Source organism: Lampris incognitus, chromosome 6 (genome assembly GCF_029633865.1).
Source record: "Lampris incognitus isolate fLamInc1 chromosome 6, fLamInc1.hap2, whole genome shotgun sequence".
Taxonomy (NCBI): Eukaryota; Metazoa; Chordata; class Actinopteri; order Lampriformes; family Lampridae; genus Lampris; species Lampris incognitus.
In genome coordinates this window covers 68224388-68503166 of record NC_079216.1, presented here as the reverse complement: position 1 = coordinate 68503166, position 278779 = coordinate 68224388, and the positions used below count along the sequence as shown (strand labels likewise).

At 45.5% G+C, this 278779-nt stretch overlaps 11 protein-coding genes across 19 annotated transcripts in view; 8 read left to right on the top strand and 3 right to left on the bottom strand.

Moving 5' to 3' along the window:
- slc17a8 (solute carrier family 17 member 8) overlaps positions 1-6039 on the bottom strand; it is a 23444-nt gene extending 17405 nt beyond the window's left edge. The window contains exon 1 of the mRNA XM_056281847.1: positions 5939-6039. Coding sequence (XP_056137822.1) covers positions 5939-6039 — 101 coding nt within the window. The remainder of the gene's footprint in view (positions 1-5938) is intronic.
- A 15474-nt stretch (positions 6040-21513) lies between these two features.
- Positions 21514-50340, top strand: bmal2 (basic helix-loop-helix ARNT like 2). The gene is made up of 17 exons (XM_056282737.1): positions 21514-21737; positions 40422-40551; positions 40688-40741; positions 40906-40947; positions 41144-41301; positions 41468-41547; positions 41955-42047; positions 42350-42467; positions 42562-42711; positions 42888-43128; positions 43829-43935; positions 44516-44666; positions 44834-44904; positions 45045-45159; positions 45355-45445; positions 45534-45633; positions 46498-50340. The coding sequence occupies exons 1-17, from the start codon at positions 21680-21682 to the stop codon at positions 46653-46655; spliced, it is 1917 nt and encodes a 638-aa protein (XP_056138712.1). The 5' UTR covers positions 21514-21679; the 3' UTR covers positions 46656-50340.
- Positions 50341-58994: 8654 nt separating this feature from the next.
- On the top strand, positions 58995-67448 carry si:ch211-245j22.3 (uncharacterized protein LOC563798 homolog). The gene is made up of 5 exons (XM_056282573.1): positions 58995-59065; positions 60600-60732; positions 61474-61623; positions 61893-61998; positions 66710-67448. Exons 1-5 carry the CDS (start codon positions 58995-58997, stop codon positions 66844-66846), a joined length of 597 nt encoding a protein of 198 aa, XP_056138548.1. The 3' UTR covers positions 66847-67448.
- Positions 67449-77818: 10370 nt separating this feature from the next.
- Positions 77819-123882, top strand: ppfibp1b (PPFIA binding protein 1b). 4 transcript variants are annotated; one of them, XM_056281386.1, is made up of 28 exons: positions 77819-77984; positions 84059-84140; positions 85033-85238; positions 86525-86614; positions 86763-86876; positions 87883-88014; positions 101184-101276; positions 102406-102523; positions 102732-102776; positions 103855-103916; positions 104003-104087; positions 104311-104435; positions 107568-107680; positions 108210-108263; positions 108406-108466; positions 110563-110740; positions 111257-111289; positions 112021-112162; positions 112468-112599; positions 114006-114156; positions 114463-114574; positions 118135-118223; positions 118550-118672; positions 120068-120193; positions 121018-121206; positions 121403-121573; positions 122669-122734; positions 122840-123882. In XM_056281386.1, the coding sequence occupies exons 2-28, from the start codon at positions 84077-84079 to the stop codon at positions 122921-122923; spliced, it is 2958 nt and encodes a 985-aa protein (XP_056137361.1). In that variant the 5' UTR covers positions 77819-77984; positions 84059-84076; the 3' UTR covers positions 122924-123882. The 4 variants fall into 4 exon arrangements, with proteins under 4 accessions (XP_056137361.1, XP_056137363.1, XP_056137362.1 ...); XM_056281388.1 differs by lacking the exon at positions 102732-102776; XM_056281387.1 differs by lacking the exon at positions 111257-111289.
- A 7048-nt stretch (positions 123883-130930) lies between these two features.
- On the top strand, positions 130931-139865 carry endouc (endonuclease, polyU-specific C). Its single transcript, XM_056281229.1, has 8 exons — positions 130931-130956; positions 131298-131363; positions 131449-131548; positions 134164-134275; positions 134404-134525; positions 136723-136835; positions 138952-139102; positions 139237-139865. The coding sequence occupies exons 1-8, from the start codon at positions 130946-130948 to the stop codon at positions 139498-139500; spliced, it is 939 nt and encodes a 312-aa protein (XP_056137204.1). The 5' UTR covers positions 130931-130945; the 3' UTR covers positions 139501-139865.
- A 281-nt stretch (positions 139866-140146) lies between these two features.
- On the top strand, positions 140147-172470 carry polr3b (polymerase (RNA) III (DNA directed) polypeptide B). Its single transcript, XM_056281228.1, has 28 exons — positions 140147-140382; positions 142855-142887; positions 143300-143356; positions 143503-143567; positions 143666-143741; positions 144500-144600; positions 145004-145095; positions 145206-145323; positions 145470-145578; positions 146510-146632; positions 147857-147973; positions 148479-148613; positions 150170-150331; positions 150670-150870; positions 152155-152317; positions 153118-153271; positions 154180-154254; positions 154411-154509; positions 155560-155687; positions 156892-157101; positions 157370-157528; positions 159040-159157; positions 159392-159534; positions 166163-166266; positions 168795-168961; positions 171389-171502; positions 171703-171876; positions 172079-172470. The coding sequence occupies exons 1-28, from the start codon at positions 140251-140253 to the stop codon at positions 172206-172208; spliced, it is 3459 nt and encodes a 1152-aa protein (XP_056137203.1). The 5' UTR covers positions 140147-140250; the 3' UTR covers positions 172209-172470.
- Positions 172471-178114: 5644 nt separating this feature from the next.
- On the top strand, positions 178115-217612 carry rfx4 (regulatory factor X, 4). The gene is made up of 17 exons (XM_056282517.1): positions 178115-178358; positions 189224-189284; positions 195250-195373; positions 200016-200077; positions 200416-200629; positions 201106-201183; positions 201376-201539; positions 207011-207111; positions 207249-207307; positions 207418-207562; positions 208184-208278; positions 208892-209009; positions 210870-210989; positions 211217-211378; positions 211508-211673; positions 211841-211979; positions 216861-217612. Exons 1-17 carry the CDS (start codon positions 178115-178117, stop codon positions 217131-217133), a joined length of 2325 nt encoding a protein of 774 aa, XP_056138492.1. The 3' UTR covers positions 217134-217612.
- A 5020-nt stretch (positions 217613-222632) lies between these two features.
- ric8b (RIC8 guanine nucleotide exchange factor B) lies at positions 222633-234598 on the top strand. 3 transcript variants are annotated; one of them, XM_056281322.1, is made up of 10 exons: positions 222633-222891; positions 223257-223304; positions 223407-224036; positions 227622-227716; positions 228141-228291; positions 230259-230354; positions 230491-230635; positions 230865-231009; positions 231162-231281; positions 233150-234598. In XM_056281322.1, exons 1-10 carry the CDS (start codon positions 222796-222798, stop codon positions 233256-233258), a joined length of 1635 nt encoding a protein of 544 aa, XP_056137297.1. In that variant the 5' UTR covers positions 222633-222795; the 3' UTR covers positions 233259-234598. The 3 variants fall into 3 exon arrangements, with proteins under 3 accessions (XP_056137297.1, XP_056137298.1, XP_056137296.1); XM_056281323.1 differs by having other exon boundaries at positions 230256-230354; positions 233154-234598; XM_056281321.1 differs by having other exon boundaries at positions 230256-230354.
- Positions 234599-237299: 2701 nt separating this feature from the next.
- Positions 237300-240104, bottom strand: si:dkey-103i16.6 (uncharacterized protein LOC557125 homolog). The gene is made up of 7 exons (XM_056282098.1): positions 239890-240104; positions 239539-239754; positions 238562-238794; positions 238271-238371; positions 238007-238168; positions 237677-237889; positions 237300-237521 (listed from the first exon to the last, which is right to left on the bottom strand). The coding sequence occupies exons 1-7, from the start codon at positions 240102-240104 to the stop codon at positions 237300-237302; spliced, it is 1362 nt and encodes a 453-aa protein (XP_056138073.1).
- Positions 240105-263821: 23717 nt separating this feature from the next.
- tmem263 (transmembrane protein 263) lies at positions 263822-272852 on the top strand. 4 transcript variants are annotated; one of them, XM_056281989.1, is made up of 3 exons: positions 263822-263967; positions 270604-270674; positions 270881-272851. In XM_056281989.1, exons 2-3 carry the CDS (start codon positions 270608-270610, stop codon positions 271177-271179), a joined length of 366 nt encoding a protein of 121 aa, XP_056137964.1. In that variant the 5' UTR covers positions 263822-263967; positions 270604-270607; the 3' UTR covers positions 271180-272851. The 4 variants fall into 4 exon arrangements, with proteins under 4 accessions (XP_056137964.1, XP_056137967.1, XP_056137966.1 ...); XM_056281992.1 differs by having other exon boundaries at positions 263865-263967; positions 270595-270674; positions 270881-272852; XM_056281991.1 differs by having other exon boundaries at positions 263940-264058; positions 270881-272852.
- A 364-nt stretch (positions 272853-273216) lies between these two features.
- On the bottom strand, positions 273217-277431 carry LOC130114655 (zona pellucida sperm-binding protein 4-like). Its single transcript, XM_056282516.1, has 10 exons — positions 277375-277431; positions 276945-277026; positions 276645-276887; positions 275973-276157; positions 275766-275863; positions 275520-275680; positions 275235-275427; positions 273594-273735; positions 273397-273481; positions 273217-273311 (listed from the first exon to the last, which is right to left on the bottom strand). Exons 1-10 carry the CDS (start codon positions 277429-277431, stop codon positions 273217-273219), a joined length of 1341 nt encoding a protein of 446 aa, XP_056138491.1.
- Positions 277432-278779: the final 1348 nt, after the last annotated feature.

Here is a 278779-nt window from a genome sequence, read left to right as displayed (position 1 = left end):
ACTACCACTTTCCCCAGGCTCGTACCCTGGTGGTCGTGTACCACAGACTGTCTCCCTTTCAGAGCTCGTACCACTACCACTTTCCCCAGGCTCGTACCCTGGTGGTCGTGTACCACAGACTGTCTCCCTTTCAGTGCTCGTACCACTACCACTTTCCCCAGGCTCGTACCCTGGTGGTCGTGTACCACAGACTGTCTCCCTTTCAGAGCTCGTACCACTACCACTTTCCCCAGGCTCGTACCCTGGTGGTCGTGTACCACAGACTGTCTCCCTTTCAGTGCTCGTACCACTACCACTTTCCCCAGGCTCGTACCCTGGTGGTCGTGTACCACAGACTGTCTCCCTTTCAGTGCTCGTACCACTACCACTTTCCCCAGGCTCGTACCCTGGTGGTCGTGTACCACAGACTGTCTCCCTTTCAGTGCTCGTACCACTACCACTTTCCCCAGGCTCGTACCCTGGTGGTCGTGTACCACAGACTGTCTCCCTTTCAGAGCTCGTTCCACTACCACTTTCCCCAGGCTCGTACCCTGGTGGTCATGTACCACAGACTGTCTCCCTTTCAGTGCTCGTACCACTACCACTTTCCCCAGGCTCGTACCCTGGTGGTCGTGTACCACAGACTGTCTCCCTTTCAGTGCTCGTACCACTACCACTTTCCCCAGGCTCGTACCCTGGTGGTCGTGTACCACAGACTGTCTCCCTTTCAGAGCTCGTACCACTACCACTTTCCCCAGGCTCGTACCCTGGTGGTCGTGTACCACAGACTGTCTCCCTTTCAGTGCTCGTACCACTACCACTTTCCCCAGGCTCGTACCCTGGTGGTCATGTACCACAGACTGTCTCCCTTTCAGAGCTCGTACCACTACCACTTTCCCCAGGCTCGTACCCTGGTGGTCGTGTACCACAGACTGTCTCCCTTTCAGAGCTCGTACCACTACCACTTTCCCCAGGCTCGTACCCTGGTGGTCGTGTACCACAGACTGTCTCCCTTTCAGAGCTCGTTCCACTACCACTTTCCCCAGGCTCGTACCCTGGTGGTCGTGTACCACAGACTGTCTCCCTTTCAGAGCTCGTACCACTACCACTTTCCCCAGGCTCGTACCCTGGTGGTCGTGTACCACAGACTGTCTCCCTTTCAGAGCTCGTACCACTACCACTTTCCCCAGGCTCGTACCCTGGTGGTCGTGTACCACAGACTGTCTCCCTTTCAGTGCTCGTACCACTACCACTTTCCCCAGGCTCGTACCCTGGTGGTCGTGTACCACAGACTGTCTCCCTTTCAGTGCTCGTACCACTACCACTTTCCCCAGGCTCGTACCCTGGTGGTCGTGTACCACAGACTGTCTCCCTTTCAGAGCTCGTACCACTACCACTTTCCCCAGGCTCGTACCCTGGTGGTCGTGTACCACAGACTGTCTCCCTTTCAGAGCTCGTACCACTACCACTTTCCCCAGGCTCGTACCCTGGTGGTCGTGTACCACAGACTGTCTCCCTTTCAGTGCTCGTACCACTACCACTTTCCCCAGGCTCGTACCCTGGTGGTCGTGTACCACAGACTGTCTCCCTTTCAGTGCTCGTACCACTACCACTTTCCCCAGGCTCGTACCCTGGTGGTCATGTACCCCAGACTGTCTCCCTTTCAGTGCTCGTACCACTACCACTTTCCCCAGGCTCGTACCCTGGTGGTCGTGTACCACAGACTGTCTCCCTTTCAGAGCTCATACCACTACCACTTTCCCCAGGCTCGTACCCTGGTGGTCGTGTACCACAGACTGTCTCCCTTTCAGAGCTCGTTACACTACCACTTTCCCCAGGCTCGTACCCTGGTGGTCGTGTACCACAGACTGTCTCCCTTTCACAGCTCGTACCACTACCACTTTCCCCAGGCTCGTACCCTGGTGGTCGTGTACCACAGACTGTCTCCCTTTCAGAGCTCGTACCACTACCACTTTCCCCAGGCTCGTACCCTGGTGGTCGTGTACCACAGACTGTCTCCCTTTCAGAGCTCGTTCCACTACCACTTTCCCCAGGCTCGTACCCTGGTGGTCGTGTACCACAGACTTTCTCCCTTTCAGAGCTCGTTCCACTACCACTTTCCCCAGGCTCGTACCCTGGTGGTCATGTACCCCAGACTGTCTCCCTTTCAGTGCTCGTACCACTACCACTTTCCCCAGGCTCGTACCCTGGTGGTCATGTACCACAGACTTTCTCCCTTTCAGAGCTCGTACCACTACCACTTTCCCCAGGCTCGTACCCTGGTGGTCGTGTACCACAGACTGTCTCCCTTTCAGTGCTCGTTCCACTACCACTTTCCCCAGGCTCGTACCCTGGTGGTCGTGTACCACAGACTGTCTCCCTTTCAGAGCTCGTACCACTACCACTTTCCCCAGGCTCGTACCCTGGTGGTCGTGTACCACAGACTGTCTCCCTTTCAGAGCTCGTACCACTACCACTTTCCCCAGGCTCGTACCCTGGTGGTCGTGTACCACAGACTGTCTCCCTTTCAGAGCTCGTTCCACTACCACTTTCCCCAGGCTCGTACCCTGGTGGTCGTGTACCACAGACTGTCTCCCTTTCAGAGCTCGTACCACTACCACTTTCCCCAGGCTCGTACCCTGGTGGTCGTGTACCACAGACTGTCTCCCTTTCAGAGCTCGTTCCACTACCACTTTCCCCAGGCTCGTACCCTGGTGGTCGTGTACCACAGACTGTCTCCCTTTCAGAGCTCGTTCCACTACCACTTTCCCCAGGCTCATACCCTGGTGGTCGTGTACCACAGACTGTCTCCCTTTCAGAGCTCATACCACTACCACTTTCCCCAGGCTCGTACCCTGGTGGTCATGTACCCCAGACTTTCTCCCTTTCAGAGCTCGTACCACTACCACTTTCCCCAGGCTCGTACCCTGGTGGTCGTGTACCACAGACTGTCTCCCTTTCAGTGCTCGTTCCACTACCACTTTCCCCAGGCTCGTACCCTGGTGGTCATGTACCACAGACTGTCTCCCTTTCAGAGCTCGTTCCACTACCACTTTCCCCAGGCTCGTACCCTGGTGGTCGTGTACCACAGACTGGCTAAATCTCATTACTGTATGAATCTGAGAAATGGTGAACTAACTTTTGAAAATTAGAACGATGAATATTACAGCAGTGAAAATGAATGAGGGTGCTGTTAACATTTGACATCCTTGCTTTTTAATGATAATAATAATAATAATAATAACTACACAGGTGCTGCTAACTAAACCTGTTTGAAAAGCAGGTACACAAGCTGCAGCAACAAACACTGTACAAGCTTCGTCAAGAGGCACAAAGCCTTGCAGCAGCATTCCTGCCCGCTGCCTTGTGCCACTGAAACATTTCCCTACAACATAATGGGAGAATACGTTCCCTGGAACTGAGCATGTGCAGACAAATGAGTTCAAGGACAACAAAGCAAAGTTAACAGTACTACCTGAGCACCGTGCAGTGTGCCAGAAGCGTTGCATCATTGCCCTTTGACCCACTGCATCATCTGAAGATGAGCACTGCGTGTGTCGTGTAGTTGTTGCTGTTGTTGTAGTCCAGAACACTTGCCAAATGTCAGTGGGGCCACGCTCGAAGACTCTCGAGATGCACCTCAGCCAATAATCCAAAGAGATGGAATATCCCGCCAGCTGATACCCACTAACTGTGTCATTGTAGATTAGAGACTAGAGAGACTAGAATCAGAACTCGAGACTAGAATTGAGACTAGAATTAGGAATAGTTCTAGAATCAGGAATAGAGACTAGAGTCAGGACTAGAGTGCCCTCAGAATACAGACGGCTCAGACCGAGGAGTCAGGCAGGGGGCCGATGAAGACTTTTTACCGGCCGAGCTCATTGGGCTCCGAAAAGAAGACAAGACCCGCCCTGAACCTTTTAGTCTTTGACGTAAATGTGAAATCCAAACAAAACCATTCTCAGACTCCAGTCGGGAAGAGCACTTTAATGAAAGGTCACGCTGCTCTGCACGTGCACAGCCTGTATGCAGATGTGGAGTAGATACCCCCCCCCCACACACACACACACACACACACACTTGGTTCTGACCCTGATACTGCAGCTGTGTACTGAAAGCAGACACAACCTGTCCCTGACAGCCTTGTATGATCTGCTGTATTTCCAGAATCTTCCCAAATCCATGAAACCAGGGTACAATTTCACTTAACATATGATATATATATATATATATATATATATAGATATAGATATAGATATATATAGATATATGAAAAGCACTTTAATACATGTATTAATATACTAATGTAGCTATTTCTTCCTACATCTAGATATTCTGCTCCACATTTGTTGAGCACTTTTATCAACACCATTGACGGTTTCCAAAAAAGACCAATGTACATACACATTCCTTAATCTATATATGTAATCATGATATTTTCCTCTTGACTGTTTGCCGTGTGTGTGTGTGTGTGTGTGTAGCCTTGAGCCATGTAAAAGACAGCTGGGGCTCACATTGGACTACCATGTGTAAGTTGAAAATTAAAATATTGACTTTGGAGATCATCACTTCTATCTGCTATGCTTAATATTTTAGAGTTTCTTTTAACACGTCCAAATAGTGGAGATGTAAAAGCCCCGCTGACCATTCTGTTTGCTTCGTAAGAGGGACAGTAAATCTGCCCGGGTCCACAAATCATCAGTTTCTAAGGATTCTATCTTTTCCGGTGCTGAGTTGTTGAAACGCGTTTTCCCTACGTGGGTCCTCCGTGGACAATCACTGCAGTCCATCTCCCGCGTTGTTTAGTAGGAAGCCCTGTCAGAGACACTTGGGGAGCACGCAGTATTTCATTTAACAGGAAATTGCCTGCTCGTCATTTACTCTATCTTTTTAATGACAGTCTACCTCGCGCATGGGCTCCATATCCTACCAAGCCCACTGAAATATGCATCAGATATGAAATATGTATCGCTGTCTTAAAATAAAATCAGTGATTACATCACTGGTATTGCAAGCACAAGAATCAAATATTTATTTATCTTCAAGATCTCTCAACTCAGCACACACTCAACCTGATGTGCTGGCTTCAAGGCTCCCAGAGAGTCTGTAAGAAGTGACGCTTCAGCCCTCGGCTTCAGCCCTCAGCTTCCGACCTCAGCTTCATTCCTCAGCTTCAGCCCTCAACTTCAGACCTCAGCTTCATTCCTCAGCTTCAGCCCTCAGCTTCAGCCCTCAACTTCAGACCTCAGCTTCATTCCTCGGCTTCAGATCTCAGCTTCAGCTTCAGCGCTCAGCTTCAGCCCTCAGCTTCCTTCCTCGGCTTCAGACCTCAGCTTCAGCCCTCAGCTTCAGCCCTCAACTTCAGACCTCAGCTTCATTCCTCGGCTTCAGATCTCAGCTTCAGGTTCAGCGCTCAGCTTCAGCCCTCAGCTTCCTTCCTCGGCTTCAGACCTCAGCTTCAGCCCTCAGCTTCCTTCCTCGGCTTCAGACCTCGGCTTCAGACCTCAGCTTCAGCCCTCAGCTTCCTTCCTCGGCTTCAGACCTCGGCCTCAGACCTCAGCTTCAGCCCTCAGCTTCAGACCTTGGCTTCAGACCTCAGCTTCAGCCCTCAGCTTCCTTCCTCGGCTTCAGACCTCGGCTTCAGACCTCAGCTTCAGCCCTCAGCTTCAGCCCTCGGCTTCAACCCTCAGCTTCAGCTTCAGCCCTTGGCTTCAGCCCTCAGCTTCAGCCCTCGGCTTCAACCCTCAGCTTCAGCTTCAGCCCTCAGCTTCGGCTCAGGCAAAATCATTCAGATGAACCTCTGCCATGTGAGCGATCAAGTAACAACTGAAACAACACGATAGTGTTTTGTGCAGGATGAGCTCTCATGGTGAAGCCATTCAACACCAGCTAGAGTGACAGTGTGGCTGAATCCCCCCACCACCCACAGTAGTATTCATATCCCCGCTCATCTCACCTCTGCAGGTTTCCCAGAGAGTCCCCCACTGTGTTCTTCACCTCTTCCTTTCCAGGCTTCAACACCTGCTCCTTCAGCCCTGCTAAGCCCCCAAAAGGCATTTTCCTCCACTTCTGTGTTTTCTCTCTCTCTCGTTAGCTTCCCCAAAAAAAGAAGAAAGAAAAAGTCTCTTCTTCACTGATGGGCTTTGTTCTGGGGAAGAAAAAAAATCCACTAGATGCTGTCTCTCATCCTCCTGATTTTTTTAGGCGCCACCAGGAGCTGGCTCCGCCTTTCAGTGGTGCCAAGGGTCCCTCAGATGTGAGATGGTGTTTTCCTCTCCACGTCCTGTACTGCGGCAAGACAGCACCGTACAGACAGGAGGAGGAGGACGAGGAGGAGGAGGAGGAGGAGGAGGGGAGGCAAAGAAGGTGTGGGAGGAAATGAGGCAGGTGTGGCAGCGGTTGGTGGTAGTAAATGTAGTCCTGTTTCCACAGCTCTGCGCAGGTAGTGGATCCAGATGAAGAAAAGGAAACTAGAAAACAGAGACGACACTAGACAAAGGTGGAGCCTGCAGTTTGAAGAGTGTAAAGCATGACGAGCTTCTTTCCTTCTTTTCTTTGAGTGACTGAATGAGGCGCTTGGATCTGCCTTCCAGCCCACAGCATCCCCGGTGATGGTGAGGAGGGGCAGCAGTACCTAGGTCTCAAGCCCAGCCCCTTGTTTTGGCCACCACCACCACCTCTGCTCCACCACGCCTGTAGCCGGTCAGGATTATCTGATAGCAGCTCAGAGGATGGAGGATTAAAGATTGATGAGCTTGACAAGTTGCTTTGAGGAAAGACGGGCGTAGTCAGACCGCTGCGCTGTGTAAAATACGAGCAGGGGAAACCGGAGACACGGACATCAGGTTCCCGGCACACACGTCTGTTCCCCACGTCTGCAACAACAGACGCTCTTGTGATGGATGCAAGTGAATAATGCAAACCGTGAATGCTGCACGGCCTTGAATCTCGCCCAGCCTCATCACCGCAGTCTCATCTCTGAGCAGATCACCACCCCACGGGGCTGGTTCCCCAGTTTGAAAAGCTTGTTTCGCTGATGTGGGTAGCCCCACCTTTTTCCAGTTTGAGTCTCTTTATTCACAGGTCATCAAATATGCAGCATTTTAAAAATGCAGGTTTTAAAGTTTAAACAGGAGGCCGCTGCTCAGCCACCAGGCTCTCGCAGACGGCGGGAGTGACGGCTCGTTCCAGACTCGCTGCTCCAGGCACCGCTGGCATGTTGCGGGTCTGTAGACTCCATGAAGAAACCGGGGGCCGGGTCCCTGTTGGACACCCTTTCCGATGAAAAGCTCCTGTATAGCAGAAGTCGAACCACTGTGAATGCTGAAAGTAGCTGGAATAAAGCTTTTCATGCTGTGTACCGTCGTCACATGTTAGATGGCGTGTTAAACGACACACCTGGCCGTGTGCAGACTAGTACATACAAATATCTGTTTCCACAACCGCTTGGTTTAAGGTTCTTCACCTGCTGTTGTTTCAACTGTAGTCATTGTCTGCACGTGCTGGTCATGTAAAACAATGAATGAAATATTTACCCCCCCCCCTCTCCCCCACAACGTGGAGTTTATTTGGAGCAAGAATGTTTTCCTGGTGGGCATTTGTCTCTGGGGTGATGAAAACGTCATCAGCATAACAACACAGCAGTGTGTGTTGAAGGTGCTGTCTAGTATGGAGGGGGTAATTGGTGCTGTCTAGTATGGAGGGGGTAATTGGTGCTGTCTAGTATGGAGGGGGTAATCGGTGCTGTCTAGTATGGAGGGGGTAATCGGTGCTGTCTAGTATGGAGGGGGTAATCGGTGCTGTCTAGTATGGAGGGGGTAATCGGTGCTGTAGTATGGAGGGGGTAATCGGTGCTGTCTAGTATGGAGGGGGTAATTGGTGCTGTCTAGTATGGAGGGGGTAATTGGTGCTGTCTAGTATGGAGGGGGTAATTGGTGCTGTCTAGTATGGAGGGGGTAATTGGTGCTGTCTAGTATGGAGGGGGTAATTGGTGCTGTCTAGTATGGAGGGGGTAATTGGTGCTGTCTAGTATGGAGGGGGTAATTGGTGCTGTCTAGTATGGAGGGGGTAATTGGTGCTGTCTAGTATGGAGGGGGTAATTGGTGCTGTCTAGTATGGAGGGGGTAATTGGTGCTGTCTAGTATGGAGGGGGTAATCGGTGCTGTGTAGTATGGAGGGGGTAATTGATGCTGTGTAGTATGGAGGGGGTAATCGGTGCTGTGTAGTATGGAAGGGGTAATCGGTGCTGTGTAGTATGGAGGGGGTAATTGGTGCTGTGTAGTATGGAGGGGGTAATTGGTGCTGTGTAGTATGGAGGGGGTAATTGGTGCTGTCTAGTATGGAGGGGGTAATTGGTGCTGTCTAGTATGGAGGGGGTAATCGGTGCTGTGTAGTATGGAGGGGGTAATTGGTGCTGTCTAGTATGGAATGGGTAATTGGTGCTGTCTAGTATGGAGGGGGTAATTGGTGCTGTGTAGTATGGAGGGGGTAATTGGTGCTGTGTAGTATGGAGGGGGTAATTGGTGCTGTGTAGTATGGAGGGGGTAATTGGTGCTGTGTAGTATGGAGGGGGTAATTGGTGCTGTGTAGTATGGAGGGGGTAATTGGTGCTGTCTAGTATGGAGGGGGTAATCGGTGCTGTGTAGTATGGAGGGGGTAATTGGTGCTGTCTAGTATGGAGGGGGTAATTGGTGCTGTCTAGTATGGAAGGGGTAATTGGTGCTGTAGTATGGAGGGGGTAATTGGTGCTGTGTAGTATGGAGGGGGTAATTGGTGCTGTCTAGTATGGAGGGGGTAATTGGTGCTGTGTAGTATGGAGGGGGTAATTGGTGCTGTGTAGTATGGAGGGGGTAATTGGTGCTGTGTAGTATGGAGGGGGTAATTGGTGCTGTCTAGTATGGAGGGGGTAATCGGTGCTGTGTAGTATGGAGGGGGTAATTGGTGCTGTAGTATGGAGGGGGTAATCGGTGCTGTCTAGTATGGAGGGGGTAATCGGTGCTGTGTAGTATGGAGGGGGTAATTGGTGCTGTCTAGTATGGAGGGGGTAATCGGTGCTGTGTAGTATGGAGGGGGTAATTGGCCTAAATGATGTACTAGTACGATGTGATTGATGACAGATTAGTAAAAAGCTGCATCCTGTCGTCACACAAGATAAAGCTTCTGCATACAACAACACTCAGATACACAACCAAGGAGGTTGCGTATGTGCAACGGTTTGTCTCTTCATTTCTGAAAACCCATGCCTGCCACCTAGTGTTGGAAATGAGTCAGTGACGTTTATTTGGCCGGTAGTTACAGGACTGCATGCAAGCCTGTGAAGACCAAAACTATGTATTCATATGAACAGCCTGTATCATTTGATAAGAACATTAAAAAACAAAAAACAAAGCCAGCAAGCATCATCAAAAAAGGAAAACAAATCAACACTTTTGTCGGAAGTCTCCCACCATTGTAAAGCTACTGGCCCGCTGATCATTCTGCTCGACCCACCGTGTCAGGGAGGCGCTGGCGCTCCACACGCAACAGGAGGCTGTGGGAAATCATTCGGTAGGAACGGATGGGGAAATATACAGCCCAGCTTCAGAACCAGTCCACCAGAACCAGTCTATCCTACCCAGCTTCAGAACCAGTCTATCCTACCCAGCTTCAGAAACAGTCCACCAGAACCAGTCTATCCTACCCAGCTTCAGAACCAGTCCATCCTACTCAGCTTCAGAACCAGTCTACCAGAACCAGTCTATCCTACCCAGCTTCAGAACCAGTCCATCCTACGCAGCTTCAGAACCAGGTTTTTAATGTGAAAATGCATGGGAAAAAGCTTAAGACTATAGTATTGAAAATGCCTGACATTTGCTCACCCTCACCCTCTCCGGCCACATCACACAACCAACTGCACTCATCAACCCTCCCCACTGACCCCACACCTGGACTCAGGGTCTGTGGAGCAGATGTGTGTCAGCCTTTCCAGAGACAGACGATCAGGAAGGCACCAGGCCCAGATGGCATGTCGCCCTCCTGCCTGAAAGTTTGTGCTGAGCAGCTGGCCCCGGTCCCCCTCCTGCTTCAAAAGCTCCACTATCATCCCGGTTCCCAAGAAACCCTGCATCTCAGGATTAAATGACCACAGGTCTGTCAAGCTGATGGCCGTGGTCATGAAATCCTTTATGAGACTGGTGTTGGCCCACCTGAAGGACATCACAGGCCCTACTAGACCCACGGCAGTTCGCCTACTGGGCAAACAGGCCAGTAGATGATGCAGTCATCATGGGGCTGCACTACATCCTACAACACCTTGACTCCCCAGGGATATTTGCAAGGGTCCTGTTTGTGGACTTCAGCTCAGCGTTCAACACCATCATCCCATACATCCTGCACTCCAAACTCACCCAGCTCACTGTGCCAGCCCCCACCTGTCAGTGGATCAAGAACTTCCTGACACACAGGAGACAGTAAGTGAGGCTGGGGAAAATCACATCCAGCACCCGGACAGTCAGCACTGGCACCAAGCAGAGATGTGTGCTCTCCCCTCTACTCTCTTCTCCCTCTACACAAATGACTGCACCTCAGCTGAGCCGTCTGTTAAACCCCTGAAGCTTGCAGACGACAAAACGATCATCAGCCTCATCCGGGACGGTATTATGTCTGCATACAGACGGGAGGTTGAACAGCTGGCCCTGTGGAGCAGTCGTACCAACCTGGAGCTGGGCATGCTCAAAACTGTGGAGATGACAGTGGACTTCAGGAGGAGCCCTCCAACACTGCCCCCTCCCCCCACCATACTCACCAGCACTGTGTCTGCTGTGGAAACCTTCAGGTTTCGGGATCCACAATCTCCCAGGACCTAAGGTGGGCGTCCAACACAGACACAATCATCAAAAAGATCCAGCAGAGGATGTACTTTCTCCACCAGCTCAGGAAGCTCAACCTGCCTCAGGAACTGCTGATTCAGTTCTACACTGTAACAATCCAGTCTGTCCTCTGCACATCCATCAGTGGTTGGTCTGGATCGGCCACCAAACAGGACGGGAAAAAACTACAATAAACAGTCAGGACTGCAGAGAAAATCATTGGTGCCAACCTGCCCTCCACCCAAAACTTATACATCTCCAGAGTCAGGAAATGGGCAGGCAACATCACTGCAGACCCATCACAATCTGGTCACAACCTGTTCCAACACCTCCCCTCTGGTAGATGCTACAGAGCAGTGTACCCCAAAACAACCAGACACAAGAACAGTTTCTTCCGGCAGACTGTCACTCTGATGAACACTTAACACTGTCATAATACATCTAAGCACGCTGTATATTGTATGTATATATGCATATTCCGTCATGTCCACCTACCTCATGTATATAAATAACAAGCCAACATATTTATTCCCGCATCTTTGTACTCTGCACCACTGCACTGTTGCCTTCCTGTTTCACCTGTTATAGTCATTCCTTGTAGCTTGTCAGGAATCAGGAATCAGGAACACCCTGTGGTTTTCCCAGCTCACAGCAGTGCAAAACAAAGACAAAAATGCTTTCCCAAATACTACAAGAACACACATATCCAAACTAACACATATATCCAAACTAAAAAAAAAACTCTCCAAGGGAACGAATGCCAGCCAGGATGACTGTTGGAACTGCCGGTCTGCCGGGCTAGCAGTTAGCTTAGCCTGCCCCGCTTCCGCATCCTGTCAGACCGCCCTTGGCGTTTCCTCTTCAGGCACAGTTCCAGACAGAAGCTGTGGTCCTCGGGCCCACTGGATGCAGCAGACCAGGCTCCCTCTGCCTATCCAACGCCAGCTCTCCCAGTCAGACACCCCTGACACACCTCCCCGCACGCCACACGAAGACACCAAGAACACCACAGTCAACGCCAGGCAAGGCCGCTGTCAGCCGCCCTCGGTGTTATCAGAACTGCCGGTCTTCATGGGCTAGCAGTTAGCTTAGCCTGCCCCGCTTCCGCATCCTGTCAGACCGCCCTCTGTGTTTTTTCTTCGGGCGGGACCGTGGTCCCTGGGCCCACAGGATGCAGCAGACCACGCTCTCCCAGCCGATCCAGCGCCAGCTTTCCCAGCCATCAAACGAAGACAAACTTAGATGCAGACGTGGACAAAGACAATGCATGGACGGTGCTGGGTGAGGCCGCCTATGAAGTTTGCTTCACAGTTTATTTCATGTTGGCTACTTTGTACTGTGCCCAATTCCATTGGACTTAAAGGGACACACCTGGAAACAGATGAACTGTCCTCCCTCTTCTCCATGTTCTCCCTTTCCTCATCATCAGACTGATGAACTGTGTCGAACATAATGTTAAAACAAGTCGTCCCCTGCCATTTTGCTCTCTCTTGCTTTCTAAGAATGAATGGAATGTTGGCGTGTTATAGTTTATTAAACGTGGAGTGATTACTAGCGCTGAGGAGTCTGAGTCAGGTTGTTCCAGGATATGCCCACTCATGGAAGGCCTCTTGTCCAATCAGAAACCAATAAATCGTTCGACTGGATATAACTGTTGTTCATCCATCCATCATCCAAACCGCTCAACCTGCTCTCAGGGTCGCGGGGATGCTGGAGCCTACCCCAGCAGTCATTGGGCGGCAGGTGGGGCGACACCCTGGACAGGTCACCAGCCCATCACAAGGCACACGCACACACACTCACATTAACACCTAGGGACAGTTTAGTACGGTGATTCACCTGACCTACATGTGTTTGGACTGTGGGAGGAAACCGGAGCCCCCGGAGGAAACCCACACAGACAGGGGGAGAACATGCAAACTCCACACAGAGGACGACCCGGGACGACCCCCAAGGCTGGACTACCCTGGGGCTCGAACCCAGGACCCTCTTGCTGTGAGGCCACCGCGCTAACCACTGCATCACCGTGTCACCCCTCTCTAAGATGTAATCCAATAATATATGGAAAACATTTTTTATTTAGTTAAGAAGAAATAAAAATGCAGAGCAATTTGCAGAACAAAGTTGGTCAAGTCCATTTTATTTATGTAGCTCCAAATCACAGTTTAGTCCTGATGGGCTTTAAAGTTAGAGTGAGTACAATGTGTAGCATCCTCTATCAGACCCTGAATCAGACGAGGAAAAGCTCCACGTAAAAAAAGTTGCTTGTTTCGGGTTGTTTTGTTACTGGTTTCTCTTCTGATATATTCCAGGCATGTGACTCTGTCTGGTAAATTTGGTGATTTGACAATGGCACATTTCAGACCATCATACAAAAACTCTTCATCCCATATGTCTTCTACAATTAAAGGCCGACAGGTGTGAAAAAAGCTATAAAGCTATAAAGAAATCCAGCTTCAATAGTTTCCAGGTGTGTAGATTGTGTTCACATGACTGTAGGACTCTGCATCATTAATCTTTATATGATAACAGCATAGTCATCATTGATATGGCCAAATATCATCCAGACATGGTAGCAGGTAATTGTGCACAAATGCTCACAACTTTGCAGTAATTCCTTATTTCATGAAATCCCACACCCAAACAAAGAGGTCATTGAAGAAACAACTCTCTATGTACTGTATGCAGTCGCGGATTTAGGCCTGGGCGACATGGGCAGCCACCCAGGGCAGCGTCTTGCTGGGGGCAGCATGGGGTGCCCACACAAAAAAATCTGGAATGATGATATTTGCACAATCAGTTTTGCAGCCACTGCCGGCGCGGCCATATAGACAAACTAGGCAGTTGGCAAGGGCGATGAAATGTGGGCCAACTATTCAAGAGCAAAAGCACGCAGTACCTGCAGCTTCACTAGGCTACACGTTCTGTCAGCACAACGAACTGCTGAGGAATGTGGTACTCATGCTGCACCTGCAGCCACCTTCCACCCCAGCTTTCACGAGCCAGCGATAACCTGGCCTCCTGACACCAATTTCGATTGTCTCCCAGAAAAATAATGTGCCCGCCATGTACACTTGTGAAAGGTACGTTTTATTTGCTCTCTAGTCTTTTTGAAGTTGCTGATGATATGTACTTGTGCACATTTCATGTGTGTGTTTGACACAAGTGAGAGAGTGGTGTATAGGAGATGTTTGCTCTGGTATTAATCATTTCGTTTGAGGAGCTGAAATTGGATTATTTGGAAAGTAGCTGTACCTGCTGTCATGGCTCTGCTGTAAGGAGTTTGGGAGGAGGTTACGGGAGTTATTTTATGCAGATCTGTTCGCAGCCTTATTTGTATATGGATCTGCAAAATGCTCTTATAGTGCGTCATGTGTATTGTTGACACTGAGCAGACTAGCAACGCACTAGACTGTTTGCGCTATGTGTATGGCATATTTGATATTGAGTATTCCGCATATTTGATGCTGAATATGGAGCTGCCAGGGGAGAGGAGCAGAGGAAGGCCAAAGAGGAGGTTTATGGATGTGGTGAGGGAGGACATGCAGGTGGCTGGTGTGATGGAGGAAGTCGCAGAGGACAGGAAGAGATGGAAACGGATGATCCGCTGACCCCTAACTCTCCCTAGCTCCCTAACGGGAGCAGCTGAAAGTAGTAGTAGTAGTAGTAGTAGTAGTAGTAGTGGTAGTAATAGTGTGGCACATTGGCCTCGGTGTGTTGTTGCTGGTATGGTACGTGGCGATAGAGGGGCGGCATAACTGTTTTGTCTACATCGGCAGAAATGCGTGCACTGATCCTGTTCACAGCCACGAGCCTGCTAAGCTGCTGAGATTTATACATGGCAGGGAGCTCTTGGAAATTTATCCATATTTGTGGACTGCTCTCAGAATTTGTCTTACATTGCTTGGCATTCCCCTCATCAAGTGTTCTTTTTATATATCTTATAGATTTATATAATTTTTGTTATCCTGAGTTTTTAATTTTTACATGGGGATGGCGGTCGCGTGGCTCGGGTCCTGGGCTGCTCCGGTGGACACTGCTTGGCATCCTGCTCATCATATTCTTCATGTATTTTGTAAGTCCATTATAACTGTGTTATTCTCTTTCAGTGTTGTATTGTGTAAGTTGTGTAACCACAACATCGTGTCATGTTGTGCGTCTTGGGAGGGAGATCCTCCTCTGGTGCTCTCCCTGAGCTTCCTTCCTGTTTGTCCTCCCTGTTAAAGGTTGTAGGGAGTTGTCCCTTATCCGATGAGAGGGTCTAAGGACAGGATGTTGTGTTACTGTAAAGCCCCCTGAGGCACATGTGTAATTTGTGATACTGGGCTACACAAATAAATGGACTTGACTTGACTTGAGCCTTCCAGTGACCTTAGCTGAAACAGAGAGGAGCGTTTCACAGCTGGACTCATCAAACCCTACCTGAAGTCCACCGGGTCACAGGACTGTCTTCGTGGCCTTGCTGTCGTCTGTATTAACCCGCTGGGCACACGTCCTGCTGATGATGACTTTGCATCAAGGATGGCAAGAAAGGACAGAGTTTAGATGGAAGTTGTGCAATTTAAGTTTGTGTGTTTCTTGTTTGAAGTGCAATAGTGTAATAATAAGGTCTCTTCTTTATAAGTGCGTTATTCTATTTGTGTATTTGTGTGATCTAGGATTCGTCCAGCTGCAGGGATAGGCTCCAGCATCCCCGCCACCTGACAGCAGGATAGGCGGTTTGGAGAATGGATGGATCATTTTATTTGTGTGTGTTTTTGTTAGCAATCAGGTAATAGTGTAATTCGATTCTCTTTATTTGTATTTGCTACAATTTGTTTCTATTTGTCTTTGTTACTTCTTTCTGGTGTTTATGAGTGTTATTTCTTTATATTTATATAGTTTTAAATGTTGTGATTATTTATTTGTGTTGTTCCAAATGTTTGAATATGATTTAGTACAGTTTTGATGCAGAATAGTGCTTTTCTGTTGTTGTTGGCGGTGGGGGTGGGGGGTGGGGTGGGGGGTAGACTCACAATTTATGTTGGTAGGGGGTGGGGGGGGGCAGGGCACCATACAAACTAGAACCACCACTGACTGTATGTAAGCTGTGTCCCAGCATTAGCAATGTGGGGAAGCTCTTAGCCCCAGGTCAGTCAGGAAGTTTGTCCTCTTTCTTTCACGCCATCCTTTATGGACTCGCTGTTGATGACCATGAATGTTGCTCAACGAGCACTCTCTCCGGTCTTGCTGATCACCCAGCCCTCGAGCTTGTGTTTAGTTGATTGACTCTAGGCAAACCTCAGCTGCCACGGGAGAACAGATTCTCTTCTGTCACACTCTCGCCCTCCGTCTCCACATAAGAGGACAGAGCGCTCCAGCAGTCCCACTGACTGTAGCCTGATGGTGGGACAGGCAGAGATAATTCAAGGTAGAGGGGTCATTGGTACTGCAGATGGATAAAGAACAACAAATGGAGGCCCTCCAGGCACTCCCATTGTTTTGATGGCACATGTGATGAGGAAAAGCACACGTTGTTTGAGCCGTTTCTATTCTTTCTCAGTTCCCAAGTGACCGTGAGTTATTCTGAGTTGGAGTAGAGAGAAAAAAGCAGATCAAGTCTTTCGCAAATAAAAATTCAGGCAAATATTATCATAAGGCCATTCGACTGCAATTTAGGTTGCTCGAATGAATGATTGCTTCATTCCACTCGCAAAACACTCTCCTCTTTCCTGCCGAGTTCCTACAGAGCTGTATTGTGCAGCCAGGGTGAGAGGGTGAAGGCTATCTGCTGGTTGCGGGAGATTTACCAGTTGTGTAGCGTTTTCATCTCTCATGTGCTCGCTACAGTCCCGCCACTTGTGCTTGCTTACAGTTAAACTAGAAACTGTATGAATCTCACTTTTCCTCAGTCTCACAAGATTGGTTTTATTTACTGTCGTTTCTCAAATCCATGTAAAAAAGACACGTCATAAAAATGATTAAGCTAATGCTGTTCATAATACATATTTACACCGAGACTGATTATATGCATGAAGCTTCATTTAGATAGTTCAGCTATGAAAGAGTAGTGGTTGTATAGTACCTGAAGAGGCAAATGGAAAGGGAATCACCAGTCCAGCGGCGTGATGGCGTTAGGGTCTGGCTGCAGGCCCTCTGCCGTTGGATCATAGGCCTTTAACAGCTGACACAGTCAGATGAATCCCACCTCCTCTGCATTAATAAACGGTTAGTCTGCTAATGAAGTGGTCTGTATTCATCTGGGTAATTCTCACAGAGTGGCCTTTCTGCATGTACTTGAACATGACTGTATCAAACTGTTCAACCAAGCTGTGGTGTTTGTGTGAGACGCGAGGAAAGGTGACTCTGACGCATCTGGGTGTGATTCTAGGCGATAATTAGATATGGAGATGAGGGAGTCCTAACTAATTACGTATGTGTACGCCAAGCACCCTTTCGGGGTGGGGAACGAGTTCCGGGTCTGTATGGGGGGCGTGAGTGAACTCAAACCATTTGGCAGGGTCAGAAATGCCCGCCCGACACGCGCGCGCCTGAGTGAGTGATGGAGTTTCGCCATTGGTCAGACGGCCGAGTTGGAGCTTCCCCATTGGCCGTTGCTCTTTCCAAACGAATCAGTGCAAACAGTTTTCTATTACGTCATCGGCTGTTCACGGAACCAATGGCAGAACAGCCGGTCAGGCTAAAGCAGCCGTTTACTACGTGTAGTGACGGGCCAGCCACTCACTGGGCTGTAACCCGTTCTGTTTGCCTCCTACTAAACGCAGCCAAGCGCGTCCTCGGCAGGTTCTTGTGTTTGTTGTGTTACGCATCTAAACTCAAAGCATCTTTACTGTCCCTTTGCAGCCAGTACATATAAAACCCTCACACAAAAACCAACACACTGCGGCAAATTCTACTGGAGTGTTCCTGCTCGAAGTCAGGGGGTTCATTTGCATATTACCCACGATGCAACTGAAGTGTCACTGTCTTGGTTATGTTGTGGGATGGTGAACATGTTAAAAACGGGCATATCTGTTACAGATAGCGGGGATGTGGGGGGAGGTGATGGGGACGTTACGAGAGAAGTTGATTAGACAACATGCTATTTCCCACCATGAGGGTAAAGAGGAGGCAAATAGATAAGGTCGCTTCTGTGGCCCAGAAAAGGAGACAAGCTGAGACCAATACCAACTTGTGTCTGTTATGACTAGCTTGGCTTACGGTCATTAAAAGCTTGCTTGTTAACTCTGAAAGGTTTGCTGAGAAGTCCATTATTTGACCACGTCACAATACGAACACCAAGGCAGACCTGACACATCACTAATGGACACAACAACAACAACAACAACAACAACAACAGGACATGGTGGGAAAGGAGAACCAAAGGAGTTCAGCTATACAGACCATGGAACAACCGATCTGCAGACAACACGGGCATACACCTGAATGGCAGCGGGGACAAAGTCAAGTCAAGTCCATTTTATTTGTATAGCCCAATCTCACAAATTACACGTGTCTCAGTGGGCTTTACAGCAACACAACATCCTGTGCTTAGACCAGGGGTGGGCAATCTTACCCAGAAAGGGCCGGTGTGGGTGAAGGTTTTTGTTCCAACCAAGCAGTTACACACCTGATCCCCCTAATCAACCAGTAGAATCTTTGCTGAGGAACTTGATCAGGAGACACAAGTGTGTAACTGCTTGGTTGGAACAAAAACCTCCACCCACACTGACCCTGTCTGGATAAGATTGCCCACCCCTGCCTTAGACCCTCTCGTCAAATAAGGAACAACTCCCTAAAAAACCTTTAACAGGGAGAAAACCAGGAAGAAAGCTCAGGGAGAGCACCAGAGGAGGATCTCTCTCCCAAGACGCACAACGTGCAATGATGTTGTGTTCACACAATTCACACGATACAACATTAAAAGAGGATAACACAATTATAATGGAACCATTAAAATTATGAAGAATACGATGCGCAGGATGCCAAGCAGTGTCCAGACGCCATCGGGAAACAGCCCAGGACCCGAACCACACGACCACCATCACCATGGAGACAAAAAAAAAACCCAGGATAACAAAATGATATGGATTTACAAGATATATAAAAAGAAAATGTGATGAGGGGATGCTAAACAGCGTCCACCGTCACCACGGAGACCTGGGAGGAGGACCGACTGTACGTGTACACAAGGGAGACTCACATGACACCATTCACACACAGAAGAAGAGAAAGGAGAAGACATCATTCAGAGAGAGAGAAAAGACGTGAGAGAAGAGAACAGCTTGCAATAGTCATTAGTCACAATCAATTAAGTCATAAATTAGTCATAATCTATACACTATAATCTCAATTAGTCATAATCTATACTCTACAATCTCAATTAGTTATAATCTATACACTATAATATCAATTAGTCATAATCCATACTCTATAATCTCAATTGGTCATAATCTATACACTATAATATCAATTAATCATATTCTATACACTGTAATCTCAATTAGTCATAATCTATACACTATAATCTCAATTAGTCATAATCCATACTCTATAATCTCAGTTAGTCATAATCTATACTCTATAATCTCAATTAGTTATAATCTATACACTATAATATCAATTAGTCATAATCCATACTCTATAATCTCAGTTAGTCATAATCTATACTCTATAATCTCAGTTAGTTATAATCTATACACTATAATATCAATTAGTCATAATCCATACTCTATAATCTCAATTAGTCATAATCTATACACTATAATCTCAATTAGTCATAATCTATACACTGTAATCTCAATTAGTCATAATCTATACACTATAATCTCAATTAGTCATAATCCATACCCTATAATCTCAATTAGTAATAATCTATACACTATAATCTCAATTAGTCATAATCTATACACTGTAATCTCAATTAGTCATAATCTATACACTATAATCTCAATTAGTCATAATCTATACATTATAATCTCAATTAGTCATAATCTATACACTGTAATCTCAATTAGTCATACTCTATACACTATAATCTCAATTAGTCATAATCCATACCCTATAATCTCAATTAGTCATAATCCATACCCTATAATCTCAATTAGTCATAATCCATACCCTATAATCTCAATTAGTCATAATCTATACACTATAATCTCAATTAGTCATAATCTATACACTGTAATCTCAAATAGTCATAATCCATACGCTATAATCTCAGTCATAATATATACACTATAATCTCAGTTAGTCATAATCTATACTCTTTAATGTTAGTTAGTCATAATCTATACTCTATAATCTCAATTAGTCATAACCTATACTCTTTAATCTTAGTTAGTCATAATCTATACTCTATAATCTCAATTAATCATAACCTATACTCTGTAATCTATACTCTATAATGTGGTGGGCAGAACAGTGGTTGGTAAATTCATTGAGACAGAAACCGACCCGCCATGCAGTACAGGTTGTGAAGCACTCAATTTAAAGGCAACTAATTGCAAAGGAAGTTTTGTGTCTCTTCGCCCTAACACAGGGCATCCTCAACCGACGACCCGAGGGTAACAGCTCAAACTCCGGCCGAAGGGGGGGGGGGGCTTGGCACGCCAGAAGGGAAGCAGCCTTTCTGAACACCCTCCTATTATAAAGGTCAGTAAACTGGGTTTGACTTCCCCCTGAACTCTTACTAGCCCATTTGATGAGCCTATCAAGCCTTTTCTTTTACTGGCCAGAGTCAAATGACCGACACAGGCAACAACACAGCACATGAGACCTGTTCAGTATAAACCTGTTCAGTAAAACCTGTTCAGTATAAACCTGTTCAGTAAAACCTGTTCAGTATAAACCTGTTCAGTAAAACCTGTTCAGTAAAACCTGTTCAGTATAAACCTGTTCAGTAAAACCTGTTTAGTAAAACCTGTTCAGTAAAACCTGTTCAGTAAAACCTGTTCAGTAAAACCTGTTCAGTATAAACCTGTTCAGTAAAACCTGTTCAGTAAAACCTGTTCAGTATAAACCTGTTCAGTAAAACCTGTTCAGTAAAACCTGTTCAGTATAAACCTGTTCAGTAAAACCTGTTCAGTATAAACCTGTTCAGTAAAACCTGTTCAGTAAAACCTGTTCAGTATAAACCTGTTCGGTAAAACCTGTTCAGTAAAACCTGATCAGTATAAACTTGTTCAGTATAAACCTGTTCAGTAAAACCTGTTCAGTATAAACCTGTTCAGTAAAACCTGTTCAGTAAAACCTGTTCAGTATAAACCTGTTCAGTAAAACCTGTTCAGTATAAACCTGTTCGGTAAAACCTGTTCAGTATAAACCTGTTCAGTATAAACCTGTTCGGTAAAACCTGTTCAGTAAAACCTGTTCAGTATAAACCTGTTCAGTATAAACCTGTTCAGTAAAACCTGTCCAGAATAAACGCGCGTCATCATCTGGGAGGAGACAACTAGTCCTAGCCGGAATGATGTTCCAGCATTGTCAAGGCGAGTGCTGTCAAAATACTTAAACAGGAAAGTATCTATATTTCGTCTTGTCGTATTTAATATAGATAGGAACGTCCCCGCGTCCTGTCTTGAAACCCCGGACCCCGCCCCCTCGTCGTATGCTCCGCCCCTTCTTGCCAGTAGGCGGAGCCTGCGCGCTGTCCCGTTTTCCCGGATTTGAAACGATGTCCTGATTCCGCCGCGCGTGTCTGGAGGTGTCGGCGTCACGTATTGTCTCGTTTCTCGCCCCCGCCGAGTCAAAGCAGGGCAGCCCCGCAACCGCCGCCGTCCTCCCAAATAACCCAACCGCCGCCGCCGCCGCCTCCTCCGCCTCCTCCTCCATGAATCTGGGCTTTGCGCCCCGGCGCCCCGGCTCCAGCCATGTCGGCGAGCAACGCAGCGGCGGGCGGCGGTGACAGGACCACAGGCGAACGGACAGGTAACGAACTTGACTAACGACAGAAACCGGGTTTGGACCCAGAACAGCCCGTGCTTTATAGTCCCGCCCGGTAGCTTGCGATGCTGCCGTTACCAGCGCGGCACATCGGGGAGAAAGCCGATGCGGCTTTGGTTCAGTTCACTGAGCTTAACTTGGCGCCTGTGGAAAGTAGGTCAGTAGACCAGTAGAGCCGCACCGCGTCCCCGCTGCGCCTCTGAGGGACGAGCCGACCCGAGCGCGACCCAAGGAGCCACATAAGGCCCCTACACCAAGCCCCGACTCGCGGACAAGTTGGTCGCTCGCCGTGTTAAGCTGAGCGCCGCGGTCCAGCAGAGCCGGGGAGCTAGCTTAGCATGCCGGCTGACCGCAGCGGTCCGGCAGAGCCGGGGCAGCTAGCTTAGCATGCCGGCTGAACGCAGCGGTCCGGCGGAGCCGGGGCAGCTAGCTTAGCATGCCGGCTGAACGCAGCGGTCCGGCGGAGCCGGGGAGCTAGCTTAGCATGCCGGCTGAGCGCAGCGGTCCAGCGGAGCCGGGGAGCTAGCTTAGCATGCCGGCTGAGCGCCGCGGTCCAGCGGAGCCGGGTAGCTAGCTTAGCATGCCGGCTGAGCACAGCGGTCCAGCGGAGCCGGGGAGCTAGCTTAGCATGCCGGCTGAGCGCCGCGGTCCAGCGGAGCCGGGGAGCTAGCTTAGCATGCCGGCTGAACGCAGCGGTCCAGCGGAGCCGGGGAGCTAGCTTAGCATGCCAGCTGAACGCAGCGGTCCAGCGGAGCCGGGGAGCTAGCTTAGCATGCCGGAACGCAGCGGTCCAGCAGAGCCGGGGAGCTAGCTTAGCATGCCGGCTGAGCGCCGCGGTACAGCAGAGCCGGGGAGCTAGCTTAGCATGCCGGCTGAACGCAGCGGTCCAGCGGAGCCGGGGAGCTAGCTTAGCATGCCGGAACGCAGCGGTCCAGCAGAGCCGGGGAGCTAGCTTAGCACGCCGGCTGAACGCAGCGGAGCCGGGGAGCTAGCTTAGCATGCCGGCTGAACGCCGCGGTCCAGCGGAGCCGGGGAGCTAGCTTAGCATGCCGGCTGAACGCAGCGGTCCAGCGGAGCCGGGGAGCTAGCTTAGCATGCCGGCTCGGTGCCGGCGGCGCGTACCGTGCTAGCAGGCCCCTTTTCCCGAACCACCGCCTCAAGTCGAGTGACAGTCTCGTCGCGCGAGCGTGTGAACTGGGCCGTAGCCTTGTGTGTTGTCGGCTTTACTCTTGTTTTGTCTGCTCGTGCGACTGACGAAACGACGCGACGTGGTCTAGAGAAGCGCCGGATGCTGTGGCCTAGAAGCCGCGCGCAATTGCGCGGGGCGGGCGGCCGGCCGGCCGGCAGTCGCTGCAGCGCTCGGTGTGGCATGGGGTCTCCTGTCGTCGTACCGGATCCGAACGTTTAAAACGGTCCCCGTTTATCTGTAGGTACCGGACTTCTGTGTGTTCTTGTCGAGCCCTCGTCAGGTGCGGATCTGGTCTGATGTGAACTCGTCGGTGTCTCGGTCTGCCCCAGAAAGGACCGTCGCCAACACCGCAGTTTCTGAAGTCTGTCACGTAGCAACAGCTCTTCCCTAGCGACCATATGCTGACCGCCACTGTTGGCTAATAACACAGGACGAGGTGGACCGGGTCTGGAGTGCGGAACCCGAGTGGACCGGGTGTGGAGTGCGGAACCCGAGTGGACCGGGTCTGGCTTTGGTTAATACGTTATTCGCGGTGGTAATTCTGACGGTGTCGTCACCGTTGAATAGTCCCCCCATCTTCTGCACGGGGGGCTTAAACGTGACCTTCTGTTTTGCCCTTTGCGTGTTCTCGTTTTGTGAAGTAGTGGACCTCGTGGTACAGTTGGATCGTTAAACGGTTTGTGGCTACAAACAGACCTGTTACTGCGCATATACATAGTTGGTTGTTGTGTACGCGTGGGAAATGTGTAACCACTGCAAAATGCCTGCCCGTGTTCAGATGACTGCGGGTTTGTGTTGGGAAGTGTATTGCTGGTGTTCAGCGATGCTCTTTCTTGTCATGCTGCCTCAGTCATGCACCGAGTGTTATATAACATGTAGGTCAACTCAGACACACTGCTTATTGGTCTTTGTCCCCTTTCATAGAGTCTTCGTGACTTTATTATAATCTGTACAATGCCTATGTATGTTTACATACATAGGTATTATACGTTTATGTGACATAGGAGCTCAGACGGCAGCGTAATGTTATTCTGTAGAATAAAGCAAAAGTGTGTGTATGTTCTTGTCGGTATTTCACAACAGATCGACGTAGTTATCATGTCATGATGCGCTGTAAATTCCAGATCTAGTCAGTACCAAAACAATAACTGGAATGCTAAATTACATACATTTGTATGTGTGCATATACAAACGTCAGATACATACAAACATTGAACTATTGGTCTAAATGTTGAGAAGACATTGTCTTTCGAATGTCTGGTGGAGGGAATCTCTTTGAAGGGCACTCTGACTAACGAAATAAGAAACAGCACAGTTCTTGGAGAAAATATGTGGGCTTGCTGAAAGTGTTTGCAAGGTGGCAACTAGGCAGTCACTAGTCATAAAATCACGAGAGTCAATAAAGAGTTGAGGGATGAAAAAATGAAGAAGGAAGGAGTAGAGCCCATAACCCCCCCCCCATGAGTTTATAACAAAGGACAGCTTTATAAAGATTAGTTAAACCTTCAGTGTGGAAGTTTTGTCTCTCCCTTCTGGCAATGACAGTAATGACTTCTCTTCTTTCAGCGCTCTCTGACGAGGAAAAGCTACATCAATAGTTATCCGTGTTTGCCCTCGCCGTCAACCGTTTTTTGTTTTTTACTTGAATCCTTCCTTTGAACGCCAAGTTTCTTTTTTCTCTGGAGCATCAGAAACTTTCCTTGGACCCTTCTTAGGTTTTTCCACCATAGCTTCCAGGCCCGGAAGCTTTCTGGCAGAAAGCCCTGAAGACAAGCCAATTAGAGGCTTGCAAACGCTTTCATACAGTCCTTGCTGGCTGACGTAAAACGCATCACTACACATCACCTCCAGTGCGCCAGTATGGGAATGCAGCACAGGAATGTCGCCACAGACACAGATTTAAAACAATAGTTACGCACTGTAACTCTAGCTTCTCGAGTATAAGTGTAGCCCTCTAAGGCTATCGCTAGTGGGTTTATTACTCGCGCCCCTGCACAGCACTAAAGAAAACTTTAGCCCACAAACCCCACTTATGGCCGCGACTCGACTATATATTGAATCAAGGCTGTATAATCGGCTTCCATAACAGCTTTTTCTTCAGCTATTATGGAGCGAGTGGGGCCCAGATCTTAGAGGGCTGCATCTATACGCATAGAATTTAGAGTTACATTACCTAACTATCGTTCTATTTCGTATAGGCTTCGCCCTCTATTGCTAGTGGGGTAAGGGTGAAGCAGGATATGGTCTATGCCACACTGGGTCCGTCCGGTACCACAAGCACAAACGTAAACCTACTTCATCACTGTACAAAAACTCCTCAAGCTGGCACCTCACAGAGCCCCATACTTGCCTAATGACACAACATGGGGGGGGGGAGATAAAGGCTGGTACAATAGCGCCTACTGCTGTGAGGAAGTAGAGATGAAGGTTACACACTGTAACAGTCCAGCGAGGAGCAGAGTAGGGGTGTACAAAATCGCTCACTATGCACCTACGCAAAATGGAGAACGCGCCACTGAATCCCCGTGATCAGTCATCCAGTCAGTACACTCACTACAGAATGAGTCATAGAAAAACGGGAGAAATCCTGTAAATAAAAACAAATGAAAGGTCAAGGGGAAGACCATGAAGCTGCAGTGCAAATGTCATCCACAGTCATTCCTCCGTGCAAAGCCATGGAGGATGCAGTCCCCTTGGTGGAGTGCGTGTTGATGCCGTCCTGGGAATCCAGCCCGGGAAACAAGTTGTGACACCAGCTCGCATAGCCAGTGAGACAGGTGCTGTGGAGACAGAGGAAGCCCCTGAGATTGCTCAACTGTAATGCACAAGCAAATGCTGGGAACGGCATAGGACAGTCGTGTGTGTAACATAGCAAGACAGCAGAGGAGATGCAAGATGGCTTCCTCCGAATTATGAGGAGGGGGAAAAAATACTTCCAGAGTCACCACTCTTGACCTAAAAGAGCTACCTATGCGCTTCAGCGTAAAAGCCGGGTTAGGAAGCAAAAGTGCCGAGCTGCTGTATCCCTGTATCCTGAGTCATGATGGAGCCACTGAGAGGGCAGGCAAATCACTGACTCTCTTTGCAGACGTTAGTGCCAAAAGCAGAGCCTTCTTAAGTGACAAAAACTTAAGTGACACCTGGTCCAAAAGGCTCAAAAGGAGCCTTACCTATCGCAAGTAAAACCAGCGGTAAATCCCACTGAGGGGCTAGAGAATGTGACACTGGGCGGTGTCTCCGTATGCCTCTCAAGAAGTGTTTCACCAGCAGGTGACTGAACACCAAAATAGCGGCAACATGGCAGCCACCATGCTAACCGCTAAACTCCTGTCCACTACCGGTTGCAGGAATGAAACCACGTGAAACAGGGAGCACGCAGTGGGATCCAAGCTCTTCTCTGTACACCAGCGCTGAAAAGCCATCCAATTGGCTGCTCAAGGAGCTCTGGCGGACGCGGCTCTGGCACTCTGAATAGTACGCACAATGTTCTGTGAGAGGCCTAGCCTCTCTAAGCGTTCCAGTTCAGCAGCAAAGTCCCCAAATGCTGGCCTATCATTGGGTAATCCCTGATCGCTCCCTCTGCCTAGGAGAGAGCGTTCCCCCGCAAAGGGAGTTCCCAAGGCTGGCTTGACAGCAGATGCTGTAGGTATGAGAACTACACAGCGCCCGTGCGTTCTGGGGCTATTAATATCCCCGGAAGCCGCTCTTCCCATATCCGGTCCAAGAACCGAGGGATTAGCAGAACTAGTGGAAACGCATAAAGGAGCATCTTGGGCTACGGTCGATGCGCAAATGCGTCCACCCCCAGTGGAGGATTGTCCTTCGCGCTTTGACGAGGGCCCCCTCTCGACATAATGTCTGCCCGTCTGTTCAACTTGCCAGGAATATACACCGCTCTGATGGAGGGTAGGTGTGTGTGAGCCCAGCACAACAGCCATCTGGCTATGCTGAGAAGCTGTGCTGAATGCACACCCCCCCTCCCCGGTGATTTATGTAGGCTTGATTCTGAGTGAAATACTGAACTACTTCCTTCACTGTAATTGGCTCCAGCGCATTTATGTGGAGAGACGTGAGCCAGCCACTGTCCCTCACCCACCCGAGACAGGCACGTTCCTCCCCACCCTGAGAGAGATGCTTCTGTGAGTACCAAGATGTATGACGTAGCTCTACCCAGAGGCACCTCCACTGACAGGACATGGGGATTTCTCCACTAGGCTACATCTGTACTACAGAGGGAGGAATGCAAATCATGTGTCTTCGCTGACGCAGAGTTCTCTGTAGCCTCCGCATATGGAGGAGGCCCAGGTGGACTCACAATGTGCCCCGCCGCCGTCATGCCCAGCAGTCACATGACAGAGAGAGCTGTTACCACCATTTGAGGTGCGACATGGCAGAGAAGAGCCGTCAGTGCCTCCACACTGTTAAGAGTCTTGCCCTCATGTTGACTTGAGTTCAACTCCACTCCCACATAAATGACAAGCTGAGAGGGAAGCGGAGAGCTTTTCTCCTAATTTATTGTGAAGCCCAGGCTTGATAGATAAGACACTAATATTGTCGTCTGTACAGTGGCTTCCTCCCTGGAGCAGGCAGGCAAAAGTAGGTCATCCAGATAAAATAATACCCTCATCCATAATGGCTCCAGAGTCATCTCCGCACATTTGGGAAATGTGCGTGGAGCCAGGGAGTAATCAAACAGCAGACAGCTGTATTGATACTGTACTCCCTGGAATGAAAAACACAGGAATTTCCTGTGTTTTGGGATGGCGGAGATGTGAAAATACACGTCTTTCAGGTCTACGGAAGTGAAGCAGTTGCCCTTGTGAACATCTTCCAGCACCTGTTTGATCGCCAGCATGCGAAACAGTCTGTTCATTATCAATCTGTTGAACAGAGACAGATCGAGAATGGGCCTCATTTCCCCCATCTTTTTCGGGACCAGGAAATAGCGAGAGTAAAAACCTTGATTTTTTTCGCCCTGGGGAACCCTGGAAATGACGTCTTTATCAGGAGCTCTTGAAACTCCGATTGAAGAGCGAGGCAATGATCCTGAGATGAAAGGGTTGTCTCTAGTATCCCACTGAACCGTGGAGGGGGGTGAGGTGAACTGTAGTGTGTAGCCTCTGTTGATTAGCCCTCTCATCAGCAGTTCATTGAACATATGCACCACCACTCTGAGAAGTGCTTTGATAGCAGGCGTGCATGAGTCTTTTGCGCCGCGGTTTTCATGTGAGCGAGCCAAACCAGAGCCACTGTTGCCTTAACCGGAGGGCTCTTCGGTGCAATCCATGGGGGGCTCGTATTGAAAGGGCTGGTTGGAACACTCCAGCGGCTACGTTGCGCACAAGCTCACTGCTGGGGGGAGCGTGCTGAGCAAGGGCTGTAGCGTCTTTCTTTTCATAAATTTGTCGTTCAGGAAAGGAAAACTCGGTAACGCTTTGGTATGGGGAACATAAAAAAACTAAATTACTAGTGAATTAGTAATGATCAAGATGTCACTTTAGTATGGGGAACATATTCTAACTAACAAAAACTTAATTTAGAGTAATTGAACACTATGAACACTTGTTGTTTTGTGTGTTGTTATGTAAGAACAGACCATATTCATTAAGTGTTAGTAAGGGAGAATAACTCTTCTTGTGGTACTACCACCTTATAAAGGCCATACTAAGCAAAGCATATTGAGATGGTACTACTAATAAGCAATAATTCTGAGGTTATAGAGGGAAAACTCATAGTTAATGGCTTACTGGTTGTATAATAAGGCCATGCAGAATAAGGCATTAATGAGTACTTAATAATGACCAATTAAGAGCCAATATGTTGCTAATTTGCATGCTAATAAGCACCTAATTAATGGTGACTACGTTCCCCATACTAAAGTGTTACCGAAAACTCATTAATGTGACGCAACAGCGCACTCACATCCCAAAGTGGATGGGAGGAGCCGGTGCTGACAAGTGAAAGAAAGCATGTGAGCGCTGTCAACACAAGGTGGATTGTCGGCACTTGTGGACTCATCATCACACATTTCGGTAAAAAAGAAATTACGTGTGGAAGAAAACTCCGATTGGGAGCCTCAATCAGTTCCTTCTTCTTCGACACCTCTGGGATTGCTGCAGATATGTATAGTTCGATGGATCGTGGTCTGCCACACCGCAACTCTGGCCTGGGAGTCCACAGGAGAAGCACACAGCATTCAAATGGCGCTGGTGGCCCTACTGAGCTTTGCCGCTTTCTCCGGGGGCAGCTCAGGTGTCTGGACAGCCAACTTACTCAGTGAAAAGGCTAACAAAGAGATGTTGTTCGCTGCTGCCGATGCTTGGAAAGTGCACTGGTGCACCAAATCCACTAACCGGGCCATCAGCTGGTCCCAGGGGGAGGGCGGTACCGACCGACGACCCAGCAGGCCTGTTTCTTAACCCTAAACAAAGGCAGTCAGCTTGAGCTCCAGGGCAGGAACAGGAGGAAAGCCATGCTATGAAAAGGCCTCCGCCTTGGTGATAGGCACAAAGGTGGAGACGGGGGTCCGCAGGTTCCTGGGGTCTGATGCCGCCCCTTCCTGATATCTCTTAATGGCTGGAAAACGAGGCCAGACAGGGTACTATCTAGCCACCTGCACTTGAGGGAAAACCCCGCCCATGTTGTCCGGAGGAGCAGTCTCCTGCTCTGGTGGCACAATAAGGCCCTTGTAGGCCACCGCTCTTAATAATGCCTTGTAGCTCGCAAACGAGGCCTCCTATCTGCGGCCTGGTGATGGAGGCAGAGAAGGAGACCCTAGGGTCCCATGGGCATTTATCCTGTGGAGCACTGGCAAACTTCCCTCCTCCGGGCAGAGGAGGGAAGTCAGGGTTCATCCCCATGGTGATCCGTGAGTGGAGAGGGTGGCGTCATCCGACTCCAGCTCATCCTTGGGATCCAACAGGTGCAAGGCTTCGTCCACGAAAAGGTGTCTTGCACCGGCCATACATCTTTGGCTGTGACAGCGAAGGCGTCCGCTCTCCCCTGTTTCTGCTTGGGGAAGACATGAGCAGTGGGGGCATGTCACTTGAGGAGTAAGCGCCAGGCCTGCGTGTTCTGGAACCAGGCAACCTTCACAGGCAACATGGAGGTTGAAGCCCATAATGTATCCTGCTTTGCAAGAAGGACACAACCAGACACTGCCGTCAAACTTGATTGGAGACATCTTCGCTTACTTCTTTTTCTTCTAAAGTCTTCTCCGGTGCTTGCAGCGGTAACTGAAGAAAAATGGGAGCCGATTATACGGCCTTGATTTAATATATAGTCGAGTTGGGGCCCACAACTTTATACAGACAAGGACAGTTTGAGTCAGTGGCTTGTTTCATGGAATACATGATAGCAAGTGTAGGTATGTGTCCATATAAGTTGGAAAATAATTTAAAGAATATTAGATGCTGATAAAAAGTCAATAAAATTTAGGGATGGATACTGAATTGACTGCCTAGCTGGAGAAATGTACGGTTACTGACTGCCTAGCTGGAGAAATGTATGGTTACTGACTGCCTAGCTGGAGAAATGTACGGTTACTGACTGCCTAACTGAAGAAATGTATGGTTACTGACTGTCTAGCTGGAGAAATGTATGGTTACTGACTGCCTAGCTGGAGAAATGTATGGTTACTGACTGCCTAGCTGGAGAAATGTATGGTTACTGACTGTCTAGCTGGAGAAATGTACGGTTACTGACTGCCTAGCTGGAGAAATGTATGGTTATTGACTTGCCTAGCTGGAGAAATGTATGGTTATTGACTGCCTAGCTGGAGAAATGTACGGTTACTGACTGCCTAGCTGGAGAAATGTACGGTTACTGACTGCCTAGCTGGAGAAATGTACGGTTACTGACTGCCTAGCTGGAGAAATGTACGGTTACTGACTGCCTAGCTGGAGAAATGTATGGTTACTGACTGCCTAGCTGGAGAAATGTATGGTTACTGACTGCCTAGCTGGAGAAATGTATGGTTACTGACTGTCTAGCTGGAGAAATGTACGGTTACTGACTGCCTAGCTGGAGAAATGTATGGTTACTGACTGCCTAGCTGGAGAAATGTATGGTTACTGACTGCCCAGCTGGAGAAATGTACGGTTACTGACTGCCTAGCTGGAGAAATGTATGGTTACTGACTGCCTAGCTGGAGAAATGTATGGTTACTGACTGCCTAGCTGGAGAAATGTATGGTTACTGACTGCCTAGCTGGAGAAATGTACGGTTACTGACTGCCTAGCTGGAGAAATGTATGGTTACTGACTGTCTAGCTGGAGAAATGTACGGTTACTGACTGCCTAGCTGGAGAAATGTATGGTTACTGACTGCCTAGCTGGAGAAATGTATGGTTACTGACTGCCCAGCTGGAGAAATGTACGGTTACTGACTGCCTAGCTGGAGAAATGTATGGTTACTGACTGCCTAGCTGGAGAAATGTATGGTTACTGACTGCCTAGCTGGAGAAATGTATGGTTACTGACTGCCTAGCTGGAGAAATGTACGGTTACTGACTGCCTAGCTGGAGAAATGTATGGTTACTGACTGCCTAGCTGGAGAAATGTACGGTTACTGACTGTCTAACTCGTAGTTCATCTCTCGTTGCCCCATCCACCTCAGCTATGTTATGTATGCTAGCAGCCCACAGCCCACATGGAGTTAACTGAATTATACAAACATGGGTTGATGAGTAAAAGTAACGCTCTGTTCAGATATGAGAAAATACAGCAATGTTAATTCTGTTCTTAATTTGTTGGGGTTTTTTTCTCTTAAAAAAAACAACAACAAAAAGAACCGATAAGAGTACCGTTAAAGTACCGGATTGATAAGCAGTATTGGTAAGAGTAGTAGTACCATTAAAATCGTGAGGATACCCTTCCCTAGTAAAAGTATGTAAATTGATGATGGATGATGTTGAATGAAGAGCTGAAGTCCGCAAACAATATTCTGCCATAGGTTCCTTGCATATAGAAGCCAAAGTTTTACAGGCCCATGTTGACTGCATCCTCCACTAAAGGTGGAGAGACACTATACAACTTTTAAATTCCTAACAGATATGAAGACTGGGCATCGGCGTCTCACACTGACTGACAGACTTTTTTTGTAGATTGTTTATGACTGAAAAACTGGGGATTGCACACCTACAACTAACAACTACACGTCAAGACGAGGATCACACTACCCAGCTTGTAGCTGACACCTGAACCAAACTGAACGCACCAAACTCGTGAAAGACGAGCTCTTGGGTTACTACAAGACGCTGGTAGCAAAACAAACATAAGGCATTTTTCTTTTTCTTTTTTTTTTGTCCATGCAGTTATGGTAGGTCTTGCAATTCACGTTGTACTGGCACTTATGTTCTGACACAATTCATAATAATAATGGGTTACATTTATATAGCGCTTTATCTAGACATCCAACACACTTCACATTGAAGGGGGAAACCGCCACTAATGTGTAGCACCCACTTACTTAGGTGATGCACCAGAATGCTCACCCCACATCAGCTTGAGGTGGAGAGGGAGGACTTACTGAGTGAATTACACAGGGGGGTGATTAGGTGGCCAGGTGGAGAGAGCCAGGTTGGGAATGTTGCCAGGACACCAGGGAACCCCCTACTCTGTGATAAGTGCCATGGGATCTTTAATGACCACGGTGAGTCAGGACTTATGTCTCATCTGAAGGACAGCGTCTCCTACAGCACAGCGTCCCTGTCACTGCACTAGGATTTTTGTTGTTGTTGTTGTTTTATTAGGACCAGAGGAAAGACTGCCCACTAATACCACTTCCAGCCGCAGCAACCCATTTTCCTGGGACGTCTCCCATCCAAGTACTAGCCAAGCCCACACTTGCTTAGGTTCTGTCATGCAGCAGAACCAAGGTGCAAGTTGGTATGGCTGCTGGCATCCAATCAGTTAACTTTTGTGTGCTCCAGTGCACCTGCGGATTGTTCCCATATCTGCGCCATTTTCCTTTCCCTATTTCCAGTATTTATATTTTTTCTCACTCTTAATTTTCATTAATTATTGGCAATGTCCATTTATATTGGTTTCGTTGACCAGCATACACTAATCTATTGCATCCAGGTTCCAGCTGTACAGGTCAAACATGTTAGATGTGATCGTAGTGGCTCAGACTCACCTGAAACTATACTTAGCATAAAAAGTAAGGAAATGTGTTTTTGGTAGAGTATTTCTTTGTTGTAGCAATGCTTCTTGGCAATAAATCTTATACCGTTGGAAAGCCTGTTTATTTGACTTTTAAATGGGGCCACATTTGTAAGGAACATGCATTTGTAGGATGAGCAGCGGAGCTCAGTATGTGGGTTGTGCCCAGGAAAAATTTGCCAAATCTTCTCTGCCAATGCCAAACAGCTTATTTTGCTGTTGCTATTGACTCTTGTTTTGAGCTTCTGGTACCCCAGGTGCTGACAATCAGGTGCCTGATATAAGATTTACTGCCAAGAAGCATTGTTACAACAAAGACATAATCTACCAAACACAAATGTTCTTACTTTTTGTGCTAAATTTAGATTGGGAGGAAAGAGATTGGTCCATATCAAGTGGCAACCGCTGCAGCTGAAAGTTAAAGCCAATGCAGAAGTTCCTTAAGTTGCAGTTCCGACATGGCCACTAGGTGTATGGCTCTAAAAAACTTTTGGTCCATAAGTTCACTAGGGAATTCCCAACTTCTGCTTACAAATAACAGTCAGTCTCTTTTTTTTTTCCTACAATAAGTTGGGGTCTCAGTTGCTAGTTTCGCGTAGAGCCTGGCATACAGTGCAAGGGTGGTGTTTTGGAAAAATAATTTTTCCGTTGAGAAGATATTAAGCATTAAAAAAGTGGTTTGTAGGGGACATGTCTGCCTTGATTGACAAGTCTGTCAGTCTGTCTGGCACCATGGTTTCATCCCAGTTTCATGCATAGTCCACTCTGTTGGCCAAATTTGAATTTTCTGGCTCTAACATTTGACAAGATGGCGGCGAGCATAAAGCCAAACATTAGGCTTCAGTGTGCCCCTTCAGAAACCAATGGGTGATGTTAAAGGCACTACATCCACCTTTTTTTATACAGTCTATGGTCTGTACCCCTTACACTTATCGATTTTTCTGTGCCAACTGTGCACTCCGACTGCCTTAAAATGTGTATACTTGCACAGACTGCCCGATTGTGAATCCTGGCTATAAGTGGGGTAAGAGTTGGGTAGTGTAAGCAGTTTGCTCTGTAGGGAAACTGGGGGGGTCCAGCAGAGGATCTGTGAAGGCTTGTTGGTAGGCAAGCTTAGGTCTCTCAAAGGGTGAAAAGTACAGAAGTCTTGTGACCCAGTTAAAAATTTCTTTAGATGGGGCCAGTTGGTTAGCACAGTGGTTTTCAAACTATGGTTCGCAATTCCAGGGGGCCAAGCGGGTTACAGGATGTCTACATATAACACATTTTATTTGGAGACAGAATTTAAATAAACAAGAACTACTAGGCAATCGTAGTTAAGCCGGACCGCATGTCATGCCGGGGAGCCGCCAGAGCATGTGTCCCTCCTGTGCTTGTATTAGTCTTCTTTCCCGGTGCCCCTGACTTGCATTGTAGGATGAATATCGATTCATCGTCAACGTAACTGTGAAAGCTGTTCAGTAAGGTCTAAGATCTGGGCTGGAACAGTGTAGGTCCAACTTTGCTCGCCTCACCGCGTCCTCCTTCCCAGTCCTTACACTCACAGGCGGCGACGTTACTGTTGAAAAATTACCAAGTTGATGAACCGATGCATGATTTTTGTTTTTTGAGGCGAGACTCTTGGCTGAATAAATACGGACCTGTCAGAACTGTTTTTTGTTCCGGTGAAGTGGTCTATTTATAATGTTTGCTATTGGCCATTTGTCCTTTTGTCGTCCTGACAACCAGGAAATTAAACTTGTAGTGATTTGAAATGGAACAGTCTTTGCACCAAAATGATTAATTTTTTCAGCGAGTCCAATAGCTACAAGATTGCTTTAGCAAGGCATTATGTTGTTCATAGGGGAAGTTTTGAGAAACGGTGCGTTGTCGGTTATCTAGATGACAGCCCAGTGATGAGCACCCCCCACCCACTGTTGAGCTTGTGTGTGTGTGTGTGTGTGTGTGTGTGTGTGTGTGTGTGTGTGTGTGTGTGTGTGTGTGTGTGGCTAACCTTTTGTGCATGCGTGTTTCAACAGTGGGGTGTCAGTCAGTAAGAAGGGATTTTCAGAACCATAGGCTGCACAAATTCAATTTTCTCTAGCTATCCATTTTTGTTATGAGAAATTAAATCACAAATAGTTGTAATTTAATTTAAACTAGTGAAGACACCAGTTATTTATGCAAGAAATTAAGTTGTTTATACCAGAAATTCAGATCTTGATAACTAGTCCAAATTATGATTTTCCCCCATTCATTTCAATGAGAGTTGGAATTTTAACTAGGGGAGTTGCCCGGTGTGGATATGGGGGATTCACTTGATATATATCTAAACTTTGTTCGTTGATAACAGATATTCAGTTTTAATCAATTGAAATGTCAGTTATTGATATGAGAATGCCAGTTGTTGACATCAGAAATTGCATTTTGATATAAAGAAATACATTCCAAATGTTTATCAAAACCGTCAACAATTTTAACCAGTTAATACTTAATGTCTGATAGCAACTATCAGTTATCAGTAATTACATTTATGAAAGTCAGTGATTGCAGTTCACGCCCAAATATTTCTAGTTATTTGGATACCATGACTATTTTGCAAGTGTTTTATCTTGTTTCTTTGTCAGAAGCATCTCTTACTGACCCGTTTGTGGCCTATTCTGACCACATGATTGCGTACACAGTCTTGCACGACGCCAGCGTCATTCTGATATACTTCATTATCACCTGAATCTGTCCAGCCTTGCCGTTCTGGTGGTAAGCAGTTCAGAGAAACTTACACAAGGCGGGGTTGTGGAAGAAGACATGAGTAATTGAAGAATGGTCGTAAATCTGGGGCAGATGAGTGAGCCATTGGGCCCATCGGTTTCTCGATAAGAAAGACCAGAACCACTGACGTGCCAGTTGAAAGGTTTCATTGAAACTGGGTGAAGTTCTCTGAGTGAATTGTCCCCTGTGTGTGAAAACCTCCACCTTTTATTGCCGTGGGCAGGTCAAAGCAGGAGGGCTTGTGAGTGGCGCAACCTCTCATTGAAGGATGGAGGACGGCTGAGCGAGTCAGTGAGCAGGTTTACTGGCCGAGTGTGCGTCATCTAGTTCCCCTCACCCAAACCCTTTAATCCTGTAGATCTTTACTTGAGCGAACAGGATTAAAAATCAGGTTGTTGCTGATTTGTTGATGGCTATTTGGGTCACCGGGTCTGTAGAACAGAGTTAAAAATAGGTGCGTGTTTGTGAGCAACACTTGACCAGTGTCACACTGAGCTCTCTCACTCTCGCTGTCACGCCGCCCACCTGAATGTGTGGGGTCAACTAGGGCGGCAGGTCAAGACTCGGTGATTGAACACAGGCTTTCAAACTGACCGCACCGAGATCAGCACTGAGTGTGTGTGTGTGTGTGTGTGTGTGTTGTGTTGTGTGTGTGTGTGTGTGTGTGTGTGTGTGTCAGAGCTTTAATCAAAAACTAACAATTTCTGCTTTGCTGATCTGAAACAAGATTATATAATTTATTTCCCAACACAAGTCCAAAAAAAAATAATTCTTTGGACCCCCCCCCCCCCCCATTTACCCCACTTTTTGAAGCCATGCCGGTCTCTGCTCCAACCCCTCTGCCGATCCGGGGAGGGCTGCAGACTACCACATGCCTCCTCCATACATGTGGGGTCACCAGCCGCTTCTTTTCACCTGACAGTGAGGAGTTTCACCAGGGGGACGTAGCACGTGGGAGGATCAAGCTATTCCCCCCAGTTCCCCTTCTCCCCCAAACAGGTGCCCCGACCGACCAGAGGAGGCGCTAGTGTGGCGACGAGGACACATACCCACATCTGGCTTCCCACCCACAGACACGGCCAATTGTGTCTGTAGAGAAGCCCGACCAAGCCGGAGGCAACACGGGGATTTGAACGGGCGATCCCCGTGTTGGTAGGCATCGGAATAGACCACTACGCTACCCGGATGCCCAAGTTTTGCAAATTTTGACAAAGTACATATTTCTCGATATTTGGTATGTCCGCTCTGTTGAATTTGAGAGTCCATATTCCAGCGGTGCTCTGAGAGCATTACAGGGGGGTGTGCTTTGCCTCTTCCCTTGCCAAATGTTCTCGTATTTCCAACAGGGTTAAAGTCTGATGACTGTGGAGGAAAAGTCATACAAGTCAACACACCTTGCTCCTCCTTGGCAAAGGGTTGATGGGCGTCTCCAATCACTGTCCTGATAGAAAATGAGTCCTCTGCCCCGTGACAAGGGACAAGATAAGGCACGCTGTTGTAGCCCACATCTCTTTGGTGGGTGTGTAGTTGGCCTTGGGGATAAGCAATACAGCCCCGAACCGGAAAATTGCCAACATGTGTGAAAGTACAACTGAATTAATTGTTCATTTACCTGTCCCCCCACACAAGTCTAACGAATCCTGACTCTTGTAAACAAGACTCTACCAGTCTTCAACAGGGGAATTTACTTTAACCTTAGTAAGACCTGATGTCTGTGTTTATCCGCCAAGCCACAGTACATACAGGTTAGCTGTATGTAGTAAATAGGGAGTCTAATGGCTTGTCAGTATTTCATGTGAAATACCTTGTCAGTATGCCATGTGAAATACCTTGTCAGTATTTCATGTGAAATACTTTGTCAGTATTTCATGTGAAATACTTTGTCAGTATGCCATGTGAAATACTTTGTCAGTATTTCATGTGAAATACTTTGTCAGTATTTCATGTGAAATACCTTGTCAGTATGCCATGTGAAATACCTTGTCAGTATTTCATGTGAAATACTTTGTCAGTATGCCATGTGAAATACCTTGTCAGTATTTCATGTGAAATACTTTGTCAGTATTTCATGTGAAATACCTTGTCAGTATGCCATGTGAAATACCTTGTCAGTATTTCATGTGAAATACTTTGTCAGTATGCCATGTGAAATACCTTGTCAGTATTTCATGTGAAATACTTTGTCAGTATTTCATGTGAAATACTTTGTCAGTATGCCATGTGAAATACTTTGTCAGTATGCCATGTGAAATACCTTGTCAGTATTTCATGTGAAATACTTTGTCAGTATGCCATGTGAAATACCTTGTCAGTATTTCATGTGAAATACTTTGTCAGTATTTCATGTGAAATACCTTGTCAGTATTTCATGTGAAATACCTTGTCAGTATGCCATGTGAAATACCTTGTCAGTATTTCATGTGAAATACCTTGTCAGTATGCCATGTGAAATACCTTGTCAGTATTTCTTGTGAAATACCTTGTCAGTATGCCATGTGAAATACCTTGTCAGTATTTCTTGTGAAATACCTTGTCAGTATGCCATGTGAAATACCTTGTCAGTATTTCTTGTGAAATACCTTGTCAGTATGCCATGTGAAATACCTTGTCAGTATTTCATGTGAAATACTTTGTGTTCAGCCTTTGACAGTTAATTTCATGAGTGACTGTATTGGAGGATTCTGTTAGCATACTACTTAATTTTTTTAAAGGGTCTTCCTTTTTCTTTTTTTTAGCCCCCCCCCCTTTTTTTTTCTTCTCCGCAATTTTATCCGGCCAATTACCCCACTCTTCTGAGCCGTCCCGGTCTCTGCTCCACCCCCTCTGCCGATCCGGGGAGGGCTGCAGACTACCACATGTCTCCTCCCATACATGTGGAGTCGCCAGCCGCTTCTTTTCACCTGACAGAGAGGAGTTTCACCAGGGGGACGTAGCACGTGGGAGGATCACGCTATTCCCCCCAATCCCCCCCCCCGAACAGGCGCCCTGACCGACCAGAGGAGGCGCTAGTGCAGTGACCAGGACACATACCCACATCCCGCTTCCCACCCACAGACACAGCCAATTGTGTCTGTAGGGACGTCCAACCAAGCCAGAGGTAACACGGGGATTCGAACAGGCGGTCCCCATGTTGGTAGGCAACGGAATAGACCGCTACAGTACCCGGACGCCTTTTTTTCTTTCTTTCTTTTTTTTTTTTTTTTTTACATTTTCATTGAGACACTTGATAGATATAGATGGAAGGTTTCAGCAGATTATTGGTCCAGCAGCTTATCGTATGTCAGTTCAACGTTAAGAACCTGAAAACTGTAAATTGGTGCCTCCCAGCATGTCAGCACATGGTCTTATTATGGCTGTTTTAATCATTCACTATTCAGAACTTTTCTGAAATTTAGAGACATTTGTCTGCAGCATTCTGGGAAGTCACAATGAGCCTCATAACAACACCTCTGTTGCTGAAACTGGTGAGGTGACGTGAGCGTGGGTTGATTTTAAAGATATGCTGTTTAAGATGGACACCCACAAACACACAAGGTATCTGAATCAAAACATAAAAGTAGGGGCATCCGAGTAGTGTGGTGTTCTATTCCATTGCCTACCAACATGGGGATCCTGGTTCGAATCCCCGTGTTACCTCCAGCATGGTCGGGCGTTCCTACAGACACAATTGGCTGTGTCTGTGGGTGGGAAGCCGGATGTGGGTATGTGTCCTGGTTGCTGCACTAGCGCCTCCTCTGGTTGGTTGGGGTGCCTGTTTCGGGGGGGGCAGGGGGGAATAGCGTGATCCTCCCATGTGCTTCATCCCCCTGGTGAAACTCCTCACTGTCAGGTGAAAAGAAGCGGCTGGTGGCTCCACATGTATGGGAGGAGGCGTGTGGTAGTCTGCAGCCCTCCCCGGATCAGCAGAGGGGGTGGAGCAGAGACCGGGACGGCTCAGAAGAGTGGAGTAATTGGCCAAATACAACCGAGCAGGAAAAAAAGGGAAAAACAAAACAAAAACGGGGTCTTTCTATTAGGTGCTAGAATTATGGAGCACCTGGGTGCCATGGGGGGGCATTAGGTGGCAATGCCCTCTTAGTCTGGCTTTTCCCCCCTACAGTTTTGAACTAAAGTTACTGTCAAGTCTGTTGGAGCACATTTGAGCACAATGCTTGTTTGTGTTTTTTTATAGATAAATTCAGTGTTCATGGGAAGAGCAAAGGGGGGAAATTGGGGGTTTAAAATGCACATGAAGATTTGCCATGGCAGCGTGTGGCACCATCTTGCCTCACTGAAGCGTTATTAAAGCATTACATGGAGGCATAGTCAAGGAGGTGAAGGTGGTAACCTGTTAGAACAACCTGATGGTTTCCTGCTGCCCACAGCTAAACACTGTTGATGTCGCTGTGTTGCAATTCAGAACTCTTGAAACCACAACAGCATACGGTTTCAGCTGTTTTTTTTCTTATTGCTTCGCTTCCAGGTTCAGAATGGCTTTGTTTGACAGATAAACGGCATGAAAGTCCTACCACCTTCACCCCTAGCTACAGTGTAGCTCTAGGTGAGCCTGTTGTTGTCTGTGTTTTTCAGAAGATGTGCTGTTGGAGGGAAGCCAAAGCCCTTCTGTCTCGCTGCCCATCCTAATGACCCCAACCTCAGCTGCTGGCATGTCCTCGAGTATGGAGATGCCAAGGAAGCGGAAGGGCAGTATGGACAACCAGTAAGTTTTGGCTGGATTGGTGCATTTTATTACCCGTTATGAAGATAATTTGTAAATCATCAGCCTGTAACTGATGTATCCCATCATCAGAAAAGATAGTTACCATTCTACTGATAGCCACACACTTTGTTCCTAGGGAAACAAAGATGGCTTCCATTCTTGATGTGGACATGGAAGATGACCGAGACAGGTACAATACTAGTCAAGGACTCTTGGAGCAGATCTGTTTATTCTTTAGTCATCCATATTTGCAAAGTGTTGACAGATACACAGACACACACACACACACATTATATACGTATATATATTTATTTTTATTTTTTTTACATGTTTGTATGCATGTATGTCTTATAGGTCAGAAGGGGAAGACCAACATGTCAAAATTAAGTGCTTCAGGTATTTGCTCTTAAATCCTCACCAAGACCACTGCACACACACAAGTAATTCATAGTACACTGCTTTGAGTATTACTGACATACTTCGAGTGTAAATCCTGTAAGTTGTAATAAATTATGTATATGCTTCGTGTTTGTACACATTTCTTCCTATGCTTAGGGGTCTAGCTTCTATTTCCAATTCCCTTTCTCTGCAGGGAGCCCCACAGCCAGATTGAGAAGCGGCGAAGAGACAAAATGAATAATCTCATTGATGAGCTGTCGGACATGATCCCCACCTGTAACCCCATGTCTCGCAAGTTGGACAAACTGACCGTACTTAGAATGGCTGTGCAGCACCTCAAATCTCTCAAAGGTATCATACCATTGAATGGCGATGATGAATGAAGTCGTAGCCTTTTGTTCATGTTTGGATTGATTGTGCTTGGTGATATCATGACAAAGCTTCCACTGTGTGTTGGCTGTCTTGCACTGCAGCGCTCATGAGAGAACCATATTTTTAATTTGTCTCTGTTCTCCAGGTTCAGCTAGTGCTTTTTCTGAAGCCAATTACAAGCCTTCATTCCTTCCTGATGAAGAACTCAAACACCTTGTCCTCAAGGTACACACGATACTGTATACACACGCCAACACAAACACCGTGCAAATGAAATGCAGTCCCCGCCCGTCTGCAGTTCATAACTGCAGCCTTTTTCAAAGTGTCTCAGACCAAACTGTGCTCGCCAGACTTGTCAGACCAATGAGAACTCTTTGTCCAGAGGCAAATGTGTTGTGTTGCATATGACAACACGATCCCTACAACAGCCTGTATCAAAGCTTTACTGGACTGAAAAACTCTTTTTTTGAAACGCATTTTCAGAGTAAAAGACTTCACACCAGAAGTTAATTGTGAACATATGTACTGGGGCACTTAAATTCTGGTGCCACTGTGATTTATTCTCTCACCTTTTTTTTTGTTGTCATGCATTAATAATGCCGTTAACATGCTGCTCGTGCTCTACTGCACAGGCGGCAGATGGGTTCCTGTTTGTCGTGGGCTGCGATCGTGGAAAAATAGTTTTCGTCTCAGAGTCCATCACCAAGATACTGAACTATAGTCGGGTAACAAATGCTTTTGTTCTTGTATCTTAGACATTTATTAGTTCCACAACTCAGGTCACCACTTGATGTTTGTAGTAATTGTAAAGCCAGCGCCTTACTACCCATTTTTACCCCCCCCCTCCCCCATGGCTCTTGGCCACCAGAATCTTTATCGCTGAATTTAAGGTGGTTTGTTTTTATGGCAAGTTGTACACAGGTGGGGGTGGGGTTGCATTAGAAGAGATTGCCTGGGGACCTTTTGATATTGATGTTTATCAGTAAGGGGATGTAATCCGTTGATGACTAAACCGTTTTCTCTGCAGGCGGAGCTCATTGGACAGAGTCTGTTTGATTACATACACCCGAAGGATATGGGAAAAGTGAAAGAGCAGCTTTCAGCCTCTGAGTTGTACCCCCGCGAACGGCTTATTGATGCTAAAAGTAAGGCATTAAGTGTGTGTGTGTGTGTGTGTGTGTGTGTGTGTGTGTGTGTGTGTGTGTGTGTGTGTAATAAATATTCCTGCTTTGTCCCCAGCTGGTCTACAGGTCCAGGCTGACCTCCCAGTTGGTGCAGCACGGCTGTGTTCTGGTGCTCGTCGATCCTTTTTCTGCCGCATGAAGTACAACAAGATCTCTGTTAAAGTGGAAGAAAAGGAATTCCAGGCCAGTACCTCAAAAAAGAAAGGTACAGGAGGGTAACACTCAGTTGTGTATTCAGTGTTTTAATGACTAGCCAGTAGTTTGTTTTGCTTTACTACTAAGTTAACCATTATCAAGTGCTTTATCTTTTACAAGTGTTTGTATGGAGAAGTTTTCTGATTTAATGGTTTACCTTTGGTTTGGGGCATGCTTGCTTTTAAGAGTCCCAGAAGTATTGCACAGTCCACTGCACAGGCTACATGCGCAGCTGGCCCACCAGTCAACTGGGGGTGGAGGGAGAGGCCGATGCGGATAAGGACAGCTCTCATTTCAGCTGCCTGGTGGCCGTAGGACGTGTCCACTCCCATACAGCCCCCCAGGTGAACGGAGAGGTTCGGGTTAAACCCACAGAGTTCATCACGCGCTATGCCATGGATGGCAAGTTCACCTTTGTGGATCAAAGGTAGCAGTCATATATGTGCTACATACGAGCTACATTTCCTGATGTGGTTTATGTTTATGTATCATATATGTGCTACGTACAGGCTACATTTCTCCACGTGGTTTTGTTTAAGATAAAGTTGTGCAGTTGTGTAAAGGATGTGCATGGTTTGCAGTTGTTGCAACTTGCAGTTGTTTTTAAAAGTGAGGCTGTGTAACATGTAAAAAGTGCATCTCTTCTATGTATATGGAATTATACTAATGATCTGCCAATTTTTTGTCCTTAATTTTAAGTACAACTTTTGAAAATAAATCTTTTTAAGAGGCGCCAGATTTTTATCATACTAAAAAAGTTGGTAAGAACTGAAAAGTTAGTATGTTTTTGAGAGCATGATATGAAGACGATATGTGCTAAATTTCTATAAAACTTCTGTATTTCATATTAACGTTAGGAAATGGTGTGCAATGCATTCAAGTTCATAAGTTGTGATAGTCATGAATAATATTTGATTATGCCCACTCTGACTGCATTGTAGGAGTCTACTGAGAACACAGTAAGTTAAGTGAGACACCAAGTACTATCATTTTGTTGAAATGTTTTTAATATCTGAAAAGTAGCCTTTTGCAGATTTCAGATTTATGTTGAAATGATTAAGAGTCAGAATGAGAGTGTGTCCCATGATAGCCCGCTCTTTTAACCAGTCCTGCCCTTTTCCCCACAGAGCAACAACCATTCTAGGATATCTACCCCAGGAACTGCTTGGCACGTCATGCTACGAGTACTTCCATCAAGATGACCTACCGCATTTAGCTGACAGACATCGAAAAGGTGAGTTAGAGGATGTCATGCCAGTTTTTCTTCTCATCATCGCTTTTTCTGTCCTCCACTGTTTAATAGACACATTAGAGGTTTCTTCTAGCTGTGCAGGCTAGTGTGATGTTCTAGTAATTAAAGTGACCTATAGAAACACAAGGGTTGCACATTACAGTAAGTACAGCTGTGAGCAGACATTCAAGACCAGATTGCATTGTTTACATAAGAGTTTGTACAATGATAGAGCCATGTAGGATATCTTGCTGCACATAGGATATCTTACTGCAGTGCAGTATGAAAAGCTTGGGTCATGCATGCTGGTAGCATATTTTTGGTAACAGTTGAGACAGAATGACCCTCCTGTGCAGAAATAGGAGGCTTGCACAGAGGTGACCTACAAGGAAATAAGTTGGAAAATGATTTTGTTGTTGATATGTGGCTGTTGATTTGTGTCACTCTCAGGTTTCAGCATATTATACTTTTGTTTTAGGAAATCACATTTATTTCCCCACTTCTGATTTTGTGCTCAAGCATTATTCCAAATTCCTCTTTATACCCTATGCATGTGACTGACCGGGACTCTCTTTCTTCACAGTGCTGCGGAGTAAAGAGAAAATAGAGACAAATTACTACAAGTTCAAAACGAAATATGGCTCTTTCGTCACTCTGCAAAGCCAGTGGTTTGGTTTTGTAAATCCCTGGACCAAAGAAGTAGAATACATAGTGTCCACTAATACAGTCATATCGTGAGTACGAGCTTCAGTAGACCTTCCCTCACCTTGAAAGAGCCTGCTTGCATGACACCGCTGATATGAATAATACGGTTGTACGCAAGTTAAACCTGTTGCTACTGTTGTGAGGTAAATGTACACTAATGGGCTCACCACCGTCTGTTTTCTGATCCCACACCAAGACACGACCACAGCCGAACAAGCCGGTCAGGGAACAAGTCCGAACAGCCAAACAACTCCAAGACCTCGGAGGGTCAGTTCGTCCTGGCATATGAGAAGATATCCCTTTATATACGTCTCTAACTTCATTGTCTTGGAAAATGCAGATATTTATAGTTTTGGTTTTAAACACAGGCCACTGATCTCTAATTCATTGTCTTTTCTTTTTTTTAGAAGATGGCAAGAAGTCCCTTCCAATCGTCTCAAAAACATCCAGCGCTGCTGGTACCATGATTTACGCTGGAAACATAGGAACCCAGATTGCCAACGAGCTGATGGATTACAACAGGTGTTGCAGATGATGTGGCAGTAACATCATGATTTGTTTTTCATTTACATAGATGACAAACATGTTTGTCATCCACACATATATGAGATGTTGTAGGGTAGGTGGACGTAGCAAAGAATAACTTTGGATCGTAGCTCACCGATGAGTCAGCGGAGAGGACGAGTTGTTACAGTTGTACTTGTTCTTCTGGTTTAGAATGAACGTGTCACCTTCAAGCGGCAATGGCAGTCCCTTCAGCGTGCTGCACGACAAGTCTCCACAAGCTGCCACTCAGACCAGCGGCAACGTCAGTCTTCTAGGACTACTTTCTGACAGCTTTCTCTACGGCTGGGTCTGTCCCCCTGTCATTCATGTGTACCTCTTTTGGTCTTAAGGTGCCAAATGGGGAGACGACAGATATGGTGGTGCCAGGAAAGTCCGTGTGTGAAGATGAGGCCCAGAGCCCGCCACTCTCAGGAGGAGAAATATTCATGGGTACGCACGGTGTCCTGTCCTGTTTACTTTACTCCGTTTGTTCTTACCTGGTGCCTCTGTGATACAATATACCTGCGACACCGCACAACACTGTTGTAGGTGACTTTGGAGATATGACTACATTTAACTTAATGCCCCCCACCCCCCAAAAAAACCAAACACACACACCAGTTTCGTGCACATGTGTGAGTTTGCCCGTCATAACAGGTAATGTTGGCATCGTTGGTTGTAATCTAGGCATATAAAAACCAGGTAGTTACTTCATGTTGTACTGACGTGAAGTACTTATAAAGCTGTTCTCCAGGTACCGGTAGCACTGTGTGTACCGCCCCTGTGTAAGACCCGTATTAATGTGGTGAAGACCGTAAAGTGCATCGCAGTTGTTAGTCAGTGACTTACTTACTCCAACATGGTTGTTGTGAAGCGCTCTTTTACGTAGCTGTGCAGGATTTATTACCACCGCTGTTTCCAGAGGACCGGGCCGCCCTGCTCCTGCACCCCACATGGTGCATATGAGTAAGCGGCGCTCCTGAGGGGTGATTGGTCGTTTCATTTAGACCACGTGGATTTTGTGAATCGAGTTAAAGCCCCTGGAGCAGCCAGAGAGACCCGATTTTATTTTCATCAGACGGTTAGTTGATGGATGCCTGTCGGTATCTTAACATTCACTGAATGTGACAAACCTCTCCAGCAGCGTTAAAACCTCAAGTTCTGTGTGTGTGTGTGTGTGTGTGTGTGTGTGTGTGTGTGAAACGGGATCTCTCAGGTTGGTGTTTTCCCACCAAAACAAAACAACATATTTTATATCCACTGTATATGGACCTGTGTGTATTCCCACGTTTTCCTCACCTTCCTTCCCTGCAGGGGAGAATTCCCAGCTGGATTTGGACAGCGTGGTCGGGCCTGGCCTCGGTAGCCTTAGCAACGACGAAGCAGCGATGGCGGTCATCATGAGCCTCCTGGAGACAGATACAGATCTCGGCGAAGCCGTGGACTTTGAGGAGATGCACTGGTCTCTATAGAACCGTGTCTTGCAATGCAGCTTTGGGTCGGTCAGTCCGACATGAAGCGTTCTCGTGTCCTCGGAGGTGCAGCGTTCAGTTTTATAAGATTTCTTTTTTAAGTTTAATTTATTAGTCACCTTTTCTCACACAAGCTGCGTTATCCTCAGGTGGTTGCTTTAAAAGGTAGCGGGATCTGTGACCGTAAGGTACACCTGCTCTCCCACTTCCAGTAGGAGGATGTGCCTCTAAAGCCTTAAAGCTGTCTGCCTCTCCCAGAAACCTGCCGGACGGTTTCCTCACACTGCTCTGTGTCCCTCTGGAACCTCTCAGGGCTGCGGCCCACACGCGTGCAGCCTTGGTTCGCCCTGTCGTCCACGACAGTGACTTTGCTCCTGCCAGAAGACAGAACCCGTGGAAGCAAATGACTGTGCAATGGCTTGGGATTTCTGTTTTGTATTTCCCGCGGATACCTACACTTGAACAACGGGTGGGAGTAACGACGCAAAAAAAAAATCGCACTGAAAATCTGTTTTTTGTTGGGGTTTTTTTTTTTGTTTTTTTTTGTTTTTTCATTGTTTGTATTTGATTAGGTGTGTTAAAGTTTAGTTAAGATTGGAGGACGATACTGAGGCAGGAGACCGACAGCCTTCCACGTGTTTTTCCACACAGATGGAGGCTGCAGGCAGGCAGCAGGTTACACGACGGACCACTCCTCCATAACCTCCGACTCTGAGAGTCACCCGACTGTGTGCTGCTCAGAGATTTTCTCAGACTTGAGGCATTATCTGTGCATGTTTCCGTAGGAACCCTCAAAATGACCTCCTGGGTTGCAGAGCACTTGAATCTACGCTACATAGGCTCTGTGAACCTGGTCTTGTTACCCATCAGCCCGTGTCAGTCTTTTAAAAGCCTACTTCAGTTAAATGTAAAACTTTTTTTTTGTGGATTTCTCCCCAATTGTACCTGCCCAATTACACCACTCTTCCACCACTCTTCCGAGCCGTCCCGGTCTCTGCTCCACCCCCTCTGCAGATCCGGGGAGGGCTGCAGACTACCACATGCCTCCTCCCATACATGTGGAGTCACCAGCCGCTTCTTTTCACCTGACAGTGAGGAGTTTCACCAGGGGGACGTAGCGTGTGGGAGGATCAGGTGCCCTGACTGGCCAGAGGAGGCGCTAGTGCAGTGACCAGGACACATACCCACATCCGGCTTCCCACCCGCAGACACGGCCAATTGTGTCTGTAGGGATGCCTTACCAAGCCGGAGGTAACACGGGGATTTGAACCAGTGAACCTGTGTTGGTAGACAACGGAATAGACCGCTACGCTACCCGGACGCCCTTAATATAAAACATTTTGATTGTCTGGCATCTCAGCTGCAGTCGACCTCCGATTCTGGCTGCGATGTTGGGGCAATAAAACTTGTTGACGTGTCAGATTCAGTTGGCAGAATTCATTACAGTTTAGATCAACGTCCCTTCAACTTGCCTCAAAATGTGTTTTACTCAAACAGCATTTTTATTTATTCGAGTGCAGCATCAAAAGTGTTAAAAGTCCCAAGAGCAGTGTGTTTTGGTCATTGCGGTTCATGGAAGTCCTGTGGAGGTAGACAACATTTTAAATGTTCATCCAAAGTGAGACAGTTCTGTCAGTGCTGAGACGAAGGCTTGGTAGGATGGTGGAACCCAGACCTCATCTGCACGTCTGTGATGTTACAAGTTCCTCCCTGAGTCTGACGACAGTGGAGCTGACTACTCAGGGAGCAGCAGAAGCAGAGCCGCCCCATCAGCATCCACAAATGCATCTGTCAGCTAGTGCAGGGTTTTGTTCTCCCAGATCAGCTTTGACCCGCTTCACATTCCCATTCATACTGCAACACTGATGTGTAGTGTGAGGAGACTGGCGTAGACTGTTGGTCTGTGTTTCTGCACTACTTGTTCAGCTTGAGATTTCTTGTGCAACTTGTTTTTCATTTTCTGACTTGTGTTTTAGCCCCATGTGTTATTCCAGTCATTCTGCCAGATTTCTCCAGGCTCGCGTGTGTCAGACACTCGCTGGACTGTCACAGATAAACTGTTCAAGGAATTAAGCTATGCAGGGCTAACATTCCAGAAGTTCTCCACTTTTATCATATGTTCTTTCTCTCCGCGTTATATTCACTCCTATGCCGTGCACGACTGAAGAAACTTGCTCCCAGAGTTGTGTAGTGTGTTGTGTAGTGATGGATATGCTGCCACCTAGCTGGAGTCTGCAGGGAATGTGTCTTGGCAGAAATGGGTTAGAAACAAGACACCAAGCTATCTGGATTCTACAGCCAGTTACCTCAGCAGTTTTACCCAGTCCTGCCCTCGCATGTCTTCAGTCACAGAGGCTAAAACTGATCATCGAGCTAGCCAGTAGACCTTCACCTGTATTTGAGGAGCTGGGGGCCTGTGGGTCCTGAGGACTGCTGCAGGTCATTGAGGCCAGTGACGCACCACTAAGAATCACAGGAGCCAGAGGGCCTTACAGGGCATCTGACTCCAGAACACAGATGTTGTAAGATGTCCTACAGCTGGTTCTGTAAGTTTCAAACAGGCCGTGGCAGCTCTGTTTGGATGTGTGCTGTCCAGTTCACTCTGGTTCCCACCTTACATCGGGAAGGAGATGGGACGGGAACGTTAGAAACGACTGTTTTAACACTGGGTCATATTCCAGGACTGTGTGGGCCGACGTGTGGTTGGAGTAGTACTGATCACCACGTGTGTCCTCCTGCTAGAGCGGCCTGGAGCAGAACTGTCATGAGGAAACGGTGAAATGCAAAACAGGTGTAGTACTCGCTGAAGAAATACTTGAAAATCAGGATTTGGTGATGTGTGGATGGATCTTCTCAAGATGGCAACAATTTTTGACATACAAAGATGATTTCAGTGTGTTCAGATCAATTGAATCCGTTGAAATGTGGCCATCGCACACACCAAGGGGCTGAGATTATTTTTATTTTATTATCTATGAATATCCTCAAGCAGTCATTTGACCCCCCACCCCACCCAGAAGTGGACCCAAAGCCACAACTTGAGTTGTGTTACTGCCCAGCGTTTGTGTTTAGTGTTATCACGCTCATTGTGTAGCTTGGATGCCCTGCGGCGCTGCGTACTGTATGTGTCTCCTGGGCCGCCGCCCCTTCTCGAGGGTTCAAGGTCTTTCAGCGTTTCCCGGTGGTCAGGAAGGAGAAGTTGCATTGTGAATCATGAACACTGTCTTTTGTCCCTTATGCTTGAATACTGAGGACTCACTGAAGGGAGAAGCAAACCCACATGGACCTCGCTGCCAGTGTCTGAAGTGCCTTTAGACATGCTGCACAGACACACACCTGTGTGCTTTTGGAGACGTGGCCACCTCCCACATGGCTTCAGACTGACGTGGGGATGGAAAGGGTCTGAAATGATGAAACGTGTCAGCCGGGGGTTCGGAGGGACACAACATGGCATATCGCACAACCTTGACTTGTTCAGAGGCTGCTCACATGAAATGGACTAAGGAGCCTTTTTTCCCCTTTTAAGCAAAGTTAATAATTACAGTGACGTGTTTGTTGCTAGGGAGACCTGAAATAAAATGACCTAACACGTTTTTTACAAACTTCATATGTCTCCACCGCTTTCTTTCTTAAATATGTATTGATGGTCTTGTAAGAACTTGGGTCATAAAAACAAGCCCGCCCCCTTTTCTCCCCAACTGTACCCGGCCAATCACCCCGGTCTCTGCTCCACCCCCTCTGCTGGTCCGGGGAGGGCTGCAGACTACCACATGCCTCCTCCCATACATGTGGAGTCTCCAGCCGCTTCTTTTCACCTGACAGTGAGGAGTTTCACCAGAGGGACGTAGCGCGTGGGAGGATCACGCTATTCCCCCCAATCCCCCTCCCCCCCAAACAGATGCCCCAACTGACCGGAGGAGGCGCTAGTGCAGCGACCAAGACACACACCCACACCTGGCTCCCCACCCGCAGACACGGCCAGTTGTGTCTGTAGGGACACCCAACCAAGCCAGAGGCAACACGGGGATTCGAACCAGCGATCTCTGTGTTGGTAGGCAACAGAATAGACCACCACGCCACCCGGACGCCCCAAGCAAAAGTTGTTTTGTTTTCTTTTTTTTTCTATTGGAAATTTACACGTTTGCAAAAAACGGCTTGTCGGATGTGATTTATTTAAAAAAGGACGTCATCTTTACAGCAACTTGACTAAGTCGTCAGATCAAACGTACAAAACAAAACAGTCCCAGTTTGAGATGATTACTGACTAAACTGAACCACCGACATCCTTCCAGGCTGCATGGTCACAACGTTAGAGCAGGCGGTTCAGTTTCTGTCTGGGTAGCACAGCTGGACTCCTTCTGGATTCTTTCCAGACACCTGTTGGACACAGACCAAGTCTTGTCCCAGCACTTACTCTCTGAGAAGCACCAGAGTATGACTAGTAGCACGTGAACATGACAGACTTCCTGAGAAACGGACTACACAGTTTATTATCCAGGTATGGAAAATGCAGATATTTCTGATGGGAGACTGCTGGGGGAAAGGTCAATGACGTAGAAGAGCTGGTACAGCCTCTCGGGACTTGTTGAACCAGAACAGGAGCTCAGAATCCAGTAGTGAAGTCTTGGAGTAACTGGACTGATTTGCTGCCATTCATCTGACGTGGTAAACTTCCTGCTGCACCAACTCAGGTGACCCGTTTGAAAGGTTATGATGGCACATTGTTTCATTTGCTAGACCAAATTCAGTTTAGAAATCTTAATTACATGAAACTACTACTACTTTAGGCTGCTGCCATTGGGGGGCGCCACAGCGGATCATCCGTCTCCATCTCTTCCTGCCCTCTGCATCTTCCTCTGTCCCACCAGCCACCTGCATGTCCTCCCTCACCACATCCATAAACCTCCTCTTTGGCCTTCCTCTCCTCCTCTTCCCTGGCAGCTCCATATTCAGCATCCTTCTCCCAGTATACCCATCATCTCTCCTCCACACATGTCCACACCATCTCAATCTTGTCTCTCTTGCTTTGTCTCCAAACCGTCCAACCTGAGCTGTCCCTCTAATATACTCGTCCCTCATCCCGTCCTTCTTCATCACTCCCAGGGAACATTTTATCTTCACCTCTGCCACCTCCAGCTGCACCTCCTGTCTTCCACAGTGCCACTGTGTCTGCACCATACACCATACACCTTATCACGGGCAACTCTTGTTGTGTTTCTGCAGTGCAGCACAACATGCCTGTGGCTTGGTTCGTGGTGAAGCGGGTGCGTTGTGTGTTTGACAGGGACATGACTGAATGACCGTCAGTATAAACGGTGTACACCACGTGCTGCGGTAGCAGGGCTGCTGCTGCTGCTGCTGCTGCTGCTGCTGCTGCTGCTGCTGCTGCGACTTTACATCCGCAGTCCCTCGGCAGGTCCAAACCAACGGTCTGGGTAGCAACGTGAACATGGCAATAGAAACAGACTTGTCCGGCGGCCAGCAGTGGCCCCACTTTGCCTTGGGCGGTAGTTGAGACGAGTCTGCAAGGTGGGACGTGTAGGCCGCTCCCTTAGCAAGGTGGGACGTGTAGGCCGCTCCCTTAGCAAGGTGGGACGTGTAGGCCGCTCCCTTGGCAAGGTGGGACGTGTAGGCCGCTCCCTTAGCAAGGTGGGACGTGTAGACCGCTCCCTTAGCAAGGTGGGACGTGTAGGCCGCTCCCTTGGCAAGGTGGGATGTGTAGGCCGCTCCCTTAGCAAGGTGGGACGTGTAGGCCACTCCCTTAGCAAGGTGGGACGTGTAGGCCGCTCCCTTAGCAAGGTGGGACGTGTAGGCCGCTCCCTTAGCAAGGTGGGACGTGTAGGCCGCTCCCTTGGCAAGGTGGGATGTGTAGGCCGCTCCCTTAGCAAGGTGGGACGTGTAGGCCGCTCCCTTGGCAAGGTAGGACGTGTAGGCCGCTCCCTTAGCAAGGTGGGATATGTAGGCCGCTCCCTTGGCAAGGTGGGATGTGTAGGCCGCTCCCTTAGCAAGGTGGGATGTGTAGGCCGCTCCCTTAGCAAGGTGGGACGTGTAGGCCGCTCCCTTGGCAAGGTGGGATGTGTAGGCCACTCCCTTAGCAAGGTGGGATGTGTAGGCCGCTCCCTTAGCAAGGTGGGACGTGTAGGCCGCTCCCTTAGCAAGGTGGGACGTGTAGGCCGCTCCCTTAGCAAGGTGGGACGTGTAGGCCGCTCCCTTAGCAAGGTGGGATGTGTAGGCCGCTCCCTTAGCAAGGTGGGATATGTAGGCCGCTCCCTTAGCAAGGTGGGATGTGTAGGCCGCTCCCTTAGCAAGGTGGGATGTGTAGGCCGCTCCCTTACTGCGAGTGGTAGGTAGGCCATTCCAATATGTACCTCCCTTTGCTGACAGCGCAGTTGGTCCAAACGTGGTGCGCCCATATGGTACCACACACTCCCCTCTAGTGGTGGCCTGGTGCTACTGCCACTGTCAGCCCTCCGTCTGACGTAGTCGCCTAAAGGGGGTGGGGCAAGCCCATGCAAAGCCCTATACATAAAACGGGCATATTTAACGTTTTTAAAGTTCTAAATAAATGATATTTTTCCAGGATGTTACAATGGTGGAATGAGAGTTTTTTTGGTTTAGTTTTTTTTTTTATCAAACACTAATGGCCTTCTGGAAGAGTGATTCTGTTGGTTTAAGTGCCGTTACACCTGCAAGTGACCAGTTAGTAAAACTACTCTGTGTGGAAAAATCCTTGGGCCTCCCTTATTCATCAATCGTTCGTACGTACAACGTTGTTGCTGCACACCCATGGGATTTTTCAGCCCTCAAGTTTGTGTCAGAGACCAGTTTAGCACCTGGCTGAGCCCTGAATTCAGACACCAACTGGCTAACACTGATGTCTTTGCAGGCCTGGGTTACTGCTCATTGCAAGAGGTAGAAACTATATTTTAGGGGGAAGGAATTACAAATAAGGCCCAGGCTTTGCCTTAGACAATATTGAAAGCTTTTCACGTGACTTTTCTATACATTAATGTGGAGTCCAGTGTGACCCCGAGATACTTGAACTCGTTTAAAATGTCAAGCGCCTCCCTTCTCAGGAGCACATTAGAATGTGTCACCCTTACTGCTTGTTCCATAAACATCACACATACAGTTATGTTGTTGTTGTTGTTTTTGTTTTGTATTCAAATGAAGACACAGTTTAGTAAGCCAGTCCTGAACATGGGTCATTACAGATGTAAGAATTAAAGAGGCTTCTTGGATATATTTTGCACATGTAAAAATTGCTACATCATCTGCATACATTTGAATATTGATGTTTTGACATGCAACAGGTAGGTCATTAGTAGTGTGAATAAAATTGGTCCAAAAATAGAGCCTTTTGGGACTCCTACAGGACAGTCAAGGTAAGGAGATTTAGTGCCATCAACACAAACACATTGCTTTCTGTTGGATAAATATGATTTCGTCCACAGGAGAGCTTCTTCGGAAAAATTAAAATGTGTTAATTTAGGTAAAAGAACATGATGGCCAAATGCCCTCTCTAAATCCAGACAGACAGCAATGACATGGGGACTCTTATCCAATAGGCAATTAACCTTTTCTAAAGAGACACAGTTGACTGGTTCTGTGGAGTGGTGGGCACAGAACCCAAATTACATGGGGTGCAGAGGGGCGCAGCCTTTATTTAGATGTTCAGCCAATAGCTTTGCTACCCACTTCTCAGCAACCTTAGCTCTAACCAGGAGGATACTGACTGGCCGACAGATTGCCATGTACCCCCCCCCCCCCCCCCGATTTAAAGATTTGAGCAACTGTGGCCACCTTCCAAGCTGGTGGAACAACTGTTTGCCTGAATGACAGAGTAATCAGATGTGCAATCAAGCACACCAGAGAGTCTGTGTAATTTCAGAAAGTTGGTGTCAGGGCCGTAGGCATCCTTAGCTTTAGAGCTTCTCAGTTAACACCAGTGATGTTGGCCACTTCTGGTTCTGTTATTTCCTCTATTTTAAAGATAGGCTGTGCATGATTAATAGGACTATAGGTAAGATCCGATGGAGTAAAGAGCTGGGTTATCATAGACAGAATTTAAGAAAAAAGTATTGAGATTGATAGCTAGGGTGATCATATTTTTCACTAATAATTATTAATTTTGAGTTCTAATTCTTTCTTGTTCTGTTGGTTTTGTCTACTGATTAATTTGTTAATATTTTGCCAAATTTTCTTCCATTCACTTTTGCGCCTTCAATAGTGTCCATTGTCAAGAATGTCAGTGATATGGGCTGCCCCCAACCTGGCACGCCACACGGGCTTGTGGTCCCCACTCCACTCAAGGCTCCTACTTAGGAAGAAATGTCACCACTGCAGGGCCTCCAATCTTCGTTGTGGAGAAGGCGCCTTTGGGAAGAACCTAGACAGTAGCAACGTAGGGAGAGGGATGTAACTCCTCCTGAGGGGGGGGGGGGCTCATCCTTGAAACAAGGCCAGTTAGGAGCAAAGCCAGAAGAGACAAGAAACCAAATAGATCAACCAGGGGCTTTAGCAGATCCATTATAGAAACCAGAAGAGCTCGCAGAAATAGGAAAGCAGCAGAGAAAAAGGAAGTGGAACCTGCTGGTGATTTAAAGCCTAGTGAAATGGCGGCTGGTGTCTCGCAGTCTCCCAAAATGGCGGAGACTCTTCCCCCTGCATTGATGGAGCACAGCGGTGACCCACGGCAACTAGCAGATGTTGATAAAGAGGATGGGCCACTTGACGAGGATCTTCCAGAGGCAACAATCCCCACAGAAGGGGAATATGCTGCAATCCTGGTGGAGCTGGCGGATCACCTGGTGCAATTGGAGGATGAGGGAGGATCAGGGGAGGCCCAACCACTTTCCCTCTTCAGCTTCAACGATGAACTGGATCTCCTGGTCATAGATGAAGAACGAATTTATACCGAACTGTAATCCTTTGCAAATGTACAAGTTAATGGTGCTAGATAAAAAATAATGCTCCAATGCTTAAATGCTTATGTGGGATAAGGATTTGAGTCCATGTATATCTCATCTCCCATCCAGTAGGTGTTCTCGAAGGTGACCCGCTGCCTAATGGCCATTATTTTTTTGGCTCCCTCCAATCTCTGTTTCCGAGACTGGAAGAGGTCCTCTTTTTGTTCTGCTGTCATCTTATCGAGCTCAGCTTTTGGAACAAAATTCCTTCGAGTCAGGTCTGTCCTACCTTCAGTGAAACTCTTACTGGCTTGTCCCTTCTGTAGTTCAGGACACTTGCCTGGCTGTTCTGGTTGGGAGCAGGTCATTGGCACCGAGTTGCCTCTTTTTCCTATATATCCTTCCAGTATCGCTCGGTCTCTGGTCTTGGTGGGTCTGATGTTGTTCCCTTGTAAATCTGCAGCTGGGAGTACACTTTTGATGGTTCTCTGAGGAACAGGCCATTTACACCGTTGGCTTCTGCTTCTCTAGTGCATCTCTTCAGCTTGGCAGCCAGAGCTGTGAGCCTTTGTTTGGCAGTTTCCAGGGGCCTCACATATGGACATCTTGCTGTACTTCTCCAACCAGAGCCTGTCTTTCGTCACACCTTTCTGCACCTTTGTTAACTGGCTAACATCTCTCCGTGCTGCTTTGCTCTTGGCTTCCAGCCTTCTCTTCCATGGAGAGTACCTTCCATGTGGCATATACAAGCTCACTGGTCTCTGTCATGGTGGCACTTGAGATATTGCGGAAGGCTGTGTTCACATCCACAAGCAGGCTTTGTGATTGTACTTTGTCACTGAGTCTTGGAGGCCGAGCCCAGCAGTTGACTGTCTTTAGTCTGGCCACGATTTTCATTTGAACCTTAGTAGCTTCAGCTGTCATGACTGGTGGGATTGTTTCAGCTGGTTGGAGTCTGTCCTCATGTATCTCCTGCCTACTAGGTGGCCATTCAAGGTGCTGAATTGTATAGTCATCCTGTTGGAGACTCTCCGTCTCAAGTTGTGACAGTAGCTTCCTTCTGCTGATGGTTGAGCACTGCGCCACTAGCTGCTTCTGAGTCAGTGTGGAAGTAGGTCTCCTACTGGTCCCACATATGCTTCATATAGCCCCTGTCCTGGGGTCTGCTGTTATGGTAGCATTCCATCAGTTCCAGGCTCTTGGCCCTTGTCCATGAATGTCCCGTTCCAGTAGCCCATTTCTCGTCAGATTGTCCTGGTTCCCCAACACCTGACGCAAACCTTGTTAACCCGGGTGTCGTCTGAGCCAGTATGACTCTATTCCTGTTACTCTTACTCATGTCTGAGGTGGTTGCCTTGTATAGCATTAGGCGTCTAAGCCACAGATTCTTATGGAGACTCCTAACAACTGGGTTTTAAACCCCCGATCTCCAGTGGGAAAGCCGGCATTCTTATACGTATACTGATATAGCGTTTTTTTCTGAAACTGTCAATGGTGTTGTTATAAGTGCTCAACTAATGAGGAGCGGAATATCAACACTGATACAGGAAAAAAAAGGTTTTAATACGTTTCAGTACAGGCCTGTTTTGTGGTCGTGCACTCATCAGCTGCTAATGTGGTTGAACAATGAAGCTATAAAGCTATATATATATATATATATATATATATATATATATATAGCTTATAGCATATAGCATTATTTCCCGAAACCGTCAATGGTGTGTGTGTGTGTGTGTGTGTGTGTGTGTGTGTGTATGTGTATACACACACACACACACACACACACACACACACACACACACACACACACACATATTGGATATATATATATATATACACTACCGTTCAAAAGTTTGGGATCACCCAAACAATTTTGTGTTTTCCATGAAAAGTCACACTTATTCACCACCACATGTTGTGAAATGAATAGAAAATAGAGTCAAGACATTGACAAGGTTAGAAATAATGATTTGTATTTGAAATAAGATTTTTTTTACATCAAACTTTGCTTTCGTCAAAGAATCCTCCATTTGCAGCAATTGCAGCATTGCAGACCTTTGGCATTCTAGCTGTTAATTTGTTGAGGTAATCTGGAGAAATTGCACCCCACGCTTCCAGAAGCAGCTCCCACAAGTTGGATTGGTTGGATGGGCACTTCTTTGAGCAGATTGAGTTTCTGGAGCATCACATTTGTGGGGTCAATTAAACGCTCACAATGGCCAGAAAAAGAGAACTTTCATCTGAAACTCGACAGTCTATTCTTGTTCTTAGAAATGAAGGCTATTCCATGCGAGAAATTGCTAAGAAATTGAAGATTTCCTACACCGGTGTGTACTACTCCCTTCAGAGGACAGCACAAACAGGCTCTAACAGGTACTATTTAATGAAGATGCCAGTTGGGGACCTGTGAGGCCTCTGTTTCTCAAACTAGAGACTCTAATGTACTTATCTTCTTGCTCAGTTGTGCAACGCGGCCTCCCACTTCTTTTTCTACTCTGGTTAGAGCCTGTTTGTGCTGTCCTCTGAAGGGAGTAGTACACACCGGTGTAGGAAATCTTCAATTTCTTAGCAATTTCTCGCATGGAATAGCCTTCATTTCTAAGAACAAGAATAGACTGTCGAGTTTCAGATGAAAGTTCTCTTTTTCTGGCCATTTTGAGCGTTTAATTGACCCCACAAATGTGATGCTCCAGAAACTCAATCTGCTCAAAGAAGTGCCCATCCAACCAATCCAACTTGTGGGAGCTGCTTCTGGAAGCGTGGGGTGCAATTTCTCCAGATTACCTCAACAAATTAACAGCTAGAATGCCAAAGGTCTGCAATGCTGTAATTGCTGCAAATGGAGGATTCTTTGACGAAAGCAAAGTTTGATGTAAAAAAAATCTTATTTCAAATACAAATCATTATTTCTAACCTTGTCAATGTCTTGACTCTATTTTCTATTCATTTCACAACATATGGTGGTGAATAAGTGTGACTTTTCATGGAAAACACAAAATTGTTTGGGTGATCCCAAACTTTTGAACGGTAGTGTATATATATATACACGCGCGCACGCGTGTGCGCATGTGTGTGCGTGTGTGTGTGTGTATAAAGACAGAGAGAGCAGTTTTTTGTTTTTTTTCCAGAAACCATCAATAGTGTTTATAAAAGTGCTCAACAAATGATCACTTTTATCTTATATTTTTTATTTTTATGAAGTTTACTAGGTCACCATCCTAGCACTTTTTCAGTTAATAGTGGTGTTTGTGATCAAGTAGATCCAGATACCACCTGCTTCTTAAGTAATTACATGGGCACCGCTCATCTGCCAGCAGGTCAGGGCTGTGATAAGGCCCTTGTAACTGCAATTAAGAAAGTGCAGCATAAGCTGGGATTTGTTGTGCATATAAAGCCAGTGGTGAACACAAGAGACGCTGCTGCTTAGAGAATGGGACAAGTTGCCTCTCTGCCTTGTAGGAGAAAGGAGTCTTACATCACAGAACTATATGAATGGTTCAGGTAAGCTTTTTGTTTTGTCGTGACTCAGAACTGAAGCAGAATAACCGAAGCAAAATAGCTGAAGCAGGATAGCTGAAACAGAATAAATGAAGCGTCCAAAGGAGGTGAATCAAGTGCAACTGGACTTGGTACATATCCGTGAAGACGTTTCGCCTCTCATCCAAGAGGCTTCCTCAGTTCATGGCTTTCTGACTAGACCAAGCTAGTCTGACTGGCTGCTGATGAGACTCACATATTTAACCTCTTTGGAGTCGTTATCAGAGCTATTGATGTGCGTGGCTCTTTGTGATCCGATGTTAAGCAGCGATGGTCGTTGGGGGTGTTAGATTCGACTTCATTAGTGCTCCATTCAGTGGTCATGAGTCATATAGTATATACTCAGAAAGCTGTAGCTTGTCTGGTGTTCAACCGCCCTAAGTTCTCCCACACAACTCCCCTTCTCATGTCCCTACACTGGCTCCCAGTAGCTGCTCCTCCCATCCGGTTTAAGACTCTGGTGCTGGCCTACAGGGCAGTGAAAGGAGCAGCTCCTTCCTATCTCCAGGCCATGGTCAAGCCCTACACCCCCGCCCGACCGCTTGGCTCTACTGCCTCGGGACGCCTGGTTGCCCCGTCGCTCAGAGGCCCCTGCTGCCGATTGACCCGGTCCCGGCTCTGTTCTGTCCTGGCCCCTCAGTGGTGGACTGAACTCCCCACTGATGTCAGGACAGCGGAGTCGCTGCCCATCTTTCGGCGCAGGTTGAAAACTCACCTCTTCAAGAACTACTACCCTGTTTCTTGTCCCTACCACTTATTGTATTCACTCATTTAAAAAAAAAAATTAAATCTCTTTCTTGCACTTTTACTTTAGCACTGGTTTTGCTCTTAGATGCTTGTTTAGATGCACTTATGACCTCTGATGACTAGTAGTTCTCCTGATCTCCTACGTTACATGATGCACTTATTGTAAGTCGCTTTGGATACAAGCGTCGGCTAAATGACTGGAATGTAATGCAACTGATCACAAGTCTTAAAACCTGTCCTTCCAACACCACTAACAACAAAGTACCGAGTACCTAGTCCCTCAGTTAGACTGTGGACAGGACTTCCCATCATCCATGACTCCTCAGTTGTGCTGGCTCGGTAGTTTATCAGTGGTTGCTACTACCTGAAGCAAAGTAAGTATAGGCTGCTCATTCCTGCACGCTGAGCCAGGAAGTGGCACAGCAGTGTGGTGGATCATGGATAGTACTGATGGATCATTGGTAGTATTGATGGCTCATGGGTAGTACTGATCGATCATGGATAGTACTGCAGGTTTCAGGTAGGAACTTTTGGCTTGCACTTCTGTTTTCACTTCCAAATGTGTGGATGTCCAAAACCTCAACAGTGAAGTTGGTGAGTAAAATCATATCATAACCAATATGCATGATGGCAAAACTACAAAAATTAGGCCCAGGTTGTAACCCCCCACCCCCACCCCCACCCTGAATGATCCTTTAATGTTGTGCTGTTGTTTTATTTATTCATTTATTGTTCTGTATCTTTTTTGTAGGACGTTTATAAATAAATGTCCAAGTGGGCTGATCACACTGCATGAGTTCCAAAGACATTTCTGCAATGGAACAGTGGGTAATGAGTCAGCTGAGTATGCAGAACAGATATTCCGTGCACTGGACAACAACGAGGTAGGTGAAGTATACACATGTGACCCACTGAAGGACCTTCATTCTTCACACAGAACCACTGAAAACTGTAGAGGCTGTGTTCAACGCATTCATAAACTGGTGTGATTACACGAAGACAGACAGATGACAAATTAAAGGAAAAACCTGGATGCTTGACCCCTACAGTGAGGGGGTCTGGAGGTCCTGTTATGCCGTGGGGGGAATTTTCCTGGCATGGTTTGGGTCCATTTGCCCCCTTAGAGGGATGGGTCATCGCAAACCAATACAACGTTATTCTGAGTGATCAGTTTTATCCTGTGATGAGACATTTCTATCCTGATGGGAGTGGTCTCTTCCAGGATGACAATGCCCCCATCCACAGGTCACCAGGGGTCACTGGATGGCTTGATGAGGATGAAAATAATGTAAATCACATGCTAGGGCCTTCACAGTCACCAGATCTCAACCCAACTGAACACCTGTGGGAGCTTCAGACAGCGCTCTCCACCACCACCATCACCAAAACACCAAATGAGGGAACATCTTCTGGAAGAATGGTGTCCATCCCTCCAGTAGAGTTCAGAGACTTGTAGGATCTGTGACAAGGAGAACTGAAGCTGTTCTGGAGGCTCGTGGTGGACCAACACCTTACTAACACACTTCATGTTGGTTTTTCCTTTCATTTGTTACCTTGCCTGTATGTGTGGTTTTAAATGTTTTAAAATATTTTTGGAAAGTGTTCATGAGGATGTCTTGTTCCAGGATGGGGTGGTTGATTTCAGGGAGTATGTCATGGCCATCAGCATGCTGATTGAGGGTTCCTCAGAAGAAAAGCTGCGCTGGTCCTTTAAGCTCTATGACAAAGACAGTGACGGAGCCATCACACAGGAGGAAATGCTGGAAATCATGAAGGTTATTTTCTTCTCACGCAGTTTAGTATACCACGATCTTTACATTTTTTTAACATTTCACAGGAATATCAAACAGCTTGTCCATGAAAATACTGGTTAGACGTGACAACAGTAACGTGTAAACACAGTAATATACGCTCAGCACAACTGTTCTGACATTTTACAAACCCAGGGTCAGAGTTTCCAGTCAGCTGTAAGTATAACTCATGAGACGATACTTCAGTTGTTGCATCTTTCTGTCCCCCGAAGTGTGTTTATGTTGTTTTCTAGGCTGTTTATAAGATGAGCGAAGCAGCAGCTTCCACCAAACTCAACCCACTTACAGCTGAAGAATGCACCAACAGGATATTTGTGAGACTGGATAAAGACAATGATGGTGAGGAAGCACTAAAATACAAAGATCTTGCTTGACTCTGGCTGCCTCAGCGCCATCTTATTCATTGACAAGTAAATTGGTAGTGGCCTTACAATACCCTTGTTGCGTGAAATGTGGTGTTGTGGTTGAAAAAAAAACTATAACTCCATCTCCAGTGTTTGCTTCATTTCAGCAGAATTTTTCATGTAGTTTAGCCGGTGCCCCCCCCCCCCAATCCCTCCTTCATGGCTGAAATGCATTCATGTTCACTCATGCAATAGATTGAGACAATAGCCACTTGGGTATAAATGAGATAATTGGTCACATAGGTATTTTGTTTTTGCACAATTTTTTTAAATTTTGATATACTTTATTAATCTCCGTGGGGAAATTCGTGTCTTTATTTAACCCATCCTAGCTGTGTAGCTAGGAGCAGTAGGCAGCTGCCGTGCCGCACCCGGGGACCAACTCCAGTTCTTTTCCCATTGCCTTGGTCAGGGACACAGACAGGAGGATCCAGGGGTGGGCAATCTTATCCAGAAAGAGCCCGTGTGGGTGAAGGTTTTTGTTCCAACCAAGCAGTTACACACCTGTGTCTCCTAATCAACTTCCTCGGCAAAGACTCTACTGGTTGATTAGGAGACACAGGTGTGTAACTGCTTGGTTGGAACAAAAAGCTTCACCCACACCGGCCCTTTCTGGGTAAGATTGCCCACCCCTGGATAAACCCTAACATGCACATTTTTTTTTGACGGTGGGGGAAACTGGAGCACCCAGAGAAAACCCACCACAGACATGGGTGGAACATGCAAACTCCACACAGAGGACGACCTGGGATGGCCCCCAAGGTTGGATAACTGCAGGGTTCGAACACAGGATCTTCTTGCTGTGAGGCAACAGCGCTAACCACTGGGCCACCGTGCCGCCCATTGAGAAACTTGCTATCCTGATTTCACTTCCCTGTAAGAAAATAACGGGTACTTAGATAATTTTAACCCATGAACATCTATTGTAAACATAGTTTTTTCCCCCCCTAACGCAAACTCCATTTTCAGTTCTGTGAAGTTGTTTAATAAGGGGACAGTGGCGTGGCATGGGGAAGTGTTTTGAGGGAGCCAAGTGAGACAAGACCTCTAATCATGTCCTTTTTTGGGGGGTCTTAATTGACAAGAGTACGTCGACGTTTTAACAGCCAGCGTAATATAACGTGATGTGCTATTAGAGCATCCGATATAATTTTATGGAAAATTGTATCATACAGATGCAGCACTTATTTACCTTGCTGCTGTACAAAATATAGGCTATTTAATATTACCCAGTTACTCAGATGCACAGTATAGATTCGATAATGAATATAAGCATCAATTTATAAACTCAATCAGATGTTTTACGTTCACATCATAAAGTATCAGTAGGTTACATGTATCAAACACATGACTTACAAACTACGTGCTTGACATACACAAATACTTTCCATACTTCTCATTCAAAACTAGGTCAAATGTTCATTATACAGCATGACCTAAAAGATTAACAACCAAGTACCAGACCTGCAGAGGCTATAACAACCCCCATCTTATCTAAACAGGTAACCTTGCCTGTGGGGGCTGTCCGTGCTCATGTTCTGTGTAAACAACCACAGTAAAACAACTACTGCACTGGACTGACTAGCACGTGCAGCTAAATCCAGTCAAGCAAGGCACAACACATCTAAGCAATATAATAATAATGATAATAATGCATTTTATTTATATAGTGCTTTTCATCAAAGATGCTTTACATAAATTAGAATAAACTTAAAGGCAACATACCAAAAACATGCAACACAACATTAATCACATATAAAAGCAGGTCTGAAGAGGTGAGTCCTGATTAATGACTTGAATGTGGGCAGATCGCAGCAGTCTCTGATGTTCTTGGGGAGGGAGTTCCAAGAGGAGGGGGCAGCAGATCCAGTGCTCAGTCCTTAGTCTGCCTCAGATTAGGGGTGGATAAGAGGGCGGGGGGGGGGCATGAGAAGGCAATGAAGGAGAGTTGTGTCTTGAGACGGGATTGGAAGAGCGGGAGGATTCTGAGTCTCTAATGATTTGGGGGAGTGAGTTCCAGAGACTGGGAACTGCCCTGGAGAAGGCTCGGTCACCAAAGCCGTGTAGGTTGGACCTGGGGGTGGAGAGAAGAGAGGCTGAGGTTGATTTGAGGGACCAAGAGGGTTGGTAGGGGGAGAGGAGGTCAGTGAGGTATGGGGGAGCCAGTTGGTGAAGGGCTTTGTAAGTAAAAACCAGGATTTTGTAATTGATCCGGTGGGAGATGAGTAGCCAGTGGAGGTCTTTTAGGACTGGAGTGATGTGGTGCCAGGATTTGGTGGAAGTTCAAAGTCAGGCGGATGCGTTCTGGGCCAGTTGGAGTCTCTTGATAGAGCTAGCGCTAATGCCATAGAGGAGTGAGTTTCAGTAATCAAGGTGGGAGGAGATGAAGGCATGGATCAGTATCTCAGCAGCAGGGCGTGTGAGAGAGGATGCAATGTTGCGAAGGTGGTAGAAGGAGAATTTGACAATTTGGAGGATATGGGCTCAAGGGAGAGGGTGGGATCAAGGATCACACCAAGGTTGCGTGCCTGGGGGGAAGGGGAGACAGTAGTGCCATCGATGGTGAGTGCAAGGTTGTTGATTTGGCTGAGAGTGGACTTGGAGCCAATGAAGAGGAGTTCAGTTTTGTCACTGTTAAGTTTGAGAAGGTTTTGCTGCATCCAGACTTTAATTGCAGACAGACGGGAGTCGATGTGAGAGAGGGGTGGATTGTGAGGGGATTTGGTGCTGAGGTATATCTGGGTGTCATCAGCATAGCAGTGGAAGTCCAGGTTGAAATGGCGGAGAATTTGACTAAGAGGGAGGATGTAGATGATGAAAAGCAGTTGGCTGAGTACAGAACCTTGGGGAACACCTTGTGTGACTGTAGATGGAACAGAGGAGTGGTTGTGAAGTGAGATGAAATGTGACCTGTTGGAGAGGTAGGACTGGAGCCAGCTGAGTACGGTGCCTTCAATACCGACATCTTTCAATCTGGTGAGCAGGATGTTGTGGCTCACAGTATCGAAGGCTGCACTCAGGTCGAGGAGGATGAGGATGTTAAGAGCTCCAGTATCAGCAGAGGTGAGGCGGTCATTGAGTACTTTCAGGAGTGCAGTTTCAGTGCTGTGGAGTGGGTGAAAACCGGACTGGAGGGGTTCGAGTAGTAGGTTGTTGGAGTGTAGGTAGGTTTGGAGTTGTGTGGTGACAAGGTGTCCCAGGGTTTTTGAGAGGAAGGGGAGGTTGGAGATTGGCCGGTAGTGGTTGAGGCAGGATGGATCAAGACCAGGTTTCTTGAGAATTGGGGTGACAGTGGCAGTTTTGAAGGCAGAGGGGACAATTCCATGGGACAGTGAAGAATTGAAAAGGTTGGTGAAGTAGGGGTATAGGGCAGGGGGGAATTTCTTCAGTAGGGCGTGGGGAGGGGATCAAGGGAGCAGGTTGTGGATTTTGATGAACTGACGAGCTCATCAAAATCTAATACTATATATATAGTATATATATATATTTAGTATATACTATACTATTCTAATACTACAAAATCTAATAATATTAAAAATTGCACACATGTGCAGTTCCATCCACAGTAAAGCCAGAGAGAGAGAAGGGGGTGTGCATTTCACTCACCCTATCTGAAGAGGAAGGCCTTTCTCCTGTCTTGTCAAAAAGAAGGCACGGCCAGCAAAATGCCCTCTGAAGTTTAGCACTACCAGCTAGCCACTCCATGTGGGCCGACTTATTTTCTTCATTGAAAGTCCGAATCCTCCTATCCTCTCCGTACGCAGCTCTAGCTTTGGCTCTGCCCTGCCTGCTACAGGGGTAGTTTGGTAAAGTTGTTTTTTACTAAAACTCCAACTCTCCATCCCCAGTAACTGCACGCTACTACTTGCTAATGGTGATATAGCAGTACAACAACAAAGAATAGCTAACGGGTAATTCTCCCATTGTGGGCGTCCGGGTAGCGTAGCGGTCTATCCCGTTGCCAGACCCAGACCATGACACTCATTGTATATAAGAGAAAGATGGCTAGCTGGAGCACTGAATGCACGAAAGAGAGGGAACGCTGCACGTCACAACGTGCCATGTCACATGACATGAGTGCTCAAGAAGGAACTTATTAAAGAAAACCAAACATGATACAATTCACTTATTTCTTACAGTTTATTCTGTTGCATTACGTTAAATATTTATAAAGAATATTCAAATTATTTATAAAACATATTTATATTATTTACAAGATATTGTATGCATATAGATATATATGTATATATATATAAGTATAAAATTCGACTCCCTTTCAAAAGAGGCTGTCATTGTAAGAGACTCAAATTTATTTATTTTTTAACAGCAGTTTTGTTCGATAGTGTTCGATTATCAACCTCTAAACTCTTGTGTTACTGTTTTGTTGTTTCCTTGTACTCTGTGTGTGTGTGTGTGTGTGTGTGTGTGTGTGTGTGTGTGTGTGTGTGATGTAGTATGTCTGGGTGCATGTATTCGCTGTACGTGGGGCTCTGTACCGAGGGTGAGAACACATCTCCTCTCGGAGGACACGGAAGAAACTTGGCGGTGCCTCCACATGGGACGAGGACGAAGACTGATGGCCGCGGTGCGGTTACATCCTCTGCCGTCCCTGTTCTCATCACAGCCTCACTGTGTGTTCTTTGCAGCGATCATCAGCCTGGAGGAGTTCGTTGGGGGAGCACTGGCTGACGACTGGATCAGGAAGATGCTAGAATGTGACCCCAATACTGTGAATGTGGAAAGACCCCGAAAGAGTGTTACTGCTTTAGGGACCAGTGGGTAAACTGAAAGCTGGAACACTGTACTTTTGCTCAGGGTGATGAAGGCAATTTACGTTCAGCATCTGTTGAAATCCATTGCTGAAAACGCTGAGCGCTGATGGACAGTGGAGCAGGCGGAGCACCAACAGAGCAGAAACTGGCCTGCCAGGTCACAGCAAAGGCGGAAAAGCCCACCCGGTGCAGCCTGTTAAAAGCCTTACTTTTTAAACCAGCCTGCAGTAAGTTCTTAGTGCGTGTGGGTGTGCTTTATATATTCTGCTAATTTCATATATTCTGCTCTGATTGTTACTTTTCATTAATCAGTGTTTGTGGCACTTTATTTTACTAACGCGGTTTGAAACTTGTCTGTCTTCTTTGTGTGGGGGGGATTTTATTGTGTGAAGCACTTTGTGTTACATTTGTTTGTATGTAAAGTGCTGTACAAATAAAGTCGGACTGATTTTTTTATTTTATTTTTTGCTACTGTGTTACCATATGTATCCACGACTGTGCTGTTCATTTGCTGGCGGTTTCTTTGCTCCTCAGTACATGTCGTCGTCCCCTGCCTCACTCATTGTGTGTTTGTTGATGGATACTAAGCGTCCTCATTAAAGAGATGCTTCATTTCCAGGGTTTTCACTGAGTCCTTCTTCCAGAGTCAAACTCTTTATGTCTGTCTGTGTGTGTGTGTGCAGCTGGAAGGAATGTTGAACGGTGAGTTTAGCCTACCTTGGCTCAATGGCCAAGGATGTCCACTGGGCTCGTTAGCACTTCCTCTCGAAAGAAGGGAAATACACCTTCTCTGAAGCCGCTCATTAAGTTTTATTCAGTAGCCTTGCTTGCATTACTTTTACCCCCCATCGTTTTCACGAGTACATGCCAAATCCTCAATACTGTAGCAAATTCGGCAGGAGGCAGTCGGGAAGCGCCGCAGCCAGGACGCGAACCCACGCCTCCGGCACCACCATTAACCAGTCCACTAACGGGTCCGACTCTTTAGTGGTTAACGTCGTCGCCTGTGCTGCGGGAGACACGGGTTCGCGTCCTGGCTGCGGCGCTTCCCGGCTGCCCCCGGAATTCGCTACATTGGCGTCAGAAGTGGGATGGTGAGACCGTGAGGCCATCGGAAGCGCCGCAGCCCAGACGCGTGAGAGCTGGTATGCTTCCCGAAGGGGGGGGGGGTAGTGTAACGACCACGGATGAAGAATAGACTCACTAGCCCTTGGCTAACGGGTCGGACCCTTTAGTCGACTGATTAATGTTGTCACCCGTGGCACGGGAGATCCGGGTTCGCGCCCCGACTGTGGTGGTTCCCAGCTGGCTCCCCCGAATTCGCAATATCGGGCCCGGACTTGCTGAAAAGAGGAACGGTGAACTGATCAAAGCTATATCAGCACTTGACCCATGCAGTGAACATTTTGTGGATGCCACGCAGGTACAGCCAATCTTGGCTTTATGACTGGAACTGGTGCTCTAGAATCCGAGTCTGAGGTTGCTCGCCAGTTTCTAAAAGGAAACATCAGCAGTGATGAAACTGGACCATCTCCTGGATTCTCCGCACCTACCACACTGCTTTGGAGGCAATGCCAGGTGCTGTTATGGCATTCAAACATGCACTCACTTTCGGCGCATCAACCGCCGTGTGTGAAAACTCGTTCTCAGCGCTGAAAAACGTCTTTACAGACAAAAGGCTAACTGTTAGAATATTGGCTAGGCTAAGCTTATGTGTATGTGCGCTTATACTGACGTCACCACTAGAGGGCGCTGTCGTGTTAACCTATGGTCTACTGGAGTGCGCCGCAAAATAAAGAAACCATTCCGGTTACAGCAACACCGATGAAGTGCACGTGTGATTTTTCTCCGTGAAAGGAGTCTAGCTGAGCCGGTACTCCTGCCCTCAGAGATGACTAACCACTAACCACTAACCACTAATCACTAACCACTAACCACTAACCAGTAACCACTGACCACTAATCACTAACCACTAACCACTAATCACTAACCACTAACCAGTAACCATGCTGCTTGAACGGGAGGGAGGCGCACTCGGGACAGTTGTCTTTTGAAACGGACTTGACAGCAAGATTTCGCAATGAGTGGAAAGATGATGTCATGCGGAGATTCAACTCCTAGCGGAATCGTCACCTTCTACTCTACTGATCGGTGAGTTCAATATCCTGTCCTATTACTGTGGAAGGGATCTGCTGTGCCATTTAAAGTTGGCTGCCACGCCACCTATTTGCGAGTGAGTTAAGCGAGAATGCACGTGAGAGATATCATCGCCACTCGCCGTAGCGGATGTGGCCTGGTGGATGCAGGGCCTACCTTTTCTGGATGGGAAGCGGTTGTACTAAGATGCAGAAGCTTGGGCTGCTATGTTTTGTGCCAATTAGATTGCAAGCCTTTATTTGATATGTATATATTGTTTGGGTGCCTTTGACGGTGGTCAGATTGGTAATTTTCCGTGTTAATATCTCTCGCCCCCCCCCCCTATTATTCACAATGCCCCTCTGGAGCTGGGGTTGACTGGCCTTCTTTCTGGGGCCTCCCTTACCTGTTGAAAGCGGACGGCATTCATCCTACTGGGGACGGTGCCGCTCTTTTCTCTAGCAATATAGATAGCTGTTTACGTTTACTTTGACACTAGGGACTTATCATTCAGCAGGTCGCAGGTGATTAGAGTCTGCTAGGTTTAAATCTAGTGCGGATGTGGAGTCAACTAGTTTAATTAATATGATTAGTCAGGGAATTTCTCATAGTGTAGATTATCAACCTGATAGCTTGGTCTATAACATTGAGACTGTCTCCCTACCCTGCTGTATTGCTCCCAAGCTCTCCTCTCCTAAATGTGTGAATCACAATAATCTAGTAATTATTCCTACCACTGGTAGTGGTAAGATGTGCAACAAAGTACCTAATAATCTAAAAAACCCAACAGCTAATGTTATCAAGAATGTGACCACATATCATCCAAAGCTTTGGTTGTCAAAATTGTCAACAAGCTGTCTAGTTCCAATTAATATTTCACCTATTGGTAGCTCTAAAGTTCTGCCTACTATTGATCACTTCCACAAGACGCTTAAATGTGGTTTCATAAATATCAGATCATTGTCTACCAAAGCCTTACTAATAAATGATCTGATTCTTGAACATAGTTTCGATATGATTGGGTTATGTGAAACACGGCTGAAACCAAATGTTTTCCTTCCCTTAAATGAAGCTTCAGCTCCACCTCCTGTCTTTTCATCAGTACCACTGTCTCCAAACCATACAACATAGCTGGTCTCACAACCATTTTGTAAACCTTCCCTTTAACTCTTGCTGATACCCTTCTGTCGCAAATCACTCCTGACACTCTTCTCCACCCACTCCACCCTGCCTGCACTCTCTTCTTCACCTCTCTCCTGCACTCCCCATTACTTTGGACAGTTGACCCCAAGTATTTAAACTCATATGCCTTCGTCACCTCCACTCCTTGCATCCTGACCATTCCACTGTCCTCCCTCTCATTCACGCATAGGTATTCCGTCTTGCTCCTACTGACTTTCATTCCTCTTCTCTCCAGTGCATACCTCCACCTCTCCAGGCTCTCGTCAACCTGCACCCTACTCTCGCTACAGTTTACAATGTCATCTGCGAACATCATCATCCATGGAGACTCCTGCCTGATCTTGTCTGTCAACCTGTCCATCACCATTGTAAACAAGAAAGGGCTCAGAGCCGATCATTGATGTAATCCCACCTCCATCTTGAACCCATCTGTCATTCCAACCGCACACCTCACCATTGTCACACTTCCCTCATACATATCCTGCACCACTCCTACATACTTCTCTGCAACTCCTGACTTCCTCATACAATACCACACCTCCTCTCTCGGGACCCTGTCGTATGCGTATACAAAGACACAATGCAACTCTTTCTGGCCTTTTCTATCCTTCTCAATCAACATTCTCAAAGCAAACATCACATCTGTGGTGCTCTTTCTTGGCATGAAATCATACTGCTGCTCACTGATCATCACCTCTCCTCTTAACCTAGCTCCTATTACTCTTTCCCATATCTTCATGCTGTGGCTGATCAACTTTATACCTCTGTAGTTGCTACAGTTCTGCACATCGCCCTTGTTCTTGAAAATCGGTACCAGTATGCTTCTTCTCCACTCCTCAGGCATCCTCTCACTTTCCAGGATTGTGTTAAACAATCTAGTTAAAAACTCCACTGCCATCTCTCCTAAACATCTTCATACCTCCACAGGTATGTCATCAGGACCAACTGCCTTTCCACTCTTCATCCTCTTCACAGCTGCCCTCACTTCCTCCTTGCTAATCCACTGAACTTCCTGATTCACTATCCCTACATCATCCAACCTTCGCTTTCTCTCATTTTCTTCATTCGTCAGCCCCTCAAAGTACTCCTTCCACCTTCTCAGCACACTCTCCTTGCTTGTCAGCACATTTCCATCTCTATCCTTGATCGCCTTAACTTGCTGCACATCCTTCGCAGCTCAGTTCCTCTGTCTAGCCAATCAGTCCAAGTCCTTTTCTCCTTCCTTAGTGTCTAACCTGTCATACAACTCACCATACGCCTTTTCCTTTGCTTTTGCCACCTCTCTCTTTGTTTTACGCTGCATCTCCTTGTACTCCTGTCTACTTTCTTCATCTCTCTGACTATCCCACTTCTTCTTTGCCAACCTTTTCCTCTGTATAATTTGCTGTACTTCCTCATTCCACCACCAAGTCTCCTTGTCTTCCTTCCCCTGTCCCGATGACATATCAAGTACCTTCCTAGCTGTCTCCCGCACTATTTCTGCAGCGGTTGCCCAGCCATCCAGCAACTCTTCACTACCACCCAGTGCCTGTCTTAACTCCTGCCTGAACTCCACACAACAGTGTTCCTTCTTCAACTTCCACTATTTGATCTTGAGCTCTGCCTTCACTCACTTCCTCTTCTCGGTCTCCAAAGTCATCTTACAGACCACCATCCGATGCTGCCTAGCTACATTCTCCCCTGTCACCACCTTGCAGTCTCCAATCCCTTGTAGATCACGCCTTCTACATAAGATATAGTCCACCTGTGTGCACTTTCCTCCACTCTTGTATGTCACCCTGTGTTCCTCCCTCTTCTTGAAATATGTATTCACCACAGCCATTTCCATCCTTTTTGCAAAATCGACCACCATCTGTCCTTCCACATCTCTCTCCTTGACTCCATACCTTCCCATCACCTCCTCATCACCCCTATTCCCTTCACCAACATGTCTATTGAAGTCCACTCCAATCACCACTCTCTCCTCCCTGGGTACCCTCTCCAATACGTCATCCAACTCACTCCAGAATTCTTCTTTCTCGTCCATCTCACACCCAACTTGCGGGGCATATGCACTGATAACATTCAGCAATACACCTTCAATTTCCAGCTTCATACTCATCACTCTGTCTGACACTCTCTTCACCTCCAGCACACTCTTGACATATTCTTCCTTCAGAATTACCCCTACCCCATTTCTCCTCCCATTCGCACCATGGTAGAAGAGTTTGAACCCACCTCCGATATTCTTGGCCTTACTCCCCTTCCACCTGGTCTCTTACACACATAGTATGCCTACCTTTCTTCTTTCCATCATATCAGCCAGCTCTCTCCCTTTATCAGTCATAGTGCCAACATTCAAATTTCCGACTCTCACCTCCACACGCCTACCCTTCCTCCTCTCTAGCTGCCTCTGGACATGCCTTCCCCCTCTCCTTCTCCTTCGCCCAACAGTAGCATAGCTTCCACCGGCACCCTGCTGGTTAACAGTACTGGTGGCGGTCGTTTATAACCCGGGCCTCGACCGATCCGATATGGAAATCTTATTTATGATCCGCATATTTGATTTGACAAAGATTTTACGCCGGATGCCCTTCCTGACGCAACCCTCCCCATTTGTCCAGGCTTGGAACCGGCACTAAGAATGCACTGGCTTGTGCATCCTCAGTGGCTGGGTTAAGCAGACCTCCAGGAGACTGGAACGTAAATGGCAAAAATCAAATTTGGAAGTTTTTACCTGTCGTGGCATGAGTGTTTATTGAAATACAAACATGCTTTATCTGCTGCAAAAACAGCATATCGCTCTCACTTAATATTATCCAAAGGAGTTGAATCAACTGCAACTGGACTTGGTATATATATATATATATATATATATATATATATATATATATATATATATATATATATATATATATATATATATAATTTTGGTGTCTCTGGCTAAGCTCTCTCTCGGCTTAAGTCCTACTTATCTGGAAGAAGACATTGTGTCTGCTATAGTAATATTACATCAAAATTATCTGATGTTAAATATGGTGTGCCTCAGGGCTCAGTTCTTGGCCCTCTACTTTACTTTTCTCTCTTTACATTACACCTCTTGGCCAAATTATACGCAATTATGGAATAAATTTCCATTGCTCTGCTGATGATACTCAGCTGTATGTGCCTATAAGGGCTGATGATCATACTCAAATGACTAATTTGGAGGCCTGCTTAGCTACTGTGAAAAACTGGATGTCACTTAACTTTCTGCTTTTAAATTCAGATAAAACCAAGATGCCATTCATTGGCGCTGCTAGACACAGACAGCCATTCGATCAAGTAACGATAACAATCGACAACTCTGTGGTTTCACAAAGTATGGCAGCCAAAAATCTTGGTGTCACGTTTGATCTCAGCCTTTCCTTTGATAAGCGCATTAAAGAAATCACCAAGACTGCCTTTTTTCGCTTACGTAACATATCTAAATTTCGGTCTTTTCTCTCCATGGCTGACACAGAGACTCTAATACATGCATTTGTTTCATCCAGACTTGATTACCGTAATGTTCTGTTCTCAGGTCTGCCACATTCTAGTACTAAAAGTCTTCAGATTGGTTCAGAATGCTGCTGCTAGAATCCTAACTAAAACTAGGAAATTTGACCATATTACACCAATTCTTGCCTCCATTCAAGGCTTCCTATCCATGTTAGATCAGAATACAAGGTGCTTCTGCTGACTTGTAAAATCCTAAATGGGCTTGCCCCATCTTACCTGTCTGAGCTCCTTAAACCATACATTCCATCTCGAGCTCTTCGCTCTCAAAATACAGGGCTCCTGTGTACCCAAAGTTAAAAAGAAGTCAGCTGGTGGCAGGGCCTTTTCCTACCAGGCCCCGTTCTTGTGGAATAACCTGCCTGCTGCCATCAGACAATCAGTCTGTTGAGTCCTTTAAATTCAAACTTAGAAACTCATCTTTTTGCCTTAGCTTACAATTAGTTGCCTTTAAGTTGGGTGCTTTACAACCTTTACTGCATGGTGGGTTGGTTTTGTCGCAATGAATTTACCAACCACTGTTCTGCCGACCAGATTATAGCGTATAGATTATAGAGTGTAGATTATAGAGTATAGATTGTTGTCGTTACACCGCCCCGAGCTGCCTCCCCGGCACGTTCAAGCCACTCCCCCAGCTCGGACGTGCCGGAAACATCCGAGCGCGAGCTGCACTGCACCAGGTGTTTGTCATCATCCATCAGGCACACCTGCGGCAATCAGGCAGCCCTCTACAAGAAGTCTCCCAGAACACCACTCCGTGCTTCGACGTACTGAACCCTGCGGTAAAGCTCTGACAAGCCCTCCAGCGGGCCTTGCTGGTCCCTTTATTCCCCAGTGTCTTATCTTCGTGTCTCTGTTTCCTCCCAAGACTCTCCCTCCGCGACTTCTACGGCTCCCCGCGTCTCCCTCGTCCCCAGCGACCTTCACGTTTTTCCCCGGACCTCTCCAGCGATCTCCCCCCTTGTCCCTCTACCTGGACCCCTCCTTTCGGACTCGACTTCCCGGATCTCGGACCCGGACTTCCTCGGACAACCCCTCTTGGATCACGGACTGGATTTTCTTGCCAGGTGCACGCACATTATTTCAACACCTCCTTGTCATTTACATACCGCACCACACATAGGCTAAGAACACTCACACATAGTTATACACGCAAATCACACCACACACAGTTAATTCACACATCCCACTAACAGAACACTTTTTGCACCATATATTCCCCTCCCCCAATAAAACCCCCTTTTTGGATTTTGAAGTCATCCTGTGTCTGTCTGCCTTGGGTTTCGCCACACGGGTCGGGTTCTGGTGCGCGAGCATAACAGATTATAGAGTATAGATTATGACTATTGATGACAACTGATTGTGACTAATGACTATTGCAAACTGTTCTATTCTCTCACATGCATTTTCTCTCTCTCTGAATGAGGTCTTCTCCTTTCTCTTTTTCTGTATGTGAATGGTGTCATGCAGTTGGTTCTCCTCCCGGGTCTCGGTGGTGATGGTGGTCACCACCTGGACGCTGCTTGGTATCCCCCTCATGTAGCAGGCATAATAAGCCACGCATTGTAGGGGTAGTAATAGTACTTATTTACCTTGAAAGATTAGGTTAATGAAGGGATCTGGGTCCCCATTCCCAATGCAATTAGTCTCAGTACCTACGTGGGTAAGTATGTGGATGCCTGTCCTGCTGAACAGAGTGGTTAGTGCGTTACACCCTATAAGGTATCGTGGGGTGGGCTTCACGCCAAGGTATTTGATACGGCGGCCCCTGACGTGTAGAGTGTATGTTGTGCTATGGGTCCAGCTCAGCATAACCCTCCCTCCCCAGAACCAACAGGACAGTTGAGACGCCCCTACTCCAAGGTAAGTACACAACTCCAAAATACTTATGAACCCTCAGGTAAGTATTGTAATAAGCCCTAAACTCCAAACACAGTAAAGATGAATCAATGGTCAACAACAGTTTAGTATTAATTGAATGTAATACTATAGGATGACAATAGCAAAAAATAAATAAAATGCAACAAAACAAAACAGAACATAGAGTTTGACTTTCTTTGTAAACACAGTGTATATCGGTTATTTTCTTGCCCGGTGCGGGATTCGATACGGGTGTACTACACCACAAGGCGACTTCACTAACCACTCGGCTAAAGGGTCAGACCCGTTAGCAAGGGACTATCGTGTCTTATTAGTAGTTTACAACAGTATCTCTTGGTATACACAATATCTACACAATATCAACACAACCTCAAATAAAAAAAACTCACTCTAAATGTTGAGCATCAAAACCAATGAATGTTCAAACATGAACAGTTCAGGTGGTTTGTTAACACAGTCTAGTAATGAGTAATAACGGAACTGACCCAAATACCAGTCTGATGGATCCTGGACACGCGAGACGAGCCGCCGGAGAGACGCCTGTACGGCAGGGCAAACCACGTGGCGTGCGTGTAGTCTACGTGACTCACTGTAGACGTTAGATGGCGCCACCAGCAATGCAACGCGTCCAATGTTCACACTGCTCCTGAAATTACGTTCACTCAGGCAGCAAATCTCCCGCCACAAAACTAAACACGACTGTCCTCCGAGTCCTCTTCTCAGCACCCCACACTTGATCCGGACGCACTGAGAACTACCGAGCCACTACGACCCGGGAGCTAGCTAGCTCCACTGACGCATAGGCTAACGTTAGCACTATAGGCTGATCCAGTGCGGTACTAAGCTAGTGCTGGAGAGAGTCCAATCACTAATGTCTACTAAGGTCTGTCCAGAATCCTCTTCGTGCCTCATGCACACTACAACAATGACCGATGTTCCTCTCAAACTCACGGCACCGACGAAGCACCGACGTCCCGTCCTCCGATCATGACCATTTCAAACACTCCACTGCTAGTCGGGGGATTCATGCTAGCTGGTGGTCTCTCACAGCCTCCAACAGGACACTTTCTCCGACGCACCCCAGGAAACACGAATTCGCCCCCAAAGGATTCTGGGAGACGGTAACACGTCCCTTCCACGTGTCTGTCGTCTCTCTCTCTAGATTTCGTATTTTTTTCTATTTGTTCAGCGACCCACACACAAAGCTCTCACACGCCGCCTCTTTTCTTCTTTTTCCTTTTTTACCCTCCCCCGGTGTGTTAGAGAGCCTCACTCTGATTGGCTACAAGGGAGGGGGCTTGCCTGATACTAACCCAATCATATACGACTATACTCAGAATAGTTGCATAGCCTACGCTCATCACATTTTCTTTTTATATATATTGCAGCGAATTAACGGGGGGCAGCCCGGGCACTGCCACAGCCGGGACGCGAACCCATGTCTCTCGCTCCGCAAGCGACAACGTTAACCAGTCGACTAAAGGGTCCGACCCGTTAGGCAAGGACCAACATGTCTACTTATCCATGCACGTTACAATATCTTACAAATCCATATAATTTGTTTAACATGATGATGCTGGTCGCGTGGCTTGGGTCCTGGGCTGTTCCGGTGGCGGCATCCTGCGCATGATATTCTTCATACATTTTACAAGTCCATTATAATTGTTTTATCCTCTTTCAATGTTGTATTGTGTAAGTTGTGTGAACACAACATCATGGCACGTTGTCCGTCTTGGGACGGAGAGCCCCCTCCTGAGCTTTCTTCCTAGTTGTTTCTCCCTGTGAAAGGGCTTTTTAGGGAGTTGCTCCTTATCCGATGGGAGGGTCTAAGGACAGGACGTTGTGTTGCTGTAAAGCCCCCTGAGGCACATTTGTAATTTGTGATTTTGGGCTATGCAAATAAAATTGATTTGATTTGATTTGATTCTGCCGGTTGGGCTGTGCAACGCCTTTAGCCGCGAAGTCTCGCAGTGCATTGTGGGATGTGCATGCTGTCCGAGTGTTTGCACATCCCGAAATGTCTCCGCATGTCGTATGACACCCCGGTGTTTTTCGCGTACTCTCTGACGCGTGCTATGCGTTCGGACACACTAAAAACGCTCGCGTGCTGTTTACGGAGTACTAATTACTGCGCTAGTGAGTGACTTACGGCCGGGTTGGGATACACGTGTAGCCCCGCCCAAGCCGTAGCCCCGCCCTTTCCGGCGGAGCCCGCCCCCGGCGGCGCGGGCGGGCGGGATGTGTCCCGGTGACGTGTGAGCCTTCCCGTCTGGCTCCCGTCATGTCGACATGGCGTAGGGATGTGGACGCTGCGTGGGCTGCCGCCGCCGCCGCCGTGCTAGAAGAGGGAAAAGTTGTCCGCTGCGGAGTTTCGGCAGTTATTTCTTCGGCGTTTTGACGACCCGCGTTTGGTATTTTCCTCACAAAAGTTTGGGTAAGCTCTGTACTTTTGCTGCCGTTTGTCGACCGCGCACGGTTAGTTTAGTGGAAGCGAGCGGCTGCCGTGATTCACAGGTTTAGTTTCAGCGCAGCTCGGTGGTCTTGGTGGGGGTCTTGGTGGTGGTCTTGGTGGTGGGGGTCTTGGTGGTGGTGGGAGTCTTGGTGGGGATCTTGGTGGTGGTGATCTTGTTGGTGGTGGTCTTGGTGGTGGTCTTGGTGGTGGGGGTCTTGGTGGGGATCATAATGCCGCGCATGAATTGTCAGACCAGAGCCAAGAGGGACGGCGGCGTAGGGGCGAGCGTGTCCGCCTGGACGTCGTGTGGTCGGCGGTACTGACGGGATAGGGCGCCCGGCCCGCCGGGGCCAGACAGCTCGGCCGAAACGCCGCTGCCCGAGGCCACGTCTCACGGCAGACGGGCCACATTTCTGTCGTTGTGTCCTCAAAGACTCGACGCCCATATTGAATATAAGGTGGTAGCTCCACATAACACACCCCTAAGTGCAATTAAAGTGAACTTATCAAGTGAGTTCATATTTTCAAGTTGGTCTCAAGTCGCCATCAAGTTTGATACCGCTGCCTCGCAAATGGGTGAAAAAGAGGTGTTGCTAGGTAAAGTTTGGAGACGGGTAAACACGACCCAACGCCGACGACTGCTCCCAAGGGAGACACAAACAAGTCGTCGCTGCATTAAACCGTGTTGTGGGACTGTCCCGTGCTCTGCCCTCATGCCGAGCTATTCAGTCCAACAGTGTGGCGGAGTTTGGTTGTGTGCATATTGCCCAGCCCTGCTGTTAACACGGACCGACATACCTGCAGCTCCATGCTGCTCCTCACAGCTCCATGCTGCTCCTCATAGCTCCATGCTGCTCCTCACAGCTCCATGCTGCTCCTCACAGCCCCATGCTGCTCCTCACAGCTCCATGCTGCTCCTCACAACCCCATGCTGCTCCTCATAGCCCCATGCTGCTCCTCACAGCTCCATGCTGCTCCTCACAACCCCATGCTGCTCCTCATAGCCCCATGCTGCTCCTCACAGCTCCTGCACTGTGGCGTGCACAGAGCGCCCTCCGTTTGGCAGCTCAGCAGTCTGCATCCTGTAGGCTCTTATTGTCATTTTAAGTTGGCGAGGGGCTCCCTTTTTTATTAAAAGATGTCAAAGTCGGACGACTGCTCGGCTGTATTCAGAGAAAGCAGTCTTGTAATGAGAGAAGAATGTGTGCAGCTCTCCAACATTAATGGATTGCTGCTGTGATCTGTTGCATGTGTCCTAGCAAGAAAGGACTCTCAAAGACGCCTGTCATTGCATGAGATCTGTCTCATTTCTCTTGGACAGATTTCCATGTCTTATTTCAGGCTTTTGTTCGCTGTGTTTTCACGCTGTGTTTTCATGGCTTCACCCATGTAACCACCAACTGTAGTGATGCCTTGTGGATTTTTGTATGTTTTTTCCCCCCACAAGCCAATCTTGAGGCACATAATAAGCCCCCCTTTTTTCTTTACAGCCCTGTCTTTTTTTCATGTAGTCCTTGTTGTCGTGTGGCATAAAATTAGCGGTAATATATTCTGCCCTCTCACCAAGGTTGGAAATAGCTGCAGGTTATTTCAGAGCAGCGTCCCATAGGCAGCTGGTGAATACCTCGACTGTGTCTGCCGCCAGTGGAACAGAGGTGGAGGACTAATACTTGTGCCGCTTCATGCCATGCATCCTTACCTCGGAGGCCGTTGTATTCCCCTTGATGCAGAGTGGGAGACGGGAGAGACCTATACCTCTAACAAGTCTCGACAGAATCCATAAAGTAAACACCAACCTTTTAATAGTAATTGTTCGTGACAAATATTATTTATGTTGATGACACTAAGAGAGGTAGTTATTGACAGTTGCAGACTAAGCCTTTTCCACTGTGTTTGGTTAACAGTAGAACTGTTCTAAGGTAAAAGAGAAGGAGGTAGTATTAAAGCCAGAGTTAGACTAGTCGAAATGATTATGTGTCAGGAAAGAGCAAGAAATTCAGGATGATTTGGTCAAGGCAAGGATGACTCAAAACATGGACAGTGTCATTATGTGGCTAGACTTGGATCTATCCCCTGTATCACTTGTATTCACAGAAAAAAAGTTGTTAGATTCTAGCTTATTTTGCTGTTTGCCAGGATAAACAGTAGTGAAACCTGCATTTTTATTTTCATTTTTTTGCCTGGATTGTAAATTCGTCACTCGGAGAGCTTTTTACGGCCAGTGTAGCTCATCTTGAAACATGGGCTCACCGCACTTGGTGCCCGCCCAGTTCCATGGCTGCCATAAATTTTTTTTTCTTCAGAGACAAGTGGCCCTGAGGACAGAGGGTTTTTTTTCTCCTTTGTGTGCCAGGGCAAATTTTTCTGCCGGTCAATCAAGAGAGTGGGGGAGAACAAGTATTTCTTTACCCAGACTAGTTCAGTTCTCGGTGTAGTGGCCAGTGGGCATGGGTTTTGTCATCTGTGTCTGAAGGGCCCAGAGCTAATGGGTTTGAAAAAGCCATTAGTGAGGTTTACGCTCAGTCCTTGCTTTCATTACCCTGCACATCTCTGTGAATTAAATGCCTGTTTTCTTGCCTGTTCTGCAGGGCAAGATTGTTTATGGGATGTGATTAATGGCATCTGGTTTGGGGGCTTTCTGGATCTGAAAAGGAGTATGCGGGCAGGTGTTATCTTAAATGCTGTTGGCTGTAGTGTAGCAACGCAATCCAGGGCCATCTTTGTTGTTCCCTTCCGTTTGCATTCTTCTCTCGTGAAATGCCTTGCCCGTCTGAACAACAGCCCTCTCTGTAGTAGGGCTGTTGTAAATTGTGATCGTAGAAGGGAAGACGATGCCACTTTGTTGGTGTGATGCTCGCTCTTTGGAGGTCCATTGAGATGTTCTGTCTGAGTGCATCACACACAGGTCTAGTATATAACGGCAAACGCAGCAGCAAACGCCATCCTCCATCATATTCTTTAGTAAACCATGAAACAGGCATTGTTTCAGCCTGTGTTTTGCACAGTTTCTTAAAAGTATCCACAATGAAGGGAGTATATTGTTTCACCAAAAGGTACCTTAATGGACTCATCCCCATGTCTACTTGCACCTAACATTACACAGAGGCATTCCCAGACTGGAAGACAGATCTGTCATTAGGTCTGCTTTGTCCTGACACTTGTCTGGTCTTATGGTGCACAGCAGTGGCATCCTGATCTTTTTCTCTAGGGTGGTTTAATATAGTTTTGAACGTTTTAAGACACGATTTTTACATTTTATCATCATATACGGACATATGGAAAAATGCTGGGATATATGGAAATGTTACCACAATAATATCCACCCACATTTGCAAAAAATACCACCCAAATGGGTTCATCACACTGAACTGTTTGGAAGTAAAATATCAAACCATGACTAGCACTCCCTATAATTTTTCTGATCTCTTTTCTTTTCTTTTGGCATTTTCCACCTTTTTTATTAGATAGTGACAGTAGAGAGAGACAGGAAAGGCAGGGGACAGAGAGGGGATGACATGCAGCAAAGGGCCCGGGCCGGATTCGAACCCAGGCCGTTGCAGTAAGGACTCAGCCTTATGTGGTGCACGCTCTACCAGGTGGGCCACCGCGGTGCCCCCTTTCTGACCTCATTTTGGGAGAAATTTGAGGAAGTAGATTTTAGTTATTAGACAACTAAATTGTGTATCACAAGATAACAATGTCTGAATTTCATCCCAATACAATGCCAGTGGAAGATGATAAATGCTAAGACTGAATTATTGCCCAGCCCTAGTATTATAGTATATAATATAGTATGTATTATAGTAATATTCAAAATGCCATTTTGAAGGAAGAGGTACGTTTTTTTTGCTTTTTTCGATTCATAGTCTTTGTTGCTTTTTGTTTTTGCTCCTGTTTCTTGTAAACTAATCTGAGACAAAAATGATAATTGATTTTCTGTCAGTTAACTACTAACTGATTCATCACCTAACGATTTCATCTCAAGTCCGAGCCCTGTTACTGCTGTTGTACTGTCACATGAAGGAAGAACGTACTGTTGTGGTGTTCAGATTCCTGCTACTGCCTCCGTTATGGTGTAGGTGGTCTTCTTGTGAGTTGTCCTTGATCATATTCTACCAGTAGTTCACAGCACTGAGATCAGATCTGCTGAGATCTTGAGGTTGTCAGGGTCCCAGCTTGATGTGTTTGTGTAGTATTTGCAGGCGTGGAGTACTGTACCGTCAGCCATCTTACCACTGCTGTTCTTTTGTGTTCTGTGTGTGAAGACGACTCTCAGTATGCTGCTTTCTGACGCCAGTTTTGTGGTTTCTCACGCATTGTGTTTTGAGTCTTCTCTCTCTGTCACAGCTACGAGTCTGTAAACACCGGAGGTTACCGGACACTCTTGAGTTGACGTTTGTACCGCTTCTGTATTAAAATCTTTTAAGAGGTTTTGGTCCAACTTGCCCTAAACAATAAGAGTAAAACCCCTCTCTGAGCACTAGAACATCCTGCAGACCAGAAGTCATGGTGAGAAATGCCACGGCATGCTGCTCCTGCCTCTTATTACTGGCATCCAAAACTTCCTTCCAGTGCATTCTGGCAGGCTCACGTGTACGTTGTATAGGAAAAAACGTCTCATTATGTCTGTTGCTTTTATCAGTGTGAACAGTGGGTTTTCACACTGTTTAGTTTTGCTGCCTTTATTCTTCTGTTGTTGTGGTGTTTTTAAGGTGACCTAGAAGAGCAGACCCTCTGATGGGCCGGTCCATCAAGTGTTGGGAACTGGACAGCGCTGTGTGTTAGCTTTCTCATCTCCCTCATCTTACTGCGAGTTGTGCAAAGAAAATCCTCTTTCAGTTGGTGTGCATTTTCAAAGTAATGGAAGGTTTTACTCCTACAATGCTAAAATTAGGTTAGGTGGCCGGGCGGTTTTCAGTTTGAAAATGGTGCTATGCCCCGAGTCAGGCACTCCCAGGATGTTGATGAAAGGAAAGTGTGTGTGTGTGTGTGTGTGTGTGTGTGTGTGTGTGTGTGTGTGTGTGTGTGTGTGTGTGTGTGTGTGTGTGTGTGTGTGTGTGTGTGTGTGTGTGTGTGTGTTTTAAAGCATATGAGCATGTGCACATGCAAAAGGGCAAGTACGTATAACCCAGTCTTTTATTAAATATCCTAAGTGAAAGAGACTGCTGTGTTGTTTGGGATGATGTCCAAATTTGGGCCCCTAAAATGGTTTTTCACTCAACCCCAAACAAGAGTGTCCAATGTCCTATCGGGAGCTGAGTCACTGTGCCAATATTTTGGTTGAAAGGACTAATTCATATCGAAAAACATGTTGTCCAATGATCTAAGTCTGATGGAATACACCAGAAGTTCGCCTGAGTTGACCTTTAGGTAAATCTGTAGGATAATGCCTTCATCTGAGTGTACAAATGGATCAGCTCAAAAGACCCGTTTTTCATCCTTTCATTACACCAGAAGCCAAGTGCAAAAAAGTGCCATGGTTTTCTGATCAAATGAGAGCATTTACCTGTGTCCTTTCTGTTGTGCGTTGACCGCTTACCTCAGCGTCAGACTTGCCAAGAGCAAACGGGGTATTTTAGCTGGCATTTTCCATACCAGAGGTTGAGGATGTGTGTCCGTAATGGTCTGGTCACAGCTAGCCCTCATTTATTTGTACGAAGTTTCACTTCTACTGTCATTTCTCAAAACCTCACTTCTGTTGTGGTGATTTTTGTGACTATTCTATGTTGCGTGTCAGCAAAAGGAAGTGTAATTCACCGCTCCCACCCAGGTGTTCTCTGTCTCAGACACAGCAGTGATGAACGTTTGTTTTATCTAAGGAAGAAAAAATTGCGAAGTTGCGTATTCGTGTAGTGCGGTGAGTGAAGAGGTATAAAGAAATAGACATGCTGTAAATCCCATGTTAAAGCCGGACGATTGTGTGATATTGTTCAGATTGGTCGATGATGTTTTATTCAATGCCATTGAATTCAAATTGTTGTGTTTGGTTCATCTAGAAACGTTGATAACCCCTGAAACATGTCTGCAGTTTTGATTCTCAAAAATTCTTCTCAAAGGTCTCTGAGTGACTGAAGATGATGTCAGACGCCAGTGACATGTTGGCAGCTGCCCTGGAGCAGATGGATGGCATTATAGCTGGTAAGATGGCATTATAGCTGGCAAATGTCTTGTTCAGCCTGGAAGAGCGACATTTTACACTAACCTGACTTGTAGCGATGATGTACTAATGTATTAATGTGTTATAACAATACTTTTTTTTAAATTATGTTCTAGGCCAAATGATATCACACATGGTCCTTGGCTGTGTTTCTATAAAGCATGTCTTCCATTTTCCATTTATTTGTAATGGAGAAAGTGGGAAAAAGAGAAGTTCACAGATCATACGAGTTAAGATTGTATCAGCGTCAGACCTGCCCGTTCCTATTTAATGGTCTGTTGTATGTCGGACATTTTAGTCGGCTGTCAGATCACATGATGATGCTGAGGTCCGTGTTCAGCGGACTTGGGACCAGACCAGATGACTTATGACCGCGTTAACAGCATTTTCACGTTTTTTAAATTATTCGCTCATCTCGTGTGTTAGTCGACCAAAGGTAGAATTGAAACGAGGTCAAACCTGGTGGCGTGCCACCTTGCCACGGTCCACAGTACTCACACATTTATGTCCTCTCAGAAAACTCCTGGAGCTGCGTGCCACAGTCTTTATCTGGTCTTGGTCAGTTCCTGTGGAAGGGGATGAACTTCTGTTTGTCCAGCCTTGGTAGTTATTGGCAAGACTGCCGTGAAGTAATTGTAGCACTGTGCATTGTAAGTGGAATGGTTCAAATGTATGATTACACTTTTTTTTTTCACTTTGCAGGTATGAAATGCTTACATATTCAAGCCATGTTTCGTTTTCATGTTTCCCTCTTTTCCACAGGTGACAGCCTACCAATAAACATAACTGCTCGCTTTGTGCGATGTGTTGCATGTATTTTTCTCATTCTTTCTCCTCTTCCCCCACACTTCTGGTGGCCCCTCTTGCCCGCAGGCTCCAAATCTTTGGACTACTCCAACGGGTTGTTTGACTGTCAGTCGCCCACCTCTCCTTTCATGGGAAGCCTACGAGCACTGCATCTGCTAGAGGACCTGAGGAGTGTGCTAGAGCTGATGGACACTGAGGAGAGAGAGGGTCTCCGCTGCCAGATCCCCGACTCCACCGCCGATAGCCTGGTTGAGTGGCTCCAGGGGCACCTGGTGAGATAAAACGCAGAAACATGCATACACATGCAATGCAGGCATGGGATGTTGGAACAAGACGAAGCAAGCTAGCGCACTGCCAGTGAGAAAGAACTGATCTGATGATGAAACTGGCTGAACCACGAGGGTGATGCACCCATAGGTGAGAGAGTCTCGTAGAAATGGCAGAATTCAGGAGCCACAGGCCAAGAAATGATGTTATGTGGGACTGTAGCTTATCTGTATGTCATTTCAGCCGGGGCACATCAGTCCCAGCAGTAGTTTCACATTGCATTTAGGGTGGTCTTCATACATAAACTGTAAATATAGGGCTGCTGTCACTGTCTGGTTATATCAGGGACTCTTCATGTGGAGTAGAGTTGGCACAGGGGATTTCCCTTCCTTTTGGATGCTGTGAGTTTTCATTATACTTGCCTTGTCATTAAGCAGTCAGACACATCAGACATCTCCTGTCAAACAGGATATTCAGAAGTCCACTCTGACCAAGTCTAGCTCTTTTGAAAGTTGTTTGTTTCAGTCTGCATACCCAGATCCCCTGTTCCATTCTCCATCTTGATGTATCAGTGAAGAAGAGACATTACTGTCTCGTTTGCATTCAGGTTTTGTAAGCAGACATGAGAGTGTTGTGAAATAAGTTTTTTTGAGATGGTTGTGAAGAATGTCCTGTGTGTGCAGAAAAGCGTTCTCGCATCTGGTTTGCTTCTCAGTGTTGCTCGTTCTCTGTGTGTGACTGAAAGTGCTTAAATGCAGATGAAGGGCTGTGGCAAAGCATGGCTGCATCCAGATAGAAGACTGTTTTTTTTTTTTTGCTAAGCAGACACACCACTGCCCTGTGCCTGGTTCCCTGGTAAAGAGAGGTGAAATGCAGGTGTCACCGGTGTCATAGCCAGTGCATTGTGAGAAACAGCCGACAGTGTTTTGGTAGTCCGTGAATGTTTTGAAGAACAGTGAGCAATGTGCCAGACAAATGCCAGAGTTTGTGTGTAATGGCGTAACTCACTCTGAAAATAGGCTTCCCTCTCCGTCCTTGTAAGGCATTGTTGTCTGAGTTCAGTCAGTCATACTATCATGTGAGGCCTCCATGCCAGATCACTATCAGAGATTGAAACGTGAAGCTGTTGACTGTGGTTCTGGAGGTTGGCAACGTACGCCTCTTTTGGTGACAATGCACATTCATGCCACGTGCCTTCTTGGTGCGCTGTGACTTCAGAGCAAAGCTTTAAATAAAGTCTGTCTTTATTCATGTTTATCATTTGGATGCACATTTCCTTCTGTCTTTGCAGTCCAACGGGCACATCTCTTTAAGCGGGGGTGACCACTACCAGGAAAGGCTTACTAGACTGGAGAGTGACAAAGAGTCTCTGGTGCTTCAGGTAGCCTTGTTCTGGACCCATCCAAGCATCCTTGACTTAAATCCTTGGCACATCAGTGTCACAGTAAAATACTGCCACATACAGAATATAAATCAAAATGTATGACCGTCTGTTCTTAAGCAAGGACTGACTTTTTTGTTCTGTGTAGGTGAGTGTACTGACAGACCAGGTGGAGGCTCAGGGGGAGAAGATCAGGGACCTGGACATTTGTCTCGATGAACACAGGGAGAAACTCAACGCCACTGAGGAGATGTTGCAGCAGGTATGCTTGGAATGATCCATACGTATGTAATCTAGGGCTGTCATTAGTAAGATGGTTAACTTATTTACAAAAAAATTCTGTGATTACAGTTTACTGCAGAGCTTGATTTAATCTCTATTCTGTCTAAATAAACACGCCTGGGCATGTAACATGACTGTAGGGCAGTGAATTGCTCAGACAGTCATCACAGTTGCACGTAGGTGATGCAGCAGCAAGTTGAGTCGAGAAAATAGAGGACAGCAAAGATGAATAAAGAAGGGGCAGGAGCCATTGAGATAATTTTTAACTAAAACTTGGAGAAAGTACAGTGGTCTGCAAGCATTGCAAAGCTGGACTTGTTTACCTCATCAGGTCAGTATCCATGCTGTAGCATCTCAGCAGAAAACATCCTGCCCATAAATGTATAAATTTATGTGATTGGTGCCTTTATGTACTCTTAAGATAACTACATTAAAATGTCATAAAACAGTGACATCAAAACATGGAGCAGAAATAAAAAAGCATATCACAAAAAAGAATATTACATTGCGGTGGGCAATGGGCCGAACCAGAGCGTAAATTGTGGGCCCAAGTGAATCTTTATTAAATAAAACACTTAAAAGTACCTTATTCTCATCTGATTAACTCGATTAATAGACAGTTGACTGGCTTACCAAAATGGTCATTAGTGACAGCCCAAATGTCATTGCATACGAGACAACCCGTTGTTTTCACCTGTAGGTCACTTGCACTGAGCAACAAGGCATATTCTGTTTCAGATAGCCCACAAACTTCCTTATCAGGTGTATCATTTCAAACCACAGAAGCAACCCTCCACCAAAACACAAGTCAAAAGAATGTCCCAGCAGAGATCAAGTAGCATAACACACACACACACACACACACACACACACACACACACACACACACACACACACACACACACACACACACACACGTACATACGTACGTATGTAGCTAGAAAGATACACACACACCCCTAAATAACTGGCTGCTGTTTTTGCAGGAGCTGCTGTGCAGAACAGCGCTGGAGACCCAGAAGTTGGACCTGATGTCTGAGGTGTCCAACCTGAAGTTGAAGCTGAATGTCATGGAGAAGGAGAGACTGGACTTTGATGAAAGGTCTAGAGACAGTGAAGTATGTCGAGCTAATCCTCAGGAATTATTTTAGCCTGTGTGTCTCCTTTTCCCTCTTGCTTAAATACACACACACACACACACACACACACACACACACACACAGACTAAATAGCTAGTTATTCATATAGCCCTAAACGTGTGCGTGGGAGGAAGTCTTGGGTGTTTCGTCATGTGCACCATCACAGCTGTGTGTTTTAGTTTGAAGAGAAATGGGAGGGCTTCGAGAAAATGTCAGCACCCACCAGGCTGGACAGTGGCCCTGTGGGTGTACTGTTTGTTGTACATATGAGTGAGCGACAGTGTGCAAAGTGTAACAGCCTTGGGTTTGGGCAAATGAAATGAGAGTTGTAGCTTTTAGTTTTTACCCTCTGCCCTCAGAGGCTTTTTCAGTCAAAAGAAAGCAGAAAGCTATCTGTCTCCACCCCGCAGCGGTCGGGGGATGGGTTTTGGATCCAGATGAACTGCGCAGAATACTTGGAAAGCTTTCAAACACGTCATGTTGTTGTAGCGGTGTAGCCATCTCTTCCAGTCCAGTAGAACAACAGGCTGCTGTTCACGTTCTGCTTCACCCCCCCCCCCCCGCCTCCGCCCCCCCCCCACACACACACACCACCACCACTACCACACACAAGCAGCTTCCCCTTATTTCAGCTTTACAGCTGGTTTGGGAATTCCTCCTCGGGGAAAGAAAAAGATCATTCCAGAGTACATCATAGCATGCCAGTGTTGCAGTTTTTGCTTTTTGGAGCTTCAATCTGTGTTGTTTATATGAGATCAGTTTATTCAGTTAAAATAGTTTATTATGGTATGACTCGCTGATTTAAAAAAAAGTTCTTCACATCTTAAGACAAGTTAAAATGCAGAATTCCTATGCTTCAGTCTCTTTGAAACCAACAAAAATTACAACTGAGGGGCGCCCCGGTGGTTCACCCGATAGAGCGTGTACCACATTAGGCTGAGTCCTTACCGCAGCAGCCTGAGTTCGAATCCGGCCCGGGCCCTTTGCTGCATGTCGTCCCCTCTCTCTCTCTCCCCTGTCTTTCCTGTCTCGCTCTCTACTATCGCTATCAAATAAAGGAGAAAAATGCCAAAAAATAAAAAATAAATTACAACTGAAACGTGTCGATTCAGAATGCACCTTTGCCGTATACCGTCACAGTTGATTAGCAAATTTGATGTCTTTGAAGGAGTTGAATTGGCATAGACAAAGCTGTAGTGCAGTAGATCACGCTGAACTATAGTGTAGTAGTCTTCATTTGTGTTGGGCTCTGACACAGAATCACTGCTGTTGATGTTAAATGTGACATCCATTCAGCAGATCTGTAGCCTCCGGTAAGACAGCTTTAACTACATGAAGGAGCAGATTGGTTTACATGAAGGAGCAGGTTGGTTTACACGAAGGAGCAGGCTGGTTTACATGAAGGAGCAGGCTGGTTTACATGAAGGAGCAGGTTGGTTTGCATGAAGGAGCAGGCTGGTTTACATGAAGGAGCTGGTTGGTTTGCATGAAGGAGCAGGCTGGTTTACATGAAGGAGCAGGTTGGTTTACATGAGGGAGCAGGCTGGTTTACATGAAGGAGCAGGTTGGTTTACATGAGGGAGCAGGCTGGTTTACATGAGGGAGCAGGCTGGTTTACAGTAAGGAGCAGGTTGGTTTACAGGAAGGATCAGGTTGGTTTACATGAAGGAGCAGACTGGTGTACATGACGGAGCAGGTTGGTTTACATGAAGGAGCAGGTTGGTTTACACGAAAGAGCAGGCTGGTTTACATGAAGGAGCAGGTTGGTTTACATGAAGGAACAGGTTGGTTTACATGAGGGAGCAGGTGGGTTTACATGAAGGACCAGGCTGGTTTACATGAGGGAGCAGGCGTTTACAGGAAGGAGCAGGCTGGTTTACAGGAAGGAGCAGGCTGGTTTACATGAAGGAGCAGGTTTATATGAGGGAGCAGGCTCGTTTACAGGAAGGAGTAGGCTGGTTTACAGGAAGGAGCAGGCTGGTTTACAGGAAGGAGCAGGCTGGTTTACATGAAGGAGCAGGTTTATATGAGGGAGCAGGCTCGTTTACAGGAAGGAGTAGGCTGGTTTACAGGAAGGAGCAGGTTGTTTGGGTGGCTAAGTGGAATTGAAGTGGAGTGTAAGGCAGACTTCCTTGCTGTTGTGTTGGCATTGTGTAAGTCGGTGTGTAAGTCAGTTTGTAAGTCAGTGTGTAAGTCAGTGTGTAAGGCGGTGTGTAAGTCGGTGTGTAAGTCAGTGTGTAAGGCGGTGTGTAAGTCGGTGTGTAAGTCGGTGTGTAAGGCAGTGTGTAAGTCAGTGTGTAAGGCGGTGTGTAAGTCGGTGTGTAAGTCAGTGTGTTAGCAGTGTGTAAGGCAGTGTGTAAGTCAGTGTGTAAGGCGGTGTGTAAGTCAGTGTGTTAGCCGGTGTGTAAGGCAGTGTGTAAGTCAGTGTGTAAGGCGGTGTGTAAGTCGGTGTGTAAGTCAGTGTGTTAGCATTGTGTAAGGCAGTGTGTAAGTTGGTGTGTAAGTCGGTGTGGTAGCAGTGTGTAAGTCGGTGTGTCAGTCGGTGAGTAAGTCGGTGTGTTGGCAGTGCCTAAGTCGATGTGTAAGTCGGTGTGTAAGGCAGTGTGTAAGTCGGTGTGTAAGGCAGTGTTAAGTTGGTGTGTAAGTCGGTGTGTTAGCAGTGTGTAAGTCGGTGTGTCAGTCGGTGTGTTGGCAGTGCCTAAGTCGGTGCGTAAGTCGGTGCGACAGTCGGTGCGTAAGTCGTGCGTAGGTCGGTGTGTCATTCGGTGTGTCAGTCGGTGTGTTGGCAGTGCCTAAGTCGGTGCGTAAGTCGTGCGTAAGTCGCTGCGTAAGTCGGTGTGACAGTCGGTGCGTAAGTCGGTGCGACAGTCGGTGCGTAAGTCGTGCGTAGGTCGGTGTGTCATTCGGTGTGTCAGTCGGTGCGTAGGTCGGTGCGTAAGTCGGTGTGTCAGTCGGTGTGGTAGCAGTGTGTCAGTCGGTGTCTCAGTCGGTGTGTAAGTCGGTGTGTTGGCAGTGCCTAAGTCGGTGTGTAAGTCGGTGCCTAAGTCGGTGCGTCAGTCGGTGTAAGGCAGTGTTAAGTCGGTGTGTCAGTCGGTGCCTAAGTCGGTGCGTCAGTCGGTGTGTAAGGCAGTGTTAAGTCGGTGTGTCAGTCGGTGAGTAAGTCGGTGCGTCAGTCGGTGTGTAAGTCGGTGCGTAGGTTGGTGTGTAAGTCGGTGCGTCAGTCGGTGCGTCAGTTGGTGCGTAGGTCGGTGCGTAAGTCGTGCGTAGGTCGGTGTGTCGGTCGGTGCGTAAGTCGTGCGTAAGTCGGTGTGTCGGTCGGTGCGTAAGTCGTGCGTAAGTCGGTGCGTAGGTCGGTGCGTAAGTCGTGCGTAAGTCGTGCGTAAGTCGTGCGTAAGTCGTGCGTAAGTCGGTGTGTGAGTCGGTGTGTAAGTCGTGCGTAAGTCGGTGTGTAAGTCGTGCGTAAGTCGGTGTGTAAGTCGGTGTGTAAGTCGGTGTGTAAGTCGGTGTGTAAGTCGGTGTGTAAGTCGTGCGTAAGTCGGTGTGTAAGTCGTGCGTAAGTCGGTGTGTAAGTCGTGCGTAAGTCGGTGCGTCAGTCGGTGCGTCAGTTGGTGCGTAAGTCGTGCGTAGGTCGGTGTGTCGGTCGGTGCGTAAGTCGTGCGTAAGTCGGTGCGTAGGTCGGTGCGTAAGTCGTGCGTAAGTCGTGCGTAAGTCGGTGCGTAAGTCGGTGCGTAAGTCGGTGTGTAAGTCGTGCGTAAGTCGGTGTGTAAGTCGTGCGTAAGTCGGTGTGTAAGTCGTGCGTAAGTCGGTGTGTAAGTCGTGCGTAAGTCGTGCGTAAGTCGTGCGTAAGTCGTGTGTAAGTCGTGCGTAAGTCGTGCGTAAGTCGTGCGTAAGTCGGTGTGTAAGTCGGTGCGTAAGTCGGTGCGTAAGTCGGTGCGTAAGTCGGTGCGTAAGTCGGTGCGTAAGTCGTGTGTAAGTCGTGTGTAAGTCGGTGTGTAAGTCGTGCGTAAGTCGTGCGTAAGTCGTGCGTAAGTCGTGCGTAAGTCGGTGTGTAAGTCGTGCGTAAGTCGGTGTGTAAGTCGTGCGTAAGTCGGTGTGTAAGTCGTGCGTAAGTCGTGCGTAAGTCGTGCGTAAGTCGTGCGTAAGTCGGTGTGTAAGTCGGTGCGTAAGTCGGTGCGTAAGTCGTGTGTAAGTCGTGTGTAAGTCGTGTGTAAGTCGGTGTGTAAGTCGTGCGTAAGTCGGTGTGTAAGTCGGTGTGTAAGTCGTGCGTAAGTCGGTGTGTAAGTCGTGTGTAAGTCGGTGTGTAAGTCGGTGTGTAAGTCGGTGTGTAAGTTGTGCGTAAGACGGTGTGTAAGTCGTGCGTAGGTCGGTGTGTCATTCGGTGTGTCAGTCGGTGTGTTGGCAGTGCCTAAGTCGGTGCGTAAGTCGTGCGTAAGTCGCTGCGTAAGTCGGTGTGACAGTCGGTGCGTAAGTCGGTGCGACAGTCGGTGCGTAAGTCGTGCGTAGGTCGGTGTGTCATTCGGTGTGTCAGTCGGTGCGTAGGTCGGTGCGTAAGTCGGTGTGTCAGTCGGTGTGGTAGCAGTGTGTCAGTCGGTGTCTCAGTCGGTGTGTAAGTCGGTGTGTTGGCAGTGCCTAAGTCGGTGTGTAAGTCGGTGCGTCAGTCGGTGTAAGGCAGTGTTAAGTCGGTGTGTCAGTCGGTGCCTAAGTCGGTGCGTCAGTCGGTGTGTAAGGCAGTGTTAAGTCGGTGTGTCAGTCGGTGAGTAAGTCGGTGCGTCAGTCGGTGTGTAAGTCGGTGCGTAGGTTGGTGTGTAAGTCGGTGCGTCAGTCGGTGCGTCAGTTGGTGCGTAGGTTGGTGCGTAAGTCGTGCGTAGGTCGGTGTGTCGGTCGGTGCGTAAGTCGTGCGTAAGTCGGTGTGTCGGTCGGTGCGTAAGTCGTGCGTAAGTCGGTGCGTAGGTCGGTGCGTAAGTCGTGCGTAAGTCGTGCGTAAGTCGGTGTGTGAGTCGGTGTGTAAGTCGTGCGTAAGTCGGTGTGTAAGTCGTGCGTAAGTCGGTGTGTAAGTCGGTGTGTAAGTCGTGCGTAAGTCGGTGTGTAAGTCGTGCGTAAGTCGTGCGTAAGTCGGTGCGTCAGTTGGTGCGTAAGTCGTGCGTAGGTCGGTGTGTCGGTCGGTGCGTAAGTCGTGCGTAAGTCGGTGCGTAGGTCGGTGCGTAAGTCGTGCGTAAGTCGTGCGTAAGTCGTGCGTAAGTCGGTGCGTAAGTCGTGCGTAAGTCGGTGTGTAAGTCGTGCGTAAGTCGGTGTGTAAGTCGTGCGTAAGTCGGTGCGTAAGTCGGTGTGTAAGTCGTGCGTAAGTCGTGCGTAAGTCGTGCGTAAGTCGTGCGTAAGTCGGTGCGTAAGTCGGTGCGTAAGTCGGTGCGTAAGTCGTGTGTAAGTCGTGTGTAAGTCGGTGTGTAAGTCGGTGTGTAAGTCGTGCGTAAGTCGTGCGTAAGTCGTGCGTAAGTCGTGCGTAAGTCGGTGTGTAAGTCGTGCGTAAGTCGGTGTGTAAGTCGTGCGTAAGTCGTGCGTAAGTCGTGCGTAAGTCGGTGTGTAAGTCGGTGCGTAAGTCGGTGCGTAAGTCGGTGCGTAAGTCGTGTGTAAGTCGTGTGTAAGTCGGTGTGTAAGTCGTGCGTAAGTCGGTGTGTAAGTCCGTGCGTAAGTCGGTGTGTAAGTCGTGCGTAAGTCGGTGTGTAAGTCGTGCGTAAGTCGTGCGTAAGTCGTGCGTAAGTCGTGCGTGAGTCGGTGTGTGAGTCGGTGTGTAAGTCGGTGTGTAAGTCGTGCGTAAGTCGGTGTGTAAGTCGGTGTGTAAGTCGGTGTGTAAGTCGTGCGTAAGTCGGTGTGTAAGTCGTGCGTAAGTCGGTGTGTAAGTCGTGCGTAAGTCGGTGCGTAAGTCGGTGCGTCAGTTGGTGCGTAAGTCGTGCGTAGGTCGGTGCGTCGGTCGGTGCGTAAGTCGTGCGTAAGTCGGTGCGTAGGTCGGTGCGTAAGTCGTGCGTAAGTCGTGCGTAAGTCGGTGCGTAAGTCGGTGCGTAAGTCGTGCGTAAGTCGGTGTGTCATTCGGTGTGTCAGTCGGTGCGTAGGTCGGTGCGTAAGTCGGTGTGTCAGTCGGTGTGGTAGCCGGTGTGTCAGTCGGTGTCTCAGTCGGTGTGTAAGTCGGTGTGTTGGCAGTGCCTAAGTCGGTGTGTAAGTCGGTGCCTAAGTCGGTGCGTCAGTCGGTGTAAGGCAGTGTTAAGTCGGTGTGTAAGTCGGTGCCTAAGTCGGTGCGTCAGTCGGTGTGTAAGGCAGTGTTAAGTCGGTGTGTAAGTCGGTGTGTCAGTCGGTGAGTAAGTCGGTGCGTCAGTCGGTGTGTAAGTCGGTGCGTAGGTTGGTGTGTAAGTCGGTGCGTCAGTCGGTGCGTCAGTTGGTGCGTAGGTCGGTGCGTAAGTCGTGCGTAGGTCGGTGTGTCGGTCGGTGCGTAAGTCGTGCGTAAGTCGGTGTGTCGGTCGGTGCGTAAGTCGTGCGTAAGTCGGTGCGTAGGTCGGTGCGTAAGTCGGTGCGTAAGTCGTGCGTAAGTCGTGCGTAAGTCGTGCGTAAGTCGGTGTGTAAGTCGGTGTGTAAGTCGTGCGTAAGTCGGTGTGTAAGTCGTGCGTAAGTCGTGCGTAAGTCGGTGTGTAAGTCGGTGTGTAAGTCGTGCGTAAGTCGGTGTGTAAGTCGTGCGTAAGTCGGTGTGTAAGTCGTGCGTAAGTCGGTGTGTAAGTCATGCGTAAGTCGGTGTGTAAGTCGGTGCGTCAGTTGGTGCGTAGGTCGGTGCGTAAGTCGTGCGTAGGTCGGTGTGTCGGTCGGTGCGTAAGTCGTGCGTAAGTCGGTGCGTAGGTCGGTGCGTAAGTCGGTGCGTAAGTCGTGCGTAAGTCGTGCGTAAGTCGGTGCGTAAGTCGTGCGTAAGTCGTGCGTAAGTCGGTGTGTAAGTCGTGCGTAAGTCGGTGCGTAAGTCGTGCGTAAGTCGGTGTGTAAGTCGTGCGTAAGTCGGTGCGTAAGTCGTGCGTAAGTCGGTGTGTAAGTCGTGCGTAAGTCGTGCGTAAGTCGTGCGTAAGTCGGTGCGTAAGTCGGTGCGTAAGTCGGTGCGTAAGTCGGTGTGTAAGTCGTGTGTAAGTCGTGTGTAAGTCGATGTGTAAGTCGTGCGTAAGTCGTGCGTAAGTCGTGCGTAAGTCGGTGCGTAAGTCGTGCGTAAGTCGGTGTGTAAGTTGTGCGTAAGTCGGTGTGTAAGTCGTGCGTAAGTCGTGCGTAAGTCGGTGTGTAAGTCGGTGCGTAAGTCGGTGTGTAAGTCGTGCGTAAGTCGGTGTGTAAGTCGTGTGTAAGTCGGTGTGTAAGTCGGTGTGTAAGTTGTGCGTAAGAAGGTGTGTAAGTCGTGCGTAGGTCGGTGTGTCATTCGGTGTGTCAGTCGGTGTGTTGGCAGTGCCTAAGTCGGTGCGTAAGTCGTGCGTAAGTCGCTGCGTAAGTCGGTGTGACAGTCGGTGCGTAAGTCGGTGCGACAGTCGGTGCGTAAGTCGTGCGTAGGTCGGTGTGTCATTCGGTGTGTCAGTCGGTGCGTAGGTCGGTGCGTAAGTCGGTGTGTCAGTCGGTGTGGTAGCAGTGTGTCAGTCGGTGTCTCAGTCGGTGTGTAAGTCGGTGTGTTGGCAGTGCCTAAGTCGGTGTGTAAGTCGGTGCCTAAGTCGGTGCGTCAGTCGGTGTAAGGCAGTGTTAAGTCGGTGTGTAAGTCGGTGCCTAAGTCGGTGCGTCAGTCGGTGTGTAAGGCAGTGTTAAGTCGGTGTGTCAGTCGGTGTGTCAGTCGGTGAGTAAGTCGGTGCGTCAGTCGGTGTGTAAGTCGGTGCGTAGGTTGGTGTGTAAGTCGGTGCGTCAGTCGGTGCGTCAGTTGGTGCGTAGGTCGGTGCGTAAGTCGTGCGTAGGTCGGTGTGTCGGTCGGTGCGTAAGTCGTGCGTAAGTCGGTGTGTCGGTCGGTGCGTAAGTCGTGCGTAAGTCGGTGCGTAGGTCGGTGCGTAAGTCGGTGCGTAAGTCGTGCGTAAGTCGTGCGTAAGTCGGTGCGTAAGTCGTGCGTAAGTCGTGCGTAAGTCGGTGTGTAAGTTGTGCGTCAGTCGGTGTGTAAGGCAGTGTTAAGTCGGTGTGTAAGTCGGTGTGTCAGTCGGTGAGTAAGTCGGTGCGTCAGTCGGTGTGTAAGTCGGTGCGTAGGTTGGTGTGTAAGTCGGTGCGTCAGTCGGTGCGTCAGTTGGTGCGTAGGTCGGTGCGTAAGTCGTGCGTAGGTCGGTGTGTCGGTCGGTGCGTAAGTCGTGCGTAAGTCGGTGTGTCGGTCGGTGCGTAAGTCGTGCGTAAGTCGGTGCGTAGGTCGGTGCGTAAGTCGGTGCGTAAGTCGTGCGTAAGTCGTGCGTAAGTCGGTGTGTAAGTCGGTGTGTAAGTCGTGCGTAAGTCGGTGTGTAAGTCGTGCGTAAGTCGTGCGTAAGTCGGTGTGTAAGTCGGTGTGTAAGTCGTGCGTAAGTCGGTGTGTAAGTCGTGCGTAAGTCGGTGTGTAAGTCGTGCGTAAGTCGGTGTGTAAGTCATGCGTAAGTCGGTGTGTAAGTCGGTGCGTCAGTTGGTGCGTAGGTCGGTGCGTAAGTCGTGCGTAGGTCGGTGTGTCGGTCGGTGCGTAAGTCGTGCGTAAGTCGGTGCGTAGGTCGGTGCGTAAGTCGGTGCGTAAGTCGTGCGTAAGTCGTGCGTAAGTCGGTGCGTAAGTCGTGCGTAAGTCGTGCGTAAGTCGGTGTGTAAGTCGTGCGTAAGTCGGTGCGTAAGTCGTGCGTAAGTCGGTGTGTAAGTCGTGCGTAAGTCGGTGCGTAAGTCGTGCGTAAGTCGGTGTGTAAGTCGTGCGTAAGTCGTGCGTAAGTCGTGCGTAAGTCGGTGCGTAAGTCGGTGCGTAAGTCGGTGCGTAAGTCGGTGTGTAAGTCGTGTGTAAGTCGTGTGTAAGTCGATGTGTAAGTCGTGCGTAAGTCGTGCGTAAGTCGTGCGTAAGTCGGTGCGTAAGTCGTGCGTAAGTCGGTGTGTAAGTTGTGCGTAAGTCGGTGTGTAAGTCGTGCGTAAGTCGTGCGTAAGTCGGTGTGTAAGTCGGTGCGTAAGTCGGTGTGTAAGTCGTGCGTAAGTCGGTGTGTAAGTCGTGTGTAAGTCGGTGTGTAAGTCGGTGTGTAAGTTGTGCGTAAGACGGTGTGTAAGTCGTGCGTAGGTCGGTGTGTCATTCGGTGTGTCAGTCGGTGTGTTGGCAGTGCCTAAGTCGGTGCGTAAGTCGTGCGTAAGTCGCTGCGTAAGTCGGTGTGACAGTCGGTGCGTAAGTCGGTGCGACAGTCGGTGCGTAAGTCGTGCGTAGGTCGGTGTGTCATTCGGTGTGTCAGTCGGTGCGTAGGTCGGTGCGTAAGTCGGTGTGTCAGTCGGTGTGGTAGCAGTGTGTCAGTCGGTGTCTCAGTCGGTGTGTAAGTCGGTGTGTTGGCAGTGCCTAAGTCGGTGTGTAAGTCGGTGCCTAAGTCGGTGCGTCAGTCGGTGTAAGGCAGTGTTAAGTCGGTGTGTAAGTCGGTGCCTAAGTCGGTGCGTCAGTCGGTGTGTAAGGCAGTGTTAAGTCGGTGTGTCAGTCGGTGTGTCAGTCGGTGAGTAAGTCGGTGCGTCAGTCGGTGTGTAAGTCGGTGCGTAGGTTGGTGTGTAAGTCGGTGCGTCAGTCGGTGCGTCAGTTGGTGCGTAGGTCGGTGCGTAAGTCGTGCGTAGGTCGGTGTGTCGGTCGGTGCGTAAGTCGTGCGTAAGTCGGTGTGTCGGTCGGTGCGTAAGTCGTGCGTAAGTCGGTGCGTAGGTCGGTGCGTAAGTCGGTGCGTAAGTCGTGCGTAAGTCGTGCGTAAGTCGGTGTGTAAGTCGGTGTGTAAGTCGTGCGTAAGTCGGTGTGTAAGTCGTGCGTAAGTCGTGCGTAAGGCGGTGTGTAAGTCGTGCGTAAGTCGGTGTGTAAGTCGTGCGTAAGTCGGTGTGTAAGTCATGCGTAAGTCGGTGTGTAAGTCGGTGCGTCAGTTGGTGCGTAGGTCGGTGCGTAAGTCGTGCGTAGGTCGGTGTGTCGGTCGGTGCGTAAGTCGTGCGTAAGTCGGTGCGTAGGTCGGTGCGTAAGTCGGTGCGTAAGTCGTGCGTAAGTCGTGCGTAAGTCGGTGCGTAAGTCGTGCGTAAGTCGTGCGTAAGTCGGTGTGTAAGTCGTGCGTAAGTCGGTGCGTAAGTCGGTGCGTAAGTCGGTGTGTAAGTCGTGCGTAAGTCGTGCGTAAGTCGTGCGTAAGTCGTGCGTAAGTCGGTGCGTAAGTCGGTGCGTAAGTCGGTGTGTAAGTCGTGTGTAAGTCGTGTGTAAGTCGATGTGTAAGTCGTGCGTAAGTCGTGCGTAAGTCGTGCGTAAGTCGGTGCGTAAGTCGGTGCGTAAGTCGTGCGTAAGTCGGTGTGTAAGTTGTGCGTAAGTCGGTGTGTAAGTCGTGCGTAAGTCGTGCGTAAGTCGGTGTGTAAGTCGGTGCGTAAGTCGGTGTGTAAGTCGTGCGTAAGTCGGTGTGTAAGTCGTGTGTAAGTCGGTGTGTAAGTCGGTGTGTAAGTTGTGCGTAAGACGGTGTGTAAGTCGTGCGTAGGTCGGTGTGTCATTCGGTGTGTCAGTCGGTGTGTTGGCAGTGCCTAAGTCGGTGCGTAAGTCGTGCGTAAGTCGCTGCGTAAGTCGGTGTGACAGTCGGTGCGTAAGTCGGTGCGACAGTCGGTGCGTAAGTCGTGCGTAGGTCGGTGTGTCATTCGGTGTGTCAGTCGGTGCGTAGGTCGGTGCGTAAGTCGGTGTGTCAGTCGGTGTGGTAGCAGTGTGTCAGTCGGTGTCTCAGTCGGTGTGTAAGTCGGTGTGTTGGCAGTGCCTAAGTCGGTGTGTAAGTCGGTGCCTAAGTCGGTGCGTCAGTCGGTGTAAGGCAGTGTTAAGTCGGTGTGTAAGTCGGTGCCTAAGTCGGTGCGTCAGTCGGTGTGTAAGGCAGTGTTAAGTCGGTGTGTCAGTCGGTGTGTCAGTCGGTGAGTAAGTCGGTGCGTCAGTCGGTGTGTAAGTCGGTGCGTAGGTTGGTGTGTAAGTCGGTGCGTCAGTCGGTGCGTCAGTTGGTGCGTAGGTCGGTGCGTAAGTCGTGCGTAGGTCGGTGTGTCGGTCGGTGCGTAAGTCGTGCGTAAGTCGGTGTGTCGGTCGGTGCGTAAGTCGTGCGTAAGTCGGTGCGTAGGTCGGTGCGTAAGTCGGTGCGTAAGTCGTGCGTAAGTCGTGCGTAAGTCGGTGTGTAAGTCGTGCGTAAGTCGGTGTGTAAGTCGTGCGTAAGTCGGTGTGTAAGTCGGTGTGTAAGTCGTGCGTAAGTCGGTGTGTAAGTCGTGCGTAAGTCGGTGTGTAAGTCGGTGCGTCAGTTGGTGCGTAGGTCGGTGCGTAAGTCGTGCGTAGGTCGGTGTGTCGGTCGGTGCGTAAGTCGTGCGTAAGTCGGTGCGTAGGTCGGTGCGTAAGTCGGTGCGTAAGTCGTGCGTAAGTCGTGTGTAAGTCGTGCGTAAGTCGGTGTGTAAGTCGTGCGTAAGTCGGTGCGTAAGTCGTGCGTAAGTCGTGCGTAAGTCGTGCGTAAGTCGTGCGTAAGTCGGTGTGTAAGTCGGTGCGTAAGTCGGTGTGTAAGTCGTGCGTAAGTCGGTGTGTAAGTCGGTGTGTAAGTCGTGCGTAAGTCGGTGTGTAAGTCGTGCGTAAGTCGGTGTGTAAGTCGGTGTGTAAGTCGTGTGTAAGTCGGTGTGTAAGTCGGTGTGTAAGTTTGTGTGTAAGTTGTGCGTAAGACTGTGTGTAAGTCGGTGCGTAAGTCGGTGCGTAAGTCGTGCGTAAGACGGTGTGTAAGTCGTGTGTAAGTCGGTGTGTAAGTCGGTGTGTAAGTCGTGTGTAAGTCGTGTGTAAGTCGTGTGTACGTCGTGTGTAAGTCGGTGTGTAAGTCGTGCGTAAGTCGGTGTGTAAGTCGGTGTGTAAGTCGGTGTGTAAGTCGGTGTGTAAGTCGTGCGTAAGTCGGTGTGTAAGTCGTGTGTAAGTCGGAGTGTAAGTCGTGCGTAAGTCGGTGTGTAAGTCGTGCGTAAGTCGTGTGTAAGTTGTGCGTAAGTCGTGCGTAAGTCGTGCGTAAGTCGGTGTGTAAGTCGGTGTGTAAGTCGTGTGTAAGTCGGTGTGTAAGTCGTGCGTAAGTCGTGTGTAAGTCGGTGTGTAAGTCGTGCGTAAGTCGGTGTGTAAGTCGTGCGTAAGTCGGTGTGTAAGTCGGTGTGTAAGTCGTGTGTAAGTCATGTGTAAGTCGTGTGTAAGTCGTGTGTAAGTCGGTGTGTAAGTCGTGCGTAAGTCGGTGTGTAAGTCGTGCGTAAGTCGGTGTGTAAGTCGTGCGTAAGTCGGTGTGTAAGTCGGTGTGTAAGTCGTGCGTAAGTCGGTGTGTAAGTCGGTGTGTAAGTCGTGCGTAAGATGGTACGTAAGTCGGTGTGTAAGTCGTGCGTAAGACGGTACGTAAGTCGGTGTGTAAGTCGGTGTGTAAGTCGGTGCGTAAGTCGTGTGTAAGTCGGTGCGTAAGTCGTGCGTAAGTCGGTGTGTAAGTCGGTGCGTAAGTCGGTGTGTAAGTCATGCGTAAGTCGTGCGTAAGTCGGTGCGTAAGTCGGTGTGTAAGTTGTGCGTAAGACGGTACGTAAGTCGGTGTGTAAGTCGGTGTGTAAGTCGTGTGTAAGTTGTGCATAAGACGGTACGTAAGTCGGTGCGTAAGTCGGTGTGTAAGTCGTGTGTAAGTTGTGCGTAAGACGGTACGTAAGTCGGTGCGTAAGTCGGTGTGTAAGTTGTGCGTAAGACGGTACGTAAGTCGGTGTGTAAGTCGGTGCGTAAGTCGGTGCGTAAGTCGGTGCGTAAGTCGTGCATAAGACGGTACGTAAGTCGGTGTGTAAGTCGTGCGTAAGTCGTGCGTAAGTCGGTGCGTAAGTCGGTGTGTAAGTTGTGCGTAAGTCGGTGTGTAAGTCGTGCGTAAGACGGTACGTAAGTCGGTGTGTAAGTTGTGCGTAAGACGGTGTTTAAGTCGTGCGTAAGTCGGTGCGTAAGTCGGTATATAAGTCAGTGTGTTTCCTTTCAGGATTTGCTTCTTGAACTAAACGAGCTGCGGTACAGGCTGACGGAGATGGAGAGTGAACGACTACAGTATGAAAAGAAACTCAAGTCCACCAAGGTGAGTTTGTAACGGGGCCATGTGTATCTTAAGTGTGTTTGAGAAAAATGTGATGACTGTAAAAGGAGGTGTTGACTGTGTCCAGTGTTTTCACGACACGGAAGTTATCTTCTGTTTTTCTTTGATACAGTCCTGGGTGTCCCACCTTCTCATCCTCTTAGTTTATCTTTCACTTACACGTGTCTTTTTCTTCTTTCTTCCTTAACTTATCTCTGCTGGTAGTCGCTAATGGCCAAGCTTTCTAGCCTGAAAATCAAAATGGGCCAGATGCAGTATGAGAAACAGAGGAAGGAGCAAAACCTCCAGGCTGTGAAGGTTGGCTTTTCTCAGGGTCACGTTTGTGCTTGCTGTATGGTTTTGGTTTTTGGCCTCTCCCCCCTCGGCTGCTGTTTGTTGATATTCATCTGGGAGAAATGACCCAAGTCATGTGCAGTTTCTCTGTTTTGTTTTGTTTTGTTTTGTTTTGGGGTTTTTTGTTGTTGTTTGTTTGTTTTGTTTTTAGGTAGTTTTTTCAGTCGAGCAAAATAAAACAACCTTTAACTCAGAGTGTTGCACATTGTAGCAGATTGTAACAGAAACAGTAAACCTAGTGAACTCTGAAATGCCACTTCCTTTTGGGCTATATTTGAAAGGAACTGCATTTTTTCAAACCACAGGTATGCTTTAATTAAGGGGGCTTATCTGCCCTCGTTTGGCTTGTCTTAAATCTGAAATTTTTTCCCCTTTTTCTGTATCTGTCCCTTCTTTTAACGTGACCTATTAATGAAACCATTTTTCATTTTCTTTCTTTAATATTTCCTTTTGCAATCTAATTTGGATTTTTCCTTGCTTGATCCCATCCCGGTTGTTTTTTATGAACGGGCACTGTTTGGTTGAATCATTTCTTCAGTATGTTGCTATAAACCTGCCCTCCCAGACATCGACACCTTACCCCTGCCCACCTCTTACACCCCCACAGAGCAGGTGTGGCCTGTGTGTTCCTGTCTGCCACATCAGCATCTTTGAATCCCTTGTGTTGTGGTTTGCTTGATGTGGTGAGTGAGTGTGCAGGAAGGTAGGAAGGGGGTTGCTATGTAAGGGAAAAAAAACACTTTCTGGAGCCTCTGACTGGCGTTCTTTGTTGGAACAGGAGGAGCTAGCCACATTGAGGGTGCAGCTGATGGGCAGGGAAGGAGAGCTTGGGAGACCCCAGGATGAGACGGGGTTCAAAACTATGGCCTCCAGCAGCATGGAGTCTACAGAGAGAGGTGGGATCACCGCTGGGTCACCTCGCATGTCTTTTTTTGCCATGCACTTGTTTTTATTCAGTTGATGTTTCATTTTCCTCTATAATGAATCACAAGATTGAGTGCTAGTGTTTGTATTTGATCACCAGAACAGTTAGTCCTGTCAGACTGTTGACATTCTTCAGAAACTGCAGTCAGTTTTTGTATCATAACTCTTTGTCCTGTTTAGTCTCTCATCCAGATGAAACTCTTAGAAAGAGGCTGAAAGAGAAACGTAAGGGGGGTTTTATGCTTGTGTCTATTATTGCACTTGAACATCTCAACCCCTGTTTGCATGTACGGGCATGAACCATTTGAACCCTGCTTGTCCATTATAACCTGTTGAAGCGCTAATACCTGACCATGGAAGCCAGGGCACCGCCCTTCTGTTAAACTGTGTCATTATCATACAACTTAAACAGCCTAAATTTAAGTCAGCTCAAACAAAAGCTGTTATTGGTATGTAAAAAGTTTCAACTTGGAAAAACAACAAGGAATGTTTGCTTTGTGTGTCAAAGTGAATGATGAATTGTGTTGTGTGTCAAAGACCAAACATTTAACTCATCCTTGTCAACCATTCAAGCTGTGCACCCATCCTCTTGCCTCACGTCCTGCAACAATAATCACTTCCTGTGCCCTGAACATGTCTCCTCGCCCTTTGCTCACCCTCCTGTAAACAATTCCTCCTTACACCGATACCCCATGTTTGCCATGCTAACCCTCCATGTTGTCCTCATATTCAGTGTTGTCATTATGTCGTGATTGTAAGAACTACACCCTGTTCTTTCAGAGATCTTTTCATTAGATCCAACATTTTCATTTTTCCTTTAGCATACATGTTTCAGTAGGAGTTTGCAAATATTCAGCTGCTAAGATTGGCTGTTCTGAGGAACCATGTTAAACCACAAGGAAAAAGGTTAAAAATGTATGTAAAGTCGAGACGGTGGGCTTGCTTATTGGTGTGAGCGGATCCTCAAGGCTGCTAATGTTGGAGGTTGATTACTCATGGACTTCTACTCAAGACTGCATGCTGAAAAGTGAAAATATCTAAAGAACGAAAAATGCACTCAATTTGTTTCTTTGAATTCTTACACAAGCACAAGTCCATTTGAAGGATTTTACAGTAAATTGTGGATGACAGCATTGTTGCTGCCCATATGGTAAAAATCAGTATCTTTAATTTGTAGTACATTTTCCAGATGAACCCTATGTATCCAGGCTTTACTATCCGTTAGGGATCCCCTGGTTTCTTCCAGTCAAGGCCTGAGAAATACCCTTTGGGTTTGTCTGATATCCTTTTCTTTCTTCATCAGATGTGGAAGTGCAGAGGATGAAAAAGGCAGTTGAATCATTGATGGCAGCCAATGAAGAAAAGGTAAATTCAGCAAATTGCCCCCAGTCCTGCCAGGCTTTCCTGTGCAAAGTAACCTAAATGGATTTTATTGTCTCTTCCCCGTACAGGATCGTAAGATTGAAGAACTTAAGCAGTCTTTGCTGCGATATAAGAAAGTCCAGGACATGGTGATGTCAGTGCAAGGGAAGAAAGGTTAGATAACTCGTGTTGGACTATCATGTGTAGACTCCATCAAGAGGTGACAGCTCTCGTTACAAACTGTCACACACCAGTATAAATTGTTTAAAAGGTACAATAAGAGAATTATCACCCCCAAGTTCTTCTTGGGAGCTTGACCTCAACATGTGTCTTAAGAAGAAGATTATGGAAGTGTGCTCCTACCTTCTGTGGCTGAACTCTGAATGTTTCATTCCAGAGAAACCCAGAGATGGAGAAAGGGATGAGAGTCACGCTGACTTGACAACCCTTCCTGTTGCCATGGAGTGTGAACAACACGGAGTCACAGGTGTTGAAGATGTGAGAGAGAAGAGCCCCGATGAGGTACATGGAGCATGTGATGTCAGAATGGCATTTTACTGATGCTGGTGGTAAAAAGATAACCCTCTTGCATCCCTCTAGAGATAGGATGCAAGAGAATGAGAACTTGAATTGTATTTCTCCATTTTCTGGAACTACTTTATTGACAAGCAACTTCATCATGTCATATGTTGGGTTTTATTTTTTGCTTGGTACAATCTTAAAAATATAATTTCAATGCTGACACTTTTCAGCTGTACTTGTTCCAGGTACAAAACTGGTGCTTTGGTGTCTTTGTTCACAGTGGTGACAAGGTTGTTCTCCCTTTTATTGCCCGCAAAGATTCTCATACACCTTTATTTAGCTTTTAGATTTTGTCTCTAGCCTTTTTTGGGGGGGGTTCATGTTTATGAGTACAGACCAGGGTTCGAATTACATAGTGGCTTTCAGGGGAGCCCTATTTTCTGGTGTGCGACTACATGTGTCACATGCACGCGCATATATGTGGACGTGCACGGTCAGTTGCAGAGCTACTGTGAAAAACATTCTGCTGTTACTACTTACAGATACTGGCAGTAACGTTTCACTTCATACAAAGAACCTGGCCCTGCAGAAACACAAAGACATAGAAAAATAATTCACCACTGCAATGTTTTATATCACTCGAGCAAGTCGAGTCAAGTCAATTTTATTTGTATAGCCCAATATCACAAATTACACATGTGCCTCAGGGGGCTTTACAGCAACACAACATCCTGTCCTTAGACCCTCTCCTCGGATAAGGAACAACTCCCCAAAATCCTTCAACAGGGAGAAAAACTAAAAGAAAGCTCAGGGAGAGCAACAGAGGAGGATCTTTCTCCCAAGACGCACAACGTGCAATGAGGTTGTGTTTACACAATTTACACAATACAACATTGGAAGAGGATAACACAATTATAATGGAATTATAAAATGTATGAAGAATATGATGAGGGGGATGCCAAGCAGTGTCCAGATGCCACCAGAAGAGCCCAGGACTCGAGCTGCGCGACCGCCATCACCATGTAAAAAATAAAAAACTCAGGCTAACAAAATTATATAAATTTATAAGATATATAAAAAGTTAATTTGATGAGGGGAATGCCAGTTGGCGTCCAGGTGGCGACCATCATCACCATGGAGACCTGGGAGGAGGACCGACTGCACATGCACACAAGGGAGACTCACATGACACCATTCACACATAGAAGAAGAGAAAGGCGAAGACATCATTCAGAGAGCGAGAAAAGACACGTGCAAAAAAAAAATCTATACAGTGAAACAGCCAATGGTTTGTGCTACACTTCTAAATAGACCAGACCTAGGTTACATCAGATGACAACATTGGTCTTACACAAAATACATGCTAGTAACACAACACACAAACTCCTACTGCGTAGTAAAACATCCTGGATGCAACATCACTATGATAAAACCCCAGAATACAGGACCCATCACACTTTTGTTCAGCACGAAACACACAGGCCTAAATAAAATGTCAATACCACACAAGACACAGCATACAAGATGCAGGTGTATAGCACACATGCCACACTTTGCCTATATTAGTGGCTAGCCTATATTAGTAGCTAGTCTATCCTACATCATGCAAGTCAATCTGATAACAAGCACGAAACCGTCCAGACCCACGACGCAGTGTGGATTGATGCATTTAATAAAATGGAAGCGTTTTAGTCAGATTATTATTCTGAGGGATTTTTAAATGTGTATAGTTAATATATCAAAGACTAACGAGCGCTCATTTAGTCCCTCTCAGGTCGTCCATGAGTGAGTGACCACAATTTGCGACACAGCCCACGGTGGCAGTTGTGCAGCACCGTGGGAAAAGCAGAATAGACCAGTTGCATCACAGTTAGGGAACAGAATCACATAAAAGCAATCATAACAACAAACGTCAATAGTGGGGCATCTGGGTGGCATGGTGGTCTATTCTGTTGCCTACCAACATGGGGATCGCCGGTTCGAATCCCCGTGTTACCTCTGGCTTGGTCAGGCTTCTCTACAGACAAAATTGGCCATGTCTGCGGGTGGAAAGCCGGATGTGTGTCCTGGTTGCTGCACTAGCGCCTCCTCTGGTCAGCTGGGGTGCCTGTTGGGGGAGTGGGGGGAATAGCGTGATCCTCCCACGCACTACGTCCCCCTGGTGAACTCCTCACTGTTAGGTGAAAAGAAGCGGCTGGTGACTCCACATGTATCAGAGGAGACGTGGTAGTCTGCAGCCCTCCCCGGATCAGCAGAAGGGGTGGAGCAGAGACCGGGATGGCTCAGAAGAGTGGGGTAATTGGCCAAGTACAATTGGGGAGGAAAAGGGGGGGAGGAATTACACAAAAAAAAAACATCAATAGTAAGTAGGACTAGGTTCAGTCCTCACAAACACACAGCTCAAGCAAGCAACTCCCGTAATTCCTTGTTATCAAGCCAGCTCGGTGACGAGAAGAAGCTCAAGTGGCAATGTAAACGTAGGGATCTGAGTGCGCCAGCAGGCATGGATGGTTACAGCAGGAATAGACACAGCATTATGTTTAATATAGTGGAGACAGATGTTAGGAAATTGGAATGGGCAAATAAACATAATATTGGCATATTCTTACTATTATTATTCGTTTCAGGAACCTTACTGTACAGAAAAATAAAAATCTATGACCTGTGACACAGAAATGGATGATGTTTCAGAGCCCCCGAAATTTCTCAAAGTAGGCTTTCAGGGGAGCTCATGTCCTTTTCAGGGGAACTGAGCTCCCCTGAGCTCTCCCGTAATTCAAACCCAGGTTCAGACTAGGCAAGTTTCTAAATATGGAAATTCTTTCATAGTCCTTTTTTTATGTTATGCCGCATGCGTCTTCGTATTGTATCCAAGTCCACACGCAGAATATGAAAATGTGCATGTAGTCACACTTTTGAACTGGGTGTTAAAGACATGCTGTCCAGTCAGTGTAATATCAGTGTCAGTTGCCTGTGCATATTTACACATATAGACTGCTGTTTGCACAAGAACCTTGGACAAAAGAGAAATTTATCACAAGAAAATTTGCACGCATGGACAGGACAGATTTCCAGCTTTTGTCAATAATGTATTTTCTGTCTGGTCTTTGTCCATGTTTCCCGTCTGTTTAGTTGGAAAGCCATAATGGAGTGGCTGAAATCCCATTGTCAAATCCAAGCCCTGCTGACAAGTCAGCTTGTGATCCAGAAAGAGTATTGGAGCTGGCATCGACAGATGTAGAAAGGTGAGCCACAGTCTGTGTAGTACTATTCTCAGATGATGACGTGTTACAGCGTAGAGGGTGTTGTAATGTTTCGTGAGCATACAGTGTCCTGGTGACTCAGCTGGCTGGGATGAGCAGTGTGTTCTTGCAGTGTTCTTGTAGTGTTGTGTTCTTGCAGTGTTGTACACTGGGATAAAACCAAGCTCACACTTTTTGTTTTTCTTCATGTTAACGCTCACACATTTTTTCCCATCTCACACCCCTGTAAGCCTGTAAGGTCTCATGTTTTAAAGATTATTAGATATACTGCCCTTTGTGTCACTGACAAATGTTTGTGATTGCATATCCCATATCATGTCCCGAGATAAGTCATTAGATGGCTCAGTAGGATGTCTTCCACATGTTTGTTGTATAAGGCACAAGGGTTTCCAGATCTGGTTCAACAGTGAAGCTGCTTATGGTAGAAGATTCCTTATCTTCTGTGTACAGAGTACAGCTTCTAGCTTGTCAGTGTTAGCAAGCCAACACCTGTCTTGTCCATCCCCTGCAGTCATACAGAATGTGAGGAAGCATCCCAGGAGCTCCCATTAAGTTACACACAAGAGTGAGTATGTGTGGAGTTTCATGTCACATCCTGTTGCCCCCGATTTCAACTTGACATAGTTAATAGTTCAAGGCTATTCACAGTAAACTGATTTATCTTTAGTATATTGCCTGGGTTTAAGAGTACTGTGGTGTCATTGCAGCACTCCAGATACCACCAAGTCTGGCAGCCAGGACCACTTGGATGGCAAAAACAGTGAAAAGGTAACTACTGCCCTCATCTTTTAAGGGGGGGATCCCCCCCCCCGTTTTTTGGGTGGAAGTACTATTTATTTCATGAACTTTATTGCTAACACTGTAAGTCTCTTTTTGCAACAAAAAAAGGGGGCTTTGAATGGTAATAACCAAACAGCTCTATTACTATCTAATCTGTATACAGTGCCTTGCAAAAGTATTCGTCCCCATTGACAGTCATCACTAATTTCTGGATTATAAAAGATACTCACACATGTGTTCCTGAACAATATTGTTGGTGTGAACCCATAAGCTCTAACAGCATGTTCCCAAAGCCAGAATAAGTTAAGTTTTGCTGACTTTTTGTAAATAAATTAAGAACTAAAATATAGTGCTTGCATAAGTATTCAACCCCCACATATCAATACTTTGTAGAGTACCCTTTTGCTGCAGTAACAGCCATGATTCTCTTGGGGTAAGTATGCAAAAGCTTTGCACATTCTTCTGAGTAATTTTTGCCCATTCTTGGCAGAATTTGTACAGGTCTTGCAGGTTGGTGGGATGGCACCTCTGGACTGCAATTTTCAGTCTGCCAAAGATTTTCAATGGGGTTGAGGTCCGGGCTTTGACTTGGCCACTCCAAAACGTTCCCCTTTTTGTTGCTGAGCCATGCCATTGTTGCTTTAGACTTGTGCTTAGGATCATCGTCCTGCTGGAAGGTGAACCTCCTCCCAAGCTTCAGTTTTATGGCAGACTGCAGCAGGGTTTCTTCCAATATTTCCCTGTATTTAGCTCCATCCATTCTTCCCTCAATTTGAACAAGGTTCCCAGTGCCTGCAGATAAAAAGCAACCCCATAGCATTATGCTGCCGCCGCCATGCTTCACTGTAGGGAGGGTGTTTTTTAGGGCTGAGCAGTGTTAGGTTTGCACCACACATAACACTTTTAGTTTTGGCCAAAAAGCTCAACTTTCATCTCATCTGACCACAAAACCTTTACTCGCATCCTAACTGGGTCTCTTTCATGCTTGGTAGCAAACTCCAAGTGTGCTTTTATATGCATAGTTTTGAGCAATGGCTTATTTCTTGCCACCCTCCCATACAGGCCAGATTTATGGAGAGCCCGTGATATAGTTGACTCATGCACATTTACTCCAGTTTCAGCCACTGACCTCTGGAGCTACTTCAGAGTGACTGCAGGATCATCTGTGGCTTTCCTCACCAGCCCACGTCTTGCTCGGGCACTGAGCTTTGAGGGACGGCCTGTCCTACAAAGCATCTGGGTGGTGTGATACAGTTTCCACTTTCTGACAATGGATCCAACAGTGTTCCCAGGGACATCCAAACACTTGGATATTGTTTTGTGTCCCTTTCCCGCCTTCTGCATTTAAATCACTTTGTCTCTTACTTCAAAATTCTGCTGCTTTGTCTTCATGTTCTGATGGAGTTCACACCGGGCTAATGAACTTTACACAGAATGCTTTTTATACCCAGAAACCAGACCGTTACTTTAATATCTTAACACTAATTATGTAGTTATGCTCACTGATTATGTCCCATTGTGTTAACCCGAGTTTGTTTTAGGAATAATTTGTCATATGTGTAAACTTGGAGCTGTCAGAGCACAAGTGGTTGAATACTTGTACAAGCACTATATTTTAGTTTTTAATTTATTAATAAAAAGTCAGCAAAACACAGCTTATTTTGGCTTTAGGAGCATGCTGTTAGAGCTTATGGGTTCACAACAATAATATTGTTCAGGAACAGATGTGTGAGTATCTTTTATAATACAGAAATTAGTGATGACTGTCAAGGGGGTTGAATGCTTTTGCAAGACACTGTATGTATGGATTTGCTGCATTCTCTTCCTCATAACTTTTGACTCTTCTGCCTGGACAGGCTACAGAAAAATCTGTTTATTGTGAGGGCAGTGTTCTCAGTAGTTGTGGTTTGGTTTATTTTTGTTTTATTGCAACGTGCATCTTCAAATGTATTTTCCGATTAGAGTGGTAAAAACTGAATTCTCAGGGCAAATTGTCCTTTTAACATAATTGTAATAATATTTCATACATGCTTTCCAAGTATTCACAGCACAGTATGTGTAAAGAGGTTTTTATTTTTCCTTAGAATAATGCAAATGAAGAAACTGTTAAGGTTAGCGAAAAACCACCCAAGTGTCCATCTGCCACACTGCCAGCCAGCACAGAGGAGGAAAGTTTTGGCACAAGGAAGGCCCGCTCCTCCTTCGGGAAGGGCTTCTTCAAGATTCGAGGAGGGAAGAGGACAGCCAGCACCCCCAACCTGGGTAAGCGAGGGCTGTCTCCTCTGGAGGGCTGAATGTCCTGTGCATTACCCTGATTTTCATGTTACTCTGTGAGAAGACTCGCAGGCTGCATTTAGAGCCACGTCAAATGAGATTACACTTGTTTTTCATGCATTAGTGTTGTATTTTCCCAGAGAATGTGATGTATTTTCTCCTCCATGTTAGAGGACTCTGCCTTCATGGACAGGGTTTTTTTTTAATGTTAACCAAGACACACCCATGGAATTTGTGCTTGTGCACCACTCCATAATTTGCAGCCCACACAAACTGTGGTCCCCATTTAATCATGGAAACCTTGCGCCTGTAGTGTTGTGTCTTACGCCTGTGTATGAATGTGTCTTTAATGTGTCATGTTTAGCTGCCGTATCTGTGTGTTGTGTTTTTGTTTGCTCCAACTCTCTAACCCCTGTTCCAGTTGTTACCCCTTTGATAATCTTTACCCTCTGTCTTGTTCCTGTTGTGTCGGGCCTTGTCGTGTTTGCTTTGTAACACGTGAAGACCGCAGCCGGAGTGCGAGTGCACCTATGCTAGGTACAGTATAGACCACAGCTTGTGGTGGGCTTTGCAGTAGTCTTGATGGGATGGAAACTACTGTGTATATCCTCAGAAAAAAACCCCGCTTCTTATCCCAAACCCCCCGCATCCAGCTGACATCCCTTCTCAGCGTCTGAGTAGCTTAACAACCATAACTGTGTCGCCAGCAGTTTCTCCAGTTGCTTTTAATGAACGTAATTTCCTGAGCAACATGCAATCAGAGCATTGTGTGTTTTTGTGTGTGCACCTGCATGTATGTGTTTGCTCTTTTGATTGTTTCTGTCAAGCCGTGCCTTGAAACGGCTAGCCATTTGAAATGTTGAGATGCCTCTCTCTAAGCATCTCTTCTTTAATGTTTGTGTATTTACAGCTAGTCTTTTTCATTCTCCCATCCTTGGCGAGAAACCAAAACGCTTGGGGTGAAGGCTTCTTCATAAAATGAAACGGTATTGTTTCATTTATTCACAACAAGCTCTTCTTGAATGTCACCTGTCCCAATCACTCACGTCTCTTCTGATGCATGTATACCAGGCTAGATATCACCGTTGACTGCCCATCCCCATGACCTCTCATTCTGTCTGTCTGGGAGCTGTCATGTGCTTATTGCTGAAAGTTAGTGAAGCCCAGTTCTGGCCCTGTGCTGCAGCACTGTCCTCGCCGGTTTGTGCATGTCTCAGACACTGATGCTGATGGCGCTGATGATGCCCTGTGGGTACTTGTTTGTACAGCTGAAACAGAACGACAGGGCACAGACCATCTGGATTTGGCCGGGTTGCCTCAGAGGTCAGCCAACAGCGACAGCACCAACACGCTCTCTACCACTTCGGAGGGCAAAAAGAAGTCAAAGGGAATCATGAAGCTCTTTGGGAAGTGAGTTCCACTAACAGGAGTTTGAATTTATTGGAATGAATTGGCTTGTTTTGCTCCTAATTGTGAGAATTGCAAAATTGGGCCACTAGCCAAACACTTATTTAACCTATTTATACTTGTTTAAAATAGTGATTTATAAAAGTTGAGTGTTTGGAGAGAGAAAAAAGTCACTGCAAGACTCTTTGATTCACCGAACAACATGAGAAGGTCCAGAAGGTCTTTGCAGGATGTAGTTACCAGGCGAGTTTATTGTTTAAAGTGGACTTTTTGTTCCATTGTTTTGAATGTGTTTTTTGGCTTTTCAGGCTCAGGAGGAGTCAGTCTACCACATTTAACCTGGATGACAACCTGTCAGAGGGGGAGTTCAGGAGGGGGGGAGTGCGAGCCACAGCAGGCCCCAGGCTGGGTTGGTCTCGTGACCTTCAACGTGCCAACAAGTAAGCTGGTGGATTCACCCTGACAAATGAGAATCAGGAGATTTTGTTTTCTTCTTCTGACTGGTTGAAACTGAAACTCTGAGACACATGGGTAATTAATGTGGTAATTCTGATGGGTTAATGAAGACATACCTTGAGTCAAGTAAAGTCAGGTTTACTTGTATAGCCCAAAATCACAAAGTAGTCCTGAAAGGCTAGAGAATCAGTACACTATACAACGCACCCATCCTTAGACCCTCAACTCAAATGAGGAAAACTCCACAAGAAAAACCTTATCAGGAAATAATGAGAAAACCATCGGGAAGAGCAACAGAGGAGGGATCCTTCTTCCAAGAGGCATGCAATACGTGTCGAGTGCACTGAGTTCCACAGAAATAAGAGAATTGTAATGTGCCATCATAGATTACACACAGCAAGGTAATGTAGAATAGACACAGTTAATACATAGAAATGAAAAAGCAAATTCGAATGTACTGGGTAAAAAAAATAAATGTAAGGGGAAGAGTGCAAGTCATAGTTGGTAAATCTGTGACCATCCAAGACAATGTCAGGCAACCTAAGATGCAGTCAAGAGCCAGTGGGACCCTGTGCCAGCTCAGCGGAGACCTGGAGAGAGAATAGACTTCACAAGAGGCAGACTTGGTACACACAGTATTCACACGGGGAGAAAGACGAAGAGGGAGGTGATGAGAGTGGTGCAGATGAGTCATAGCCAGAACAAATGATGAAAAAGCAATTATGACCAAGATCAATGCAAACGGCAGCTTAAATCTCCAGGGGATGGGACTATGACCAAGGGAAATTAGGATGCAGCACTAACGGTATCCTAGATGCTGAAGTCATCAGGCAGTCAAGAGAGACACACACAGAGATGGAGAAAGACGAATATCGAGAGAGAGAGAGCGAGAGAGAGAGCTCAAGGCTGTCAGAGATACGAACAGAAGGTTAGAATGGTGCAATGCTTGCAGAAAAGGTTAAGAACATTCTCATCAGCAGCACAAGACAGATTACTGCTCAGACCTACAGACCAAGACCCTCCCAAAAGAGGATAATTGTGACAAGGCTTAGAAGGAAGTCAGATTAACAAAGAAGTAAAATAGCTACTACCTGAAAGATAAAATTGAGATTTGAAAGAGTCCACAGAATCAAATTCTCTGATGTCAGCCAGGAGACTATTCCAAAGAAAGAGGGCACTGTAAGAGAGGCTTGAAGGCTTCTTTGTCACAAGCCAAACTTCTCATTGGTCCGTATCATAAATCGTATCAATGACAATATTTGATACACTGCTGCAAGGGCAGTGCTGCCTATGCAGCTTAAGTAAACTTAGGATGTGAGCATGAATGGTAAGTCGTCTCTTACTGTCACCTTATCCAGTTTCAGTTTCTGTTCTCACTTGCTTTCGTCAGTGACCTGGATGCTCCTTTTGCACGTTGGTCAAAAGATAAGGTGTGTGACTGGCTGCAGGAGCAGGGTCTGAGTCTGTACCTGAACATGGCACGGGGATGGATCTCCTCTGGACAGACGCTGCTACAGGCCTCACAGCAAGACCTGGAGAGGGTGAGGGAGACGTCCTTTCTAAGCATTTATCAAGGGTTTGACTACTGTGTGTTTTTTGATGCTGTTGAATCTTTGCTGCACAAAGTTATTCATCTTTTCTTCACATAACCGCATCATTTGACGTTGCCTTGTTGAATGTGTATCATAGTTAATACTATGCCAGGCTGTGACCTTTTGCACCACGATACAGAAACAGAAGGGTTGATCAGTGAAATGGATGGAAAGACAAGGCTTGATGTGTCTTCATAGTGCCCCAAGGCCGACTATGATGTTCTCCACTCCGCTTGTCTCCCTTGGTACTTTTAGGAACTTGGTGTCAAGCACCCACTGCACAGAAAGAAGCTGCAGCTGGCTCTGCAGGCGCTTGGCTCGGAGGAGGAGGACAACAAGGGCAAGCTAGACTACAACTGGGTGACTCGTGAGTATCAGATGCCCGTCAGAGAGACAAACACTTTTAAAACAGTTGACATCTTGGTCATTTTACTGCTCTGGCTGAACGCCAGGCAATGTATTTCAAGTAAGATGACAATAACCATAATCTCATCAGCGTCTTTTGCTGATATATTATCTCTGCCAGGTGGTAGCCTGAAGCGAATTATTTTTTTTGGTCTTGTATGCGTGTGTCTTTGCAGCTAATCTTACAAACCACTGGACATATCAGCCTATGTTTTCTGTGCACAACTATGGGTGTATGATGAAGAACCTCTCGTGGTTGCGGTGATTCAAAACCTTTGAAAAACATTTGTTCTCGCTATCACCGCTCCCTCTCCATTCACTCTAGTTCCCTCGACCAACGCTGCGCTCTCTAAGTCAACCCTGCGTGACTCACTTCTACAGTTGAGTCGGATCAGGCAGTGACTGTCAAACCCAAAACATCATGTATTCGGGTATGAGTCTTGAAAGTAAACGAGAAGTCTTTTGCATTTCACAAGCCAGCAAATCATTCACTGCTGATCTGAGCACAGGAGAACCGGAGGAACACTGGATGAACACCTTCCCTTGCTGACCATGTTAAAGCTCTGCTATAAGAATACACTTACAACAGAAGAATTAATAACAGTCACAGCTGGGAATCATCTCCATAGCTACAACAGAACACTTCCCATGGCGGAGCTATGTTTTCTTACCAACCAGCAGAGCAGCCATTCGCCTTGATTCATTTTACATCATGAAAACTACGACGGTTAAACACATCTGAAGTCTTTTAATGAGGGTTCTGAAATTATGATAGTCTGATCTGTCAGTTCGTATTAGACTTGGTCGCTTTCCTGCGAGGGTCTGCCTAGGAGGCTGGGCATCCACAGACTGACAGGCAAAACGTTTTATTAGGTAGATTTTTTTAACTTGATTATTGGATTTTTTAATATATACGTATATATATATATATATATATATATATATATATTATCTACTCATATATTTTCGGAATGTTTGTGTCTGTGTGTTAGTTAGTGTAGATAGCGGGACCGAAAACTAAAGCATTTATGATCCTAATTCTTTTTGGAGGTGGTAGGTATTGTCTCGGAGAGTAAGGGAAAAATCCCAGACAATTAAAATTATGCATAATTATGTATAAATATGCAAAATATGCATTTTTCTAAAAATGGCTAAAAAACACTTTTCTCGGCATTTCAGATGATTCTGAGCATCTTTGATTTTTTTCACCTATATAAAAAAAAATTCTGGGACTTAGAAATGTTTTGGCATTATGCAAAATATATATGCATTTTTGCAAAACTGCACTTATGATCCTAATTTTTTTTGGAGGTGGTAGGTATTGTTCCAGAGAGGACCGGAAAAATAGCAGAAAATTAAAATAATTATGCATAATTATGCATAATTATGCAGTTTCTAAAAATGGCTAAAAACCACTTTTCTCGGCATTTCAGATGATTCTGAGCATTTGGGGGGAGGGAGTTGGAGTGGGGGGGGCGGTTAGCTGGCAGGATGAAGATGAGGGAGATTTAGACGGGTGGATAACCAAACCGCTACATTGTAGCGGGGTTCTTCTAGTATATATATATATATATACTGCTCAAAAAAATAAAGGGAACACCTAAAAACACAATATAGACCTCGATGAATGAAATATTTCAGCTGAAAATCTTTATTTATTAGACAGAGGAATGTGTTTAGAGCAAAATAACCTAAGAATGATCAATGGAAATCAAAATCATTAGCCCATTAAGGTCTGGATTCAGAATCATACTCAAAATCAAAGTGGAAAATGAGAACATAGGCTGATCCAACTTCTGTGGAAATTCTTCAAGACGATTCAAAATGAGGCTCAGTAGTGTGTGTGGCCTCCACGTGCCTGTATGCACTCCCTACAACGTCTGGGCATGCTCCTGATGAGACGACGGATGGTCTCCTGAGGGATCTCCTCCCAGACCTGGATCAGGGCATCGGTCAACTCCTGGACAGTCTGTGGTGCGACATCGCGTTGGCGGATGGTACGAGACATGATGTCCCAGAGGTGCTTGATTGGATTCAGGTCTGGGGAACGTGCAGGCCGGTCCATAGCATCAATGCCCTCGACATACAGGAACTGCTGACACACTCTGGCCACATGAGGATGAGCATTGTCATGCATGAGCAGGAACCCAGGGCCCACTGCACCAGCATATGGTCTGACAAGGGGTCTGAGGATCTCATCCCGGTACCTAATGGCAGTCATGGTACCTCTGGCTAGCACGTAGAGGTCTGTGCGGCCCTCCAAGGATATGCCTCCCCAGACCATCACTGACCCACTGCCAAACCGGTCATGCTGGAGGATGTTGCAGGCAGCAGAACGTTCTCCACAGCGTCTCCAGACTCTCTCACGTCTGTCACATGTGTTCAGTGTGAACCTGCTCTCATCTGTGAAGAGCACAGGGCGCCAATGGTGAATCTGCCAACCAAGATGTTCTCTGGCAAAGGTCAATCGGGCTGCACGGTGTTGGGCTGTGAGCACAGGCCCCAATTGTGGACGTCGGGCCCTCATACCATCCCCATGCATTCTGTTTCTCACTGTTTGAGCAGAAACCTGCACATTAGTTGCCTGTTGAAGGTCGTTTTGTAGGGCTCCGGCAGTGCTCCTCCTGTTCCTCCTTGCACAAAGGACCAGATAGCGGTCCTGCTGCGGGGTTGTTGTCCTCCTGCGGCCCCCTCCACGTCTCCTGGTGTACTGGCCTGTCTCCTGGTACCTCCTCCATGCTCTGGACACTGTGCTGGGAGACACATCAAATCTTCTTGCCACAGCACGCATTGATGTGCCATCCTGGATGAGCTGCACTACCTGAGCAACTTCTGTAGGTTGCAGATACCGCCTCATGCCACCTCTAATGGTGAGGGCACTAGCACAATGAAAAACTAACCAAAGATCGGCCAGAAAAGATGAGGACAGGCAAATGGTCTGTGGCCACCACCTGCAAATCCATTCCTTTTATAGGGTTGTCTTGCAAATTGTCTAATTTCCACCTGGTGGAAATTAGACAATTTACCAACAAGTGAAATTGATTCACAAATCAGTGTTGCTTCCTAACTGGACAGGTTGATATCTCAAAAGTGTGATTGACTTGGAGCTACATTGCATTGCTTATGTGTTCCCTTTATTTTTTTGAGCAGTGTATATATATATATATATATATATATATATATATATATATATATACTTATATCCCCTCCATATTTCCCGTTCAGTTGACTGGGGCACTGCACCAAGTCTTATAATGGCAGGAAAAACCCTGGTTTTCTCTGTGTGTGTGTGTGTGTGTGTGTGTGTGTGTGTGTGTGTGTGTGTGTGTGTGTGTGTGTGTGCGTGTGCGTGTGCCTGTGTGTGAGAGAAGATGAAAATATGCCTTGCGGAGATCTGCACTCACTCGTCTAATCTTTTTATTTTTCCAGTGAGTTTTTACATGGATTTATCAGTGACAGGTTTCAGGTCGACTACCTTCGTGTGACCGTTTGCCCTTCCTCTTTCCCCTCACCGTTCTTTAGGATGGTTAGACGACATTGGCCTGCCTCAGTATAAAACCCAGTTTGATGAGGGCAGGGTGGATGGTCGCATGATACACTACATGACCGTGGTGAGTATTGGAGAGTGACTAGCGCACACACACACACACACACACACCCCCGGCTCCATAGATAACTGGGTATATGATCCTGTTGCCGTCTCAAGTTAGGCTGCGTGGAGACTGTGATGAGCACCACTGTAGATGTTTTGTGAAAAGACTGATTATACACAAAAGCTTTCATGGACATTAGTATTGTTTTCTTCAGTACCATTTGTACCAGCGAGGCTGAGCTTCTTTTCTAGGAGGATTTTCTTTGGCTAAAATGCAAACAGTGATGTTTACTCACAGCTTCAACTGGAATTTGTTTTCATTTTGTGTTTTACCGTTTCTCCCAGGATGACCTGCTTTCTCTGAAGGTCGGAAGTGTCCTGCATCATCTCAGTATCAAGAGAGCAATTCAGGTGCTGCGACTCAACAACTATGAACCCAACTGCTTGCGACGGCGACCCTCTGACGAGGTGGGTTCATTACAGGATGATCCAGGAGGGGAAGCAGATTGAGAGGGCGAACTCAGATCTTGCCACATAACAATTCATGGCAGTCCCTGATTTTCATGGCTGCTCATTGATTCATTGACACGACTCACACATGTTTAAACACAATCTTAGTGTTGCCCCTACCATGGGCCAGCTGCCCATGTTGTGAATCCCCCCATTAGTACAATATGAAAATGATTTTTTCAATTTTCAGTGAAAAGGAAAACACACACATGCAACCAAAGCTGATTTTGCTCTGCCATAGTATTACCGGTTTCCAAAGGAATCATTTGTAGCTTTTTAATTTTTATTGTTTTGTCCACAAAATGGGAATTTGTCTCATTAAAGTTCCTTGCAGGAGAGGTGCAGCACTGTTGACAGTGAAGGTGTCGCACACTGTCTGGTGTTTTGCTGTTCACTGGACCGTGGTGGTTTGAGCACAACCTGTAATGTCTCAGATTCAGGATTCACTTCCTCAGAAGATTGATTTATTTTCCACAGCTGAAAGTTCCAGTGAGTTGAAAGGTGACTCATTGCCGGAAGAGACAACTCATTTTTTCATACCACGTCCTTTTCTAAATAGTAATGTCACTGTTGGGTGAAATCCCTGTGTTTGTGAATCTTTGTAACATCTTTTGGATTACAGAAAGTAAATGTATATGCACCCCGTTGAGGCTTGTTAATGCCTCGGTGTTCCTGGACAGGAAGTCTTTTACAAAGCATGTAAAAATGTTGTTTGTTTACAGAATAGTGAACCGGTAATGATTTTTCTTACCTCCTGTAAAGTTCTTGATGCGTGCTCAGTGATCCAGGTAAGAAAATCCCAGAAAGTTGAATGGGTTCATCTGGACACAACGTTTGTTGGGAGAAATGTTTCATCATCATCTGAGTGACCGCGTCAGTCTCAACTTAACGGTCACGGCAGTTTGCATATGAAACCGATGGTTGGTTCCGTCATTATGCAGCTGTTCTGTTTATCAGGGTGGGGGTACTGCAGACAGTTGAGACTGAAGAAGTCACTTAGATGATGATGAAACGTTTCTCCCAATAAACGTTGTCACTTCCTGTAAAGTTAGTCCTTTGCAGGTATGTGGTTTTCACCGTACAACAATGACAAGTACCACAGTAAAACGGACTACTTGCAAAAGTGGTGTGATGGAAGGGTATGGAAAATTTAACGGTAACCATGGTATGTTGACAAAACAGAGTAAAGGGAGTGAGCCAGGCAGGAATTTTGACGACATTCCTCTTGGCTGACATCATACCTACACCTCATCAGCCTCGTCCACTAACAGAACATGTCCAGGCCAAACACTGAGATTCTCATTGCTCATTTGTTCCGTTTCTGTCTCACCTTTCTGTGTCCTGTGACCCTAGAACAACATCACACCTGCAGAGATCTCACAATGGACCAACCACAGGGTGATGGAGTGGCTGCGATCTGTGGACTTGGCAGAGTACGCCCCAAACCTGAGAGGCAGTGGTGTGCACGGGGGCCTGATGGTGAGGGAGGCAGATATTAAAGATCCACTAAGTGATTTCCTCATGTATTTTCCCTGGAGGTTCTTCCTGACCTTCTGAAACAGCCAATAAGACACTATTCTTGCACTCTGCTGATGCTTATCAGCATAGGTGCAGCTGAGCCTCTCTTCTAGATGTGACAGCTCATGTAGTAAACTATCGCTTCAACTCAAGTGCACTGTTTGACCTGCAAAAGTAAGGACATGGGGGCAAACAAAAATCACTAATTTGGTTAGTAAACTGTCCAACAGAAAACAAGCAACTTTGGCGTCACTCAGAAATCCTTTTTCCATTTCAGAGCTTTCCGTCTTGGGAAGCCCACATCAGTAGTCACCTTCGTTTTCCTGCTGTCGTTGCTCTCCAAGTTTTCCTTCAAAATTTTTAGGCCTAATTGTTTTAGACACCCCTGTTGTGTCTGCTGGTAAGGCATATCGATGATCCTCCATGCCAGACTCGCACTGCATTAAAAGCAGCAGCTTTAGCAAGTGAGGGCAAAGCTCTCTTTCTTCCATGTCCAGCAAGCCCGTCTGGACATGGCAGTGAACATGGTGGTCTCCATGACAGGGACCTGCACTGCGTTGAATGAAATAACTTATTCCAACTCATTCTAAACCTACGAAACATTTTCAGTCTTGATCTGCTGTGAGTGTACATTATTCAGTGTACATTTAATAAATATATTCACTTTTTGAATGCATTTTTTTTTTTTGCCAAATAAATTGCTTAGTGGACCTTTAAGACTCACTGAGAAATGGATAAGCCCCCCCCAAATCCCAAATGTACTTGTACTTCTCCTCTGCCCTCAGGTCCTGGAGCCGCGGTTCAATGTGGAGACCATGGCTTTACTGCTGAACATCCCCCCCAACAAGACTCTGCTGCGTCGCCACCTTGCCACCCACTTCAATCTGCTGATTGGTTCAGAGGCCCAGCAGCTGAAACAGGAGTGTCTGGAGAACCCAGACTACACCCTGCTAACAGCCACTGCTAAGGTCAAGGTAAGGACTTGTGTTAGTGAAGTGACAGTGGACCTCGGGTCAGCCAGCAGAGTGGTATCCCTTGAAAACCTCCATTACCTAGTGGTATTATTATTATTATTGCTTGAACATAACGTTTGCCTTACAGTAAGGCTATGTACGTGTCCTTGTATATCTAAAGATGGCTAATACTATTTTTTTGTTTAATACCTACCAGCCAAAGAAGCTGACGTTTGGTAGCTTTGGCGGTCTGAGGAAGAAGAGGCAGGATGAGAGTGAGGAGTATGTGTGTCCCATGGATGTGGAGATGCCAAAGGGGCGCAGCTTCCAGAAGGGCTTTGGAATGGAGCTACAAATCTATGAAGATGACCTGGACCGGCTGGAACAGGTAAGCCAGGAAAAGCTGATCTTCATAGGGGCTCACTAAAAAGATTTTAGCACTTTGTGGAACTTAATAATTACTTTTTATAGAAATCTCCTTTCAGGCCTCTACCATCATCAGCATGTCTGCAGAAGACTGCACCACTCATGACTTTGTTGTATGTCGTGTTTTACTATGTTTTCTGCAACTTCCTGCTTTGTCATCAGTGCTGTTATTTGAGGGGGGACTCTCCTTAAAGAGATTTTTAGTCAGGCATCCGGGTGGCATAGCGCTCTATTTCATTGCCTACAACACGGGGATCACCTGTTTGAATCCCCGTATTACCTCCAGCTTGGTCAGGCGTCCCTAAAGACACAATTGGCTGTGTCTGCGGGTGGGAAGCCGGATGTGTCCTGGTTGCTACACTAGCGCCTCCTCTGGTCGATCGGGGCACCTGTTCAGGGGGGAGGGGGAACTGGGGGGAATAGCGTGATCCTCTCACGCGCTACGTCCCCCTGGTGAAACTCCTCACTGTCAGGTGAAAAGAAGCGGCTGGTGACTCCACATGTATGGGAGGAGGCATGTGGTAGTCTGCAGCCCTCCCCGGATCAGCAGAGGGGGTGGAGCAGCGACTGGGACGGCTCAGAAAAGTGGGATAATTGGCCAAGTACAATTGGGGAGAAAGTGGGGGGGGGGGGGTCACAAGAAAAAAGATTTTTATTCTAGATGGAATTACAGGGTTGACATGTTTCCCTAACCTCTGCAAGCTGTACTCTCTCTCTCTCTAGAGAGAGTCCAAAGACATGTAGGTCAGGTGAATTGGCCACACTAAATTGTCCCTAGGAATGAATGGGTGGGTGTGTGTGTGTGTGTGTGTGTGTGTGTGTGTGTGTGTGTGTGGGCCCTGTGTGATGGCCTGGCGGTCTGTCCAGGGTGTCTCCCCGCCTGCTGCCCAATGACTGCTGGGATAGGCTCCAGCGACCCTGAGAGCAGGATAAGCGGTTAAGACAATGAATGGATGGATGGATGTGTGTGTATATATACATATATATATATATATATATATATATATATACATACACCTATCTATTAGAGAGTGAAATGGGGCTGATTCTCTTGCAGATGGAGGACTCTGAGGGAACAGTGAGACAGATCGGGGCTTTTTCTGAGGGTATCCAAAACTTAACGGTAAGAAATGCAAAAGGCCGTCAGCATGCAGCAGGTTTCTGTTGTCACCACTGGAAAAACTTTGTGAAATTCACATTTTTCTCTTTACTGTGGTACTATTTACAGAGCATGCTGAAAGATGATGAGTTCTTCAAAGAGATCTCACATTCTCCCAACCCCAGTGTAACGGACGAGGATTCAAACGCGTGAGCTTCTCCTATGCCATTCTGCCCGTTAGTGCCGCAGTGAATAAAATGACGTGCCAACCCTCTCCACCAGCAGCGGCAGACTTGTCCCACCTCACCCCAAGAGCACAGCTCTGTCCTTAGTGTTCCCTTAAGATGAGCCAAACGTGTTAGAAAATGACTTCTTTTTTTTTCTTTATAATTCAGACACAGTTGTGTAAGTCTGCACTACAGCAGCGACTGTTATTCCTGAAATGTCACTCCATTTCAACTGTCCCCTGGCAAAGGGAAGGAAATTTAGGGCAAAACCACTGTTTGCCTGCCAGCTGGTTACTGGAGACATTTTATACTCCTCATCGCAATACTGAGCATCTTTCTGCCTTTTGAATTTAGCTGAGACACCACCCAACAGAAAAACTGCTGCTGGATGATGCTGTTGAAGAGTTAATATATGTCTGTCAGAACTGCCCTTTCATCCTCTAGATGACTGTATGAATATTGGAACCAAGAAATGCAACGTAAGCAGATGTCATGTGCTAAAACAGCTGCTATGTTTTCTAACGAACCTGTGTGTAAGCCCTTCTGATTTCAACATAAAGTGTCTTTATATTTTTTACACTATTGCAAACACATTGGAGTTATTCACCCCAGTAATATTGTTTTTATTCATGTGCATCAGGTTGTGTAGCACAGTACAAAGGCTGCAGAATATCGTTCATTACATGTCGTTACATCTTATTGAAATCCAAAATGTTAATGGGAGCTAAGAGCTGCTCACTTATTATACTTCGCAAACAACAGATTAATAATAAAAATCCCGATGGCTTACAAGTTTTTGGAATAATGTTTTAGGAGAATGAGAGATTAACACAACATAAGTCTTGTAGTAATGATATTGTTACAGAGTCCTTAAGAAAAAGAAAAGTTGTACTGTGTACTTTTTACGTTTATCCGTTCTCAAGGTCAATAAAGTAATTTAAATGAGCCGTGCTGTTGGTCTCAGTTGCACAACAGTGTGCCGTGGTTGTGTGGCAGTTCCTGGCTAGTCAAAGTGTTTTACTGTCACGGCTGTTGGTGCAGAATGTGTCTCCACAAGAGAACTTGACTCATTTAGGACCATTTCAGCCCTGCCAGCATGACTGCAGGAGTAGCAGGGGACTGATGGGAACGATTTGAGGAGCAAGCCATCTCAACATGCCGTGTTTTGTTAGTTTCCAGCAGGTCAGGGGGCCTCAAAAGTCAGTAGTGTTATTTTCAGTTCACTGAAGGCCCAGAGTAAACATGGCTATCAATGGGGGGGGGGGGGCTCGCAGCATTCTTCACTAGTACACTTGCTTTCCTCATCAAGGTTCTCAAAACTCCCACGAGAATATAAAGCAGGATGGTTTGCTTTGGGTTTTAGTTGATGGGTTAATGCACAGTATTCCTGTAGGGCAGTCCTTTCTTATTGCTGTGCAAATGTGATTTTCATTTAATTTAGAAAAACAATGGTCAGAAAGCGGTATAAGAAGCCTATTGTAATGGTGCAAGATGAATAAAAAGGCTCCCTTGCACAGTAGGGGCAGTATTTGGCCTAAATGCAAGGATATACACCAATCAGCCGAAACCTTAAAACCGCCTGCCTAATGTCTTGATGCATGCTCAATAATCCTGGTAAGAAAATCACAGGAAGTTGAATCAGTTCATCTCGGCACAACATCTAGTAAGAGAGAAACATTTCATCACTCGCCGAAGTGACCTCTTCAGTCTCAACTGACTGCAGGTGAGGAAATGTGTCTCTCGCAGTAAACGTTGTGTCCAGATGAACTGATTCAACTTTCTGTGACCACCTGCCTAATGTTGTGTAGGTCCCCCTCGTGCCGCCAAAACAGCTCTAACCCATCAAGGCATGGACTCCACAAGACCCCTGAAGGTGTCCTCTGGTATCTGGCACCAAGATGTCAGCAGCAGATCCTTCAAGTCCTGTAAGTTGCGAGGTGGGGCCTTCATGGATCAGACTTGTTTTCCCAGCACATCCCACAGATGCTCAGTCGTATTGAGATCTGGGGAATTTGGAGGCCAAGGCAACGCCTTGAACTCCTTGTCATGTTCCTCAAACCATTCCTGAACAATTTTTGCAGTGTGGCAGGGTGCATTCACCTGCTGAAAGAGTCCACTGCCATCAGGGAACACCGTTGCCATGAAGGGGTGTACCTGGTAGGTGGCACATGTTAAAGTACCATCCACATGAAAGCCAGGACCCAAGGTTTCCCAGCAGAACATTGCCCAGAGCATCACACTGCCTCCGCCACCTTGTCGTCTTCCCATAGTGCATCCTGGTGCCACCACTTCCCCAGCTAAACAACACACACGCACCCGGCCATCCGTCCACATGATGTAAAAGAAAACGTGATTCATCAGACCAGGCCACCTCCTTCCACTGCTCCATGGTCCAGTTCTGACACTCACGTGCCCGCTGAAGGTGCTTTCAGCAGTGGACAGGGGTCTTCATGGGCACTCTGTCTGGTCTGAGGCTGCACAGCCCCGCACACAATAAGCTGTGATGCACTGTGTTCTGACACCTGTCTGTCATAGCCAGCATGAGCCTTGTCAGCAGTTTGAGCTCCAGTAGCTCTTCTGTAGGACCAGACCAGACCGGCTAGACTTCACTCCCCACACACATAGTGGTTTTAATGTTTTGGCTAATCGGTGTACATGCTGCTAACTGTTTACCCTGGTGAGGCTATGCCTTCCTGTCTTTTTCCACAAAAAAGGGTCTACGCCATAGAGCACACTGGGGGCTAGGGGAATTAGTGTTTAATTATGCTAGCGCTAATTGGAAATTCTCATGAAATACAGTATGCTTGGATCATGTAATACTAATTGTGTCAAATGGATTTCCCAAAGACCAATCTCAAATCACTGAGCATATCTGATATCTGGTGTCCATCCATCCATCCATTATCTGAACCACTTATCCTGCTCTCAGGGTCACGGGGATGCTGGAGCCTATCCCAGCAGTCACTGGGCGGCATCATATCAAAACCTCACCTCTGACCTTTCTTTGAAAAAGGACGAAAGGACCAGCGTTGCGCTCAGGCAAGGTGAGCAGGGATTTAAGATGGAAAAGCTTCGTTTCATTGAAGCAAACAACGAGACGAAGCTTGCCCTGCCTCTGGCTCGAGAACAAGTTCAGCAGCGGAGCAGTGAGGAGGCGGAACGGAGGCGGACTGATCTGAGGGTGGAGACAAAACTCCCCATCACCAGTTTACCAGTTTCAACAAGAAAGACAAAGTGGAGAGAGAAGGAGAAGGTGTTGGGCAAGAAGGAGAAGTAGAGCTTGGCCAAAAAACATGGCATCAACTTCCACCTGCGACTCCAGCTGACCTCTTGACCTCTCAACAGCAGAACACATTGACATCCGTGCCAACACACGTCAAATCCCTCATCAGATAAAACACACCCTAAAAACAAATCAAAGATGGCAATAATATCATCAAATAATGACATTTTTCTGTAGTTGTGTAACCACTTGGTCCCAAGCAGGCGGGACCACCCTCAAGCCAGTGTCAGGCCAGTATCAACCCAGTATCAACCCAGTATCAACCCAGTATCAACCCAGCGTCAACCCAGTATCAAGCCAGTATCAACCCAGTGTCAATCCAGTATCAACCCAGTGTCAATCCAGTATCAACCCAGTGTCAAGCCAGTATCAACCCAGTATCAACCCACCCTCAACCCAGTATCAACCCACCCTCAACCCAGTATCAACCCAGCGTCAAGCCAGTATCAACCCAGTATCAAGCCAGTATCAACCCAGTGTCAACCCAGTGTCAATCCAGTATCAAGCCAGTATCAACCCAGTATCAACCCAGTATCAACCCAGTATCAACCCAGTGTCAAGCCAGTATCAACCCAGTATCAACCCAGTATCAAGCCAGTATCGAGCCAGTATCAACCCAGTATCAACCCAGTGTCAACCCAGTATCAACCCAGTGTCAACCCAGTATCAACCCAGTATCAACCCAGTATCAACCCAGTGTCAACCCAGTATCAACCCAGTGTCAACCCAGTGTCAACCCAGTATCAACCCAGTGTCAACCCAGTATCGAGCCAGTATCAAGCCAGTATCGAGCCAGTATCAACCCAGTATCAACCCAGTATCAACCCAGTGTCAACCCAGTATCAACCCAGTGTCAACCCAGTATCCTAGCCAGTATCAACCCAGCATCAACCCAGTATCAACCCAGTGTCAACCCAGTGTCAAGCTGTACGGGTCAGGACCAGAGCATCTTCAAGGGGAGCTTGGGTACCACAGTTTAGGAAGACTACTTGTGGTCAGTCAGCCTTTCCAGTAAACCTGGTGGGAAGTGGACTTCCCTCCCCCCTGAGGTCAGAGAGTCAGCCAGCTCCATGGTGTTTAAAACGCGTCGTAAGCTTTGGTTAAAATCAGCACACACGTGTCATCACAAATACACGTCCTTGCTTTAATATGTTGCACATACTTCCGATGTCACTCGGGCTTTTTGTTGTGCTTGTTATTCAGAGTAGTTATTATATGTGTCTTAATCAGGAGCAGCCTAGGGTTCTGGCCTGAACCAGCCCAGGGTTCTGGCCTGAACCAGCCCAGGGGTCTGGCTTGAACCAGCCCAGGGTTCTGGCCTGAACCAGCCTAGGGGTCTGGCTTGAACCAGCCCAGGGGTCTGGCCTTAACCAGCCCAGGGGTTCTGCCCTGAACTAGCCCAGGGTTCTGGCCTGAACCAGCCCAGGGTTCTGCCCTGAACCAGCCCAGGGGTTCTGGCCTGAACCAGCCTAGGGGTCTGGCCTTAACCAGCCCAGGGGTTCTGGCCTGAACCAGCCTAGGGGTCTGGCTTGAACCAGCCTAGGGGTCTGGCCTTAACCAGCCCAGGGGTTCTGCCCTGAACCACCCCAGGGGTCTGGCCTGAACCAGCCCAGGGTTCTGGCCTGAACCAACCCAGGGTTCTGGCCTGAACCAGCCCAGGGGTTCTGGCCTGAACCAGCCTAGGGGTCTGGCTTGAACCAGCCTAGGGTTCTGGCCTGAACCAGCCCAGGGGTCTGGCCTGAACCAGCCCAGGGGTTCTGGCCTGAACCAGCCCAGGGTTCTGGCCTGAACCAGCCCAGGGGTCTGGCTTGAACCAGCCTAGGGTTCTGGCCTGAACCAGCCCAGGGGTCTGGCCTTAACCAGCCCAGGGGTTCTGGCCTGAACCAGCCCAGGGTTCTGGCCTGAACCAGCCTAGGGGTCTGGCTTGAACCAGCCCAGGGTTCTGGCCTGAACCAGCCCAGGGGTCTGGCCTGAACCAGCCCAGGGGTTCTGGCCTGAACCAGCCCAGGCGTAACCTGACCGTACACTGTGTGTCATTTATAGTTCCTGCCACTGAACAGGCCAGACTGGTTTTTAGAGCTGTTGTCATAGTTTAGGTCAGATTGTTATTTATTGATGTTTCAGGTCAGTTTACTATTTATACTTATTGTTGCTGAAGAGATGAAATCCATATTCATTATGTTGTTGTTGTTGTCATATAGACCATGTTGCTATTTATAGCCACTGTTTTAAATAGACCAGGTTGTATTTATGACTTTCGAGATTGGTTTTCTTATGTGTTGTTATGTTTTTACTTCTGTATTAATTGTTGTGTGTCTGCCTGCTCAGGGACTGCAGATGCAGATTAGCTGCCGGCTAACTCTGGTGCAGTTGTAAATTGTGCGTTGTCCCTGTCAAATAAACAATAAAGTAAACTGAAGTAGTTCTTGTACGTTTCTGCTGCACAGTGATTTTAATCACTTGCATAACAGCCACCTTTGTAACGCCTGTAGGGAAGGAAGGACACCCTCAGAGGTTTGGCCTGAAGCATCCGGAGTGTTCCGTCCTCAGCCCAGCAGGAGGCGCCAAACCTGACGCACAGCCAATCACTTCCACTGCAACTACACACTCAGCAAGCACAACACAACGACTAAAACACACACAAAAACTACAAGAACACACATACCCACACTGAAACACACATACCCACACTGACACACATACCCACACTAACACACATACCCACACTGAAACACACATACCCACACTAACACACATACCCACACTAACACACATATCCACACTAACACACATATCCACACTAACACACATACCCACACTAACACACATACCCACACTAACACACATATCCACACTAACACACATACCCACACTAACACACATACCCACACTAACACACATACCCACACTGACACACATACCCACACTAACACACATACCCACACTGAAACACACATACCCACACTAACACACATACCCACACTAACACACACATACCCACACTGAAACACACATACCCACACTAACACACACATACCCACACTAACACACATATCCACACTAACACACATACCCACACTAACACACACATACCCACACTAACACACATATCCACACTAACACACATACCCACACTAACATACATACCCACACTAACACACACATACCCACACTGACACACATACCCACACTAACACACATACCCACACTAACACACACATACCCACACTAACACACATATCCACACTAACACACATACCCACACTAACACACACATACCCACACTAACACACATATCCACACTAACACACACATACCCACACTAACACACATACCCACACTAACACACATACCCACACTAACACACATACCCACACTAACACACATACCCACACTAACACACATATACCCACACTAACACACATACCCACACTAACACACATACCCACACTAACACACATATCCACACTAACACACATACCCACACTAACACACATATACCCACACTAACACACATACCCACACTAACACACACATACCCACACTAACACACACATACCCACACTAACACACATACCCACACTAACACACATATACCCACACTAACACACATACCCACACTAACACACACATACCCACACTAACACACACATACCCACACTAACACACATACCCACACTGAAACACACACATACCCACACTAACACACACATACCCACACTAACACACATACCCACACTGAAACACATACCCACACTGAAACACACACATACCCACACTAACACACATACCCACACTAACACACATACCCACACTAACACACACATACCCACACTAACACACATACCCACACTAACACACACATACCCACACTGAAACACACACATACCCACACTGACACACACTCCTATCGGGGTGGAGGCCCAGTCTTTTGGCTCTTGTGTTGTTGTGTCCTGACTAGATCCTTGCTTGTCTTGTATTAACTCTCACATATACGTCGCTTTGGATAAAAGCGTCTGCTAAATGTAATTGTAACATTGTATTATTATTATTATTATTATTTTAAAAGTAATAGTTAATAGTAGAGTAATTACTGGTTTCCCAAAGTTAGCATACCTTTCTTAATTAGGATGAGCATACTTTAAGAGTAGACCTACAGTAGCCTATATCGTTTCTCATAACAGATAGTCACTGTCAGCCGTCAGCAGCCTGTCTGTGCGCCACGTGCTGCTGCTGCTGCTGCTGCTGTTGTCACCTTTTGCCTCTGGGGGCAAAGTATTGTGTGTGTGTGTGTGTGTGTGTGTGTGTGTGTGTGTGTGTGTATGTGTGGGGGGTGTGGGGGGCATAAAGATTCATTATTTCCGGGAGCAGCCGAAAGTAGAAGCAGTAGTGGTTCCAAATGTATTCATTGTAGCGTTCATATTACCAATGTTGTCACACCCTCGTAGCGAATCTACATGTGCGCATGCGCACCAAGAACAACAAGTCCGAGGTGGCGGCGGAGGGGGAAGGGGGAAGGGGAGGGGGCTGCGGAGGGCGGAGGTGGCTGCGGAGGGGGAAGGGGAAGGGGAGGGGGCTGCGGAGGGCGGAAGTGGCTGCGGAGGGGGAAGGGGAGGGGAGAGGGGAAGGGGAGGGGGCTGCGGAGGTGGCTGCGGAGGGGGAAGGGGAGGGGAGGTGGCTGCGTTGTACATTCTGCTGCTGGATCGGAACCTCGGGAGAAGAGCGATGTCTGCAAGGTGTGTTTTTGTTGTTGTTTAGTTTTCCCGCGTGACTTGTGAAGTAAAACATTTCCACATTACTTTTCCTCGCACAAGTTAAGCCTCGGACAACGTTACATGCTGGTGTTGGACGGCTGACGCCACAGACGCCATCAGCTAAGTCCTGACTCAGTCTGGGCTTGCTTATGACCCTTACTTGTATCCCGGTGTTTTACTGGTGACCATGGCGTCACAAGCAGGCTAATTACAGACCGTCGTTTTCTCCTCGCTACATGTGGTAAAGGACATCTCATGTTTACTGTGGTGGTGCTATAGATGAGTGTTCCCTTACTAACATCTCTCTCTGGGTCCACACGCAGAGTTTCTGGGTTCCCTGTCCTCCTCCTCCTTGTTGTTGCGTTTCCCGGTGCAGGACATGCAGCAAGGTATGTTTTCCTTTTTAGTTTCTCGAAGCACATCATCTCTGAAAGTTTGTCGCATTTCGTTCATGATTTCTACTGTATTTTATAGACAAACTGTAAATCAGGAGTTGTCTAACCTTTTCAACGAGCTGTGGAGGCTGGATGTGAACCGCATGACACCTGGGGTAGACTACTCCATCTCTGTTCAGGTATGGTGTCTAACTCTTAGTTAGTTGTTCCTGGGGTAGACTACTCCATCTCTGTTCAGGTATGGTGTCTAACTCTTAGTTAGTTGTTCCTGGGGTAGACTACTCCATCTCTGTTCAGGTATGGTGTCTAACTCTTAGTTAGTTGTTCCTGGGGTAGACTACTCCATCTCTGTTCAGGTATGGTGTCTAACTCTTAGTTAGTTGTTCCTGGGGTAGACTACTCCATCTCTGTTCAGGTATGGTGTCTAACTCTTAGTTAGTTGTTCCTGGGGTAGACTACTCCATCTCTGTTCAGGTATGGTGTCTAACTCTTAGTTAGTTCCTGGGGTAGACTGCTCCATCTCTGTTCAGGTATGGTGTCTAACTCTTAGTTAGTTGTTCCTGGGGTAGACTGCTCCATCTCTGTTCAGGTATGGTGTCTAACTCTTAGTTAGTTGTTCCTGGGGTAGACTGCTCCATCTCTGTTCAGATATGGTGTCTAACTCTTAGTTAGTTCCTGGGGTAGACTGCTCCATCTCTGTTCAGGTATGGTGTCTAACTCTTAGTTGGTTGTTCCTGGGTTAGACTACTCCATCTCTGTTCAGGTATGGTGTCTAACTCTTAGTTAGTTGTTCCTGGGGTAGACTACTCCATCTCTGTTCAGGTATGGTGTCTAACTCTTGGTTAGTTGTTCCTGGGGTAGACTGCTCCATCTCTGTTCAGGTATGGTGTCTAACTCTTAGTTAGTTGTTCCTGGGGTAGACTGCTCCATCTCTGTTCAGGTATGGTGTCTAACTCTTAGTTGGTTGTTCCTGGGGTAGACTGCTCCATCTCTGTTCAGGTATGGTGTCTAACTCTTAGTTAGTTGTTCCTGGGGTAGACTGCTCCATCTCTGTTCAGGTATGGTGTCTAACTCTTAGTTAGTTGTTCCTGGGGTAGACTGTTCCTTCTCTGTTCAGGTATGGTGTCTAACTCTTAGTTGGTTGTTCCTGGGGTAGACTACTCCATCTCTGTTCAGGTATGGTGTCTAACTCTTAGTTGGTTGTTCCTGGGGTAGACTGCTCCATCTCTGTTCAGGTATGGTGTCTAACTCTTAGTTAGTTCCTGGGGTAGACTGCTCCATCTCTGTTCAGGTATGGTGTCTAACTCTTAGTTAGTTGTTCCTGGGGTAGACTGCTCCATCTCTGTTCAGGTATGGTGTCTAACTCTTAGTTAGTTGTTCCTGGGGTAGACTGCTCCATCTCTGTTCAGGTATGGTGTCTAACTCTTAGTTAGTTGTTCCTGGGGTAGACTGCTCCATCTCTGTTCAGGTATGGTGTCTAACTCTTAGTTAGTTGTTCCTGGGGTAGACTACTCCATCTCTGTTCAGGTATGGTGTCTAACTCTTAGTTAGTTGTTCCTGGGGTAGACTACTCCATCTCTGTTCAGGTATGGTGTCTAACTCTTAGTTAGTTGTTCCTGGGGTAGACTACTCCATCTCTGTTCAGGTATGGTGTCTAACTCTTAGTTAGTTGTTCCTGGGGTAGACTGTTCCTTCTCTGTTCAGGTATGGTGTCTAACTCTTAGTTAGTTGTTCCTGGGGTAGACTACTCCATCTCTGTTCAGGTATGGTGTCTAACTCTTAGTTAGTTGTTCCTGGGGTAGACTACTCCATCTCTGTTCAGGTATGGTGTCTAACTCTTAGTTAGTTGTTCCTGGGGTAGACTGCTCCATCTCTGTTCAGGTATGGTGTCTAACTCTTAGTTAGTTGTTCCTGGGGTAGACTGCTCCATCTCTGTTCAGGTATGGTGTCTAACTCTTAGTTAGTTGTTCCTGGGGTAGACTACTCCATCTCTGTTCAGGTATGGTGTCTAACTCTTAGTTAGTTGTTCCTGGGGTAGACTGTTCCATCTCTGTTCAGGTATGGTGTCTAACTCTTAGTTAGTTGTTCCTGGGGTAGACTGCTCCATCTCTGTTCAGGTATGGTGTCTAACTCTTAGTTAGTTGTTCCTGGGGTAGACTGCTCCATCTCTGTTCAGGTATGGTGTCTAACTCTTAGTTAGTTGTTCCTGGTGTAGACTACTCCATCTCTGTTCAGGTCTGGTGTCTAACTCTTAGTTAGTTATTCCTGGGGTAGACTGTTCCATCTCTGTTCAGGTATGGTGTCTAACTCTTAGTTAGTTGTTCCTGGGGTAGACTGCTCCATCTCTGTTCAGGTATGGTGTCTAACTCTTAGTTAGTTGTTCCTGGGGTAGACTGTTCCATCTCTGTTCAGGTATGGTGTCTAACTCTTAGTTAGTTGTTCCTGGGGTAGACTGCTCCATCTCTGTTCAGGTATGGTGTCTAACTCTTAGTTAGTTGTTCCTGGTGTAGACTACTCCATCTCTGTTCAGGTCTGGTGTCTAACTCTTAGTTAGTTGTTCCTGGGGTAGACTGTTCCATCTCTTCTCAGGTATGGTGTCTAACTCTTAGTTAGTTGTTCCTGGGGTAGACTACTCCATCTCTGTTCAGGTATGGTGTCTAACTCTTAGTTGGTTGTTCCTGGGGTAGACTGCTCCATCTCTGTTCAGGTATGGTGTCTAACTCTTGGTTGTTTGCAGGACAGCAGAAATGGGTTTGTTTGTTACTACTAGTGAACACGTGTTTGCTCTGCTCAGGCTAAAGCTGGCTTTGTGAACCAAGGCAGCCACGTCGTGCAGGACCATGCCTCACAGCCCCTGTTCTCCAACGTAAATGAAACCAAGCTGAGGACCATAACAACTTTCTCCCGTAAGTGTCTCTTCAATGTGGGGGGGGGGGGTATGATGAATTTCTTACCCAAATTCACAATTTTGGGTATTTTACAGAAAAAATAGTGAATGGGTTAACTGTCCCGTGCAAATTTTCCCTGACTGAAGGTTTCATGAAACTTCTGGACAACTATGAGAGGTCCACAGGTATGACGGAGCAGGTTACACCAGAGGAGGTGACAGAGAACAACCTCTTCCTGGATGCAGTCTTACGGACAGAGGTCATGAAGGTACATCTGACATGCTCCAACCAGTCTTGTAAAGCTGTTTCGATGAGTCTTAATTAACATTATCACTCGTTTCAGGTACTTTTAATTTTTCTATTATCTTTAATTAACAACTCCCAAGATTTTATTTTATTTTATTTATTTAGCTCAGTGAGAATTTCCCCCATTGCTCTCTTAAGTTTGCTGGTTTGGACATCTTTGGACGTTAAATAATGACTAAGAATGTACTGAAATGGACTGGTTTGTTGGTTGCTGACTTCTAACTTCAGATTCATTTTAGGCTTGTTGTTTTCCTCTGCCACTTTTGGACATCTGTGCAGTTTAACACACAGGGGAATTCTGCCTCTTCCTGTCTCGATATGTCGATGAATGCATCAGTCCAGGACATTTGGAGCAAAACAACCGTACAACTAAAACATCTGTGCAAAATCTTGGAAAGTTGCCTCGGCTTGGCCGCTGAGCCCACAGAGGACCACAAAACGTGTTTTCTCCAGGACACACGTGTGGTTTATTTCCTGTATACGTCATTTATTTTTCTTGATTCTCTTTTTTCTCGTAAAAAATAGATTTTCCTGCCAATAACCCCCCCTTTTTTCCCTCCCCAATGGCACTTGGCCAATTACCCCACTCTTCCAAGCCATCCCGGTCTCTGCTCCACCCCCTCTGCCGATCTGGGGAGGGCTGCAGACTACCGCGTGCCTCCTCCCATACATGTGGAGTCACCAGCCGCTTCTTTTCACCTGACAGTGAGGAGTTTCACCAGGGGGACGTAGCACGTGGGAGGATCACGCTGTTCCCCCGAGTTCCCCCTCCCCTCCCAACAGGCGCCCCGACCGACCAGAGGAGGCGCTAGTGCAGCAACCAGGACACATACCCACATCCAGCTTCCCACTCACAGACACGGCCAATTGTGTCTGTAGGGACGCCTGACCAAGCCGGAGTTAACACGGGGATTCGATCCCTGTGTTGGTAGGCAACGGAATAGACCGCTACACTACCCGGACGCCCTTCCTGCCAATAACTTCTGAAGAAATAGTGACTGGTCTTACTGGTGCCGTGGTCTTTACAGGTGTATTTTGTGTTGCGTTGGATTAGACTGGGGTCTTACTTATAGTCTAACAGGTGCTGTCCATAATATACCAACTTAATATTCAACACATGGGCGACATTACGGGGGGCAAGGGGGGAAAAATGCCCCCCCTAACTCACAAAGAATAAATAAAATAATATATCAAATAATGTAATTTAAAAATATACAAATATTATTTGCTGTAATTACACCTACGAGCCGCTGGGGGCAATGTAACGATCTGAAGCGGACCATGTTATCTAGCTATGGTAGGCTAATTGAAAATGTCCAAACGCGGTAACGCGTTGTTAAGTTATTTTACAAAGAAAACAAAAATCAATCTGGCTGAAGAGAATGAAAATGAAGAATGGCGTCAGGACGATGATGTGTCTCTCACAGAGACAGGCAACATTTCAGAGCGACCTCTGCGAGAAGTGGACGATGCAGAGATGCAGGTTCAGCAGCAGTACCTGAAAAAAGTGTGCGAGTGTTTGCTGTTGTGTTGTCGCGCCGGTACCGGTCTCCGTCACCATGACGACGCAGAGGGCTCCTCCAATCGGGGCAATGTTTTAGAGCTGATGGCACTAAGAGCGTGACTGCCCTCTCATCCAGCGTTTTTTCAAAAACCAGGAGAGGTCTTACAATGATGTGCATTCCATACACCAGAATGAATGAACCTCCATAATGTCTAACCAGATCAAAAGTTACATTATGTGATTAAAAAAAATCTTTGCCCCCCCCCCCCCAATTTTGGGACCCAAATGTCGCCCATGATTCAACATGTTTCAAGTAGCTTTATATATACATGTATATAGGGCCACCTGTGTCATGTATCTTTTGGTGTACTTGAAATACATATCAAAATATAAATCAGTCTTTCGCCTGTAGCTCCAGAGTGTATTTTAGTCTATGAGGCAGATGAGCTGTATGATAATTACCAATGAATGTAATGTTCAAATATGTTTTGGCTCCAGAAGATGTATGTCCGGATTGACTTCATTCTCCCAAAGTGATACATGAATATTTTTATCCCAGCCCAGCTCATCTTACTTTGTCGTTTGATCTGTAATGTGAAGATCGCCACATCCGAGACTGGGTTGTGATGATTTGAAATGTGTGACCTCCTCACAGCGAGCCCACAGGTACCTGGTCAGCAAGGGCAAGTCCAGGTCTGACCAGAGGCAGTTCAAGAACCAGCTGTACTCGATCTGGTTCCACCAATACCACAGAGACAGAAATGGAGGGTAAGATACAGACCTCCCCTCCTTCAATCAAATCTGAATGAATGTAAATAACACTCGAAAGGAAACAACCGAGTGGTTCATGTGATGCATCCACAATGAAGTTTGCATGTTGTCGTTGGTTTCCTCTTGGTGTCCTAAAGACGTTTACATGACAACGGTGTTGGTGAAAACGGAAAAGTTTTTCCTTTGCGTTTTAAAAAAGTTCCGCCTTCAGACGACATCGTTTTGAATACGATCCGCATGCTGACGGATCCGCAGAAAACGACTGAAAACGCTGTAGTGTGCATGCCAGGCCAGTAGGTGGCGGTGAAACTTCGTAGCAGAGAGCCCACAACAATTTCCCACCGCGGCTCGTCCCCAGGCCTTGTCCAAAAGCGTGTCTCGGCTGCCCTCCGTCTGCGTGTAGGTGGACCGGGAGTTGGGCGCATGTAAAGAAGCGTCTCCGCTGGTCCCGGTAGCGGAGCAGCGGGTCTACACTTTGCCGGAGGAGCGTTAATAAACTCAGCAGAGAGAACCGCGCAAACAGCTCGCTAACCCGCCATTGTTGGTGGCGTCTTCTTACTCGCGCATGGCTGTTTGACTGAAAGCGTAGTACGCATGTGCGAAGTGGAGCCGTGACGTCACCGTTTTCGCAGGAACCGGTTGGCTGGTTTACACGGCGACTCTGGAGTTGCGTTTTTAAGAGGTCACTCTGGAACCCGGTTTCAAAAGTTTGTGTTTTCAGGCCCCCAGACCGCCGCTGTCGTGTGAAGGAACGGCCACGACGCAACAGTAGTGTAACGTGCACGGATAGATAGACCCGTTAGGACCCTTTAGTCGACTGGTTGGTGTAGTCGCCCGTGGTGCCGGAGACCCGGGGCCACGGCGGTTCCCGGACTGGAGACCCGGGGCCACGGCGGTTCCCGGACTGGAGACCCGGGGCCACGGCGGTTCCCGGACGCGATATTATGAACCCTACATAGCCCTCGCCAAAATCCCGTACCCTGTCCCAAATCTCGCGAACGGACGCCGGATTTCCGCTGCGTTGCTAAGGAAACAATCAACTATCAACTCGGTGCGAAGCAAAGCTAACGTTAGCTACCTTCAATTTTGTAATTTTGTATTTTTCGCAATTTTGGACAGCTGGCTGCTTTTGTAATTTTGGACTGCTGGCTGTCAACAACAGAACGGAGGTAAATAACGTTAGTTGTCTGAAAATGAACATATATCTAATAAATAGACTAGATTATTTTTGGTTTTGATTAAAAATAATCAAAATATTAAGTTACATAACTTATGAATCGTCTAAAAAGTGAACCATGGGGTTGAAATTATGATTGTGAGGGAAAGAATAGCCTTAAGTTGACTAACCTAACAATTTTAGGTTACAAGGTCTGCCTCTGCTCCTTGGATACGTTATTGGTATTATATTAATGTTGATTGTGGATAACTTAGACAGGTTAAATTGTGGGTGTACAGCGTTTCCTTGATGAGCGCTAACCCCATAACAACATATTTTCGCGTTGCTACGGTGGCGCACACGTGACAAAGCCAGAAACGGGATTTTGGCGAGGCCTATGTAGGGTTCATAATATCGCTTCCCGGACTGGAGACCCGGGGCCACGGCGGTTCCCGCACTGCCCCCGCACGTGGTTACTAGTACTACAGTACTTTACCGTTTTATGTTGAAAGCGTTGCCGTGTAAACGGCCCACTAGTTTCCACCCACAGTCCAAAATCGTGCACGTGGAAGGAAGTGGAGAGTAAATCGTTCAGAGGCATGAATGGGGACGTGAGTGACTGTGGGCAGTCTTATCCAGAAAGGGCCGGTGTGGGTGCAGGTCTTTGTTTGTTCCAACCAAGCAGTCACACACCCGTGTCTCCTAATCAAGTCCCTCAGCAAAGACTCTACTGGCTGATTAATGGGATCAGTTGTGTAACTGCTTGGATGCAACAAAAACCTGCACCCACACCGGCCCTTTCTGGACAAGATGGCCCACCCTGGGTGACTTCCCCCATGGTATGCTGCAAAAGGTTCCAATAGCAAGTATCAAGCAGGTGAAGGGAACAAATTAATGAATGAATAAAGAGAAGTCTTTTTATTTTGAGCTAAGATTTTAAATTGATATATTCAACAGTGTGGACTCCTGTGGATTCGAGCACGTGTTCGTTGGAGAGACTAAATTTGGACGAGAAATTATTGGTTTCCACAACTGGGTCCAGTTCTACCTGCAGGAAAAGAACAGACACTTGGACTACAAAGGATACAAGGCCAGGGAAAATGACGTTGTAAGCATAGTTGATCCTTCACATTCAAAAAGAATGTCCGTAGTCTTTTAAATACAATACAAAAACTGTCTCCAAAATATTGTGCTCAATCCTAACTCGTCGTTGTAAGGTTTTTATTCTCTTTTGATCCGCAGCCTGATCAAGATGACTATGTCCTCAATCTGCAGTTCAGCTGGCATGGTCTAGTGAAGCCCCTTGGCAGTGCCTTCATTGGAGTCAGCCCAGAGTTTGAGATGGCCCTCTTCACCGTTGTATTTCTCATGAACACGGACAGAAGCACCACTGTGCTGGTGAACATTGACCAGTGTCAGATGGAGCTGGTCGTCATCAGGCATGGACGCTCCCTTTGGACCGCGTATCCACGACTGTTCAGTAGCAATAGCAGACATTCACATTGAAATGAATGTCAGAGTGAAGCAGGCTTTGAAGTTGCATGCGACCGAATATATATATATATATATATATATATATATATATATATATCTTTTTTCTGAGTGACTCATGGCTTATGTAAAACACAATATAGATGAGAAAAATATGTGATTACATTTAGTTTTAGAGTTATACAGGTTCTTGCTTATGCATAACAAAATGTAGGCTCACGTAAAACCACATAAAGGACAAAATAGATGTGATTAAATTTGATTATCCGTGCACGTTACAGCACATTTCCGCAGGCTTTGCGGGAAATAATTCGAAAGTTTTTATGGAGTTTGTGTACACACATAAGCATTTTTAGCGTATATAGCTTTCATGCAATACTGCTTTTTCGTCTTTTTTATCTAATGTTTTGTCTGTTTTTATATATCCAACTTCGCAAAGCCGGCTCACAAACGTCACGTGGCTCATTGTGTATGGCGTCCAAGTGTATCTCGCGAGATTTGCTGATGTACGACGCTTTACGGCGATCTCGCTGCCAATAAAAAGCCCTTCATATATCTTGCACGTCAACCAACTCCCAGGTGTTGCGCTGCGGAGCAGAGTCACTACACGGCGCCACCACGTGTCTGCCACATGTCAGTACACGCACCACACCGTAACGATGACGTCTAGGCGGAACCATTTCTTCGTCAGGTCCAGATTCCGCACGGAACCTTTGTAAAGGTGACACTCGCACGGAGCCGTGCGGCGGTGGTTCTGATTCGTGGATGAAGGTTGGTTCTTCCGTCCCGCTTTCTCCGATTTCCCCGCGAATAACCGACGCAGCCATGCAAGAGCTGGGTGACGAGTTTGGGGGGATGACGCCCCAACAGCTCGCTGCTCCCGTCAACACAGTCCAGGTAAGACGGGCGTGGAACGGCCGCAGCCAACGGACACAACGTGGTCGGACACTTGTGCTGCTGTTCAGTTACGGTGTCCCCTGAACACGTGTAGGCAGGCTGCTCAGTTACGGTGTCCCCTGAAGAAGTGTAGGCAGGCTGTTCAGTTAAAGTGTCCCCTGAAGAAGTGTAGGCAGGCTGTTGAGTTACGGTGTCCCCTGAAGAAGTGTAGGCAGGCTGCTCAGTTACGGTGTCCCCTGAAGAAGTGTAGGCAGGCTGTTCAGTTAAAGTGTCCCCTGAAGAAGTGTAGGCTGGCTGTTCAGTTAAAGTGTCCCCTGAAGAAGTGTAGGCAGGCTGTTGAGTTACGGTGTCCCCTGAAGAAGTGTAGGCAGGCTGTTCAGTTAAAGTGTCCCCTGAAGAAGTGTAGGCAGGCTGTTCAGTTACGGTGTCCCCTGAAGAAGTGTAGGCAGGCTGTTGAGTTACGGTGTCCCCTGAACACGTGTAGGCAGGCTGTTCAGTTAAAGTGTCCCCTGAAGAAGTGTAGGCAGGCTGTTCAGTTAAAGTGTCCCCTGAAGAAGTGTAGGCAGGCTGCTCAGTTACGGTGTCCCCTGAAGAAGTGTAGGCGGGCTGCTCAGTTACGGTGTCCCCTGAAGAAGTGTAGGCAGGCTGTTCAGTTAAAGTGTCCCCTGAAGAAGTGTAGGCAGGCTGTTAAGTTACGGTGTCCCCTGAAGAAGTGTAGGCAGGCTGTTCAGTTACGGTGTCCCCTGAAGAAGTGCAGGCAGGCTGTTCAGTTACGGTGTCCCCTGAAGAAGTGTAGGCAGGCTGTTCAGTTAAAGTGTCCCCTGAAGAAGTGTAGGCAGGCTGTTCAGTTACGGTGTCCCCTGAAGAAGTGTAGGCAGGCTGTTGAGTTACGGTGTCCCCTGAAGAAGTGTAGACAGGCTGTTCAGTTACGGTGTCCCCTGAAGAAGTGTAGGCAGGCTGTTCAGTTAAAGTGTCCCCTGAACACGTGTAGGCAGGCTGCTCAGTTAAAGTGTCCCCTGAAGAAGTGTAGGCTGGCTGTTCAGTTAAAGTGTCCCCTGAAGAAGTGTAGGCAGGCTGTTCAGTTACGGTGTCCCCTGAACACGTGTAGGCAGGCTGTTCAGTTAAAGTGTCCCCTGAAGAAGTGTAGGCTGGCTGTTCAGTTACGGTGTCCCCTGAACACGTGTAGGCAGGCTGTTCAGTTAAAGTGTCCCCTGAAGAAGTGTAGGCAGGCTGTTAAGTTACGGTGTCCCCTGAAGAAGTATAGGCAGGCTGTTCAGTTACGGTGTCCCCTGAAGAAGTGTAGGCAGGCTGCTAAGTTAAAGTGTCCCCTGAAGAAGTGTAGGCAGGCTGTTCAGTTAAACTGTCCCCTGAAGAAGTGTAGGCAGGCTGTTCAGTTAAAGTGTCCCCTGAAGAAGTGTAGGCAGGCTGTTCAGTTAAACTGTCTCCTGAAGAAGTGTAGGCAGGCTTTTCAGTTACGGTGTCCCCTGAAGAAGTGTAGGCAGGCTGCTCAGTTACGGTGTCCCCTGAAGAAGTGTAGGCAGGCTGTTCAGTTAAACTGTCCCCTGAAGAAGTGTAGGCAGGCTGTTCAGTTAAAGTGTCCCCTGGAGAAGTGTAGGCAGGCTGTTCAGTTAAAGTGTCCCCTGAAGAAGTGTAGGCCGGCTGTTCAGTTAAAGTGTCCCCTGAAGAAGTGTAGGCAGGCTGTTCAGTTAAAGTGTCCCCTGAAGAAGTGTAGGCAGGCTGTTCAGTTACGGTGTCCCCTGAAGAAGTGTAGGCAGGCTGTTCAGTTAAACTGTCCCCTGAACACGTGTAGGCAGGCTGTTCAGTTAAAGCAGACCTTGGATTTTCGTTTCACATGAGGACATGAAGGGACAGCAGCACCTGGCGCTCTCTAACTTCGTGGTCTTCACTTTGGCCACTGTTAAAACTGATGGTGTCGTCTCTGAGCTACACATCCTAACGGGAAGCGGCATTTGGCGTAACCATGTTTGGATTTTGACGTGTTGCCAGAAGAGACGGGTGCATGTTTCATTTTGTGGACTGTCAGTCTTGGGGAGCAGCAGTGGTCTAATGGTTAGAGTAGCAGGTTTGGGATCAGAAGGTCGCTGGTTTGAGCTCCACGATTGCTATTAAGAATGTTAACAGGAGAGCTGATGAATAAGTTGTGCTCTGCCCTCCCTCATCGTCGAAGTGCCCTTGAGCGAAGCATAAAGCTGCTTCAGAGTGGGATGTTAAACCGGGCAACTGGAAAGGAGAATTCGTGATCAACAAAATCACCCTGCGTAAATAAAGACTGAAGGAGATGAAACCGGTCCGGAAGCTCACTACTGTGGATATTTCCAAGTGTCTTTATTGGTCATTTGTTAAAACTCCTCCGATACTCCTGCACTTTGTACAGGATTTGAAGCAAACAGCTGTTCTGTCAAAAGTCGTCCAGGGCGAGCATTGAACTTTTCATTTTGATTTTCTTGACAGGAAAAATGGAAACTTTTGCCAGCTTTCTTGAAGGTAACAGATATTTGACACACAGCTGCTGGTAGTGTAACTACATAACACCCACCGTACACACAACTCTTGGCACATAACTCACAGTACCTATCTTTTATCCATACTGTATATTTGCAATGCATATTGTATTTTGTATTGTATGTATTGTCTTATACTGTATATTTTATTTTTCTTGTATTTTTCTCTTCACTGGATCTGTGCTGATACCTGCATAAGACAAATTCCTCATACGTCTGATTTACTAGGCAAATGAATTTTTCTGATTCTGAACAGGGACTAATTGCAGATTGTGCTGTGCAGCACAGACTCTCTCTTTAACTCATTTTACTTTATATCACGTCACGTATAACGTAACTTTCATTGTTTATCACTTGTACCTCTTGTGACTCTTAAAATCTTTTCTGTTTGCCAGGTGAAAGGGCTGGTGAAGCAGCACATTGACTCTTTCAACTATTTCATTAATGTCGAGGTATCTTTACACACACACACGTATAATGTTTAGATAGATAGATAGATAGATAGATAGATAGATAGATAGATAGATAGATAGATAGATAGATAGATAGATAGGGTCTAGTTGTGCCTTGATGCAAATGTGAGAATTGTGGTTTCTAGATCAAGAAGATTATGAAAGCAAATGAGAAGATCACAAGTGATGCTGATCCGATGTGGTACCTCAAGTAAGTTGAATTTGCCGCCAATTAGCAGTAATACACAAATTTAACATACAGGTGTGGCTACTTTTAGGAACTATTCATTTTTTTGTTTATTTTTTCAGATACCTCAATATCTATGTCGGTATGCCTGATGTTGAAGAGAGCTTCAACGTAACAAGACCTGTCTCGCCTCATGAGGTGTGCTTGGTTTCTTGTCTCATGTTAATGTTTTTGTTTTTTTTACAAGGGCGGCATGACCCACTCACCCCGATAAAATCTGTTTACTATACTTATATACTGCAAAGCAATGTTTAGGGTATTTGTCTTACTTTATAATGTCTTAACAGTCAACCATCAGCATCAGCTGCATAAAAGATACTAAGATATGTAGTCACAACTAGCATTTAGAACATTTTCTGATCCCGTCTTCTATCCTATTCATTTTCTTTTGCTTTACAAGCCATGAGGAACCAAGTCCTAAAGAGATTCACTTAACAGTTGAAGAGCTTTACTGGTACACATGCCAGTTTTGGTATATTGTCTCTGTATGTAGTTGTAATTTTCAAGCTAGATGTTTTTTTTTAACTATATCTGTGATCTGTGGACGGCTGTTTGTTGGTCTGCTGCTGTGTAAGTGGGTGGGTTTGACTGGTTGTAAATGTTTTGGATGACAGATTTGCTGATGAATAGTTCTTTGTGCAACCACAATTTTTTTATACTTTTTGCTCCAGTGTTTTCAAAAATACAAAGAAATAAAAGGCTCAGTCCTTTACATACTCTCAAACAGCATAGCAGTAAAGTACATTGCTACATAGCCTTGTCACCTGTTGTGTGGCCCTGGGAATTTGCTGATCTGTGAAGATTTATGCAGATTGTAACCTTGATTGTTTGATATGCGGTTTACAGCTGCTGAGATATGGCTCATCAAATAGCCCTTTTTTTTTTTCTTCAACCAGTGTCGTCTCAGAGACATGACCTACTCAGCGTCCATCACAGTGGACATAGAGTACACTCGAGGCAGCCAGAGAATCATTCGAAATGCCTTGCCCATCGGAAGGTATGAATCTGTTCTGGTCCATGTCTACCCTACGGTATCACATGCTCTGTAGTTTTAGCACAATCCTCCCACTACAGTCGAAACGTCCGTTTTCCATTGTAGACTTACAGCTCTCGTGCTACGCCTGCTGTCCTCCTCCCCGTCTGTAGCTCATTGCTATTTCACTTTCCTCTGCTTCTCCTGCTAAAAGAGAAAACATTCCAAACTTTTACTTAACGTTTTTATGTTTTCTCACTTTTCTATTCATTTAAAATAATAATTAGGTTTCTTGTTATAAAAATAGTCAAATGTTAACTGTTGTGTGTTGTTTCAAATTAAATGGCAAGAAAACAACTGAAGCTCCTGACATTTCAGGAGTACTTAGACATGCAGACCAATTGACTTAAATTGTGCTTTTCCCCAGGATGCCCATCATGCTGCGCAGCTCAAACTGTGTCCTGTCAGGAAAGACGCCCATGGAGTTCTCGAAGCTCAATGAATGTCCCCTGGATCCTGGTATGGCAGCATCTCCGAGTGTCAGGAAAACGGCAGTGGCCGTGTCAGTGTGTTGTTACTGTTTCTACCGAGTGGATTTTTCACTCTGTTACCCTGCCTTTATTACCCAGGGGGATATTTCATTGTGAAAGGTCAAGAAAAGGTCATTTTAATCCAGGAACAGCTGTCCAAGAATCGCATCATTGTGGAGCAGGACAGGAAAGGTGCAGTTGGAGCTTCTGTTACGAGGTACTGCCAGAGTCTGTTTATTTGTTCAGTGCAGACTGAAATAGGTTTATCTGTGCAGAATACTTGTCCACCCTTCGAAGTCCGTTGTCTAACCCCCCTTCTCTCGTCTGTTGTGTGGTTTTAACTGCTTTGTTTTCTGCTTTTAGCTCCACCCACGAGAAGAAGAGTAGAACTAATATTATTGTCAAGCAGGGCAGATTCTACCTGAGACACAACACACTGTCAGAAGACGCCCCCATCGCCATTATATTCAAGGTGAACATCTTGTCTGTGGTGGGAATGTGAACACAGCTGAAACATGTAGCACTGACAGCAAGTGTCCAGTAGGGGGCACTCTGAGACCTACAGATACTGATAAAGCGGCCGTTTGTAGAACATAATTTCAGTAGTATAGGTGATAATAATAATGATACTGATAATAAGTAATAATGTAAAATATAATGATAATTATATAATAAGTTTAGTGTTTGTTGTTGTCTGTTCATTCCGTCTGTCTTTGTCCTAACTACCTTTCCATTATTTATACGATGTTCATTCTTCACTCGTTCATCTGTTTGCTCCACCGGGCTTTCCATATGCGATGACTACATACAGCATTAAGGCATTTGTGTAGCTCATAAGCAGTAAGAAAAAAATGTCATGTCACAAGTTTCAGCAGTAATTTAATAGTTTGAGTTTGAGCCAGCCGGCATCATCCCCTCTGTTCCCCTCCTGGGCTGTTCTGTCTGAACATCAGTCATGTTCCATGGGGCATGTTTCCCTGCCAGCTTTGTTTGCAATGCACTTACCCATCCTGGGTGATTTCTTCCTGTCTCTCCCTGTGGCAGGTAGCACTGCCAAAACAGCCCTAGATGTAGTGCGGGACATTCAAATCGGTTCCCATAGCTCCACATTTCCATAAGCAAATGTCACACAACCTAATGACTCCGAACTCACCTCTCCTACCGCAGGATATATACGATTCTCGGCCTCATACCTCCTGTCCCTCTTCTCATCCCTTTGGTTCACAGCACAAACATAACCTGTCCTGTCTTTCCTGAATAACCTGTACTGAGGTGGAAGATGTAAATTGTCCTCCATCTTTCATTAATCCACACATGCCCTCTCTGCACCTTGTACTCTGCAAACTCTTCTTCATTCAGATTTTGAAAGGCTTATACTCGGTCTGTGTGTATCATGTAAACAGGGCATGGGCGTTGAAAGTGACCAGGAGATAGTGCAGATGATTGGCACAGAGGAACATGTCATGGCAAGCTTTGCCCCCAGCCTGGAAGAGTGCCAGAAGGCCCAGATCTTCACCCAGACTCAGGTACCTCAGACTGCCATGTCTGTCTAAAGACGGGACGTTGCGCACCGAAACACCTACATTCTGGCAGCTGACGCATTTTTTTACTTCTGTCTGTGTGATCACACTCCTCGAGTACGTCTCTTTAGTAATGCTTTCCTTGGGTCATTCAGTCGGCCGGCTGTCTTTGGTGTCTGCCAGCAAACACACTGGGCTGTTTCTTTTGATAAATATATATATATGAAAATATATATATATGTGTGTGTGTGTGTGTGTGTGTGTGTATATATATATGTGCTATAATAGGATCCATTAATGCACTGGTGAGGCTATACTGAAGGAATCACAGCATCTGTGATGTCTCTTCGTTGTGTGGTTGGTGTTTGCGTTGTGAACAGGCATAAGCCTTGGGCATCATAACAATTTACAGCAACACCCCGAAAATAGATTTGAACGTACCCCTCTTTTGGTTTTCAATTTTACATTTATAATCGATGTTTTAACAGGCCCCAGTATTGAAAATTTTAGCTTTTTATTAACTGTTTTGTTTATTTTATTGTTAGACGTTGGTTTGAATTGTCTTTCAGCACAGTTGTGCCTGACTTATTTACCGTGTGTTCGAGTAGCACAGAGGACAGACAGCATGGGTGGTCCTGCACAAGGTCTTTAGCCTCATTAAGCTTTGACCCTTTCTGCAGCTCTTTGTAGCTGTGTAGAGTATTGCTGACTCAGAGGTGTGCACGCATGCCTGTTTTTGTCTTTGTGTGTCTCTGCAGTGTGTGTGTGTGTGTGTGTGTGTGTGTGTGTGTGTGTGTGTGCACCCATACATATGCACATATATGTTTGTATGAGCGTCCATGAGTAAAAGTGTGTATATGTTGCTGAAGACAATAGAGGATTACTTGCCCAAGGTCGCCACCTCTGTGATTCCTTTGCCCTCTCACACCACTATAATGCCATGTGTATTTTATAATGCTGTGTGTATTTTATAATCCCATGTGTATTTTATGGGCTCCTTTCCTTCTGGAGAAAATTCTATAGACATTGAAGCGGTTTAAAATAACATTTTAATCTGATGCATGTACACAGTACCTCTTGGGTGCAGTGTTTGATGTGAAGGATTTGGCCTTGTCTCTTGCTGTATCAGCTGTGACCATTTTTTTATTTTTACTCGGTGATTAATTATAGTTCTAGCCTACTCAATATCTCCTCTCCACTTGGTCCTGTCCCCAAACCACGATCTCTCAGGCGCTAAGATACCTGGGAAATAAAGTGCGCAGACAGCGTATGTGGGGAGGCCCCAAGAAGACCAAAATGGAGGAGGCTAGAGAGCTTTTGGCTTCACTTATCCTCACACATGTGCCTGTAAGTAAAAATATGCTCCACTCAAATATGCACGTTGATGGATGTAAGATCACTCTGTTACTGTGATTAGTTAAAAAAATGCACATTTGTGTCCAGTGACCAATTTCTGTGCACACATTTCTCTTAACAAGCGACATTCATACACCCTCAACATATGCTGTTGCACCGGAGTAGTCAGGAAACAGCCAGTAACCTGCTACTCTGTCAGTAGTCTGTCCGTAGTCAACGTGTCAGGAATCGTTCTTGATTCAGTCGAGTCCCATGTTAGCGTAACAAAGTGAGCGTGCTCTTGTCTTCAGTGTATTCTTGTGTTATATTACAGTGCTCTTTTCTTGCTTTGTTCAACATTTGCAGCTGCCCCGTTTCCCTCTAGGATCATTAACATTTTGTCCCTTGCCATGCCATACTAGCAACACAAAAATTCCCATTTTATTTTACAAACTTACCATTTCCACAAGTGAAATGATCCCAGAGGTATAATCCCATCCCAATGTCATGTCCTTAGGTCAAGGAGTTTAACTTCAGGGCCAAGTGTATTTACCTTGCTGTGATGGTGCGCAGGGTGATCTTGGCCCAGGGGGACAACAAGGTGGATGACAGAGACTACTATGGAAACAAGCGTCTAGAGCTGGCTGGACAAGTAAGCCCCACAGCATCTGTCTCCTGTTGCATTTCAAATGCCGCTTATACAATGCTTCCTGAGTGGACAAACCACCGTCCAATCACAGCGTTTTGATTTGTTGCGTTGCCTGAAAATTGAAACCAGGGTCATTGGGAGATTAAACATCCATTCACCTCTGATGTCCTGTCCAAGGAAACCAGTTTCATTCATCTTTCTCTCACAGTTTCTCTTGCCTGTTATAGTAGTCAAAATCCACTGCTTGGCATCCTGTGCATCATGTTCTTCATACATTTTATGTCCATTATAATTCTGTTACCCTCTTTCAATGTTGTATTATGTAAATTGCGTGAACACAACATCCATTGCACGCTGCCCATCTTGGGAGAGAGATCCTCCTCTGTTGCTCTCCCTGAGGTTTCTTCTTATTTTTTCTCCCTGTTAAAGGGTTTTTTAGGGAGTTGTTCCTCATCCGATGAGAGGCTCTAAGGACAGGATGTTGCGTTGCTGTTAAGCCCACTGAGGCAAATTTGTAATTTGTGATATTGGGCTATACAAATAAAACTGATTTGATTATATAAGGCAGGCCTGAACACTATACACACAAGGGGGGCAGAAACATACCAATAGCACCCACCCTGCTCTGGGAATGGATCATAGCACCGGGACAGAGGAGAAACGCCGCTCCGGGCCGGATCTCTCACCTGAATCTTTGTTTCTTCGCCTTCCTTTATTAACACTCTCATTATTTTTGTGCTGCTTTGTTTTTGCCTGTTTTGTTGTGTCTCCCCCTCCCAGCATTTCTCCCTGCCTGGTTTTGTAAGGAGAGAGATATGCAGCAGCACCAAAATCCCTGCGTTATGGATGCATGGGGATTTTTCAGCAGCATGACAATAGAGCTGCTGCCTTGACTGCAGCGATTGAGCTAATCCGCAGGCCCGGCTCTGATAATGTAATTACTGCTGTCTTAAGGCCTTTAATTTCCCACCCCAACCTGCTCTTTATAAGGAGCGGGAGATGTGTGGGGGATGGACACAGAGCCCCCTTTCAATAGGGGGCTTACACACTCACAACTCCCACAATCTCCTCACTCTCCAATTATGCTTCCGTGACATTCAGCTAATTGGCCTGGCTGTGCGACGGAAGCTTAATTTCTTTATTAATTTCAAGCGGCGCTGCCTTGTTTGTTTTGATGTATGCTAATGTGCGGGCTGGGTGGGGCTTGTGAGAGAGGTTGCAGGCCTGGTGGAGGAGGACACGGACGTAGGAGAGAGGCCAGGTCAGGGTTATCAGAGAGCTGGCACACCTGGTTATTAAAACAGACGCTGAATGTATCCCTGTGATGATAAGGGATTGTAAACAGCTGCAGAATGCCGAGGCAGAGCTGCTGATCTAAGAGTTAGGCTGTGTGCCTCCGGATGATTCAATGACGACTCTATCTGAGACACGGCTGTCACTCTTGGTTGGCACCTAGTTAAGGGACCAAACAACTGTGCGGTGTCAACTATGAAGTTCCCAGTGGCTCTAGTTTGTCATCACATTCCTGTTGTGTCACTGTCACTCCCTGCTCCTGGCAGCTCCTGTCTCTGCTGTTTGAGGATTTGTTCAAGAAGTTCAACTCCGAACTGAAGAAGATTGCAGACCAGATCATTCCCAAGCAGAGGGCTGCTCAGTTCGATGTAGTCAAGCACATGCGTCAGGACCAGATCACCAATGGAATGGTCAACGCTATATCTACGGTTAGTATGTACTGAAGTGGCAAATCTCTAGTGATTCCAGAAACCGGTGACTCAGTGAATGAGACAGCAGTTTGGAGTAATGTGTAGGTCAGCCACCCTTTAACCGGAAGGCATGGGTTCAAGTCCCTGGGTTAGCTTGCATTTACCATAATGAAGACATGGAACTATCCTATCCATAAAGAGTCACATAATTAAGGAAGAAGTTAAATCTTAATTTTAAGATTTTCAATTGAGCTTAAGTCTTTGAGTAAATGTAAAGGTGAGCAACAGACGGCACAACACGGAACTGTGAATACATGTATTGGATTATTGTTTATTGTGTCTGTCCTTGTCCACAGGGGAACTGGTCCCTAAAGAGATTCAAGATGGACCGTCAGGGCGTGACTCAGGTCCTGTCTCGCCTGTCCTTCATTTCCGCCTTGGGTATGATGACCAGGATCTCCTCCCAGTTTGAGAAGACCAGGAAGGTCAGCGGGCCGCGCTCCCTGCAGCCCTCCCAATGGGGCATGCTGTGCCCCTCCGACACCCCTGAAGGAGAGGTGAGTGAGCTGCTACAGCCAGCGAGGAGCTCCGGCCTCCAGGATGGGGTTATGCTAACACCGCCTCTGTGAGAAAGCAAACAGCTCTTGATATTGAAAGTCCTAGAGCAAGTAACTATCAGTCGAAATTCTATATGGAAGGCAGGGTGCTTTGGACGTGGTGCTATAAATCTGTTCAGTACGAGCGGGTGGAGCTGGCCAAGTTAGATGTTGGAACAGTTACAGCAAAATGCCTGTAAATGGAGAAAACAGGCTCAGTAAAAGTGGTTTCACAACAATTTTCTCAAGCTGAATTGTACTAATCCATGTTGTGACACTTTGTGCCGAACTATCAGTTTACCATAGAGCACATCAGGCTGTGCCACCATGAACCCAGCAACCACAGGCAGCATCCTTTATGAAACTGTGTGAAATGACTTACACAGTTTTGTGTGTGCTGGCATGTGATTTGCGAGCCGTCGGGTGTATACCTTCTGTGATTAATGTTGAATGCACTCAGGCCAACAACACCTCAGCAAGGATTCATAATACCTTCCAGTGCCCTGTGACAACTCAGCAGACTCAAGATGGCATGTTGAAGGCCTGCATTTGTACAGCCATCCATATCCAGCTAGGGTCGCAAGGATGCTGGAGCCTATCCCAACAGTCATTGGGCGGCAGGTGGGGAGACACCCTGGACAGGCCACCAGGCCATCACAAGGCCGACACGCGCACACACACACACACACACACAGACATTCACATTCTCACCTAGGGACAGCTTAGTATTGCTGAGCCACCTGACCTACATGTCTTTGGACTGTGGGAGGAAACCGGAGCGCCCGGAGGAAACCCAACCAGACACGTGGAGAACATGCAAACTCCACACAGAGGACCACCCGGGACGACCCCCAAGGTTGGACTACCCCAGGGCTCGAACCCAGGACCTTCTTGCTCTGAGGCGACCGTGCTAACCACTGCGCCACCATGCTGCGCATTTATACATTTAATGCAAAAAAAAAGAAACAACTACTAATTACAAGCTGCAAAAGATGGAAATTACTTGGCCAACTCTTTTCAAAAAATAATGTGAAAGTCAAGGTCTTGTGTTAACAAATGATTAGTGTTGCATTCAAACCAACCTCAATATATGTAGTCCTGTCTTCTGAAGAGTGTGTAGGAATATGAGTGAGATTGACGTAGTTTTTGACTTTTACTCTAAGGAATAGTGATGTATCAGCCCGTCTGGGTATTCAAGGCCATACCTCCTAAATGGCTCAATATGTTGTCATGTTGTTTTCCAAGGCCTGTGGTCTGGTGAAGAACCTGGCCCTGATGACCCACATCACAACAGACATGGAGGACGGTCCCATCATCAAGCTGGCCTTCAACCTTGGGGTGGAAGACGTCAACCTGCTGTGCGGAGAGGAACTTTCTTACCCCAGTGTTTTCCTTGTCTTCCTCAATGGTAAACACATACCGACCAACACCGACAAAATAAATACGCACCAAACAACTTATTAGGGGTTATGTTTTGCTTTAGTAATGGATGACTTGAAAAGAGCATTTAATCCTTTCCGTATTTTAATGTCACGCAATGTCACGCCTAATAACATGAAGGGGAGACTATTCTGTCTGCTTTACAAAAGGCAATTTTGTGTTTCACAAGGAAGCCGATAAATCATTTATTTTATGGCACCTGTAGGTATTATTCTTGAGACGCAACTTGGTCCATTAATTACTGTATATGTTTTTCCAGCCACTGATAACTGATAACTGTCAAATTATATTAGCTGCCATACTATTTAATTACTTGGTAGCAGCAGGTATTGGAGCCATTCAGAGCGAGGAGCCTGCAAATCTATTTCCATACGGAGGCAGTTCACTCCATGTCCTTCATCCTCTAGTCAGCTGTGTCAGACTGGAAATGAATGCAGCCCCTGCAGGCGTTTTTTTAATCCTTTGTAGCTGTGCTTGCAGCAACTGTACACCTGTTAGGGGTGCAGTTTATAGCACACAACTATATAAATGTCCAGTTCACAGTCTGTTTTCATGATTCTGTCTTTATACTGCAGTTCATGCATGTGCACTTTCTGTGAGTGTACAGTATTCAGGCTCTCTACAGGTATACGAGTGTGCTGCGCTGTGTTGTTAAACCGTCTGTCTGTCTGTCTGTCTGTCTGTCTGTCTGTCTGTCTGTCTGTCTGTCTGTCTGTCTGTCTGTCTGTCTGTCTGTCTGTCTGTTTGCCTGTCTGCGTATGATGCCAGGTAACATCCTAGGTGTGATCAGAGATCACCACAAGCTGGTAAGCACCTTCAGGCTCATGCGCAGGGCAGGCTTCATCAACGAGTTTGTGTCCATCTCCACCAACCTGTCAGATCGCTGCGTCTATATCTCCTCTGATGGCGGCCGCCTGTGCAGGTAGGGGAGCCTCACACTTCTCAACCCGCCTATGCATGGGGCATTGTTAGAATTTCTTTTATCCGTTAAAAACACGGGGTCAGTTTTATCCCACACATTTACTGCATGAACATGAGGACAGACACGTGAACAGCAGTGACTGTGTCGTGCCACATGTGCCATTATTACCTACAGTCCTCGTACAGTAACTGTTCATAGTCAGTATGAAATGTTATTTGATGTTAGTCTACACTAAAACAGATGAAAATATTTTAATATTTAGTATTGTAATTTTTTGTATAGCTTTGGCAATACATATACTAAAATTAGTATTGTAATTGTTTAATTAATTAATTAATTTGACTGACATTTCAGATCAAGCAAAGTTAGCCGTGTGTCTCGTTGCTAGCCCGTTCTGACTCCACACACCTGGATCAAAACCTTTTTACACTGATGCTCAGCCAGCATTCCCCTCATGTCACCAGTGAGGAGTGACAAGGAACATGTTGTCCATTTGGGGGCCCTGTGATGGCCTGGCAGCCTGTCCAGGGTGTCTCCCCGCCTGCTGCCCAATGGCTGCTAGGATAGGCTCCAGCATCCCACCACCTGCTTGGGATAAGCAGCTAATGGATGATGGATGGATGTTATAAGTTTACATTTACAGAAAATAATGACTTTTAAAAATGTAATAACTGTTCTTTTTGACGTGTGTGTGTGTGTGTGTGTGTGTTTTAGTGAATTCTTTGTAAAGCAGTTTGAATTGGGGAACTGTGGCTTGGGATCCCAGAGGGGCAGTTATTTATATCTAACCCATTTTAAAAAAAGAGGTCGGAAGAAGGTTGTGGGCTGTGTGATGGCGTTTGTTGTGCGTTGACCTGTGTTTCTTCCTGTCAGACTGTACATCATTGACCTGTGTCGTTTCCTGTCAGACCATACATCATCGTGAAAAAAGGACAGCCGATGGTGCAAAACCGACATATTGACGAGCTGTCGCAGGGCTACAGGTAAGGAGGGGAAGGAGGACAGCTCAGGATGCTGGTACTTTTGAGTTGTGGGTTTATTCATTAATGGATTTTAATAGGGGGGGGGCTTTATTATGTCATGGCATCATCATCATCAGCATGTCGTATTTTCTCAAACTCCCTTTGTCTCGACATCAGAACTTTTGAGGATTTCCTTCATGAAAGCTTGGTGGAGTACCTGGACGTAAACGAGGAGAACGACTGTCAGATTGCCCTTTATGAGCACACCATAAACAAGTGAGCTGCTCCCCGTGCCGGTGTTGGCCACAAACAGTGTTCCCCCTGTGTTGTGTTCTCTTTGGCTGAAAAGGGCCCATTTTACATAACCCAACCACGGGTTTGCTAATATTTTTAATAACTGAGATGAAGATAGGTGTGTTGGGTATTTTTAACAGTTGTATTGCTGTAGAATTCAGAGGCAGCCTGCGTCAGTGTCAGCAGTGTGTCAGTGTGAGCGGTGTGTCGGTGTGAGTTGTGCGTCGGTGTGAGCGGTGTGTCGGTGTGAGTTGTGCGTCGGTGTGAGCGGTGTGTACAGTGTGAACGGTGTGTCAGTGTGAGCGGTGTGTCGGTGTGAGTTGTGCGTCGGTGTGAGCGGTGTGTACAGTGTGAACGGTGTGTCAGTGTGAGTTGTGCGTCGGTGTGAGCGGTGTGTACAGTGTGAACGGTGTGTCAGTGTCAGCAGTGTGTCAGTGTGAGTTGTGCGTCGGTGTCAGCAGTGTGTCAGTGTCAGCAGTGTGTCGGTGTGAGTTGTGCGTCGGTGTGAGCGGTGTGTCGGTGTGAGTTGTGCGTCGGTGTGAGCGGTGTGTACAGTGTGAACGGTGTGTCAGTGTGAACGGTGTGTCAGTGTGAGTTGTGCGTCGGTGTGAGCGGTGTGTACAGTGTGAGTTGTGCGTCGGTGTGAGCGGTGTGTACAGTGTGAGCGGTGTGTCGGTGTGAGTTGTGCGTCGGTGTGTACAGTGTGAACGGTGTGTCAGTGTGAACGGTGCGTCGGTGTCAGCAGTGTGTCAGTGTGAGCGGTGTGTCGGTGTGAGTTGTGTGTCAGTGTGAACGGTGTGTCAGTGTGAACGGTGTGTCAGTGTGAACGGTGTGTCGGTGTGAGCGGTGTGTCAGTGTGAGCGGTGTGTCAGTGTGAGTTGTGCGTCAGTGTGAGTTGTGCGTCAGTGTGAGCGGTGTGTACAGTGCTCATACGTGTGTATGAGTTTGCTCGTTTTTTTCACATCAGATTGCTTCTCAATATGATTAGGACACTGGCTTGACTGCATATTTCATTTGGTTTTGTTTCCGTAGAGACACGACACACTTGGAAATCGAGCCTTTTACTCTGCTAGGAGTTTGCGCTGGCCTCATCCCCTACCCCCACCATAACCAGTCCCCGAGGAACACATACCAGTGTGCTATGGGCAAGCAGGCCATGGGTAAGACGGCTGTTTTCTTCAGCGGAGGTCCTCAGTAGTCCCAGCGGCCAGTTTCTCAGCTGCGTGAGCGAAGCCTGTGAAGCTGTGGAATCCCTTCTCAAACATCCGCCATACATCTGCACTGTTTACTAAAGGATATGCACACATACAAACATTGTAATACTTACAGCAATTAAATCTAATACGCACATGATAATTTACACACACACACACACACACACACACTTGCACTCGAGCATGTTCTGAAACCTACACCCCCTGAACCTACCAATTACTTTTTCTCCTCCTGCGCCCACAAAATTATGCGCTACTTCTCATCAGAATACATTTCGATGTGTGACTGCATGTTTGCGTATGTGTGTGTCTGCCCATAGACATCAAACATGGGGCGCTTGCGTAGGTTCTCTATTGTGCTGTGTGTGTGCAGAGGCCTTTTCCCTGCCAGTCACCCAGAGTGTCATTAGCAATTCATTGTGTCTGCTCTGGCTGTGCTCAGGGGGTCAGTGTGCTCAGCTGCGAGAGACCACAAAGTGTGCACCCACAGCTCCCTGGTAACCAAAACTTCCCCAAACGGCGCCGCTAACATTCGTAAGACCCCAATCAGCAGCCCCTCCCCCCAGCTTCTGTCCTTCACCCCCCCCTCGCCTCCCTACCCCCATCTTTACAAAAAAAACACAGACTGGAACTATATTTGGACCAATATCCTCTGCCTTTTCTGCTTTGCCCTATACATGTGCAAATCCGGTTGTGTGGCCTGAGCCTATTATCACAGACTCCGTGCTTGTAGCCTGATTGTGAAGTAATAGCGTCTGACAAATGTCAAGGCTTCCAAGGAGGGCAGCCATTATGCCATAATCTGCCCTGTTCCTCCGCTAAGTTGCACTGAGTTTGACTGCCCTCGGCGGTCTCTGCCCAGATCCCCTCAGAAAGACGTTTAGATGGAATACCGCCTCAGCTCTGGGAAAACTGTCAGGTCGCTGATGATGATATTACACAGGCAGAGGTGAGGCTTGGGATTTTTAACATGGGGCTGCTGACAACGTCTCATTACTGAGCAGACACAGAGAAAGTCACCCCAAGATTTTGGAGGTTATGCATTATCTATTTTTTACCCCATATAGCATGGTATGATTGAAATTTATGTTTCAAATCTGATCATTGCAGCACTTATATTGAATGTGCTCTCTACCATGACCTCTGACAGGTACTATTGGCTACAACCAACGGAACCGCATAGATACTCTAATGTACCTGCTGGCCTACCCCCAGAGACCCATGGTGAAGACCAAGACCATTGAGCTGATTGACTTTGAGAAGCTTCCTGCGGGTCAGAATGCCACTGTGGCTGTGATGAGCTACAGTGGCTACGACATAGAGGACGCGCTGGTCCTCAACAAGGCCTCTCTCGACAGGGGTGAGAGAACTGCAGTAGTTCAGAAGAGCTGCTCTGAAAACAGTCGATGCTACAACTACAGTTTTTTTTGTTTTGTTTTTTGTCAAACCTCTTAAGATTTCTGTATCTGAAAATTTTTTTCTTACCTTGATGCTGTTACCACATTTTCCTGTGAAAACACTAATGTTGATCATTATAGGCTGTTTTCACACCATCTATTGCCAATATAGTAGACACCCCCCAAAAAACCCCATGTCTAACAGTTAACTGGTCTGTGGTTTCTCCTCAGGGTTTGGCAGGTGCCTTGTGTATAAGAACGCTAAGTGTACCCTGAGGCGCTACACTAACCAGACCTTTGACAAGGTGATGGGCCCCATGCTGGATGCTGCCACACGCAAGCCTATCTGGAGGCACAGCATCCTAGATGCTGATGGCATCTGCTCCCCTGGTAAGGAGCAATCAAAATATAATAATAATAAATCAATCTTATATAGCGCTTTTATAACACTCAAAGTGGCTTTACAATAAACAAGACAACAGATAAACACAACACAGACATACAGGGGTGGATGGGAAGGGGGGCTACGAGAGGGAGAAGCGGCAGCCGTACACGACACCAGCAGGACTCTCCCACTTAAACGCATATGAAAGGGCAAGAAAAACACAAAACAACAGCACTGTAGACATTGATGTTGTGCGGGGGTTTACTCCCGCAGCCTATTCCTCTCCCGAGGTATCCACTAGGCAGGGGCACTACTTAACCCATAGCTGGGGGTGGTTCGTGGGCATCAGGGAATATCCACACACTGGTGGGCCTGCTTACCGCACGTCTAGGGGCCAGACCTCCTCCGAGTCCCTTGTAGTTCAGCCAGGGTCCAAGGTGTACCCAGTTATCGTGTGTCACCAAGAGGAGGCGCTACATAGGGCTTGCTGTTGGAGAGGCTATGTACTGGCAGGGAGAGACTTATACGTACGTGCTCGGCTCTCCTGTTCGCATTCCTGCTAGCCGGCGGTGAAGGTTGAGAGTGAGACGTGACAGCACACAACTCTACACCAACACACTAGACGCTTCACAACAACCCCACTTCTTATACAACAATGTCACACACACATATCCCGCATGCTGTGTATCCCAGCTGATATTCTAATGAATCACTGTGTTTCTTTAAAAAGTGACTGCACAATTAGATTAATTTTCAGAGTGAAAAAAATCAAATGTATTGCTTCATTTCATTGAAATCAGAAATACTTTATCCATCCCCGAGGGGAAATTAGGTGCCATTAGACACTCATGCTCTAAGTAAAGAAAAACTAACAAGATACAAGATAACAAGAAAATGGAAATAAATAGAAATAAGAAATAGAAATAAGAATAAAGTATACATATGTGCACCATGCTGCAGCATAAAACACCATGTGTGTACTATATTACTGCAGCATGAACAAACACCGCCAGGGTAAAACAAGTGAAGGGCCAGTCTAATGACTGGTCACTGTAATACAAATGAAGGGCCAGTCTAATGACTGGTCACAGTGTAAAACAAGTGAAGGGCCAGTCTAATGACTGGGGACTCAGTATCTGACTCTCTGAGGGAGGAGTTGTAGAGTTTGGTGATGTCAGCCCTGGATGAAATGTCAACATTTCCTTGAAAAGATGCTAACATCCACGTTTCCTGTCTTAAATCTCCCACCTGCAGTCCATGAATCGAGCCCCTGCTTGTTGTACTTTGCCACAGACATGAAGTCCAGTGTGTCCGAGTACTTTTTGTTCATGGACATAAAACACCTGCATAGAAGGTGTGAATATTTCTAACCCAAGTGATTGGTCTGCTGTCAACCAGCCACTCCCCTCACTTGTCTGTGTTGCTCTGTTCTAAACAAAGGTGTGTCTTCATAGTCTCTCGACTGGTCGACTGACTGGCCAGTTTGTGGATTTCTAATGTGTTCTGTATGCCACAGGTGAGAAAGTGGAAAACAAGCAGGTGTTGGTGAACAAGTCCATGCCAACAGTCACCCAGACACCACTGGAGGGCAGTACCCAGCCAGGCCAGCCCCAGTACCGAGACGTGCCTATCAGGTGAACTATCATTCACACACTCCACCATCTCCACCAGAACCCACAAACAAGCTCCACAGCCTGTACCTCACTGTGGGCCTACTGTCTTTGCTTGTGTTATGTCGCAGTGAGAGAGAAATGAGACGCACGCTTCGTCAGACCGCACAAAACACGGCCTGTGTGAACATTCTGTCTGCTAACCCCGCTATCAAGAAAGTCATGTCGGCTCACGAGCCATTCATGTTACCTTTACAGCTACAAGGGCTCAACAGACTCCTACATAGAGAAGGTGATGATCTCTTCCAATGCGGAGGACGCTTTCCTCATCAAGATCCTCCTCAGGCAGACCAGGAGACCGGAGATAGGAGACAAGTTCAGCAGTCGGCACGGACAAAAAGGTGCAGCCCTAACCCACACCACACGGTTTTGTCAAGAGGTTAGACCAGCTCAATGAGGTCCCCCCTGATGCTTCGCTCTGCAGTTACAGTACGATGCTGTGTGATACTCATGTCCCTTGCTTTGGATGTTAGTCTGTTAACCCAGTAATGTCCCGCCAGAGTGCAGTTTTACCATTTTCTTTACAGCACTTAAAGTACCAGCTGAGCTGAGCACAAATCCATTGATTTTTTTCAAATCGGTCAAAGTGTGAGGCGCCCGCGCAAGTTTTTCTCCACATCCTGTTTCTAGTCATTGGTCACAAGGGGTTGCCGGTTTCTGACTTTTCATGAAAACACGTCCAGAACAACAGGTTAGCAGTTTCACATCTTCATACTTTTTGATACACACATAGTCTGGACTTTTATCATATAGATTCAGAAAGAAAAATGATAATTTGGTGTTTATTCTTGGTCCAGTACTGACATTGTGCAGACCTCTTCTACAGTATCCTGTGGGATTTTCAATATGAATAAAATATCTGTTTTAAATCTTGATTTTTCAACCCAACTCAAAGTCTCTGACACTCGGTCTCCCCCTTCCTTCCCCCTTTCTCTCTCTGTCTCTCACACACACACACACACACACACACACACACAGACACACACACACTACTTGTACTACCAGCCGTTCTGTTTATCATAATATTATATAAACATCTTGAAATCTGAACAAAAGGTAGCTTATATTCAACTGCATTTCAAAAGATACATATGACTTTAAACTTCAAAAGCAGTGCATTTAAAATGTAATGCATACAATATTTCACAATTCAGTAGTTCAAAAACAGTATTTCCCAATCAGCAACTCATGCAAATTGCAATTATGAGGAATATTTAACTTCACACTTTAAATTATTGTATAGCAATTTAACTGATCATCCATAGCATGGCACACTTGGCCAATAAAGCTGAATAAATAAATGACTGAAGCCTCTTCATGGCCTTCACCTCGTCTCTTACCGTGGCACTGTTGTTCTGGGATGGGCCGAAGAAGACAAGTTGTGTTACTGCATGATACTGCTCAGTAAGTGTAAAGTCATTGTGAATGTAACGTGTTCAGTGTGTAAAATGTGTCGTTGTGAATTTAAACCCCAGCAGAGTGGGTCTGTGGCTGAGGTTGGTTACGTGTTGGTTGGCTTGGTGTTGCTGTCCATCATCACCATCATGGAGCGCGTCCAGACAGCGGGTGTCAAGCGGGCATTCACACACATCTCTGATTCTCCCTGAAATCTGTCTGCTCCTGAAGTCATGCATGTTGTTGAACATGTGATCATAGTCATACATGTTGTTGAACATGTGATTGTAGTCATGCATGTTGTTGGACATGTGATCGTAGTCATGCATGTTGGTGAACATGTGATCGTAGTCATGCATGTTTGTGAACATGATCGTTGGTGAACGTGATCGTAGTCATGCATGTTGTTGAACATGTGATCATAGTCATGCATGTTGTTGAACATGTGATTGTAGTCATGCATGTTGTTGGACATGTGATCGTAGTCATGCATGTTGGTGAACATGTGATCGTAGTCATGCATGTTTGTGAACATGATCGTTGGTGAACGTGATCGTAGTCATGCATGTTGTTGAACATGTGATCATAGTCATGCATGTTGTTGAACATGTGATCGTAGTCATGCATGTTGTTGGACATGTGATCATAGTCATGCATGTTGTTGGACATGTGATCATAGTCATGCATGCTGGTGAACATGTGATCGTAGTCATGTGTGTTGTTGCACATGTGATTGTAGTCATGCATGGTGTTGGACATATGATCATAGTCATGCATGTTGGTGAACATGTGATCGTAGTCATGCATGTTTGTGAACATGATCGTTGGTGAACGTGATCGTAGTCATGCATGTTGTTGAACATGTGATCATAGTCATGCATGTTGTTGAATATGTGATTGTAGTCATGCATGTTGCTGGACACGTGATCATAGTCATGCATGTTGGTGAACATGTGATCATAGTCATGCGTGTTGTTGAATATGTGATTGTAGTCATGCATGTTGTTGGACATGTGATCATAGTCATGCATGCTGGTGAACATGTGATCGTAGTCATGTGTGTTGTTGCACATGTGATTGTAGTCATGCATGTTGCTGGACACAGGATCATAGTCATGCATGTTGGTGAACGTGATCGTAGTCATGTGTGTTGTTGCACATGTGATTGTAGTCATGCATGTTGTTGGACATGTGATCATAGTCATGCATGTTGGTGAACGTGATCGTAGTCATGTGTGTTGTTGCACATGTGATTGTAGTCATGCATGGTGTTGGACATGTGATCATAGTCATGCATGTTGGTGAACGTGATCGTAGTCATGTGTGTTGTTGCACATGTGATTGTAGTCATGCATGGTGCTGGACACGTGATCATAGTCATGCATGTTGGTGAACGTGATCGTAGTCATGTGTGTTGTTGCACATGTGATTGTAGTCATGCATGGTGTTGGACATGTGATCATAGTCATGAATGTTGGTGAACATGTGATCGTAGTCATGTGTGTTGTTGCACATGTGATTGTAGTCATGCATGGTGCTGGACACGTGATCATAGTCATGCATGTTGGTGAACATGTGATCGTAGTCATGTGTGTTGTTGCACATGTGATTGTAGTCATGCATGGTGCTGGACACGTGATCATAGTCATGCATGTTGGTGAACATGTGATCGTAGTCATGTGTGTTGTTGCACATGTGATTGTAGGAGCGTGTATTTCCACTAGAGTTTTAGTGACAAGCCAGAAAAGAAATGAGTAGCCCCATGTGACTAAAGACTCCATATGATACAGAAACGGCTGCGTCTCAGAGCCTCCAAGGCGTTACATCAAATGCTCAGTACCACTGGATTCAGAACCACTTCAGTTTGAACAATGTGTGCTTTGAGCCAGTGTAACTCTGATGTTTACAGTGTCAAGTTAACGTTGAACTTGTTTTTGTGATTTTTGTGTTTTTAAAAGAAAATCAACTTTGTCTGTCAGTTAGGGCGTGATAAACATCTATCCATCCCTCATCCAAACCACTTATCCTGCTCTCAGGGTCACGGGATGCTGGAGCCTATCCTAGCAGTCACTGGGCGGCGGGCAGGGAGACGCCCTGGACAGGCCATCGGCCCTGTGGTTGCCTGATAAACATGAAATCAGACATTTTGATTTGTCGTGTGTAGCCGCATGTGTTGACAGGTTCCACCTTTAACATGTAACATGTTGTGGGGCTTTTGCTTAACATGGTAGATACATCGTTACTTCCTGAGGTGTCGTGTTTCCAGATACGGTGTTTTTCTGTAATAATGACGTGTGGAAAGAGTGCAGCTACCTAAAGAATACTTCTGCCTGCAAGCTACGTCTAAAAAGGCAAAATCTAGGTGAGAAGGGCTGGGTGGTGTGGGGCGGGGGTCAGGTTGGAGGTTGCAGTGGGATGAAATGCAAAAAGGTACCCAAACTCAAACCACATGGGGGGTGGCCACATTTTTATGTTGAAGTAATGTGATGATCAGCATATGACCAAGTCTCAGACGCTGACGTGAGAGGTCAGCAGTCGGGGTGGTAGTCAGTAGTGGCAGTGGACAGACTGAGTTCCACACATACTCTCACACATGAGACCGATTATGATCAGCACGTCATCCCAGGTGTGGTGTACTATAGATACGTGTATCATACTGCATACCTGTTTCCATCTTTAAGTTTTAGTTGGTGTTAAGTCTGTAAGCTACAACACAGGTGCTGTCTTTGTGCAAGGCAGCACCTCTGTGCCCCCGCAGTCTCTGCAACAGAGCATTTGTTGAGTCAAGTCCTAGTACTTATTGCCCCACTGCTGCCCCCCTTTCCTCATCTTTCGAGGGCTGCTTTTCAATTAATTGGCTCTTTGTCCTGTGCCAGACTATGCAAATTTATTACACACCCCAGCGGTATTCTGCTGCTCCTGGGAAAAGTGTTTACAACCGCTATTGTTTTGCAGCACCTCCCCTGCAGAGGCCCTGTATGATGTTTTAATCAGAAAGCTAACTGGCGCCATGCATAATTTACTCACTTCATTAACGTGGTGGCCACTGGACGGTCAGCACAGGGTGGGTCGTGTCTTCTGTCTTGATGGCGGAAGAGAGAGGGGTCGCCACAAGGTCAGCAGGAGAAGGGACTAGATCTGGACTGGAAGGTCCAGATGCATACTGAAACTGACACCACTCACGGATTAAAATCTGCGGAGGGTTGCTAGTGCATGGGCAGGATTTGTTTTTGTGCGGTTGCCGATGTTTAGTTTTTGCAGTCGTGTTTTCACACCAGCGTGCCAAGTGAAGGTGATGACGCTACCATCTCTGCACCCTTCCCGCCAAGCTGCCATTTTGTGCAAATTCCAGATTTAGTAGTTTCACAGAGTTTCTGTGTAGAATCCCTAATTGTTTTTTTTTTAAATTCCCTCTGCATTGAATATGGTTGTATTGAAAGACCCCCCCCCCCATCCAGCTACTCATGATTAGTCTCATAAACCCTGGTCAGCAGAGCAGAATAAGTTAATTATTTACCGGTGACCCACACACACGGGCCTATACGCAGCTGTGGTGGTGGGTGGTGGGGCGAAGTGGAGGGGTGGTGAGTCGTAGGAGTCCATTGTGTGAGCCGCCACTGTGGAGCTATCTGGGGTGTGATGGAGGGCTCTGGACCCTCGCCGTTGTCTTGCCTTTCTCTGCTGATTTCATGCCTCTTTTATCATTCACTTTCACACAAAACAAACAACACCAAGGATGTCTGCCGTGGAATCCAGAGTTTCTCACTTTTTTACTCTCTCTCTCTCTCTTTTCTCTCTCCCCCCTCTCTCTCTCCCCCCTCTCTCTCTCGCCCCCCCCCCCACTCTCTCTTTCCCCCCTCTCTCACTCTGTCTGTCTCTCCTCTCTTCTGTATGTGTGTGTGTCTCTCTCTGTCTCTCTCTTTCTTTCTCTGTCTCCCCCCCCCCTCTCTCTGTCTCTCTCTCTCTTTCTCTGTCTCCCCCCCTCTCTCTCTCTTTCTCTCTCTCTCTCTCCCCCCCCTCTCTCTCTCTTTCTCTCTCTCTCGCTCTCTGTCTTACCTCTCTCTCCTGGTCTCACTCCCATGACTTTCAATGTTTCTCTTCCCTTGGCTTTGTCCGCCATTTTCTTTTCTTCTTTTTTTTGTCTTTACTTCCTATTTGACTCTTTCACCCTGCCTTTCCTCTCAAAATTCAGACTACTTTTCGTTTCTTTTTCCCTCTCTTTCATTTCTGGTGGTGCTGCTTGACTTTGGGTCCTGGCTCGTCAGTTCTGGCCTTTTCTCTTTTCATCCTCTCCGCTTCCTGCTGCTGGATGACTTTCTTCTTATGTGCCCGTAAATCACTGCACTTGTTCCCAATCAACTTCCTGTTGTACCGACATCAACAGTGTGTGATGTGTGGGTGATGTGTGGGTGATGTGTGGGTGATGTGAGGGCGATGTGAGGGTGATGTGTGGGTGATGTGAGGGCGATGTGTGGGCGATGTGAGGGCGATGTGTGGGTGATGTGAGGGTGATGTGAGGGTGATGTGAGGGTGATGTGAGGGTGATGTGAGGGTGATGTGAGGGTGATGTGTGGGTGATGTGTGGGTGATGTGAGGGTGATGTGTGGGTGATGTGAGGGTGATGTGAGGGTGATGTGTGGGTGATGTGTGGGTGATGTGAGGGTGATGTGTGGGTGATGTGAGGGTGATGTGTGGGCGATGTGAGGGCGATGTGTGGGCGATGTGAGGGTGATGTGTGGGCGATGTGTGGGCGATGTGAGGGTGATGTGAGGGTGATTGGTCCACTAATAGTGAATTTTTCCCTCGTGACATTTGACATTAGTGCTCTGCAGCTGATCCCTCCACTTCCTGTGATCCTTCCACTTCCTGTGATCCCTCCGCTTCCTCTGATCCCTCCACTTCGTGTGAGCTGAAGTGAAAGTCATGGGTGTGTAATCCTGGTCTCACTGTCCAGCTCTAAGCACCTTTTCTCACTTCCTGTTCTCTCCTCTCTTCTTTTTTTCCATTTGTAAATGGGCTTACAATCTGTTTACCCTGGCCAGGCAGGAGTGTTTCGGCCCCTCAGCAAACATTTGCCCTCGCACTTAGGACTCACGGCTACCCCCCCCCCATGTCATTTAAATAAAAAGAGAACCCTGTCTTTCCACATGGGCATGGAAATGTCAGGCTCCACCGAGGCCTGGGTGTTCTCAAACGCACCATGTATTTTAGTAAAACTGATGTTAAACGACACAACCACAAACGTTCAACGGCATCACGACTGCACCGCTAGTCAGTCTGTGGCGGTTCTGTGGTGGTTCTGTGGCGGCTGGGGTCGGTTCATGAGCAGTGGCGTCCAGTTTGGAAAGTCTCTGTAGATTGGTCTTAACTGTGTGACATGAAGTTCAATAAAAACATCCTTCCTCTGTGGGCGTTTTTATTCAGCTGGCTGACTGGCTGCTGCCCTGTCGGTCTCCAACAAACGCCTGTTTCACTTTCACTGTTCGTCTGTCTGTGTGTGTGTGTGTGTGTGTGTGTGTGTGTGTGTGTGTGTGTGTGTGTGTGTCTGTGTGTGTGTGTGTGTGTGTATGTTAGGTGTGTGTGGCCTAATAGTTCCACAAGAAGACATGCCGTTCTGTGACTCGGGCATCTGTCCAGACATCATCATGAACCCTCATGGATATCCTTCCAGAATGACGGTAAGGCTGTATACTGGCTGTATACTGGGTGTATACTGGGTGTATACTGGGTGTATAGTGGGTGTATAGTGGGTGTATACTGGCTGTATACTGGCTGTATACTGGGTGTATAATGGGTGTATACTGGCTGTATAGTGGCTGTATACTGGGTGTATAGTGGGTGTATACTGGCTGTATACTGGGTGTATACTGGCTGTATACTGGCTGTATAGTGGGTGTATAGTGGGTGTATACTGGGTGTATACTGGGTGTATACTGGCTGTATACTGGCTGTATACTGGGTGTATAGTGGGTGTATACTGGGTGTATAGTGGGTGTATACTGGCTGTGTACTGGGTGTATACTGGGTGTATAGTGGGTGTATACTGGCTGTATACTGGCTGTATACCGGGTGTATAGTGGGTGTATACTGGCTGTATACTGGCTGTATACTGGGTGTATACTGGCTGTATACTGGGTGTATAGTGGGTGTATACTGGCTGTATACTGGCTGTATACTGGGTGTATAATGGGTGTATACTGGCTGTATACTGGCTGTATACTGGGTGTATAGTGGGTGTATACTGGGTGTGTACTGGGTGTATACTGGGTGTATACTGGCTGTGTACTGGGTGTATAGTGGGTGTGTACTGGGTGTATAGTGGGTGTATACTGGGTGTATAGTGGGTGTATACTGGCTGTGTACTGGGTGTATACTGGGTGTATAGTGGGTGTATACTGGCTGTATAGTGGGTGTATACTGGCTGTATACTGGCTGTATAATGGGTGTATACTGGCTGTATACTGGCTGTATAGTGGGTGTATACTGGGTGTATACTGGGTGTATACTGGGTGTGTACTGGGTGTATACTGGGTGTATACTGGGTGTGTACTGGGTGTATACTGGGTGTATACTGGCTGTGTACTGGGTGTATACTGGCTGTATACTGGGTGTATACTGGGTGTGTACTGGGTGTGTACTGGGTGTATAGTGGGTGTATAGTGGGTGTGTACTGGGTGTGTACTGGGTGTATACTGGGTGTATAGTGGGTGTATACTGGGTGTGTACTGGGTGTATACTGGCTGTGTACTGGGTGTATAGTGGGTGTATACTGGGTGTATAGTGGGTGTATACTGGGTGTGTACTGTGTGTATACTAGCTGTGTACTGGGTGTGTACTGGGTGTACAGGAGAATACCTTCTGTTTAAACTTTACAACCTGTCTTTGTAGATATTGGCTCAACACTGGTTTTATTTGAACTGTGCAGCTTGACACTTAAGCCAGAATGCTTAAAAAAAATCCTTCTAGTTGTGTGTGTGTGTGTGTGTGTGTGGGGGGGGGGTTGTGTGTGTGTGATTGGGGGGGGGGTAGGGCAGGGGGCTTTGAGCTCAATCTGACACTAGAATTGCACTAAAGGGCTGTATTGACTGGGTTTTCTATTTGCCCCTCGTAGACAAAACCCTCATTATGCTGAGCACTGGGTTCTCTGGGTTATCATTGGCTTCCAGGCCACACGTCCGTCGACAAACACCAAACACTTTTGTTGTTCACAGACAGATGCTTGTTACCGTGGAAACTGCAGCAATGCTTGGAAGTTTTACCAGACAACTACAGGACATTTTGATTTCAGACTGTTGGTGGATGTAGATGACATGAAGTGGAGCACTGTGTCAGACAGACCAGCGCTGTCCTGTCAGCTGTGTCTTCACCGTGTTGAGCGGCGAAGCCGTGTCCTCCCTCTCCTCCCTCTCCTCCCTCTCCTCCCTCTCCTCCCTCTCCTCCCTTGTGTTGCCATGTGTGTCGATGACAAAACACACAAGTGTTTGGCTCAGAGGATGGGCCTGTGTCCTGACAGGCAAATCACATTGATTTTTGTTTTAAGTGACAGGTCAGGGGTCATCTGGCTGTGACCCCACAGCAGTTGTTTAGAATCAGTCATCCTGCGGCGTCTGGGTGGCGTGGCGGTCTATTCTGTTACTTACCAACACGGGGATCGCCGGTTCGAATCCCCGTGTTACCTCTGCCTTGGTCGGGCGTCCCTACCGACACAATTGGCCGTGTCTGCGGGTGGGAAGTCGGATGTGGGTATGTGTCCTGGTTGCTGAACTAGCGCCTCCTCTGGTCAGTCAGGGCATCTGTTCAGGAGGGAGGGGGAACTGGGGGGAATAGCGTGATCCTCCCATGTGCTACGTCCCCCTGGTGAAACTCCTCACTGTCAGGTGAAAAGAAGCGGCTGGTGACTCCACATGTATGGGAGGAGGCATGTGGTAGTCTGCAGCCCTCCCCGGACCAGCAGAGGGGGTGGAGCAGAGACCGGGACGGCTTGGAGAGCAGGGTGATCAGCCAGGAACAATTGGGGAGAAAAGGGGGGGGGGTCAGTCATGTTTAGACTGGTGGTTAAACCCATAGTTGTGTGTTTTTGTGGTGTGTTACAACATGAGCTCGTACTCAGTATCAGTATCTGGCGGACGTGGACGTGACTTCAGATTTTAGACGGGGATGGTTCTGAAATGATGACCATGGCATGTTTTGTATATTTTACCGTCAGGTGGGAAAGCTGATCGAACTGCTGGCAGGGAAGGCGGGCGTCCTGGATGGACGGTTTCACTACGGCACCGCCTTCGGTGGGAGCAAAGTGAAGGATGTGTGTGAGGATCTCATCCGTTATGGATACAACTACCAGGGCAAGGACTACGTCACTTCTGGGATCACTGGGTAACCGTTTTTAACCCTTCTGTGAATTAGTAGCTGTCCAAGCACTGTCGGTGCGGGTGCCTTGTTGGAATTGTAAGGATTCTTCTTCTTTTTCCTCACGCCCTAAAAGTAGCTGTACCGCTAGCTAGCTGCTGATCAGCCAGTAGAGGAACTTTCACCTGAACGCATGCTTTTTTGTGCTTTTTGAAACACTCACAAGTCGACTATAAAAGGTGACCCTGCGCGTGTGTTGTGCGGTGTAGCCTAAAGAGTGCACTGTTAAACCTGCTTAGTATTACCACTCTATGAACTACCGCGAGAGAGGAACGTCAGGGACGCGAGCCGTCACCACTGCATTGCCGTGACGTCACCCGGACACAGTTTGGCCCGACAGTGCCATAACAGTCAACTCTACAGGTTGGCCTATGACTGCTGAGCTGTAGGTCGTAAAAATACAATTCTTTGTCTTTTCTTGGATTTCTCGGGTCAAGACGGCAGGTCTGCGTGGTCAAGCCCATCTCTGTCTGAATTTCGTCCAAAACAGAATTTTGCTTCCCCTTCCAGGCCATTTGTCGAATTCACTTTGTCGAAGTTTGATGAGCATGACCTCCACAGAACTGTTTTACAGATTTTGGACTGGCCCAAGTTCCAGCTGTTATCACTTAGTCAGCTTTTCATGATATGGAGCCTAACAAAACATTGGCCACAACTCGCTGACCATTCATCGAAGCAAAAACCAAATCTGAACTGGATATTGTGAATTTTTCACGCGGTCTAAAGCACGCTGAGCCCTTCCTCTACCGGGCACCACACATTCAAAACGTTAATCTTGTGATCCCCTGGACGGACCCTCATGGAATCTTGTTGACATGCTCGTGTCATGTCTGTCGAGGTCATATCCAGGTCACCTTGTGGAGTTTAGTCATGATCTGTGAAAGTGGTCACAGTTTATGACAAAATGACCAGATTTCCACATATAAGACGCTTAAAACTTCAAAAATGTGTTAAAACAATGGCTTGTATGGGTTTTGAGAATTGAAATGTACAACTCTAAAAGTGTTCTCAAACATCTGAAGCAAATACAGCACTCGGTACACTGATGAGCCACAACATTATGACCACTCACAAGTGACCCGAATAACGCTGATCATCTCCAAACAAGAGCACATGTCAAGGTCTTGGTAGATCAGATGGTACGCGAACACTCAGTTCTCATAGTCGCCATGTTGGATGCAGGAGTAAACACCCGAGTGACTTTGACAAGGGCCAAATTAATATGGCCAGACGACTGGCTCAGAGCATCTCTGAAATGGTGAGGCTTGTGTGGTGCTCCTGGTCAGCAGTGGTGAGTACCTACTGACAGTAGTCCGAGGAAGGACAAACCAGAAACCGGCGACAGGGTATTGGGCGCCCAAGGCTCGTTGATGCACGAGGGCAATGACGACCATCCCGTCTGGTCCGAGCTGACAGAAGGTCTGCTGTGGCACAAATCACAGAACTTTTTAATGATGGTTACGGCAGGAATGTGTTACAACACAGTGCATCACAGCCTGCTGTGTATGGGGCTGTGTTGCCACAGACCGGTCAGAGTGCCCATGATGACCCTTGTCCACCGTCGAAAGCACCTACAATGGGCACGTGAGCATCAGAACTGGACCTTGGAGCAGTGGAAGAAGGTTGGCTGATCCAATGAGTCCCGTTTTCTTTTAGATCACGTGGATGGCCGTGTACATGTGCGCTGTTTCCTGGGGAAGTGATGGCACCAGGATGTTCTGTGGGAAGAAGACAAGCCGGTGGAGGGAGTGTGGTGCTCTGGGAAATGTTCTGCTGTGGTCCGGCCATTCAAACCCTGGGTCCGGCCATTCATGTGGACATCAATTTGACACGTGCCACCTACCTAAACATCGTTGCAGACCAGGTACACCCCATTATGGCAATGGTATTCCCCGATGGCAGTGGCCTCTTTCAGCAGGATAATGTGCCCCGCCACACTGCACAAACTGTTCGGGATGGTTTGAGGAACCATGTTCAAGGTGGCCTCCAAATTCTCCAGATCTAAATTCGATTGAGCATCTGTGGTATGTGCTGGACCAGCAAATCCAATCCATGGCGGCTCCACCTCTCAACTTAAAGGATTTGAAGGATCTGCTACTAATGATTTGGTGCCAGATACCACAGGACACCTTACAGGGTCTTGTAGAGTCCATGCCTCAGTGAGCCGGTGCTGTTTTGGCGGAACACGGACGGCCAACAGCATATTGGGCAGGTGGTCATAATGTTTTTGCTCATCAGTGTACATCTAGAGTACATCTATAGTTGTGATGGTGCATGGACCATGCCAGTTGCTGCTTCCAGCTGTGTAGTTAGCTTAACTTATATTTGCTGTACCATGGTAACCAGAGGTTGGGGATGATTACATAGGTGGTAAATTTATGTTCTTTCCATCAGAGAACCATTGGAGGCATATATCTACTTCGGACCAGTGTATTATCAGAAGCTAAAGCACATGGTCCTGGACAAAATGCATGCCAGAGCTCGCGGACCGAGAGCTGTTCTCACCAGGTAAGGGCAGTAGTCTCACTGTCATTTCATGAAGAGCAAACCGATGTTTTCCTTGTGCACCTGTGTTCCAGCGAGCGTTCACTGAGGTTTTCAGTAAGTAACTCTGTAGTCATGCTTAACGGCGTTCTCCTTGAAATTGTTTCAATGTTATCCTCTCTACCACCTGCCCGTTCACTGTCCTCGTCTGTGCCCCCTGGCAGGCAGCCCACCGAGGGGCGCTCCAGAGACGGCGGTCTGCGTCTGGGAGAGATGGAGCGTGACTGCCTGATTGGCTACGGAGCTAGCATGCTACTGCTGGAGCGCCTCATGATCTCCAGTGACGCCTTCAAAGTTGACGTGTGTGGACAGTGTGGCTTGCTGGGATACTCAGGATGGTGTGTTGTTGTTTTGTTGTTTTTTTTAAATCTGTACTGAGTGCCGCCAGCTGTTGAAACTTTCACTGTTAATTATTCCATAGTTAAAAAAATACGCCTGAATGGCCACTGACGAGAGCGACACAAGTCCTCTCAAGTCGTAAGATTGCACATTTATGTGATGTGATTGACGGTCCTTTTGTGTGTTTTTTCTTCCCTCCAGGTGTCACTACTGTAAGTCGTCCTGTCATGTGTCCTCCCTGCGTATCCCCTACGCATGCAAGCTGCTTTTCCAGGAGCTGCAGTCTATGAACATTGTGCCACGCCTCAAACTAGCACGGTACAACGAGTGAACTGGACGTGGGACCGGTTAAGGTTTGTGCGAAAGCCACCAGTAAAGAGGATCTGAGTTGAAAAGTCAAAAACGAGTTAAGTACGACAAGCTTTTACAGCGCTGAAGATGAGCCAAAGCTGTAAAAATGAACATTTCCGTTTTATTTTTTAGTTATTGTTTTTTTTTAAACCAAAAAATTATTAAAAGAAATCATGTTTTTTTTTTATAGTGTTTAAAAGTTTGTTTTCTTGTGTGTGTGCACAATAAACTGAATATTTATGTCACTCACAGCTGCTTTGTGTGTTACAGTTTGGCTGAAGTTACAGTTGAATTTCTTTATTCTATTTGTTTATTTGTGTAGCATGTTTCAAAACCAAATATTAATATTTGTGCCACACTTAACACACAAGTGCACCAACTTAACTTGCTGTTGTCAGAAAGTCTGTGTTTAATTCACTGGGAAACCTGCGAGGGCTGTTAGATACACAAGTACATCAGCTTTTTGTATTTTCTCTCTCCATGCCACACCCAACATCATGTAGACTGACGGCAGTGTGTATTGAGGAGGACTAGGGTTTAGATGCACACGAGCTGTCGGTAAATGTTGTCTTGCTCTACAAACCTCAGATCCAAAGTGTCCTCCGTGTTCGCTGACCAGTCTAAGAGTTGATTGGAAGCTAATGAGTCGCTTGTGAATCTGGCACAAGAATGGCGTTTCTTCTTTTTTTTCTTTTTTTACTTTGCACTTCTAAGGGAATGAAATCCTTGCATTTTTTTTTTTAAGAGCAACTCGATTGAATCTTATTTAACGACAAGCAGACACCTGGCTGCTGGATGCAACAATAGATGGTGTTCAGTGACGACACTGAAGAGGCAGAGCACTTTTGCCTGTCAGTGTGACGGCACAGGCTGCTGACAATATGAAGAGGACGGTTGCGTTGGACTACAGCGATTCCGTTTTAAACCATGCCCTAATACCACCAACATGTATGCAGCCTAAAGGTACCCCCCACCCACACGCATACACACACAGCTCAATTGGAGCCCTTTAATTGAACAAAAGCAGAACATGGGAGGGCGGAGGAGGCCCCTTTTGGTGACTGCACCTGTCCTATTTAATGAGGGTGTAATGAGCGATTGACAGTGGCAGGATGCAAAAAGGACGTCCACTGAGAGATACAGATTCAATCTTTTTTTTTTCTTTTTTTTTTTTTTAGACTGAAATTAATTACATCCTCGTTTGATATGGCTTTGCACACGCTAGTATTGAGGCTTGTGGTTATTGTATCATTGATGAATTCAGATATAAAAATATTTTTCCTCTATATATCATTAGAATATCCTGACAGAAGTATTATTTTTTCTTTATATTCTTGTTCCTTTCATTGTAGGAATATTTGTAGACATTAAAAACACTTTGATGTTTCATCGTGAATGACTATTTCTTAAAGACTGTTCCTCCGTCTGTCTTGGTGCTCAATAATCCAGGAAAGAAGATCAAAGACGGTTGAATCAGTTAATCTGGATACAATTTTTATAAACATTGTATCCAGATACAACATTTATAAAATCAGTTCATCTGGATACAACTTGTATAAACATTGTATCCAGATACAACATTGTATCCAGATACGTTTATAAACCACAACGGGATAAGTTTATAAAAGATGAACCGGATACGTTTATAAACGTTGTATCCAGATGAACTAATTCAACCTTCTTTCATCTTCCTCTGTCTCTTTCAGCCTCGTCCACCAAGAATTCCCTCTGTTGAATTAATTTTGAGCTGTTTTTACAATAGTCTGGCTCTTCTCAAGGCAGTCTTGGGTCTGTGTTCGTCCCTGTCTAAGTCCAGTGTGTCCCACCGATGTGTTACTGCCACTTTGTGCCACGTGCTCCCAGGTGGCGAACGGCAAACCCTATAGTCGGTTGGCGAGTAAGGGCCATGGTGGGCGCGCCTGCGCATTGGCGGAGAATGTCCTCCTTTTGCTGTCCATGGTGTGGTGAGTAATTCAGCCATAATCCGCCTTTCTCCTCTCCCTCTTCTTTCCCTCTCCTCTCCCCCTCTCCCGTGGTTCCATTCATATTCTAATCACAGCTTTCCCTTCTCCAGCTCTCAGGCACTCCATCAGAGCCCTCCCAGCCTCAGGCTTTGCACTTTTACTTCCCCCCCTTTGTGACCATTCCCTCCTCTCAGAGGCACACCAAAATAAGGTTGCCACAACGAAAGAGAGGGTAGAGGGAAGACTCTTCACAAAAAAAAAAAAAAGTTCATACTTTTTTGACAAGTTCTGCTGGGGAGCAGAAGATGTCCGCCATCTGAAAAGTCCCAGCTGCGAAAAGACTTTGGGTAACACAGTCGGTTCGTGGTGTGTCGAGCTGCTGGAGGAAAAACACAGAACAGACATTCCAACAAGTGTCAGGGAATGGGAATTAAAATGAAAAAGGATGGTGCTAGTAGTTGTTGTGTGCGAGTGTGTGTGTGTGTGTGTGTGTGTGTGTGTGTGTGTGTATTTGGAGATGGGGGGTGTATAAAAACGTATTAAATGCTATAATGGAAAACGGGGAGGCCACAGTGCTAGAACTGCGTAGATCTAAGCCTCTTTTTTTTTTTTGGTGGGGAGGGAGCCTTTCTTATTCAAAACAGCCCCACAAAAGACTTCCAGTGAGCCTTGCCACATCCCCATCTGACTTGGGGCCATTCATCAGCCTTCCAAGCCTATCAATGACATGTCCCCATCAGGGCTCCTATAAAATCAGACCCTTTCCCATGAAACATCAGCAAACATTTTGACGGGTCTGGCTTTCCCCCCACTGGATTTCTGGAGACTCTTAACACCCCCATCCACCCACCCAACCCCTCCTTCCCCCCTGCTCCCCTCTTCTTCCCTTGTTCCCACCTCCCCCTCTCCACCACCACCACCACCACCTCTCTCTTGGCGAACCTCAGATCCTCAACATCTCCCGTGACGGGCAGCGGTCACAGAAACACAGAGCAAGATACGAGGAAGACCCACCGAGGAGGGGGGAAACGCGTACTAAGCCATTTTGTTGGAGGAGTCAGTGTCGTTGATGGGAAGAGGATGCATTGTGGGCTGCTGGAGGAGCCTGATATGGATTCCACAGGTTAGTCCCCACGTCTGTGTCTCATGCTGGTTTTGTGCTTCTGCTGCTGGGACCACAGCAAGTCTTGAATTTTTCCCCCTTAAGTTCCTTTGGAAAGAGGCGTCCGAACGTGCTGATGAATTCCAACATTTCTTCACTCATTTGGTCTTGCAAGACTTTGAGAGGTATTCACCGAATATATTTTTTGGAGTTATTGGATGTCGTTGGATGGCTTCGTGGTAAAATGCTGAAAATTATGTCAGGACCCCCCCCCCCCAAAAAGAAAAAAAAGAAAGAAGAAGAATCACAGAAATTAACGGAAGGGTGCAGTGAAATATTGCAAAATTTAGGAGGCCTTTTTCACCAAAATCAATGAAAAGTGTTTTGTGTTTCTTTAACAGCATCGAGGCTTTGTTTCAAATGCACTGAATGAAATCAAAGTTGTTGTAAATCTTTCAATTGTGTGTGTGTGTATGTGTGTGTGTGTCTGTGCATGTGTTTTTTTCTGTTTTTGTATCTAATGAACAGCACATTTATATATGAACAGTATATTTATATATGAACAGCATATTTATATATGAACAGTATATTTATATATGAACAGCATATTTATATATGAACAGCATATTTATATATGAACAGTATATTTATATATGAACAGCACATTTATATATGAACAGCATATTTATATATGAACAGCACATTTATATATGAACAGTATATTTATATATGAACAGCACATTTATATATGAACAGTATATTTATATATGAACAGCACATTTATATATGAACAGTATATTTATATATGAACAGCACATTTATATATGAACAGTACATTTATATATGAACAGCACATTTATATATGAACAGCACATTTATATATGAACAGCATATTCATATATGAACAGCACATGTATATATGAACAGCACATGTATATATGAACAGTATATTTATATATGAACAGCATATTTATATATGAACAGCACATTTATATATGAACAGTATATTTATATATGAACAGCATATTTAGTCAAAATCAAGAGGTGACAAATGGGGTTAAAACTGTTGTAAAAAAAAAACCCTGGTCTTTAGGGTGCTGGTATAACTTGGCTAGTTTAGTCTTCATATATGAGCTAATGCCCCTTTTTACTTGTTACTCAAATTTAATCCAATTATTTAGACCCCCAGTTTACCTGTTTGACATGATAATGGCGAGGGTTTGGGATCTGTGGGAGTTAGTTTCACTCCAGCGGACTAACTTTCATCTGCCGGAGCCTCCCTCGCCTTCCCTCGCCTCCCCGCTAAATCAAAACAAGCAACCAAAAGCTTCGCACAAGTTACACAAAATCAAAGCTGTCTCAAAATCTTTATTTGCAAGCCTAAATCACAGTTGTGTTGCTTTGTTCAGTCTTCATTTCCCCTCAAACTCAGCTGCAGAAAATGGATCAAAAGGCTTTAGAATAAAACGCACAACTATGCCGCAGTTTTAAAAAGAAGTCGTACTATTCAACACCGAGGTATTCGTAATGGTGAAAATAGCATTTTGATGGCGTTGAAGTAAAAAGATGAGTTCTCAGAGTTGTTTTCAGCAGACCCACCACCCCCGCCCGCCCGCCGCCGCAGCACCGACGGCGGGCGGGCGGGGGTACGAATGAGGGGCATCATCAGCCTCGCCCAGCGCACGTGCCGCCGATCGAGGTGTACAATCTGCATCTCATGAAAAGTTCAAAGTCCCTAAAACTTTTCAATTTCTGTGACCTCCTCTCTAAAACCCCCCTTTGACTGGACGGGACGGGTCGCCATGCCAACAGGCTGTCCTGGCAACAGTTGCCATGGCGACCGTTGTGGAGCTCCATGAGGAAAAATGTGATTTAAGATGACTTCGAGAAATATTAGTGGAGTTTTTGCTTTATTTGTTTTTGTGTTGCTGTTTTGTGTGTGTGTGTGTGTGTGTGTGTGTGTGTGTGTGAGAGAGAGAGATTTTTCGATAGTTGGATAGCGACAAAACTATCTTTATGTGCACTTTATCAAATTACGGGTGTAAGAGGCCTCATCTTGCTGCCATTTTCCATCAATCTTCGGCAGGTCATGTGTTTGTTCCGCTTCGTTCACATGTGTCTCAGCACCTGAAATGAGTCGTCGTCGTCGTGAGGACGCAAAAAATGGTTGGATGGGGGAATTAGGCTGCTCCCCAAATGTCGTTCAGCCTAAGCTAAAGGAATGAGAAAGTGTGCGTGTGCACTGAAATAGATGATGAGACGGAGAACATCCCCACCTACCTTTCAGTGTTGATCCTTCATCACATCTTCATCACATCTTCATCACATCTTCATCACATCTTCATCACATCTTCATCACATCTTCATCACATCTGCACATCGAGTTCCCCCAGCGCCTTCCCTGTGCGAGCGTCTCCAGCAGGGAGCTGTGTTAGTAGGGTGTTTCTGCTTTGCTGTGTGTCAGAAAGGACACCGGTTGAGCCGTGTGTAAGTTTAAATTAAAACGGGACAAAGCCTGTTCCCCGCGAGGCGGTCCAGCGGCGTTTGTGCAGGCTCCATTTGGGGGAAAGTGTGGAGACTCGCTGTTCCTCTCAAGAACAATGCAAGATCTCTGCTGGGAAAATACCTGCATTATATCCTGAAGAGACAAATAATTGTTGTCAGCTCGCCCCCGTCACATGACTACCAACATGGCAGCACATTGGACACTGAATAGGCCCAGTAAACTGCTGTAACACACAACACAAACGACACATCTACACTGCCTTATAAGACTCGCACCTGTTGCGCTTGCGATGCAAATTATCATCACAGCCTCACATGAAACCGCCGCCACACGAACACGCTGGGCCGAGTAAGCGGCTGACATGTGGAACGGCCGTGGCTGCGGCCCAGGGCGCGGTGAGGGAGCGCTGTCGCATGTTTACTCGCGAGTGTCCTGCTCTGCGTGACCTGTGGCCTGTCATGTCTTTCGTAGAGAGCTGGATTGAGCGGTGCCTCAACGAGAGCGAGAGCAAGCGGTACTCCAGTCACACCTCCCTGGGGAACATGTCCACCGAGGAACGTAAGCAGGGGCCATGAGGATTCGCCTGGGACACGCCCTCTGTGTGGACCGCCACACATTATTGTTAATGTTGCTCAGCAGAACTTCTGTTTTGTTTTGTTTTAGCCTGAATGAATATCCTCAAAACATGTCCATGTGGTCTGGGTGTAAGTCCTACACTGTGGACACTTCATGTAGTCTGGGTGTAAGTCCTACACTGTGGACACTTCATGTAGTCTGGGTGTAGGTCCTACACTGTGGACACTTCATGTAGTCTGGGTGTAAGTCCTACACTGTGGACACATCATGTAGTCTGGGTGTAAGTCCTACACTGTGGACACGTCATGTAGTCTGGGTGTAAGTCCTACACTGTGGACACGTCATGTAGTCTGGGTGTAAGTCCTACACTGTGGACACGTCATGTAGTCTGGGTGTAAGTCCTACACTGTGGACACGTCATGTAGTCTGGGTGTAAGTCCTACACTGTGGACACGTCATGTAGTCTGGGTGTAAGTCCTACACTGTGGACACGTCATGTAGCCTGGGTGTAAGTCCTACACTGTGGACACGTCATGTAGCCTGGGTGTAAGTCCTACACTGTGGACACGTCATGTAGTCTGGGTGTAAGTCCTACGCTGTGGCCATTTCATGTAGTCTGGGTGTAAGTCCTACACTGTGGACACTTCATGTAGCCTGGGTGTAAGTCCTACACTGTGGACACGTCATGTAGTCTGGGTGTAAGTCCTACACTGTGGACACGTCATGTAGTCTGGGTGTAAGTCCTATACTGTGGACACTTCATGTAGCCTGGGTGTAAGTCCTACACTGTGGACACTTCATGTAGCCTGGGTGTAAGTCCTACACTGTGGACACTTCATGTAGTCTGGGTGTAAGTCCTACACTGTGGACACTTCATGTAGTCTGGGTGTAAGTCCTACACTGTTGACACGTCATGTAGTCTGGGTGTAAGTACTACACTGTGGACACTTCATGTAGTCTGGGTGTAAGTCCTACACTGTGGACACGTCATGTAGCCTGGGTGTAAGTCCTACACTGTGGACACGTCATGTAGCCTGGGTGTAAGTCCTACACTGTGGACACGTCATGTAGTCTGGGTGTAAGTCCTACACTGTGGACACGTCATGTAGTCTGGGTGTAAGTCCTATACTGTGGACACTTCATGTAGTCTGAGTGTAAGTCCTACACTGTGGACACTTCATGTAGTCTGGGTGTAAGTCCTACACTGTGGACACTTCATGTAGTCTGGGTGTAAGTCCTACACTGTGGACACTTCATGTAGTCTGAGTGTAAGTCCTACACTGTGGACACTTCATGTAGTCTGGGTGTAAGTCCTAGACTGTGGACACGTCATGTAGTCTGAGTGTAAGTCCTACACTGTGGACACTTCATGTAGTCTGAGTGTAAGTCCTAGACTGTGGACACGTCATGTAGTCTGGGTGTAAGTCCTAGACTGTGGACACGTCATGTAGTCTGGGTGTAAGTCCTACACTGTGGACACTTCATGTACCCTGGGTGTAAGTCCTACACTGTGGACACTTCATGTAGTCTGGGTGTAAGTCCTACACTGTTGACACGTCATGTAGCCTGGGTGTAAGTCCTACACTGTGGACACGTCATGTAGTCTGGGTGTAAGTCCTACACTGTGGACACGTCATGTAGTCTGAGTGTAAGTCCTATACTGTGGACACGTCATGTAGTCTGGGTGTAAGTCCTACACTGTGGACACTTCATGTAGTCTGGGTGTAAGTCCTACACTGTGGACACTTCATGTAGTCTGGGTATAAGTCCTACACTGTGGACACGTCATGTAGTCTGGGTGTAAGTCCTACACTGTGGACACGTCATGTAGTCTGAGTGTAAGTCCTACACTGTGGACACGTCATGTAGTCTGGGTGTAAGTCCTACACTGTGGACACTTCATGTAGTCTGGGTGTAAGTCCTACACTGTTGACACGTCATGTAGTCTGGGTGTAAGTCCTACACTGTGGACACTTCATGTAGTCTGGGTGTAAGTCCTACACTGTGGACACTTCATGTTGTCTGGGTGTAAGTCCTACACTGTTGACACGTCATGTAGTCTGGGTGTAAGTCCTACACTGTGGACACTTCATGTAGTCTGGGTGTAAGTCCTACACTGTGGACACGTCATGTAGTCTGGGTGTAAGTCCTACACTGTGGACACGTCATGTAGCCTGGGTGTAAGTCCTACACTGTGGACACGTCATGTAGCCTGGGTGTAAGTCCTACACTGTGGACACGTCATGTAGTCTGGGTGTAAGTCCTACACTGTGGACACGTCATGTAGTCTGGGTGTAAGTCCTACACTGTGGACACGTCATGTAGCCTGGGTGTAAGTCCTACACTGTGGACACGTCATGTAGCCTGGGTGTAAGTCCTACACTGTGGACACGTCATGTAGTCTGGGTGTAAGTCCTACACTGTGGCCATTTCATGTAGTCTGGGTGTAAGTCCTACACTGTGGACACTTCATGTAGCCTGGGTGTAAGTCCTACACTGTGGACACGTCATGTAGTCTGGGTGTAAGTCCTACACTGTGGACACGTCATGTAGTCTGGGTGTAAGTCCTATACTGTGGACACCTCATGTAGCCTGGGTGTAAGTCCTACACTGTGGACACTTCATGTAGCCTGGGTGTAAGTCCTACACTGTGGACACTTCATGTAGTCTGGGTGTAAGTCCTACACTGTTGACACGTCATGTAGTCTGGGTGTAAGTCCTACACTGTTGACACGTCATGTAGTCTGGGTGTAAGTCCTACACTGTGGACACTTCATGTAGTCTGGGTGTAAGTCCTACACTGTGGACACGTCATGTAGTCTGGGTGTAAGTCCTACACTGTGGACACGTCATGTAGCCTGGGTGTAAGTCCTACACTGTGGACACGTCATGTAGCCTGGGTGTAAGTCCTACACTGTGGACACGTCATGTAGTCTGGGTGTAAGTCCTACACTGTGGACACGTCATGTAGTCTGGGTGTAAGTCCTACACTGTGGACACGTCATGTAGCCTGGGTGTAAGTCCTACACTGTGGACACGTCATGTAGCCTGGGTGTAAGTCCTACACTGTGGACACGTCATGTAGTCTGGGTGTAAGTCCTACACTGTGGCCATTTCATGTAGTCTGGGTGTAAGTCCTACACTGTGGACACTTCATGTAGCCTGGGTGTAAGTCCTACACTGTGGACACGTCATGTAGTCTGGGTGTAAGTCCTACACTGTGGACACGTCATGTAGTCTGGGTGTAAGTCCTATACTGTGGACACCTCATGTAGCCTGGGTGTAAGTCCTACACTGTGGACACTTCATGTAGCCTGGGTGTAAGTCCTACACTGTGGACACGTCATGTAGTCTGGGTGTAAGTCCTACACTGTGGACACATCATGTAGTCTGGGTGTAAGTCCTACACTGTGGACACGTCATGTAGTCTGGGTGTAAGTCCTATACTGTGGACACTTCATGTAGTCTGGGTGTAAGTCCTACACTGTGGACACTTCATGTAGCCTGGGTGTAAGTCCTACACTGTGGACACTTCATGTAGTCTGGGTATAAGTCCTACACTGTGGACACGTCATGTAGTCTGGGTGTAAGTCCTACACTGTGGACACTTCATGTAGTCTGGGTGTAAGTCCTACACTGTGGACACGTCATGTAGCCTGGGTGTAAGTCCTATACTGTGGACACTTCATGTAGTCTGGGTGTAAGTCCTACACTGTGGACACTTCATGTAGCCTGGGTTTAAGTCCTACACTGTGGACACTTCATGTAGTCTGGGTATAAGTCCTACACTGTGGACACGTCATGTAGTCTGGGTGTAAGTCCTACACTGTGGACACTTCATGTAGTCTGGGTGCAAGTCCTACACTGTGGACACGTCATGTAGTCTGGGTGTAAGTCCTACACTGTGGACACGTCATGTAGCCTGGGTGTAAGTCCTATACTGTGGACACTTCATGTAGTCTGGGTGTAATTCCTACACTGTGGACACTTGATGTAGCCTGGGTGTAAGTCCTACACTGTGGACACTTCATGTAGTCTGGGTATAAGTCCTACACTGTGGGCACGTCATGTAGTCTGGGTGTAAGTCCTACACTGTGGACACTTCATGTAGTCTGGGTGTAAGTCCTACACTGTGGACACGTCATGTAGTCTGGGTGTAAGTCCTACATTGTGGACACGTCATGTAGTCTGGGTGTAAGTCCTACACTGTGGACACGTCATGTAGCCTCGGTGTAAGTCCTACACTGTGGACATGTCATGTAGTCTGGGTGTAAGTCCTACACTGTGGACACTTGATGTAGTCTGGGTGTAAGTCCTACACTGTGGACACGTCATGTAGCCTGGGTGTAAGTCCTGCACTGTGGACACGTCATGTAGTCTGGGTGTAAGTCCTACACTGTGGACACTTGATGTAGTCTGGGTGTAAGTCCTACACTGTTGACACTTCATGTAGTCTCGGTATAAGTCCTACACTGTGGACACGTCATGTAGTCTGGGTGTAAGTCCTACACTGTGGACACTTCATGTAGTCTGGGTGTAAGTCCTACACTGTGGACACGTCATGTAGTCTGGGTGTAAGTCCTATACTGTGGACACTTCATGTAGTCTGGGTGTAAGTCCTACACTGTGGACACGTCATGTAGTCTGGGTGTAAGTCCTACATTGTGGACACGTCATGTAGTCTGGGTGTAAGTCCTACACTGTGGACACGTCATGTAGCCTGGGTGTAAGTCCTGCACTGTGGACACGTCATGTAGTCTGGGTGTAAGTCCTACACTGTGGACACTTGATGTAGTCTGGGTGTAAGTCCTACACTGTTGACACTTCATGTAGTCTCGGTATAAGTCCTACACTGTGGACACGTCATGTAGTCTGGGTGTAAGTCCTACACTGTGGACACTTCATGTAGTCTGGGTGTAAGTCCTACACTGTGGACACGTCATGTAGTCTGGGTGTAAGTCCTATACTGTGGACACTTCATGTAGTCTGGGTGTAAGTCCTACACTGTGGACACGTCATGTAGCCTGGGTGTAAGTCCTACACTGTTGACACGTCATGTAGCCTGGGTGTAAGTCCTACACTGTTGACACTTCATGTAGCCTGGGTGTAAGTCCTACACTGTGGACACTTCATGTAGCCTGGGTGTACGTCCTACACTGTGGACACGTCATGTAGTCTGGGTGTAAGTCCTACACTGTGGACACGTCATGTTGTCTGGGTGTAAGTCCTACACTGTGGACACGTCATGTAGTCTGGGTGTAAGTCCTACACTGTGGACACTTCATGTAGTCTGGGTGTAAGTCCTACACTGTGGACACTTCATGTAGTCTGGGTGTAAGTCCTACCATGAGGACACTTCATGTAGTCTGGGTGTAAGTCCTACACTGTGGACACGTCATGTAGTCTGGGTGTAAGTCCTACACTGTGGACACGTCATGTAGTCTGGGTGTAAGTCCTACACTGTGGACACTTCATGTAGTCTGGGTGTAAGTCCTACACTGTGGACACGTCATGTAGTCTGGGTGTAAGTCCTACACTGTGTACACTTCATGTAGTCTGGGTGTAAGTCCTACCATGAGGACACGTCATGTAGTCTGGGTGTAGGTCCTACACTGTGGACACTTCATGTAGTCTGGGTGTAAGTCCTACCATGTGGACACGTCATGTAGTCTGGGTGTAAGTCCTACACTGTGGACACGTCATGTTGTCTGGGTGTAAGTCCTACACTGTGGACACGTCATGTAGTCTGGGTGTAAGTCCTACACTGTGGACACTTCATGTAGTCTGGGTGTAAGTCCTACACTGTGGACACTTCATGTAGTCTGGGTGTAAGTCCTACCATGAGGACACTTCATGTAGTCTGGGTGTAAGTCCTACACTGTGGACACGTCATGTAGTCTGGGTGTAAGTCCCACACTGTGGACACGTCATGTAGTCTGGGTGTAAGTCCTACACTGTGGACACTTCATGTAGTCTGGGTGTAAGTCCTACACTGTGGACACGTCATGTAGTCTGGGTGTAAGTCCTACACTGTGTACACTTCATGTAGTCTGGGTGTAAGTCCTACCATGAGGACACGTCATGTAGTCTGGGTGTAGGTCCTACACTGTGGACACTTCATGTAGTCTGGGTGTAAGTCCTACCATGTGGACACGTCATGTAGTCTGGTTGTAAGTCCTACACTGTTGACACGTAATTTAGTCTGGGTGTAAGTCCTACACTGTGGACACTTCATGTAGTCTGGGTGTAAGTCCTACACTGTGGACACTTCATGTAGCCTGGGTGTAAGTCCTACCATGTGGACACGTCATGTAGTCTGGTTGTAAGTCCTACACTGTTGACACGTAATTTAGTCTGGGTGTAAGTCCTACACTGTGGACACTTCATGTAGTCTGGGTGTAAGTCCTACACTGTTGACACGTCATGTAGTCTGGGTGTAAGTCCTACACTGTGGACACGTCATGTAGTCTGGGTGTAAGTCCTACACTGTTGACACGTAATTTAGTCTGGGTGTAAGTCCTACACTGTTGACACGTAATTTAGTCTGGGTGTAAGTCCTACACTGTGGACACTTCATGTAGCCTGGGTGTAAGTCCTACACTGTGGACACGTCATGTAGTCTGGGTGTAAGTCCTACACTGTGGACACTTCATGTAGTCTGGGTGTAAGTCCTACACTGTGGACACTTCATGTAGTCTGGGTGTAAGTCCTACGCTGTGGACACTTCATGTAGTCTGGGTGTAAGTCCTACACTGTGGACACTTCATGTAGTCTGGGTGTAAGTCCTACACTGTGGACACTTCATGTAGTCTGGGTGTAAGTCCTACGCTGTGGACACGTCATGTAGTCTGGGTGTAAGTCCTACACTGTGGACACTTCATGTAGTCTGGGTGTAAGTCCTACACTGTGGACACTTCATGTAGTCTGGGTGTAAGTCCTACACTGTGGACACTTCATGTAGTCTGGGTGTAAGTCCTACGCTGTGGACACTTCATGTAGTCTGGGTGTAAGTCCTACACTGTGGACACTTCATGTAGTCTGGGTGTAAGTCCTACACTGTGGACACTTCATGTAGTCTGGGTGTAAGTCCTACACTGTGGACACTTCATGTAGTCTGGGTGTAAGTCCTACGCTGTGGACACTTCATGTAGTCTGGGTGTACGTCACTGGACAGACCATACATGGCTGAGCCAAACACCAATAAAAAAAAAAACACAATTTTTTTCCAAAAAACGTGTTTCTCCCTTGTCAGTCATAACACAGATTATGTTTCTCCCTTGTCAGTCATAACAAATTTTTTCTCCCTTGTCAGTCATAACACAGATGTTTCTCCCTTGTCAGTCATAACACAGATGTTTCTCCCTTGTCAGTCATAACACAGATTATGTTTCTCCCTTGTCAGTTATAAAACAGATTATGTTTCTCCCTTGTCAGTTATAACAGATTATGTTTCTCCCTTGTCAGTCATAACACAGATTATGTTTCTCCCTTGTCAGTCATAACACAGATTATGTTTCTCCCTTGTCACTTATAACAGATTTGTTTCTCCCTTGTCAATTATAACAGATTATGTTTCTCCCATGTCAGTTATAACAGATTATGTTTCTCCCTTGTCAGTTATAACAGATTTGTTTCTCCCTTGTCAGTTATAACACAGATTATGTTTCTCCCTTGTCAGTCATAACACAGATTATGTTTCTCCCTTGTCACTTATAACAGATTTGTTTCTCCCTTGTCAATTATAACAGATTATGTTTCTCCCATGTCAGTTATAACAGATTATGTTTCTCCCTTGTCAGTTATAACAGATTTGTTTCTCCCTTGTCAGTTATAACAGATTATGTTTCTCCCTTGTCAGTTATAACAGATTATGTTTCTCCCTTGTCAGTTATAACAGATTATGTTTCTCCCTTGTCAGTTATAAAACAGATTGTTTCTCCCTTGTCAGTTATAAAACAGATTATGTTTCTCCCTTGTCAGTTATAACAGATTTGTTTCTCCCTTGTCAGTTATAACAGATTATGTTTCTCCCTTGTCAGTTATAACAGATTTGTTTCTCCCTTGTCAGTTATAACAGATTATGTTTCTCCCTTGTCAGTTATAACAGATTATGTTTCTCCCTTTTCAATTATAACAGATTATGTCTCTCCCTTGTCAGTTATAACAGGTTATGTTTCTCCCTGGTCAGTTATAAAACAGATTATGTTTCTCCCTTGTCAATTATAAAACAGATTATGTTTCTCCCTTGTCAGTTATAAAACAGATTATGTTTCTCCCTTGTCAGTTATAAAACAGATTATGTTTCTCCCTTGTCAGTTATAACAGATTATGTTTCTCCCTTGTCAGTTATAACAGATTATGTTTCTCCCTTGTCAGTTATAACAGATTATGTTTCTCCCTTGTCAGTTATAACAGATTATGTTTCTCCCTTGTCAGTTATAACAGATTATGTTTCTCCCTTGTCAGTTATAACAGATTATGTTTGTCCCTTGTCAGTTATAACAGATTATGTTTCTCCCTTGTCAGTTATAAAACAGATTGTTTCTCCCTTGTCAGTTATGAAACAGATATGTTTCTCCCTTGTCAGTTATAACAGATTATGTTTCTCCCTTGTCAGTTATAAAACAGATTATGTTTCTCCCTTGTCAATTATAAAACAGATTATTTTTCTCCCTTGTCAGTTATAAAAGATTATGTTTCCCCCTTGTCAGTTATAAAACATCTTATGTTTCTCCCTTGTCAGTTATAACAGATTATGTTTCTCCCTTGTCAGTTATAAAACAGATTGTTTCTCCCTTGTCAGTTATAACACAGATTATGTTTCTCCCTTGTCAGTTATAACACAGATTATGTTTCTCCCTTGTCAGTTATAAAACAGATTATGTTTCTCCCTTGTCAGTTATAAAACATCTTATGTTTCTCCCTTGTCAGTTATAACAGATTATGTTTCTCCTTTGTCAGTTATAAAACATCTTATGTTTCTCCCTTGTCAGTTATAACAGATTATGTTTCTCCCTTGTCAGTTATAAAACATCTTATGTTTCTCCCTTGTCAGTTATAACAGATTATGTTTCTCCCTTGTCAGTTATAAAACATCTTATGTTTCTCCCTTGTCAGTTATAACAGATTATGTTTCTCCTTTGTCAGTTATAAAACAGATTATGTTTCTCCCTTGTCAGTTATAAAACAGATTATGTTTCTCCCTTGTCAGTTATAACACAGATTATGTTTCTCCCTTGTCAGTTATAAAACAGATTGTTTCTCCCTTGTCAGTCATAACAGATTGTTTCTCCCTTGTCAGTTATAACAGATTATGTTTCTCCCTTGTCAGTCATAACAAATTGTTTCTCCCTTGTCAATTATAACAGATTATGTTTCTCCCTTGTCAGTTATAAAACAGATTGTTTCTCCCTCGTCAGTTATAAAACAGATATGTTTCTCCCTTGTCATTATGTTTCTCCCTTGTCAGTTATAAAACAGATATGTTTCTCCCTTCTCGGTTATAAAACAGATTATGTTTCTCCCTTGTCAGTTATAAAACAGATTATGTTTCTCCCTTGTCAGTTATAAAACAGATTATGTTTCTCCATTGTCAGTTATAAAACAGATTGTTTCTCCCTTGTCAGTTATAAAACATTATGTTTCTCCCTTGTCAGTTATAAAACAGATTATGTTTCTCCCTTGTCAGTTATAACAGGTTATGTTTCTCCCTTGTCAGTTATAAAACAGATTATGTTTCTCCCTTGTCAGTTATAACAGATTATGTTTCTCCCTTGTCAGTTATAAGAGGTTATGTTTCTCCCTTGTCAGTTATAAAACAGATTATGTTTCTCCCTTGTCAGTTATAACAGATTATGTTTCTCCCTTGTCAGTTATAACAGATTATGTTTCTCCTTTGTCAGTTATAAAACAGATTATGTTTCTCCCTTCTCGGTTATAAAACAGATTATGTTTCTCCCTTGTCAGTTATAACAGATTATGTTTCTCCTTTGTCAGTTATAAAACAGATATGTTTCTCCCTTGTCAGTTATAAAACAGATTATGTTTCTCCCTTGTCAGTTATAAAACAGATTATGTTTCTCCATTGTCAGTTATAAAACAGATTGTTTCTCCCTTGTCAGTTATAAAACATTATGTTTCTCCCTTGTCAGTTATAAAACAGATTATGTTTCTCCCTTGTCAGTTATAACAGGTTATGTTTCTCCCTTGTCAGTTATAAAACAGATTATGTTTCTCCCTTGTCAGTTATAACACAGATTATGTTTCTCCCTTGTCAGTTATAACAGATTATGTTTCTCCCTTGTCAGTTATAACAGATTATGTTTCTCCCTTGTCAGTTATAAAACAGATTATGTTTCTCCCTTGTCAGTTATAACAGATTGTGTTTCTCCCTTGTCAGTTATAACAGATTATGTTTCTCCTTTGTCAGTTATAAAACAGATTATGTTTCTCCCTTGTCAGTTATAAAACAGATTATGTTTCTCCCTTGTCAGTTATAAAACAGATTATGTTTCCCCCTTGTCAGTTATAAAACATTGTTTCCCCCTTGTCAGTTATAAAACAGATTGTTTCCCCCTTGTCAATTATAAAACATTATGTTTCTCCCTTGTCAGTTATAAAACAGATATGTTTCTCCCTTGTCAGTTATAACACAGATGTTTCTCCCTTGTCAATTATAAAACAGATTATGTTTCTCCCTTGTCAGTTATAAAACAGATTGTTTCTCCCTTGTCAGTCATAACAGATTGTTTCTCCCTTGTCAGTTATAACACAGATTATGTTTCTCCCTTGTCAATTATAACACAGATTATGACCAATGTGCACGTTTTTCTCTCCGCCTGCCACAGATGAAGAGAAAGAAAACAACAGAGCTTCCAAGCCACATTCAACACCAGCGACTCTCGAGTGGTGAGTCTGCATGTTTTTGCATTTTCGGTGCTTTGTGAGAGTGAGTGTGAAGAGGCGACGGTTGCGGTCTGTGCTCGGGAGGCGTCTTGCTGTACGACAGTTTGTCAGTCACAAAGATTTATTTTCTATATCAAAACCTAACGTACAAAAAAAAAACCAAAACACACAGATTAAAAATTAAAAAAATTAGTTTCAACTTTTGTGTCACGCATTATAGTCAAGTTATTCTAAAGGATAAAATACTTTTGCACATTATTTTATGTGTTTGTGTGATTATTGGTAAATAAAAATGCATTTTCTTTTTTTGAGTTTTGGCACCTTTTTCTGGCATTTAAACATACTTTTTATTTCTCCTGTGGCATATTAACATAGTGTTTATTACTGTTTATTTCTTCTGTTACACTTTAACATAGTGCTTATTACTGTTTATTTCGTCTGTTACACATTAACATAGTGTTTATTTGTTCTGTTACACATTAACATAGTGTTTATTACTGTTTATTTCGTCTGTTACACATTGACATACTGTTTATTTCTTCTGTTACACATTGACATACTGTTTATTTCTTCTGTTACACATTAACATAGTGTTTATTACTGTTTATTTCTTCTGTTACACATTAACATAGTGTTTATTTGTTCTGTTACACATTAACATAGTGTTTATTTATCCTGCTACACATTAACATAGTGTTTATTACTGTTTATTTCTTCTGTTACACATTAACATAGTGTTTATTTGTTCTGTTACACATTAACATAGTGTTTATTACTGTTTATTTCTTCTGTTACACATTGACATACTGTTTATTTCTTCTGTTACACATTAACATAGTGTTTATTACTGTTTATTTATCCTGCTACACATTAACAGTGTTTATTACTGTTTATTTCTGTTTATTTCGTCTGTTACACATTAACATAGTGTTTATTACTGTTTATTTCTTCTGTTACACATTAACTGTTTATTACTGTTTATTTCGTCTGTTACACATTGACATACTGTATTTCTTCTGTTACACATTGACATACTGTTTATTTCATCTGTTACACATTAACATAGTGTTTATTACTGTTTATTTCTTCTGTTACACATTAACATAGTGTTTATTTCTTCTGTTACACATTAACATAGTGTTTATTTCTTCTGTTACACATTAACATAGTGTTTATTACTGTTTATTTCTTCTGTTACACATTGACATACTGTTTATTTCTTCTGTTACACATTAACATAGTGTTTATTACTGTTTATTTATCCTGCTACACATTAACATAGTGTTTATTACTGTTTATTTCTTCTGTTACACATTAACATAGTGTTTATTTGTTCTGTTACACATTAACATAGTGTTTATTACTGTTTATTTCTTCTGTTACACATTGACATACTGTTTATTTCTTCTGTTACACATTAACATAGTGTTTATTACTGTTTATTTATCCTGCTACACATTAACATACTATTTATTTCTTCTGTTACACATTGACATACTGTTTATTTCTTCTGTTACACATTAACATAGTGTTTATTACTGTTTATTTCTTCTGTTACAAATTAACATAGTGTTTATTACTGTTTATTTCTCCTACTACACATTAACATAGAGTTTATTACGATTTCTTCTGTTACACATTGACATAGTGTTTATTTCTTCTGTTACACATTAACATAGTGTTTATTACTGTTTATTTCTTCTGCTACACATTAACATAGTGTTTATTACTGTTTATTTTTTCTGTTACACATTAACATAGTGTTTATTTCTTCTGCTGCATGTTAACATAGTGTTTATTACTGTTTATTTCTTTTGTTAGACATTAACATAGTGTTTATTTCTTCTGTTACACATTAACATAGTGTTTATTGCTGTTTATTTCTTCTGCTACACATTAACATAGTGTTTATTACTGTTTATTTCTTCTGCTACACATTAACATAGTGTTTATTACTGTTTATTTTTTCTGTTACACATTAACATAGTGTTTATTTCTTCTGCTGCATGTTAACATAGTGTTTATTACTGTTTATTTCTTTTGTTAGACATTAACATAGTGTTTATTTCTTCTGTTACACATTAACATAGTGTTTATTACTGTTTTTTTCTTCTGCTACACATTAACATGCTGTTTATTTCTTCTGTTACACATTAACAGTCTTTATTACTGTTTATTTCTTCTGCTACACATTAACAGTGTTTATTTCTTCTGCTACACTTTAACATAGTGTTTATTACTGTTTATTTCTTCTGTTACACATTAACATAGTGTTTATTACTGTTTATTCTGCTACACATTAAGATAGTGTTTATTACTGTTTATATCTTCTGCTACACATTAACATAGTGTTTGTTACTGTTTATTTCTTCTGTTACACATGAACATAGTGTTTATTTCTTCTGTTACAAATTAACAGTGTTTATTACTGTTTATTTCTTCTGCTAAACATTAACATAGTGTTTATTACTGTTTATTTCTTCTTCTACACATTAGCATAGTGTTTATTGCTGTCTATTTCTTCTGTTACACATTGACATAGTGTTTATTTCTTCTGTTACACATTAACATAGTGTTTATTACTGTTTATTCCGCTACACATTAACATAGTGTTTATTACTGTTTATTTCTTCTGCTACACATTAACAGTGTTTATTACTGTTTATTTCTTCTGTTACACATTAACAGTGTTTGTTACTGTTTATTTCTTCTGTTACACATTAACATAGTGTTTGTTACTGTTTGTTTCTTCTGCTACACATTAACATAGTGTTTATTACTGTTTATTTCTTCTGCTGCACGTTAACATAGTGTTTATTTCTTCTGTTACACATTAACATAGTGTTTATTTGTTCTGTTACACATTAACATAGTGTTTATTACTGTTTATTTCTTCTGTTACACATTGACATACTGTTTATTTCTTCTGTTACACATTGACATACTGTTTATTTCTTCTGTTACACATTGACATAGTGTTTATTTCTTCTGTTACACATTAACATAGTGTTTATTACTGTTTATTTCTTCTGTTACACATTAACATAGTGTTTATTTGTTCTGTTACACATTAACATAGTGTTTATTACTGTTTATTTCGTCTGTTACACATTGACATACTGTTTATTTCTTCTGTTACACATTAACATATTGTTTATTACTGTTTATTTCTTCTGTTACACATTAACATAGTGTTTATTACTGTTTATTTCGTCTGTTACACATTGACATACTGTTTATTTCTTCTGTTACACATTGACATACTGTTTATTTCTTCTGTTACACATTAACATAGTGTTTATTACTGTTTATTTCTTCTGTTACACATTTACATGGTGTTTCACTGTTTATTTCTTCTGCTACACATTAACATACTGTTTATTTCTTCTGTTACTCATTAACATAGTGTTTATTACTTTTTATTTCTTCTGCTGCACATTAACATAGTGTTTATTTCTGTTTATTTCTTCTGTTACACATTAACATAGTGTTTATTTCTTCTGTTACACATTAACATAGTGTTAATTTCTGTTTATTTCTTCTGTTACACATTAACACTGTTTGTTATTTTTTATTTCTTCCGTTACACATTAACATACTGTTTATTTCTTCTGTTACACATTAACACTGTTTATTATTTTTTATTTCTTCTGTTACACATTAACATACTGTTTATTTCTTCTGTTACACATTAACAGAGTGTTTGTTATTGTTTATTTCTTCTGCTACACATTAACATAGTGTTTGTTACTGTTTATTTCTTCTGCTACACATTAACATAGTGTTTGTTATTGTTTTTCTTCTGCTACACATTAACATAGTGTTTGTTACTGTTTATTTCTTCTGCTACACATTAACATAGTGTTTGTTACTGTTTATTTCTTCTGCTACACATTAACATAGTGTTTGTTATTGTTTATTTCTTCTGTTACACATTAACATGGTGTTTATTACTGTTTATTTCTTCTGTTACACATTAACATGGTGTTTCACTGTTTATTTCTTCTTCTACACATTAACATACTGTTTATTTCTTCTATTACACATTAACATAGTGTTTATTACTGTTTATTTCTTCTGCTACACATTAACATAGTGTTTATTTCTTCTGTTACTCATTAACATAGTGTTTATTACTGTTTATTTCTTCTGCTGCACATTAACAGAGTGTTTATTTCTTCTGTTACACATTAACATGGTGTTTCACTGTTTATTTCTTCTGCTGCATATTAACAGAGTGTTTATTCCTTCTGTTACACATTAACATAGTGTTTATTACTGTTTGTTTCTTCTGTTACACATTAACATAGTGTTTATTACTGTTTATTTCTTCTGTTACACATTAACATAGTGTTCATTACTGTTTATTTCTTCTGTTACACATTAACATAGTGTTTATTACTGTTTATTTCTTCTGTTACACATTAACATAGTGTTTATTTCTGTTTATTTCTTCTGTTACACATTAACACAGTGTTCATTACTGTTTATTTCTTCTTTTACACATTAACAGTGTTTATTACTTTTTATTTCTTCTGTTACACATTAACATAGTGTTTATTTCTTCTGTTACACATTAACATAGTGTTTATTACTGTTTATTTCTTCTGCTACACATTAACATAGTGTTTATTACTGTTTATTTCTTCTGTTACACATGTACATGGTGTTTATTTCTTCTGTTACTCATTAACATATTGTTTATTACTGTTTATTTCTTCTGCTACACATTAACATACTGTTTATTTCTTCTGCTACACATTAACATAGTGTTTATTACTGATTATTTCTTCTGTTACACATTAAGAATGAATTCCCACATGACAAATGATCAGAAAGCTGCTGCAGCTGGATTGTTAGCATCATATTTATCGGCTACACCGGTAAAAATGTACTTTTTATATTGAATATGACAATATGTGACCATTGAAAAATATTTTCCAGTTATAATCATGTTAATTTGATTTGATTGGAAATGCTAGAGAATAAAACAGTCAAGTGACAGTCAAATAAGACAACTTCTCAATGACTCTACATACAAATGGACTTACAAGTCACAAAAAACAGATTTATATATATATATATATATATATTACAATACATAAGTCATTTAGCCGACGCTTTTATCTATATCTATATATACACACACACATATAGATATCTAGATATATAGATATATATATATTTATTGTCTGCCTCAACATACAGTATCCCTGTACGTTTCGAGTAATATTCAGAACCACTTGGACCTTATAGGATTTATACACACACATATTTATGTGTTTTTAAATATAAGAAAAGTATCTTTACTTGTTGGCCCTCTTATGACCTGTGTTCATACACATCATTGATGAATTGGATAAAAGACCATACTTTACAGTTAAAACTGTAATAAATTGTTCTGAATCATGGCCTGCTAATTACACATTTTATTGATAATCTTAGTATGAAATATGTTTATTTTATTTTTAACAGTACAACATAAAATGGAAAGCAACGAGTGTTGCTGCATTCAGATTGATGCTGTTCTGATCTGTCCAGACGTCTTCCTGTCTGCAGACATCATCATGACTTGACAGATATGTTTTGTAAAAGCAGGCTCGTGTCAGGAGACACACTCAGATGTCCCTTTCAGGTCCTGATCCATTATTTGTGCTGTATCATGAGACCAAATACACGCCTCTCAAAATAAGTGACTTGCATCCTTCAGCTCACATGCATGTGTCCTGCTCGCACATTCCCCTGGGTTATAGCAGTACCTCATCACCCAGGTTACTATGCATTTGGGAATAAGGGAACATTAATTCTGCCGGGAATTTCATCAAGTCATAAATCCTGTTAGTTAAGTCCTGGATTCAGTAACGACACACTACATTTCATCTGTTGTGTAATCATAGTATTTCATAAGCCAGTGTTGTTTCTTGTGTTGGTAAGTGCGGACACTGACAAAGCTCATTGTAACTTACAGGCTGGAAGAAAATTATGAGATCGCTGAAGGTGTGTGCATTCCCCGAAGTGCCCTCTACATGCACTACCTGGACTTCTGTGAAAAGCAGGACTCCCAGCCTGTGAACGCCGCCAGCTTTGGAAAGGTACAATTCAGTCAAAGAGCCACGTTTTTAAATGTGTGGCACGGCATGATGGCTGCAAGCGTGAGTCGATTCCCGTCTTCAGCATGGTGGAATATAAGGAATGAGCGTCTCCGCCAGTGGTCCTTCCTGGTTTTATAGCAGTCATATGGAAGTCTGCATTTGGCGTGTGTTATGACGATATCTGCAAATCATTTTGTCCTAATTCACCTCCCCAAAGTTTTGACCCAAAGCTGCTTTTAACTTCTGATGGGTCAGCAAACCCCCCCCAAGGAAAAAAAAGAGAAAAGATCATCATGTTTATTTAACAATCCTGGTTTAGCTCTGCAGCATTAGAGTTCCTCCGTTATGCCGTAGCACTTCCACATCTGGTCAGATGCAGGGAAGAGCCAAGAACAATGACGCACCTCTGAGGAGAGTGACGCCTGACAAAATGAAATGAATTTTTTGGGGTTTCTGGGGTTACTTAACCTACATTAACACACAGCACTTATAGTTAAACACCAGTGAGTGGTCAGAGCAAAATGGCTGCAGAGTATCCCAGCAGTAGAAACAGTATCCCAGCAAGTAGAAACAGAGTATCCCAGCAGTAGAAACAGTATTCCAGCAGTAGAAACAGAGTATCCCAGCAGTAGAAACAGAGTATCCCAGCAAGTAGAAACAGAGTATCCCAGCAAGTAAAAACAGAGTATTCCAGCAGTAGAAACAGAGTATCCCAGCAGTAGAAACAGTATTCCAGCAGTAGAAACAGAGTATCCCAGCAAGTAGAAACAGAGTATTCCAGCAGTAGAAACAGAGTATCCCAGCAGTAGAAACAGTATTCCAGCAGTAGAAACAGAGTATCCCAGCAGTAGAAACAGTATTCCAGCAGTAGAAACAGAGTATCCCAGCAAGTAAAAACAGAGTATTCCAGCAGTAGAAACAGAGTATCCCGGCAGTAGAAACAGTATTCCAGCAGTAGAAACAGAGTATCCCAGCAAGTAGAAACAGAGTATTCCAGCAGTAGAAACAGGTGGCAAACAATATTTTTAACGCAGTGACTCCTGTCCCATGTGGTGACACTGAGCCACACGGAAAATTTTAAATGAACACACACACACACACACACACACACACACACACATATATATATTTATATATATATATATTTATTTATTTATTTATTTATTGACAGCTAATGTTTGCTTATGGCATGAAACAGGCTTGGGCTGTCTCATAAAGAATTTACTTGATTCACTGTCACTGGATTATTTTGCTCCTTAACATTGAGTGTTTCTTTTAACAAAGTTTTATATTTTATACATATATATATATATATATATATATATATATATATATATATATATATGTTGTCCCTTTTCATGAGGCAAACAATCAATCAGCCTCAGTCATCAAACATGTGGTGCGTTGCTCCGTTTTGGCAGTGGGTTTGTGCCGGAGTTAATGGAATATCAGCCCGAGTTCAGCGAGAGCCGGAGCTCTGCGCTTACTTTCTTATGGAAAATAAAATAAATAACTACAGCAGCAGCAAAAAAACTGAACTGATAATCTAGAGCTAAAGGAGATGTGCTCTCCTCTGTTCCCACAACCCCAAGAAGTTCCTCAATCTACCTCCCCCCTCCAATACCCGGGACCCTGGCCCCAACCCCCAACTCAGCCCACCCCGTCCCCATCTCCATCCCCTCCAGAGCTCCTGTCGGAAGATATTGAAAAAGAGAAGGGGCCTGGATTAATGTGTAATTAAAGGAAATTTGGAAGGGTGTGATGTTGCGGAATGTTAGATCACTGGCTGGAGCAGTGTGGGGTGTCCTTTAGGAAGGCTTCATTGATTCAGGACAAAAAAATGAGAGAGGGCCTGGGCTGCCTCCCTGTCTGCTCATTTATCAAGCGGGGCCTGACAGAAACTTCACAGCTTGGCCTCTTTTTTCATCCCACACAATGGAGAGCGACACTGTTTGCTAAAGTTTCTGCACCGGGAGTTGGACCAAGGAGCCAATCTCTCAGACAAAAAAAAAGAGAGGAAAGGAAGGAGGAGTGAGCAAGAAAGAGAGAAAGCAAGATGTGTGGGGGGGTGTGGGGGGTGTAGGGGAGGAGATTGTGGAGATATTTGTGATATGGAGGGAAAGGAACATGAAGGAGGACAGTAATACCCCTGGACTCGTTGTAAAAGGGTGGCTGCCAAAGTTTTTGTCTTGTTCAAACAATCTTTTTGCCCCTCTGTAGGGTTGAGAGGTTATTGAAGTTTTTGCTCCTCCGTGGGGCTGAGAGGTTTTGCCCCTCCGTGGGGCTGAGAGGTCATAGAAGTTTTGCCCCTCCGTGGGGCTGAGAGGTCATAAAAGTTTTGCCCCTTCGTGGGGCTGAGAGGTCATAGAAGTTTTGCCCCTCCGTGGGGCTGAGAGGTTATAGAATTTTTTGCCCCTCCATGGGGCTGAGAGGTCATAGAAGTTTTGCCCCTCCGTGGGGCAGAGAGGTTATTGAAGTTTTGCCCCTACGTGGGGCTGAGAGGTTATAGATTTTTTTGCCCCTCCGTGGGGCTGAGAGGTTTTGCCCCTCCGTGGGGCTGAGAGGTCATAGAAGTTTTGCCCCTCTGTGGGGCTGAGAGGTTATAGAATCTTTTGCCCCTCCATGGGGCTGAGAGGTCATAGAAGTTTTGCCCCTCCGTGGGGCAGAGAGGTCATAGAAGTTTTGCCCCTCCGTGGGGCTGAGAGGTTATAGAATTTTTTGCCCCTCCATGGGGCTGAGAGGTCATAGAAGTTTTGCCCCTCTGTGGGGCTGGGAGGTTATAGAAGTTTTGCCTCGCCGTGGGGCTGAGAGGTTATAGAATTTTTTGCCCCTCCATGGGGCTGAGAGGTCATAGAAGTTTTGCCCCTCTGTGGGGCTGAGAGGTTATTGAAGTTTTGCCTCGCCGTGGGGCTGGGAGGTTATAGAATTTTTTGCTCCTCCATGGGGCTGAGAGGTCATAGAAGTTTTAGCCCCTCCGTGGGGCTGGGAGGTTATAGAATTTTTTGCCCCTCCGTGGGGCTGGGTGGTTATAGAATTTTTTGCCCCTCCGTGGGGCTGAGAGGTTATTGACATTTTGCTCCTCCGTGGGGCTGAGAGGTTATTGAAGTTTTGCCCCTCCGTGGGGCTGAGAGGTTATTGAAGTTTTGCCCCTCCGTGGAGCTGAGAGGTCATAGAAGTTTTGCCCCTCCGTGGGGCTGAGAGGTTATAGAATTTTTTGCCCCTCCATGGGGCTGAGAGGTCATAGAAGTTTTGCCCCTCTGTGGGGCTGGGAGGTTATAGAAGTTTTGCCTCGCCGTGGGGCTGAGAGGTTATAGAATTTTTTGCCCCTCCATGGGGCTGAGAGGTCATAGAAGTTTTGCCCCTCTGTGGGGCTGAGAGGTTATTGAAGTTTTGCCCCTCCGTGGAGCTGAGAGGTCATAGAAGTTTTGCCCCTCCGTGGAGCTGAGAGGTCATTGAAGTTTTGCCCCTTCATGGGGTTTGGAGGTCATTGAGGTTTTGCCCCTCCGTGGGGCTGAGATGTTTTGCCCCTCCATGGGGCTGAGAGGTCATAGAAGTTTTGCCCCTCCGTGGAGCTGAGAGGTTATTGAAGTTTTGCCCCTCCGTGGGGCTTGGAGGTTTTAGAAGTTTTGCCCCTCCGTGGGGCTTGGAGGTTTTAGAAGTTTTGCCCCTCCGTGGGGCTGAGAGGTTATTGAAGTTTTTGCCCCTCCGTGGGGCTGAGAGGTTATTGAAGTTTTTGCCCCTCCGTGGGGCTTGGAGGTTTTAGAAGTTTTGCCCCTCCGTGGGGCTGAGAGGTCATAGAAGTTTTGCCCCTCCGTGGGGCTGAGAGGTCATAGAAGTTTTGCCCCTCCGTGGGGCTGAGAGGTCATAGAGGTTCTGCCCCTCCGTGGGGCTGAGAGGTTCTGCCCCTCCGTGGGGCTTGGAGGTTATAGAAGTTTTGCCCCTCCGTGGGACTGGGAGGTTCTGCCCCTCCGTGGGGCTTGGAGGTTATAGAAGTTTTGCCCCTCCGTGGGGCTTGGAGGTCATAGAAGTTTTGCCCCTCCGTGGGGCTGAGAGGTTCTGCCCCTCCGTGGGGCTTGGAGGTTATAGAAGTTCTGCCCCTCCGTGGGGCCGAGAGGTGATAGAGGTTCTGCCCCTCCGTGTGGCCGAGAGGTGATAGAGGTTCTGCCCCTCCGTGGGGCTGAGAGGTTCTGCCCCTCCGTGGGGCTTGGAGGTTATAGAAGTTTTGCCCCTCCATCGGGGTTGGGAGGTTTTGCCCCTCTGTGGGACTGGGAGGTCATTGGAGCTTCAGGTTGCTCTCCTGATGGAGGTTCTTGCACACCGTCAGGGGAAGTGGAGATGCTGGACTTTCTCCTGCCAGCTGCGTGTGGTGTTTATGAGGGATTCGAGGTTACGAGTAAACGAACATCTTGAACTCTAACGTGTCTTAAATCCCAGTGGGAGGAGCAAGAGCTGACGGGGGGTCCATATGATACAAACGTGTGGTTTGTGTTTTAGCGTCTCGTGTTCTCTGTTCATTAGTGTTTTTGTCCCTTGTAACATGAAATAACCGAGGGAGGATAGTTGGGATGTGCTTTTCTTTAAAGAGAGACTAATCATCTGTGCTCACCAGCCTACCCACCATCTGCTCTCTTCAACTGAACAGATTATCCGACAGCAGTTTCCACAGCTGACCACCAGGAGGCTGGGGACCAGGGGCCAGTCGAAGTAAGTTTCTGCTCGTTTCCTCCAAGTAAAGCAGCCATCGGCGTCCATCGCTGATGAAACCCCGCACGCTGTGTTGTCCTCACTTAAGCGTCGGTGACGTTGGCTAAGAGCGCTAAGCAAACGTTTAGATGGCGACGAGTTTGTGTTTGTCAGCTAACGGCGCCACAGAAAGGAGGCGGGGGCGTGTCCCTTCCTCCGCACTGACACAAAGTCTGGTGTGTCTGAAATGTCTTTCACCTTCCCCCCACGCCGTAGTGTGTTTGTGTTGTGTTTGATTGGCAAACACAGTATTTATGCTCCTCTCCCCCCCCCCCTCCTCTCCCCCCCCCTCTCCTCAGGTACCACTACTACGGCATTGCAGTGAAGGAGAGTTCTCAGTATTATGATGTGATGTACTCCAAAAAGGGGGCGGCGTGGGTGAACGAGACGGGGAAGAAAGAGGTCACGAAGCAGACGGTGGCGTACTCACCACGCTCCAAGCTAGGAACGCTCCTGCCAGACTTCCCAAATGTCAAAGACCTAAATTTGCCCACCAGCCTGCCAGAAGAGAGGGTAAACAGGACTTTTAAAAGTCCATCTGCATTAGCCCCCCGCCCTCCCCTCCTCCTCCTCCTCCTCCTCCTCTTCCCGTCATCTCACCATCTCTGTGCCCCCTCTGGCTCCAGCCTTTCATCTGTCCCGGGACCTTGACTGGGTTTGGGTTTAGAGAAGGTCCTTGAGGATTTATGTGTTGGCTCCTCACTAACTCTTAATCTTTTGGGGAGATAATAAGATCTGGCTGTGGACAAAGGACAGGCACTAGCTGTCCACCTTTAAAAGGGGGGCCGTGATTATAAAGGGCTTGTGTGTTGCTGATGTGTAAAGCTTGTTTTACATAACACGGCTCGGGCCCAGACCTGGGGCAGGTATTTATTGGTGCACATGCTTTGTTCAGAATTTATTTTCTTGTTTTGCATCTCTCCTTTTACTGCCCTGAACAGAAAAAAGCTGTTGTGTTTGTGGGTTTAATTCTCTGTTGTTTTCCACAGGTGTCGACCTTTATCATGATGTACAGAACGCACTGTCAGAGGATACTGGACACGGTCATCCGCGCCAACTTCGATGAGGCAAGTTTCTTTTTAGCCCTTTACAGCCTTCAAATTCTTTTTTCCTTCCCAGTTTCATCCCTTTGGGTTTGAAACACGCTAAAGCCCCCGTCTGTTTTACAAACACGTTTCCCTGTGTGTCGTCTGTTGCTAAATGGGCCGATCTTCCTCCCTGCACAACGTTAAATCCCATCGTGTGTACGGTACGTCCAGGTCCAAAGCTTCCTGCTGCACTTCTGGCAGGGCATGCCGCCCCACATGCTGCCTGTCCTCAGCTCTTCCACCGTGGTCAACATCGTAGGCGTGTGTGACTGCATCCTCTACAAGGCCATCTCTGGCGTCCTGATGCCCACGGTGCTGCAAGCGCTGCCTGACAGGTGGGTGGGCGCCGCTCACCACACGCCATGGGAACGGCGCCGCACAGCCATCATCCCCCTCCATCGTGTTCCGCTCTCTGACAGCGCCGACAACGGGGGCGCGGCTTTTGTTGCTTTGACTGTGCTGAATAACTACAAAAGCGCATCTTTAATTGCGTTCGGGTAGCGTACTGGTCTATTCCCTTGCCTACCAACACGGGAATCGCCAGTTCGATTCCCCAAGTTACCTCCAGCTTGGTCGGGCGTCCCTACAGACACAATTGGCCGTGTCTGCGGGTGGGAAGCCGAATGTGGGTATGTGTCCTGGTCGTTGCACTAGCGCCTCCTCTGGTCGGTCAGAGCGCCTGTTCAGGGGGGAGGGGGAACTGGGGGGAATAGCGTGAGCTTCCCACGCGCTACATCTCCCTGGTGAAACTCCTCACTGTCAGGTGAAAGGAAGCAGCTGGTGGGACATGTGGTAGTCTGCATCCCCCCCCCCCCGATTAACACAGAGGGCGGAGCAGAGACCGGGACGGCTCAGCAGACTGGGGTGATTGGCTGGATACAATTGGGGAGAAAAAAAAGGGGGAGGGGTAATCGGGAAAAAAAACAGGTTGTCTTTAACTGCAAAATTGTTATTGTAAAATAAGCAACCCAACTAGGCAGCATGACCATCGTTCAGATCACTGGACCGTGAGAAATGTGGTATGGCTGATGGTTTAAATGTGGTATGACTGATGGTTTAAATGTGGTATGACTGATGGTTTAAATGTGGTATGGCTGATGGTTTAAATGTGGTATGAGTGATGGTTTAAATGTGGTATGGTTGATGGTTTAAATGTGGTACGACTGATGGTTTAAATGTGTTATGGTTGATGGTTTAAATGTGGTATGGTTGATGGTTTAAATGTGGTATGGTTGATGGTTTAAATGTGTTATGGTTGATGGTTTAAATGTGTTATGGTTGATGGTTTAAATGTGGTATGGTTGATGGTTTAAATGTGGTATGACTGATGGTTTAAATGTGGTATGACTGATGGTTTAAATGTGGTATGACTGATGGTTTAAATGTGGTATGACTGATGGTTTAAATGTGGTATGGTTGATGGTTTAAATGTGGTATGACTGATGGTTTAAATGTGGTATGACTGATGGTTTAAATGTGGTATGACTGATGGTTTAAATGTGGTATGGTTGATGGTTTAAATGTGTTATGGTTGATGGTTTAAATGTGGTATGAGTGATGGTTTAAATGTGGTATGACTGATGGTTTAAATGTGGTATGGTTGATGGTTTAAATGTGGTATGGCTGATGGTTTAAATGTGTTATGGTTGATGGTTTAAATGTGGTATGGCTGATGGTTTAAATGTGGTATGACTGATGGTTTAAATGTGGTATGACTGATGGTTTAAATGTGGTATGGTTGATGGTTTAAATGTGTTATGGTTGATGGTTTAAATGTGGTATGAGTGATGGTTTAAATGTGGTATGACTGATGGTTTAAATGTGGTATGGTTGATGGTTTAAATGTGGTATGGCTGATGGTTTAAATGTGTTATGGTTGATGGTTTAAATGTGGTATGGCTGATGGTTTAAATGTGGTATGACTGATGGTTTAAATGTGGTATGACTGATGGTTTAAATGTGGTATGGTTGATGGTTTAAATGTGGTATGGCTGATGGTTTAAATGTGGTATGGCTGATGGTTTAAATGTGGTATGGTTGATGGTTTAAATGTGGTATGGTTGATGGTTTAAATGTGGTATGGCTGATGGTTTAAATGTGGTATGGCTGATGGTTTAAATGTGGTACGGCTGATGGTTTAAATGTGGTATGGCTGATGGTTTAAATGTGGTATGGCTGATGGTTTAAATGTGGTATGGTTGATGGTTTAAATGTGGTATGGTTGATGGTTTAAATGTGGTATGACTGATGGTTTAAATGTGGTATGGCTGATGGTTTAAATGTGGTATGACTGATGGTTTAAATGTGGTATGGCTGATGGTTTAAATGTGGTACGGCTGATGGTTTAAATGTGGTATGGTTGATGGTTTAAATGTGGTATGACTGATGGTTTAAATGTGGTATGACTGATGGTTTAAATGTGGTATGACTGATGGTTTAAATGTGGTATGGTTGATGGTTTAAATGTGGTATGGTTGATGGTTTAAATGTGGTATGACTGATGGTTTAAATGTGGTATGACTGATGGTTTAAATGTGGTATGGTTGATGGTTTAAATGTGGTATGGTTGATGGTTTAAATGTGGTATGACTGATGGTTTAAATGTGGTATGGTTGATGGTTTAAATGTGGTATGACTGATGGTTTAAATGTGGTACGGCTGATGGTTTAAATGTGGTATGGTTGATGGTTTAAATGTGGTATGACTGATGGTTTAAATGTGGTATGACTGATGGTTTAAATGTGGTATGGTTGATGGTTTAAATGTGGTATGGTTGATGGTTTAAATGTGGTATGACTGATGGTTTAAATGTGGTATGGTTGATGGTTTAAATGTGGTATGACTGATGGTTTAAATGTGGTATGGTTGATGGTTTAAATGTGGTATGGTTGATGGTTTAAATGTGTTATGGTTGATGGTTTAAATGTGGTATGACTGATGGTTTAAATGTGGTATGACTGATGGTTTAAATGTGGTATGACTGATGGTTTAAATGTGGTATGGATGATGGTTTAAATGTGGTACAACTGATGGTTTAAATGTGGTATGACTGATGGTTTAAATGTGGTACAACTGATGGTTTAAATGTGGTACAACTGATGGTTTAAATGTGGTATGACTGATGGTTTAAATGTGGTATGGTTGATGGTTTAAATGTGGTATGACTGATGGTTTAAATGTGGTATGGTTGATGGTTTAAATGTGGTATGACTGATGGTTTAAATGTGGTATGGTTGATGGTTTAAATGACTTATGGTTGATGGTTTAAATGTGGTACGACTGATGGTTTAAATGTGGTATGACTGATGGTTTAAATGTGGTATGACTGATGGTTTAAATGTGGTATGGTTGATGGTTTAAATGTGGTATGACTGATGGTTTAAATGTGTTATGGTTGATGGTTTAAATGTGGTATGACTGATGGTTTAAATGTGGTATGACTGATGGTTTAAATGTGGTATGACTGATGGTTTAAATGTGGTATGACTGATGGTTTAAATGTGGTATGACTGATGGTTTAAATGTGGTATGACTGATGGTTTAAATGTGGTATGGCTGATGGTTTAAATGTGGTATGGCTGATGGTTTAAATGTGGTATGACTGATGGTTTAAATGTGGTATGACTGATGGTTTAAATGTGGTATGACTGATGGTTTAAATGTGGTACGGTTGATGGTTTAAATGTGGTACGGCTGATGGTTTAAATGTGGTACGGCTGATGGTTTAAATGTGGTATGGTTGATGGTTTAAATGTGGTATGGTTGATGGTTTAAATGTGGTATGACTGATGGTTTAAATGTGGTATGGCTGATGGTTTAAATGTGGTACGGCTGATGGTTTAAATGTGGTATGGTTGATGGTTTAAATGTGGTATGACTGATGGTTTAAATGTGGTATGACTGATGGTTTAAATGTGGTATGGTTGATGGTTTAAATGTGGTATGGTTGATGGTTTAAATGTGGTATGACTGATGGTTTAAATGTGGTATGGTTGATGGTTTAAATGTGGTATGACTGATGGTTTAAATGTGGTATGGTTGATGGTTTAAATGTGGTATGACTGATGGTTTAAATGTGGTATGGTTGATGGTTTAAATGTGGTATGACTGATGGTTTAAATGTGGTATGACTGATGGTTTAAATGTGGTATGGTTGATGGTTTAAATGTGTTATGGTTGATGGTTTAAATGTGGTATGACTGATGGTTTAAATGTGGTATGACTGATGGTTTAAATGTGGTATGACTGATGGTTTAAATGTGGTATGGATGATGGTTTAAATGTGGTACAACTGATGGTTTAAATGTGGTATGACTGATGGTTTAAATGTGGTACAACTGATGGTTTAAATGTGGTACAACTGATGGTTTAAATGTGGTATGACTGATGGTTTAAATGTGGTATGGTTGATGGTTTAAATGTGGTATGACTGATGGTTTAAATGTGGTATGGTTGATGGTTTAAATGTGGTATGACTGATGGTTTAAATGTGGTATGGTTGATGGTTTAAATGTGTTATGGTTGATGGTTTAAATGTGGTACGACTGATGGTTTAAATGTGGTATGACTGATGGTTTAAATGTGGTATGACTGATGGTTTAAATGTGGTATGGTTGATGGTTTAAATGTGGTATGACTGATGGTTTAAATGTGTTATGGTTGATGGTTTAAATGTGGTATGACTGATGGTTTAAATGTGGTATGACTGATGGTTTAAATGTGGTATGGCTGATGGTTTAAATGTGGTATGACTGATGGTTTAAATGTGGTATGACTGATGGTTTAAATGTGGTATGGTTGATGGTTTAAATGTGGTATGACTGATGGTTTAAATGTGGTATGACTGATGGTTTAAATGTGGTATGACTGATGGTTTAAATGTGGTATGACTGATGGTTTAAATGTGGTATGACTGATGGTTTAAATGTGTTATGGTTGATGGTTTAAATGTGGTATGACTGATGGTTTAAATGTGGTATGACTGATGGTTTAAATGTGGTATGACTGATGGTTTAAATGTGGTATGACTGATGGTTTAAATGTGGTATGACTGATGGTTTAAATGTGGTATGACTGATGGTTTAAATGTGGTATGACTGATGGTTTAAATGTGGTATGACTGATGGTTTAAATGTGGTATGGCTGATGGTTTAAATGTGGTATGACTGAGGGTTTAAATGTGGTATGGCTGATGGTTTAAATGTGGTATGACTGATGGTTTAAATGTGGTATGGCTGATGGTTTAAATGTGGTATGACTGATGGTTTAAATGTGGTATGACTGATGGTTTAAATGTGGTATGGCTGATGGTTTAAATGTGGTATGACTGAGGGTTTAAATGTGGTATGACTGATGGTTTAAATGTGGTATGACTGATGGTTTAAATGTCGTATGACTGATGGTTTAAATGTGGTATGACTGAGGGTTTAAATGTGGTATGACTGAGGGTTTAAATGTGGTATGCCTGATGGTTTAAATGTGGTATGACTGATGGTTTTTAATGTGGTATGACTGATGGTTTAAATGTGGTATGACTGATGGTTTAAATGTGGTATGACTGATGGTTTAAATGTCGTATGGTTGATGGTTTAAATGGAGATGTAACTAGCAGCAGGTGTGGTAAAATAACACAACATTTCAGTTATAGTCGTCAGCAGGTGACAAAAACTGCATCTCACAGATGAGATTGTGTGCATGGTGTTCAGTGTAAGGAAGGCTTGCGTGGGCCTTAAAGAGTCAGTTTGCAGATAGATATGAAGGGCATCTAAGGAATTAATTGTCTTTCTGTGTTCCCCCGTCCATCCAGTTTAACTCAGGTTATTCGAAAATTTGCCAAACAGCTTGACGAGTGGCTAAAAGTAGCACTTCATGACCTGCCGGAGAACCTGAGGAATATCAAGTTTGAGTGTAAGTTCCATTCCTGTGTCACACACACCTCGCCGTTAGATCCACTGGGATGCACTTCAGTGTGAAAGAGCAGATTTTGACTGGACAAGATGATAACTGTTGGGTAACCCATGTTTTATATCTCCTTTTTCTTCCAGTATCTAGAAGGTTCTCCCAGATCCTAAAACGACAGACATCATTAAATCATCTCTGCCAGGTACCCATTATTCTGGGAATGTAATAAAATCTGTAGGCTCAAGTAAGATGTGGATGCTGGTATGTTAGTGTGGGTAATATCGCTTCTGTTGACGTGCCCCCCGCCCCCAGGCATCGCGGACCGTGATCCACAGTGCTGACATCACATTTCAAATGCTGGAGGACTGGAGGAATGTGGATTTAAACAGCATCACCAAGCAGACACTTTACACTATGGAGGACTCCCGAGAGGAGCACAGGCGGCTGATCATCCACCGTGAGTTCAACACTAAACATGCTTGTGTGTGTGTGTGTGTGTGTGTGTGTGTGTGTGTGTGTGTGTGTGTGTGTGTGTGTGTGTATACATGTGTACAGCTTGTATATTTCAGTTGTGTCTCTCAAACCAGATTCTGCTCCAACACACCATTTTTAGAAAGCAGGTTCTTTCACAGCCCAACCACATTCACAAAGACACTTTAATGCTGTGCCAGCCACGGCGGTCAGACACACCATGGAACAATCATTCCCACGGCCAGGAGAGTCAAGCATTAATGATGGAGACCAAAAGGTTAAACAAGTTCACACTCCTTTAAAACACCATGTGGAGCATCTCCAATTCATTCTAATTTCACCCTTCACAACTGGCTCTGATGGGGTCAGAGGTCATAGATTTGCAGGGGTTGTTGTGTAAAGATGTCAGTCCTCATCTCCTGGTATGATATGCGTCAGTGGTTAAAAGCTGAAGCACAGAAGCTCCGCCATCGTCCTTTAGGTACATGTGTATGTTGACAGTGTTTTGTACAAAACGAATGTGGTATATAACATTTAATATAACCTTGTTGTTTTGTAACTGCTGATGGTGCTGGAGCACCTCATGATCCTCTCCTTCCCGTCACAGTGTACCAGGAGTTTGACCGTCTCCTGGAGGAGCAGTCTCCCATCGAGGCCTACATCGAGTGGCTGGACTCTATGGTGGACCGCTGTGTCGTAAAGGTCAGGGAACAAGCCTTCAAGTCTTTCTCTCATTTATTTGGAAGCGGGCGGTAACAGTTGACCTAACTCCCAAGTTCTCCAGAATCAGCATCAGAGTACTTCTATATATTCATCCCCGAGGGGAAATAGGGTATATTTAATATAAAAAGAAAAAGCGTATATTTAATTTCACATTCCAGAGCTGAAGCTTATGACACATTGCCATGTGGCTACATGCTGGACAGGGACCTGGAATGACTATTTTAAACGCTTTTGCACCAAAACTCCAATAATTACACCTTAAAGAAGGGATGAGCCCCTGTTTCTTCATGTCTTTCTTACACACAGACACTTGTGTTGCTGTCCCCCAAGTTAATGATGTCTTCAGGTTTCCCATTTGCGGCCATTATATGCCAGATATTGGCTTGTAAAATTTGGTTGCCTTGACAACGTCTTGGACAGCCAAGACAATAAGTACAATAGGAAGGCGTGTCCCCAGGGGCAAATTAAACAGTTGACTTGTTGACATGTTTTTCGTTCCTGAGGGTTAAGCCCCAATATGGACCTGGGGGTTAAGTCTGCCCTGGCATCCCTCCCCCATCCCCCTCTTTTCTCATGGAAATCTCCTCTTTAGGTCGCAGGCAAGAGGCCTGGCTGCCTGAAGAAGGTGGCCCAGCAGTTCCTGTTGATGTGGTCCTGTTTTGGTACCAGGGTAATCCGGGATATGACCCTTCACAGCGCGCCGAGCTTTGGTGAGTGGTAAACACTGTGGGTCTGTCACGCCGTTGATGTTGTTGTCGTCATTCCTTCAACCCCAGAAAGGACGGACGTGTGAGTTATTGGAGGGACGGGGATATCGCTTTCAGAACAAATCTCAGCCGTGCGTTCAAGAGAGAAGTAAAAATCTCATGCTGGCCACAAGTCTTACTAGCTCTCTGTGCAGGAGCAGGGTTTTGAAGAAGTTAGGAGCTGTAAGGACAAAAGAAAGGGAAATAAAGGAAGGAACATGGCTTTCCTCCCCCCTGCTTGTTTCCTTGCCGGTGTCTCTTTGCTGGTGTGAGTATGACTATCACAGACACGGCTGGTTGCAGTGTTTTGATAAAGAAGGTCCCTGTGCAAAAACAGCCAATTAACAAAGGCCAACCCTGCCCTTCCCCGGTGCGTTTGCCTGTCTGTCCGTTTTATGAGCAGGCAGCATTACACTCTGCTCTCAGAATAGCCGCCAGCGTTTATTATGCACGCAGCCAAAGCAACAGCTAGCACAATGCCACGATTGTAGCGCCGCCTTCCATGCCACCGTCACATCTTCGCTGCAACCCAAGGGGTCAACTGTCATTTGTTTGGCACTGACTGTGTACTGGGAAACAACCCCACTTGGCCCTTGTGACAACAGCAGCCATCCTGTCACTTCAGAGGATATGATGTCATCACTCAGATGTTTGTAGAGAGGCTCCATGCTAAATCAGGCCCTGTGGAGATCAAGTTGTGCAGCAGTAGTTGGTAGGAAATTTTTCCCAACTGCCTTAAAATCCTCAGTGAAGCGGTTTCTTCCCTACTTTTATAAATAGAAGTGAGAGTATATTATCTATATCCCTTTCCTAGGAAAGCTCTCCAGAGTCCACCAGTGTTTAGCAGCGGCTGAGATGTGTCCTAACCCCTGGTGTACCTAGCAGCTGGTCTTGATCCTGACAGGAAGACATGTGTAGCTTACTCTCCCTGGTAGTAGGGATGAACTGGGAACGGCTGACAATGCAGAGCTCATGAAAAGAAAATCAATTCGATCCAAATGGAACACTTTTTTTGACTGTCTTTATCTGGGATGCAGTCTCTCCATCATCATCTAGCTATTGTGCTATCTCTGCAGAAACAAAAGTTCTTGTAGCTTTCCACCCCCCCCTTTTCTGCAGACTACCACATGCCTCCTCCCATACATGTGGAGTCACCAGCCGCTTCTTTTCACCTGACAGAGAGGAGTTTCACCAGCTATTCCCCCCAGTTCTCCCTCCCCCCTGAACAGGCACCCTGACTGACCAGAGGAGGCGCTGGTGCAGTGACCAGGACACATACCCACATCTGGCTTCCCACCCACTTCCCACTCTGGCTTCACACCCACAGACACGGCGAATCCCCGTGTTACCTCCGGCTGGGTTGGGCATCCCTACAGCCACAATTGGCCATGTCTGTCGGTGGGAAGCCAGATGTGGGTATATGTCCTGGTTGCTGCACTAGCGCCTCCTCTGGTTGGTTGGGGCGCCCGTTCGGGGGGGAGAGGGAACTGGGGGGAATAGCGTGATCCTCCCACCGCGCTACATCCCCCTGGTGAAACTCCTCACTGTCAGGTGAAAAGAAGCAGCTGGTGACTCCACATGTATGGGAGGAGGCATGTGGTAGTCTGCAGCCCTCCCCGGATCGGCGGAGAGGGTGGAGCAGAGACCGGGACGGCTCGGAAGAGTGGGGTAATTGGCCAAGTACAATTGGAGAGAAAAGGAGGAAAAATCAAAAGAAAAAAAAGTCATGATTTTAAGATGTATGTTACACATGAGGTTAATGAGCTATGCAACTGTATGGCAGTTATTATAGTCCAAGACATCTTCCTCTCTGTCCGTTTGCAGGGTCCTTCCACTTGATCCATCTTATGTTTGACGACTATGTGCTGTTCTTGCTGGAGTCCCTGCACTGCCAGGAGAGGGCCAATGAGCTAATAAGGGCCATGAAGGGAGAAGGCAGCACAGGTGAGACAGCTACCTGTACCTCTCTGATCGTATCCACACAAGACATAATTTTGTGGTTCTCATGCACATTTATGTGCACTACTTTCAAACACTAAGACTTTCTGAACCCCTCAACATAACTGGAAGGTTTTTTTGGTCACTACCACCAAAACTGGTCGTGACTGAGGCATCAGATGCACCGTATTAAGTCAACTAATGCTACGTTAACACTTGACCTCTTATGTTAGTAGACCGAGAGGAGGATATCATACCTGTGGAGACCACACCTATTTCCTCGTCTCCTGGATCTTATTCCTTGGTAAGATCTGCCCCCTCGGTTGATGTTCCCTCTGTCAGCACCCCGACTGCGGCCCAATCCCCAGAGTACACTGCACTCACGCCCACCACAGGTAAGACCGAAATAATTAGGCAGCGTTGTAGCTACAGCACCCGTCCTAAATAAGCTAGGTTTTATAAGGGTCCAGTGCATCGACCGTGCTTTGCCAACCCTTTTATGTCTGTATGCGTGTGTTGACCAGGCGCTGTTCAGTCATATACCTGGTCCCTTACATACACAGTGACAACGTCAGGCGGCTCCCCTCCAGAGGGTGGACAGCAACTAGCCTGCATGCGCAGCAGTGCTCCGGTGCCCCCCGCATCCGCTGCCCATCGGATGCCAGTCTATGCACACAGGGATGAGCATGGGTGAGCTGTAGTTACACTTACACACGGTGTGATGTTTTGTTTTGTATCACCACATGACATTTGATTCCTTCACAAAACTTTTTGAAGACTTTTTGATGGAGGGTTAAGTTTTTACTTTGAATGCATTTTTGACGTTATCTACCCGTGCACCCGTTTGCCTGCTTCAGGTACACCAGCAGCTACAACTATGGCAGCTATGCCAACCAACATCCCCATCCCATTCAGAGCCAGTATGCCAGTCTAGCCCATGAGCCAAGCATCCCATCTCCTCTCCACTACTCTGCCTACCACCGTTCATCTGCACAGGTCAGTCTTAGACTCTTCCATTTCAAGCAGCTCATATAACCTGTCGTGTGGAAAACCACTGAAAAAGTGCTGGATCGGCTCTTTTCTATTTATTTTAAACTAGTTATCCTGAGCCATTCATATCTGACTTTTCTATTTACATACCTCGGAGTGGAGTACTGTCCAGTAGAAGCTGTGCACTGTGCTCTTACCTGTGCAGATGCTGTCTGGAGGGTTTAAGATTGTTGAGAAACTGGGAGACGCATCGTTAATCAGCATTTGAGTAACGATGCCGGCTTACATCAAGAGGACTTCATTTCTCTGAATAAGTCTAGTCTATAAAGTAGTTTTGCATCGTAGACAAACAAGTTAAGAAACGGAGCTAAAATACAAACGCAATAGCGTCTTAACTTCAACAAGCATTGTTAACAAAATGCAGACAAGTTTTGCTGTTGCTAAGAGCAGATGAGAGCAGATGAACTGTGTTGATTAATGAGGGAGATCAGGTATCAGCAGTAAGAACAGAAGAGAACACAGGTGATTAACGAGGGGGATTGGGTGTCAGCAGTAAGAACAGAAGAGAACACAGGTGATTAACGAGGTGGATCGGGTGTCAGCAGTAAGAACAGAAGAGAACACAGGTGATTAACGAGGGAGATCGGGTGTCAGCAGTAAGAACAGAAGAGAACACAGGTGATTAACGAGGTGGATCGGGTGTCAGCAGTAAGAACAGAAGAGAACACAGGTGATTAACGAGGGAGATCGGGTGTCAGCAGTAAGAACAGAAGAGAACACAGGTGATTAACGAGGGGGATCGGGTATCAGCAGTAAGACCAGAAGAGAACACAGGTGATTAACGAGGGAGATCGGGTGTCAGCAGTAAGAACAGAAGAGAACACAGGTGATTAACGAGGGGGATCGGGTATCAGCAGTAAGAACAGAAGACAACACAGGTGATTAACGAGGGGGATCGGGTATCAGCAGTAAGAACAGAAGAGAACACAGGTGATTAACGAGGGGGATGGGGTATCAGCAGTAAGAACAGAAGACAACACAGGTGATTAACGAGGGGGATGGGTATCAGCAGTAAGAACAGAAGAGAACACAGGTGATTAACGAGGGGGATCGGGTGTCAGCAGTAAGAACAGAAGAGAACACAGGTGATTAACGAGGGGGATCGGGTGTCAGCAGTAAGAACAGAAGAGAACACAGGTGATTAACGAGGGGGATCGGGTGTCAGCAGTAAGACCAGAAGAGAACACAGGTGATTAACGAGGGGGATCGGGTGTCAGCAGTAAGAACAGAAGAGAACACAGGTGATTAACGAGGGGGATCGGGTGTCAGCAGTAAGAACAGAAGAGAACACAGGTGATTAACGAGGGGGATCGGGTATCAGCAGTAAGACCAGAAGAGAACACAGGTGATTAACGAGGGGGATCGGGTGTCAGCAGTAAGAACAGAAGAGAACACAGGTGATTAACGAGGGGGATCGGGTGTCAGCAGTAAGAACAGAAGAGAACACAGGTGATTAACGAGGGGGATCGGGTGTCAGCAGTAAGAACAGAAGAGAACACAGGTGATTAACGAGGGAGATCGGGTGTCAGCAGTAAGAACAGAAGAGAACACAGGTGATTAACGAGGGGGATCGGGTGTCAGCAGTAAGAACAGAAGAGAACACAGGTGATTAACGAGGGGGATCGGGTGTCAGCAGTAAGAACAGAAGAGAACACAGGTGATTAACGAGGGGGATCGGGTGTCAGCAGTAAGAACAGAAGAGAACACAGGTGATTAACGAGGGGGATCGGGTGTCAGCAGTAAGAACAGAAGAGAACACAGGTGATTAACGAGGGGGATCGGGTGTCAGCAGTAAGAACAGAAGAGAACACAGGTGATTAACGAGGGGGATCGGGTGTCAGCAGTAAGAACAGAAGAGAACACAGGTGATTAACGAGGGAGATCGGGTGTCAGCAGTAAGAACAGAAGAGAACACAGGTGATTAACGAGGGGGATGGGTATCAGCAGTAAGAACAGAAGAGAACACAGGTGATTAACGAGGGGGATCGGGTGTCAGCAGTAAGAACAGAAGAGAACACAGGTGATTAACGAGGGGGATCGGATGTCAGCAGTAAGAACAGAAGAGAACACAGGTGATTAACGAGGGAGATCGGGTGTCAGCAGTAAGAACAGAAGAGAACACAGGTGATTAACGAGGGGGATCGGGTATCAGCAGTAAGAACAGAAGAGAACACAGGTGATTAACGAGGGGGATCGGGTGTCAGCAGTAAGAACAGAAGAGAACACAGGTGATTAACGAGGGGGATCGGGTGTCAGCAGTAAGAACAGAAGAGAACACAGGTGATTAACGAGGGGGATCGGGTGTCAGCAGTAAGAACAGAAGAGAACACAGGTGATTAACGAGGGGGATGGGTATCAGCAGTAAGAACAGAAGACAACACAGGTGATTAACGAGGGGGATCGGGTGTCAGCAGTAAGAACAGAAGAGAACACAGGTGATTAACGAGGGGGATCGGGTGTCAGCAGTAAGAACAGAAGAGAACACAGGTGATTAACGAGGGGGATCGGGTGTCAGCAGTAAGAACAGAAGAGAACACAGGTGATTAACGAGGGAGATCGGGTGTCAGCAGTAAGAACAGAAGAGAACACAGGTGATTAACGAGGGGGATCGGGTGTCAGCAGTAAGAACAGAAGAGAACACAGGTGATTAACGAGGGGGATCGGGTGTCAGCAGTAAGAACAGAAGAGAACACAGGTGATTAACGAGGGGGATCGGGTGTCAGCAGTAAGAACAGAAGAGAACACAGGTGATTAACGAGGTGGATCGGGTGTCAGCAGTAAGAACAGAAGAGAACACAGGTGATTAACGAGGGGGATCGGGTGTCAGCAGTAAGAACAGAAGAGAACACAGGTGATTAACGAGGGGGATGGGTATCAGCAGTAAGAACAGAAGAGAACACAGGTGATTAACGAGGGGGATCGGGTGTCAGCAGTAAGAACAGAAGAGAACACAGGTGATTAACGAGGGGGATCGGGTGTCAGCAGTAAGAACAGAAGAGAACACAGGTGATTAACGATGAAGAACAGTTGCTGAAGAGACTTCGCCTCATGTTGACAGAGAAATGCTCAGATTGTGTCAGGACACATGTTAGATTGTGCCAGTCAGACTTCAGAGAGCGGTCCAGAGCGAAGCGTAGAAACAGGGCGTTTGAGAACAGTGCACACAAGCATGGCAGCACGACCAGACTGCAGATCCACTTTAGTTGGCTGAGGACTCAGAGGTTGTGGTCTTTAAGTGGCCAAATGGCCGTCGGTGTGACGCAGCAGTCTGTGGCACTACTTGTTGTAATATCCCAACAACCAAAAGATGCATGCAAGAGCTTTCAGAATGAGAAGAAAGAACTTTTGTTGTTGTTGTTGTTGTTAGATGTTGTCCCTAAAAGTCAGAGTCAAACCTCTGATGAGTGAGTCCAGGTGGTGGGCTAAAGAAATGGAGGATGAGAAAACAGGGATGATAGGAGACTATCTGTGACAAAACAAGCATGAAACGGTGCTGCTGATGCAGGAGCACATAGACAGTTAGCCATGGAGAGAGTGGTGTGAGTCGACCCTTCTGATGGTAATTTCCTGTCAAGGACCCTCCAGCCTCCCCTGATTTCATCGTGGGAGGAGATCAGCTGGGTCTCGGCAGTCTCCGTGTTTCTAAGTCCCTGAATCGCCCTCTCCCCACACAGCGGAAGCAGACAGTGAAAGGTGGCTTGGCCAGGGCCCAGAGAGGCCCCGTTCTGCAACTCCCCTTCCCAGTACTCAATAGTACTCCTCATCTATTTCACCCAGTACCCACAGACCAGGGCAAGGGGGCGTTTATTAAAATATTGTTATTCAATGGTCTCTTTTTTGCGCGTGAACAAGAGGTCGCTGAGCCACCCGTTCTGCTCCGTGACCTGTGGTGACAGTCTTTTTCCATGCCATGATTCCTCATAATGGCATCCACTGTTGTGTGTTTATATTTAGTGAGAAAAGGGAAAGGGTCCTATAGCCACTTTTTTCACCCTGATTGGAACTTAAATTGGGCATAATGCCTTTGCTTTGTCCGTGCAATTCTCTCAAGAGGTTGAGGATGGTGCTGAAACAAACGGAATACTTTGTTAAGGCCACAGCTGTCCAAAATGTTTTGCAAGAGGAGCAGATTTAGCCAGTGCTGTCTGTGGACCATCACCATGGGCAACAAAAATACAGGACTTCTAACACTCGATGCATTACAGAAATATCTAATTTTCTAAGATACCCCGATTTTCTGTGTAGGCCATTTTGATGCAACTTGCGTAGTTATTACCCATGACAGGACATGACCATTATTACCTACTGGCACTGCATCCTGCATGGCTATGGATGCAAGTATCAGCAATACAGTAGCATAAATAGCAATATAATCTCATATATAAGTTGTCCTTGCTTATTGTTGTCTTGTTATTGTGGTTAAAGCGGCATTAAGGTATGGCTGAGTCTTGTTCATCCTGCTGTTTGGGGGATGGTAATTTTTCAGGAGATTTCAATTTCCTGAATATCACAATTTATTGAAATTGAAATACCAAAACTGAGTCAAAATCTACAACATACAACAATACTAATTCAGAATTTCCCTTACCATTTCAGTCTAATTTGCGGTTTAAATGTTTTAACTGCATTCATCTACATGAAAATTATAACTTTTACACACAATCCTAATAGGACATGTTCTACAATCGCTCTTTTTGTCCCTTATGTCCTTTTAAGAGAACAATTGAAGTGGTTTCATTTTGTTTTCATGATTACATATTTTTTCCACAGAATGCAGAGTTTAATGCATCGCCTTCTTCCTTCTTCTCCACCTTTTCTCTTGTCCAGTACCCACTCAACAGCCAAATGTCTCGAATGGAGCCTTGCTTGATGAGCAGCACGTCTCGCTTGCATTCCACGCCCGTTGCCCCCCGATGGCCAGATGTCGCACCCGTTAACAGCTGTTACACCAGTCCCCCTATGCACTCCTCCCGATATGCCTCCTCTGGAGACATTTACTCCCCGCTGGGCCCACGCAGGAACTCAGAGTACGAACACTCACAGCATTTCCCTGGCTTTGCCTACATTAACGGAGAGGCCACCACTGGGTGGGCCAAATAGCCCACGAAAGCAGGGGAGCTCCTCTGCACAACCATGCACATGCCACTAGCCTCTGACGATGGTGAATACAAACCACCCAAGTCTCCGAACGCACCTGACAGAGTAAACAAGAACAGGAAGAGGAGAGGGTTAAGAGTGTCGAAGCAAGGTTAAAGGAATCATGGCATGGAGGCACCGGGAACTTAAGCTGACAAATTAAAACAATCATTATAATGATTGTGATGCGGTTTGTATGGTGGTTTAATGACTTTTCCAGAACAGTTGATACGTTCATTCACTGTTGGAGGAAAATAAGTATTATTAAAATCATATATATATTATCAAAACTGGCAGCAGAATTATTTTAAGCGTGCAATGCTCCTGCCAAGCTGTGCCTTTTTTTAGGAATGTCAACATGTGTCAGTCTTTCCCCTGTCAGTCTCTTAAGTAAGCACAGACATCATCCCGGCACTGTGGTACTGATGAAACGCTGTGCTGTAAGCTGTTACTGACATCAGTACAATCTTTCATTGTTACTGCAAATTGTTTTCCCTTGTCAATACTGTGCACCTCAAGCATGTGGACTCTGTGCATGCTTTTCAGTTTACTTACAGCCTGCTGCAGAACATGGACAAACTGCCTTAACAGTCTCTGTGGACTCAGTCATATCCTTTGGCTTCCAGCCCAAAAAATATGACTTCAGAAAGGAAGCGTTCATGGTAGTCTTGTGAGAGACCTTTATCAGCGTGTGAGAGGGTTTTCCTCGTCACATGAATGGTTTGTCACCTGACTGAACGCTTGGATTCAGCAGAACTGTGTTGACTGGGAGTATTCCGTTACAAGCGTATCTGATGTGTTTATGTGACCACACGTAGTTTGTATTTTCTGTAATGTTGTACACAGTCTACCCTCGGTTTTCTGTGTTACACTTGCTACTTTGCTTTGTATGGTTAGTAACGTAAGCATTAACCTAGATTTGTGTGTTTTATAATGCACTCAAAGCTACTGAGGACCTGTTACCCTATGGGTATTTATAAAAAAGGGAAGAATATCAGAGTGTACAGTAACATTCATGGACTCCTGTCACATCCCTTGTAAATAAAAGCACTGGAAAATGTCTGTGGTGACTGTTAAACTGTCACAGTTCAAACTGATATGTATGTGCAAAAATGTGTTGCCACTTAAATAATTTAAAAACCCAAATCAAGACAAGCTTCCTTGTTTTTATTCTTTCTTGTGTCTCAGATGTGATGACCTGATTAGTTCCCATAACCTGCTTGTGTCTTCAAACAACAGCAGACACGAGAAGGGGAAGGGGATGGGGAGGAGCACCGGCCACACTGCAGAAAGAATTACATTCTATAGAGAGAAGATCCCGCTGGGTTGGGGGTCACTGCACCTCGCTCCCGTAACCTTTGCCCTCTGACCCCTACCAAGGTTTTTATTTACTGGAACATAGATCCACTGTGTTATGTGTGCCGATCTCACCAAGCCCATTCAAGGTTCACAACCAGGGCTCTGAAGGCAGCTGAACGTGTGGTGCTGTGTGCTTGTGCTTCAAATGTGCAGCCGTCTAGTTGGATGTTGGTGACGGTACCAACCTGCAGTGTGACGTGAACATGTTGACATCTGCTGGAAGACTTTTAGACAGTTTGGTCATTCTGGGTGTTGGCTATACAAGTGAATGAGACAACAAGCCAAGTACGTTGGCAGTTTCAAGTACCAAAATCCTCTCTTCTGTAGTTTTACTGTTTAATTCAAAATAGAAATCGGATGGATAAAAAGCTACAAAAATGCACCCTCTGTAATACATTCCCTCCATTCTAGCAACGAGGTGAGCTAGCTGTGTGTGTGTGTGTGTGTGTGTGTGTGGACATGAGAGGAACTGAAATGCTATTTTTTATATTCAGTGCTGCCACAGCTTCGTTGAGTGAACTCTCTAGATAAACAGACAGCTAGACAGTGTATGAACTGGAAAATACATCAGCATTTCAACTTTATCAAACGTAGGATTCAAGATTCTTTATTTGTTACGTCTCAATATACAAGTACAAGAGAGTAACGTTTATTTTGTTACTTCTCATTATACAAGTACAAGAGAGTAAAGTTCATTTGTTACTTCTCATTATACAAGTACAAGAGAGTAACGTTCATTTGATACTTCTCATTATACAAGTACAAGAGAGTAAAGTTCATTTGTTACTTCTCATTATACAAGTACAAGAGAGTAAAGTTCATTTGTTACTTCTCATTATACAAGTACAAGAGAGTAAAGTTCATTTGTTACTTCTCATTATACAAGTACAAGAGAGTAACGTTCATTTGTTACTTCTCATTATACAAGTACAAGAGAGTAACGTTCATTTGTTACTTCTCATTATACAAGTACAAGAGAGTAAAGTTCATGTGTTACTTCTCATTATACAAGTACAAGAGAGTAAAGTTCATTTGTTACTTCTCATTGAACAAGTACAAGAGAGTAGAGTTCATTTGTTACTTCTCATTATACAAGTACAAGAGTAAAGTTCATTTGTTACTTCTCATTATACAAGTACAAGAGAGTAACGTTCATTTGTTACTTCACATTATACAAGTACAAGAGAGTAAAGTTAATTTGTTACTTCTCATTATACAAGTACAAGAGAGTAACGTTCTTGTGTTACTTCTCATTATACAAGTACAAGAGAGTAATGTTCATTTGTTACTTCTCATTATACAAGTACAAGAGAGTAAAGTTAATTTGTTACTTCTCATTATACAAGTACAAGAGAGTAACGTTCTTGTGTTACTTCTCATTATACAAGTACAAGAGAGTAACGTTCTTGTGTTACTTCTCATTATACAAGTACAAGAGAGTAAAGTTCATTTGTTACTTCTCATTGAACAAGTACAAGAGAGTAAAGTTCATTTGTTACTTCTCATTGAACAAGTACAAGAGAGTAACGTTCATTTGTTACTTCTCATTATACAAATACAAGAGAGTAACGTTCATTTGTTACTTCTCATTATACAAGTACAAGAGAGTAACGTTCATTTGTTACTTCTCATTATACAAGTACAAGAGAGTAAAGTTCATTTGTTACTTCTCATTGAACAAGTACAAGAGAGTAACGTTCTTGTGTTACTTCTCATTATACAAGTACAAGAGAGTAAAGTTCATTTGTTACTTCTCATTATACAAGTACAAGAGAGTAACGTTCATTTGTTACTTCTCATTATACAAGTACAAGAGAGTAACGTTCATTTGTTACTTCTCATTATACAAGTACAAGAGAGTAAAGTTCATTTGTTACTTCTCATTATACAAGTACAAGAGAGTAAGGTTCATTTGTTACTTCTCATTATACAAGTACAAGAGAGTAAAGTTCATTTGTTACTTCTCATTATACAAGTACAAGAGAGTAACGTTCTTGTGTTACTTCTCATTATACAAGTACAAGAGAGTAAAGTTCATTTCTTACTTCTCATTATACAAGTACAAGAGAGTAACGTTCTTGTGTTACTTCTCATTATACAAGTACAAGAGAGTAACGTTCATTTGTTACTTCTCATTATACAAGTACAAGAGAGTAAAGTTCATTTGTTATTTCTCATTATACAAGTACAAGAGAGTAAGGTTCATTTGTTACTTCTCATTATACAAGTACAAGAGAGTAAAGTTCATTTGTTACTTCTCATTATACAAGTACAAGAGAGTAACGTTCTTGTGTTACTTCTCATTATACAAGTACAAGAGAGTAAAGTTCATTTCTTACTTCTCATTATACAAGTACAAGAGAGTAACGTTCTTGTGTTACTTCTCATTATACAAGTGCAAGAGAGTAACGTTCACTTGTTACTTCTCATTATACAAGTACAAGAGAGTAAAGTTCATTTGTTACTTCTCATTATACAAGTACAAGAGAGTAACGTTCTTGTGTTACTTCTCATTATACAAGTACAAGAGAGTAAAGTTCATTTCTTACTTCTCATTATACAAGTACAAGAGAGTAACGTTCTTGTGTTACTTCTCATTATACAAGTGCAAGAGAGTAACGTTCACTTGTTACTTCTCATTATACAAGTACAAGAGAGTAAAGTTCATTTGTTACTTCTCATTATACAAGTACAAGAGAGTAAAGTTCTTGTGTTAATTCTTATTATACAAGTACAAGAGAGTAAAGTTCTTGTGTTACTTCTTATTATACAAGTACAAGAGAGTAAGGTTCTTGTGTTACTTCTTATTATACAAGTACAAGAGAGTAAAGTTCTTGTGTTACTGCTCATTATACAAGTACAAGAGAGGAAAATTCTTGTGTTACTGCTCATTATACAAGTACAAGAGAGTAAAGTTCATTTGGTACTTCTCATTATACAAGTACAAGAGAGTAAAGTTCTTGTGTTGCTTCTTATTATACAAGTACAAGAGAGTAAGGTTCTTGTGTTACTTCTTATTATACAAGTACAAGAGAGTAAAGTTCTTGTGTTACTGCTCATTATACAAGTACAAGAGAGTAAAATTCTTGTGTTACTGCTCATTATACAAGTACAAGAGAGTAAAGTTCATTTGTTACTTCTCATTATACAAGTACAAGAGAGTAAAGTTCATTTGTTACTTCTCATTATACAAGTACAAGAGAGTAAGGTTCTTGTGTTACTTCTCATTATACAAGTACAAGAGAGTAAAGTTCATTTGTTACTTCTCATTATACAAGTACAAGAGAGTAAAGTTCTTGTGTTAATTCTTATTATACAAGTACAAGAGAGTAAAGTTCTTGTGTTACTGCTCATTATACAAGTACAAGAGAGTAAAGTTCATTTGTTACTTCTCATTATACAAGTACAAGAGAGTAAAGTTCATTTGTTACTTCTCATTATACAAGTACAAGAGAGTAAGGTTCTTGTGTTACTTCTCATTATACAAGTACAAGAGAGTAAAGTTCATTTGTTACTTCTCATTATACAAGTACAAGAGAGTAAAGTTCTTGTGTTACTTCTTATTATACAAGTACAAGAGAGTAAGGTTCTTGTGTTACTTCTTATTATACAAGTACAAGAGAGTAAAGTTCTTGTGTTACTTCTTATTATACAAGTACAAGAGAGTAAAGTTCTTGTGTTACTTCTTATTATACAAGTACAAGAGAGTAAAATTCTTGTGTTACTGCTCATTATACAAGTACAAGAGAGTAAAAGTCTTGTGTTACTGCTCATTATACAAGTACAAGAGAGTAAGGTTGTTGTGTTTCAGCTCGTCAACAGTGCAGCAACAATAGTAATAACACAGCAACAAAACACCAAAGAAGCAGTAATCATAATAAATAGTGTGCGGTGTATCTACGGTGCTGTGTGTGTGTGTGTGTGTGTGTGTGTGCGTGCGCGTGTGTAACGTGATGATGTGTTGCAGACCGTACAGGTCAGTATTAGGATTTTATCTCTTGCAAAGCATCCACAAGACGTCCTGCAGGTCTGGCGTGACGTCCCAGATGTGCTACGTGTGGAGGGGGGGGGGCTATACGTGGGGGGGGGTCCCGCCCCCCGCCCTCCGGTTTCCCACAAGGCAGCGGGAAGGGGCGCTGACGCCGGCAGCTAGCGGCGGCTCCATTAGCCAGCCAGCCAGCCAGTCACTCAGCTCGCTAGCTGCACGGCTAGCCGCGGTACGAGGGACGGGCCGTGGGGTTGTGTTCCAGCAGCGTCCGGCCGTTTGATGTTTCAGGTCATGGATGTGAACGGGATCCTGTCACGGCTCCAAACCCAGGACGAGGAGGAGCTCGACGCGCTCCTTCACAAGTACAATCAGGAGGTGAGTTGGCCTCCGCCTGTTTTGACGTTAACCAAAACAAGCCGTCGGCGGCGGTGAGCGTTAGCCGAAGCCATGCTAGCTGTCACAGAGCGCGAGGCTGTGTGTAACGTCACAGCCTCGCGCCTTGGGCCGACATCTTGACTTGGGATTGGCGAGCCAAGCGTCCCGCTGTGTCGAGCTGGCGTGCCGAGCCGAGCCGTGCCGAGCCGAGCCGTGCCGGTGTGGCGGAAGGGCGCACAGCCCGCAGGCTAACGACCCAAGCTGTGCTTTGCTCCTCCAAAGCCCCGCTTTCAGCCCAGCCTGGCGAGCACAGTGACTGCGCTTGGTTGTTGGGGAAATTAGCATGTTGTTTTTGTCTGTTTCAGAACAGCCACACTTTCGCCTTTGACCAGAAGGAGGAACATTTGAGAAGTGTAAGTAACCAACTGAGCGCCATGCCGTAAAGTGTTAGTCATGTCGCAGCACTCTGTCAACACTATAATGGTCTCTGTCTAAGCTGTGTCATCCCTGTGTAGAAGCTATGTCAAGGTTTATTAACGGTGCTTGGGAAGCAGCTACAACCTCACTCTCAGAGGACCTGCCTGGAGACACTCCGCATTCTGTCCAGGGACAAGAATGTCCTGGGACCCGTAGCCACCAGGGAGGGAATCACGGTCCTGGCAGGGTTGGCGCAGCTCAACTGTGGCAGTGAAGAAGCTGACACTCAGAATGGCCATCCAGAACACACCCTGACAGGAGAGAATGAGAGGGTGGTGGTGGAAGCCTTGAAGTGCCTCTGCAATGTTGTCTTCAACAGTACTGCAGCACAACAAGTTAGCGCAGATGTGCAACTGGCACGGGGTTTGTGTGCACGTTTGCGTGCCATCTGCACAGGATGCCACGAAGTGGGCTTGTTCTCACTTCGTCTTCTTTTCCTGCTCTCTGCCCTGCGACGTGATGTGAGAGAAGACCTGCAGAGGGAACAGCACCCAGTCAGGCTATTGACAGAGCTGCTGGAGCACACGGTGGCTCTGCGCTGGGTGGGTCCATATGAAGTGGCCCCTCCAGAACCTCAGGCCTTGCCCATTCCTGCAGAAGACAACGAGCGGTCCATGGAGGCGTTGAAAACCTTGTTCAGCCTCACACTATCTGACGCTCGTGATGAGGTGTGTATGTCAGGCTTTACTCATTTCATCATCAGATGATATTCTATATACCAGGGGTGGCTGACCATGTGCCATGCAGAGCCATGTGTATGCAGGTTTTCATTCCAGCCGGACTCCACACCAGGTGATTTCACTGATTAGTAACCCTTCAAACAAAAAGGAAGGATGTACCAGTGAAATCACCTGGTGTGGAGTCGGGTTGGAATGAAAACCTGCATACACATGGCTCTGCATGGCACATGGTTCGCCACCGCTGCTATATGCCATGTTAATTTCATGTACATTTTTCACATTAGACGCAGTAACATAGTCTGGAATAGAGCTGGCCATGTGTACAAGGTGCATTATGGCCAAGTGGTTAGAGAGAATCTTTTGAAACTGCAGTTACACGTCTTGAGTCCCACAACAGTTAAATTCTGTTTGAAGCCTTCTCTCCTGTATTGAGTAAAACATTAAACCCCTGCCTGCTCAGTTAAATTTCTAAATGAGAATGTCGGATGCCTACAATGTAAAGATGTAATTTTGTAAATAATTGCTCAGTATCTCAGTTCATTAATTCATCCATTCCGCCTATACCCAGTTGTGCCAAATCAGGGTCATGCATGGTGGACTGAGGCTTTTCAAATTAGACATTTAGAGCAAAGTAGACAGGGCACTTGTCTAGAACACACTTAAAATATTCTTACTTACCTGTATTGAATTTCTTGTGGAGTTTGGGTGGAAACCCATGAAAACAGTGAATCCAGTAAGCCACTGGGTTGTCCTGATATCCAGACTTGACATACCAATATTGACTTATTGATGAATTGAAGATTAATTTCATGCATGAAATATGTCTCATCATTCACACCTGCGGAAAGTGTGAAAACCAAATTTATTTGGTCTTGTTTATTAAAAAAAATCTTTTGGTAAAATGCTCACTGCAATCATGGGTGCTTTGTAAACTGTCACTCCATTGTGTAACTTAGCTTAGCTTCAGCAAAGTACTTCCAAACTGCCTCTGATCCCTTTAGCCTCTGCCTGTATAATAGGTTTATCATCTGTCTGACTGACCTGACTCCAGTCTTGAGGCATCTTTCTAGCTTACTTTGATTAGTCAGAAAGTATTAGAGAGATGATCGCCTGGCGCTCACCCCCACCCTCCATGCTCAACAGCTTACTGAGCCACTCGATGATGTTGTGAAAGGGATTGTTGTGCGAATATTAATATCTTTGCTTAAGCAGAGCCCTGTTTTCTGGCATTTTTTCTACAGGGCATGCCATCTTCTCTGGTCACATATCGCCACATTGTAGATTTCTCCTGCTCTTTTGCTGTCGTAGTTTAAGACAAGGCTGGTGTTCTCAACTTAAGCACATAATTTACCTTTTTTGACACTTAAGCTCATGTTTAATAATACTCTTCTTTTAAAAGCTAGAATTTCTATAAGCCTACTTTTTTCTGAATTTCCATAGTAGCATTGGATATCGATGCTAGGCAGGTTTTATTTATATAGCACATTTCATACACAGGCAATTCAGAGTGTTTTACAGAAGGCATAAAAGACATTAAAAAGAGATATAGAACAAATAAAATGATTAATAACAAGAAGGATAATATAAAGAATTATGAATAATGATGTCATGAAATAATAAGAATAATGAAAATATAATCAAACAGCATTAAAGTGATTATTTAATGAAATGCAGTGGTGAAAAGTAATTATGAAAAGTTTTAACCTGGATTTAAATGAGCTCACACTTGTGGCAAATACAGAGCAGCCTTGGATAACCTGAGAAGTGTGGAAGGTTTATATTCTAAAAGCTGGTCATTGATGTATTTTGGCCCTGAACCATTGAAGGGAAAAATCATGGATTTTCAACCTTATTTCTGTCTATCTGTGACAGGAATAGCGCATGGAAATCACTTGTAGTTGTTCCCGATCAATTCTGCATCTCCGGAGCGGCAGTGAAACCATTTTTTTCTTTGGCCACCAAATGACGTATCATGTCGTGACACCACTTGACAGCCCAAAAACTACAGCCTAACGGTTTCTAATACTCAAATCTATTCTAAACACGCAGTTAAAAAAAATCCTCATTCTCTCGACTAAGTTACATTTCCGATGGTAGAAATAACATCCAACACAAGCGCAGATTTTGCGGAAGATGATACATTAGCTAGAGTTCATCAGTGCATTCTGGTACATATAGGTGCTGTGGAAAATACCAAGCAAGATAACACCGATATCGCTGTCAATATAGTATGCTGTTTGATAGCTTTTTTTGGGAGACCAGAAAAAGGGCCATTACAATAGTTGAATCTATTGGAAAGAAAGGCATGGATAAATTTTCCAAGTCTTCTTAAGTCATGAATCTTCTTATTTTTGCTATGTTTTTAAGAAGGTAATAAGCCAATTTTGTTGCTGTCTTTATGTGGCTATCAAAATTTAGTTACGAGTCTATAATTACGCCCAAATTTCTGGTTTGGCTTGTAGTCTTGACTGACAGGGATTCAAGGTGAGCAATAACTTAAAACCTTTCTTTCCGAGGGCCAAAGACAATGGTCTCAGTTTTAACTTAATTCATTTGGCAAAAATTCCGATACATCCAGTCATTATTTTGTTCCAAGCGCTGATCAAATGTATCTAAGGGAACATAATCACTTCGTGAGCGAGCTATGAATATTTGAGCATCGTCTGTATAGTTGTGGTAAGAATGATAAACGGACTGTATTTATTTAGTGCTTTTCTAGCTGTAACAGCCACTCAAAGCACTTTACAGTCATTGAATGCCTCACATTCACCCATGCGTGCACACTCATACACCGACGGCGGTGTCAGCCATGCCAGCAGTTAGGGGTTAGGTGTTTTGCTCAAGGACACCTCATTGTTTTTGCAAGGTGGAGCCGAGGATCGAACCGGCAACACTCCAGTTACCAGAAGACCTGTTCTACCTCCTGAGCCACTGTCACCCCCAAGAGACTTTAAGACACTTTGTTGTGTTGCAGAACTTGACTTAACAGGAGCATGTAAAGGTTAAATAGTACTGGTGGGAGGATTGAGCCTTGGGGAACCTCACAAGTCATGTTTCTTGTGATCAGATACATAGTAACCAATTGAAACAAAGTAGTCCCTATCTTGTAAAAGATTTGAACCAATTTAGGACAGTTCCGGAAAGACCAACCCATTTCTCCAGTTTGCCTAGAAGTAGTGCATGTTCAGCAGTGTCAAAAGCAGCACTAAACTGAAGGAGCGTTATGACAGAGGTTTTGCTAGTGTTGGTGTTGTCATCCAAAACCTTAATAAGTGCAGTTTCAGTGGGCCCATGATATGATTTCCTAAGTTTACCCTTTCTTCCCTTCAATCTCTTGCTATTGTTTTTCTTAAAAGATTAATTTGATTTTTTGATTGTGATTGCTTTCATTATTTCAGAAGACCCCTTTGTATGTCCTACCGTCTTCACATTTTTTGCAAGTGGCTAATGCTTTTCATGATTATTCTACGCCACACCTTGTAGACTGATCAGTTTTTTCCTTTCTTCAGTTTTTTTTCTTCTGACCAATGAAATGCTTGCTCAAAATTCATGCTGCTGTACTTCATTTGATAGGACAGTGACCACCAGTTCCGTCGTATTGCTGCCATCATGCGTCATCTCTTGATGCTTAAAACTCAGACAGAGGAGAAAACGGAGGAAGCACACAGGTTGGAATCTTCTTTCTTCACTCATCTCCAGACATTATATATTTCCTCTTTGATTATGTTAGCTGTCTTGGACCAGAGGCAATGCTGTGTTTTTAATAGTAATTTCATGCAAGAATTCTGAGAATGTTTGGTCCTTTAGAGCAATTTAACCCTTGTCATGTAAAAGTGATTGATGGACCCCTTTGACCTGTGAAGGCTGTTGAACTAGTCGTGGGTGTTCATCCATTGTATTTAGTGGATTCTTTGTAATTTGTTTGAGAGACAGAATGTCGAGAATATGTTAAAAGAAAAAAAGAATTGAAATCAAACTTGTTGTTATATTAAATTATTGCAAAATGTACACTTTCAAATAGTGCACTATTTTTTTTATTTTTTTTACTCACGCCTCAGTTATTATCTAATACTAATGTTACTTGTTTTTCAGCCATGCTATTAACCTGCTTTGTAACCTGCCTGTGTCCTGCCTGGATGTACTAATCGATGTGCCTATCCAAGGGGGCCTGGAGAAATATAATGGAAAGAACATGGATGTAATACAGGTGCTGCTAGACTTCATGGAGAAAAGGATAGACAAGGTAAAGGTTTTGCAGCCAGCACAGAGGATGTTACTGACAAACACTGCAAGATCATTGTCTGTGTTTTAAATACCGCTTTGATCTTAAACGGGTATACTTATCAAAACCTAGGCAAAACACAAGAACCTGTTTACAGATAGGACATCAATCATACAAAATCAATTAGATCAATAAAAATTGTATTCTAAAGAGAATCTATACTGGAACATTCATATTACAATATACAAGAGCTTGGTGGGTTGTTTGAATTTACTTGGTGTCTGAGCAAGCCTGACAATGAATGAGTTTTCAGAGGTTTTCATTCATTCATTCTTCTTCAGCTGCTTCTTCAGGGTCGGTTCGCGGTGGCAGCAAGCTAAGTAGGGCACTCCAGACGTCTCTGTCCCCAGCAACACCCTCCAGCTCCTCCTGGGCGATCCCAAGGCATTCCCAGGCCAGATTGGACATATAGTCCCTCCAGCGAGTTCTGGGTCTATCCCAGCATCTCCTCCCAGTTGGCCGTGCCCGGCAAACCTTCAAAAGAAGGCGCCCAGGAGGCGTCCTAATCAGATGCCAGAACCACTTCAACTGGCTCCTTTCGATGCGAAGGAGGAGCGGCTCTACTCCGAGCTCCCTCCGGATGTCCGAGCTCCTCACCCTATCTCTAAGGCTAAGCCCAGACAAATCAGGAAACTCATTTCAGCCACTCGTATCTGCGATCTCACCCTTTTGGTCACTACCCAAAGCTCACGACCATACGTGAGGGTTGGAACGAAGATTGACTGGTAGGAACGAAGATTGACTGGTAAATTGAGAGCTTTGCCTTCTGGCTCAGCTCCCTCTTCACCACAACGGTCCATTACAATGTCCGCATTACTGCTGATGCTGCACCAGTCCACCTGTCAATCTCCCGCTCCATCCTACCCTCACTTGTGAACAAGACCCTGAGATACTTGAACTCCTTCACTTGAGGCAACAACTCATCCCCAACCCAGAGGGAGCAACCCACCATTTTCCAGTAGAGAACCATGACCTCAGACTTGGAGGTGCTGACTCTCATCCCGGCCATTTCACACTCTGCTGCAAACCGCCCCAGTGTGCGCTAGAGGTCGCGTTGTGATGAAGCCAACAAAACCACATCATCTGCAAAGAGCAGAGATGCAATTCTGAGGTTCTCAAAACAGACACACCCCTCACCTTGGCTGCTCCTTGAGATCCTGTCCATGAATATCACAAACAGAATCGGAGACAAGGGACAACCTTGGTGGAGTTCGACACCCACCGAAAACGTGTGCTACAAGTTTTCAAAGGTTGCAACACTTAAACTTTACATGGAACACATACTTCAGGATACCTTTAAAAGTGTTTTTGCTGATGTTTTAATAGTACAAGATGATTAATGTGACTGCTTCTAGTGACCAAAAAGCTAACTCTTTTGAAAGAATTCATTTGCTGTTTACAGCCACTAATGGAAATGGAAAAAGAAACATCCAAAATATGAAAATAAAACAATGGCAGTCCTTAGCCTAGTGAACTTCATACAGGGCAGTGTTTTACATCTTTATCATAATAGCTAAATGAAGGCAGGCAGAAGGGAGTTTATGGAAAAGAAGCAAAGTAAATGGCCAACAGATATGTCAGACTGAGCTTGTACAAGACCTTTACTACCAGATACTACAACATAAATGGCTAAGAACCCTGGATCAGCCATGTTTTATAAGTTCAACAGTGAAATGACTGCGCTGACAACTGTTTCACTAATCAATCCCTGGGATCTAGGATGTTCAAACACTACTGCAATGACCAATATCACCACAGGTTTCTGTGAGTTATGAAAAAACAACAATCTTCATGATTGTCCCTTAAAGATCCAGTTAAAATCTTGTATTGCAAAGTATTGTTGCAAATAGCATAACACCTAGTTGTTTGAACACCCACACAACCTCACCAGGCTATCACACCTCTTTTCTGTGTTTCACTCCAAGCAGGGTTCCAATTACAAGGAAGGGCTGACACCAGTCCTTAGCCTTATGGCAGAGGGCTCCAGGCACCACAGGGAGATCCGCAGATATATAAAGGCTCAGGTAACACAATAGCTACTGGTGCACATGTGGCTATTGATGTGTCAGATTGAAATATCCAAGAGTCCTCCAACCTGGGGTTCAGGGACCAAAATGTGGTCAGAATTATCTCAACAATTTCATATTTCTGTTCCCTCAGGTGCTCCCCCCGCTGAAAGATGTAAAGATCAGGCCAGAGATTGGCACCACCATCAGAAACAAGTTGGTACGCCTCATGACCCACGTTGACATGGGCGTAAAGCAGAGTGCTGCAGAGTTTCTCTTCGTCCTGTGCAAAGAGAGCGGTGAGAGGGGGAGTGGGGCTGGTGGCCAGTTAGTGAGAGGATGATAGATAAGAAATAGAATAAGGAATTTAAGAGGTACAGAGGCATTTCTCCAAAACCTTTGATTAATGACAAAATGCAGTACGCTGCCAGTGTGATTAGAGCATAACCACAACAGCAGTACAACTTGCTCAGATATTTATATGCACATGTGATGCTACAGCTGTGTCTCTGTGTTGTTGTCTGGTAGTGGACAACCTGTTGAAGTACACAGGGTATGGCAATGCAGCAGGACTGTTGGAGGCACGAGGGCTTCTGGCAGGAGGGAGAGGGGAGACTCAGTACTCAGACGATGAAGACTCAGATACTGAGGAATACAAATCTGCGAAACCCTTGTGAGTGGACAAGCTTCAAAATGGCACCTCATACTTTCTTGAACTCAAGTGGCATAACTTGAATTAGTTGTCAGTGAATTGATCCAATGTGTTATGACTGTGAATCGGTTGTTCTAACTTTGACCTTCCTGTTTCCGTTGTGCCTGGCCCAGCATCAACCCCATCACGGGTCATGTCGAGGAGCCAATGCCAAACCCCATGGAAGAGATGACAGAGGAGCAGAAGGAGTATGAGGCCCAGAAACTTGTCAACATGTTTGACAAGCTGTCACGGTGAATATACACTAAATAGACAAATGAGTGCTTGGACAAATGAAACGCCTTTGCTCAGCAAAACCCCCAACTTGGATGATTAACCTTTTTCCTATAAACAGCTGTTAGTACCCCTGTCTGAATGATTTGTATGATTTATTGTCTCACCACCAAGGAGCTCTGCTGCATTTATGTTGACCTTTCCCCAGCGGGCAGAGGCTAACGCAAGTGAAACATGATGCTAGCACAAAGGTAACAGTGAGCTCGCTCCTTGCCAACCAGTTCATTAAAGGAGGAATCTCATGCTGTTAGCTCCAGCCTCAATTAGGGCCTGGCCCTCCAGCACGCCACTGTATTCAGCTGGAGTAAATGGAAGCTGCTGGCATGCCTACGCAGCATCATTACTGGTGCACCATTAATTATCACCTAATTGGAACACATGGTTGGCTTGCAGGCTCCTTTGTGTGGCAGTCAAGGTTTTTAATAACATGTGTCCCAACTTTATTCTTCTCATTCTGAGGAGTCAAACATTGCTTGCAGACAGGTAGTAGACTGAGAAGTCTGACAATGAAATTTGCGTGGGTGTGAACACACTTGCAAGCACAAGGAAGCCGACATTGTCATCATCAAGCCAAGAGCTGGAGGTGGGGGTAGGGTGGTTGAGTGTAATAAGGCACCTGTACCCACAAGACCCGGATTCCTTTCCAAAGCTGGATCCTCTTTCTTCTCCTCTGTTCTGTTCTCTGTCAGAGTACAGGAGCTGTGGCAGTAAGGGAGAGGTATAGGCAGCAGCGCTCCCCCTCCCCAGTATAAGCTCTCAGGAGATCGCTCAGAGCCCCAAAAGAATGTGCTTCCCTAACTGCTTAACTGGCCCTCCAATTAGCGCATATTCCTACCCCCACCCCTCACATCTACCCCAGCAGCCTCAGTCCCCCTCTCAGTGTTAAGGAGAATAAGGTGGATTTTTTTTGCACTAATTGGGGGAGAGAATACAACAGTGGAGTGGAAGGTACGTGTGTTCTGTTTGTTTCCAGTAGGCCTGTGGTCCTCTCACCTTGTTACTTGCCACAACGTTTCAGCTTGCTGAGGTTATAAGGTCCTGCTCAGCTGGCCAGGAAGGTGGCCCACTCAGATCAGGGGTCAAGTATTTGTAATGGAAAGTGACTGAATGATGTTCTTATATTTTCTGCTATCTTATGACTCATTCACATTATCTACTGCTCTGTAAATATAATATATATGTATTTCATTTTGACTGTGTGTAGTTCCACGTCTCAACCTTTTGATGCACTTTTCTTACAATTGGCTAATTCTACCTTTGGGACAGACCAGGAATTATATGACCTTTATGTTTACATACCACAGATGAATGCAAATGGGTCTTTTTAAACCTTTGATTGGATAATTCTCTGATAAATCATTTCAGAGGGAAGTGGTGACACACAGTGCAGATATAATTGGATTAGGATGGAGGGGCAGCCGTGGCTTTGAGGAGATTATACTGAGCGTTGATCCTGTAATTAAACTGCCATAGAAGGGGGAAGGAAGGAGGGCCAAGTGGGGGAGAGGATGGTCAAACATTAGTGAGTGTCTTTGAGCGGGGAGGGGTTTGTCTTCTGAGGGTCCTTGAGCTCTGGTTTTTAATAGAAAGTAAAGATGTACAACAGCAATAGCCCGTTTTAGACAGTCCAGGGATACAAAGGGTTTGAGTCCAAAGCAGAGGTAATTTTGTCTGCGTAGATCTTCTGTTTCAAAAACTGTTGGACTCGAGGACATTCATGGTAGTACTGCATTTTAGTTTTATTCTGTGTAACCGGCCTCTGTAGGATGCAGAGATCTCTAGTGTCCGCTCTTCAGCACAGCTCATATGTTGCTCTTCACGCCCACAGGCAGAACCTGATCCGACCCATGGGGGTTAAAAAGGATGGGACACTAGCGCCACTGGACGAAACTCTGTGTCAGCCAGCTGACGACAGCTCAGGATCGGACACTGACTAGTGCGTTCCAGATCTAGGCCACCATTTCCCAGATGTGCTCGCAGGACCCTAACACATGCTGTGTTCCACAGGAAACCACAGGGCCATCCATGCCAACAAGCCACTTGGGAAAACGAGCCGGACTTGGGCGTGAAGAAAAAGATCATTCCTTACCTGTGTATAAGGTTTTTTGTTTACTTCAGTTTTTGTCTATTTAGATCGACTTAATATAAGCGCACATTAAACTAGAATAAAGCAAAGCGTTGTGAGCTCCACCCGGTCAAGTGAATTCGTGGTTTAAAAACCAGCGTCAGTCCACCGTCTATAGAAGGAATGAGGCATTTTTAACGGTTGAGCAGTGGTCGTTTAATTTATAAACACAGCATATAATGAAGAGTTTCAGTTTGTTTAGTCAGCAGCAGCACAAAAACTAAATATTGAGCCCTGATGATTTGTTCTGTAACGTCAGTTGTATTGTTTGCTGTTTCATGCAAGCACATTTAAGAAAGAACTATCTAGGGAAGTGATGCTGAAACAGTTTCTTGTGGTGGTTCAATAGTGTCTGAATCGTTTCTGCCTTATCCATTGTGGACTCTTCACGAGAAAACGAGTATTTAAATGGGTTTTTAACGTACTTTTTATTTGCCAATTCTGCATGGGCGTTAGTGAATTCTCCAAATTGTGTGAGTTTTCTAGATTGAGGAAATGATCTGGATGATTCTATAAAAAAAAGTCCGCAAGTTAAGCATGTACTGATTTAAAATTTTCTTGGAAAGCATCCCTATATAACTTTTCTAAAAACATTTACTGCCAATTAAAATACTATAAATTTGCTTGAATATTTATTTGAGGAGAGAACGTGGTTTAACCGCTGTGGTAGCAGGATTAATCGTGGGGCACGCTTGATATCGATCAAGAAAAGGAAAAAAATGACTTGTACACACCACATTTGCCTGCTCACTCCGTGTAAGTACAGACAGAATTATAGATTTGATGTTGGTTAATTCTCTGGGACTGGCTTTCCACTGACAGTATAAAGTTATACTAAATAATGGCAGAGATCTGAATTTCTTTGTGCAGATCAGCATTTTTCCCATTTAGACAGCAACAAACAAAAATCCGATCTGGAAAAATTTAAACAAGGTTTCTTTGCTTTTTTTCAGCTTCCGCAACTTAATGACAGGTTTCTTGCACAATAGCATAAAGACATAATGCATGCTGGTCACTTCCGCTGTTTGTAAGGAAAATGTGATGGGGGAACGTTCTTTTTGCACGTTGTCTACAAACAGGATATGTAATCACCCTTTCCTAAATGTAGTGAAGCATACAATGCTGTTATTAAAATTGGAAGACAGGAATACCTTTTAGTTGTCTGTTTTCCATGAGCACAAAGAAAATGTCTGAAAGATAGGAGTTGGTCTGAATTGCACAATACTTTATTAAATATTTATTTATTCATATAGCACTTTTCAAAACAGCAGATAGTGCTTCACAGTTAATAAAATGCATAATAGTACACAACATGAAGACATGTAAATACAATTCATAAAACAAACAAAAGCAGTATAACACAAGATTAAAAGACAAAATAACAGGAACTGCAGAGTAACAAACTTAAAAACGCCAGCCTATATAAGTGGGTTTCTAAAAGGTTTTTTTTTTTAATCTCTCTCCCCCCCCCCCCCTTTTGTATCCTGCCAATTACCCCACTTACCCCACTTACCCCACTCTTCCAAGCCATCCCGGTCGCTGCTCCACCCCCTCTGCTGATCCGGGGAGGGCTGCAGACTACCACATGCCTCCTCCCATACATGTGGAGTCACCAGCCGCTTCTTTTCACCTGACAGTGAGGAGTTTCACCAGGGGACGTAGTACGTGGGAGGATCACACTGTTCCCCCTCCTCCCCGAACAGGCACCCCAACCAACCAGAGGAGGCGTTAGTGCAGCGACCAGGACACATACCCACATCCGGCCTCCCACCTGCAGACACAGCCATTTGTGTCTGTAGGGACGCCGACCAAGCCGAAGGTAACACGGGGATTCGAACCGGAGATCCCTGTGTTGGTAAGCAACAGAATAGACCGCTACGTTACCTGGATGCCCCTAAAAGTTTTTTTTAAATGTGGTACAGACTCAGCTGAGGGGATTCTATAGTATTGATGAAAGCACGGTCCCCCTGGATCGTGGGACAGTTAAGAGCAGTCGGTCAGAAGATCTGAGTATTCGTGGTGCTGAGTATTGGGTTAAAGTTATAAATATAAGAGGGTGCCATGCCATAGAGGACTTTGAATGTGATCAGGAGGATCTTGAACTGAATTCTGAAGTGTACAGGAAGCCAGTGTAAGAAGACCAGATGGGGGTAATATGCTCTCTTCATTTGGTGTTTGTCAAAAGCCTGGCTGCTGCATTCTGAACAGGCTTAAGTCAAGGAATTGCAGACCCGCTTAAACAAGAAAATATGAAGTTGCAGTAATCCAGGCGGGAAGAGATAAAAGCATGGATTGGCTCTACGATGTTCTTAGGCAATGCTGAACTGGTTTTGGCAATATTTCTGAGTTGTAAAAAACAAGACTGAACCAATTTCTTAAAGTGATGGTCAAATTCAAGTTTAGATCAAAAAACACCAAGATTTCTAGCAGAAAATGTTATATTCCCTGCTAAGTGCCTGAGGTATGGGCTAATACTCTTTGAAACCTGGTCTGGGCCAACAACCAAGAGTTCTGTTTTGTCTGTATTCAGATGTAAAAATTTTTTAGTGACATCCAATCTTTGATAGCAGTACAGCAGCAATGTATAGTATCCAGGTTATTAAGCTCATCAGATTTATATTATACATAAAGCTGGGTGTCATCTGCAAAGCAGTGGTAGGCAAAAATCTTAAACTGACGAGAATGACCAAGGGGGAGCATAAACAAGCTGAACAAAATGGGAACAAAGACTGAACCTTGTGGGACCCCACACGACATATGAACCGATGATGAGACAAAATCATCAATAGTCACCCTGAAAGAGCTTTCTGTAAGATACGAGGAAAACCAACTGAGGGCAGTTCCATTTATGCCAACCCAGTGCTTAAGTCTATCGAGCAAGATGGTATGATCAATGGTGTCAAAGGCAGCAGAAAAGTATAACAGTACTAAAATGGAGTGATTAAATATGGTTTAATCAAAAAATACAGTGATGTACTGATAGAAATATCTAAAATATTGTCATTCTCACACAAACGCACACACATCTTTTTGTGATGGGCTGTAATATTAGCATCTAGCGTGATTGGAAATGGTGGACACGGTACAATAAGGGGTTCATACCTCCCTTTCCACTTCACTACTGTCCTATGAGAACCAGGCAAGGACCCAAGGTCCAACTCCCCCTATGTAAATACTCCTCTGCCCACCTATTTTGCTGACTTTATACTGACTCTAACGATGCCCTTGCTTCAGTGGTATCCAGTGTAAAACAGAATAAAACTATTAAATTTTAAAAGTTGTTGGCTAGAGTATACACAAGTACTTAAGGAAGGAAGAAGAAAAATCAGGTTAAGTGCTTCAAAGTGACCTTGGCTATGATGCACAATATAAATGGACTTTTAACTATACTTCACATCCCACACATACACCGTGCATACATACCCACATGCTCACTCCCATATGCGAACATAGGCTGATGGTTCACACACCCTCTTTGTTAAAATTCACTTCAAGAGTAATGCAGAACATCAACAATGAAAGATGCACAATTTACAGCAGTAGTAATCAGTTATGTGCCACGGAGGTCCGTGGTCCGTGTGTGACTAAACACTATACTAACTGATTTTACTGATTAAAACAATTACAATCAGAAAGCAGGACTAATCAGTGAAATCAGCTGGTGTAGTGTTTGGCGGAACGAAAATCTGTATACACACAGACCTCCATGGCACATAATTTAATACCACTGATTTACAGGATAACAATGGCTGGAAGTCTTGTTAGCATGCACAAGCAGGAGAAGATGCAGTCGCAAAACCTTTTCCAAGGACTTTGGAACTAAATGTTGGAATTCCTCATAAAACATTTAGTCTCAATTACTTGGGCTGGATGATGCAGAGCTCTTGCTGTCTGTCTCTGAATCAGTCTCCTCAGCACTGCTGGTAGCAGGTATCCGAGCGCCTGGTCTGGACTTAATAGGAGGCAGTCTGCCTTGTGGCTCAGAGGCTCCTCTCCTCCCAAGACCACTGGATTTGCTCTGACAAGTCCCCTGTCCACCTACCAATGGACTGCTGCTTACCAGTGTAGGAATGCTCTGCAGGAGAGAATAACATTTACCACAGTCACAAAATATACACCTGTGTTATTTTAAGTGATTCCATGTGAGTAAGATTGTCCAATCGAGAACTCAGTCGCAGACAAACACACAGCAGAAGCTTTTTTGTGCTTACAGGTCAAAATGGAACCAACCCCTTTTTCTTGACTTCTCATCAGGTCCTCGATCTCACTGTTCCACCCAAGCATTTCAGCGAACCTCTGCACGGTGTCCACCAAGTCCCCCAGCTCCATGTAGTCTGCTCTCCGCAGCGGGACCTTCTCAAAGGGACCCACAGCGTACCGGTTCAGGAGCAGGCGTGGTACAGTAGACCGCACGGTGTTCACCAGACTGGCGAAAGGCTCAATCTAGAGGACATCGCATTCATTTAAATATCACTGGGGAAACCGTTTTCCCTTGTGGAAACTCTTGAGGTTATAACATCAAATATTTTCCTTGACTCTCACACAACAGAGGACATTCACCTGCAAAGATGTGCCCATGATGATCAGCAGATCTGCTTTGGGGAAGTCTTTCAAATGCAGAAAGTATTTCTCAGGAAGGTCCTCTCCAAAAAACACAATGTCAGGCTTGACAGCTCCGGCACAGAATGTGCAGATAGGGATGTTGTCACTCATAATGGCATGCTGTTCAAAAAAGGCAAAGACATATAAAATTACCACAGTCTTCAAATTCAAGGAGGCCCTGTTTTCCTATAATGTCTGTTTTTTAAAATCACTGGGCTCTACCTTTGCCTCCTCGGCAGGGTAAGGTGTGTAGCACAAGTGACAGGAAGCTGTGGCATAACTACCATGAGCTTCAACCAGTTTGTCCTCTGGGATGCCACACACTGTGAAGAAGACACTTAGACATTATAAGGAGATAATCACAGGAAAAGGGCTAACACCGAGCCATTCTGGGTGGGGAGGGAAATACCCAGAACAAAGACTTCAAGTTTTCTCAAAGTCGATGTTTGTTGAAACAGATTATTGCACACATAAATAATTCCTGTTCTGTTCAAGACTTGGGACATCACTCACTTTTCTCAAGACCATCAATGTTCTGGGTATACATTCGGAGCAGCAGGCCCTTGTGATGCAGCATGCGGATAAAATAGTGGATGTAGTTTGGCCGGTGACTGCCAGGATATAGTTCCTTAGCCAAAGAGAAGAAAGGTTGCGGGTCGTTGGAGAAGTAGTCAATGTTGAAAATGGCTTCTGGATAAGGGACGTTGTACTTCTCTAGATTAGCATACAGACCAGTTCCTGGTGTTCTACAGGTGGGGGCAACAGACAATGTTGGTATTTAGATTAATGGCATTTAGGAAACTTAAAATAAAATGACTGTGCTTGCAGGGTTACAGTGTGTTGCTCAAGGACACTGACATGACAAATGACTCTTGGTGTAATTGACCCAGAGACTCTCCAGTTAACTAGGCCTGGGAATCTGATTCAACTTTAAGATGACATTTTAGTGTTGATTTCATACATACGGGGATTTTTCAAATATCACAATATTATGACATTTGCAATTCAATATTGCGATTGTTTTAAAGCTCCATCCCATCTTATCTGGAGTACAATGTGAAAATGGCAATTAGCCAAAGAAAAAGTACGACAAAAGCTTAAACATAGTATACTTCCCCCGAGTAAATACTCAAACAATTCAAATTCACACGTTCAGAGAAGTAGAACTCATTTCACTGCATCTTTTAGTTTGGCTTCAACACTGCGATTCAAGGGAAATGCTGTGAAATCAAAATTGGCACGGCTTTATATTGCGATTCATCACAGAACCAAGTTTTCCTCCCACCTCTACTACCCATTACAGAACCACCTCCTGCACCAGTAGGCTATGCTGCCACTGCCTGGCTGTATGTGCTGTTTGGAGAGGAGCTGAATAGAAGACAAAGGAAAAATCCAAGGAATCTTACTATGGTGAGGTACAAAGAGCAAAGTACAGTAGAGAGATTCACGAGGCTGTGGATTCCAGAGAGTGCAAATCCAAAAGCACCCACCTGAAGTCTGGGATCCCGCTGGGTGTACTGATCCCAGCCCCAGCCACCACCACCACGTTCTTGCAGCGCCCTCGCTTCACCAGCCGAGCCACAGAGGCCAGACCTCTCGGGGAGGTCGAGTAGACTGTAGTGCTCAACAAAGAAGCCTTGGTAGATCTGGACCCACAAGGCTGATCCTCTTGAGGGTCCGGGGTAGTCTCGGGCATATGTCCCTTACTAAACAAGGAGCCAACATAATAAAATAAAATAAGGAAAAACATCAAACAAGTCGACCTGCTCCGTCGTGATATAACTGCCCCCAGAATAATACGGCAAAACGGTTTCCATGTATTTACTATGCGGTGGGCTTACCATGCAGGTAAAACATCCAGGCCGCTCACACTCATCTGGCTGAGGTCCTGGGCCAGAGCAGAGTCTGCCTGCTTCCTGCGCTGTTTCCCGTGCTGGCGAGAGTCCTGGGGCTGGACTGGCTCGCCCTGCCTGGCCAGGGAGGAGGAACCGCGGGTAATCCTCGCAAGAGTGGTCTGGGAGGGTTTTTTATCACAGCCGGCTCGGGATTTGTTCATTTTGACACCTGTTGATTCCAAAAGGAAGCCGTGATGCACATCTCTCACCAGCAACATAAAGGAGATTTGTTAAGCGGCAACTTGAATGTCAGATTATGGGACACCGTTTTTGGGTTAGGGTCTTTTTCAATGTGGAAATTTGGAAGATTTATTTTTTTAATCGATTTTTTAAAATATTCTCTCTAACCACTCTAATTATACACACTTGTTTTCCCTCTGAAAAAACCAGAAGACTTGTTTTCGTGCCCCCCCACCCCCCTTCCGTTCTTTACGAGCGCTCTGACCCATATTTAAAAAGCTGTTACAATGAAATCCTCGGCCCGTCTTTTGTCCTCCCCTCTGCACAGTGAAAGGCTGAGATGTTTTAAAACTGTCACCCCGCCAACAAAAGGTAATGGCTGTAATATATTTAGCACGCCCCACCCCGACCCCCCAGCAGCTATGCTAATACAGTCCACAGCTGTGGCAACTTTACTGTTCAGGAAAAAGAGGTGAGCGGGGTAGCGGAGTGTGGGGGTGGGCAACTTAAAAAGAGGGGTGGAAGGGGTGAAAGAGAAGCCTGGATTGACTGTGTGTCAACAAACCCAGCTGGAGGAGAAAAGGGGATGGCCCCTCGTGCCCCCCCCCCCCTCAAGCCGAGGAGAAAGGGAGAGGAGGCGCAGAGATAAATGATATGGAGGCGGGATTCAATAAAGAGGGGAACATAGGAGGGGGGGAGGGGGGGGTCTTTTCCAAGGCTATTCTAGGGCCTTCAAACGACTTCCAAGAGGAATGAGTGAGTGATCAGGGAAAGGGAAAGAAAAAGGGGACAAAAGAGCTACAACCCATAAAACAACCCCCGCTATAGAGCGGAGGGTCAAGATAAGGGAGGCTTTTCTCCCGTAGCGCCTTATCGCCCTCAGGAGGGGACGGCGGATGAGGAGACAGGGGTCACCGAAGACCAACAGAATTCACAGGGGCCGACAACAAACCCGTAAAAGAGCAGCTTATGGAACAGTGAGGGACGGCACAATGAGAGGTTTTTGGCTCAAAACCCTCGCTTTTTTTGTCGTTACCTAAACCTCAGAGATAATTTCAACATCACTCGATTATCTAAGTGAAGGCATCCGTCACTTCGGTTCATGGAAAAAGCTTGGCAATCTACCAAATCTTTTGAACCTTCTCAAAAACTCACGTTCTCCAGTCTAGCGGAGTGTTTTAAGTACTCCAACTTTCACTTTCCCTTCCAACGGGCCGAAGCTTCCACGACGCTACTTTTCCACGCATCTCCCGAAAGGACTATTAAAAACAGCAAGGGGCCGAGGGTCACCGCTTTTGTCAGGGATTTTCTCAAAAAGACACCGCTGAGTACAGGCAATAAATCACTGGGCTAGTTATTAAGGTCCGGCACAGATGGTGCATGGTAGCTGCAGACCCAGCTCCTGACACGAGCGGACCCCTGAAGGCACTTCCAGCAGTACCGTCATCTCCATACAGGCAAACAACAGCAATGCATAGGCTCTGTGCAGCTTGGACTCCGTCTCCTAGACGTCATCCGTTTCTTTGTCAGTTAAAGAGGGTATGAACAAGTACACAAAGTAATAATCGAGATAAATGAGGGCGTCATAAAGTAATGGTTGTGTGGCAGATATGACAAAAGCAAATTTTAACTGACAGCTTAAACATTCCAGCTTAATACTCAAGAAGCTCCTAAGTGGTAAATAAAACATCTGTCGCCCCAAAATGTGGCATGAGGGCTGTGCCATACGACCAAAATCTCATATCACGATATAGGTCATTCATATCACGATAACGATACATATCATGATATAGGTCATTCATATCACAATATAGCTCATTCATATCGCAATATAGGTCATTCATATCACGATAACGATACATATCATGATATAGGTCATTCATATCACAATATAGCTCATTCATATCGCAATATAGGTCATTCATATCACGATAACGATACATATCATGATATAGGTCATTCATATCACGACCACGATACAGCACGTTTTCTGCGAATTCAATGAATAAATAGTTTATATAAAATGACCACGTGGAAAGGCCTATTTTTTTTTACATTTTGAATTATATACTCGTCAAATAAAAAGGTACTTACTCATATTTGATTGTTTTTCTCCTTTTATTTAGAACCTTTGCACAAATTTCCAATTAAGCATGTAACAAAATATAAAATATTAATGTGTGAGACTAGTGGTGTTTGAGTCTGTTGTGGGGACCGGCGTGCGGCATATTTTGTAAAGTACAGTTTTCTGGTGCGTGTCAGACTTTTCATACCCAAACCACGTCCATACGATAGAAGTAAGTATAGCCCCTCTTCTAGGGACAAGCTCCTGGTTTTGTCCTGGCTGGTCGGAGTCCTTCTGTTCAGAACTACCCCGTTCTGCACTACGTTCACTGTCCTCCACGTTTGTTTGCATTGCCTTCATGCAAATCTCCTGCCTGCATCCGTGCTGTGCAAAGAGCGGGAAGGGTCGTCGAAATGATGAAAAATAGTGCCGTAAAGAGTGTGATTTACAACACAACATAATTAACAATAGAGCTTAATATGAAATGACAGATGTTTTCTATCATCATATTGTCACAGTCATATCGTCACATGATATATATCGATATATATCGATATATCGTCGCATGATATATATGGTCATATTGTCACATGATATATATGGTCATATTGTCACATGATATATATGGTCATATTGTCACATGATATATATGGTCATATTGTCACATGATATATATGGTCATATTGTCACATGATATATATGGTCATATTGTCACATGATATATATGGTCATATTGTCACATGATATATATGGTCATATTGCACAGCCCCATGTGTAACTAGCACTATCACACAGTGTAAAAATCCACATCTAGCTGAAACCCTTTCACTTTCACCAACAAGGGCTTGAAATAACAGGGTTCTGAAGCCTCCAACTACATCGAGATAATGTAATAACGAGGCAAAGGAAGAACACAGAGCAACAATTCGTGCGGGGCAGGAATAGTAATGTTCACTTGCAAACCTGGGCAAATGGACAACAGAGCCAAAGCAGAGAAGGGCAATGATGAGAAATGACCCCTTGTGTTCTGTTTGGGTCAAAATGACCCGTCTGAAATGACAACTACTAACCATAAATGGTGTTAATATTAGTTAATATTAGTAATAAGTGAGATAAGGATAAGACATATTGGGTATTTTTAGATAAAAAATTACAATTGTATTGCTATAAAATCCAAAGGTGGCTTGGGTGTGTATGAGCGGTGAGCAACACATCCACTCTCGTTAGTGAACAGAACATGAGGACTAAACGCTCTTTCAGCAGGACCCTGGCAGCAACAAGCTGCTGTGTTCATGTTGTTGCTCTCTAATTCCAAATATTCAAACTTCAAACAATGAAGTCCCACGCACAAGTGCATAGAGGTATGGTCCTTGTAAAAAGGATGAGTAACTTCCATATTTTTACACATTTAACTGTTTGGGTACGCTACTATGCGACAAGATGCTGCTCTGGTCCAATGATCGTTTTATAATGACACATAAATCCCTGTATAAATAACAAAAGGTTTAAACAGGATTTGAGATCCACACCCCTTGACTGGTTTTCAGAGGGCTCGCTCTCCCACCTCTCCACAGTCTGACTGCTGAGCCCAGTGTAGTCCCAAGTGCCCCGCCACAGCACCGGACCACCAGGGGTGAAGCCCCTCATGAGGGTTACAGTAATCTAATTTGGGCTGTCCCACAACAGTAGCCACCGCCTCAGCCGTTCACCATCATCCCCCAAAACCAGGCTCTCGGCTAATCCGTTTACCATTCAGATTCAGAGACAACAGCCCCAGCCAGAAAGCCTTCCTCATCGCCAAAGAGCAGCAGATCCCTGGGTGCAAAGTTGGTATCCACAGCAGGAAGCCACGGGGCATCGACCAAATCCCCCATCTACTTGCAATTAATGGGAAAACGTGCAAGTCCAAAAGGTTCAAAATCAATTTTGGGGGGTAAATGTATTCAGCAAATACAAAATGATTACCCTTCTGTGGAGTTTTTATTTAACATTATGCAAACATTTTCAAGATGGTGAATAACTTCAAAGTTGCTTCTTGTAAGATTTTATTTCAACTCCATCTAATTGTTTTGCAGGGGTTGAGTTTGAGTTTGTTAAATGGTGAGCTCACATTTGTCACAAAGTCTTTTGTTGAAACGGATTTCTTTATTTTCACTGTATCAACCTCGGTATCAAACCCTAACTTTTAAATACGCCAGTCTGATAAAATGTGCGGTTGCTCTTCTGTCCTCAAAAAGTGACACAAAATAATGTGTTAGACTAAACTATGAATGTTTAAAATTAAAATGCAGGGGGGACTGTCGAAGCCATACATGCTCAGCACAGTAGTTTTATTTTCAGTATTTTCATCTTGAAAGCTGACGTTTAAAGCAAGCAACATTACACAGGTATGAGGGTGGTGTGAAGACAGATGGGGGGGGGGGGCAGGTTCAACAGCAGCAATAGACCCATCATTTAAACCATAAAGCTCCCCTCGTTATGCAGCGCAAATATCCAGGATGGAATCAATGTCAATATCATTTTGTCAAATTAACGGCTTATAATCTGTACTAATATTTTACTTAAAGAAAAAACTGCAACTCCAAAGTACGGCAGCCATAGAACTAGATTAAAAGCAGCCATCATCTTAGTATACCAAGTCCATCTTCTCACAACCCCATTGAAGCACAACCATAGCATCCAACACAGCATATCATAACATACCATCCAATATAGCATATCAAAACATACCATACCATAACATACCATCCAACACAGCATATCATACCATACCATACCATACCATAACATAGCATCCAACACAGCATATCAAAACATACCATACCATAACATACCATCCAACACAGCATATCATAACATAGCATCCAACACAGCATATCATAACATACCATACCATAACATAGCATCCAACACAGCATATCATAACATACCAACCAACATAGCATATCATAACATACCATCCAACATACCATATTATAACATAGCATCCAACATACCGTATTATAACATAGCATCCAACATACTGTATTATAACATAGCACCCAATATAGCGTATCACAACATAGCGTATCACAACATAGCGTATGATAACAGCGTATCACAACATAGCGTATCACAACATAGCGCATAACATACCGTATCATAACATAGCGTATCACAACATAGCGTATCACAACATAGCGTATCATAACATAGCGTATCATAACATAGCGTATCACAACATAGCGTATCACAACATAGCGTATGATAACATAGCGTATCACAACATAGCGTATGATAACATAGCGTATGGTAACAGCGTATGACAACAGCGGATGGTAACATAGCGTATGGTAACATAGCGTATGATAACATAGCGTATGGTAACATAGCGTATGGTAACAGTGTATGGTAACATAGCGTATGATAACATAGCGTATCACAACATAGCGTATGATAACATAGCGTATGGTAACAGTGTATGATAACATAGCGTATTGTAACAGTGTATGGTAACATAGCGTATGGTAACATAGCGTATGGTAACATAGCGTATGATAAGGCTCAGCATGGCACAGGTTTGAAAGTGGACTTTTCACCGCGGGGGTCCGCTGGTAGCGGCTCACATTAAGAAGAGAGAAAAGTCAGCAGTGTCAGCGGTCCGGTCGTGTGGTTCATCAGAAATATTTGTAGGACGTTCCAACTAAACATGAATACCGACTGGTTTTAATACCACAAGATGGGTACAGTGAAACCTCAAGTTGCTGCTAGAGACCGACTCCGCTACAGACCGACTTCCCACTTCTGTGGGCCTTTACTCACTACGTACACAACTAGAGAGGAGAACAACTTGATATTTCAGCTGACGCCAATATCTCAGCTTAAAACAAGACAACAGGCGAACTACTGAAAACAGAAAATGTTTCACGAACCCTTGTGGGTTTGTTTTTGAGAAACACCGCTCCCTATTGCAGAAAGTACCCTCATTTTTATGTTGCAACACCCAAACCCAGACCGGGTAACGAGCCCCCCGGCACGCGCCACAGGTGTGTGTGATTATTCAGACATGTTTAGATCCACACCAAACCAAAGCTCGACAAGCTGAGAGCGGCGCGCCCGGAGCGCCGGTCGCCTGACTCCTGTGTGAAGGAGCAGCTCTTGTGCTGACACACACTAGACCCGCTTTTCTAGCGCCGCCGTCGTGTTCTGGTCTGGCTCTGGAGTCTCGGAGGGCCAGAGGCATCAACAGGACTCGGCTGGGAATTCTGTCTGTTCGTAAACCGAATCCTCCAAACGCTTTCAAGTACAATTTGCTTAAACTGAAGATGGAAAAAGAAGAAGAAGAAGAAGAAAGGGAAAAGTCTTTCCACATGGGAAAGCATCATTACAAAGATTTGGGTAGGTTTAATGAAGGGCCCCTCCCCCCAACCCCCCCCCCTCCCCCCAAGCATTTAACCCACCACTTAAAGCAGGAGTGGTCCTCCCTTGCTCTGGTGGAGCAAAGTATGGCGGCCTTTGATCTCTACTGCCCCCCGATGCAGGGACCGCGACCTGCAGACCGGTCGCCATGGAGACCTCTTCATTATTCGTGGAGAGGCAGGAGCTCTATGTTCTCCTTCCCCACCCGTTCACTAATGACATATCACTTTGTGCTGGATCTTTGTTGGACTCTCAATTGACACAAGGCGGCGAGTCCTAATTTGTGTTGGAATATTGTTGGTTCAAACAGACAGAAAGGTGGGTGGCGGCGAGGCTTGTTGCTTTGGTAGTTCTATGGCGAACCAATGACTCTTGTCTTGTTACCCCCCCCCCCCAAAAAAATACCAACCTTAATTTAAGATAAAACTGCTGATTTTTTGGGGTTGGGTTGGGGTGGGGTACAGTATTGCTAGTGCACACACACACACACACACACACACACACACACATTTGTGAAAAGTGGGATTTCCCATCGTAGCAAATCTTTGCACAATTTCAAATCATTGCAGCTAAAAACACAGGCCTGCTTAGCCTCAAACTTTATGACTAAAGCTGTAAAAGATTATTGCTTAAAGTAGAGCTAAAACTTGTGTATGGGTCACATATCAATGCCTGGAAACGTATTTAAAACAAATCTCACATTAGGCCTATGTGTCCAATCCTGGCTAAAAGTGTCATTAATTTAGTAACTAACTGAATGAGTTTACTAAATATATCTTTTAATCTTCCTGAGAAGAAAAGCTCACCAACAGCTAATTGTCTAAGGACTAACTAAACACTGAGGGGACACTGAATTAAAGAGAAGGAATCACATGCAATGAAGTTCTGGTTTGCAAACATTCAGGTACGGATCATTATTTGATGCCCACTTTCCCCCCCTGGTAATTTTGCATAGAAACGTGAGAGCAATACTTAACACCATTGAATCAACACAAGCAACAACATCTACTGCAGCATGGCCTAACAATTTATTTACCACCATTGAATCAACACAAGCAACAACATCTACTGCAGCATGGCCTAACAAGTCATCTGTGTACTTTCAAGGCCTTGCTGGGTCACGTCACAAATGAGAATACATCGCCATCTGCTGAGGTCTAATCGCACTACAGGTGAGGAAATGCAGAATTTACTGTCAGATTTACAATTATACTTCCAGTAGGGCCGGGTAATGATAACAATACCCCGCCCCCCTCCTTTTTCTCCCCCCCAGCTGTATGTGGCCAAGGCCCTGTGATGGCCTGGCAGCCTGTCCAGGGTGTCTCCCTGTCTGCTGCCCGATGACTGCTGGGATAGGCTCCGGCATCCCCGCCACCCTGAGTAAGGAGAAGCGGTTTGGATAATGGATGGATGGATAATACATTTTATTTGTATAGTGCTTTTAAGGTACACAAAGACACTTTACATAAGATAAAAGAAATATAGAAGAAACACACCAAAAACATGCAAGACAACAAGAATTAAAAACCATTAAAAGCAATTCTAAAAAGGTGAGTTTTTTTTTTCTAAATTTATTTCTGATTTTTCCCTTTTTTCTCCCAATTTAGTGGCCAATCTATCCCTATTTTTTAGCTCAAACACCCACCCTCATACTGCATGCGTTCACCAACTGCATCTCTCCGGCCGGCAGTCTGGAAGGAGGCGCCTCCCCACTTCCATGGCAAGGTGAATCCAGGCCGAACCACTGCTTTTTCCCCACACACACAGAGACGCATTCATGTGACGAACACATGCCGACTCCGCCCCCTCCCGAAGACAGCGCTGCCAATTATTGCTGCTTCATCGAGTCCGGCCATAGTCGGATCTGACGAGACCGGGGCACGAACCCCAGTGGACAACTGCATCGACACTAAAAAGGTGAGTTTTGATGAATGATTTGACCGTGGACAGATCGGCAGTCTCTGATGTGTTTGGGGAGGGAGTTCCAGGGGGAGGGGGCAGCTATGGAGAAGGTTCTGTCACCCCAGGTCTGGTGCTTGGTCCTGTGTGGTGGAGACAGGAGGTTGGCATCAGAGGAGCAAAGGCTTCGGGAAGGGGTGTGGTAGTGGAACAGGTCAGAAAGCTAGGAAGGGGTCTGGCATGGAGGTCTTTGTGAGTGTGGAGAGGGACTTTGAATTGGATCCATTGTGGGACAAGGAGCTAGTGGAGGTTCTGGAGGACAGGGGTGATGTGGTCATGGGAGCAGGAGTGGGTGGGCAGGTGTGCAGCAGAGTTCTGGATGTACTGGAGTTTGTTTAGGACTTTGGATGATGAGCCACAGAGAATGCTGTTGCAGTTGTGAATTCTGGATGTGGTGTAGGCATGGATCAAAGTTTTGGCAGCAGAGAAGGAGAGTGATGGGCAGAGTCGAGCTGTGTTTTTCAGGTGGAAAAAGAGTTCTGGTGATTTGATTGACATGGTGTTCAAAGGAGAGGTTGTTGTCAAAAATGATTCTGAGGTTGCAGATGTGTGGGGAGGGGGACAGAGTAGAGTTATCGATGGTGAGGCAGAAGTTGTGGGTAGTTTTGGTAAATGATTTGGGATCGATGATGATCATGTCAGATTTTTCACAATTTAGTTTGAGGACATTGACCTGCATCCATGATTTAATTCCAGTGAGGCAGTTGGTCAGACTGGAGTAAGTTGTAGTGGTGACGGATTTAGTGGATATGTAGAGCTGTACGTCATCAGTGTAGCAGTGGAAATGGAGACGTATGATGTTACGAAGGGGGAGCATGTAAATCATGAACAGGGAGGACCAAGTACCGAACCCTGGTGGATGCCTTGGGACAGAGGATTGGTGAAGGAGGTGCAGTTGCTGATGCTGATGAACTGTTGTCTGTTTGAGAGATATGACTTTAGCCAGGAGAAGGCAGTACTGGTGACGTTGAGGGAGGATTCAAGGCGGGAGAAAGGAATGGTCTGGTTGATGGTGTCGAAATCTGCAGTGAGGTTGAGAAGGATGAGAATGCTGAGATGGCCAGAGTCCGAGGAGAGGAGGAGCTCGTTGGAGACTTTAAGGAGGGCTGTTTCTGTGTCGTGCTGTGAGCGGAAACCAGATAGGTTGTTGGAGATGAGGTGAGCTTTGAGTTGGGAGGCGACAACACGTTCCAGTAATTTTGACCGAGAGGGGAGATTGGAGATAGGCGGGAAGTTGCTCATGACATCAAGGTTTAGTCCAGGTTTTTTGAGGATGGGGGTGACAGCAGCCAGCTTAAGTGTATGGGAGACTGAACCAGAGCTGAAGGAGGAGTTAGTGATTTCTGTGATGAGTAAGGAGATAGGTAGAAGAAAGTCCTTAACAAGATTGGATGGGTGGGATCCAGAAGACAAGTGGAGCTTCTCCTTCCTACCATAAGATTGGACAGCTCCATTGAGGACACAGAGGAGAACTCTGACAGGTGCTGAGTGATGGGGGTCAGGTATAATTAAAAACTAGCATTTATTGTGTTTCAGTGTTATTGTATTGGGATGAAATTTGGATCTTGTCATAACATGATACACAATTTTGTTGTCTAAATTAATAATACAGAATAAGATGTGTTCTAAAATGTCAAACAATGAGGTGTGCAATATTTGAAGGAATATTATTTGAGAACTAGTTTTGGTTTAAATATTATACTTAACACTACCAAGTAGTTCAATATGATGTATCTCAGTTGGATTCTTAAGATATATTTTTGCATATACAAGCAAATATGGTGAAGTAATAAAAAATCCCATACAATTATCATGACAATGTTTTCCATATTACCCAGCACTAACTAACCCCCGCTTAGTATTTCTCCTGCTGGTTGAGAGCTCTCAAATCACCAGATCATTTTCATGTGCACTTGACAGCCTGTTTTTAGTAGTTTTGGAAGCTGAGGATTTGTGCAACAGAGCAAGAACAAATACTACTTATACCCGCAAACAAAAACACACCCTGCAAAAAACAAAAACACACCCTGCAAAAAACAAAAACACACCCTGCAAAAAAAGTCAAAGTTTAACAATGTTTAATGTATGAACTTTGAGACCAATGTCAATTGACAACTACAAAATAGCCCTTAATCTTACATGGGCTACTCTTTACCAGGGACAAATGACCTTGGTATTGTTTTGTTGTATGGTTTGTTTTGAGTTGTAGAGTCTGGTGTGGAGGATTTTTATCCTGTACCAGAAAATGTTCAATAAAATTGACCTCTTTGCAGTACATAGTGAGAAGAGGACACTGCTTACAGCATTAATCGTTATACCAGTGCATCCCACCTATGTGCCAATGTATGAACACGGCCTTCTGGTGCGGCCATCACAACCCGGAGCTGAACACACTCAAAACTGTGGAGATGGGGGCGCCCCGGTGGCTCACCTGGTAGAGCGCGTACCACATAAGGCTGAGTCCTTACCACAGCGGCCTTGGTTTGAATCCAGCCCTGGCCCTTTGCTGCATGTCATCCCTGCTCTCTCCCCTGCCTTTCATCGCTCTCTCTCTCTCTCGCTCTCTCTCTCTCTCTGCTATCACTATCCAATAAAGGCAAAAAAAATAATCTTAAAAAAACTGTGGAGATGACAGAAGCCCCCCAACACCCCCCCCCACCACCATACTCAATAGCAGGTGTCTATGGGGGAAACCTACAGATTTTTGGGATCCATAATCTCCCAGGACCAAAGGTGGGCGTCCAAAACAGACACAATCATCAAAAAGGCCCAGCAGAGGATGGACTTTCTCCACCAGCTGAGGGAGTTCAACCTGCCTCAGGAACTGTTGATTCAGTTCTACACTGCAATAACCCAGTCTGTCCTCTGCACGGCCATCGCTGTCTGGTTTGGATCGGCCACCAAACAGGACAGGGACAGACTACAACGGACAGTTAGGTCTGCAGAGAAAATCATTGGTGCCAACCTGCCCTCCATTCAGGACTTACACACCTCTACAGTCAGGAAAAAGGCAGGCGACATCTCTACAGAACCATCACACCCTGGTCACAACCTGTTCCAACTCCTCCCCTCTGGTAGGCGCTACAGAGCACTGTACCCCAAAACAACCAGATGTAAAGTGTCTTTATGCTAACGTGTCAGGCCAGGACTCCACAGTCTACACCGTCTACAGACCAGTGGCCACTCTTTCAAGGACGAGGATGTGCACATCCTCTATAGGGAGGAACGCTGGTTTGAACGGGGAGTCAGAGAGGCCGTCTATGTGAGGAGGGAATGACCATCCCTGAACCGAGGGGGGCGCTAAGAGTACATCTGTCACCATCTTACAATGCTGTGATTGCAAACATTCCCAAATCCTCTGTGAACAGTACACATGGCCACTGAAACACTAGTTAATGGTCACACATATTTGCATATGAAACTGATCATTGGTTTGGGTCGTTATACCACTGTGTTGTTTATAAGGGTGGGGACACCTGCAGTCACTGTGTTGTTTATAAGGGTGGGGACACCTGCAGTCAGGTGAGACTGATGAGGTCACTTAGATGTTGATGAAACGTATCTGTCAATAAACGTTGTGTCCAGATGAACTGATTCAACCTTCTTTGATGAACCAGATATAAAAACAGTTTCTTATCGCACGCTGTCATTCAAATGAATGCTTAACATTGTCAAATAAATCCAACCATGTTGTACATACTGTACTATACATGTTGTACATACAGTACTATACATGTTGTAATACTGTACTATACATGTTGTACATACAGTACTGTACATGTTGTAATACTGTACTGTACATGTTGTATATACTGTACTATACATGTTGTATATACTGTACTATACATGTTGTACATACTGTACTATACATGTTGTACATACTGTACTATACATGTTGTAATACTGTACTGTACATGTTGTATATACTGTACTATACATGTTGTATATACTGTACTATACATGTTGTATATACTGTACTATACATGTTGTAATACTGTACTGTACATGTTGTACATACTGTACTATACATGTTGTACATACAGTACTATACATGTTGTAATACTGTACTGTACATGTTGTATATACTGTACTATACATGTTGTACATACTGTACTATACATGTTGTAATACTGTACTGTACATGTTGTATATACTGTACTATACATGTTGTATATACTGTACTATACATGTTGTATATACTGTACTATACATGTTGTACATACTGTACTGTACATGTTGTACATACTGTACTATACATGTTGTACATACTGTACATGTTGTAATACTGTACTATACATGTTGTACATACTGTACTATACATGTTGTAATACTGTACTATACATGTTGTACATACTGTACTGTACATGTTGTATATACTGTACTATACATGTTGTACATACTGTACTATACATGTTGTACATACTGTACTGTACATGTTGTAATACTGTACTATACATGTTGTAATACTGTACTATACATGTTGTACATACTGTACTGTACATGTTGTATATACTGTACTATACATGTTGTAATACTGTACTGTACATGTTGTAATACTGTACTATACATGTTGTAATACTGTACTATACATGTTGTACATACTGTACTATACATGTTGTATATACTGTACTATACATGTTGTACATACAGTACTATACATGTTGTAATACTGTACTATACATGTTGTACATACAGTACTATACATGTTGTACATACTGTACTATACATGTTGTAATACTGTACTATACATGTTGTACATACAGTACTATACATGTTGTAATACTGTACTATACATGTTGTACATACAGTACTGTACATGTTGTAATACTGTACTGTACATGTTGTATATACTGTACTATACATGTTGTATATACTGTACTATACATGTTGTATATACTGTACTATACATGTTGTACATACTGTACTGTACATGTTGTATATACTGTACTGTACATGTTGTATATACTGTACTATACATGTTGTATATACTGTACTGTACATGTTGTACATACTGTACTGTACATGTTGTACATACTGTACTATACATGTTGTATATACTGTACTATACATGTTGTACATACTGTACTGTACATGTTGTACATACTGTACTATACATGTTGTACATACTGTACTGTACATGTTGTATATACTGTACTATACATGTTGTAATACTGTACTATACATGTTGTACATACTGTACTGTACATGTTGTATATACTGTACTATACATGTTGTACATACTGTACTGTACATGTTGTAATACTGTACTGTACATGTTGTACATACTGTACATGTTGTATATACTGTACTATACATGTTGTACATACTGTACATGTTGTATATACTGTACTATACATGTTGTACATACTGTACTATACATGTTGTACATACTGTACATGTTGTAATACTGTACTATACATGTTGTACATACTGTACATGTTGTACATACTGTACTGTACATGTTGTATATACTGTACTATACATGTTGTATATACTGTACTATACATGTTATAATACTGTACTATACATGTTGTACATACTGTACTGTACATGTTGTACATACTGTACTATACATGTTGTACATACTGTACTGTACATGTTGTAATACTGTACTGTACATGTTGTACATACTGTACATGTTGTATATACTGTACTATACATGTTGTACATACTGTACTGTACATGTTGTACATACTGTACTATACATGTTGTACATACTGTACTGTACATGTTGTATATACTGTACTATACATGTTGTACATACTGTACTATACATGTTGTACATACTGTACATGTTGTATATACTGTACTATACATGTTGTACATACTGTACTGTACATGTTGTATATACTGTACTATACATGTTGTACATACTGTACTGTACATGTTGTATATACTGTACTATACATGTTGTAATACTGTACTGTACATGTTGTAATACTGTACTGTACATACTGTACTATACATGTTGTACATACTGTACTGTACATGTTGTACATACTGTACTATACATGTTGTACATACTGTACTGTACATGTTGTATATACTGTACTATACATGTTGTAATACTGTACTGTACATGTTGTACATACTGTACATGTTGTATATACTGTACTATACATGTTGTACATACTGTACTATACATGTTGTACATACTGTACTGTACATGTTGTATATACTGTACTATACATGTTGTAATACTGTACTGTACATGTTGTACATACTGTACTATACATGTTGTAATACTGTACTGTACATGTTGTACATACTGTACTATACATGTTGTAATACTGTACTGTACATGTTGTACATACTGTACTATACATGTTGTACATACTGTACTGTACATGTTGTATATACTGTACTATACATGTTGTACATACTGTACTGTACATGTTGTATATACTGTACTATACATGTTGTACATACTGTACTGTACATGTTGTACATACTGTACTGTACATGTTGTATATACTGTACTATACATGTTGTACATACTGTACTGTACATGTTGTAATACTGTACTATACATGTTGTACATACTGTACTATACATGTTGTACATACTGTACTGTACATGTTGTATATACTGTACTATACATGTTGTACATACTGTACTGTACATGTTGTACATACTGTACATGTTGTAATACTGTACTATACATGTTGTATATACTGTACTATACATGTTGTAATACTGTACTGTACATGTTGTATAGACTACTATACATGTTGTACATACTGTACTATACATGTTGTACATACTGTACTGTACATGTTGTATATACTGTACTGTACATGTTGTACATACTGTACTGTACATGTATATACTGTACTATACATGTTGTACATACTGTACTGTACATGTTGTATATACTGTACTGTACATGTTGTATATACTGTACTATACATGTTGTACATACTGTACTATACATGTTGTACATACTGTACTGTACATGTTGTATATACTGTGCTATACATGTTGTACATACTGTACTGTACATGTTGTAATACTGTACTGTACATGTTGTATATACTGTACTATACATGTTGTACATACTGTACTGTACATGTTGTAATACTGTACTGTACATGTTGTAATACTGTACTATACATGTTGTAATACTGTACTATACATGTTGCACATACTGTACTATACATGTTGTATATACTGTACTATACATGTTGTCATACTGTACTATACATGTTGTACATACTGTACTATACATGTTGTAATACTGTACTATACATGTTGTACATACTGTACTGTACATGTTGTATATACTGTACTATACATGTTGTACATACTGTACTGTACATGTTGTAATACTGTACTGTACATGTTGTACATACTGTACATGTTGTAATACTGTACCATACATGTTGTATATACTGTACTATACATGTTGTAATACTGTACTGTACATGTTGTAAAACTGTACTATACATGTTGTACATACTGTACTATACATGTTGTAATACTGTACTATACATGTTGTATATACATGTTGTAATACTGTACTGTACATGTTGTAATACTGTACTATACATGTTGTAATACTGTACTATACATGTTGTACATACTGTACTATACATGTTATAATACTGTACTGTACATGTTGTAATACTGTACTATACATGTTATAATACTGTACTATACATGTTGTAATACTGTACTGTACATGTTGTATATACTGTACTATACATGTTGTAATACTGTACTGTACATGTTGTACATACTGTACTATACATGTTGTATATACTGTACTATACATGTTGTACATACTTTACTGTACATGTTGTACATACTGTACTGTACATGTTGTATAGACTGTACTATACATGTTGTACATACTGTACTGTACATGTTGTATAGACTACTATACATGTTGTACATACTGTACTATACATGTTGTACATACTGTACTGTACATGTTGTACATACTGTACTGTACATGTTGTATATTCTGTACTGTACATGTTGTATATACTGTACTATACATGTTGTACATACTGTACTATACATGTTGTAATACTGTACTGTACACGTTGTATATACTGTACTGTACATGTTTTACATACCGTACAGTACATGTTGTATATACTGTACTGTACATTGTAGGTATACTGGTACGCTCTGTCATGTCATCTACATCAGGCATGTATGTCAGTAAGCTGCTAACATGTATTTCAGCATCTGATATATTCTCTGCACCTCATCACCTCTTATTTCACCTGTATAAGTCAGTCCTTGTGTATATATATGACGATTGTTGTGTTGTAGTGTTGTTATTCTATGTTAAGTACACTGACAGCCATGAAACCAGAGTCAAAGTCCATGTATATGCAAACCTATATGGCCAGTAAACATGATTCTGAACATTTACATACAGATGGGAGACAAATTAAAGAAAAAAACCAACATGAAGTGTGTTAGTAAGGTGTTGGTCCACCACGAGCCTCCAGAACAGCTTCAGTGCTCCTTGTCACAGATCCTACAAGTCTCTGAACTCTACTGGAGGGATGGACACCATTCTTCCAGAAGATGTTCCCTCATTTGGTGTTTTGGTGATGGTGGTGGTGGAGAGCGCTGTCTGAAGCTCCCACAGGTGTTCAGTTGGGTTGAGATCTGGTGACTGTGAAGGCCCTAGCATGTGATTTACATTATTTTCATCCTCATCAAACCATCCAGTGACCCCTGGTGACCTGTGGATGGGGGCACTGTCATCCTGGAAGAGACCACTCCCATCAGGATAGAAATGTCTCATCATAGGATCAAACTGATCACTCAGAATAACTTGGTATTGATTTGCAGTGACCCTTCCCTCTAAGGGGACAAGTGGACCCAAACCATGCCAGGAAAATGCCCCCCACGGCATAACAGAGCCCCCGGACCCCCTCACTGTAGGGGTCAAGCATCCAGGTTTTTCCTGTAATTTGTCACCCATCTGATGAACATGTACACACACAAATCTGATCAATATCTATAGATTGGTAGTAATCAACCATGTTTCATGGAGGCCCATAGGTATGCAGGTTTTATCTGCAACCCAACACTACATCAGCTGATTTCCCTGATTAACACACCTTCAACCAGACAAGAGAGAACCAAGTGAAATCGGCTGGTGGAGGGGTGGAAAGAAAACATGGTGGGGTATAACCGATCCAGATCAACACACGCATAAGAAGTGCATTAATTAGTATTCTCAAGTCCTGTCGAACAGCAGGGTCCTCGGGAAAGTACCAACTGCCCGAGGGTGGCTGTAAAGTTGGAGCTGGATCTGGATCTGATTAACTTGAACATTCAATTCAATGAATACGTCCCCATTACATTTAGCAGAGATGTAGTACGTCCGAAGCGACGGACTACATCTCTGGGAGTGAGTAGGACACAAGCAGGTGATACGACCTGCCTCAGGTGCCGCAGAGCTTAGAGAGGGGCTCTGCAAATACAGTGTACTGGTGTCATTTGTCTGAGGGCAGCTGCCTGGTTCTGACTGGGCTGATGGTAACCTAGCACTCTTGTTTAAGTAAAACTCACTTGTGCCACAGCTCCGCTGGCCCTGAAGGCTTCTCCTAAACACCACGCCTGTGAACTGCAAGCCAGGCTGCAGGCCAGGCTGCAAGCCAGGCTGCAGGCCAGGTTGCAGGCCAGGCTGCAAGCCAGGCTGCAGGCCAGGTTGCAGGCCAGGTTGCAGGCCAGGCTGCAGGCCAGGCTGCAAGCCAGGTTGCAGGCCAGGCTGCAGGCCAGGTTGCAGGCCAGGTTGCAGGCCAGGCTGCAAGCCAGGCTGCAGGCCAGGTTGCAGGCCAGGCTGCAGGCCAGGCTGCAGGCCAGGTTGCAGGCCAGGTTGCAGGCCAGGCTGCAAGCCAGGCTGCAGGCCAGGTTGCAGGCCAGGTTGCAGGCCAGGTTGCAGGCCAGGTTGCAGGCCAGGCTGCAGGCCAGGCTGTGGAGAAAGTTATTCAGACGGCGAAGGAACCCTGGCAGCGTCTACGAAAACGATAGGTAGGTTTAGCGTCCCCTGCGGCGGCCAAGGAGCTCACTGGCGATGCTGTTATTAATGGACACCAGGCGGTTTGAGGACATGCGCCGGGGACATGTGCCGGGGACATGCACCGGGGACATGCACCGGGGACATGTGCCGGGGACATGTACCGGGGACATGTACCGGGGACATGTGCCGGGGACATGCGCCGGGGACATGCACCGGGGACATGCACCGGGGACATGCGCCGGGGACATGCGCCGGGGACATGTACCGGGGACATGTACCGGGGACATGTGCCGGGGACATGTACCGGGGACATGTACCGGGGACATGTACCGGGGACATGTACCGGGGACATGCGCCGGGGACATGTACCGGGGACATGTGCCGGGGACATGCTCCGAGCAGTGCAGCGACTGAGTAAAGAGCAGCACCAGCACGGTACAGCCCAGCTTACCTGCTGAAGTGGGAAGGCGGAACTTTGGAGACTTGCTAGACGGCGGAGCGGAGCGGAGCGGAGCGGAGCGACAGAGAGCTTGGTCCGCGGAAGACGAAGCACGGCCGAGGAGAAAAGCCGTCGGCCCTGATCCACAACTGAATTTCCACGCGCAGCCGCGACGTCCACGTCCTCCGCGCCGCTTCACTTGTTGTTCCTGCGGAGCCCAAGGCATTTAGCCGCGTGCGGGATTCAAGCGGAGGACGTACGTCACTTCCTCTTTCAGTGCGGGGCGGGGAGGGGGGTGTGTTCTGCGATTTGATTTACATTATTTTTGGCAATCCCGCCAAAATGGAGGAGGGGAAAAACCAGCTCAGGTTTTCTTCTCGTTTCTCCGCCCGTCAGTAAAAGTGCTGCTTCACGTCGTCCCGCCGCTGGGACGGCCCCCCTTACTCTCGCTCCGTAGTGGTATGACCGGTAAAGAGGTACGCTCAACTAGCAGCTTTATATCTTTATGCTGACACCCCCGTTATGCTGACACCCCCGTTATTCTGACACCCCAACAGCCCCTTCTCTGTCCTGCACCCCCTCATGCTGCACAGCAGCACAAGATGGCGAAGCCATTACAAGCAGCACTGAGCTGCGATAAACTCCCAACTCTGGACTATGGCCCGAAGACCCTGAAAAAAATGCCCCCCCCCTCCCCATCCATCCATCCACCCATCCATCCATTATCCAAACCGCTTTTCCTGCTGTGAGGGTGGCGGGGATGGGGGAGCCTGTCCCAGCAGCCACTGGGCGGCAGGTGGGGGCACTGCCAGGCCAGAATTCACCACCTCTCCCACATCTCAAACCTCCTCACTGGATCTGAGGGTTTGCTGTGGTGTTCAGCATTATTTATGTTGATAGTCGTCACAACAAGTTATTTTCAGTGCCGACTTCTGGGAAAAGTAAAGGCCTATCTCCCTCCAGATGACCTTCAGAGGGTACTTCCTGCATGCATTACCTCTCGTTTGGATTATTGTAACTCGTTGTATGTTGGTGTAGCTCAGTCGTCGCTTCGTCGCCTGCAGCTTGTACAAAATGCAGCTTGTACGCCTGCTGACAGGAAAGAAGCGACGTGATCACATAACGCCTGTACTGGCCTCCCTTCACTGGCTTCCTGTCTGTTTTAGGATCCAGTTTAAGATTTTATTACTTGTTTTTAAGTCTTTAAATGGGCTGGCACCATCTTATTTATCTGAGCTGATACGTCATCATACACCAGTCAGAGCACGCAGGTCAGCAAACCAGATGCTCCTGCATCTTCCTCGCACTTTGAGGTTTCTATGAAATGTAAAGTGCATTTACAAATAACATTTATTATTATTATTATTATTATTATTATCCAGGCTTAAGAATAGGGGCGACAGAGCTTCTGCAGTGGCTGCTGTCCTGATCTCTGGAGCAACTTACCAGTACACATCAGATCTGCTCCTGGTCTCCAGAGTAACTTACCAGTACACATCAGATCTGCTCCTGGTCTCCAGAGTAACTTACCAGTACACATCAGATCTGCCCCTGATCTCTGGAACAGCTTACCAGTACACATCAGATCTGCCCCTGATCTCTGGAACAGCTTACCAGTACACATCAGATCTGCTCCTGGTCTCTGGAGCAACTTACCAGTACACATCAGATCTGCTCCTGGTCTCTGGAGCAACTTACCAGTACACATCAGATCTGCCCCTGGTCTCTGGAGCAACTTACCAGTACACATCAGATCTGCTCAGACCCTAGAGACTTTTAAATCTTGGTTAAAGACCTGCCTCTTCTCGCTGGCATTCAATTCAAGTTGAGCCCAACACCATGCTTTTATTGTGCAAATATACCTTTAGTCTTATGTTTTATTGTTTATATCTTATATTCTTTATTTTATTATGTTTTCTTTACTTATATTTTATATTGATATGTGTCACTTATTATATTGTATTTTAAGCTTGTGCGGCACTTTGGTTGAATTGTGGTTGTTTTAAATGTGCTATATAATAAACTTGACTTGGTAGTCAAATATGTTGCTGGTCAGCCCACAGTAAACACGTTGCGTTACCCTTCCAATAAGCTGGAACCCGCGTGTGGAATGAAACAGTTCTGAGTGAATTTGTCAGCAGAGGTTTTCAGATGCAGCCAGAGGACTGACTGACTGACCGACTGACTGACTGACTGACTGACTGGGAAGAGGGTTTTCAGATGCAGCTGGGGGACTGACTGACTGACTGACTGACTGACTGACTGACTGACTGACTGACTGGGAAGAGGGTTTTCAGATGCAGCTGGGGGACTGACTGACTGACCGACTGACTGGGAAGAGGGTTTTCAGATGCAGCTGGGGGACTGACTGACTGACTGACTGACTGACTGACCGACTGACTGGGAAGAGGGTTTTCAGATGCAGCTGGGGGACTGACTGACTAACCGACTGACTGGGAAGAGGGTTTTCAGATGCAGCTGGGGGACTGACTGACTGACCGACTGACTGGGAAGAGGGTTTTCAGATGCAGCTGGGGGACTGACTGACTGACTGACTGACTGACTGACTGGGAAGAGGGTTTTCAGATGCAGCTGGGGGACTGACTGACTGACCGACTGACTGGGAAGAGGGTTTTCAGATGCAGCTGGGGGACTGACTGACTGACCGACTGACTGGGAAGAGGGTTTTCAGATGCAGCTGGGGGACTGACTGACTGACTGACTGACTGACTGACTGACTGACTGACTGGGAAGAGGGTTTTCAGATGCAGCCGGGGGACGGACTGACTGACTGACTGACTGACTGACTGGGAAGAGGGTTTTCAGATGCAGCTGGGGGACTGACTGACTGACTGACTGACTGACTGACTGGGAAGAGGGTTTTCAGATGCAGCCGGGGGACGGACTGACTGACTGACTGAGTGACTGACTGACTGACTGAGTGACTGACTGGGAAGAGGGTTTTCAGATGCAGCCGGGGGACTGACTGACTGACTGACTGACTGACTGACTGACTGACTGGGAAGAGGGTTTTCAGATGCAGCTGGGGGACGGATTGACTGACTGACTGAGTGACTGACTGACTGACTGACTGACTGACTGACTGGGAAGAGGGTTTTCAGATGCAGCCGGGGGACGGACTGACTGACTGAGTGACTGACTGGGAAGAGGGTTTTCAGATGCAGCCGGGGGACGGACTGACTGACTGACTGAGTGACTGACTGACTGACTGACTGGGAAGAGGGTTTTCAGATGCAGCTGGGGGACTGACTGACTGACCGACTGACTGGGAAGAGGGTTTTCAGATGCAGCTGGGGGACTGACTGACTGACCGACTGACTGGGAAGAGGGTTTTCAGATGCAGCTGGGGGACTGACTGACTGACTGACTGACTGACTGACTGACTGACTGACTGGGAAGAGGGTTTTCAGATGCAGCCGGGGGACGGACTGACTGACTGACTGACTGACTGACTGGGAAGAGGGTTTTCAGATGCAGCTGGGGGACTGACTGACTGACTGACTGACTGACTGACTGGGAAGAGGGTTTTCAGATGCAGCCGGGGGACGGACTGACTGACTGACTGAGTGACTGACTGACTGACTGAGTGACTGACTGGGAAGAGGGTTTTCAGATGCAGCCGGGGGACTGACTGACTGACTGACTGACTGACTGACTGACTGACTGGGAAGAGGGTTTTCAGATGCAGCTGGGGGACGGATTGACTGACTGACTGAGTGACTGACTGACTGACTGACTGACTGACTGACTGGGAAGAGGGTTTTCAGATGCAGCCGGGGGACGGACTGACTGACTGAGTGACTGACTGGGAAGAGGGTTTTCAGATGCAGCCGGGGGACGGACTGACTGACTGACTGAGTGACTGACTGACTGACTGGGAAGAAGTTTTGTAGATGCAGCCGGGGGACAGACTGACTGACTGACTGACTGAGTGACTGGGAAGAAGTTTTGTAGATGCAGCCGTGGGACGGACTGACTGATTGACTGACTGACTGAGTGACTGGGAAGAAGTTTTGTAGATGCAGCCGTGGGACGGACTGACTGATTGACTGACTGACTGAGTGACTGACTGACTGACTGACTGGGAAAAAGTTTTGTAGATGCAGCCGTGGGACGGACTGACTGACTGACTGACTGACTGACTGGGAAAAAGTTTTGTAGATGCAGCCGTGGGACGGACTGACTGACTGACTGACTGGGAAGAAGTTTTGTAGATGCAGCCGTGGGACGGACTGACTGAGTTACTGACTGACTGGGAAGAAGTTTTGTAGATGCAGCCGGGGGACTGACTGACTGACTGAGTTACTGACTGACTGGGAAGAAGTTTTGTAGATGCAGCCGGGGGACTGACTGACTGACTGACTGACTGACTGACTGGTCAGAGGTTTTGTAGATGCAGCCGGGGGACTGGCTGACTGACTGACTGACTGGGAAGAGGTTTTGTAGATGCAGCCGGGGGACGGACTGACTGACTGACTGACTGGGAAGAAGTTTTGTAGATGCAGCCGGGGGACGGACTGACTGACTGACTGACTGACTGACTGGGAAGAGGTTTTGTAGATGCAGCCGGGGGACTGACTGACTGACTGGCTGACTGACTGACTGGGAAGAAGTTTTGTAGATGCAGCCGGGGGACTGACTGACTGACTGGCTGACTGACTGACTGACTGGGAAGAAGTTTTGTAGATGCAGCCGGGGGACTGACTGACTGACTGGCTGACTGGCTGACTGACTGACTGGGAAGAGGTTTTGCAGAGGCAGCCGGGGGACTGGCTGACTGATTGGGAAGTGTGCTGCGTGGCTCTCCGCGCGGGTGGGGGGGGGGGGTGGGGGTGGGTGGAGACAGAGGTGAACCAAAACACCCAAAACATAGTCCACACGCACGCACGCAGACGACGACGCGGAGCTATCGCCGAAAGCCAGCGGCCATTAAGAGATTAGCCCCGGATCTCCAAGCCCCCAGCGACCAAGGTGAGCCACGCGTATTTCAGTTGGTCCGTCCGGAGTTCGGAAACGTGGCCCAGCCGGAGCCCGGTGACCCGTGGAACTTGCGCAAGTGAAGGCAAGCTAGCGTCGGTGGGTCCGTCGGTCGGTCGGTGGGTGGTTCGGTCGGTCGGTCCGTCGGTGAGTTCGGTGGGTCGGGTCGAGCTGGGGCTCCGTCGGTAAAAGCCAGCCCTGGCGTCCGCTTTACTGCCCCGCCGTCGGCTTGCGGGCCACCGTGCGTTGGTAGCGGCGGTTCCTCGGTTTATTCTACCGGTTTTAGCAGCGAATAGTCAAGTTTAGACACCCCACCCCCACCCCAGCCCCGCCGCGACTCCCACACTGGCCGATGCTAACGGCTAAGCTAGCCATGTTGAGAATGACATGGGTGCCACGTCTGGCTCTGGCAACCATGTTAGCTTGTAGTCCCGAGCCGCACGTAGCCCGCCAGCACGCGCCTCTCTCCCTCTCTCGCGAGGCGCTGCCCCGCGGCTCGCGGCCAGGTGAGGTGCAGCGTCGTGTCCCGTACAGGGTGAGCCGTGTTGTGCAGCTCGGACGTATTGATTATAGTTTGGCTGATTGGGGGGAGGGGGAGGGGGGTTCATCGTCACGGAAGGTTCTGTGCTGGAGCCAGCAGCGATGTTCCGCTGGAACTGGGTTTCTGTGCTGGAGCCAGCAGCGATGTTCCGCTGGAACTGGGTTTCTGTGCTGAGCTCCTCGTTAGTACCGCCTCGTCCCGTCTGTTCTGTGTGTGGATGCACTAAAATCACCTCTTTGTGAGTCCGGGCCGGCGTCACGTACCGGTTCCGATCTGGGCGGAAACAGCAAGTGCTGCCTAGCAGGCTCGCGGTGGCCGTGGCTGCCCTGAGACCGGCCGGAAGAAGAACCGGGGCAGAACGAACTTGCGAGAGGTTCGGCTTGTCTTCATCGGTTGTTCTGCAGCAGCAGCAGCAGCAGAACAACATGGCTGTTAACCCTCGCGTCTTCAGAGGGCCCGTTAACGGGAGCGCTTCCCGTCTGCTGCCTTGCTTCAGTGTGCGGCAGCTCCACATGACGGCGAACAGGTCAGCCTTGTTTCAGGTGGGGCAGCTCAGCACAGCCTTGTTGTTTGACAGGCTGCCTGCTCCACCCTCACTCCAAACTAAGCAGGGCGCAGTGCAGCAGCTGCACCTCGTCTACTGCCCTGCACGACAGCCACACAGCCCTGGCTTCCTGGCTGCCGTTTGCGTGTCCGTTGTCCCGGTTGTAAATTAAACGAGTTTGCCAGTTAAAGTCCAAGTCCTGCCTCCGAGCACAGGGCCGAAGAGAGGCCCCGAACAGAAGTGCAGCAGATGACCTGTGGGGATGGAGCACACCGGAGGGCAGGCTCAGCTTACCTGCTGTTTGTTCATCGCTCTTCTGAAATGGCGAACATGCAAACACGTTGTACCACTTGCCCCTGACGATCAGCCAGCATGCACAGTGCCCTACATGCAAACCTCTGCTGTTATCAGTACGTTTACATGCAGCCCGGTAACCAGGGTACCAGGTTACCAGGGTACCAGGTTACCAGGGTACCCGGGAACATTTCCATCTAAAGGGTTTACACGGTTAAAGCTGCAACCCGCAGCATTCCTCCATTAACCGTTATATTATCCCTCTGGACCATGGAGTCAGGTTACACAATACTGCTGGCATCTTCACCATGGTTGGAGACGGCTCCAGTCTCCATATGCTGGTGAAATATTTTAGCCCGCTTGTGCAATGGCAAACATGGAAGTGTTGGAAACAACTCGAGAGGGACAAGGACTGAAACTTGATGCTGATGTGGCGATGTTTCTATCAGACAGACGAGCAATAGAACTGGAGAACTGTGGCAATGGAGTTTGAAGTTTGGACTGCCTGCAGCTCAGGTCCAAGGGTCACATTTCTACAAGGGTGGGGACTATTTACTGGAGAGCTGAAGACATGCACCAGTGGCTGCTACACCTTGTTTGCAGTCTGGGCAAATCAGTTGCCATGGTCCTATTTCTCTCTGGCTCCTGCATCGAACTAAGTTGGAGTGCTGTTCAGCCGTCATACTGATTGACTGTCCAACAGAATCGCCACATCCAACACATTTCAAATGGATAAAATTATGCCAAATCATAGGGAGGTGAAGTTTTAATTCACTAGCTTGTGGATAACCAGGATGAAATATACAACAGTATCAGCATTTGCATCAGTTACTGTAATAATTACATAATTGCATGCTGTTTTACAGTCTAACTCGATGGAGTCATTAAATAATTTATTTTCAAATTGAAACTAGTTGTGATTACCACGGGCTGCCAGAAGATGTCGACAGCGTCCATATTTGTAGATTGCAGAGTTAAAATGACTTAGTTGGTCTAAAACCAGGGTATATATTGCTTCTTTGAATAAGGCTCCTCCAGTCTCACAGTCCGGCAGTGACAGTCTTCAAGTAAGCATGTCAAATCATTTTCTCTTTGTATTTTTTCATTGCTTTTTTATGTGATACTGCACAACACCATATCATGAGTGTTCCTACTTGCCATTCTGTCTGACTAATGACTAATAGCCAGTAGCAAACCATAGCTCTTAAACCTTGGCCCTCTGAATCCCCTTTCCATTGTCGGGGGGGGGGGTGAACTAGCTTACTGTGCCCTCTCCTGTAGCGCTGCAAAAGTTACCTATAACAATTCCAGTTCTGAAACAAAACTTAAGACGCTAGTCCATTCTTAGCAATGTAACGTGCAAACAGCACGGAGAGGGTGAGCTATCACCAAGATAAAAAAACAGCTCATTTTAAAGCCAAACACAAATCCTCCTTACAAATGATCACATCATCACACAAGCTGTGTGCGCACGTCAGTGTAATATGGTGACAACAGGCCAGGGTGCAAAATGTGTGACAGCCACCCCCTCCTACCAAACAAAACCAACACCCTACTAACCAGAGGAGGCGCTAGTGCAGCGACCAGGACACATACCCACATCCGAGCTTCCCACCCGCAGACACGGCCAGTTGTGTCTGTAGGGGCGCCTTACCAAGCCAGAGGCAACACGGGGATTCGAACCGGGATCCCCGTGTTGGTAGGCAACGGAATAGACCGCTACGCTACGCTACCCGGACGCCCTTCCCAAGTAAAGGATTTATTTCCTCAGAAACATTTTGTTTAGATGCTGACTGTCAAATTATGAATTGATAAAATTAGAACTGACGACTTTTTAAATATTATTTTTTTTAGAATATCTTAGGCCCTCTTTGAGGGCCCTGACGGCTCCCCTCTGCTAACAGCCAACTAATCAGATTAATGTATATTGTGATCAACAGCAAAACCGTAGTTTATTCAGTAATTTATTCTTGGGGTCCCCCAGGGACCCCAACGGTAGTAGTACTTGTATGTTAAATATGTCGGTAAGATGAGCGTTAAAGCACCCCAAATAACAATCACTCAAACAAAACACTCAATACAGAGTGAGTCTAAATGCGACTTCATATTAGGTCGGATTGCTTTGTGCCGTGACTGAGTATTATTGCCCCCCTCTCCACTCCCCCGCTGCTTAGCTTTCACATTAGTAATGTTGTTTCGTGCCTGCGTACACTTGGTATCTATACAAGCCAATACAGTAGGTAGGGGTATCCACCCGGTTGGTTTGCAATTGACCTTTCGCAAAGTACCGCCCCAGACGGTGCTGGTCCAATCCTCCCTTAGCAACGGTCCGTCAAGCTTTCAGACACACGGCAAAATGCTGAAGCCGTGTGCCTATGGGATCTGCAGACCGGAGACTAGATATGTGAGAAGTTTGGAGGGGTGTAATTCTCTTTCCCTTCCCCAAACCCAGAACGTAAGAACGGCAATGTGGGCAATAGATCTGGCAGTATAGCAGACCCACCCCATGGCCAGCTTCATCCATCCAGAATCACCACCAATACCTGTCTGCTCCAAGCTAAGCTAGCTACTAGCTATTATTGATAGCTAATGCAGCTAACGTATCATTACTGTTACTTTTACCCACACAATGCGCTGATTTCTCCCTTCATGTTTTGGTGTTTTCCGGCTACTTCCTGGATAGTTCTGAAATGCTTGACGGGCATAGCAACAGTAACTAAGGGGGGCGGGACTTTGCGAAAGGTCAATTCACCAATAAAGACAAAGAAAAAGAATACACTTTTGTCTTCATCTGTGTGTCATTTGTTTATGTTGTCGCTGCAGTGTAGAAAAGCACGCCAACTGCAAGATCCCAAGCCCCATACGATGGAGTCGACCTTAGAAAAACGAGAGACATCCGCAGATAGGAACAGGTGAAAGAGGAGGGGTAGTTAACAGAAGATTAGAATAGTTATAATTACAATTAAATTAAGTTCCTTAAAGTTTCATTCTGCCCACATTGTCGATAGAAGGGCTACTGACGATACTGACCCATATGAGTGCTTTGGGACTGGAGGTGGAGACTCTGGGCAGCCCGTATCTCTAGACTCAACTGTTGGCACGGGAGGGAAGTCGATCTGCATGTTACACGCTCCTACATCGCCCTTGCACTGATGTATTGGAGTTAACACAAACATCCTCCCAAAAGAAGTCACTAGTTGCTTTTGACAAATTAAGCTGCCAAGAGAAAAAATCATCAAATCTTGACCAAAACCGCCAAGTTTGTGGCTTTGGTTTAAAGCAGCTGAGTTCTCATGTTATAAATGGTATGATCTGACGGGGGCACTTGCTCAGAGGCTCAACATTGACTTGTTCGTTTTTAACGTTGTACATGACATTTTTAGTTTGGTTTTTTTTTTGGGGGGGTTTTTTGTGACAAATTTGTTTTAATTTCCAAGCCTGTCAAACCTCGCTGAACAAGTTTTTAACTTCAGAGCGCTGCTATCATTTTACTTGCCTCCCCCCCTTCCCTTCACCGTAGATATGGACGGTCAAGTTAAGCTGCTTCTCTGATTTATTTGTGTCTCAGTTTCATTTTGATGTCTCTGTATAACCGATATAAGCAAACGACATTATCTACAAGAAGACTAGCTATTGCTATATAATGAGTCTAGTGCTTGTCTCCGGATCAGATTCCTCACAAAATCTGACGAATCATTTTACGGCACACAGACGGGGTGCATAGCCTTACTGAGAGATGCAGTGCATCTTCACTGTATATCTTGCCAACACCTATTTTTTCCCAAAACGCAAATCACTCTCTCTCTTCTCTTCAAAACGATTGCATGTGCTATCAGAAAATGAACGTCAGTCTTCGCAACAAGAGCCAATTCTTGTGGGAAATGAAGTCGTTCTTCCGCTAAACACTACTGCCTTTGTCCACAGGGGTGCGCAAAGTCAGCCAAGATCCAAAACTCCTCAGCAACGTTAAAGCTGGGGTAGGCAACTGTCTTTTTGTGTTATTTGTCAATAAAATCACATTGCTCTTACAGCTAACTAGTCTGAGAGAAAATCAACCCTCTGTCTTTAACCCTGCGTCTGTTTTTACAATCCCAAAATCTCACAGCTCCCAGTGGGCTTCAACCAATCAGGGGAGCTCTCCGTGACGGGGCGGTCTTACTGCCTGTCAATCATTTGCATGCACAGATTTTCTGCCGTGCTTTTTCTTTTCGACGCTGTGGATCTCGTAGAGGTGGCTAGATTTAAGCATTCATCTTATTGAATGCTTCATCTTTTAAGTACAAATGTACTTCACAATATCAGTGTGGGGTAACAGATTCGCTGAAAAATATTTTTTACAAGTATAGATTAACACCTGAGATACATTTTACTCTCCGTGGCACACCAAGTTGCCGGTGCCTTCGCGTGGCAGTCTTTATAAATACTAAATAGACCCCTTTATTTTTACTTGCATGGATTATCAATGGCAATACAGGTTTTGTCAGTTATGATGGGTAAACTCAGGTTTGGAGGGAGGGGTTATGTGAGGGAAAGAGGAAGCAGAGCAAAAGGGCTCACTTCTCCAAAATTGCCTACCCCAGCTTTAATTGTGAGTATGTCACTGAGTGAGTTGTTTCTCGCAATGTAAGAATACAAGGAAATACACATTATTACAATCTAAAGAGAGACTTTTCTGAGGTCTAAAGCAGTGTTACTCTTTATGCGGCTCGTGAATCTTTGTTTTGCGCCTCGTATAGATCCACCGATAAAAATAAGAACATAGCTATAACTTACTTCTATAGGTTCCGCTTGTGTTGTTTTAGCACATTGAAATGAATTATCCAGCAGATAACAGCATACTGAAGATACGTCAAAGAACGTAGGCTACGTAACAGCGTGGGATCATGGGTAGACGTATAGCCTATGTGTGTAGCTTTGTATTTGCGAAATGTTTTGCAATCTCTGTGGCTCTTTGAGGAATGGTCTTACTCATAAGTGGCTCTCCTAAGAAAATTAGTGAGTACCACTGGTCTAAAGCATCGTCTTGTGCCCACCTAATTCATTTTTTCAATACTTCTCTTGAAATCAGATTCTGAATTTGTAAATGGTGTCTGATGTCAGAGGTAACAAGATGTCCATTTCAGACATAGTGCTCATGTTACAGTACTGTTCCATACAAAGGTTCTGAATCTGCACCTGAGCAGATGCCGGTACCTTTATGTGTACAGTATCTCTTACTCTTCTTTGTTTATTGTGTCAACTGTTTTCCCAGAGAGATGAGTCAAACAGAGCAGGTACCTGAAGACATGCCTGCTTACCTCAAAGATGAACCATCACCAACAGGTATTGGGGGTTTTATGTTAAATAGCTATCTAATCTATCTGTCTGTCTTTCATGCAAGGGATGTGACTTGTCATGACACATTCTTGAAAATATGGACACTGCATCTGCCTGTCTGTACATTTTGTTCATGTGTGTAAGCTCTCTTCCTATTTACTACTTATTTGGCAGTTACATGTGGAGTCTGTGTTGCTTTTCTTACTTTACAGACACCATCAAGGACCACCCGCAGACACAACCTGGCATGTTTGGCAAGTTGGCAGGGGGCCTGTTCAGTGCTACCAAGGGAGCAGTCGGAGCAACAGTGGGTGGTGTGGCCTGGATTGGAGGAAAAGGACTGGATCTCACGAAGACTGCTGTCTCTTCTGTAGCCTCTGTTCCTACCATGGGAGTGGGGCTGGTCAAGGGAGGAGTAAGTGCCGTAGCTGGAGGAGTGTCTGCAGTGGGCTCAGCAGTAGCTAACAAAGTTCCCATAGGTGGGTGCAAGAAGAAGGACAAGTCTGACTGATGGAGAAGAGATACCATTGCTGGGACACTGACTGTTTGCCTGTTTTAGTTTGCAGTGAAAAGGGGTCTGAGCTGACAAGGCACAAAAAGGAGTTAAGATTTGTGTGTACACTTCTTTTAGGGGTGGGGATCGGGTTGCTTATACCTGAATGTCAATTGATCACACACACACACACACACACACACACACACACACACACACACACACACACACACACACACACACACACACACACACAGCCAAGCCCCTTAAGGCAACAATTCCTACACAATATTCACTAGTGCCTGAATTTATTTGTAAAAATGTCTTTCAATGTTTCATTTTTTAGGGGCCAAAAAACATTTACAAAAGTAGATCATTATTGCATTTTAAAAAAATCCTGGGTAGCAGAACAATGCTATGAAAAACATTAACATCACATTATAGTTGACTTAATAAACGTGAGCCCCCTTGCAAGACAATCGGTTATGGATGCTGATCTTGACTGACAGTAAATCAAGACTGACAGTCTCTCGCGGTCTGCGTTAAGTATTCCAGAATGTATATCTGGCCTCAGGGTGCCAGGCGTTACATATTCAAGCACTACCTAGTAGGCCTGTCCTAAAATGAAAACTTTTACCTCCTGGGACTCCCTCCTCGTTCAGGACGCAACAGTGATGTACTGGCATTAACCCATTCAGATATCGTTGAAATTGTGACCAATAACCCAGCAAGTTCTTACTTGAAATTGCTTTTGAGCTACATAAAACTGAAATTGGGAGAGAAATTGTCATGTTGCCCGCTGATGATTGTACTTGCATCTTGGTAAGAAGACTTGACCTAAGAGTACAGATTTAGCTGACATTAAACTATATTTCACAGTACATTGTATTAAGTTTTCTGTTTACACTTTAAAAACTGTCGTCCTTTATGGATTGCAAGAGCTTGTGAGACCAAAGCGGTTCATTGTAATGTTTTTTATGTAATGAACCCAAGATAGAGTTAAAACCCTCTTGGATTAAAAATGACCTTGTATACATGTGAAAATACAATTATATCAACTGTTACAATTTTCAAAATCAAGCTTTCATAAGTTCATCAAGCTTGTGTCGCTTCTCCTCAGTTTCAGAGTGTTGATATACCTGTTTTAACGTGAAAATGCCGAAATTGGATAGAACACAATTTCACAACTGCATATCTGAGCTGCACCAAAAATCAACCACACCGTGAACCGTGAGATTTGTGGCCTGCTCTACCTGCCGGTGGCTCCAGAGATGCTCACTGTGGTTGCTGAAACTGACGGATGTTCTCAGAAATCTGTAGAGCTTCTTGAATTGGGTATTTACAGAAGATTCAGTAAAGAGTACTACATTTACATGGCCTACCTCACCGTTAGGAGACTAAATCCCAAGGGGGGGGGTAAAACTTTGAATTTCATGTGTCAATTTGTGTTTAACCCCACAAGTGCTTGATTTTCCAAATGTCTCTCTGTTACTACACCTTTTAAGTTGAGAAGGATACAAAACTGGATTTGGAAGTCGTACCCTATCCTTATTGTGAATCCATCCCTCGTTCAGTGTAAGACTGGATGCACTCAGGAGGGTTGCTGCAAGACTTAGGAACTTTTATGGGGATTTAATAAAGGAAACATTCTAAACTCCTTTGTAAAATAAAAGAGTGGAAATTCTTTGTTTTCTATGATGTTCTGCAGGATAGCCAAGAGAATTACAGACGGCATGACCTTTACAGATTTTTAGCAACCGCCTCAAAATGTTTTTTCGGTTTACCTGAAATTTACACAAACTTTCCTGCCGAGCTTCAGTTTCAGGATTTGATTCATCACGTGCTTCCTAATTTGTCCTGCCCTGTTTTGTGGAATCATTCTTTACTCCCCGAAGCTCGACAAACCTGCAGAGGCAAAGGAAGGGTTGCTGTAACGTTGCCCGTTGCAAACCACTAAAAGCTGAACCATGTAAAAGGTTTTGATTCTTTTTAATCAAATCCTTCAACATCCAATTCTTTTTAATTCAACTCCTTGCACTGTAGGATCACCTTTCTTTACTCCTCAGGGGAACTCAAGAGCACAGGCCCAACAGCTGACACCACAACCTTTGGCTCCGTCTTGTGAGCAGCGATGGCAGAAAGGTCTCTTTCTGTAAGCGGACGACATGCAAGCATAGTCAGGTACAACTGATCAGCCCGTTGGTCAGATGCGATGGATCCTTCATTTCTGCAGACTGAACTTACGTTTCCTGTGACAGGACGGCTCACAGGAGTACCCTTGAGCAGGGGTGCACACAGCAACGCTACAGTGAACGTACACCTACACGGGGAAAGCGGAGTTGGTACAGAGCTAAGAGATGGCAGGGAAGAAGGAGGAGGAGGAGGAGGAGGAGGAGCTCATGGCACCACTCCCGCTGCCTTGGCCCGTTTACCTTCTCGTGCAGGGCAGTCATGCTCTGCGGGTCTACAAAGGTGAACATCTGGAAGAGGAAGCGTCTGTAGTGGGTCGGGTACAGCACATCGGGACTCACAGGGACCAAGGCAGACAAGTAACGGTCGTTGTCATATGGACACCTGCACAGAAAGCACTCTCTATATTGAGGCAGTGAACATGGGGAGTTGTGCTTTTTTTCATTAATTAGGCGATCAAATTACAATTAATAATCTTACACAAGGGCCTCATCTGCAGAAGTGCACTGCTGAATTGTATGAGAATAATGCTGTCGAGGTAAAACGGGACAGTCCAGTTTTCTTGCAAACTGTAGCGGTTTATTAGCTTCGGAACCACACGAATCTAGAGCAGATCTGGCACACGCGTCTGGCCGCGGACTTCCAGCTGACCTGCCCGGTTCGGTCCAGTCACAGCCAGCTGTCTGATACCTGAATTTGCCACGATGTGCTTATATTATACCCGCCCGCACTCCGGGACCTCCGCCTCTGATTGGCTAGTTTTCGTTGCCTCCGCTGGGTAAAGTTAGGTTTAGGTTGGGTTAGCCAATCAGAGGCAGAGTAGGGGCGGGTCTTCCGGAATGCGGGTGGGGAAGGGGGGATAAGGCTGACTCAACAGAGGAGCGCCGTTGGCTCCGCTGGGTAAAGTTGGGTTTAGGTTGGGTTAGCCAATCAGAGGCAGAGTAGGGGCGGGTCTTCCGGAATGCGGGTGGGGGAGGGGGGGATAAGGCTGACTCAACAGAGGAGCGCCGTTGGCTCCGCTGATGTGGTGGGCGGTACCAAACTACCTGGACGGTACATTTTCTCCAAAAGAATAATTAAAAACTTCACTTAAAGCTTTTGCCGATAAGAAGTGTGTTTTTGCTGTACTTCCGACAGGGTTCGGTAACTACGGCTACGTCACACGTTTCGTAGCTGATTGGTTGGTGGCAGGTCCAATTCAGCCCAGCGGCGTTTTGGTTCGCACCCGTTGACGCGCCCCTTACAAATGAAAGCACCCAGCCTGGTGGTTTGTAGTGGTACTGCAGACACAAACGCCTCTGTGGCGGTGGTTGTGTCGTTGTGTCGTTACGCTGTGTCGAGTACACAGAGAGAGCCACGACGCCGGAGCCAAGTTCCAACAAACACCATTCTGACATGGTCTGCAGTAGTCTGCAGTAGTCTGCAGTAGTTTGCAGTAGTTTGCAGTAGTTTGTAGTAGTAGTTTGTAGTAGCAGTAGCTGCTGTCCATTAAATCCCCACTGACACAGGCAAACTTAACTTTTGTTATTTCACTGTGACTGATGAATACTTAATTAATTTTTTCATGTGTATTGTTTGTAAATTCTGAAAATGTCACCATTGGAAGTTTAAATGATGGATATAAGTATTTCACAATGAGCTATAAATAAGTAAAACTGAATAAGTTTTACATTGAAATGAGGTTGACAAGTAATACTATAATATGGTAAAGGAAGGAGTTCAATATATGACTTATCTAATATTCACAGCTCAAACGTAGAAATAACATTAGCTCATTGTATTCATCACACTATATTCAGTATTGCGAGTAAGCAGACATGAGAAGAACATAAGATTCAACATGTTATAAATGGTAAGTTACTGGAAATTGGTCTTCTAGTTACCCATCAGTCAGGATGTCCCACTGGGGCAGGCTGTGAGGGTTGAGGGTAGAAGTCGTCCAACAGTGACCAAGAGTTAGAACAAGGTTGGGATCTGTCTTTTCCAAGAGCCGAACCTCTACATAGACAGATTCCCTCAGTACTTTGCTCACAGGGAAGTCTGCCTCCGTGTAGTATGATGTATAGGCCACATCCTCTGTGAAAGGAGAATTTCTAAATTTATAGTATATCCACCATTAAGGAGTAAGTTATAAACACTGCAACACTATCGGGATGATATATTCTAACCTTCATAACAGCCCTTTGTGGTGCATTGGCCACTGGCCAATCTCAGCTCTACCCTTACAGGCCCAACCCCAAAAGCTGGTAAAGGAGGATCCAGTATCGGTTCTACTTCAACAACTATTAATGAAGAGCTGATGCTGCCATACCTGCACCGGAAGAGTAATCTGAAAAAGATGAGGCATGGTATTGACTTTCTTGGTTCAAATCTCATTATCCAAACCGAATCAGTCTCTTCATAGATTTGTATACTGAAAGCTGCTGTCTCTGGTGATGGCTCCATGGGGTCCCACTTCCACCTCATATGTGGAGGTAATCATGTTCTCATAGATTATAACACCAGGCTCCTCCTGTAAGAGGTAACAAGACAGAGTGCCAATGGAACAAAAATCCTCATACAAACTACTTTAATGCATTTTTCTGAGATTGTTTAAAAATCCAGATGACTCAAGGTCCTACCATAACAAGGGAGCCACAGGCAGTAACGGGGAACTGGTAGATGACAAAGCCTGAATTATAATCAACATGGGTGCAGCCTTGACCTTGCCTCAGCAGTGAGAGTGACTCCAGGTCAATATTGGGGAGAGTGGCATCTCTGGCCACCACCACAATAAATTGAGCATCCTTGGTGCACTGGACAGTCACTGCAATGGCAAGTAATGACAATATAAGTTGAAAAGCTCAGCAGTGTTCAACAAAGTAAAAAAAATTAAACTTTTGTAGTTATCAAAATGGTATTTAATTGAGGAAATGTTGAAGAAAACGATGGCACTTATATCATTTATGTGTTAATGGATGTCAAGTCAGTTCATATGTAATGTCCCTTAGTGGATGCTACCTTGTATTTACTATGGGTAATTAGGGAAATATCAAAAAAAATTGCCAACATATTGTGCCTAGTACTCAAGGAGAATGTTGAATGGATGACAGAGAGCTTGACTTCTAGCAGTGGGTTTGTATGCCAGGAATTTACTATTGCTTTAATCCAACTCTCACTTGGGTGAAGGATTCATGCATTTTCTCCACATATCATGGTAATAACAGATTTTGAAAACCAATAAAAATAACCAGAAAACTGATAATTTTTCATATTTCACTGAAACAGCAGTAACAGCCTTGTCAAACTCTCACCTGCCTTTCCGTAGAAGCACATATTTCCCTCAAAGCAGCAGCCCAGCATCTCGCAACCAGTAAGAGGAATATCAGGTTCTCCACATCTGACCCTCTGTCTTTGTGGGACCTCACATAATAAAGGTAGGGCAGATGGGGGTTGCTTGGGTACCTGTGCTGGATAACCTTTATTCACCTGCTGTTGAAAATCGTTGACTTGGGCATTTTCCAGCTGTAGTGGCTTTTCCGGTTCCTGTGGTGGCTCTTCTGTTGGCTCTTGCTCTCGGACATGTGTCTGTACATGGTCAGAATACCATGCACCTGACTGATGCTTCGGATTCTTCGGAACCTGTGGCTGTTTAGGATATGTTGGATTTTGAGGTTTTGTGGGATTTTGTGGAAGCTGAGGATTTGTTGGAGCCCATGGATGTTGTGGTTTTGTTGGAGTCTGTGGAAGCTGAGGATTTGTTGGAGCCCATGGATGTTGTGGTTTTGTTGGAGTCTGTGGAAGCTGAGGATTTGTTGGAGCCCATGGATGTTGTGGTTTAGTTGGAGTCTGTGGACGCTGAGGATTTGTTGGAGCCCATGGATGTTGTGGTTTAGTTGGAGTCTGTGGACGCTGAGGATTTGTTGGAGCCCATAGATGTTGTGGTTTTGTTGGAGCCTGGGGATGTTGAGCAGGTGAAGGTAGTTGTGGATTTGAAGGCTTCTGCCAATCCCTTGTGTATTGAGCCTCGACCAAGGTTTGTACCATGCACCCGAGCACAGTTAGTGCCACGTAACAGGTGGCACTCCTGTACTTAGCCATGGTGTCTCTGCAAGTTGACCAGAGCAAAACCCAAGTCTACCATTTATACATGGCGCTACTTTTATTTGAGGTAACATGTGACAATTCAAAAACCCCACCCCTAAGGTTTAATACCGCTTCCAATCAAGACCTCCTATATCATTTCAGTGGCCATAAAAATCATGGGAGTGTTCTGTGATGTTTTAACTATTTTTCAGCTTGAATAACTTGATAAGCATCTTGGCAGTTTATGTCAAGATCAATATTTTGGGTGGGACAAGGGAGTAAGAACTTGTCCTATCAGATGAGTTCCCTTGCGAGGGATGAGGGATTGATAGGAAAATGTTTATTGACAGATACTGCATTTGGGTCATGACGACCTTTAAAAAGGTCTCTCTGACTGCAAAACTGAATTTGTCATCAAATGTTTGCTTTGCGACAGCACTGTGTACAGAACTTCTCTGATTCACCTTAGTTTGCACTTTTTCTTGTGCCAGTAACTAAACAGTCAACGGTTTAGCTGACACATAGAAGGCCATTAGACAAACAAGATGACCTAAAATAATGCCATAGCACGAGGGAAGCACATCGTTATGTCAAACAGCGTCCCCTTCTTTGAAGGGGGAACTCATCACCAGCACAGCCCGGGGCTTCGCGCTCGCGTGACACCGGTTTTGACTCATGTCAGCTTCAGGCAGACTCACATAAGGTTGCAGCTGCCTACATGCCTAGTCTAAATAAACTGAAACACAAATAGGCCTACATCAGTTATGCCTCTTTTTTTCTTTTCTTTTTTACATTGCTTTAATCAACCACTTGGTCATGTAGAAGCAAAGCTAACAGTATGGACTGTGCAATAAATAAATAAATAAATAAATTAAAAAAAATACATATATAGTGCTCATCTCTAAGGTTAAAGGAGGAGGAGCGAAGTAGAATTTTTGCCCACCCCACCCCCCTCCCCCCACCCCTGACATTGAAGGCAAGTGATTGGCCTACACTATCCACAATCCCAAGTTCAGGAGTAGCATTTATTGTTCCAGAATTTCATATTAGGGAAAAGGATCAATGAGGAAATGTCATTACACACAGCAGAAATGCTTGCAGTATTGTTAGCAGGGCAGTGGATAGAGGAAACAAGACCACTGAGAGCCATTATTTGTTCAGACTCCAGTTCACCGCTAGCCAGTTTACAATACAGTCATTCAGACAGCAGACCAGACATTTTAATCGAGGTACAACAAACAATATACAGAACTCAAGTGATGGGTCTTACAGTATCATTTCTATGGGTACCTGCACACATCGGCATCGAGGGAAATGAAGTAGCAGATAAAGTTGCAAAGAAGGCTACAAAGCATAATTACTT

Bases quoted from the DNA above. Each gene is read 5' to 3' on its own strand.
- bmal2 (XM_056282737.1), top strand. From the start codon at position 21,680: ATGTCGGCGAGCAACGCAGCGGCGGGCGGCGGTGACAGGACCACAGGC. The intron at 43,936-44,515 runs GTGAGTTAGAGG...CTTTCTTCACAG, and splicing joins AGCTGACAGACATCGAAAAG to TGCTGCGGAGTAAAGAGAAA. The intron at 45,446-45,533 runs GTCAGTCTTCTA...TTTGGTCTTAAG, and splicing joins CCACTCAGACCAGCGGCAAC to GTGCCAAATGGGGAGACGAC.
- ppfibp1b (XM_056281386.1), top strand. From the start codon at position 84,077: ATGATGTCAGACGCCAGTGACATGTTGGCAGCTGCCCTGGAGCAGATG. The intron at 86,615-86,762 runs GTAGCCTTGTTC...TGTTCTGTGTAG, and splicing joins AAGAGTCTCTGGTGCTTCAG to GTGAGTGTACTGACAGACCA. The intron at 120,194-121,017 runs GTGAGGGAGGCA...CTCTGCCCTCAG, and splicing joins GTGTGCACGGGGGCCTGATG to GTCCTGGAGCCGCGGTTCAA.
- rfx4 (XM_056282517.1), top strand. From the start codon at position 178,115: ATGAAACCGCCGCCACACGAACACGCTGGGCCGAGTAAGCGGCTGACA. The intron at 200,630-201,105 runs GTAAACAGGACT...TGTTTTCCACAG, and splicing joins CCAGCCTGCCAGAAGAGAGG to GTGTCGACCTTTATCATGAT. The intron at 211,674-211,840 runs GTGAGCTGTAGT...TGCCTGCTTCAG, and splicing joins GCACACAGGGATGAGCATGG to GTACACCAGCAGCTACAACT.
- LOC130114655 (XM_056282516.1), bottom strand. From the start codon at position 277,431: ATGGCTAAGTACAGGAGTGCCACCTGTTACGTGGCACTAACTGTGCTC. The intron at 276,158-276,644 runs GTGAGAGTTTGA...TTGCCATTGCAG, and splicing joins GTGCTTCTACGGAAAGGCAG to TGACTGTCCAGTGCACCAAG. The intron at 275,681-275,765 runs GTATACAAATCT...CATCTTTTTCAG, and splicing joins ACCAGAGACAGCAGCTTTCA to ATTACTCTTCCGGTGCAGGT.
- polr3b (XM_056281228.1), top strand. From the start codon at position 140,251: ATGAAGGTTGGTTCTTCCGTCCCGCTTTCTCCGATTTCCCCGCGAATA. The intron at 147,974-148,478 runs GTAAGTAAAAAT...TCATGTCCTTAG, and splicing joins TTATCCTCACACATGTGCCT to GTCAAGGAGTTTAACTTCAG. The intron at 154,510-155,559 runs GTGAGCTGCTCC...TTGTTTCCGTAG, and splicing joins TATGAGCACACCATAAACAA to AGACACGACACACTTGGAAA.
- si:ch211-245j22.3 (XM_056282573.1), top strand. From the start codon at position 58,995: ATGGGACAAGTTGCCTCTCTGCCTTGTAGGAGAAAGGAGTCTTACATC. The intron at 61,624-61,892 runs GTTATTTTCTTC...GTTGTTTTCTAG, and splicing joins AAATGCTGGAAATCATGAAG to GCTGTTTATAAGATGAGCGA. The intron at 61,999-66,709 runs GTGAGGAAGCAC...TGTTCTTTGCAG, and splicing joins ACTGGATAAAGACAATGATG to CGATCATCAGCCTGGAGGAG.
- tmem263 (XM_056281988.1), top strand. From the start codon at position 268,218: ATGGAGTCGACCTTAGAAAAACGAGAGACATCCGCAGATAGGAACAG. The intron at 268,265-270,603 runs GTGAAAGAGGAG...CTGTTTTCCCAG, and splicing joins ACATCCGCAGATAGGAACAG to AGAGATGAGTCAAACAGAGC. The intron at 270,675-270,880 runs GTATTGGGGGTT...CTTACTTTACAG, and splicing joins AGATGAACCATCACCAACAG to ACACCATCAAGGACCACCCG.
- ric8b (XM_056281321.1), top strand. From the start codon at position 222,796: ATGTTTCAGGTCATGGATGTGAACGGGATCCTGTCACGGCTCCAAACC. The intron at 223,305-223,406 runs GTAAGTAACCAA...ATCCCTGTGTAG, and splicing joins AGGAGGAACATTTGAGAAGT to AAGCTATGTCAAGGTTTATT. The intron at 231,282-233,149 runs GTGAATATACAC...TCACGCCCACAG, and splicing joins ATGTTTGACAAGCTGTCACG to GCAGAACCTGATCCGACCCA.
- si:dkey-103i16.6 (XM_056282098.1), bottom strand. From the start codon at position 240,104: ATGAACAAATCCCGAGCCGGCTGTGATAAAAAACCCTCCCAGACCACT. The intron at 238,372-238,561 runs GTGAGTGATGTC...TCTTCTTCACAG, and splicing joins CATTGATGGTCTTGAGAAAA to TGTGTGGCATCCCAGAGGAC. The intron at 237,522-237,676 runs GTTGGTTCCATT...TCTCTCCTGCAG, and splicing joins TGAGAAGTCAAGAAAAAGGG to AGCATTCCTACACTGGTAAG.
- endouc (XM_056281229.1), top strand. The intron at 134,276-134,403 runs GTAAGTGTCTCT...CCCTGACTGAAG, and splicing joins GACCATAACAACTTTCTCCC to GTTTCATGAAACTTCTGGAC. The intron at 139,103-139,236 runs GTAAGCATAGTT...TTTGATCCGCAG, and splicing joins AGGCCAGGGAAAATGACGTT to CCTGATCAAGATGACTATGT.